The following is a 284,922-nucleotide window of genomic DNA, read 5'->3' as shown; positions in this document are numbered from 1 at the left end:
CAAAATCCCACAAAAGACAGATGAACGGGAAAATTTCTATAACAGTTCTACCTAACTGTGACTACCTGCCAGGGCAGGGCAGCTCCAACCGTAAGTGGTACAACATAAGTACGCACACTATAAGCCACTGCATACAGTGCAAGTACAGACAATATAAGGCAATGCACTTACATACATTATAAGTACATACAGTATAAGGCAACACAGGTACATACAATATAAGCCAACACAGGTACATGCAAGGTAAGTACATACAGTATAAGCCAACATAGGTACATGCAACATAAGCACATACAGTATAAGCTGACGCAGGTACACACAATATAAGCCAAGACAGGTACATGCAACGTAAGTACATACAGTATAATCCGACACAGGTACATACAATATAAGACAACACAAGTACATGCCATGTAATAACATACAGTATACCCCAACATAGATACACACAACATAAGTACATACAGTATAAGCCAACACAGGTACATACAATATAAGCCAAGACAAGTACATGCAGTATAAGCCAACATAGGTACATGCAACATAAGTACATACAGTATAAGCCAACACGGGTACATAAAATATAAGCCAACACAGGTACACGCAACCTAAGTACATACAGTAAAAGCTGACACAAGTACATACAATATAAGCCAACACAGGTACATGCAATGTAACTACATACAGTATAACCCGACACAGGTACATGCAATATAAGCCAACACAGGTACATGCAGTATAAGTACATACAATTTAAGCCAACACAGGTACATGCAATATAGGTAGATAGATACAATATAAAACGGGACTTAACATAACTCTGGAAGATGAATTCCTGAGACCTATACCCTTTCAGAAGATGGAACCTATAGAACTACTGCAGTCACGTGAGGAGGGTATAAGACACCGCTCTAGAAGTCCAAGAAAATGTCGTGGGAAAAAAGGCACTACCAAAGCTGGTAGTGAGAAGGAAGACAGATGAGAACATCTTCTGTAATCCTACCTGGCTCCAAGAGTAAAAATATAAAGAGGGCAGAATAAGGAAGATCCAGAAAGGCACATGAGTAGAATATAAGCGATATGGCACAGAATACTGCCGATAAAGCATCGAGATGTAAGAAAGGCCTACGACGTGAAAGACAATGGACACAGACTACGTAACACAGACACGGACAAGGTAACACAGACGCAGATGACCTACCACAAAGACAAGTGGGAACTTTCCCCTTCGAGATCTGAGATTGCTAGCACAAGATGAGCCAGAGGCTGACGATGCCAAAGGAAAGGAAGCCCTATGATGATGGCACGTGATGATGAAATGTAGCTCAAGAAAAGAAGTTAGTGTCAAACTAGTTAGGAAGTTAGGAAGACGCTCGAGAGGCTCGGCAAGCCTAGAGAAGGAAGCGGACTGCGGGATGACTGTGGCGATAGATCCGGACCCGAAGGCGAGCCCCTCGGGGGAAAGAGCCGTGACGATGCCGAGTCGAGGAAGGCAGATGACGCAAAGTTCACAAGAATATGGAGATGGGTCGGAACTGCCCTGCCCGGCAAAGGCTCTGATGAGGCTGAGGACAGACCCTCTCTCTTTACTTGCAGAGGGCCTGTCCCGCTACAGGCCTCTCCGCTAAGCTGACATGAAACTGCCCCCTGTGATAGTAAAGGCTTTTCCCCTTCTCCCGACCGCTGGCCCCGATACTTAGCTTTTGGAAGACGAGCGGACAAAATCCAGCCTCGGTCGGACATGGACGTTGAGATGTTCCCAATGTGTGTCCTTCGGTGCTGCCGCTTCCAAGCTGTGGCTACGAGCCTCCTCAGAGTACCTAAGACACAACAGAAAATGTGTTTTGCCCTCAAAAACACTAATCGCCGGGACTCCTCCGCACCGCTGCCTCAGCTCACCTCAAAACTTGATTTGACTCCAGAGGCTGCCCAGAAGACACCTGCAAAAAGAAAATGTACACGCTTAGCATGCTGCTGCATAATGCTAGCCTATGAGTCAGCCTGCCTAAACACCAACTCACCTGCCCTCCTCTGTTCCTTGGTCACGCTTAGGGCAGCAACAGCACCTGCAAAGACACAAAGCAAAAAAGCATGCTGAGATACTATGAAAACACAAGCTCCCTACCGTGACAAGTATGCCACACTGATACTTTAAGGTTGCACCAACCTGGCATGGGCATGCTCAGCCAAGATAGATCACAAGTGGACCACCTAAAATAATAATAAAAAAAAAAAAAACCACAAGAGGACATAGTTAGAGCTGCACCAGAAACTGAGACCTCAGCAATAAAACTGCTTCTGTACACTACGCAACACTCACCTTGCCCACTGGCCTGGACTGCTGCTCTCTGCCTTGACTTCCTAAAAGCAAAGGTAACAGAGCTGTGACAGCAATCATTTATGCTTCCTCTACCAAAGAAAACAGTGACTGACCTGCTTGTGGGAACACCCTCATCCAGAATGAGCTACTCTGCCACGAATGCAATGCATCTGCACCTGAAAAAAAGTTACAACATACGTCAAACACCTGCACGATAACTCAAAAGCTGTAAACGCCTTATGACAATCTAGGAATAGCATCTAGAGTTCAGCTACACCCCACATTACAAATTCCAAGTCCCTGGGACTTCTCCTACTGCAGCAGGCTATGGAGCAGGGCAGAGCAGCTCCAGCACAAATGTGTGCTGACACCCGTGACACAGGACAGACCGGACGTGACAAACAAAGGGCACAAGACACAGACAGAAATCTCTTAGCAAGGAAAACGACTGCAAGGACTGAGAGAATGCAAAAGGAGATGACCGAGCTGAGATCGAGGGTGTGCTGATGAGGCTCAGAGAAGCCTGGAGGAAGAAGACACTAACTGAAAGATTTATTCGACGAACAGCAAAGATGGATGCCTAGGAACCCTACAATCAGAATCCTCTACCTAACCTCATATTATTACAAGTCCTAACCCGCCACAATGGATCCTGGTGGGCCATAGCGGTCCATACAGCTCAGAACAAGACCTGAAAAGACATCTGACTGGATGCTTCTAAAGAGAGAAGAGAGACTGATGCCTGTCTGAGCTCCCGAATCAAAAGTTCTGTGGCCTGGGTGCCAGGCCAAGGAATGCAGACATCACAGATGCTAACGCTGATGCCAGGGTTCCGACAGGCCCCCCAAAGCGCTAAGGTAAAAGACATAACACATAAGGCACAATAGACAAGTGACACGATACACACTGGGACTGCTCTGCCCTGCTGCACACCTCAGCACTGTCATTAAAAGTGAGACTTTGCTTTCATGGGGCCTAAGGGGCCACATCATGAACACCGGCCACCTCCAATGCAGACTCAAAAACCTCTCCCAGTAATTCCCAAACCAGCACCCTGCCTCCATCCCCTTTGTGGGTCATGGCCCTCAACTTATCTCTCAGACATCGGGGGATGCTGGTCCACGTCAGGTGCAAAAAAAGGCCGCCTCGTCAGCTGGGAAGGTGTCACCTCGTCACCATGCTGGTGTCTCTCAGACAGCTGTATTAAAGAGAAAACAAAACATCAGTGCCTGAGCTTGGCACCGCATTGGCCAAAACCCCACCAGTCTGCTACTCACCGTCCTCCTATGAAGGCCCAGCACATCCTAACTCTGACCCTCTGCCACACATGCAATGCATCTGCACCTGAAAGAAAGTGAGAACATATGTCAAACACCACCAGGACAACTCACAAGCTGCAAACACCTTATGTCAACCTAGGAATAGCATCTAGAGCCCAAGTACACCCCACATTACTAATTCCAACTCCCCAGGCTTGTCCTATTGCAGCAGGCCATGCGGCAGGGCAGAGCAGCTCCGGCACAAACGTGTGCAGACGCCCGTGACACAGAACGTGACAAACAGGGGGACGTGAAACACGACACACCATGCTTGATGTGAGGGTTTGGAGGAGGAAGGCAAAAGGGACCCCAAAGACACACGAGGGAACACGGCACACCGGACAACACCAGAAAGACCAGAGCTGTTCTGCACTGCCCGCCTGAAAGCTGCCATCAAAAGTAGAGCCTCTCCCTTTAGCTGTCCTAACAGGCCCTTGCAGAAGAACGCTTTTCCGTTTGCTAATTTTTAAGTCTGGCCCAAGAACTCCCAACTCCCTACCCTCCCATCATCCCAGCCCCAAGCCATGGCCCCCGACTTATCTTTTGCATGATTGGTGATGGGAATCCACGTTGGACCTGAAATGAGTCTGCCTCGGAGGGCCCCGTGACGGCCTGTGAGCCTCTCGTTCAGCTACAATAAAGAAAACCAAAACCAAAGTATGAGCACAGACTTATGTGGGCCAAATCCCACCAAGGCAGCTACTTGCCCTCTCCTGACCTTGCCTGGCTCCTTCAGGCTCCAGCTTCATCCTGATTCCAAGGCTGTGGCCTTTATTAGGAGTGGCACCTGGGTTAGAGAAGGACAAAGCTAAATGGCATTGCTGTGAGTGCAGTGGATGGCCTTGTGTGCTGTAAGACATGGCAATGCCTCTGCTAGGCTTCTGAACAGCCTTGTGTGGGGGGAGGTCCTCAAATAAACAAATAAACACCCTTTCTCACCCTGCTGCCTTCAAACCTCCCCCCACCCACAATAACTCCCAACTGGATACCTGCTCACCCTCCCTCTCCCAGTCACAATCCTCAACTCACCTGAAGCCTCAACCTCAAACAGCATCCTTGACACTGGGCAGATCCCTCTTGTGACATGATGAACCTGCAGAAAAATTGTTCTGCTTGAGACGTGAGCAATAACAACCACTTCTCTCCACTGCTCACCTTGGCTGCTGGTATCCACATTTACTTCCTAAAAAGAAAGACAAAGAACAGAGCTGTAACAGAGTTGCCATAACACTTCTGCCGCAGAGACAAATGGGGCCTCACCTGCTTAGGGGGAATCCCCTCACCTGGGATGGGGCCCTCTGGCAGAAATTTAAGCCATCTGAATCTGAAAAGAAAGTTAGGACAACAGTCAAACGCTTGCAGGATAACTTAAGAGCACCAGAGACCCTATGTCCATCTAAAAATCCCATCTAGATTCCAGCTACACCCCACATTACAAATTCCAAGTCCCTGGGACTTCTCCTATTGCAGCAGGCTATGCGGCAGGGCAGAGCAGCTGCGGCACAAATGTGTGCTGACACCCGTGACACAGGACAGGACGTGACAAACAAAGGGCACAAGACACAGACAGAAATCTCTTGGCAAGGAAAACGGCTGCAAGGACTGAGAGGATGCAAAAGGAGATGACCGAGCTGAGACCGATGGTGAGCTGATGAGGCTCAGAGAAGCCTGGAAGATGAAGATGCTAAACTGAATGATTCATTCCAAGAACTACAAAGATGGATAACCACGAATCCTACAGTTAGAAGCCTCTACCTAACCTCACATTCTTACAAGTCCTAACCCGCCACAATGGATCCTGGTGGGCCATAGCGGTCCATACAGCTCAGAACAAGACCTGAAAAGACATCTGACTTGATGCTCCCAAAGAGAGAAGAGAGTCTGATACCTGACTGAGCTCCCGAGTCAAAAGTTCTATGGCCTGGGTGCCAGGCCAAGGAATGCAGACATCACAGATGCTAACAACGGTGCCAGGGTTTCTGACAGGACCCTCAAAGGGCTAAGGCAAAGAACAGGAGACACACAAACAACACATAACGCACAACAGACAAGTGACACGATACACACCGGGACTGCTCTGCCCTGTTGCACACCTCAGCACTGTCATCAAAAGTGAGACTTTGCTTTCATGGGGCCTAAGGGGCCACTTCTTGGACACCCTCCAAACTGGACTCAAAAACCCCTCCCAGTAATTCCCAAACCAGCACTCTGCTTTCATCCCCTCAGTGGGTGGTCATGGCCCACTACTTATCTCTCAGACATCAGGGGATGCTGGTCCACGTCAGGTGCAAAGAAAGGCCATCTCGTCACCTGGGAAGGTCCTGCTGGCACCCGGCTGGTGTCTCTCAGACAGCTGTATTAAAGAGAACCAAACATCAGGGCCTGAGCTTGGCACCGCATCGGCCAAAACCCCACCAGTCTGCTACTCACCGCGCTCCTAAGAAGGCCCGGCACCTCCTAACCCTGGCCCTCTGCCACACATGCAATGCATCTGCACCTGAAAGAAAGTTAGAACATATGTCAAACACCAGCAGGACAACTCACAAGCTGCAAACACCTGATGTCAATCTAGGAACAGCATCTAGAGCCCAAGTACAGCCCACATTACTAATTCCAACTCCCCAGGCCTGTCCCCATTGCAGCAGGCCATGCGGCAGGGCAGAACAGCTCCGGCACAAACGTGTGCAGACGCCCGTGACGCAGAACGTGACAAACAGGGGGACGTGAAACACGACACATCATGCTTGTGGTGAGGGCCTCGAGGGGAGAAGGCAAAAGGGACCCCAAAGACACACCAGGGAACACGGCACACCGGACAACAAGACACAGACCAGAGCTGTTCTGCACTGCCCGCCTGAAAGCTGCCATCAAAAGTAGAGCCTCTCCCTTTAGCTGTCCTAAGAAGCCCTCGGAGAAGATTGCTTTTCCCTCTGCTAAATTTTAAATCTGTCGCAAGAACTCCCAACCCTCTACTCTCCCATTATCCCATCTCCAGGCCGTGGCCCCCGACTTATCTTTTGGATGACTGGTGATGGGGATCCACGTTGCACCTGAAATGAGTCTGCCTCGGAGGGCTCTGTGATGGCCTGTGAGCCTCTGGGTCAGCTAAAATAAAGAAAACCAAAACCAAAGTGTGAGTCCAGAGTTATGGGGGCCAAATCCCACCAAGGCAGCTACTTGCCCTCTCCTGAGTGTGCCTGGCTCCTTCAGCCTCCAGCTTCATCCTGATTCCAAGGCTGTGGCCTTTATTAGGAATGGCACCTGGGTTAGAGAAAGGCAAAGTTAAATGGCATTCCTGTGAGTGCAGTGGATGACCTTGTGTGCTGTAAGACATGGCAATGCCTCTGCTAGGCTTCTGAGAAGCCTTCATGTGGGGGGTCCTCAAATAAACACCCTTTCTCACCCTGCTGCCAGCACATCCCCTCCCAATAACTCCCAACTGGATACCTGCTCACCCTCCCTCCCCCAGTCACAATCCTCAACTCACCTGAAGCCTCAATCTCAAACACCATCTTTGACACTGGGCAGATCCCTCTTGTGACATGATGAACCTGCGGAAAAATTGTTCCGCTTGAGACCGGGGCAATAACAACCACTTCTCTCCACTGCTCACCTTGACTGCTGGTATCCACATTTACTTCCTAAAAAGAAAGACAAAGAACAGAGCTGTAACACAGTCACCATATACACTTCTGTTGCAGAGACAAATGGGGCCTCACCTGCTAGGGGGAAACCCCTCAGCCGGGATGGGACCCTCTGGCAGAAATTTAAGCTATCTGAATCTGAAAAGAAAGTTAGGACAACAGTCAAACGCTTGCAGGATAACTTAAGAGCTCCAGAGATCCTATGTCCATCTAAAAATCCCATCTAGAGTCCAGCTACACCCCACATTACAAATTCCAAGTCCCTGGGACTTCTCCTATTGCAGCAGGCTATGCGGCAGGGCAGAGCAGCTGCGGCACAAATGTGTGCTGACACCCGTGACACAGGACAGACCGGACGTGACAAACAAAGGACACAAGACACGGACAGAAATCTCTTGGCAAGGAAAACGGCTGCAAGGACTGAGAGAATGCAAAAGGAAATGACCGAGCTGAGACCGATGGTGAGCTGATGAGGCTCAGAGAGCCCTGGAGGAAGAAGATGCTAAACTGAATGATTTTTTCCAAGAACTGCAAAGATGGATGCCTAGGAATCCTACAATCAGAAGCCTCTACCTAACCCCATAGTATTACAAGTCCTAATCCACCATAATGGATCCTAGTGGGGCATAGCTGTCCATACAGCTCAGAACAAGACCTGAAAAGACATCTGACTGGATGCTTCTAAAGAGAGAACTTTTGACTGGGGAGCTCAGACAGGTATCAGAATCGCATCTATGGCCTGGGTGCCAGGCCAAGCAATGCAGACATCACAGATGCTAACGCTGATGCCAGGGTTTCTGACAGGACCCTCAAAGGGCTAAGGAAAAAGACATGAGATACACAAACAACACATAATGCACAATAGACAAGAGACACGAGACACACCGGGACTGCTCTGCCCTGCTGCACACCTCAGCACTGTCATCAAAAGTGAGATTTGGCTTTTACGGGGCCTAAGGGGCCACTTCATGGACACCCCCATCTCCAAGGGGACTCCAAAACCCCTCCCAGTAATTCCCAAACCAGCACTCTGCTTTCATCCCCTCTCTGGGTCATGGCCCTCTACTTATCTCTCAGACATCAGCGGATGCTGGTCTCAGGTGCAAAGAAAGGCCACCTCGTCAGCTGGGAAAGTCCTGCTGTCACCGCACTGGTGTCTCTCAGACAGCTGTATTAAAGAGAAAACTAAACATCAGGGCCTGATCTTGGCACCACATCACCCAAAACCCCACCAGTCTGCTACTCACAGTGCTCCTAAGAAGGCCCGGCACCTCCTACTCCTAACCCTGACCCTCTGCCAGGGATGCAAGGCATCTGCACCTGAAAGAAAGTGAGAACATATGTCAAACACCACCAGGACAACTCACAAGCTGCAAACACCTTATACCAACCTAGGAATAGCATCTAGAGCCCAAGTACAGCCCACATTACTAATTCCAACTCCCCAGGCTTGTCCTATTGCAGCAGGCCATGCGGCAGAGAAGAACAGCTCCGGCACAAACGTGTGCAGACACCCGTGACACAGAACGTGACAAACAGGGGGACGTGAAACACGACACACCATGCTTGATGTGAGGGGATGGAGGGGGGAAGGCAAAAGGGACCCCAACGACACACTAGGTAACACGGTACACCGGACAACACGACACACACTGGAGCTGTTCTGCACTGCCCGCCTGAAAGCTGCCATCAAAAGTAGAGCCTCTCCCTTTAGCTGTTCTAAGAGGCCCTTGGAGAAGATTGCTTTTCCCTCTGCTCATTTTTAAATCTGGCCCAAGAACTCTGAACCTGCTACTCTCCCATCATCCCATCTCCAAGCTATGGCCCCCAACTTATCTTTTGGTTGATTGGTGATGTGGATCCGCGTTGCACCTGAAATGAGTCTGCCTCGGAGGGCCTCGTGGTGGCCTGTTAGCTTCTCGGTCAGCTAAAATAAAGAAAACCAAAAGCAAAGTATGAGTCCAGAGTTATGTGGGCCAAATCCCACCAAGGCAGCTACTTGCCCTCTCCTGAGTGTGCCTGTCGCCTTCAGGCTCCAGCTTCACCCTGATTACAAGGCTGTGGCCTTTATGAGGAATGGCACCTGGGTTAGAGAAAGGCAAAGTTGAATGGCATTCCTATGAGTGCAGTAGATAACCTTGTGTGCTGTAGGACATGGGAATACCTCTGCTAGGCTTCTGAGAAGCCTTAGGGGGGTCCTCAAATAAACATCCTTTTTCACCCTGCTGCCTTCAAACCTCCCCCCACCCACAATAATTCCTAACTGTATACCTGCTCACCCTCCCTCTCCTAATCACAATCCTCAAGTCACCTGAAACCTCAATCTCAAACATCATCCTTGACACTGGGCAGATCCCTCTTGTGACATGACGAATCTGCTGAAAAAAGCATCGTACTTGACACAGCCAGGAATCTCTGGAAGCTGCACTCCTTCTAAAAAAAAAAAACAAAACAAAACAAAACAATAACTAAACCAGAAATTACAAATGCACTTTACCACCCCTGAACACAAAACCCAAAATCATGAATCTAAATACTCCCTGTATTCCATGCTGGTTACTTCACAGAATCTTCAAAGCCTCTGTTCTTTAGATGCCCAGAAACAGCCGCTGAAAAGAAGCTGAGATAAGCTGAAAGTGCCTCTTCACTGAAATGAGAGGAGAGCTCTTACCCCAGCACATCCCAGAGAGGGAATGAAGCCCCTCAGCCAAGGCTGGGGTTAATATACCCCTGATTGTGCCCGCCCCTCGTTCCCATGGCACCTGGGAAAAGGGAGGGGGCAACTCCCACCGCGTATAAAAGCCCTCAGAAGAGCTGCAGCTGCTTGGCCCCTCTGACTTGAATTCAAGGGGAGTGAAGGGCTTGTTATAGAAGAAAACTCTTCAGAAAAATAAGAGCACTTTCTTTTTTGCAATAACAACTTGGAGCACAAGTGAAGAAAACTGGTAAGAAATAAAACTTTCTGTTTAGGCAGCATAACTAGATGAATTGGGGAATTTGCTGTTAACTTACATAGCTATTCCTTAGTGGCTACTAAGTAGTACTTCCCATGTGATTAAGCTGGGTGGAGAAAAATACTAATGATATGAATAGTCTAAGTCTCCTTGGGACCTCTAATTTAGGCTATCTACATTATAAGTAAAAATAAGAAAAATAAAAGCCTCCCAGGCAGTGTAAGGGTTAAGTGCATGCCAGGCTCATCCTTCTCTGAGATACTTGGTCCTACGGCACAGAAAGAAGTGCCCTGAAATGGAGTTTTAAACCCTTAAAATGCTGAAAAAGGCACAGCTTCCTTCCAGTGAACTCCTTAAAAAGAGGAAACGGGGCAGTTACCTCTACTGAAGGTAATACAATGGCAAATAAATAGTTTCTGCTGTTTAATTTGCTCTCCTTAAATACTGGCAAAAGAGGGACTTTCCACACTTTAAATCTCTCCAGTGAGGAAAAAAGGATTTTTCCCTCAGTTCAAACCCTTAGGATGGAGGGATAGCAGGGCTTCTCCCTCAATTTGGGCCTCAGGACAACAAAAAGGGGGTGGCTACCCTTAATTCAAACCCATAAGAAACATTGTCAAGATTTTCCCCTTCTTTTTAAACTGCCAAATAATAGAGAATGGGGACTTCCTGTCAATTAACACCCCTAACAGCATAGGAAAGGCAGGGATTCTTTCAACTGAGACCATTAAAATTGCAGGGGAATCTGAGTCCCTACCAGTTTGAACACAAAAAGTGATGGAAAAGGAAGCTTTTTCCCTTTTTTCTAAACCCTTTTTCTCCTAATAACCCTTCTCCTTTCTGGGAGTGCTCTGGAGGGTCTGGGGCTTTGGAGAGGGACTGACACAGTAAAAGGGGAAAGTTGCAAGCCCTCTCCTGGAACCCCACATGCTGCCTGGCCTGCTCAGATGCTGCCCCTTGGCAAAAGGGCTCTTCCCTTGGCGTTTTCTCAAAGTGATGCTCTGTGCCCGGGTGGGTCTGGCTGCTCCCTAGTCTGTGCTGGATGCTCCGACCATAGTTCCTGAAGCGACACTTGGGATACCCCTGTTAGCCCCTCTGGCCTAGCAGCTCCCTGTGCGAGTGTGGCCGGGTAACCCTCTGAAAGCAGCTGGTCGCACGGGGGCTGCTAGACCTTGGAGTGGGTGTTGAGATGAAGAAAGGTCCTGTCAGGAGCTCCTTCCCCTACACAGCCCTTTGTCTGCCCCTTAAACCATGGGCTGCCAGACTTGCCTTTCTAAGGAAATTAACAGCCTTTCCTCTCCGTGTGCCCATGGCTGAAACTGCGATTCGGCCTCCAAAACTGCAGAGAACAATTTCTCACAGCCCGCAGCTGCCGACACCAAGAACTCTCGCTGCCCTTGCAGTGCCACGTGCCTCCTGCGGATGGACGTCGACACGCAGCAGGGGTGAGTTTGGTTTCACAGGGAAGACGGCCGCCGCAGGATTTCTCCAGGAGCAAAGCTGCCCCCACCGAGAACTCGGGCTGCCCTGGCAGTGCCAAGCACCTCCTAGTGCAAACTGGCATCAGGAAACTCAGGGGGTGAGTTTTTCTGTGCAGAAATTCTCCCAGACCAAACCTGAGAGCATCTAACCCTAACCACAACAACTTAACTGGGTCTAAAACTTACAACCTTTGCACTGGCAGTGTGGGACCCAACCCGCTGTGCCACCGCTGGCCCCTTTCTAAAGCATTCCACTGCAGTCCTAAAACTCTGCCTTTTCAGAGGGTGTTTCCTCTGACCCTGACCATAATCTTCAAAATATGCTAAAGAATCATAGAATGGCTTTGAAAAAGCCCCAACAATACCCTGAAAAGTCCCTTCCAAAATCTCCTAAATACCTTTAAAAGTCCTAGAAAAAAAACTCAAAAAGACGTGCTCCGTCTCCGAACTCCACCTCTTGCTGTCTAGCCCACAGTCGTCACCCCTACCTTTTTGCAGTGGGTCTGTTGTTCTCTGAGGGTTCTGTCATTGACCTGGTGTGTGAAGGTTGCTGTCTGGTCTCGCTGTTAGGGTTGCTGTGTTGTGCTGCTGCTGTTGGGGGAAAAGGCTGTTTTTAGGGGGACTGGTTAGGCTGAGGTTAGGGCTGTCTTGGTCTGGCCGCCTGGCCCGCGGCTGCTCCGCTGGCCGTGCCGGGGGGGGGGGGGGCGTTCCTGCCGTGTGCACCGTGGTCACCGCACGGAGCGGGGTCCCGTCTGTCCTCACTCTGCTCAGCTCCCTCCGCTGCAGCCGGGGTCAGTCCCGGCTTTGTCTCTGCCGGATCAGCCGCCGTGAGCCAGGCGGGAGCCATGCACGCTCCACCTCGGTCTGCACCAGGACGGCCCCTCCGCCGATCCCGGCTGCAGATCCCGCGTCTGGAGGACCGAAACCTGAGCTGTGCCGATCCCCTCGGGCCATCCCGGCTGCAGATCCCGCCTTTGGAGGACCGAAACCTGAGCTGTGCCGAGTTCCCCCGTCCCGCCCTGAGCTCCGTTCCCTTGGTAACCACAGCTCCGGCTGCTCAGGGGAACTTTCTAAAGGAATCACCTTATCGAAACACTGCAAGTTCAGTTAAAAGAAAGCCCTCTCCTGCTTCTTCCTAAAAATACGGGAGAAAAGCTATAGAGGATAAAAATCAAAAAAGAATGGGATAAAGGAATTGGTCTATTTCCATTAAAAGAGCTTCCCATAGGAGGGGGCGGACCAGGTAAGCAACACTCAGCCCCCCATGTTCCTTGTTGCGATTTCTGGAGCCATTTGGGACCCTAAAACCAGGCTGACTTTACGGTGGTGGCAGCTTGGGTCAGCGAGGCATCCTGCACAATGGGGAATTTCTGCAGGCTGATGGCCACGAAGGGCCCCTGGGCCCTGAACGTGAACACCAGCCCTTTTCTAAGGTAAGCCTGACTCAGCAGCCCAGGTTCCTGATGGGAGATAGGAGGAGACACGTGCCGAGGCCAAAGCAGCTGGAGTTGGGATAGGTGCCAACTGGGTCTGGGAGGCAGATTGGGAAATGCAGAATTTCAGAAGGCAAACAACGGGCCACTCCGGGCCACAGGCCCCTGAACACTAGTGCTGACCCTTTTCCCAGGTAAAGAAAACTCAGCAACCCCGGTTCCTGATTTCAAATTGCTGGAGGCGCTTGGGAGTCTGAAACCAGCTCGACTCAGCACAAATGGCAACTTGGATGTGGGAGGCATCCTGAGCAATGGGGAATTTCAGGACCTAGCCGTCCACTAAGGGCCCCTGGCCCCTGAACATGGAGGCCAGCCCTTTTCTCAAGAAAGCGTAACTCGGACACCCTGGTTCCTGATGGCAGGTAGCAGGAGACACGTGGCGAGGCAAAAGCAGCTGGAGTGGGAGCTGGTGCCAGCTTGGGTCTGGGAGGCACATTTGGCAGTGCAGAAATATCAGCAGGCTGCCAGCCAGTCCAGGCGAGGCCTCCTGAACACCAATGCCAGCCCTTTCCCAGAAGAAGAAAACTCAGGAGCCCCAGGTTCCTGATGGCAGATTGCTGGAGCCCTTTGGGACCCTCAAACCAGCCTGACTATGCAGTGGTGGCAGCTTGGGTCCGCGAGGCATCCTGCGCAATGGAGAACTCCAGCAGGCAGACGGCCGGCTGCTCGGGCCACAGGCCCCTGAACATTAGGGCTGACCTTTTTCCCAGGTAAGCAAAACTCAGCAGCCCAAGTTCCTGGTGGCATATTGCTCAAGGTGCTTGAGACTATCAAACGAGCTCAACTCGGCTGAGGTGGCAGCTTGGGTCTGGGAGGCATCCTGTGCAATGTGGAATTTCAGAAGGCACACAGACAGCCACTCCAGGCCACAGGCTCCTGAAAACTAATGCTGACCCATTCCCCAGGTGAGCAAAACTCAGCGCCGCAGGTTCCTTGTTGCAGATTGCTGGTGGCGCTAGGACTCTCAAACGAGCTCGACTCGGCTGAGGTGGCAGCTTGGATCCGGGAGGCATCCTGCGCAATGAAGAATTTCAGCAGGCAGCCGGCCACGAAGGGCCTCTGGACTCTGAAGAGAAATGCTGCCCTTGACACAGGTAAGTGTAACTCACCAGCTCAGGTTCCTGATGGCAGGTTGCTGGACTGATTTGGAACCCTCAAGGCAGCCTGACTCTGCGGTGGTGGGAGCTTGGGTCCGGGAGGCAATGCATAATTTCAGCAGGCAGACAGCTGGCCACTCAGGGCCACAGGCTCCTGAACAATAGTGCTGACCCTTTCCCCACTTAAGCAAAACTCAGCAGCCCAGGTTCCTGGTGGCATATTGCTTCAGGGGCTTGGGACTCTCAAACAAGCTCGACTCAGCACAGGCAGCAGCTTGGGGCTGGGAGGCATCCTGCACAGTGCAGAATTTCATGAGCCAGCCGTCCACTAAGGGCCCCTGGACACCAATGCCGCCCTTTACACAGGTAAGTGTAACTCACCTGCTCAGGTTCCTGATGGCAGATTGCTGGAGCCCTTTGGGACCCTCAAACCAGCCTGACTTTGCGGTGGTGGCAGCTTGGGTCCGGGAGACATCCTGCGCAATGGAGAATTTAACAGGCAGCCGGCCACGAAGGGCCCCTGACCTCCGAACAGAAATGCTGCCCTTTACACAGGTAAGTGTAACTCACCAGCTCAGGTTCGTGATGGAATATTGCTGGGGCCATTTGGGACCCTGAAACCAGACAGATCCTGCGGTGGCGGCAGCTTGGGTCTGGGAGGCATCCTGCGCAATGCAGAATTTCAGCAGGCAGCCTGCCACTAAGGGCCCCTGATTCCCGGACACCAAGGCCGCCCTTTACACAGGGAAGTGTAACTCAGCAGCTCAGGTTCCTGATAGCAGATTGCTGGACACATTTGGGGCCCTCAAAGCAGCCTAACTGTGCAGTGCTGGCAGCTTGGGTCTGGGAGGCATCCTGCGCAATGCAGATTTTCAGCAGGCAGCCTGCCACTAAGGGCCCCTGATTCCTGGACACCAAGGCCGCCCTTTACACAGGGAAGTGTAACTCAGCAGCTCAGGTTCCTGATAGCAGATTGCTGGACACATTTGGGGCCCTCAAAGCAGCCTAACTGTGCAGTGCTGGCAGCTTGGGTCTGGGAGGCATCCTGCGCAATGCGGAATTTCAGCAGGCAGACGTCTGGCCACTCCGGGCCACGGGCTCCTTAACACTGGTGCTGTCCCTTTTCTCAGCTAAGCAAAACTCAGCCGCCCAAGTTCCTGCTGGCATATTGCTCGAGGTGCTTGGGACTCTCAAACGAGCTCGACTCGGCTGAGGTAGCAGCTGGGGTCTGGGAGGCATCCTGCGCAATGCGGAATGTTAGAAGGCAAATAGACAGCCACTCCGGGCCACGTGCTCCTGAAAACTAATGCTGACCCATTCCCCAGGTAAGCAAAACTCAGCCCCCCAGGTTCCTTGTTGCAGGTAGCTGGAGGCGCCTGGGACTCACAAACGAGCCAGACTCAGCAGAGGTAGCAGCTGGGGTCCGGGAGGCATCCGGTGCAATGCAGAATTTCAGATGACCGACAGCCGGCCCCTCTGGACCAGAGGCTCCTAAACACTGGTGCTGTCCCTTTTCCCAGGTAAGCAAAACTCAGCAGTCCAGGTTCCTCATTTCAGATTGCTGGAGGTGCTTGGGAGTCTCAAACAAGATCAACTAGGCACAGGTGGCAGCTTGGGGCTGGGAGGGATCATGAGCAATGCAGAATTTCAGCAGACAGCAGGCCACTACGGGCCACTAAGGGCCCTGGACACCAATGCTGCCCTTTACACAGGTAAGTGTAACTCACCAGCTCCAGTTCCTGATGGCAGATTAATGGGCCCATTTGGGACCCTCAAAGCAGCCTGACTCTGCGGTGGTGAGAGCTTGGGTCTGGGAGGCATCCTGCGCAATGCAGAATTTCAGCAGGCAGCCAGCCACAAAGGGCCCCTGGGCTCTGAACCGAAATTCTGCCCTTTACACACGTAAGTGTAACTCAGCAGCTCAGATTCCTGATGGCAAGTAGCTGGAGCCACTTGGGACTCTCAAACCTGCCTGACTTTACAGAGGTGGCAGCTTGGGTCTGGGAGGCATCCTGCACAATGCGAAATTTCTGCAGGCAGCCGTCCACTAAGGGCCATTGGGCCTGAAGACCAAGGCTAGTCCTTTAAAAAGGTAAGTGTAACTCAGCCGCCCAGGCTCCTGATGGCAGGTAGCAGGGGACACGTGCCGAGGACGAAGCAGCGGGAGTTTGAACTGGTGCCAGCTTGGGCCTGGGAGGCATCCTGCGCAACACAGAATTTCAGCAGGCAGCCAGCCAGTCCAGGCGAGGCCTCCTGAACACCAATGCCAGCCCTTTCCCAGAAGAAGAAAACTCAGTGGCCCCAGGTTCCTGATAGAAGATTGCTGGAGCCCTTTGGGACCCTCAAACCAGCCTGACTCTGCGGTGGTGTGAGCTTGGGTCTGGGAGGCATCCTGCGCAATGCAGAATTTCAGCAGGCAGCCAGCCACAAAGGGCCCCTGGGCTCTGAACCGAAATGCTGCCCTTTACACACGTAAGTGTAACTCACCAGCTCAGATTCCTGATGGCAAGTGGCTGGAGCCACTTGGGACTCTCAAACCTGCCTGACTTTACAGAGGTGGCAGCTTGGGTCTTGGAGGCATCCTGCACAATGCGGAATTTCTGCAGGCAGCCGTCCACTAAGGGCCATTGGGCCTGAAGACCAAGGCTAGTCCTTTAAAAAGGTAAGTGTAACTCAGCCGCCCAGGCTCCTGATGGCAGGTAGCAGGGGACACGTGCCGAGGACGAAGCAGCGGGAGTTTGAACTGGTGCCAGCTTGGGCCTGGGAGGCATCCTGCGCAACACAGAATTTCAGCAGGCAGCCAGCCAGTCCAGGCGAGGCCTCCTGAACACCAATGCCAGCCCTTTCCCAGAAGAAGAAAACTCAGTGGCCCCAGGTTCCTGATAGAAGATTGCTGGAGCCCTTTGGGACCCTCAAACCAGCCTGACTTTGCAGTGGTGGCAGCTTGGGTCCGGAAGGCCTCCTGCACAATGCAGAGTTTCAGCAGAGAGCCGGCCGCTCCGGGCCACAGGTTCCTGAACACAAGTGCTGACCCTTTTACCAGGTAAGCAAAACTCAGCCCCCCAGATTCCTTGTTGCAGACTGCTCAACTCAGCTGAGGTGGCAGCTTGGTTCTGGGAGGCATCCTGCACAATGCAGAACTTCAGATGGCAGACAGCCAGCCCCTCTTGGCCAGAGGCTCCTAAACACTAGTGCTGTCCCTTTTCCCAGGTAAGCAAAACTCAGCAGTCCGAGTTCCTGGTGGCATATTGCTCGAGGCGCTTGGGACTCTCAAACGAGCTCGACTCGGCTGAGGTGGCAGCTTGGATCCGGGAGGCATCCTGCGCAATGGGGATTTTCAGCAGGCAGCCGGCCACTAAGGGCCCCTGGGCTCTGAACAGAAATGCTGCCCTTGACACAGGTAAGTGTAACTCACCAGCTCAGGTTCTTGATGGAAGATTGCTGGGGCCATTTGGGACCCTCACAGCAGCCTGACTCTGCGGTGGTGGCAGCTTGGGTCGGGGAGGCATCCTGCGCAATGCAGAATTTGAGCAGGCAGCTGGCCAGTAAGGGCCCCTGGGCCCTGGGCACCAATGCTGCCCATTACACAGGGAAGTGTAACTCAGCAGCTCAGGTTCCTGATGGCAGATGGCAGGGGACACGTGCCGAGGCACAAGCAGCTGGAGTGGGAACTGGTGCCAGCTTGGGTCTGGGAGGCACATTTGGCAATGCAGAAATATCAGCAGGCTGCCAGCCAGTCCAGGCGAGGCCTCCTGAACACCAATGCCAGCCCTTTCCCAGAAGAAGAAAACTCAGGAGCCCCATGGCAGATTGCTGGAGCCCTTTGGGACCCTCAAACCAGCCTGACTTTGCAGTGGTGGTAGCTTGGGTCCGGAAGGCCTCCTGCACAATGCAGAGTTTCAGCAGAGAGCCGGCCGCTCCGGGCCACAGGTTCCTGAACACTAGTGCTGACCCTTTTACCAGGTAAGCAAAACTCAGCCCCCCAGATTCCTTGTTGCAGATTGCTCGACTCTGCGGTGGTGGCAGCTTGGGTCCGGGAGGCATCCTGCGCAATGCAGAATTTCAGCAGGCAGCCTGACAGTAAGGGCCCCTGATTCCTGGACACCAATGCCGCCCTTTGCACAGGGAAGTGTAACTCACCAGCTCAGGGTCCTGATGGCAGATTGCTGGATAGATTTGGGACCCTCAAAGCAGCCTGACTCTGCGGTGGTGGGAGCTTGGGTCCGGGAGGCATCCTGCGCAATGCCTAATTTCAGCAGGCAGACAGCTGGCCACTCAGGGCCACAGGCTCCTGAACACTAGTGCTGACCCTTTCCCCACTTAAGCAAAACTCAGCAGCCCAGGTTCCTGGTGGCATATTGCTTCAGGGGCTTGGGACTCTCAAACGAGCTCAAGCAGCAGCTTGGGTCTGGGAGGCATCCTGCACAGTGCAGAATTTCATGAGCCAGCCGTCCACTAAGGGCCCCTGGACCCTGGACACCAATGCTGCCCTTTACACAGGTAAGTGTAACTCACCAGCTCAGGTTCCTGATGGCAGATTGACAGGGCCAATTGGGACCTTCAAACCAGCCTGACTTTGCGGTGGTGGCAGCTTGGGTCCGGGAGGCAGCCTGCGCAGTGCACAATTTCAGGGCACAGCCGGCCACTACGGGCCCCTAGGCCCTGGACACAAATGCCGCCCATTACGCAGGGAAGTGTAACTCGGCCACCCAGGCTCCTGATGGCAGATGGCAGGAGACACGTGCCAAGGCAAAAGCAGCTGCAATTGCAACTGGTGCCAGCTTGGGTCTGGGAGGCACATTTCGCGCTGCAGAAATATCAGCAGGCAGCCAGCCACTCCAGGCGAGGCCTCCTGAACACCAATGCTAGTCCTTTAAAAAGGTAAGTGTAACTCAGCTGCCCAGGTTCATGATGGAAGATTGCTGGCGCCCTTTGGGACCCTCAAACCAGCCTGACTCAGCGGCGGTAGGAGCTCGGGTCCGCGAGGCATCCTGCGCAATGCAGTATTTCAGCAGGCAGACGGCCAGCCCCTCTTGGCCAGAGGTTCCTGAACACTAGTGCTGATGCTTTCCCCAGGTAAGCAAAACTCAGCCCCCCAGATTCCTTGTTGCAGATTGCTCGACTCTGCTGAGGTGGCAGCTTGGGCCTGGGAGGCATCCTGCGCAATGCAGAATTTCAGCAGGCTGCCGTCCACTAAGGGCCCCTGCGCCCTGGACACAAATACCGCCCATTACCCCAGGTAAGTGTAACTCACCAGCTCAGGTTCCTGATGGCAGATTGCTGGGGACATTTTGGACCTTCAAACCAGCCTGACTTTGCGGTGGTGGCAGCGTGGGTCCGGGAGGCATCCTGCGCAATGCAGAATGGGGTAAAGGGAGCGAGAGAAGGCGAATACGGGGAGAAGGAAGGAGGGCTAGGGAGATGGGCAGGCGTGGAAGCCTCATTCAGCCACTCCCAAGGTGGAGTCTTCCCGCTGCAGAGCTGCAGTACCACCCTCTGCCCACAAGGTGCCAGCAATGCCGCCCGCCCTAGCCGGGGGTGCAGGCAGGGAAGGCGGCAAAAAAGAACAGGGAGACCCCCGCCAAAAACTCCTCTGAAATAAATGCCCCAAAACAACCAGTTAGAAGAAAAAAGACCTTCCTGCCTCTAACCTAATAGGATAAAAAAGTAAAACAAAACCAAAACCGAGTAATTTCTTTAAAATATTTAAATATTCTTTAAGAAAATATTTTTTCATAATACTCACCTTTTATTTATAATGTGTATTGATGTATACTGCCTATTTATACATTTTATTTTTAAATGAAATGATATTCTATATTACATCTCTCCCTAATATTTAAATTTATTGATATATTTTTATACATCGTTTTACATAGTAAGTATATATTTCTGTTAGGAGTTTTATTTCTGTAAAACTTACATTATTTAAAATAATTCCTCTGCCTCTACCCATATAAAAGCCAAAAAGAACCCCTGTAATTTACGTGTATTTAAATGTTTTTAAAAATTATGTTTCTCATATTTATATCCAAATTTATATTCAAAATGTATATTGGTGTATAAGGTTTAATATTTCATTTTTAATATCCGAGTAATTTATATATTTAATATAAGGAATACGAACAGATGTAAAATAGAATATAAATTTATAAAGATATTAATAAAAATATAGAAATAATTATTTATTTGTGTTAGGATTTTTCTTTTGTAACGCTTATATTATTTTAAAATAATCCTGCCTCCACCCAAATTAAAGCCAAAAAGAACCCTTTCTTTAAACTGTATTTAAATTTTTTTTAAATGTATTTTTCAAATTCATATTCACATTTCCATTTAAAATGTATACTAATCTGCACTATTATTTGTATTCTATATTACATCTCTTCCTGCTATTATATTTACTTATAAATATACATATAAATATAAAATATATCTTGATTATATATCTCAATATTTAGAAATATATAACAGTAATATCCATATTCATATTATTTAAAATAAAAACCCTGCCTCTAACCCAGTAAGAACCAAAAAAAACCCCAACCCTTTCTTCTAAAAAATATGTAAATATATATCCTTATGTTTTCATATTTATATTCACATTAATATACATTATAAATATAAATGTATATTGCTTACTTATACATTTATCTTTAACAACGTCAATTTATAAATAAATTTATGTTCTATATTATATCTACTCCAAGCACTTATTTATATATTTTATACATATTTTTATATATTGATTATATATTCCCCTGTCAAGATTTTTACTTCTGTAACACTTCTGAATATAAATATAAAAATATGTAAATATATTTCAAAGGAAAGGGAATTTTTTGGCTTTTATTTAGGTAGAGGCAGATGTCATTTAAAATAAAACCTATTTATAATTTATATTGCCATATAATGTTATTTATATTCTATATTACAAATCTGACTTTTACTTACTTATGTTTATATTTAAATTTATATTCATAGTTTAGCAATTTCTCTTTATATAATAATTATATAATTTCTATCTTAAGATTCACATTTTTATAATACTTATATTTAAAATAAAACTCCTGCCTCTAACCAAATAAAAACCGAGGACACCCCTTGATTGAAATAATAGTTAAAATCCTATTCACATCTACATTTATAATTTTTATTTATTATATTTACAGATATATATTAGAGAGAATACCTTTTATTATAATAATAGATCTATTATTTTCATATTATGTATTTCTTTTACTTATATAATTTATATACTGATATCTATAAATATTTAAGATCAATAAATATATTTGTATATCTGGATTTCTACTTTTATATTATTTCTATTTATATTATTTATTTAAAAAAAGGCCTATAACTTAAAAAAACAAAAAAATCTCCAATTTATTTTAACATTTTTATATTTACATTCTATATTTATATATATTTCTTAATATATATAAATTATAGTTTACTCTATATATAATGTTACAATTATATACCATATATTATATTTTATGTATGTATCTGTTATCTACATTTATGTTTACCACTCTAATTTTATATTTATTTTTAAATTTATATTTATTTCTATTTTCATGTATATATTAGACCATATAAGTTCATTAACCCGACACATCAGAACCACAACAATACTGTACCTTTGTGAGCACCTGTACGCAGCCCGCGCTCATCGCATCGCAGCACATCAAAACAAAACCTATTTCTATTACTAACGGAACAAACATGCCACAACACTGAACCCTAATAAAAACTCAAATAAACCTAACTGTAAATAAATTTTAAATCCCACTATAAGCAGCCCAAAGCCTCCGTACATTCTCATCATAAACTTCCTCCTAAACCAATATCTCCAACACCCAAAAAACTCAAATACACCTTGAAAATGACACAACTGCTAATAAAAACAAACACCCATTAAAAATTAAATCAAACCAACTCGCTAGACTCAAAACTGTACAACTGACCCTAAACAGCACTAACAAAAAAAAGCTCTACGTTTATGCACAAATAATAACCAATAATCTGGAAAAGTTATTTGAAAAAATTTTACAAATTAAGTAAAAGCATGAAAATAAAAAATCTAAACTATTAAAATACTAAAAAATATCACTAACTAAATTTAAAAAATATTGCCTATAAAAACCCACCATATAAATGCCCCTGTCCCCCAAAAAAAAAACTAAAAAAAACTATCGAACCGGAAAGAAATCAGAACTTAGGAACACTAAAACCATAGCGTTCAAGAAGTCACACCACATCCCTTATCATACACCAACTACAAACAACAGAAAACAATACAATGAATTCTTAAAAACCACCTTAAAACCACTACATTGAAAAACATTTCAAAAATTAAAAATTGCATTTAACAAAAGCCATCTAATAAATTCACACCCAAAACTCCAGCAGCCCAGCTGGCCCTACCAAATCTGTATGTTTATACATACAGTAAACAAAACCAAAATCCCAGTAATACCGATCAGAAGTCTATGAAAGAAACCTCTTGAAATTAATCCTACCTCAAATGCAAACCAACCCATCCAGAAAGTCATCTTCACTCAAAAAACAACTTACACAGAGTTAGTAATACCAACAAATAAAACAACACACCATATACCACCAATGAATATAATAGTGAAGGAAAAAAAATACTCCACATTTTTTTTCTTTTTTTTATTCAAACTAACTTCTTTTATTAGCTAGAACAAAAGCTTTTGCCAGGACTGTAACAACAACTTCTTTTTCTTCTTCTCCTTCTAAAATGTCCCTTCTCACTCCCAAATTCCTTTCAACTCCTGAATTTAAATCCAAGCAAAAAGCAAAATTCGTGCACTTGTGCGTTCGATGCTCCTGCCAGATTCTCTGTTTCCCTCCACACCTTCTTACACTTTCAGTCTTCAGGCTGTCCTGCCGTGATGAATTTGACGGAAGAATTTTTAAAGGTAAAGAGAGGATTTCCCTGCCTGCCTCCCCAGAGCTGGTTTCCTCAGCCATTTCACTCAATCCCAAGCCGGCAATGACGCACGCTCACCTGAAGCAGGGGAATAAATCTCTAAGTGTCACTAAATACATAAAATGTACATAAATAAAAATACATAAATGTCACTAAATACATAAAAGCGCATCCCCATTGTTCCAACACTCAGCAGCCCATGCGGCCAAGGTCAGAACTCTCTGCCCCCCGAGGACACGGCAACCAGCAGGGCCCTTTGTCCCACTCTCCAGCACGGACCTGTGAAGCCAGAGAGGAGTTTACAGAGACCGGGAGGCGGCGGGACGGGGCGGGCGCCCGGCCCGACCTTCCAAAGCTGGCGGCAGCGAGGGCGGGGAGCGCCACGGCCCCGCTCCGCCGCCTGCCCGCCGCCCCGGGGCCGCCCCGCCGGGATTGTCCGGCCCGCGGTCGCTCCCAGCGCCTGGAGCGGGGCGGGCGCGGGCTCGGGGGCTGCCGCCCTGTTCCGACGCCGCTCGCCCGCCCCCGCCCGCTGCCCCGGCCCGCGGAGCGCTGCGACAGCGCCTCCGCCGCCCGCCGAAACCGGCCCCGCCCGGCCGCCCCCGCCGCGGCCGCCCCCGCCGCGGCCGTTCTTCTCGGCCATCGCGTCCCTTTGCATGACCGAATGTCCTTCACCCGTCCCCGCCATTTACAGACCCTGGCCCGACCGCCGCTGGCTCCCGCCCCTCGCCCTTCCCTCGCTCGGCAGCCGCGTCCTTGCCCCGCCCCCGGCACTCAGCGGCGAGGGGCAGGGCGCTGGCTCGGGGGGTGCGGTCCCGCTCTGTGGCCACAGGGGGAGGGGATTTATCGGGGTGTGCGATTTCCCCGCCCATTTCCCCGCCATCTTGAGAAGGTCAAAAAAAGTCCGCGACATTTGCAACGCGCCCTTCCCTAGATGGCAGCCGAGGAGGCCCCTCGGAAGAAATAGGGGTTGACGCAGATGCCTCTCAGCAACCCGCCTAAATATGCCCGCCCACGGCGCCGCTGACCACATAGTCCGTGTCTTATACACTTAAAATGCTACATAAAAATCCATTGGGGCCGCCATGGCGTCGGTGTTTCATGCAGGCAGCCGATTAGCCCGAGGCGGGCCCTCGACTTCCCCGCCCTTCTCGCTGCCGTGTTGAGAAGGTCAAGGAAAAGTCCGCGACACCCGCGACTCGCCACTCCCAAGATGGCGGCCTCGCGGCTGCCGGTAGCGACAGAGCTGCAGTACCGCGCTCTGCCCACAAGGCGGCAGCACTGCCGCCCGCCCCGGCCGGGGGTGCAGCGCGCCTCGGGGCTGCGGGCAGGGAAGGCGGCAAAAAAGAACAGGGGCGACCCCCGCCGAAAACTGCTCTGAAATAAATGCCAAAAACCTGCCTCTTACCCCACCAGAACCAAACAAGCCCCCTTGATTTAAAGCCATGTTTAAATAAATTTTTTATTTCTATTTTTTGTATTTATATTCACATGCATATCTGTAGTGGACAGTGATGTAGCATGTAATTTATATAATATATTCTGTCTATTTCTATTATTTATATTTACTTATATTTTGTGCTTTTATAAATATCTTTCTATATTGATTGTATATTTCTATGTTTAAAATTACATTTCTACCATGCTTTCATTATTTAAAATAAAAATCCCATCCTAACTAAATAAATACAAAAAAGCTCTATTCTTTTAAACTATATTGAAATATTTTTATATTTATAGCTCGCATGACTATATTCACATTTATATTTATAGTTTATATTTAAGCATTATATTAATCATTATATATAATATGTATCCTATTCAAATAATAGAGATAAATTATTTTTTAATTATGTACCATATCTACTGCTACAACTTATTTTTTCTTATATTTTTAATTTTTATATTAACCTTTAGCTATTTATGATCTATTTCTATTCTTAGATTTCTACCTTTATATTATTTGCATTTATAATTTTTATACTAAAACACCTGCTTTTGCCAAATAAAAAACAAAACTCCCCTTTATTTTAAACTACTTAAAAAAACCTAGAGTATATCAATATGGTGTAACATATAACAAACGATAGATATGATAGATGTAAAATTGATATAAATATTGTAGTGTATTATAGGAAATAAACATAAATCAATACGATCCATAATACAAGTAATACTGTATATATCTTATATAAAGAATTGTTAAATTATTTAAAATATAAAATAATATAAATATATCTGCATATACTTGAAAAACATTTCTATATTTATACTTTGGTTGCGATTTTTTTCTGGGTGTTTTCTGAGTCTTTTCTTGCCCTTCTTGGAATTTTTTTCTGGGTTATTTCTTGTCCATCTTGGGGTTTTTTTCCGGGTTTTTTCTTGCTCATCTTCAAACTTTTTTTCTGAGTTTTTCCTTGCCCATCTCAGGGGTTTTTTTTGGGGTTTTTTCTGGGTTTTTTTCTTGCCCATCTTGGATTATTTTCTGGGGTTTTTTTCTCATTTCTTTCTTGCCCATCCTGGGCTTTTTCTGGGTTTTTTCTTGTCCATCATGGGGTTTTTTTCTGGGTTTTTTCCTGCTCATCTTCGTCTGTTTTTCTGGGTTTTAAGCCAACATAGGTACATACCATGTCAGTTCATGCAATACAACCCGGCTGGGGATTTTTTGTTCTACATTTAACAAGGAGTCGCAAAACCTGGAAAGCAAAAGTCACACACAGAAGGTTAAATCCAGTCAGCAAGCGCTCACACACGCAGAGACGAGCAGACACAGAAAGACACAGTCACGTGCTCTCCCACATGCTCACACACTCTTTCCACTTACATGCTCACTGCGGCCCTTACTCGAGACGCTGAAGAACGTGCTGTGACACATCTTCTGGCTGCTGCTCCCTGAGGTCAAATGGTAGATTCTGGGGAAATCAGCAGCCTCGGGGACCTGTGAGACAACAGGAAGGGTCAACGAGTGGCTATCTGACAGCTAGGATTTGTCCCCACTCTGGACTGATAAATTTTCTACCCAAAATCCAATAGAAAACAGATGTATAGGTACATACAACATAAGCCACCATAGGCAGATACAATACAAGCCAGGACTTGCAATAATTCCATGGAAGATGAATTCTTGAGCCCTATTCCCTTTGAGAAGAAGGAACCCAAAGAACTACTGCAGTCATCTGAGGAGGTGCATCTGAAAAAAAAGTTAGGACAAGAGTCAGACTGTTGCATGATAACGGAAGAGCTCCAGATACCCTGTGTCCATCTACAAATCCCATCTAGAGTCCAACTACACCCCACATTACACATTCCAAGTCCCCGGGCCCTCTCCTATTGCAGCAGGCTATGCGGCAGGGCAGAGCAGACCCGGCACAAATGTGTGCAGACACCCGTGACACAGGACAGACAGGACAGGACAGACAATGGGGACGCAACAGGAACAGAAATCTCTTGCAAGGAAAATGGCTGCAAAGACTGAGAGAATGCAAAAGGAGATGACTGAGTTCAAACAGAGGGTGAGCTGATGAGGCTCAGAGAACCCTGGTGGAAGAAGATGATAACTGAAGGATTTATTCCAAGGAGAGCAAAGACGGATGCCTAGGAATGCTATGGTCAGAATCCTCTACCTAACCTCATATTATTACAAGTCCTAATCCACCACAATGGATCCAGGTGGGGCATAGCTGTCCATACAGCTCAGAACAAGACCTGACAAGACATCTGACTGGATGCTTCCAAAGAGAGAAGAGAGTCTGATGCCCGTCTGAACTCCCAAGTCAAAAGTTCTGTGGCCTGGGTGCCAGGCCAAGGAATGCAGAGATCACAGATGCTAACAATGATGCCAAGGTTAATGACAGGCGCCCCTAAGGTAAAAGACATGGGATACACAAACAACACATAATGCACAACAGACAACAGACACGAGACACACCGGGACTGCTCTGCCCTGCGCACCTTAGCACTGTGATCAAAAGTGAGACTCGGCTTTAATGGGGCCTAAGGGGCCACTTCATGAACACCCCCCACCTCAAAATTGGACTCAAAACCCCCTCCCAGTAATTCCCAAACCAGTACCCACTTCCATCCCCTCTGTGGGTCGTAGCCCTCTACTTATCTCTCAGACATCAGGGGATGCTGGTCCCTGTCAGGTGCAAAGAAAGGCCACCTGGTCAGCTGGGAAGGTCCTGCTGGCACCCGGCTGGTGTCTCTCAGACAGCTAGATTAAAGAAACCAAACATCAGTGCCTGATCTTGGCACCGCATCGGCCAAAACCCCACCAGTCTGCTACTCACCGCGCTCCTAAGAAGGCCCGGCACCTCCTAACCCTGGCCCTCTGCCACACATGGAATGCATCTGCACCTGAAAGAAAGTTACAACATATGTCAAACACCACCAGGATAACTCACAAGCTGCAAACACCTTATGTCAACCTAGGAATAGCTTCTAGAGCCCAAGTACAGCCCACATTACTAATTTCAACTCCCCAGGCTTCTCCCATTGCAGCAGGCCATGCGGCAGGGCAGAAAAGCTCCGGCACCAACATGTGCAGACACCCGTGACACAGAATGTGACAAACAGGGGGACATTAAACACGATACATCATGCTTGTGGTGAGGGCCTGTCCTGGTTTGGGGCAAATTTGTTAAAGAATCTGGAAAGGAGGGCCCCTCCAGAAAGCAAAACCCACACGGCCCCTCCCCTCAACCGGTTCGGGAAAAAATTCCTTGGAGAGAGGTGGAAAGAACCTGTTTATTTGACTGGCACAGCACCCCCCGCACACTAAATGAACAATACCAGCTGACACCACTCTGAGAAAGATGACAAAATCAGAAAGTCTCTTTCAGGGGTGGCTGCTCTGTTCTCAGTCCCTCCGGTGCTGGGCAGCTGCTGCAGCCGAACAGTGTTCTCGGGTCCCAGTCCGGAGCAGGTTCGAGATGGTCACAGGAACAGGAGAGGAGAAACAGTCCGGGAAGGAATTTGGACTGTTTAGCTAAACTAGCTAATAAGCAGAAGCAAAAGCGAGAGCAGAAACAAGAGCAGAAAAGCAAGCAAGCAAAGCAGCAACCTGCAAGCTAGAAGTGAAAAACAGCCCTATGTACTGCTCATTTCTGTGTCCCTGATAAGGGAAACCCAAACAAAATTTCCACTCTTCAGAGTCGGTCTTAAAGGCACAGAACAGATAAATGGAGATACAAGCATCATAACGTCACCCCAGGACAGGGCCTCCAGGGCAGAAGGCAAAAGGGACCCCAAAGACACACTAGGGAACACGGTAAACCGGACAACACGACACAGACCAGAGCTGTTCTGCACTGCCCGCCTGAAAGCTGCCATCAAAAGTAGAGCCTCTCCCTTTAGCTGCCCTAAGAGGCCCTTGCAGAAGATTGCTTTACCCTCTGCTCATTTTTAAATCTGGCCCAAGAACTCCCAACCCGCTACTCTCCCATCTCCAGGTTGTGGCCCCTGACTTATCTTTTGGATAATCGGTGACAGGAATCCACATTGCACCTGAAATGAGTCTACCTCGGAGGGCCCTGTGATGGCCTGTGAGACTCTCGGTCAACTACAATAAAGAAAACCAAAAGCAAAGTATGAGTACAGAGTTATGTGGACCAAATCCCAGCCAGTCAGCTACTGGCCCTTTCCTGAGTGTACCAGGCTCCTTCATGCTCCAGCTTCATCCTAATTCCAAGGCTGTGGCCTTTATTAGGAGTGGCACCTGGGTTAGAGAAAGGCAAAGTTAAATGGCATTGCGGTGAGTGCAGTGGATCACCTTGTGTGCTGTAAGACATGGCAATGCCCCTGCTAGGCTTCTGAACAGCCTTGTGTGGGGGGACCCTCAAGTAAACAAATAAACACCCTTTCTCACCCTGCTGCCTGCAAACCCCCTCCCAATAACTCCTAACTGGATACCTGCTCACCCTCCCTCTCCCACTTACAATCCTCAACTCACCTGAAGCCTCAATCTCAAACATCATCTTGGACACTGGACAGATCCCTCTTGTGATATGATGAATCTGCTGAAAAAAATGTTGCGCTTGACACAGCTTGGAATTTCAGGAAGTTGCACTCCTCAATTTAAAAAAAAAAAAAAAAATAAAACCCCAAAAAAGCAAAACCAATCCCAAAAACAAAAAAGAAAAACAAGCAAACAAAAAAACCCCAAAACCACCGAAATCCCCACAAAAACAAAAAAACCCCACAGAAACCACCAAAAAATCCAAAAAACTAACTAAAACCAACCAAAAACCCCAAAAAACCCCCAAAAAACCAGAAATTCTTTACAGCGCCTTTTACGACAGTCGCGCTTTACGGCACCTTTTACGACAGTCGCGCTTTACGGCGCCTTTTACGACAGTCGCGCTTTACGGCACCTTTTACGACAGTCGCGCTTTACTGCCTGCTTTACGGCACCTTTTACGACAGTCGCGCTTTACGGCGCCTTTTACGACAGTCGCGCTTTACGGCACCTTTTACGACAGTCGCGCTTTACGGCCTGCTTTACGACAGTCGCGCTTTACGGCACCTTTTACGACAGTCGCGCTTTACGGCACCTTTTACGACAGTCGCGCTTTACGGCCTGCTTTACGACAGTCGCGCTTTACGGCACCTTTTACGACAGTCGCGCTTTACGGCACCTTTTACGACAGTCGCGCTTTACGGCCTGCTTTACGACAGTCGCGCTTTACGGTACCTTTTACGACAGTCGCGCTTTACGGCGCCTTTTACGACAGTCGCGCTTTACGGCACCTTTTACGACAGTCGCGGTTTACGGCCTGATTTACGACAGTCGCGCTTTACGGCTGCGTTTACGACAGTCGCGCTTCACGGTACCTTTTACGACAGTCGCGCTTTACGGCACCTTTTACGACAGTCGCGCTTTACGGCCTGCTTTACGACAGCCGCGCTTTACGGCACCTTTTACGACAGTCGCGCTTTACGGCCTGCTTTACGACAGTCGCGCTTTACGGCACCTTTTACGACAGTCGCGCTTTACGGCCGGTTTTACGACAGTCGCGCTTTACGGCACCTTTTACGACAGTCGCGCTTTACGGCCTGCTTTACGACAGTCGCGCTTTACGGCGCCTTTTACGACAGTCGCGGTTTACGGCCTGCTTTACGACAGCCGCGCTTTACGGTACCTTTTACGACAGTCGCGCTTTACGGCCTGCTTTACGACAGTAGCGCTTTACGGTACATTTTACGACAGTCGCGGTTTACGGCCTGCTTTACGACAGTCGCGCTTTACGGCACCTTTTACGACAGTCGCGCTTTACGGCCTGCTTTACGACAGTCGCGCTTTACGGTACCTTTTACGACAGTCGCGCTTTACGGCGCCTTTTACGACAGTCGCGCTTTACGGCACCTTTTACGACAGTCGCGGTTTACGGTACCTTTTACGACAGTCGCGCTTTACGGCACCTTTTACGACAGTCGCGCTTTACGGCGCCTTTTACGACAGTCGCGCTTTACGGCCTGCTTTACGACAGCCGCGCTTTACGGCACCTTTTACGACAGTCGCGGTTTACGGCGCCTTTTACGACAGTCGCGCTTTACGGCACCTTTTACGACAGTCGCGCTTTACGGCGCCTTTTACGACAGTCGCGCTTTACGGCGCCTTTTACGACAGTCGCGCTTTACGGCCTGCTTTACGACAGTCGCGCTTTACGGCACCTTTTACGACAGCCGCGCTTTACGGCCTGCTTTACGACAGTCGCGCTTTACGGCACCTTTTACGACAGTCGCGCTTTACGGCACCTTTTACGACAGTCGCGCTTTACGGCACCTTTTACGACAGCCGCGCTTTACGGCCTGCTTTACGACAGTCGCGCTTTACGGCACCTTTTACGACAGTCGCGCTTTACGGCACCTTTTACGACAGTCGCGCTTTACGGCCTGCTTTACGACAGTCGCGCTTTACGGCACCTTTTACGACAGTCGCGCTTTACGGCACCTTTTACGACAGTCGCGGTTTACGGCCTGCTTTACGACAGCCGCGCTTTACGGCACCTTTTACGACAGTCGCGCTTTACGGCCTGCTTTACGACAGTAGCGCTTTACGGTACCTTTTACGACAGTCGCGCTTTACGGCCTGCTTTACGACAGTCGCGCTTTACGGCGCCTTTTACGACAGTCGCGCTTTACGGCACCTTTTACGACAGTCGCGCTTTACGGCACCTTTTACGACAGTCGCGGTTTACGGCCTGCTTTACGACAGTCGCGCTTTACGGCGCCTTTTACGACAGTCGCGCTTTACGGCCTGCTTTACGACAGTCGCGCTTTACGGCACCTTTTACGACAGTCGCGCTTTACGGCGCCTTTTACGACAGTCGCGCTTTACGGCCTGCTTTACGACAGTCGCGCTTTACGGCCTGCTTTACGACAGTCGCGCTTTACGGCACCTTTTACGACAGTCGCGCTTTACTGCCTGCTTTACGACAGCCGCGCTTTACGGCACCATTTACGACAGTCGCGCTTTACGGCGCCTTTTACGACAGTCGCGCTTTACGGCACCTTTTACGACAGTCGCGTTTTACGGCACTTTTTACGACAGTCGCGCTTTACGGCCGATTTTACGACAGTCTCGCTTTACGGCTGCGTTTACGATAGTCGCGCTTTACGGCAGCGTTTACGACAGTCGCGCTTCACGGGGGCTTTTGCGACAGTCGCGCTTTACGGCTGGTTATACGACAGGTTTTTCTTGCCCATGTTGAGGTTTTTTCCTGGGTTTTTTCTTGCCCATCTTGGGATTTTTTTCCGGCTTTTTTTCCCTTTTTTTTTTTTCTTGTTTTTTTCTGGGTTTTTTCTGGTCCATCTTGGGTTTTTTTTCTGGGATTCTTCTTGCCCATCTTGGGGGTTTCTTCCTTGGTTTTCAGTGGGTATTTTCTGGGTTTTTCTTGCCCATCTTGGGTTTTTTTTCTGTGATTTTTCTGGGTTTTTTGTTGAGGTTTTCCTTGCCCATCTTGTTTTTTTTTCTGGGTCTTTTTCTTGCCCATCCTGGGGTTTTTGTTTCCTGGGTGTTCCTGCCCATGTTGGGTTTTTTTTCGTGTTTTTTTTGGGTTTTTCTTGCCCATCTTGGGGTTTTTTAGCTTTTCTTCCTGGGTTTGCTCTTGCCCCTCTTGAGGATTTTTCCCTGGGATTGTTCTGGGTTTTTTCTTGCCCATCTTGAAGTTCTTTTCCTGGATTTTTGTGGGGTTTTTTTGTTGCACATCTTGGTGGTTTTTCTGCATTTTTTCTGGGTTTTTCTTGCCCATCTTGGGTTTTTTACTGGGTTTTTTGGTCTTTTCTAACTTATCTTGGGGTATTTTTCTGGGTTTTCTCTCAGCCGGGACCAAAAAAAAAAAAATAACAGCCAGGGTGGAAGGCGGCTGGGGATTTTTTATTCTCAATTTAACAATGAGTTGCAAAACCTGAAAAGCAAAAGTCATGTACACAAGGTTAAATCCAGTCAGCATGCGCTCACACACGCAGAGATGAGCAGACAGACACAGCCACGTGCTCTCACACACAAACACTCCTTCCACTTACACGCTCGCTGCGGCCCTTACCTGAGATGCTGAAGAAGGTGCTTTGACACATCTTCTGGCTGCTGCTCCTTGAGGTAAATGGCAGATCCTGAGGAAATCAGCAGCCTCGGGGACCTGTGAGACGACAGGAAGGGTCAACAAGTGGCTATCTGCCAGCTAGGACTTGTCCCCACTATGGATGATAAATTTTCTACCCAAAATCCCACAAAACACAGATGAACAGTAAAGTTGTTATAACTGTTCTACCTGACTGTGACTACAGGCCAGGGCAGGGCAGCTCCGATCATAAGTGGTACAGTGTAAGTACACACAAGATAAGCTGACGCATACAGTGCAAGTGTACATAGAGTGTAAGTACACACAATATAAGGCGAGATGCTTACATACAGTGTAAGTACAGACAATATAAGGCAATACACTTACATACAGTATAAAGCAGCATAGGTACATGCAATCTAAGTACATACAGTATAAGCCAACATAGGTACACGCAATATAAACCAACACAGGTACATGCAATGTAAGTACATACAGTATAAGCCAACATAGGTATATACAGTATAAGTCAGCATAGGTACATACAGTCTAAGTACATTCAATATAAGCCAACATAGGAACATACAATATAAACCACAACTGGACCTGAAGACAAGCTCCTCGGGGGAAAGAGCCGGGCCGATGTCGAGTCGAGGAAGGCAGATGACGCAAAGTTCACGAGAATGTGGAGACAGGTCGGAACTGCCCTACCCGGCAAAGGCTCTGGTGAGGCTGAGGAGAAACCCTCTCCCTTTACTTCCAGAGAGCCCGTCCCACTACAGACCTCTCCACTAAGCTGACATCAGATTGCCTCCTGTGATAGGAAAGGCTTTTCCCCTTCTCCCAACCACTGGCCCCGACCCTTAGCTTTTGGAAGACGAGCGGACAAAAGCCATTGTCGGTCAGACGTGGACGTTGAGATGTTCTCAATGTATGTGCTTCGGTGCTGCCGCTTCCAAGCTGTGCCTACAAGCCTCCCCAGGGTACCTAAGGCAAAACAGAAAAGGTGACTATTGCCCTCAAAAACAGTAATCCCCGGGACTCCTCCGCACCCCTGCCCCAGCTCACCTCAAGTCTTGATTTGACTCCGGAGGCCGCCCAGAAGGTACCTGCAAAAAGAAAAGGGACACGCTTGCCTTGCTACTGCATAACACTCGCCTATGAGTCAGCCTGCCTAAACTCAGGATCACCTGCCCTCCTCTGTTCCTTGCCATGCCTAGGGCAGCAACAGCACCTGCAAAGAAATAAAGCAGAAAAGCATGCTGAGATACTGTGAAAACACAACCTCCCAACCCTGACAAGTAGGCCACACCAATACCTTAAGCTTGAACCCACCTGGTATGGGCATGCTGGGCTAGGATAGATGGCAAGCGGACCATCTAAAATAAAAAGAAGAATAATACATACTTAGAGCCGCACAAAAACTGAGACCTCAGAAATAACAACAGCTTCGGTATCCTACTCAATGCTCACCTTGCCCACTGGCCTGGACAGCTGCTCTCTGCCTCGACTTCCTAAAAATAAAAACAAAGAGCAGAGCTGAAACAGCCACCATTCATGCTTCCTCTGCAGAGACAAACAGTGACTGACCTACACGGGGGAATCCCCTCACCCAGGATGGGTGGCTCTGCCCTGGATTTTACACTTCTGCAACTAAAAGAAAGTTAGGATGAAAGTCAAAGGGCTGCAGCATAACTTAGGGGCTCCAGATATCCTGTGTCCATCTACAAATCCCATCTAGAGTCCACCTGCACCCCACATTACTAATTTCAACTCCCCAAGGCTTGTCCTATTGCAGCAGGCCATGCGGCAGGGCAGAACAGCTCCGGCACCAATGTGTGCAGACACCCATGACACAGAACGTGACAAACAGGGGGACATGAAACACGACACATCATGCTTGTGGTGAGGGCCTCGAGGGAAGAAGGCAAAAGAGACCCCAAAGACACACTAGGGAACACGGCACACCGGACAACACGACACAGACCGGAGCTGTTCTGCACTGCCCGCCTGAAAGCTGCCATCAAAAGTAGACCCTCTCCCTTTAGCTGTCCTAAGAGGCCCTTGGAGAAGATTGCTTTTCCCTCTGCTCATTTTTAAATCTGGCCCAAGAACTCCCAATCTGCTACTCTCCCATCTCCAGGCCATGGCTCCCGACTTATCTTTTGGATGATGGGTGATGTGGATCCACGTTGCAGCTGAAAGGAGTCTGCCTCGGAGGGCTCTGTGATGGCCTGTGAGCCTCTCGGTCAGCTGCAATGAAGAAAACCAAAAGCAAAGTATGAGTCCAGAGTTATGTGGGCCAAATCCCACCAAGGCAGCTACTTGCCCTCTCCTGAGCGTGCCTGGCTCCTTCAGCCTAGCGCTTCATCCTGATTCCAAGGCTGTGGCCTTTATTAGGAGCGGCACCTGGGTTAGAGAAAGGCAAAGTTAAATGGCATTGCGGTGAGTGCAGTGGATGACCTTGTGTGCTGTAAAACATGGCAATGCCTCTGCTAGGCTTCTGAACAGCCTTGTGTGGGGGGGCCCTCAAATAAACAAATAAACACCCTTTCTCACCCTGCTGCCTTCAAACCTCCCCCACCCACAATAACTCCTAACTGGATACCTGCTCACCCTCCCTCTCCTAGTCACAACCCTCAACTCACCTGAAGCCTCTATCTCAAATATCATCCTTCACACTGGGCAGATCCCTCTCGTGATATGATGGACCTGCTGAAAAATTGTTGTTCTTAAGAGCTGAGCAATAACAACCACTGCTCTCCACTGCTCACCTTGACTGCTGGTATCCAGATTGACTTCCTAAACAGAAAGACAAAGAACAGAGCTGTAACACAGTCACCATACACACTTCTGCTGCAGAGACAAATGGGGCCTCACCTGCCCGGGGCAATCCCCTCACCCGCGATGGGGCCCCCTGGCCCAGATTTAACCCATCTGAATCTGAAAAAAAAGTTAGGACAAGAGTCACACTGTTGCAGGATAACTTAAGAGGTCCAGATATGCTGTGTCCATCTACAGGTCCCATCTAGAGCCCAACTACACCCCACATTACACATTCCAAGTCCCTGGGACTTCTCCTATTGCATCAGGCTATGTGGCAGGGCAGAGCAGCTCTGGCACAAATGTGTGCTGACACCCGTGACACAGGACAGGACAGGACAGACAACGGGGACACAACAGGAACAGAAATCTCTTGGCAAGGAAAATGGCTGCAAGGACTGAGAGAATGCAAAAGGAGATGACCGAGCTGAGACCGATGGTGAGCTGATGAGGCTCAGAGAACCCTGGAGGAAGAAGATGCTAACTGAATGTTTTATTCCAAGAACAGCAAAGATGGATGCCAAGGAATCCTACTGTCAGAATCCTCTGCCTAACCTCCTATTATTACAAGTCCTAATCCACCACAATGGATCCAGGTGGGGCATAGCTGTCCATACAGCTCAGAACAAGACCTGACAAGACGTCTGACTGGATGCTTCTAAAGACAGAAGAGAGTCTGATGCCTGTCTGAGCTCCCGAGTCAAAAGTTCTGTGGCCTGGGTGCCAGGCCAAGGAATGCAGAGATCACAGATGCTAACAATGATGCCAAGGTTTCTGACAGGCCCCCCAAAGGTAAAAGACAGGAGATACACAAACAACACATAATACGCAATAGACAAGTGACACGAGACATACCGGGACTGCTCTGCCCTGCTGCACACCTCAGCAATGTGATCAAAAGTGAGACTTTGCTTTTATGGGGCCTGAGGGGCCACTTCATGAACACACCACCCCCCACCCCAAAATTGGACTCAAAACCCTCTCCCAGTAATTCTCAAACCAGCACCCTGCTTTCATACCCTCTGTGGGTCACAGCCCTCTACCTATCTCTCAGACATCAGGGGATGCCAGTCTATGTCAGGTGCAAAGAAAGGCCACCTCATCAGCTGGAAAGGTCCTGCTGGCACCGGGGCTGGGGTCTCTCAGACAGCTGTATTAAAGAGAACCAAACATCAGTGCCTGATCTTCGCACCGCATCGGCCAAAACCCCACCACTCTGCTACTCACAGTGCTCCTAAGGAGGCCCGGCACCTCCTAACCCTGACCCTCTGCCATGGATGCAATGCATCTGCACCTCAAAGAAAGTTACAACATATGTCAAACACCACCAGGATAACTCACAAGCTGCAAACACCTTATGTCAACCTAGGAACAGCATCTAGAGCCCAAGTACACCCCACATTACAAATTCCAACTCCCTATGGTTTGTCCTACTGCAGCAGGCCATGGGCAGGGCAGAACAGCTCCGGCACAAATGTGTGCAGACACCCGTGACACAGAACGTGACAAACAGGGGGACAAGAAACACGACACATCATGCTTGTGGCGAGGGTCTCAAGGGGAGAAGGGAAAAGGGGACCCCAAAGACACACCAGGTAACACGGCACAACACAACACAGACCGGAGCTGTTCTGCACTGCCCGCCTGAAAGCTGCCATCAAAAGTAGACCCTCTCCCTTTAGCTGTCCTAAGAGGCCCTTGGAGAAGATTGCTTTTCCCACTGCCAATTTTTACATCAGGCGCAAGAACTCCCAACCTCATACTCTCCCATCGCCCCATCTCCAGGCCGTGGCCCCCGACTTATCTTTTGGATGATTGGTGATGGGAATCCACGTTGCACCTGAAATGAGTCTGCCTCGGAGGGCTCTGTGATGGCCTGTGAGCCTCTCGGTCAGCTGCAATGAAGAAAACCAAAAGCAAAGTATGAGTCCAGAGTTATGTGGGCCAAATCCCACCAAGGCAGCTACTTGCCCTCTCCTGAGTGTGCCTGGCTCCTTCAGGCTCCAGCTTCATCCTGATTCCAAGGCTGTGGCCTTTATTAGGAGTGGCACCTGGGTTAGAGAAAGGCAAAGTTAAATGGCATTGCGGTGAGTGCAGTGGATCACCTTGTGTGCTGTAAGACATGGCAATGCCCCTGCTAGGCTTCTGAACAGCCTTGTGTGGGGGGACCCTCAAGTAAACAAATAAACACCCTTTCTCACCCTGCTGCTTGCAAACCCCCTCCCAATAACTCCTAACTGGATACCTGCTCACCCTCCCTCTCCCAGTCACAATCCTCAACTCACCTGAAGCCTCAATCTCAAACATCAACCTTGACACTGGGCAGATCCCTCTTGAGACATGATGAATCTGCTGAGAAATTGTTGTGCTTGAGAGCTGAGCAATAACAACCACTTCTCTCCACTGCTCACCTTGGCTGCTGGCATCCAGATTGACTTCCTAAAAGAAAGACAAAGAACAGAGCTGTAACACAGTCACCACATACACTTCTGCTGCAGAGACAAATGGGGCCTCACCTGCCCGGGGCAATCCCCTCACCCGGGATGGGGCCCTCCGGCACAGATTTAATCCACCTGAATCTGAAAAAAAAGTTAGGACAAGAGTCAAACTGTTGCAGGATAACTTAAGAGCTCCAGATATGATGGGTCCATCGACAAATCCCATCTAGAGCCCAACTACACCCCACATTACACATTCCAAGTCTCTACGACTTCTCCTATTGCACCAGGCTGTGTGGCAGGGCAGAGCAGCCCCGGCACAAATGTGTGCTGACACCCGTGACACAGGACAGGACAGACAACGGGGACACAACAGGAACAGAAATCTCTTGGCAAGGAAAATGGCTGCAAGGACTGAGAGAATGCAAAAGGAGATGACCGAGCTGAGACCGATGGTGAGCTGATGAGGCTCAGAGAACCCTGGAGGAAGAAGATGCTAACTGAATGTTTTATTCCAAGAACAGCAAAGATGGATGCCTAGGAATCCTACAGTCAAAATCCTCTACCTAACCTCGTAATATTACAAGTCCTAATCCACCATAATGGATCCAGGTGGGGCATAGCTGTCCATACAGCTCAGAACAAGACCTGACAAGACGTCTGACTGGATGCTTCCAAAGACAGAAGAGAGTCTGATGCCTGTCTGAGCTCCCGAGTCAAAAGTTCTGTGGCCTGGGTGCCAGGCCAAGGAATGCAGAGATCACAGATGCTAACAATGATGCCAAGGTTTCTGACAGGCCCCCCAAAGGTAAAAGACAGGAGATACACAAACAACACATAATACGCAATAGACAAGTGACACGAGACATACCGGGACTGCTCTGCCCTGCTGCACACCTCAGCAATGTGATCAAAAGTGAGACTTTGCTTTTATGGGGCCTGAGGGGCCACTTCATGAACACACCACCCCCCACCCCAAAATTGGACTCAAAACCCTCTCCCAGTAATTCTCAAACCAGCACCCTGCTTTCATACCCTCTGTGGGTCACAGCCCTCTACCTATCTCTCAGACATCAGGGGATGCCAGTCTATGTCAGGTGCAAAGAAAGGCCACCTCATCAGCTGGAAAGGTCCTGCTGGCACCGGGGCTGGGGTCTCTCAGACAGCTGTATTAAAGAGAACCAAACATCAGTGCCTGATCTTCGCACCGCATCGGCCAAAACCCCACCACTCTGCTACTCACAGTGCTCCTAAGGAGGCCCGGCACCTCCTAACCCTGACCCTCTGCCATGGATGCAATGCATCTGCACCTCAAAGAAAGTTACAACATATGTCAAACACCACCAGGATAACTCACAAGCTGCAAACACCTTATGTCAACCTAGGAACAGCATCTAGAGCCCAAGTACACCCCACATTACAAATTTCAACTCCCTATGGTTTGTCCTACTGCAGCAGGCCATGGGCAGGGCAGAACAGCTCCGGCACAAATGTGTGCAGACACCCGTGACACAGAACGTGACAAACAGGGGGACAAGAAACACGACACATCATGCTTGTGGCGAGGGTCTCAAGGGGAGAAGGGAAAAGGGGACCCCAAAGACACACCAGGTAACACGGCACACGGCACAACACAACACAGACGGGAGCTGTTCAGCACTGCCCGCCTGAAAGCTGCCATCAAAAGTAGACCCTCTCCCTTTAGCTGTCCTAAGAGGCCCTTGGAGAAGATTGCTTTTCCCACTGCCAATTTTTACATCAGGCGCAAGAACTCCCAACCTCATACTCTCCCATCGCCCCATCTCCAGGCCGTGGCCCCCGACTTATCTTTTGGATGATTGGTGATGGGAATCCACGTTGCACCTGAAATGAGTCTGCCTCGGAGGGCTCTGTGATGGCCTGTGAGCCTCTCGGTCAGCTGCAATGAAGAAAACCAAAAGCAAAGTATGAGTCCAGAGTTATGTGGGCCAAATCCCACCAAGGCAGCTACTTGCCCTCTCCTGAGTGTGCCTGGCTCCTTCAGGCTCCAGCTTCATCCTGATTCCAAGGCTGTGGCCTTTATTAGGAGTGGCACCTGGGTTAGAGAAAGGCAAAGTTAAATGGCATTGCGGTGAGTGCAGTGGATCACCTTGTGTGCTGTAAGACATGGCAATGCCCCTGCTAGGCTTCTGAACAGCCTTGTGTGGGGGGACCCTCAAGTAAACAAATAAACACCCTTTCTCACCCTGCTGCTTGCAAACCCCCTCCCAATAACTCCTAACTGGATACCTGCTCACCCTCCCTCTCCCAGTCACAATCCTCAACTCACCTGAAGCCTCAATCTCAAACATCATCCTTGACACTGGGCAGATCCCTCTTGAGACATGATGAATCTGCTGAGAAATTGTTGTGCTTGAGAGCTGAGCAATAACAACCACTTCTCTCCACTGCTCACCTTGGCTGCTGGCATCCAGATTGACTTCCTAAAAGAAAGACAAAGAACAGAGCTGTAACACAGTCACCACATACACTTCTGCTGCAGAGACAAATGGGGCCTCACCTGCCCGGGGCAATCCCCTCACCCGGGATGGGGCCCTCCGGCACAGATTTAATCCACCTGAATCTGAAAAAAAAGTTAGGACAAGAGTCAAACTGTTGCAGGATAACTTAAGAGCTCCAGATATGATGGGTCCATCGACAAATCCCATCTAGAGCCCAACTACACCCCACATTACACATTCCAAGTCTCTACGACTTCTCCTATTGCACCAGGCTGTGTGGCAGGGCAGAGCAGCCCCGGCACAAATGTGTGCTGACACCCGTGACACAGGACAGGACAGACAACGGGGACACAACAGGAACAGAAATCTCTTGGCAAGGAAAATGGCTGCAAGGACTGAGAGAATGCAAAAGGAGATGACCGAGCTGAGACCGATGGTGAGCTGATGAGGCTCAGAGAACCCTGGAGGAAGAAGATGCTAACTGAATGTTTTATTCCAAGAACAGCAAAGATGGATGCCTAGGAATCCTACAGTCAAAATCCTCTACCTAACCTCGTAATATTACAAGTCCTAATCCACCATAATGGATCCAGGTGGGGCATAGCTGTCCATACAGCTCAGAACAAGACCTGACAAGACGTCTGACTGGATGCTTCCAAAGACAGAAGAGAGTCTGATGCCTGTCTGAGCTCCCGAGTCAAAAGTTCTGTGGCCTGGGTGCCAGGCCAAGGAATGCAGAGATCACAGATGCTAACAATGATGCCAAGGTTTCTGACAGGCCCCCCAAAGGTAAAAGACAGGAGATACACAAACAACACATAATACGCAATAGACAAGTGACACGAGACATACCGGGACTGCTCTGCCCTGCTGCACACCTCAGCAATGTGATCAAAAGTGAGACTTTGCTTTTATGGGGCCTGAGGGGCCACTTCATGAACACACCACCCCCCACCCCAAAATTGGACTCAAAACCCTCTCCCAGTAATTCTCAAACCAGCACCCTGCTTTCATACCCTCTGTGGGTCACAGCCCTCTACCTATCTCTCAGACATCAGGGGATGCCAGTCTATGTCAGGTGCAAAGAAAGGCCACCTCATCAGCTGGAAAGGTCCTGCTGGCACCGGGGCTGGGGTCTCTCAGACAGCTGTATTAAAGAGAACCAAACATCAGTGCCTGATCTTCGCACCGCATCGGCCAAAACCCCACCACTCTGCTACTCACAGTGCTCCTAAGGAGGCCCGGCACCTCCTAACCCTGACCCTCTGCCATGGATGCAATGCATCTGCACCTCAAAGAAAGTTACAACATATGTCAAACACCACCAGGATAACTCACAAGCTGCAAACACCTTATGTCAACCTAGGAACAGCATCTAGAGCCCAAGTACACCCCACATTACAAATTTCAACTCCCTATGGTTTGTCCTACTGCAGCAGGCCATGGGCAGGGCAGAACAGCTCCGGCACAAATGTGTGCAGACACCCGTGACACAGAACGTGACAAACAGGGGGACAAGAAACACGACACATCATGCTTGTGGCGAGGGTCTCAAGGGGAGAAGGGAAAAGGGGACCCCAAAGACACACCAGGTAACACGGCACACGGCACAACACAACACAGACCGGAGCTGTTCTGCACTGCCCGCCTGAAAGCTGCCATCAAAAGTAGACCCTCTCCCTTTAGCTGTCCTAAGAGGCCCTTGGAGAAGATTGCTTTTCCTGCTGCCAATTTTTACATCAGGCGCAAGAACTCCCAACCTCATACTCTCCCATCGCCCCATCTCCAGGCCGTGGCCCCCGACTTATCTTTTGGATGATTGGTGATGGGAATCCACGTTGCACCTGAAATGAGTCTGCCTCGGAGGGCTCTGTGATGGCCTGTGAGCCTCTCGGTCAGCTACAATGAAGAAAACCAAAAGCAAAGTATGAGTCCAGAGTTATGTGGGCCAAATCCCACCAAGGCAGCTACTTGCCCTCTCCTGAGTGTGCCTGGCTCCTTCAGGCTCCAGCTTCATCCTGATTCCAAGGCTGTGGCCTTTATTAGGAGTGGCACCTGGGTTAGAGAAAGGCAAAGTTAAATGGCATTGCGGTGAGTGCAGTGGATGACCTTGTGTGCTGTAAGACATGGCAATGCCTCTGCTAGGCTTCTGAAAGCATTGGCGGGGGGGGCCTCAAATAAACATCTTTTCTCACCCTGCTGCCTTCAAACATCCCCCTGCCCACAATAACTCCTAACTGGATACCTGCTCACCCTCCCTCTCCTAGTCACAACCCTCAACTCACCTGAAGCCTCTATCTCAAATATCATCCTTCACACTGGGTAGATCCCTCTTGTGACACGAGGAATCTGTTGAAAAATTGTTGTGCTTGAGAGCGAAGCAATAACAACTGCTTCTCTCCACTGATGACCTTGGCTGCTGGTATCCAGAGTTACTTCCTAAACAGAAAGACAAAGAACAGAGCTGTAACACAGTCACCACATACACTTCTGCTGCAAAGACAAATGGGGCCTCACCTGCTCAGGGGAATCCCCTCACCCGGTATGGGGACCTCTGGCACAGATTTAATCCACCTGAATCTGAAAAACAAGTTAGGACAAGAGTCAAACTGTTGCAGGATAACTGATGAGCTCCAGATATCCTGTGTCCATCTACAAATCCCATCTAGAGTCCAACTACACCCCACATTACACATTCCAAGTCCCTGGGACTTCTCCTATTGCACCAGGCTATGTGGCAGGGCAGAGCAGCTCTGGCACAAATGTGTGCTGACACCCGTGACACAGGACAGGACAGGACAGACAACGGGGACACAACAGGAACAGAAATCTCTTGGCAAGGAAAATGGCTGCGAGGGCTGAGAGAATGCAAAAGAAGATGACTGATCTGAGACTGATGGTGAGCTGATGAGGCTCAGAGAACCCTGGAGGATGAAGATGCTTAACTCAATGATTTGTTCCAAGAACAGCAAAGATGGATGCCTAGGAATCCTATGGTCAGAAGCCTCTACCTGCACTCACATTCTTACAAGTCCTAATCCACCATAATGGATCCAGGTGGGGCACAGCTGTCCATACAGCTCAGAACAAGACCTGAAAAGACATACGACTGGACGCTTCTAAAGAAAGAAGAGAGTCTGATACCTGTCTGAGCTCCCGAGTCAAAAGTTCTATGGCCTGGGTGCCAGGTCAAGGAATGCAGAGATCACTGATGCTAAGAAGGATGCCAGAGTTTCTGACAGGCCCCTCAAAGGCGTAAGGTAAAAGACGGGAGATACACAAACAACACATAATGTACAATAGACAAGGGACACAAGACACACCGGGACTGCTCTGCCCTGCACACCTCAGCACTGTGCTCAAAAGTGAGACTTGGCTTTTATAGGGCCTAAGGGGCCATGTCATGAACGCCCCCCACCTCCAAAGCTGAATCAAAAACCCCTCCCAGTACTTCCCAAACCACCACCCTGCTTTCATCCCCTCTGTGGGTCGTAGCCCTCTACTTATCTCTCAGATATCTGAGGATGCTGGTCCCTGTCAGGTGCAAAGAAAGGCCACCTCATCAGCTGGGAAGGTCCTGCTGGCAAGGGGCTAGTGTCTCTCAGACAGCTAGATTAAAGAGAACCAAACATCAGTGCCTGAGCGTGGCAGCCCATTGCCCAAAACCCCACCCATCTGCTACGCACCGTGCTCCTAGGAATGCCTGGCTGCTCAGGCCGCACGCTTCAGGCACGCTCAGAGACCGAGGCCGTCGTCACAGGGGATGCCTGGGTTAAGAGGAGATGAGGTGATTTCCCATGGCTGAAACCTGAGTGGACCCTCACTCCTTCTCCCTGCTGCCCCGACTCACCGCAACATCTTGGCAGTTGCTGAAGGCCACCCAGATGGCACCTTTAAATCAAAAAGTTCAGGGCTTCATCACCAGGTCCTGTAATGCATCCACAGGTCTGACACGTGCAGCAAACCCAGTGCATCGGCCGGGTGGTGATGGGGGCTTGGCAGGCTCCGAGTGGATTGCCTAAAGTGCAAAAATGAGAATGGAAACTTAGAGCTGCACCAGAAATTGAGACCTGAGCAATAACAATACTTCTGTCCACTGCTAACCGAGGCTGCTGGTATCCAGATTCATTTCCTAAAAAGAAAGACAAAGAACAGAGCTGTAACACAGTCACCATATACACTTCTTCTACAGAGACAAATGGGGCCTCACCTGCTTAGGGGGAATCCCCTCACCCGGGATGGGGACCTCTGGCACAGATTTAATCCATCTGAATCTGAAAAACAAGTTAGAACAAGAGTCAAACTGTTGCAGGATAAGGTAAGAGCTCCAGATATCCTGTGTCAATCTACAAATCCCATCTAGAATCCAACAACACCCCAGATTACAAGTTCCAAGTCCCCGGGATTTCTCCTATTGCACAAGGCTATGCAGCAGGGCAGAGCAGCTCCGGCACAAATGCGTGCAGACACCCGTGACACAGGACAGACAAGACGTGACAAACAATGGGGACACAATAGGAAAAGAAATCTCCAGGCAAGGACTGAGAGAATGCAAAAGCAGAAGAGTTGAAGCTGATGGTTAGCTGATGAGGCTCAGAACCCTGGAGGAAGAAGATGCTAAGTGAATGATTTATTCCAAGGACAGCAAAGATGGATGCCTAGGAATCCTACTGTCAGAATCCTCTACCTGCCCTCACATTCCTACAAGTCCTAATCCACCATAATGGATCCAGGTGGGGCACAGCTGTCCATACAGCTCAGAACAAGATGTGAAAAGACATCTGACTGGATGCTTCCAAAGAGAGAGCTTTTGACTGGGGAGCTCAGACAGGTATCAGAATCACATCTATGGCCTGGGTGCCAGGCCAAGGAATGCAGAGATCACAGATGCTAACAATGATGCCAGGGTTTCTGACAGGCCTCTCAAATGCTAAGGCAAAAGACATGAGGTACACAAACAACACATAATACACAAAAGACAAGTGACACGAGACACACCGGGACTGCTCTGCTCTGCTGCACACCTCAGCACTGTGATCAAAAGTGAGACTTTGCTTTTATGGGGCCTAAGGGGCCACTTCATGAACACCCTGCCACCTCCAAAGCTGAATCAAAAACCCCTCCCAGTAATTCCCAAACCAGCACCATGCTTTCATCCCCTCTGTGGGTCATGGCCCTCTACTTATCTCTCAGACATCTGGGGATGCAGTTTCATGTCATGTACAAAAGAAGGTGGCCTCTACATCTGGCAAGTTCCAGCTGACACTGTTGTTTAACAATTTCCTGTTGTTTCTTAGTCAGCTTCAGTAAAGAAAACCAAATGTCAAGGCATGACCTCTGCAGCACACTGGCCAAAACCCAACAATTCTGCTACTCACTGCTCTCCTTAGAATGCCCGGCTCCTGGGGCCGCACGCGTCGGCCTCACTCAGAGGCTGACGCTGTCGTCACAGGGTAGGCCTGGGATAAGAGGAGAGGAGGTGATGTGGCATTGCTGAAACCTGAGCGGACCCTCGCTCCTCCTCCCTGCTGCCCCGACTCACCGCAACTCCTCGGCCGTTGCTGAAGGCCACCCTGGTGACACCTTTAAATAGAAAAGGCAGAGGCTTCATCGCCGAGTCCCATGACCCTTCCCCATGGCTTGGGAGAGCGGCAAACCCGGTGCGTCGGCTGGTCAGTGACTGGGGCTTGGCATATTCCAAGTGGATTGCCTAAAGCGTAGAAACAGGAACAGATGCTTAGAGTTGCACCAGAAAGCGAGACTTGAGCAATAACAACTGCTTCTGTACACTACTCAATGCTCACGTTGCCCACTCACTTTGACTGCTGATATCCAGCTTTACTTCCTAAAAAGAAAAAGAACAGTGCTGTAACAGAGTCACACTTTACACTCCCCCTGCAGAGACAAACAGTGACTGACCTGCTCGGGGGAACCTCCTCACCTGGCATGGGTGGATGGATTTTGCCCTGGATTTTATCCTTCTGCATCTGAAACAAAACGAGAACAAAAGTCAAAGGGCTGCAGGATAACTTCACAGCTCCAATCATCTTGTGTCTATCTAGGAATATCATCTAGAGTCCAGTGACACCCCACAAACTGCAAGTCCCCGGGACTTGTCCTATTGCACCAGGCTATGCGGCAGGGCAGAGCAGCTCTGGCACAAATATGTGCAGACACCCGTGACATAGAACGTGACAAACAGGGGGACAAGAAACACGACACATCATGCTGGTGGTGAGGGCCTTGAGGGGAGAAGACAAAAGGGACCCCAAAGACACACTAGGGAACATGGTACACTGGACAATGTGACACAGACCAGAGCTGTTCTGCACTGCCTGCCTGAAAGCTGCCATCAAAAGTAGAACCTCTCCCTTTAGCTGGCCGCAGAGGCCCCTTGGAGAAGACTGCTTTTCCCTCTGCTGATTTTTAAATCTGTCCCAAGAACTCCCAATCTGCTACTCGCCCATCATCCCATCTCCGGCCCATGGTCCCTGACTTATTTTTTGGATGATCAGTGATGGGAATCCATGTAGCACCTGAAATGAGTCTGCCTCGGAGGGCCTTGTGATGGCCTGTTAACCTCTTGGTTAGCTACAATGAAGAAAGCCAAAACCAAAGTATGAGTCCAGAGTTATGTGGCCCAAATCCCACCAAGGCAGCTACTTGCTCTCCTGAGTGTGCCTGGCTCCTTCAGGCTCCACCTTCATCATGATTCCAAGAGTGTGGCATTTATTATTAGTGGCACCTGGGTTAGAGAAAGGCAAAATTAAATGGCATTCCTAAAATTAAATGGCAGTGGATGACTCTGTGTGCTGTAAGACATGGCAATGCCTCTGCTATCCCTCTGAAAGCCTTGGTGCAGGGGGGGCCCTCAAATAAAAAAATAAACACCTTTTCTCACCCTGCTGCCTGAAACCCCCCTGCCCCCCGTAACTCCTAACTGGATACCTGCTCACCCTCCCTCTCCTAGACACAACCCTCAATTCATCTGAAGTCTCAATCTGAAACATCATTATTCCATTTTTGACACTGGGCAGATCCCTCTTGTGACATGATGAATCAGCTGGAAAAAGTGCTGTGCTTGACACAACCTGGAATCTCTGGTAGCTGTACTCCTCCTAAAAAAAAAAAAATACAAAACAAAGCAAAAACAAAAAAAAAAAACCACCAAAAACCACAAAAAACAAAACAAGCACAACACCAGAGACTACTAATGTGTTTCACCACCCCTAAACACAAACCCCAGAATCATGAATTTAAATACTCCCAGTATTCCATGCTGTTTTACTCACAGTCTCTTCCATGCCTCTGTTGCTTTAGATGCCCAGAAACACCTGCTGGAAACAAGCTGAGATGAGCTGAAGGAGCCTCTTCACTGAAAGGAGAGAAGAGCTCTTACCCCAGCACATCCCACAGAGGGAATGAAGCTCCTCAGCCAAGGCTGGGGTTAATATACCCCTGATTGTGCCCCACCTCTCGTTCCCATGGCACCCAGGAAAAGGGAGGGGGCTAATCCCACCGGGTATAAAAGCCCTCAGAGCAGCTGCAGCTGTTGAGCTCCTCTGACTTGAATTCAAGGGCAGTAAAGGGCTTGTTATAGAAGAAAACTCTTCAGAAAAATAACAGCACCTTTTTTTTGCACCAACTACTTGGAGCAGAAGAACAGAAAACTGGTAAGACATAAAACTTTGTGTTTCGGTAGCATAGCTAGATAAATTGGGCAATAGGGTAATTTGTTGTTACCTTACATAATTATTCTGTGTTTAACAAAAGCTACCTAATAAATTAACACTCAAAACTCCAGCAGCAGAGCTGGCCCTACTAAATCTGTATGTTTATACATACAGTAAACAAAACCAAAATCCCAGTAATACCTATCAGAAGTCTATGAAAGAAAGCTATTGAAATTAATCCTATCTCAAATACAAACCAGCCCATCCAGAGTTAGCTTCACTCAAAAAACAATTTACACAGAGTTAATAATACCAAGAAATAAAAGAACACACCATATACCACAAATGAATATAATAGTGATGGAAAAAAAACTCCTACATTTGTTTTTTTTTTTTTTTTTTTTTTTTTATTTAAGCTAACTTCTTTTATTAGTTCGAACAAAAGATTTTGCCAAGACTGTAATAACAACTTGTCCTTCTGAAATGTCCCTCCTCTAGGCTGCCGGGACACACCGTGGCTTTGATGCTGCAAAAGTTGCTGGGATATAGCGCGGCGGAGACTGCCGCAAAGGGTAACACCGGGGCTGTGGCGGCGGGGGGGGGGGGGGGGGGGGGGAGGGGTGACGGCAGCACTGGAGCGGTTTTAGGGGAAAAAAGGCAGAATTTGGGCTCGGGCCCGGAGGGCGGGAAAAGGGGAGGAGACCCCTCCGGAAAAGGGGAGGAAGAGGCGGGGAATGGGAGGGGGCGGAGGATACGGAACCCCCGTAGGAAGGGCGAGAAAGCTCCCCCACGCTCCCCCCTAACACGAAAACCGGGACCGGGGGTCGCACGGAGCCTCCCGCCCCCTCCCCAGCATGTGGCAAGGCCGGGGGAGGGGTTAAACTTCCGGTGTTTGTCCCCGGTGTCCCCCCCCCCCCCCCCCCCCCCGTCCCCTCTGTGTCTCTCCCGCCGCCCACCCGCGCGGTCCGCCCCGCACATTCCCCTCACATGGGCGCCGCCATCTTGCGACGCAAAGGGTATCGGGATTTACCGGGGCATAACTGCCGCAAAGTCTGCTGGGATATAACGAGGCTGGAACTGCCGCAAAGGCTGCCGGGATTTATCGAGGCCATAGTGACGCAAAGACTGCGGGGATACACCGAGGCCATAATGACGTCAAGAATGCCGGGATATACTGAGGCTTTATTGCCGTAAAGGCTGACGGGATATAGCGAGATGGAAGCCGTCTGAGCTCCCCGCGCTCCTCCAGCTCCAGGTAGAGCTGGGACGGGGGGAACACCCCCCCTCTCGGTGATTATGCCCCCCGTGATCAGGTCGTGCGGCGTGACGTCTAACGCCGGGTTCCACACGTCCACTTCTGCCCGAGGGGGGGCGGTACATGTGGTCAGGGGGGCTCTGGCAGCGACCCCCAACCCCATCAGGGAACCCCAAACCCATCGGGGAACCCCAAACTCTGCGCATCAACCCTCTGTGAGACCCCTGGGACCCCCCTGAGAGCACCCCCAGACCCATTGGGACCCTCAAGAAAGCACCAAGACCCCTCTGAAATCTGACATCAGAGCCCCCGAGTCTCCAGCCCCTCTCCCTTAGCCTTCCTTCCTCACCCCCAAGGAAGGCACAGAAGGAATCAAACTGCCCTGGACAGCAGTGTGGTGCTTTATTCAAGCCCTTTCCACATCTCCCCCAAAAGGGACTCTGCTGGAACAAGAATGGAGGGCAGCCCCCAGAAGTTCTTCCCCAGCCCCGCAGTCACAGGAGAGAGGCAGAAAGAGGGAGGGGCAGCAGAGAGGACACAGGAAGAAAAGAAAAAACGGGACGCAGAATGAAGTTGAAAAAACAACCAAAAACAAAAACAACAACAAAACCCGGGATGGGCAGCATAACAGAGAGGAATTAAAAAAGGACGGGGACAGGGAACGGCACACAAGGATCCAGTAGAGAAGCAATGGATCATACAGGAGCACCAGAGAGCCACCAAGAATAAAAAAGGAATACAAGGAAGGCATAAAAAAATCACCAAAAAACTCCAAAAAAAAAAAAAAAACCAACAAGCCCCCAAAACTAGAACCTCCCCCCCAAAACAAAACAAACAACAAAAAAAACCCCAAAATCAAAAAACAAAGAAAACCAGACTGGGATGGGCAGCATTACAGAGAGGGATTAAAAAAGGATAGGGACAGGGAATGGTTCACAAGCATCCAGTGAGAAAGAATGGCATGGAAATCACCACACCGAATAAAAGAGGAAGAGGAGTGGACTATGGAGAAGGACAGAGGAAAAGGCAGAGGCTCTGACCTACCTTGGGAGGTCTTAATGTCCATAGCTCTGTGGGGTTATATAAAACAATTGAGTTGTAAAATGTAAATGTAAAAATACTTGGGGAGAAGATTTTTCTTTTAAAACCAAATAACTGTCATTTTCACACAGCTGCTGTGGCTATGGTAACCTTTGCTGGGAGCAAAAGGAGGTGATGCCAGTGAAGAAGAGGCCTTAGGAGCTGCTGCAGAGGGAAGTACTGCTTATTCTGATCCTTGACACACCCTTGACTTCACTCTGTGCTGTGCCTTTCCTTCAGACAGAGTCCATGCAATCTAGGTTCAATAGTATTTAGCTTGTGCTGTCTCTTGGACACTGAAAGGAGTTTGCAGGCTGCTTTGCTTGCTTCCCTTTAGCTGTCAGCGGCCTATTTTGGGATGGGGCTGTTAAATCCAGTATTTTCAAGGACTTTTTCAGTGTATCTTCAGTGTATCTATCTTGACTTCCACGTTTCCACAAGAGACACCTGCTGAAGTGTGTTGTATGAGTGAAGGATCCTTCCTACAGAGGCTTTGCTGCATTGCACGTTTAGTTAGTGTCTCCACTCTGGAGGGAACCTTCATTTAGAGCCAGTTATTGCCTTTCTTAGAAAAATTGTGACATTGTCAAAAACTGAGCTTACCCTTAGAAGCACAGCATGACTGACAAGGCTATCTGTGGAGCATGTGCCATCTCCAGAGAGGATTCGGTGACAGTTACTTGGGTTGTAGGAAGACAGCTGGTGACAGCTGGCAACTTTTTCCTTTTATCATCAAGGCTGTCAATGCTGCTGTTCTTCCTTTAGTTCTGTTTCTATGCATGTCAGTTCCACAGCTGTGCTGCTGAAGAGCTGAGGAGGAATTCACTCACTTGTTCTTTCATTCTCTTCCCCTTAATGGGTCTACCTGGTATAGACGAGAGGAGAGTTTGGTTGGGGTTTCTTCGTCTTTTCTTCTTCCCTCCCCCAGCCCCTCCCCAACCCTTTTGTAATTCGATTGATTAGAGGTAATTCTTCAACTCAGTCTTCACTCCTGATGCTATAGTATCATGCTTACTGGGGAAAGCTGCAAGTAATAAATGCACATTGCATTCAGCTGTCAGGAATAGTTTCCAATCTGTCCATCTGTGGCACGAAATTAGAAAGCGGTCCTTCCAGCATGCAACTCTGCCCTGCATTTCCCCCAACCAAGTTATTCAGTACATAAGTTGTCCATTTTGGCATCTTCTCTTCTTCCCAGCCAAAAAAATACATGTGAAAACATAACTGCCTGCAGGCCATAAAAGTGTAGCTGCAAGTAACGACCAAAAGCTGATCTTCCTGGTCTTTTCACAACTTTCTTGCCAAACTCTTTGGCTCCCCTGGGTCTCAGTTCTCTATGGGAGAAGGAGCCTATTAAAGGCCATAGAGACACACTAGCTAACAAGGGCAGAATAGCCTTTCCTACCCTCAGCCACAGGTTTTGTTAACCCCTCCGAGATGCAACTAACATTACCGCATTTTATGTGCTCCTGCTGTAAGGCAGCCCTTTGTAGGTCATAAATCACTGTCATCACAGAACAACCTTGCTGGCCCTATTATTGTTATTAGGTCTGGAAAGATGAGTTACTGACCTTTACCGAGTGCTATTTCTGTTGACTGCTGAAAACCTTCAGAGAAAAATTGTGCGTTCCTTAGTTGTGTGAGTCAGGCTCTTTAACTGCCTGTGAGCTTTCTGAATCTTGGCAAATCTTCAAAGATCTCTCAAAGGAGAGGCTACTTTACTCTGCATGTACTCTAAAGAAAGGTAAGCTTCAGGTCCCGACTACTGGTACTAAGTACTACTGGTTAATCCCATTGACAGAGCTTCTGGTTTGCACACAGCATGAAAGCAAGCTCCAATGTAGAAAGAGGCATACTGCTGTTGCCCGTGACTGTTGGTGTGGGCAGCCTCGTGCTGTTCTATGCTGTAAAGAAGCTCATTAGGAATGCAGTAGCAGGGTGGGAACCTAGTCATTGTATATTCCACAGGTTTCAGGATAATGCTTGTCAAATGCCTGCTATTCTGCGGTGCATCTCAATACTTCTGGGCATTGCTTGCAAAGTTATTTTGCAAAAAAATTTCCAACATGTACCAAACAGCACAGGATACTGGTAAAGGAGCTGCCACAATTATGTAAATTATGGAAGAAAACACTACCTTTCTAAACCTGTTGTGAGGAATGGTGGCACGGGGATTCTGGAACGATTTGATGCTGATGTTCATGAAAAAGCTTTAAACCAGAAGCTTATGAAAGGTCCCCATATTTTCTCTGATTTTAGGGTGAAGTATGAGGAAGTTGTATAGGTTTACTTCCGTTGGGGAAGTCCTAAATATTCCTTTGCTAATGGACATAGCTTAGGGTGCTGAGAGATGCAGTTGGCTAGGTGCACTGCCCTGGCATCCTATTTGCATGGTTGTTGGGACACTCGCTGAAGCAGCAGAGAGGTAAAGCTGAGGCCTGGTGCTAGAAAGCCAGTTGGGAACTGTACGATCTGAGTTCATATTCAGTGGTTTAACTGCTGGTGCAGTAGGCAGATCACCTCAGAAAATGCCTCTGTTTTTGTCCTGCCTATAAAGAGAGGAAAAAAGTCTTAGCTTTCTTAAGGAACCTAATGATGCCTTCTGCTTCCAATAAGAAGCATATGTATCTGAGAAATCAGTTATGAGTTTGGCTCTATATTAAAACAGTCGAAGCAAGGTCATTGGTGAACACACCACTGCCACTGTCCACATCTCTGTGTTCATTGCTCTGATAATGAATAATAGTTGCGGTAAAATATTTTTCATGAAGCAAAAAACAAGTGTTTTCCTCTGCTTCTTTTTGTGATGCTCTTCTAAGCCTAGATATATCGCCTACCTTTGTTGCCCATTTTTTGGCATGTAAGGGAGGAAAAAATCCAGTACTTGGTATGGGCAACCCTCAAAATCAAGACCAAAGCCTGCGTTCCGATTTTAGAGAGATAACAGTAAATATCAGGTGACTTCAGGAATTCAAAGAATAATTTCACATTAGTGATTATCTAGCTGAGACTGGAAGTTGCCCTGGTAACTTTTAAATTACCAGCATAGCATGTGCATATTTACCTCAAGTAGGAGCTTCAGATCATTCCTTCCATTGAGCTTAATGCAAGGTCTGGGTTCTATCTGCAGTAGAAGTCTTTCTCAGCCCTTTAGAAACCGTACTGTGATAATTACATGGCTGGCCTTGGCAAATGTCTGACTCTACTGTCAATTGCTAAGTACAGTCAGCGACACAATGAACATTGGCTGTGTTACAGGCCAAAAGGCCACAGCAGCAGCAAAGGGCTAAAGCTCTCCTGTTGAAGGAAGGAAGCTGACTGGTCTCTGGTGCAGTATCAATTTTGTACAGATTTGAGACAGAATGTAAGCGTGATTTAACACTTGGGGTCTCCCTCCTAAAAGGAGGCATAACGGGATCAGTTTCCTGTAGATCAAGAAAGATTGCAGCAAGCCGAGAAGAATAAGAAGTTGGAAGACCAGAGCATCCAGAAAAAAGTGAATCCCAGTCAGGAAAAGAGACAAACATACGTACCAGTCAGGCCTCTATCCGAACTGTGGGAATTTTACATGGTACACAGGAATGTGTTGGAGGCTTTAGGAAGGGTGGTTGAGGAGCTCATCAATCAGCATTATCAGACAGGAAAGCGATTACCAAGCCCTGGCCTGATAAATGGTCAAATATCACTGATGAATTCCATAACATAATGCAAAGTGAGATAGTGGAGTACCTAGCAGAAGATTACACTGGAGGAATGAGCAAAAACAGCCTGCTACTGATCTTTTGATATTCCTGAAAATCTCCAGATGCTCAGTAAAGGTGTTTCTTAGAATGAAGACTGTAATTAGCTGATTTGGGGACATTTTAGCTGGAGTTTTGTATGTCTTTTGGCAACTCCACAGGGGAAGTACCGCAGCCATGAAAGCATGCAGCAGCACCCCAGCTGGACAATACTAGGGCGCTGTTGCCTTCCCATAGTGTTGGGCAATCCTACTCCTTTCAAATGCAAAACCCAATGATGAATTAATGCAATAGCAGGTTTTCATTCTCCTAATAAAAGACTTGCTTGTGAGACGCTCAGCCCGAATCACTCCCACAGCGCAGCAGATACGCGTAAGTCTTGCGGTTGCTTCTCATTTTTACCCACCTCTGTCCTGGTCTCAGAATTTCAAGTGGTGTTACCTCTTATCACATGGGGTGAGCTGAGTGCTCTGGAAAATAAATAATAAGCCCCATTGTAAGATGCTGTGCTTGCTGAAGCAGGTGCTAAGGAGGAGATGTGAATAAGGAACTGTTTCTGTGAAGTAACTGTAGAATTTTTCCACTTCTTCTGTAATAGAGCGCTTTTAGACAGGTGCTGACAAAAAATGTCCTCTTGCTGAGGCCTTCCCCTTGGCTGGCAGTCTTGTGTAAGCTGGAGCTAGCCCAGAGTATCAGGTTGCTTTATGCCGTGAAAAGCTAGAACTCTGATCTGGAAAGAATTGGAACTGCCCGTGGAACGCTGTCAGACACATGATCGCCCAGTGATTGCTAAGGAGAGGATGACCAGGTCTCAGATACCCGAGATCAGTATTGAGAAAACAAAGTTTGCAGCCATGGCAGCGACTGTTGTCTCTTACATGTTACCCTTTACAGGGCTTGGCATCCTTAGGTGTAACGGAGACTGTTAGTCCTTCTTGTGGTGAGCGAACACGGCCAAAGGAGCTGCCTACCTTCCACAAGTCAGGGAATGGCTGCTCCTATTGCTGCCTTTGGGTGCGTGCGACTGCATGTAGGTCTGTGAATACGTGCCTCATGCATATGCTCTGATACCTTCTGCCACCGTGATTTCAATGTTACAATAATTCCTGGTACAAGTGAGAAGCTGCCTGTCAGTTATAAGAAACAACTGAGGCTTCTTGGCTGTTAGCCTGCTTGGAGTGATTGTTATCTTTGGCTGTTTTCAGTAAGCTTTGCAAATTAGAACTAATGACTGAGATAAGTGACTAAGAACGTAACTCATGTTTTATATTTAGAAGGTTTGTCCTTCCTCAGTGTCCTAGGGTGACGTTATGAGGCTTGTATCCCCTAAAAAACTGTTGTTTCACATGTAGACAGGCTGTGAAATTTCATCTGAGCAGTGATTGTACCCATGCACTCAACTGACCCAATTTCAGAATGGGCTTTTGATATTTAAACTATCCAAAATCTTATGTCTAAGACACCTCTTTAAATCCTTGTTGCATAACTACCACTGGATTGCTTAGCTTTTAGATTAGTACATTTCAGTAGGTTGTGTTTTCCTATGGTCTGAAATGAGTACGCTTTTAACACAAGTCTAGAAAGAACTTATCAGGTGAAGACTTCCCAGCTCATGGTTTGGCTTCTGAATGCACATGGGTACACCCACCTACATTATACGTGCATTTGTCTTTGAAGACATGTAGGGAAGGAAACAGAGTTTGTTTTGATGAAATTACACGTTGCTGCTGTTCTAGGATAGTTTTCAGTTTTTTTCTAGCACTCCAGATTGATTCTAAAAAGTGATAACCACAGGTGCTTAGGGAACTATTGAAACACCATGAACAGAAATGCACCCATTGATCCTGGTCTTTGGTTTGTGGCTCAGACCTGAAAAGAGGCCCTTGACTGCCTGTACTTCAAAAGAAATCCTATTTTCCAATAGAGTTTTGCAGAAGAAGAAAAACCATCAGATATTGAGACAGAGAATCTAGTGTCATTTGGGCATCAAAATATTCCAAATCTCTCAGTTTAAGCTCTGAGAAACTGAGAATTATCTTTCCATCTTTGAATCACTGTTTTGGGCTTCACCTGTGCTATTTACATCCAATAACTGCTTTGAGAGGCTTTTGGAGAGTGACATATTCCCATGCTCTGTCCACCTGCAAAAGGTCCAAAGGAGAAGATTTCAAAAGGGAACAGAAAGGGGGGTGTGGTTTCAGACTGTTGACATATAAAGCTAATTCCTTTTTTGCAACTGGACAGAGAGACAGACAGAAAGTTGTACTTAATTTTTCTGTGAAATTAGGATGTACGTTAACTATTGGTACACTCACCTGTACTGTAAATTGCTCTAAAAGCATGAATGAGAGGAAGTTTTAAGAACACTGGCAGTTTGCAATTACTCTATGGTTGCTGAGTCTCTGTAAACAGCCAAACAATTTTATTTGCTTAGCTCTGCTAGACCTAGCTGAGAATAGGTTGGAAATTTTCTTTCAAAACACCTTTTGTCAGAAAACTAAAATGTCTACTAGATAGCTGTTCTGTGAAAAAGTAGAAATTTTCTTTAGCAATTAAAAAAATTGTCAAAATTGGAAATATTTACTAGAGAAGAGTATTTTCCAAAGAATTACACTATTAGTACCATTAGCTAATAGCTATGAGCTGTCAACAGTAATAACCACAAACACACACATATTGTTTTTCGATTTTTGCATATGTTAAGAAATTGCCTGCGAGCTAATGGTAATTGATTTCTGTTTTCTCTTATTATTGTTTTAGAGTTTTACATATACCGACTGGCGCAGAATGCCAACTTTCCCTGCACATTCCAGATTTACAGGCTTAGCTACTTGCTGCTGCAAGTAGGCTACTATTGACAATTGTTAAATGGTACCAAAGAAGTTGTAGCCACCTGACATAAAGTGCTGTCATGTATAGGCTACCTGATGATGCAAATTTGCCTAAAATATTTCTCAGATTCCCCTTTTCTGTGGGGTTTTTTTGTCTTGTGCTGCAGTAAAGAATATGCCTGAAAGGGTTGTGCATGGTGGCTCTGGTTAGCTGGACAGAAATGTGTCGCATCCACCGTGCACCCAGATTGGATCTGCTGGACGACTTGACAGCTCAATACTAATGGCCATGGAATTGCAGCCTACTGTGGGAAACGTGTAAGTGTGAACATGCTGGTTACAAGTTTCTGCCCATGAAAGCGCAGAAACTTGGCAGTTTGTCTAAGGGTGCTTTTGCGTGCATTTCCGTCTCTATGCCCTCAAAGACCGTTCTCTCCTCCCCTCGTCTCCGTGTTCCCCGCTAAAGAGACTGTGCATACTTTCACATCGTCATCGTCCAAGCAAGCCGGGAAAGACCTGGTACAAACCCCTCCTCCCCTCGTTCTGTCTCTCTCCGATTCCTTCCCGACCCACATCTCCCGCTTCTTCCTTGCTCCACACCAGCGCTGCCGCCCGATTCGAGCCGTCTCGCTCCCGCGGCCCCGCCCGCAGCCCATCGCGGGCTAAAGGCCTCGGGCAGCTGAGAACAATCTCGTGGCCCCGCCCCTTCCCCCTGCTTGTTCTACCATTCCCTCCCGAAATTCCATCTCCCCCTTTGAAGGAGTGCACGCTGAGCGGAGCACACCGGACAGCCGCAGGATCCGCACCATCCGCGCCGCTTCTGTGCGGCGGCTGCCCGGGGCGCGCCCCGCCGAGCCCCCGCGTCCCAGCAGAACGGGCCGTGCCCGGCGGCGCCGGGGGCCGGGCTTAGGGCTGGGCTAGGGGCCGCCGGGAGGCACGGGGAGGTCTCTAAGAGGTGGAGAGGCGACGGCGAAGAGGGAGACGATCCGGCGTCTGCCGATAGCCGCTCCCGACCTTCCTGCGTCCCTGCCCGCGCAGCCTGCGGTGCGCGGACACCATGGCCGGCGAGAGCGAGCATTTGAACAGTCGAGAGGCGCAGACTGTCTGCGACGGCCTGGAACGCTACGAGGACACGCTGCGGGGCGCCGTCCGGGAGATACATGTGGACATCCAGCTGTTCAAGCAAGGAGTAGGCCGGCAGGTGGAGGAGGTGCTGCGCCTCGCCAGCCCCCTGGCACACGCTGTCTCTGAGCTGCAGCAGGAGAACCGGCGCCTCCGGGTACAGCTGGAGCGCCTGTCTCGGCAGGTGGAGGCCCTGGGCAAGTCGGCGGGGCTGTCGCAGGAGTGGGTGAACGAGGCGGCAGAGAGCCCCCAGGTCGTGGGGCCCGGCTCGCCGGCGCAAGGCTCGGCCGACAGCGCCTTCTCCGGTCATGCCAAGCGAACGGTCGCTGGCCGGAGCCAAGTAAGCGGCCAGGGAGACGACAGGAGGGAGGGCCAAGGGCAAGCATGTAGGGATGCTTCACGGGTGTTGCCAGACTGCGTTGGCACGGGATAATGTTTAAGTACACGGGGTTCCTCTTTTGCCAGGGGTCAGTGGTATTTTGGGAGGTGCTCTGAGAGATGGTCTTGGCTGTGATACCATCTAGAGATCTACCTGATTATGGCCCTCTTTGGTCAGACTGGGATCTTGGTTAAAGTAGTAGCAACCTGTCGGTTCCCTGTGGTTAGAAATAAGAGGAGATGGGGCAGTCTAGGCTGTCAATGTACGTGTGTACGCGAATATTTTTGTATCCTTTTTGGACTCGATTCTGGGGGATCTGTGTGCCAACAGTGCTGTCTGCCAGTTGGCAAGCTTGCAAAGGGGAATAGCTTAAGCGTACAGCAGGCAGTGGTTTCCATAAGATAACATCCCGCAGTGAGTCAGTTTTGCTGTCCAACCACTGTCCCTCACTGCTGCACTCGTCCCTCAGAGGTTAACACAAGCTTTCGTGGTGTCCATGACCTGAACTTGCACAAACATAGTCATCCATCCCACTGATAAAACTTTCTGCAGTGTAATGGAGCACTGTAACTTGGTGCACAGAAATCCCAATAGTGGAAAGCTCATCTGGTACCGAGATGTTTTGCGTCATTCTTTTTCTGTGTCTGTCTCTGCGATAAGAATTGAGAGCTCCTGTGCCACCTTTGACACCAGGAGAGCGCTACCAGTCAGTACACTGTGATTCGGTCACATAAAACTAAGGTACTAGAGACTTGGCTTTCACAGATGACAGCCTGTTTCATGTCCTCTGGGTTAAGCATGTCTTAAGGGGGTTTTAAAACTGTTGGAGCTTTAAAAAATGGGTCTGTGGTCTATCTAGGCTTGGGGTTAAAGAAGAAAAGCTTGGAAGTTACATTTACTAGAATTGGTGGGAATGAGCAGAGTCTGTATTGCATTCCAGCCCTCTTCATTCCTACTGACCTGTGAAGGGGATCATTGGGCTTCCTACCTCTGGGCAAATGGAAAGGTAAAACTGTAATTTGATACATTCTAGCAATTGCTGCCTTTCCCCTATGTGACAAAGGTAAGTAGCATCCATACGACTTCCAGACGGCTTCCTTTTTGTTCTGTGGAGCTATCCACACTTGCTTGTATTTCAAGGAATTGAAATAAGATGAGTGATACAGAAGGGACAAGGGATTGTGGTCCCTCACTCCATCACCACTGTCTATGCTGTGGTGTCCACTTCACAGTCTGTGAAAGTCTTGCATCAATGTTACGGCCAATATCCAGCTTTAGGTATCGGTCTGTGTTAAAGCACAGTATGAGCTTTTGTTTGGATGGGAACCTTCCTGCTTTGCTTTGGGGGTTCAAGGAAGATCACTTAAGTGCTGATCGTTCTTCAGTGCCCTCCCAACAATTTAGGTTAGAGAAGTTCCCAAGTTAGCAGAGCTGACCGAAAGGGAATTTCAGTACTGAGAAGTATGGGAGGTGCAACTACAGGCTCTACATGCCAAATTTGTGCAGTGAAAACATGAGTTTGTGGGTCAGGTTCTGATGTGGCTGAATGCAAATGACGAAAGACCGAGCCTTGGTTGTTGGGACAGTTGCTCAGATTTTCTGTAATGAACACTGTTCCTTCAGCTGATTCCAATTTCTGGTTATATGACTGAAGCATTTGAAACAGAATACCATAAATGGCACTGTGTATGTTTACAGACACACGAGCACCTATAATAAAACTGGTGACGCTTCTAGTCTTAGGAAATACTTCCATAATGCGAGACACGAGAAGCAAATAATGCTGACCTGGAAATAGTAGCAAATCAAGATGTGCTCTCTTGCTTCTGAAAAGATTTATTGGCTGAGTTCCTTTTTACTGTGCGGTCGATGCCGCATTAATTGAATATCAGAGATTCTGAGCATCTTTGGTATCTCAGGCATTATATTCCAATATTGCTACATTATTTTTCATGATAATTTCATTTGGGAAAAAAATGAATCCAGGGAATTCCAAGCATAGTTCAGAAGTGAGGACACAAATCTCCTTTTAATTCTAATCTGGGCAATTTCTGCTATGATGTCCCTGAAAGCTGATATGGAGCAGTCTAAATGCTGGTTTTGGTGGAATTTTAAATGGCCGTTAGCTGCTCCGATTTGGAGCTGAGTCTTTCTGTTATTTTGATACCAGACTTCAACTCAGCTCTCTTAACCACGCCAGAGTCTTGAGAGCTGCTTTCACAAAGGTGGAAAATAGGGGATATTTGAAGAGGTAGTTTCAAAGATCTGGATCCTGGAGCCATACCTGCGCTACTGAGCATTTACAAAGAAAGAGTTTTGATCTTTCTTTTGTTGGTCTGATTTTACATTTTTGGCAAGAGCTTCATAACTTACGATATTTCCATAGTTTTTATGATTAAGCATGATGCCTTTGTTAAGAGGGAGAGCTAAAAGTACTTTAAGGGTGTCCCATTTTAAAACTGTCAGAAGAGTTTCTGTATTACTTGGACAGACAGCTGCAGAGAATCTGCCGGCAGTGGTCAAAGCCACAGAGAGATAGATAGCTGGCTATGACCACCTATGAAGGTCTAAACAAGTATTACTACCCATTGGGATCTCTCCCTGATGACCTGATGGCACCTGGCACTTAGGCAGCCTGTGAGTAACTGCATAAGACATGACTTGGGGTCTATATAATGACCTAAGTATTTCCAGCAAAGGTGGGCTGAGAGAGCTGGGGTTATTCAGTCCGGAGACGAGAAGACTTCAGGGAAACCTCACTGCGGCCTTCAAATACTTTAGAGGGCTTACAAAAAGAGGGTGAGGCACTTGTTTTTGTGCGGGCAGATAGCAACAGAACAAGGGGCAATGGTTTTAAACCACTGAAAGTGGGCGGGTTTAGATTAGATGTTAGGAAGAAACCGTTCACTCGAAGGGTGGTGAAGCACAGGTTGCCCGGGAAAGTTGTGGATGCCTCACCCCTATCGGTCTTTGGGGGCAGGTTGGAAGGGCTCCTGAGCAACCTCATCTAATGCATGGAATCCATGTGCATGTCAAGGTGTTGAAACAAGATGATCTTTATGATCCCTTCAAATTCAAACCATTCTATGGTTCTATAATGACAGGGAGATGACATGATTACTAGAGCATTACATACTCTGTTTCCAAACGATCTTAACTCCTCTGTTTGATAAAGGAAGTCGGTTGGTTTAACTTCTTCATTATTCTCTTATACTTCCAGAAGTGTCCTTTTGGAATGGTGACATTTCATGGTTGCCTTGATCCTTATCTAGATTATTTTTGTTGTTTGTTTTAACTCACTGTGGCATAGCCATAGGCACCTGCTGAAGCTGCTAAGAGAGAATTGTTCCCTCCTATCCATTTATATCCAGTACTCCTATTGTTTTTCTTCAGTGCAATAGCTTTTCTAATATGTTCATGGTGTTAAAGGCTTTTTTTTCACGTAGCAGGGTCACTTACAGATAGAGAATACTTGTATTGTCTTGTGGACAATGGCTTTCTTGTAGTAGAATTAAGGGGTAAACATGGTACACTTCTTGCTGGTGTCTAGCTGGCTTGTTTCCATTTCCTCAAAATTTCATTGTTCCCAGTATCTGATATCTCAGTGATCTCTATATATGCGAGGAACGGAGTGTGGAACTTTGCCTCTGTGGCAGTCAGTGGCAATATTACTGTTCATCAAAGTGAAGCAACAATTTCACCTATCATATTTAAGAATGGGATGTACTTCTCCTACATAAACAGCATTTCTAGAACCAATGATTTGTATTGTGACCCTTGTGGTAGTTGGTGGTTTTATGAATGACACTGAATGACTGAAATCTGTCATTTGAGTGAGAGCAATATCATAGGTGTCTGTCATTCTTCTAGAATTTGACCTTGTTGCAGACAAAATCTTGAAGAGACATAACAGACATACACCTTAGAGGTTCAGCGAGGAAATAACAATTGTGTTTCTTTTTTTTTTCCTAATCTTGTGAACTGGTGCTTATTTTTTCTGAATGCATTGAATTTTTACTACTGGCTTGCGATAATTGCAGCTTCCAGTTAAGGATCTCCAAAGTGTAACTTCTTTGCAGCAAAGGAGAAATTCCAGCAGCCCTATAACTATGGAAAGTATCACCCTCCTTACATGGAAACCTCTGACCTACACAGAGATTAGTTCTACAAACCAGTTTTGGATAAGGCATCCAAAATATTAGTGTTAACTTTCTTTTCTTCATCAGTTCTTCATTGTGTTGTTGTCACATGAGTTGTACAAATGTGTACTTCTTATTATTAAGATCAGATATGTGTAGTTATCCCTCTGCTATTTATAATCTATATAACCAGCACTGACAGAAGTAGTATTGCTAAACACGAGTTTGTCAGAAGCTTGGCATCTCCACGGTGAATTCTGAAAGTACTTCAGTCTGACACTACCAAATGCACATCAGAATTTGATCTCAGATCCTCCCACTGTTCTGTCAGCACATGGGCCTTCTTCCCCATCCTCCAGCCTGGTATCAGTTTCTTCTTTGGCACTGTTAGCCAAACTGTAGCAGTCAGGTTTGCATGAAATAAGGCAACGCAGCACTTGACATTGCATTAGAAGGCCAGTTCAGTGTGTAAAATGCTACGTGACCTTTGCAACAATCATGTCATTTGATGATTTTACTCACCCACACCTCCCCAGCTTATAAAAGTAGATTCATGTTTACAGCCTACACAGGCATTCTTCACATTCAGGTCATAATGTGACATGAATGGCTAAACAGTTCTAACTGTGTATCATGGGTACATTATAGGGAGTTGCATTAGCTGTGCTTCACATTTCAGTTCTGGATTTGGGCAGTAACTGTTGACTGGGATCTCAGTTGCACTAAATGCAGCAATAAAGGTTCTGAACCTCTGATTCTGCGTGGTTTCTATAATTAGTATTTGCTTAATTTGTAATTTTCTCAGTCCTGGCAGCTAGTGATGACCGAGTTTATTCATGCACAGTACCTTTTTCAAAAGTTTCAAAATAGTGGGTTTCTCCCAGAAATTAAAACATCTGGGTATAACTACGCAATCAATGAACATTTTTGTGGACTGTGTGTTGGGGAATTTCTCTCTACTACTTGTAGCTGCTGCTTCTTCTTGGAAACTTAACTGCCGTAATCATGTATCTGTGAAGCAGTTTCTTCTTCCTTTAGTTATGCAGCCAAAAATCACATAGTTCCTCACGATTTCACATGCCCCTTCACCCCCCCAAAAAACCCCATCCCCACCAGACAAAAAACGCAATCAAACCCCTCAAAAACCACCACAACCTCCTACTAAACCCACAAAAAAACTCCTGGCTGATTTTTCTGGAATTATATTGACAGCCATTACGAGGACAGTTTATGCTTTTGCCAGAAAAAAAGCTATCCTTACAAACGCTGCAGATCATAAAATAGCTGTAGTGTCCTAGGATTGAATTTACTTTGTAATGCCTGTACAATATGTTTTTATACTGTATTTTCTTTCTGCAGCAAATAAAAAAAATGAACAGCATTATTCTATGCAATCTCAATCAATTTCTCCACTGTTACATCAAGTCTTCTGTTTATCACCGTTGCAGTGGGTGCTGATACCTTTATCTAACAAAAGATAACACCTCCTAGGATCCTTTAAGGACACACGTGAAGATTGATTTAACTTATGCATTGCCAATGCTTCATTCACAGGCTCAGCTCCTGGGGTTAGGTAATTGTTCCTTTCTTATTTTGTGGTCTCTTGCATGAGGAAGACCTGTTCTTGGCAGGTGTTTCTGGATATTCTTCTCACTTTTGCTGCTGTTTGAAATTTAGCTGTCGTGTCTGTTTTCTTTTCTGACAGAGTGTAGACCTGGATGACCACCAGAAACCTGAGTTCAGAAGAGTTTTTAGTTCTTCCATCATTGAAAATGGGCATCGATCTTCATCATCAGGTAGGAACAGGGCGTGAAATGAAGCAGCACTGCTTGTAAAATACCTGATCTTGGCAGTCATAGAGCAGGACTCACATTTTTGAAGGGTTAGAATCTTCTATAGTTTCTATGGATATTTTCCAGTGGCACCTGTACTTTATTTCATAATTAGGAGTTTAATTTCTAAACTTTGGCTTTACTGTTAAGCATGTACTACGGTGTTTCATAAATTGGAGGCTATTACACCTGCATTAACTTGAGACACGAGCGGTAAGACCTTCTGTGGTGGGTGCCATTGTAGTCTTGTGTCCCAAAACATGTTGCAAGTCACCCATCTGCTTCTGTCATCCTTCAGTGGAGGAAGGAAAGAGTCATATACAGTGTTTCATAAAACCATGAATAAAAATGCTGCTTCCCTAACTGGGGCAGGAGATTGTGAGTGAGAGCTGCGCAGAGGAAGAGAAGTTTACCAAATGCAAATGCTAATGTATTAATGATCTGAAGATATTGCTCCTGCTGAGATTCACATAGAGTAAGTGTGATCGCTGCAAGGGTCACTTGGGCTAGGGTTGTTTCTGCTATGTAGATGGTATAATGTTTCAAAGAGGAGTAAGTCCAACGACCTGTAAAATAAAGTTGTTGCATGAACATTCGTTTGTAGCTTTGTTACAAACTGCAAACAAATTTACTTCCTCTCTCCCATTTTTTATTCAGGTCAGGCAAAAGTCACCCATGAACTGACCTGTTTTCAGATGTCAGAATCTTCGTCCCCCGAAGCCCATGCCCCTGCAGTCACCTTACAGATGCCCCACCTTCCCGTTACTGCAGTAACCAGGATATCTGAGAAGTTTTCAGGAGAGAGCATCTGTTCAGCAGGAACAACTACTACATCTTCTTGCCTGCTGGGACAGGGCAAGTGCGCAAATAAAATGGGAGTAAAATCTTCCAACCAGCCAGGTAAAAGAGAAAAATAACTTGCTGAAGCTGCATCCCGTTTCCTTTCTTCAACTGGCGCTATGAGTTTTGTCCTGTGACCTAGTGGCCATTATGAAACCTTGCTTCTATGGCTATATATCCCATTGTGGGACATTCCATTTTGGAACTGTGGGTCCTAGCTGGAGCTTTCAGCTGTAATGTCACATCTGCAGAGAATTCTTGTGCCTAACGTAGTTGAGTTTTTAGTGAAGTGTATCTTACAGCACAGTTACTGAATTCAGTAAGTTACTGAATCTCTTAAACATGCCCAGCTGTTTTCATGAAATTTGTGGACATTTTTAATGCTTTAGGACTGGAGATCCTGTGTGAAGTTAGGCAGATATTTGGCCAGCAGGTTCTAATAGTCATTTGGAAGAAGGAATGACTGACAGCAGTCTGACACATATACATATGTCCGTGATTGCAGAATCTTAGTTATATTGAAACTGAGTTTAAAAAAAAAATCACATGGAAGTCGTTCATCCTTGGCTGTGACACTTACAAATTGGACTATATATACGAGTCAGAAATTACAGAAGGAGACTGGGATGGGATTGCTAGCAAGAGATAGGGGTTATTTGCAGACGATTCTTTCAGTTTTTATCTTACTAAAACTAAAAATGTAGCAAACACTTCCTTTGTCTTTGTGCTGATACAGTGAAGGACTGGAATTCAATTACAGTGAGAACAATGGATTCATCTGCTACTGGTGAGTATTCCTATATGCATGCCCTTATGCAACAAAAATTGAGAGTGATTCTGGGCTCTTTGGGGGATCTGAGCATGTACTTTTGACTTGTAGGTACATGGTAATACTAACATTGCTAACAAGTATATGTATACAGACTCACAGAATCACAAACACTTGTTCTACTCCATCAGTTCAAAGTGAGGGGTACTTACCCTTACTTGCACAGTGATGTATGTGTGTACTGTTAGGCAATCTCTGCAGTGGAAACCATAGGTGCCAGAAAAGTGAGGCAGGCAGCTTGAGCAGCGAAGATTTCAGCTGATCAAGTGAAAACTGTGACTGCACACAAGGCAGTTGGAAAGTGGCGTGCCCACCCTCGTATGCTGAAGCAAATTACTTTGAGCTTTCTGATTTCAGTTGAAATAGATGAGTTGATCTCTCTCCAAAAGTACCTGTGATTGCTGTCACCAAGTTGTTACCGTCTGCATAATGTACTGACATTTCACAGTGGTCTCAAGTGTCGGTCTACTTAGCAATATATGTAGCTCTTCTGGAATAAGGATTACCTTCCTCCTCATCTGAAAACATCTGAGATTGGCATAAGTATATGGCAACTGTAAGTGGTCACAAATTTGTCACACCTGTATGCTGGCATCTACCAGTGTGTTTTACATGAGAAGTGTAGTTGATCTGGATCACTTCTATAAGAAGAGGGAAGAATTCTGCATTTTCAGAGAGTAGGACAGTGATCAGGTTGGACTGCTTCTAAGATGGCAGTCCTTCATGTATAGAAGGAGCTTTCAAGAAATCAGTTGCTGGTTTATGCAACAAGTTTTGGCTTTGGTATGTTAAAACTGGGCAAGACACTCCACTGTTTTGCAATTATAGAGCATAGCTGGAGTCCAAAGCTGAGCCCTAAGAGGCAAAGCACATAAGGTAGAACCTCGGAGGTGGAGGGAGGAAGAGGCAAAGTTGATTTTAAGCCACATTTGCAACTTTGAGTCTGTTCTACTTTACAAACTAAAATGTCTTCCTGGTAGAAATGAGATCATTTAAATTATGTACTCATCAGCATACTCAATTACATTAAACTCCCCAGGGCTTGTCTGCTAGAATGACTTTTGCAAGCACCACTTTTTCCTTTAACTGACATGTCAGTGGCAGTGTGCCCTGCTCTGAGGGCCCGAAGTGATCTGACCTTCCAAATGCAGTTTTATCAAAGGCATCCTCTTGGAGTCCTTCCTGGTATGCCTATACTATCCTCGCTGCAGTTTTACAGAGGAATTGAACTGCTGGGGAAAATCCTTCCCCAGCCTGTTAGCTCAAATGGAAGTCAGAGGCCTGCAGCTTTACAGTGTGGTGAGTAAAAAATCAATGCGTGTCTATCCGCCAGGAAAGCACACGAGGAAAGTTTCTATTTGAAAGCACATGAGGAAAATTTCTGCACTAATGCATCTTTTCTTTTTTTACATAGAGAATGCTACTTCTGTCACCAAGCCTGTGTCAACTGTGAACTACGGGCTGCGTAGTGGAGCCAAAACTGGTGAAAGGTATGCATTTTTCATGACATTTTGTTAGGCCATTGTGGTCAATGTAGTCTCAAGGGACAGGTGCTCTGCTGACTTGGAAAACAGGTGAGTCCCAGATGCTGTTTTAAGCATTGGATGTATAATTGTACATTAATCTACTTGCCCCGTAATCTCTTACATTAACATAGGTAGTTCATTTAATGTATGTATGTACATACATTAAATTACATTAATGTATGTAATGTATGTGCTATGCCCATCAACATGTAAATGGGCATATTCCTCTTAACCACACTTCTACTTTCAGCAAATAACCAATCGATGTCAATGACTACTGGAATAATCACACTATCTGTACTAAAACCATCCTAGTGATGTACTGTACATAGTAGTTTTCATTCAACACAGCAGTGCTTATATACATACCCTGAATGTTCTCAGGTGAAACATACCAGGTTATTTATTGATTGTACTTCTCACAGGAAATCAGCAACTTGCTGTATACATCATGCTATATGTCTAGTTTGAGGATCACTCATTCTCCCTGCATGACTTGCTCTTTTGTGCCTCTGATTCCTATATCAGGGCCATATCCTGGTTAATCCTCACACCTTTCTTTCCACGAGGCATCTGGTAGGCTGTGCATGAACATCATGCCTGTGATTACAGCTTTGGATAGCCTTAGCACGTTTGGCTCCTTTTTTGGTGGGGGGTGCTTCTTCAGGCTGTCCCACCAGTGCACCAAAGAACAAATGAGACACTGGTGCTATATTTTAAGTGTGTTAAAGGCTGTGAGCTTTCCTCTGGGCTAAGTGGAACAGAGATGAGAAGGGACAAAATTTTACAGAGCACTTTCAAGTAGACCTAACTGTGGATTTACACATTGTTTTAGTCTTATTCAGTAAGATTATCAGTGCTTGATAGTGGTGGATTTTTGTTAGGAGGAGGAAGTTGTCAGATCCTTTGAAAACAGTTTTAAATATACTAATCTGTGTTGAAATTAGTACTTTGGGTTTATTTTTGGAAACCAACATATAATTACCAGCAAATATCCTTAGTTTGGCTAGCCTAGACTTTAATTTGTAGATAAATGCCTTCCTGAGGACTACTACACACTCTTTATTAACTCAAGTTGCAGTTGCTTAGTAGAGGATTACATGTTATCACAATTATTCCTGGCATATACAGACATGCTTAGCATGCAAAATATCCATCAAGAAAAGAACTGGAGAGAAGAATGTTTAAATCTCTTAAATTAGGCTTGTATCTGTCTTGAAAACAATCCCAAATTAGGTATTACATTTCCTCCCAGGTAGTTCCAACATCAGCACTTCAGTATTGGAGTCATGATACAGTGAGCACCCTAGAAACCTTGGTGTCATACCCGACCTCCATCTGTAACAGAAATAAACGTGTGACACTGATGTCATTGTTCTTTGCCTGTTTCCCCATCTCTGCGATATGGAGTAATTCCAAATGCAATGTTTGGCTTGCTTCATTAATGCCAATGAAGCAGTATATGGCTCAAACAAACACAAATTAGAATATCTTTCTCAATCACATATACAGCTTGCAGTCAGTAAAGCAACACTGTCAGAAGGTCAGAATTCTGTGTGCTACAAGTAAAAATTTCAAAAGTACTTCATGATTTATTCTTCAAGTTTCATTTTAAAAATGTCATAGCCTCCAAGAATCCTGAAGTTGGAAATTGATGGGATTTAGTGCTCGTGTGTGGCCACAACTTTTTTGTCTTCTTTTTTTTCTTGAAGGTTTGTAATTGTTGTTCTGCTCAATGCTGCAAAGTGCTTGTGGCTTGCCCAGCTGTGTCTTATTTGTAACAGTACCTCAGGTGCCTCAATACTTATGTGCTGTTGTGTCTTAATAATAATTTTACTTTTATTAACATTGCTTTTGATGCAGGTCCTTTTCATGCAGGTCCTCTTGAAATGGATCTTTTGGACGGTTTAGAGACAACAGTTGAACATTTATGCTTGCTCTTGTCACTGCAGAGAGTTACTCTTTCATTTACTACTTACTTTTCACGTTATGTTTCTCCAGTGCCATTGACAGTTGCTGTGAGGTGACCCCCAGCTCTCACTCACCTCCTCCTACTGTGCATCGCCCGGTTGAAAGGAGGCGAGAATTGGTGCGGTCTCAGACGCTCCCGCGGACTTCAGGAACGCAGGCCAGGAAAGCGCTTTTTGAAAAACTTGAACGCGATGATGCAAAGTACGTCTCAGTCCTTGTCTCCAGAATGGTTTGTTAATGGAAAACTAATTTGTCGGTTATTACCAGCAGAGTACAGCTGGGTGGGAGAACTCTCTCCGTGTAGGATTTGGAGCTTAGCGACAATATGAGGCCCCTAAAGTTTCACTGACTCCACAGACCAAGCCTTGGAAATTCACAGCTACAGAATCTTCTGACTTTGGAGTTGTTCAGCTGAAGCAGCAGGTTCCCTTTATCAGGGAAGAGTTCTGTGAAAGCTGCCTTCTCCATCATTACAGGAGCCTGCAAATATAGTGACTTTCTGTTGCCATTCATTAAGGATCAAAATATATACACTTCTTGATGGGAGTATGATTTAAAGAAAAGAGGGATTGGAATTGGAATTCTGGCTTTTGTTTAATAAAACTAAGTTATTCTTGCAGGACCAACAAGTCGAGGTTTCAGCAACATGTTTCTCAAATATCATCTGGACAAGGGCTGACCTGAGCAAAGCTGTATAGATGTTCCTGACAAATAGGTTTAAGTTTTTCTAGAATATAATTTAATCTGGTCTCTGTTAATTTTCCAGAGGAAAAGGAGAATCCAGAGCTAAGCTGAAGAGGTCGCTGAGTTTTGGGGTTGCCAGCGCTAGCAGCATTAAACAAATTCTGTTAGACTGGTGTCGCTCAAAAACCATAGGATACAAGGTAAAGATATGGTAGTATTTTCATCTCTCTCTTTTTTGTTTCAAGAGAATTTGCCGAATTCCGTGCTCAAAGGGTGAATGTAAAATATGCTAGAGAATTAGTTAATTTCCTCAAAGTCATCAATTTTTGTGTGGGTAACATGAATATGGTTTGTGTAGGCAGCAATTCAAGACTGTCAGTGACTGCATGAATGAGATTCTGTATGTATATTAAAGCAATGCATTATTGTTTTTCTAAAAGCCAACCTTTTTGTGCTTATGGATAAAAATTTCAGTATACACTCAGACTTTTTTTTCTTAGTTGCAGGCTGTAATTTTTTATTCACAGTATACATAACAATTTCTGAATACATGGAGACTATGGCCATTTTGCTACATGCACACCCAAGTACTCTCTTAGTATTCGACAAATAAATTTGTAATAAATGGTTGAGTTGCAATCATACTTTGAGTAAATTTTTATGAGGTAGCATCAGTGTCACTACAGGAATACAGCAGTTGAGATTTTACTCGTTTTACCTGGCCTTAAACTGCAACTGTCAAAGAAATACAGAATTTTTTTCCTAGGGATTTTTTGCATATGTTTAGTATGTTTTTCAACATTACTAAATGCGCATAATTATTGCTAAACTGTAGATTATAGTATAAAACTAATTAAAATTATCAGAAAAGCTGGGACTTGAATTTTATATGATGAGAAAGCAGCACGAAACAAATATGTTTCTTTTCACTGTGGCATTTGAAAGTAACAATAAGAATCTGTTTTGAGAATCAGGTTGTGCATGATTGTTCTTATGCTTCTACCTATCTATGTGTAAACAGATACTGAATTGGGCAAAGCCAGCAAGCATAGTCTTTATCTAGGGTTATTCACAAAATGAACTGTTCTTCAATTTTAAATCCTCCGTAGGGTGATTATGGTTATATATAAGCAGTGTCCTTGATTTCCGCAGATACTGAGCAGGTGCATCTGGCCTTCTCCAGTGCTCACTGATGTTGATGAGATTCTTCACAGTATTTTCAGTGGGCTTTGAATCAGATCAGGGACCTTGACTATGCGTCTGCTTTGCATCTGGCTATTTCAGGCAAAGAGCTTTTATTGCTTTTTTAGTGCCATTTTTTTCCCAGAATGTCAACAATGAACTGGACATACAAAGATGGGAAGAAGAAAATAAAGCCTGTGCTCTTGCTGGTGGGAAAGAATGATAGAAAACTGCATTGAACAAAAGCAGCTGCTCTTATTTGTTCCCCTGTGCTGCATTAACATGTGTATTTTTTTCATCATGACAGCACATTGATCTGCAGAACTTCTCCTCAAGCTGGAATGATGGGATGGCGTTCTGCGCTCTTGTGCATTCTTTCTTTCCTGAAGCTTTTGATTATAATAAGCTTGACCCAGCTAACCGCAAGCAGAACTTTGAGCTGGCCTTCACAACGGCTGAGTGAGTACATTAGCGCTCTGGGAAGTGCTTCCAGTTCAAGTCTAATGCACCTGAGCAGCAGTGAAGATTTTCGTTATTATTCTTTTTGACTCTCTGTTGATGCCTTGGGAGGCTACCTAGAACAGAGGCTAGACAGTGTTAAAGGAATAAAGTAGGTATTTAATATAAAAAGGCCTTCAAAGGATACACCTTGGACAGTACAAGAGCGTGGCCAAGGCCACATCCGGGATGGATGACGGATCACACGTTTTCACACTTTTGTAAGTTTTGGTCCATTTACATATTGGGGGTTAATTGTCCAATTACACCTTCAGATTATGAAGCCCCATCCTCCCAGATTGCTCTGCAGAGACAATGCATAGAACGTGTGAGACTTCATCTCTAACTGTACCTTGTTTTGCTTGAAAAAGAACAAAGGTTGAATTCAGTGTAAGTACAGATCAAGACTGAGAGCTTCTCAGTATCTCAACCAAGTAACTGCATTTCTGAAAACAGGCAGAGCTAATACCCTCAGTCACATTATCCAGATTTTTTTTTTATGCTGTATAGCAGGTAGTTAAATGCTAACTAATTTGTTAAAGTCATTATGAATGTGAACCTGCCAGTCAGAAATAGTAACATTTTTGAGCTGATATCAATGGGATTCTTAGGGTAAGACCTCTCCATGTGGTATGCAGCTGGGTTTGGTACACTTTTTCCAAATGGTAACAGGCGATACGAACACATGGCTAATGAGGTAACTTAAAGAACTGGATTTGCCATTGCCCATTTCTCGACATAATGTTGTTTCTCCTTATTACAGCCTCTAGCAAAGGAATTAATTTGGGAAATACAAGTATTTTTTTAAGTACACATATATGTATATATAAAAAAATTTTGTTGCTTGTCAGTGAGTTGAAGGAGATTCTGTGATACATTTAGGTGATCTCCAAAAAACTATCTACAACTCTCAAAGGAAAGCTGCAGTGTTCTTCTACCTCAGTTTATATAAACAGTAAGTTCAGGGGAGAACAAAAGACACCATAAACACAACACTAAGAAACATTACGTGAGAGAAAATTACATAAACTATTCGTAGCTATGATTGCCTTTAAACTGATTTGAGTGTCAGTAAAGGCTATTTTCTCAGCTATTGCTGTTCACCCCAGTACTAGCTATGCTGATAAAATTGATCCCTGCCCTTTTGATTTTTCATCTTAAGCCTCTGCAGATCTGTTCCTTTCTGCTGGTCCAGATCACTCACATCTTGATGAAATGGGTGTGGTGGAGAACAAACAATTCACAGCCACATAGGCCTTCATCAGCACATCTCATCTCCTCCTGAGTTTTTCCATTCTTTTAGAACTCCCTATATATTAACCAAGAACTGAGACATGGGCACAGTAGTGTGAGATTGGGTTACATGCTACAGATATAAGGAATGTGAATCATAGTGAAAAAAGCACCACCCCTCCAGGGCTTTAGATCAGATCCCACTATAAAGCAAGAGACAGAAAGAACAGGAATATTCTGTTGTCAGAAAAATAACAATGTCCAGCCCAACCCTGCTCAATTCATTGTGAAATGAAATGCTGCCAATAAACCTCAGGATTTCTTAAATGTTTCAATCATGCTCAGAGCATCAAATGAATCCTGGAAGCAGTTATGTAACTCTTGATTTGTTGTATCTGTTTTATTGTTAATACAGGAAAATGGCTCACTGTGACCGTCTGATAGAAGTGGAAGACATGATGGTGATGGGTCACAAGCCAGATCCCATGTGCGTCTTCACCTATGTCCAGTCTCTGTACAGTCATCTACGATGTTTTGAATAAAACCATCAACACCTCTCCAGCCAGAAGGGTCAAGTACAGCATACTAACAGGAAGACTGACATTCTGCAAATGGAACACAGTATTATTTCTTGCTTTGTACTGTCCCTTTGCTTACATTCAGCTGTGTAGCTGGCTGGCTGAAGTATTGCTGAGCACTGCCCTGAAGTGTTGATCACATCACCGTGTCAATAGGTTTGACAAAGACAAAAAGACATTGGCAAAAGCACATATTGTGATTTCGGTGCTAGTAGTAGATTGGATTTTTAGGATTTTTATGTTTAAAGATCACAGGAAGCAAATGTACTTCTCCTGTCTTTAAGGTTAGGGACAATTTTATGCAGTGATTCTGCTATGAAGGTGTTCCATCTTAAAATGAAGGTAAAACTCCAGAAGACAGCACCTTCAGTTTCACTTCTCTGTTAAACATAGCATAAAAGAAATGGCAGATGGACAAGGAAAATTCTGTTTAGCAAATAATGACCTAGAGTACTCAACCATTAGAGCAATCATGCCTCTCCTCCAACCCTACCCCTCTACTCTAGCATACACACAGAGAGATCAAACAGGCATTGTTTTGTTCTCTTAAATCATAAAGAGGGCATAGCCTCTTGTCTGATGAATGTGGTGACAGATTGCTATGTTACATAGTGGCATTTGTCTGTAATGGTCAAATATAATAGTATTTGCTGAGAGGGTTGCTAATGCCTCTACTGGCAGTCCTGGATTGATTTCTTTATCAGACTACTAGCAACAGCTGGGACTCCTCTTTGTCTGAGATCGTGTGCTTGCATGGTTTAGGATTGCAGGAAAGGTAGGAGCTAGCAAGGTACAAAATTCTTTGAACAGTTGTAACAGAAACAAGCCTGTAATGTCCTTTTACCTGGACTCAGGGGGAAAGCAGCTCTTCAGTGTGGACAAGAGTGAACTCTTTTCAGTACAGATGCTGATTCTGAGGCAAATGAACAATACACAAAAATATATATGGAAAGATTGTGGGAGTTTTGAAATAGTTTCAAAAGCCTTGCACTAGTTTCAGTTTTCAGTTAAATTACTATCAAAACCACACTACAGTTAGTTTATTCCAGATTTACTGGACTAAAAAATGCCTTCTAAAATTATTTCTTCCCTAAGAACAGGCTCATAGAAAGAAAAAAAACTGAAAGCCACAAATTGTCTGCTCATGCTAGAGAATATTTTTTAACCTGCCCTTGTGCTTTTTGTAGATATTTAGAAGGATTAATTTGGTTATACATTGATGTGTAGATATTTAGAAAAATTAATTGGTTCCGTATTGATGAACATTTATAATAAAATATGTCAAGCATTCTTCAGATTTATTGCATCTTTTTAGAATGATGTGACAGCCAAGTAAAATCAGTGAAAACACAGACCTTTTACTTAAAAGATTTTTGTTCCAGTCATGATTCTGTGTGCTCTGAATTTCAGTTAAAAAAGTACATAAGTTCAACTGCATTTGAAATACAATTTTACTTCAGTCTCCCTTTCTAGTCTAGTTTACTTAAAAACCATGAATGAAGCAACTGCTTTGTTGGCATATAAATGCCATTGCCTTCAGTTCTTTACTTTGTCTTGAATGATTATAATTCTGAGGAGTAAGTGTGTGCCTGTAGCTCTACCAAATGCACTGTAAGGATAAACACATTGTAGTTATGTTTTGGAGGAGTTTTGGTTAAGCATGTGGAGAAATCTGTCCAAAACTGGCACATACAACACACCTATTTACATTCTTACAGTAGAATACTTTTTAGTGAGTCCATCATAATTACCACAAGAGGGGCAATACTGGCTTAATACATCGCATTCCTTCACAGTCCGAGGTCAGAGATGATTTTACTGTGTGATGTGAGTGCTGAAGATGCAGGTAAGTGCTTGGCCAATTTAGGCCTAATAGCATATAATTATATAAAGGAACTTTTGGACTGTAAAATTATTGCTAATTCACCAGTGTGAATCTACATACTTTCTGTAATTTAGCTTGTTTTTGCAGCTATCCACAAGGTATTTGTACAGGTTTTCTAAAGTCTTCCCACTTCAGAGAGGTGATTGTAAAGATATCTGGGACTTACCAGCCACCTGTTTGCAGGATAGTTGAAGACTGTAAGCTGAGTTGATCTATTGATGATTTGTGTGTAAGGGTTTAGGGAGATAGTGCTATGACATACTTCTAGAAAAACTTACAGCTTTGTGCATTACGAGGTCTGCTCTATATGAATAACCTCAACTATTTGATTGTATGATTAAACTGAAATTAAAGTATATAATGTATGACCCCAATTGATTTTTCAGTATTTTTATTTTTTTTAAATGCAGAGCATGTGTGTTTGTGTATATGACAGTGTGTTTAACATGAATGATAAAAGAACAATCTATTAAGTTGGTGTAGTACATATTTTACTCAAATGGACCATTTCTTAACTTTTCTAATGTTTCTGTATAACATCTAAAAGTATATCTATGGTTATTATCAACCTGATCCTACTTTTAAAGGCTAAATCAGTTTGTCCTGTGCAATATTTTCAAGATAATGTCAGCAGAGACATCATCTACTTTTTAAGACTATTCTGAAAGGCTGCTGGAAGCTGTCTGATGAGCCTTCTGGAGGCTGAACAGTCCTAGCCCTCTCAGCCTTTCTTCATGGATTATTTTGGACTCTAGTGGAACACCACTGTTCAGACCTATTACGTTAGTCTGCTTTAGGATTTCAGCAACACTGAAAGAAAGTAGTTGATGATGCTGCAGTGTGAGCTCAACCTAGAGAACTCTCCTACTTCAACACAGGGGCAGCAGTTCTGCTGATTGATTCTATGACGAATAAGACTATTTATGTTATTTTTCAGGCACCCAACAAGGAATATGGCAACATACTTAATTTAGATCTAGTCTCATTAATGCTGGCTGGTTAGCCTCCTCCACAGAAAATGTGAGACGTTTCCTGACTGAGGACTTGGCCATTTCACAAATAGTGACCCTATTTTCTACATCCAGACAAAATTTACAATGTGAGGAACCGCTCCTTTGTAAAATCCTTTTCAAAGGCATCGCAATGGAACGTGGTAAGCAAGCTGGTGTTAGCTTACCCCTACTGCTGTGCAGGACTTCCTTTTTCATCCGGCCGTAACTGGGCGCTTACATGCGGTGTGGAAAGGCGGCGCGGGTGTCGGCGCGGCGGGCAGTGCCTCCGCCGCTCTCCCGGGGCTGTTCGTTAGCGCGGGCGGTGCCTCCGCCGCTCTCCCCGGGCTGTTCGTTAGCGCGGGCAATGCCTCCGCCGCTCTCCCGGGGCTGTTCGTTAGCGCGGGCGGTGCCTCCGCCGCTCTCCCCGGGCTGTTCGTTAGCGCGGGCGGTGCCTCCGCCGCTCTCTCCGGGCTGTTCGTTAGCGCGGGGCTCGGCGGGCGGTGCCTCCGCCGCTCTCCCCGGACTGTTCGTTAGCGCGGGGGGCTCGGCGGGCGGCGCTCGCCCGGGGGGCGCGCGCTGGGACCGTCCCGTCCGGTGCGCGCAGCCCCGGCGGCCGTGGAGCCGTTTTCTAGCCCTGTGAGTCGGTAGAGAAAACCATCTGAGGTAAAACTAAAGCTTTTTTTTTTTTTTTTGTCTTAAAAGTTTATATTGCAGGATCGGTTGTAAATTTCATATTAACAGTTTGAAAGGCCATTGTCTTTTACGGTAGCTGACATTGATGAATGAATTTGTGGTTTGTAGCTTTAATTTGTGGCAGTGTCGCTACAATCTGGGGCAGGACAGCATGCGATACTGGGTTTTCAGAACAAAACAGCATGAAGTCCCACCGGTCCCGCAATAACTTCGTGGAAAACCACCACTGCGAGTTTCCTCACCTTTCAGGGTGACTGAGCACGTTTTCAGAAACATGACATTATCTCTGCTGTGCTTTTTTTTTTTTTTTTTTTTTTTTTTTTTTTTTTTTGAGTAATGTTACTTCTTTATAATTTTGTGATCTTTTGGAACTTCGTCGGATTTCACTCTGAGAAACTCTGATCTATCTGAACTGTAGCAGAGCTATACGGAGGGGACACAATTGTACCGTCTAATGTCAAGCTCCTTATCTCCTTCATCTCTTGTGTGTGGCTCCCAGAATATTTTCTCCCAGGAAAGAATATTGTTGATGTAAAGATAGAGCATACTACTAAGGATATTTTATGACTGACATTTTAGATAGCTGGATACTTAATACGCCTCTCATTTGTTTCACAATCTTTATGCATTTCTACAACAAATCAATTGAGAATTACTGTCCAGAGCTCTGGGAACTATGAAAAAAAATAATGTACAGCGAACACCTGGGCTTTTTCCTGAGAAATCTTAACAGGAAGTGGGTGAAATGAAGCACCACGGACTTGTGTGTGTGCTGTGCCTCCTCCACCGGTGCCACAGCACCAAGCTGCTAGCAGAGGTAGCTGCGGTAGTTCCCACAGCAACCAGTTTGTTTGCCTTGCGTGCAGTTCCAGCTGCCTCCTGCAGCATTGAGTCGCACATTTAAAAGAACCTGTGCTACTGCTGAGGAGGCTGAGAGACTCTTGAGGGGTTTCTGAGGCTGAAAGACCCTTCCTAGGGAAGGGGAACTGAGGACGTGGCACTTTGCCAGGCTTTGAACTTCGGAGCAGTTGAGCGGAGGATCGAGGTCAGTCGGGAGATGTGTGAGGGCGAAGGCAGTCGAGTTCAGGGTGGCTGTGCTGAATGGAGTGTGGGCAGAGCTGTGTGTTGCTGCGCAGTTGTGTGCATTTGGGCTCAGGAACTGTCTCAGGAACACTGGGTGAGCGTACTGCAATAGGAAAATTTATACTCAAACTACTTTGTGCAAATTCGGGGCATTGGTTTCACCCTCCACTAAACAAGTGTCCTCAGTATGCTTTGTTCTTCTTCTTTAATCCTTTCTGGACTTTCCCATTTCCTCATTTGCCTGCTGAATTTTTTCCTTCAGCTTTTCGGGTCCGATTTTGATTTGGGGTTTTGGGGTTTGGTGTTTTGTTTTGTCGGTTTTGTGGTTGTAGTTTTTTTGTTGTTGTTGAGGTTATGTTTTCTTTTGGGTTTTTTTTGTTTGGGTTTTTTTTTTTTGGGGGGGTGTTTTGGGTTTATTTTTTGTTTAGTTTTTTTTTTTCCCCCCCTAATCATCATTAGAAAAAAAGTCACCTAATCAGGCATTGGAACAGCCCGCCCTGGGAAGTGGTGGAATTCTCATCCCTGGATGTGTTCAAAAGGCATGTGAATTTAAAACTTGAGAATATGGTTTAGTACTGAACACAGCTGTGCTGCATTAACAGTTGGACTCAATGATCTCAGAGGTCTTTTCCAACGCTAATAATTCTGTGGTTACATTTCTTTTTACAGTCTAGATTTTATCCATTTCTCCAGTCATATTATTGAAAGGTGTTTGCTTCTCCAACCTCTGTGAGGCTATTTATCTTTTATATTTATTCACTTTTTCTTTTGTTTTCTGTGATTGCTTGTTTAGTAATTCCATCTTTCTCCACAGGTCTCCTTTCTCTTCTCCTTCCTATTGCATAGTCCATCTTTTCCTTTCAGATCCACTTCTCTCCTCGTAAATTCCCCTCACAAATTCTTCTGTTTCTTCATTCTCCCACTCCAAACATATCAGCACATTCTTCCCTACTCATCAGCAAAGACTTGGGAACTTTGAGCAAAAAATCTTTTTTCATATCAGTGTGATTTTGCAGGTAAAAAGAACAAAATATTTCTCATCCGTATAGACCTGTCTTCTCCCCTTCTTGCTTTGGCAGCCAAATATAATGCTATTTCTGTTTTCAGGTTTGATATTCCAAAAACTGACCTGCATTATATCCAGAAACTTTCAAAATAGCAATGGCCAGGCTGTTACAAGATCCATCTAAACTTCATCCGTCAGAATGGTACACTGCAAACCAGATGCAGCGTGCCAGTACAGAGTCCCAGAAATCCAGGTCAGAATGCATGACAGCTGAGAGTTGGAGGCTGGTGGATGAAATAGAAAAGACAACTCAAAAAACCCAGAGTGATGTCAACAAGAAATTAGGTAATCCCATGTCTTCTGCAAGGGTCAAAATGTTTTATTTGAGCTATATTTTCAAGAAGGACTTAGCAAATTAGTTGATAATGAATAGGAGTATATGTCAATGCCATGCTTGTTAATGTCATGAAAAAATCAAAAATATTTTATAAAATATTTTGAGGCAGACTCATTATTTTTATAACAAAACACACAAAAAGCTTTCTTAACAAAACCTCCTGACACAGGGTTGCTAAACTGTTTCCACACAGCCCACAGCACTACAGGCACTCCACTATAGAATAGGTCTATTTTTAACCATACCAAAGACCTGAGCTGCAATCCCCTTGCTCACAGAATGGGCCCATATTAATATGTGTTTGTTATTTTGATTCTATAGAACAGAGACGGGAAGAGATAAAATTCTGGAAGCAAGAATTAGATAACAAGCTAGAACAAATTGTTCATGAGACAGAGATTTTGTTGACTTTCAAGAATAGGCTGGAGAGAGCTTTGGAGGGTTGCAAAGAGCCCCTTGTCGTTGCCCAGAAGTGTCTCCTGTACAGGTGAGCATTCAAGGAGACAGAAAAAGTCTAGGTAATGAAGCTTTAACAAATAAGAAAAAAGACTGCAAACTAAAGGCCCACCTCTCTTTACAGTGAAGTCACAGTCTGACTTAGGTGTTACAGCACTGAGGAGAGTGGAACTTTATCATCTCTATTTGATGCAGGCATTTGAACAATGTGGCTGATAGTTTTTTCCTTTTTTCATGTAGGCAGAGGCGAGTTGGGATTGACTTGGTGCATGATGAAGTGGAACTGCAGCTGCTGAAGGAAGTTGAAGTCCTCCAGAGGATTATTGCTTTACTTGGACATACATTGGAACAAGCAAATGAGCAAATCAGGTGCAGAGGCAGAGAGCATAACAGAACACTAATTAGATGAAAGTTAAGACAGCCATAATACTGAGAAGTTGTCAGGCTGAACACAGGTCCTAAGTTATCTTCAATGCTAAACACAAGCAGGAGGTCAGTCCTAATTCATACCACTCAATCAGTAGTGGTGAGAGGTTCTGCTTGTAGAATACAAAGTACTTGTGCTTGATCCTTGGTCTTCTCATGATCCAGTCCTGTGCCTTTAATTTCAGTGAGAATTGTACCGTCAATTTATAAAAAGGCAGCTTCATACTGTAGATTTTGTGACTTGACAACTAAGAGTTCTTACACGACGATTTCTGTAACAGCATTTGAATTATCTAATGCATGTATGCATACATATTAAGGATACCTGTGAATGCCTACACATGGTCTTAGAGTTTTGGTTGTTTTTTCTCCTAGACGGAACCGTTCAGCAAAATACGACCTGGACATGGATCTGAAGGACAAATTCACAGCTTTGACAATTGATGATTACTGTGCTAGCTTGACAAATGACACTCCTCATATTATATATGCTGATAATGCAATGAAACTAGAAGGAAAGTAAGTGGTTCTTTAGTTCAACAAACATATGATAATTATACAGATAATATGGGCTGTCCCAGTAACAGCAAGATTAGTTTTGTGTAAAACAGGCTTTATCTTTTTGCCATGTAATTGTTTCTTATACTTCTGTCCATCACTTCTGTATCTGTGTAATATGTCTGGGAAACCACAATAATTATGCTCCCAGTGAACTGCAGTTTTTTAAAAAGTTTCTGAAGCTCACAGTTAGCTAAGGAAGAATTTCGCATATTGCTTAAACACAGAATAGATTTTTTGGTCTTAACTTCTTTCCTCTCCCAGGGTGTCCTACTGGGGAGAATGCTGGACTGAGACCCATGAGATGTCAAGTCAGTTTCTGACTCAGACATTAAGCTGTCAAATGTGCCCATTCTGCATGGGTTAGTTAGTATGAAAGGTCTAAATGCAAAAATAGCTACCACAGAAAAATGGGCTGAAAAGAGGAGGTGTACTGAGAAAACAATTTGTGCAAGAGCCTCATAAAATCCCTGTTGCTATGTAACAGCTAGCAAACTTGCAACACCAAGAGGCTGCCAGCACTCAAAACAGGTTATGTAACTCAGAGCACACCCAGGATGGTGTTGCCTGCTGTGTGCAAATGACAATTAAAACTTTATATATTCACTCAATGAGACAAGGAACGAACCCTCTGAAGAGCTTCTCAAACACCCGCCTGCAAGCTTGAGGCTGGGCTTCTCAACTGTTGTTCCAGGCAGATACTGTAAGTGTCGTAGAGGCGAACTCTGTGAGAGAATAAGTGAATGTGTTGTGTAAATAGTTGCCTGCTATTAATAGTAACAGCTTTATTAATGAAAGATGTTCTAAGAAATACTGATTATTATATGTGTTTCCCGCCATGTTAACTTGTAAGTTCCCCTTTGCCAGGGGAAAGTAACAGCAAGGCTCCTCTATGTCTCTAGCAAATTTGTTTTCATTGGACTCTCATCTACTTCATTACAAAATGATTGTGATAGAGTCTTTCCTTTGTATCTGTAGCACTCCCTGGACATATGGCACTTGCTGTGACATGCAGTTAAAAGTGCTGCTTTGTTCTTGATTTTGTGGCACAATTACAGATTTATGAAGTCATGGAGGGCCTGCTGCTGTCTGTTGGTGACCTCTTATTTTGATTCCCTTCCAGTTTTGTTACACCTGAGGACTGGATAGATTTCACAAACATAAATGTTGAAAAGGCTGACAAGCAGCGAAACAATTCTTTGGCACTGAAGGCACTTATCGATGGCATCCTCTCACAGATAGCAAATGACATGCGCAAACAATGTGAGATGGTGAATAATGCTTTTAGAAATAGGGTGAAGGAAGTCAAGGATGCCAAGCACAAGCTAGAGACACTTCTTGCAATGGTAAGTCATAGGGGACAGTCAGTGAAAAAGTGGAAACACAAGGCTTGGGTTATCTACCAGTTTACCCAATCCAGTGGGTTGCACTTATCTGCCACATTTTCCTTTTTGTTCCCTTCTCCATAAAAGTAACTTTAGATTTCTTTTCTTAGCTCTGTGTGCACCACCAAAGAGACGAATTTCTGGAGTCATTCATACAATCTAAATGTTGCTGTAGCCATCAGTAAAGACAGGATTTTCCTTGTGATTTTTAGTTGCATGAGGCTCCTATAGCTTTTTCAGGATTGTGATGTAAGAGCCTGATAATTGATAACAGCAGGGTCAATGTGCTCAAAATTTGACACATGAAAACTGAGTATTAACATTAAAAAATATTAATTGCTGAGCATAAATTTCTGGGTTTACCCAGAACTGTGTCATCTGCTTTCCAATGAAGGAATCATACTCCTGGCTAAGCTTTGAAAAATATTATTTGATGAAATAACAACATATTGAGTGGTACTGTGATTGTTGCAACTATTAAAGTAGATGATGATGGTTTCACACGTTGTAAGAGGCAGTGTGCAGAATTTCATTGTTGGATTTGTTAAGGTGATGGATGAGACTGCCTCACAGGAGAAGAACATTGCAGCCTTAAAGAAAGCAATCACTGATCAGGAAGCACCTGTGAAAGTGGCTCAAACCCGCTTGGAAGCAAGGAACCATCGCCCCAATGTGGAACTGTGCTATGACACAGTGCACAGCAGCCTGATGAGTGAAGTTCAAGAGATTACCAAAAATATTCAAAGGCAAGTGGAAATTACGCAGGAGGAAAATCTGTGGTATTGGTTAATTTAATGTGTTAGCATGACAATGGGTCCCAACTATTCTCCCTGAAAAGTTGGGAATTGCTTTTCTTTTAAGGGCAGGACACTTTAAGGGAAGTTAGTGGATAGACTTTAGGGGAAGACAATGGATATTCTCTGTGAATCCCTTTCCATCTTTCTTTTTCTTGCTCAGAAATCCTAACCCTTATGAGAAAAAAACCCACTACCCATGTGTTTTCAACTAATGCCTGTCTCTATTTTCCCTGTTAGATTAAAGGAGGCATTGGCACAGGCTCAGACAGAGCTGAAAGGCCTGAGCCGCCGACAGCTTTCCTTGGAGGAAGAGATCAAGGTCAAGGAGAACACACTGTACATTGATGAAGTGCTGTGCATGCAAATGAGAGAGTCTGTTTGCATAAACAATTACTAAAGTCATTATACTGGGAGACTGTGCTCCAAAGAACCAGCTCCTGCTGAAATTTTATTTGCAGGCTTCCAAATGTATTGGCTTCCAAATGTAATGCTGTCTAGTTGCACAAGGTAATTAAAACAGACCTAGTACTTACAGCTATCTGTTTCAGAACTATCTATGCTCTAAAATGTTTGATGAAATCTTCCACTTGGCAATAAAATTCAGAATAATGAGAAATGCCCCTTCTTCCATGTTTCTCTCATGTGTAACTAACGATATCTTGTGCCATTGAAAGGTGTCAGAAGGCAACTGTGTGGAAGCCAGAGCAGGAGTGTCCTCATAAATCACTTATTGGACAGCTGAGCAAGTGGGAGGGATGTCTCTCAGGACTGGCCATGTGATGTTTTGTTTTTATCTTAGCATCTGCTGCTAAGAACTAGACAGTATGGCCTACTTAACAGGACCTAACTTACCTAACTGATACACTAGATAGTGCATCTGTCTGCATCTGAATCGAGATCAAGTCAAGGCTGACTTTGGGAAAATCACTTGTTCACCCCATGTCTCAGTTCCCCCGTTCGTAAAATGGAAACATTGAGGTGGGCTTCAGTGGTAAATGTTTGAAGCTCTGCAATGAGAAGTGCTGAAAAAAGAGGAGGGTCTTATTTTTATCAGAGATGCCTGTAAGGGTGGAAAAGGGATCACTGCTTCCTTTGGTTCTGGCAAGGAAAACCAAAGCAAGGGAAAGAATAAATAATGCTGGAGACAAAAGAGTCCAGTTCCCAAATCCAACATTTTAATGCATGGAGTTTAAAATTGACCCTTGCTTCTCACTTGCTGGAATGATAACTCCCTTTTGGAAGCACTGCTGTCAAAATTCAAATCCCTTACTAAAGCACTCCAAAGGATCCATTAATGCAGATGTCACTGGGTGTTCTCTTCCTGTAGTTTATACCATTGGGTAGGTGATGACAAAATAATTAAGTTCTGAGTCAATCAAGTACTTGAATTTCCTGTAAATATCAGCCAGCAGCCGCTCCTCCTCAGTGCTGTCATCTTGGGCTGTATAAATCCTGACCTGTATGCACAAACAGCAGTCATGTCTCTCAGATATAGGGAGCTAAACCCATTACAGCTCATGGCAACAAGAAGCATCTGTGACTAATAAGGAATCTAGAGAAGCAAAATTCCTTGAATTGGAATAGAATCTTGATGCTTTACTCTCTTCCCACTCCCAGCTGACTGAAAACATCATCTCCTGCCAAAGAATTTTTGGGAGGTGTTGGGAGGAACGGGTTAAATAGTGGAAGACTAGCAAGAAAGATTGTAAATCACTCAGGTGACCTTGCAGATGGGAATAGCCCTTGATAACCCAGTATGAATGCCAGCCAGTGACCCTCTGGAACGGAGCAAGTTTAACTGTGCCTCTATCTCCACTTGTATGTGTCTGCCTGGGGGTTGCTTTGGGGATGCCTCGGTAAGCAAAAGAAGGGAAGTAAATTTACTCTTTATCTTTTAGCTGTGGTTTTGTGGTTGTCCCTGCTGTCTGCCTGTGCTGACTCAGACAGGAAGAACAAGGTTCTTTTTACCCCCAGAACTGATGCATCCCTGGGATCTGCACAGATTTGTAAGGACCTACAGAATTCAGATTGTAGCACAGAAAGTAGCATGTCAGCATGGTTTACACCAGCTACAGTTGTGGCTTGGCCTCAGTTCAATACAGGACCCCTAAAGGGTGTGATGTGTTTGTATCTTTGCAGTTTAGTGGGATTCAGTCCACCTTCCTTGGTTATAGACATAAGCACCGAGCCTGAGAGGTAACTGAGAAACCCTGGAAGTGGGAGAGGGCTTGAACTAGAGATGACAGAGGGAGTGCCAGTCTAGGAAGGGCTTCTGGAATTTTCAGGACTTCATAATAAACTTCTATAGTATCTGTATGTGGCTAAGTAGGGTTGGAAAGCCTCCTTTCTGTGAGGGGCTCCCAAGCTCTTTGGTACTAAGGCATAACATAGGGAAGACAGTAAGATTAACATTTCTGTAAGTGATCTTTGCCTGGGCATGGGAACCTTTGGGTATAGGAGCAAGAATGGGAATGAGAGTTTTGAAGCACAAAGTCTTACCTTTATGGTAGTCAAAATGCATTTCCTTTCTGCACGGTTTTGTAGCAGCCTCTCCATAAAGCTGACACTTAGAAATGCCCAGACTTTCAGAAATAACAACCTCTTGCATGATAAAATAAGCTGTAGCAGCTCATTGTCCAGCAACTCATGGTCATTGTTTAATTCAAGTGTTAATTTCTTGGAAAAAAACGAACACTGTTAGTACTACTAAACAGATGTTGCATGCAGTAACTAGAATTCAACAAATAGTTTTCCAAGTTAACAAAAAAAAAAGTCAGCAGATCAATTTTATACCTTGATATTAGCTGACAATCTGTTTTGCATTATGGCAACAGGGTATGTGCTACAGTAAATCACTGTCCTGCTAAGAGGGGGTGATCCCTTGTGCATTTATTAGAAAACACTGCACCTACAGTCTTACCATGATCTTACCTGACATAATGAAAATTATCCCAGAGACAAGAGTGGAGCCAATGGTGGTTTCTAGAAAGCTTTACATATCTATGGTGTTTATTCATAACTCAGCAATGGAAACAGGACTTACAGAAAGCTGTCAGCAGCCATCAGGTGTAAGGCCACTTGTTTCCCTCTGGCATGTAAAGACCTCATGCTCACTTATGTGGGTCAGCTGTTGCAAACTTTTGATGACACATCCCTTGTGACACCAAAGTGCTTTGACATGGGCACTAGTTAATTTAGATATGCTATAGGACATTTGTGTATTGCCAAAATAGAGCAGCCTGATAGCATTATGGAGGGTTATAACTGGACAAGGATAATTTCATTAACAACATTATGGATGAAACACTGAAATTTCTTAGGAAAACTGCCCTCTGAATGTAAAACTAAAGTGGTCAGGAACTTCTGTTGCTGACTGCTGTTATGCCGAAGGCCTACATGCTTGCTTTGTAGAGCTTTGTGACACTGCAGTGGGGTGTCTCTTGTTTCCCTTACCTGCAGACCATGCCAGTAAGCTGGGAGAAGGTTGGTGAGAGTAGGTCTCATAGTCCAGTCTGGGTCACTAAAATAACAGCTCCGTAGGCTGATGCTCCTAACTGGGATCTCCTCTAGCAGGATCCTAGCTAGGTGATCATGCTTCATGACTCTTTCAAAGAAGAAGTTCACATTCAGTTTTGGGGCTCTCTTGGCCAAGTTTGCCCATGACATTCCTGAGACCACTTGCCCATGAGGGTCATGGATATGACACTTGATATTCAAGGTGCACAGAGAATGAGAGCTGCGCTCTCGCAGGATGTCCAGCAGTTCATCAGACATGCAGTTGTAATTGAAAGTCAGGATGGTCAGCCTGTGGAACTTAGACATAGTTTGGTGGAACAAGGCACTGCTGTAGACAGAAAGGTGAAGACTGAAGAAATCCTCAATATTGATTTCAGATATAAAGCTTCTGTTTGTCAAACTGCTTAGAGAATTCAGAAGCTCACAGCCTTCTTCCAAAGTTATTCTTGCTCCTTTTAAGTTAAGATAATCAAGTTGATTGCTCATTCTTTTCAGGAAGGCAGCTAAATTCTTGATAAACTGAGCCCTAACCACATTTCTCCAGATCAAGCAGTCCAATTCTAGGTACTTGATGCTCAGGGATACTAGGTGACTGTTACACTTACCCAGGTGTGAAAGAAGACCTCTCATAATCACTTGAAATTTTTTGATAAAGGGAGTATTGTAAGGATTCGATAACTTGATCTCAAGGTGCTTCAAATACTTGCCAAATTTCTTGGTATACCACAGTGCACTTTGAAACTCCAGTGTGCGTGCCCTTGATGGTTGGCCATAAAAGGTGATGGTTCTGCATCTCCAGAGAGATCCAGAGTGCATGGCACAACTCCATTTTTTACAGACCAAGGCAGCCCGAGATCTGTCTCTGTCATCTAACCAATGGAAGACATGCCTCAGACAGACATCAGGTAGATAGGCCCAGGAGCTTTGCTCGGGTTCACTGTCATCTTCCATTGAGAGGACTTCTCTTCTGGGTCTTAAATCAAACCAACATGCAGAAAGCTGTGGGTAGATTTCTTGCCAATCCCAACATAATAGGCTTCTAAACAAATGGATGACAGTTTGTTTCTTCACAATCAAAACCAACAACCTCTGTACTCCAGCTGTCAAACAAGCCCTTGAGTCTAAAGTACAGTCTTACCTAAATCAAAAGAAAAAAAGAGTGAAGAACAATCACAGTACAAGCACAGGACACATATTTTAATTTCTGGGCCTTCACCTTCAGTCTAGCTAAACAGTGAAATGGTATCAAATGCTGCGACAGTAGCCACATTGTCTGCAAAACCTTTGGTTGGCATCAGCTGCAATTAATTGATCATAGTCTGTGATCTGATGCCTAGCGTTTGAAAGTACTCAGTTCTTTGGGCTGTATACATTTGAACAGGACCATCAGTGCAAAATTAGCACTAATGACTTTTCATAGTCTTCTAGGGTACCATTCCATGACAATCAGTACCCTGCCTTAGATTAAGGCTGGATAAAAAAAAGTTGAAATGGATGGAAACAAGAAGTGCACCATACGAAGAAGAAAACATGCAGATCCCTGAGAGTCTGTTTACAATTACAAAAGCTATTTCTATTTCAATTGTATAAACAGGCATGAAAGGACAGGTTGATAGCAAAATTAAGCTTCAGTCTGCTGTTGGTCTTTTTGCCTACAGTTCTTATGTCACATAGAATCTCTCTGCCTGTACACATACTCTTTTCAATTAGCACTGTTTCTATTCTTAGGGATTCCTCTGTCCACTCTTGCCATTCAAAGTACCAACCCATATCCCCAGTTATCAATAAAACCCTTAGAAACTGATCATGTGGTCTGATTACTACCTGACACTCTGTCTCTCTTGTATTTAGCACCTCCAAGGAGTTGTTTTGCAGAACTGTTAGTCATTTAGGAGGTCTCTAGATCAATTTCCAAAAATCCAAACCAAGTCTTAAAATATGGTGGCTGAAGCTCCAGTTTGCTAGTGAGAAGAACCTGAAACTTTTGCTATAGAGAGTGAGGAGAACACAGGGGAAGAGGTCTAACACTTCAGCTAACTGGAAGCCCTGAAGGCAATGGACAGAGGAAAGCAGAACAGAATATAGGGCAGTAGTACATAGAAACACATCTGTTAATAAAGGATGTTTATTACACTGCACTCATCAATATTAGCGTGTGAATACAAAGCGGCACAAACACCATCATGTGGAACTTTTTTAAAACCAGAGTTCTTATGAATCTGTAAAAACTATGTTCGTTTATGAGCCAGTGGTGTGATTCAAGAGGTATCCTGCAGTGTTGGGTTGGCTTTTCCATCACTATAAGCGAAGTCTTAGTTAAGGAGGTGTTCTAGCTGTCAGCTCCGAGTTTAACTTGGTGCGGGGAAAACATATCTTTGGGAAAAAACGCTGCTACAGTTCTTTCTAGAGCAATTTTTTTCCAAGCAGAAGTAATTTCAAGATAAATTAATGCTTTGCATGTCTTGTTTGCCACTCGGGTAAGAAAAAAAAAACAAATAAAAATAAAATCCCCCACCGCTGAACACATACATCCTTTTCCCTTGGCCCTCTTTGCTTCAGAGGGCATCCCGGATGGTTTACGATCCCATACGGACAGTTACACTAGCTGTCTCCTCCAGCAAGAGCTGCAGAAGCCCGTGGAGTAAAAGCAAACAAAGAAAGACTTTCTAAGACTTTGACCGATAATTACCAGAAGCAACAGGAGCTGTGGCTTGGATACCCAAGTGGGCAACCCAGCCTGAGTCCTTTTACTAGTCCTGCTGACGCGGATCTCTGGGCCGAGGTCCGCCAAGGCGCCAGAGCCGCGGGCGGGCGGGGGCGCAGCGCAGCCCCTGCGGTTGTGCCGCTGGGCCCGGACATTCTCCTCAGCCGGCGCGGGCCGCTCCCTCACCGCCGGCTGCGCCGCGCGCGCCAGGCCGAGTAACGGCAGCCCCGCGCGGAGCCCAGCCAATTGCGGCGGGCGGCGGCGGCGCCAATCCGGGGGCTCGGAGGGGGCGGCGCGGCGTTCAAACGCGGCGGCGGCGCACAGAGGAGCTGCTGCGGGGAGCTGGCGGCTCCGTCCCGATCCGGGTCCCGGTCCCGTGCGGCGCGCTGAGTGAGTACTGCCCCGAGCAGCTGCCAGAGCGGCCCATTCGCGGCCCATTCGCGGCTCCCTTTGCCCGAGCCCGTCTCCTCCGGCCTTGGCGGCACTTTTCGCGCTTGTTGCTACTGTCCCAGTAGGCGCAAAACCGGCACCGGCTGGTCCCGCCCAGTCCCGTTAGCCCGATGTGGCGGCGCGGCGGATCTGCCGCGGCTGTCGGCGGGGAGCACGGCCAGTGCCAGCAGAGCAGAGTTCCTGCGGCGAGAGGGGCTCGGACGAGGCGTGGGCCCGGGTGTGTCCAGGGGCCCGGCCGGGGGCTACCCCAGAGCGCCGTGGCCTGCAGAAGAAAGAAGGCACTGCGCTGTCCTGTGCAATACCCGTTTAATAAACAGATCATTGTAACCGTAGGACAGCAGCGGCTCTCTCTCTCATTTCAATCGTATTTGTTAACTAGTGAAAATCAAGGATGGAAAGTATATATGTTTAAATTATCATATGTCGTATAGATAACTAGCATTTTAGCCCTTCTCACCAAAGTCTTCTGCCAGTAATAATCCTGTCTGTTTCACGATTTAAGTACCCATAATCATAACTGGGACTGAAGCAGAAGCCTTCAGCTAGCAAGTAGGGCAGGAGACAATAGCAGCTGTGTAGACCTGTCTCTCTGTGGAAGGTTGTTTTGATTAAAGAGGGCAAAAATTTGGGATATCAGATCTTGATCTGAGACATAAACCAAAAAGATGCACTCATAGAGCATTCTATCTCTCAAACTAGAGTTTTCGAGTGGAAGTGCAATACAAGGCTTCTTGGTGGACTTGAGCAAACCTAAATAGCCTTAAAAATCAACCCTGTTCTCTTTCAACCTCTTTCAACCTGTTGTCTTTCAAAAATCAACCCTGTTCTCCAACTAAAAGTCTGCTCAGCTCTAGTTTTCTTGTTTCAGGCAAGTGTAACCGAACATATTGTGTAACAGTTTCATTTCTCTTTTTTTACACTGCTTTGTACCTTGTTCTGCCTAAGCTTTGCTCTCATTTTCATTGTTTTAGAAATAAAGTTGACCAAGAGCTGGAACAAGATGGCATCTGTGCTCCAAAATGTCAAAGCAACAGTGGCGAGGAGAAAACACCGGCTCCTAGCTGACCTCAATGAGGATGAGAGCCCTGTGCCTGACAAATTCAAGAGAAGGGTCTCTCTGAGTTCTCTCAATACCATTCGCATGTCTTTAAGGAAACGGGTACCGTTAAAGCCAGTCGAGTTGAATTTTCATGAAACCCCAACTAGGGAAAGTCTGGAACGAAGGCAGAGGTGCCAAACTCTTCAGACTATTAAAAGAACAGCAAAATATGCTTTTGGAACAGTGTCCCAGGTACTTTGTCTTTGCAGTAGAACATAGATAGAGTTTAGTTTTTGCTTCAACTCCAGTACTAAGATTTCTGAATTCTGTACTGAGTGCTCTATTCCAGAGAGTCCATTCCCACACACTTGCACACCTTAGTGTTTGTCTCATAGCTACTAACTTTTAAAATCTTTAATATCTTTTCCTAAAGTATAGACAGGCAAATTATGGTTCTGGCAGAACATGGAGGAAGGTGAAAATAGTTTATTTTGTTATAAGAGCTTTTTCCCTCTTGTATTTAATTGCAGAACAGCCTTTATACAGAGGAAATTGGGTAGAAATTGCCGTAATTTGCAAAGAATGGTTACTGAGAAATGTGCAGCACTTTGGATTTTTTTTCTTTTATTTATTCTCCTGTACCCATACTATTTACTTGCATGTTCTTCATTGTAGTTAATCTAAATTTAGACTGACAAAACCTGCCACAAGGTAGCAGAGTAGCAGATTCAAGCTTGCACTTCCCTTTCTTGCAGACCTCAGATTTTTAAATGCATGTGTTCTGTGTTGTGGAGCCTGAATTTTTCCAGCATAAGAGAAGCAAGAGCTTTGTCCAATGCCTGCTCTGAAGTCCTTGATGAGTGCCAAGGGCTAGGGAAGCAAGAGACTCCCTATTCAAATGAGTACAGAAGCTGAGATGCATTCATGTTAGTTGAAACCTGATACGAGCATGGAAGCTAGTAATTCAGCCCAAATATTCCTAGCCTTCCTGGTTCCAAACTCATGGCTAATTCAGTTCATTTAGCCTAACATGTCTAATGCTTCTTTCAGAAAATACAAAAGTCTTGCCAAAGCCCAGTACGCTCAATGGTGACCTTTCCAGCTGAATCCATCAGCAGAAGCTGTGCAACCAGTTCTACCAAAAAAAGAACTGCTACACCTCAAACACCTTGCTATATGAGTGTTACTCCAGCAGCCAGTTCCAAAGGCACTCCAAAGTCCAGCAAAAGGGCCTTGCTTGGGCCAACAAAGGTGTCAGACCATAGAGAATGGAAGGATTTCTCATCCTGGCTTGGTAAAAATGCTCTCTCTCTCCGAAGATCCAGAAGAGCAGCAGCACTGAAGAGCCCTTATTCATCTCCTGCTCCTTCCAGCAGAAAGATGTAAGTCACATTCGTTTGTAAACTTTTTTTAATATTTTTTTTAATTTATTACACTGATTAGAGTATCTGATAAAGTGAAAGGCAAGGTATGAGGTTTTCTGTCCTATTCCCCTGAAGCTGTGTGCTGCTTGAATAGTTAAGAAAGTAGTTCCAGCTCCCTGGACTGGGACTGAGCTATGCATAAAGCTGAAACATAAAAAGTAATTTTTTCTTAGAGACATACCTGAGTTTTTTGCTGGTGCCTTTTGGGTAAAGGAAAATGCTCAGTATCTTACTCTGATTTAATTGTAACTTTTCCAAAGCTGCTGTTTGTATTCCAAAGATACCAGGAATACCTCTGCTTATGCTGAGTTCTTTATATAACGTAGAGAGATTCCCGCCTCAAAGAACAAACACAAATCAGATCAAGGGTTGGGAGCTAGGGAAATAATAATGTGCACACAGGTTTTTTTTTTGGTTGAAGTCACAAGAAAGGTTAAAGCTAGAAGTTGAATCCAAGCCTTGTGAACCTGAATCCTATGTCTCAGTTGGAAGATAGCTGTTCGGGGGACGAATGGAGACGTGAAGCAGTTGGCCAATGGAATAAAGAGTATAATTTCCACAGCCCTAAACTTCTCTGGGTAAAGTCTAGTGGTAACAAGAATGGTACTTCAGGGATGAAGGCTTGAGTACTGTCACCTAGTCAGCCTGTCCTGTTTGATCTGTAGCAATGACCATTCTGTTTGCAGAGAGTTTGACTGTGAGCTGGAACTGGTCTCCTCAGGGATTTGCCAGTTGAAGCATATCTCCCAAGCATTTGATGATGCCATTGTGAAAGAGGAGAGGTAAATACTGCTAAGTGTCCCTCAACTTTACCTGCCACCAGAACATAGCCAATTGCAGGCCAAGTAGTCCCTGTAACTCATGATTAGGAATAGTTGCAGAACTTTTTCAAGTGTAATGTAGTACATCTGTTTTTTCTTAAAGATACCTGGGAAGTTTAAATCTGCAGTTGGAGTTGCAGCTTCTAAAACCTGCCAAATGCTCTATTTGTCTTCCGTTTCCTTGTTGTGGAAGTTAGATTTTTATCAGAAGGAGCCTACCTTTGACCTTGTGTGAGAACAATCCCTCCCTGACTCTTGTCTAAAAGAGGTGCCAATCCAGACTGGAGGAGGAGGTGGGAAAATTCCAGTGTACTGGCACAGTCACTGATGTCTGCACATCCATTAAAAAAATGCTTTTATTAGGTAGCATTATGTTAACAAACAGTCCATGGTACCCAAATGAAGAAGCCTCTTATAAAACACCTTTGTTAATCCACAAGGTGGTAGGCTGCTATATTTGTGAAGGATATGTCAGTCGGAATTAGACATATTAAGAAAATAAAAATTAAAGGTCAGAAATCTTGTCATAGGGTGATTCCCTAAACTTCTTCCTCTCTTAGACCATGTAAAGTATTCAATAACTAAATGTCAAGCACCTCAAATTCTCTAAAGAGAGTTTAGCATCAAATACTTTACCTACAAAGAGGTAAGGGTTTAACATCCCAGAAAATTGCAAAAATTTGTATCAATGGGACCATGTCTAGATAACTATAGATTAAAATTTGTATCAAGTTAATTTTATCATACCCACTGAAAGTTCACTAAATCTCACTCCTAATATTCTCCCATCTGCTAGTGATGTGACAGTTTCTCTCATTCGTAACTGAAGATAGTAGCAACCAGGTAAAGTAGTTGTTCACCTTGGCTATGCCTGCATGCATCTGTGGGGAGAAAACCTGCTGTTTATAGAGAGAAAGGCTTATTATCTCATGCTTCTTTAAGGCAGTATTATGTAGAACCACAGGGTTCTTCCTTCATATTCACTGTGGCCATCTCTGCTACAGCAGATCATTGTGCAGTTGTAAAACTTCACCTCTAAATTATGGATTAGTGAGTCCTCATGGGTTCACAATGAACCTCCTATGCAAACATCAGCTTTTCTCACTCCAGATCAAAAATGACTAGTACTAATCTTTTTGTCACTCAGGATCAGTTCTGACTGGTTACTAATGATCACAAAGCATGAGAGAACCAACCGTTATCCTGAGCTGTCTGATTTTACAGCCTTTCTTTTCCATCCCTCAAATTTTCATAGCAGTTTAGTCTATGCTATCACAATTAACAGCAGCTCATAATTGTATTGGTGGCATTTTTAAACAAAGCAATTGTACCCAAGTGGATGTGACATGAATATTTTCACCCATTATGTTGGAATTGTTCTTTTTGTTAGAGGGAAAGGTACATCCTGAATACTATGTCCCATTTTAGCAACAAAGACAGGTGCAAGACACTTCATTGAACTTTTCAAGAAAAATGAGAGCAGTTTCAAATGCTGGACTGCAAGTTCCAACAGTCATTTGAAGTGCTTCTGCAGTACAGTACTCCTGCATGTGTAGATGTATACACTGTGCTCTGTTACTGCCTAGTTGCCTACTGGAATAATTGTGAAATGAACTTTTTTTGGAGGTGCCTTTAGCCTTGCATGAGACTTTCTCTTCTGGTATCCAAATGCCATGAATTTTAATGTTAGTGCTTCGTTTTCATTTTTCTAATGATGAAGCAAGTCTTGATCTCAAATGATTGTTTCCAATTCAAAGTACTGTTCTAATGTTTTGCATTTTAATGAATTAGATTATATCACAAGAAATACTCCTGTTGCTAGTTAAAATATCACAGTACTTCATTTGTGTACTTGCCATTTATGTTCACTGAAGATAACAAAATACTTTCTTGCTAGTGTTTAGAACAGTTACACAGTGAAAGTGTACCAGACCTCTTCCTTTCTCTTGTCTGTTTTCCAGCAATATGTGAGATAACCAGTTGATTAACTCTACTGACTTCATGCTGCTAATGGTAGTCCTGTTGTTCTTCTGCAGGCAACAAGCAATATCGAACTACTACTATCTAATGGCACGAAACTCACAGTCTGTACATCGATCCCTGAAACCATCTCAAGCTATCAGAAGGCAAGCAAAGAAACTCCATCAAACACTGGGTACCTAGACAGACATGGCTGTAACTCTTTTTTCATGTTTCCAAGTTTATGAGCACATATAAGGGAGAGGTCTGAATAGCACCTGAAAGGCTGCACTCTATACACTTAATTGAGCCATTACACTTTTTTTTTATGAAACAGCTCAGGACTTTCCTTGCTTTCTCTTTTCAAGTAAAGAGAGAAGCAAAATAGTACCAACCACAGTGTATTATCCCTGCTGAGATGAGGGAACTGTAGTGAAACCGTATTTCGTGAGGCAGTAAGTACTTAGAAAATGATGCTGAACTGGCCAGTAAGAATGGCCAAAGCAAGGGCTTCTGACAGACTTATGAGGGGTAATCCTAGGTAAGAGTAGTGCTTAAATTGGTATCCAGCAGCCTTGAGATTTAGCACAAATACTTTCCATGTGAAAAAGATTGGTCTATTATTTTGAAAGCCTAACTTGTTGGGGTTTTTTGTGTTACTAGCAAACTAAAGTTATTAATCACATTAGCAGGAAGTTAATAAAACAGTAGTGGCTTCTTTGAGTTCTAAGCAAAACTGCCATTCCAAAGCAACAGCATTCTGTGGAGTCACTCATGCCACAAGAACAGAGCCATTTTAGGACTCTTACTTTATGGCCTTAAGGATTAGCCATCTAATCCTATCTTAGGTAGTTTTTCTCCAGACAAATCAGATCAACTTTGTAATTTCTTACTGATGCTTTAGATAGCATCTTGGCAGTTGAGTTTAACATTGCTTTTGTGCTGCATCTGTCTTTTAGTTATATACAGAAATTTGTTACTACAATTAATGTAACATGTTGTAACTACTCTGATTAGTTAATATCACAGTGGAAGTATTTTGATTATGTATACTTAGCATTTGATACCTGTATTTTGCTTCTAATTACTTTTAATAAACTTAATATTCAATTTGACAAGCCTTTTTTGGTCTGTCATTCAGTATAACAAAGTTTAGTCTTTCACATGAAAGCAAAGATTTGTCAAGTTTTTAGAATTCAACAGCAGGGCTGTTTTCCATGGTAAGCTTTGTGCAGGCATCTCCAATTATGTTCACTCTAAAATGAACTTTCAAACAAAAGACTGATTTGGGAAACTTTGCTCTACTTGGTAATTTTTAAAATGTTCATGTGACCTAGTAGTTCCAGTGTTACTAAAATTTTAATGGTATCAGGTATAAATATGAAAAGCATTCAGTTACGATTTATGTATAAGTATTGGTTTTTAAACTTGCTCCAAATTTTTCTTTTTTTCTTTTCAAATGAACCCATTTTAAAACATTTGAACAGTTAATGAGGCCTCGAAATATCAAAGCAACCCTTCCAGCCTGAAGACTTCTAGACTTTCAGATAACTGAGAATTTTAGCTTGTGTTATTTCTTGATCTAGTGTTTGTGTGTGTTTTGTGGGTTTTTAAACAACTTTTCTATATGGAAGTATAAGTATAGTATCTCTAAGTCGTCCTTTTTATGTCCTGAAACTACTTCTATAAAGCTTTCACAAACATGTTGTCTCATTAGCGAAATGCTTTTTTCTATGACTTTTGAAAAGGAAGGAGAGTTGTAGATTTTTGAAAAGTTGACCTCCAATCTAAGTATCATTTCAGACAGATCAACCAGCTTCTATTTATAATGTTTCCACCAGCTACTCGGACACGTACAATCATGATCCAATATTTCTCAAATTACTGGTAAGAAAAATCAGTGACACTGTTTGTTTAAAGGCAAGAAGGTTTTATTTAAGTGGCTAATCTGTTTTAAGATTTTAAAAACCAGCTCACATCAAAATCTATAGCAGTTGTAGAAATCTTACTCCTTATTTCATATTAAGAAATTCATTATTGTACATTTTTGAATCTTTACAAGGCAGCCATAAGAAATATAAACATTTGTCACCAGATAGAACCTTCTCACTGACAGTATTTAAAAGTATGCACTTAATAAAACTATGGACTGAAAGAACACCTACAATTTCAAATTTCCTTGAGTGAATTCAGTTGTAAGGGGACTGCCCCTTTTCACCCCAACAAATAGAAAAACAAGTTATGCATAAAACTTGGGGTTCTGTGAGAGGACTGCCATTCTGGGCTGTATACCAGTCATCCAGGTATAACACTACCTTTCAAACTTGCTATCTGTAAATCACGTTTCAGTGTTGTGATCTCTAATATTCCATCTCCCACCATGTCACAGTAAACCCGCCTCTCTCTTTTCCCCCTCCTATGTTCTATACATCCATAGAAATGACAAATGAACTGTAAAATTTATCTCCCCCAATCCCCTAAAATTCCATTCAGTTTCAAGGATAGCTTATTGAGATTAATACAAGTAGGGGGTAAACTGTAATAATCTCTGTTTGGGCTTGACCTAAAATGAGTGAAAAAGTCAACACATTACTTCAATTCCAGTATCCATGCACATGATTCTAGCTGTTCCAGGTCTTATTTCTGAAAAACAGATATTTTCATCCAGAAAAATGTGTTATTACTTCCATTTTCATGGGGGTTCTGAATTTAGGCTTATCTATAGGAACATATTGTTACCTTGAGTGACTAAACATAATGGAAGTCTTAATTACTTTCACAAACCCACAATTTCTGCTTAAGGTTTGAACACAGACCATGAGGAATCACTGCTCTTAGAGAAGGTAGGCTGGAAGGTTTTGTGTGTATAGGAATTCTATCCTGTACCAGCTCCAGATGAGGATGAAAGTGCCACTTTCTCCCCTGCATGCCTGATATGAACAATTCAATGCAGAAATCTTGAGTTCAGATGCCACAAGTCAATCTCAACCACAATGAAATTGTGGTGCATAATCCTCATCTCTCCATTATCAAGCCAATGAGTTTACTAAAAAGATACCCATGCTCCAATCAGCTAGTCCTATGATGATGTACTCACCTTTCTGCAGCCTAGATGGCAACAGGGAAAAAAAAACTGAGGAAAATCCTACTTGTTCAGTAACAACTGTTGGACTTACAAATTTTAAAACAAAATACCTACTGGTTTCAGGTATTGTTTTAAATGCTTATTAAAAAAGCTTTTAGCAAGTTTAAAACAGAAATGGTATAGAAAGAAGGGAAAAAGTTTTCTCTTTCTAAATTTATTCCATAAATTATACTATAGATTCTATGATGATACTATAGGTCTAAGTATTGAGGATTTGTTAAATACACGCATTAGTAGTGTCCTGGCTAAAGAAAGACTGCAATGTGTAAACAGGACAATTTGTTCACTACTAATGGTAAACAAAGGCTATTTTGCAGAATACTGGGGCTTCTGAGAAAAATGTCTTTGTCCTGCATAAACCAGGGAGTGTAAATTTTTTCCCTCTAGTTTACTGATAATTCCACTTCTACATAACCAGTGAAAGTTTTAGCTGTTTGGAAGTGACTTCCCTAGGTACTAGAGGAAAAAGTGAAGTAATCTGTATAAATTAAGACTAGTTTAATGTAAACAAATAAAAACGACAGCTCTCATGAACCCCAATGAATAAGAATTACCAGTACTTTGTCATTTTTACACCTAACAGAATTTTATGCTGAATAGATACAAACCATGCCACAAAACTAAACAGGAATACTTTGGTCAAGCAAAAATCTATACCAAGAGCACTAGTGTACGCAAACAAAAATGTTATTCAAAATAAGCAGATTTGAATTAACATCACTATTCAATTCTGCAATCAATACAATGATATTGTGTTCCAAACCTACCTAGCTAGACAACAAAATTGAACAGACAGCCACTGTTGCTGTGTTTGAGTTGGTTTTGTTCTTCTTTTTTTTTCTATAATCTGTATTGGTTACAAATTTGCTGTGAAAGCAGAACCGAAACTAGTGTCTTCCAGCAGCTATACACACATACACACAGACAAAACCAAAACACCACAGTTGTGAAGGTGTGTTTTCACAATATCTGAAATAACTCTACCACTGCTATTAATCGCAGCCATTTTTTACAGTAATTTAAAATGGATCCATATCAACAGGACAAAGAAGTAAATGCTTCCAACTGTGGCAGACTTGTACTGTACCCTTAGCACCCACTGGACTAACAATTTTGTGTTTTACAATTTCATTCATGCTTCCTCCAGGCAGCACACTAAAAAGAATGTGCTTTTCTGTTACACACTGGAGGCACTAAACAAAAGATGCTGCTGAAACAACTGATGAATGTAATGTATATTCTTTGGGCACACCCACCTGACTTCACTGTCCTTTTCCCTTCTGTATATGCTAAAACACTTCCATAGTCTATGTAGTTTAAGTAAGTGCTGACTGCACAGAAACTGCAGCAATGAGGACTTGCAATCAAGAATAAGATGACTGTAGGATCAAACTTACCCTCAGCGAATGGCTTCCTAGGGGACTGATCTTCCATGAAAACACAAGTAGAACTGAAATCCAATTGCAAGCTGAATGCCTGTGAATGACTGGATGCAGTTCCATGTGAACAAAGTGTGTAACTAAGAAGCCTGTGTCACTATTTTGCCAAAGTGCACAGCTGGAGTGTGGGATCACAAGATAAACCATTCTAGCAATGAGCAATCAGCAGTGCTGGAATTATGCAAATGCCATATAAGCTCTCATACATTGTATGAAGAAGTTAGGGAGAGTATTTTCAGCTTGATTTTAATACCATGTGTAGGAACTTTGAAACTGTTACCACACTAAATCATATACGCACATGCACGCGCACACACTTGTTTTACTGCTATTAGCTCCTAATATTCTTAAGGGAAGCCAGCACAGTGACTACTGTAAAGGTGACCCAGCTATTAATAGAAATACACAAAATCAGAGTCTTGATGTAAATGTAAAATGACATTATGTCTCCAAGAGTAAAAGACAGCCCTTTATAACCTAGGAGATTTTTCTAACCTTGTACTTAGACACTATTTCCTTCAATACAGTCACAGAATTACACACAGATCCCTCTTTTGAAAGGCAGTAGACCTTTCTACTACAGCAATTGAAAACAAAAAAATAGGTTTTCAAGTCTCTTGGGTGATAGAGGTAGATGGCTAAAACAACAGTAGCTCTGAACAGGAATAGCGATTACAGTCAGAAGACATGCTAAACAACATCCAATGATTAAAAAGAACTTTTTGATCAGTCAATATTTTAGACCCCTCATCAAACTAAACATTTTCCTATTAAGTTCCTCTCACAAGCCTTGTATTTCCATGCCCATTTAAAACTAACAAGCAGGAGTGTGCTAACAGTAAATTCACTAGAAGGAGATGGAGGCTGGTGCACCTATGCAACCTCTTCATGGTGCAAAGCAGAGAAGAAATGGACTATGTGACTAGAATTAATACAGTGAGACAGTGTGCAGTGAGACAGAACATTGAATAATTTCTCCAACTTCATGGGTTCAAGAACTATGATCCTACTGGGAAAGCATTTGTAAATGTTTAGTGTTTCAATGCAGTTTGCAAGCTATCTTTCATTTAGCTTCTGTAGCAACAGAGCACAAACCCTAGTCCCTTGTAACGTATTTACCTGCTCCCAAAGAGTGTTTGCTACCAAACATTTTACATCTTTCCTTAATCTTTAGCAGAGATTACCCCTTCCCTTAATGGAAGCAGTAGGAAAAAAAAAAAAAAACGAAAGAACAAAACAACCAACTACTGATGTGCCAGAGATATTTCAGGAAGTTTGAAATAGATAACTGACAATCTTGCCAAGTAATGTCTGAAAATATAAATCAAACATCTCCACTTACAACCTATTTTGCTGCCTCTTAAGGCAAAAGCTACTCTCTTACACCATTCCAAAAGTCCACTGAAACTTCATGGTTAACAGAAAGTACAGACTTACTTTACTTCTGCACTGTCTTAATAGTTTTCCATTGCATTTATTGTTTTACATATTAACTTTTAAAATCATTAACCGACTTGGTGAGAGACTCTGTCTGGTCTAGCAAAACCTGAAAGGGGGTTGGAGAGGCATCACACCCTCTCCACCCCAATTCCCTGAAATTAAAAACAAACAACAAACCTGAAAAAGGAATGTTCTTTTGACTTCAAGCTTTCTCAGTGTCAATAGTATGTTTTTAACTCTAAAAAAACAGGGGTTTTATGTGCACTTGTAACTTCATTGCAGGTTTAAAACATGCATCAGTTCAGTCATTAAAATTCTTTTGATGAATTTCCATGGAAGTATCTGCATGAAGAATCTGCAAACTGCTACTATGTTAAAGTAACTATAACGCTCTAGAAATATTACTACTTAGGGAAAACATCACACATTTCACTTCTAGTAAGTCCATTGAGAGATCAGAGAGAAATTTAAATCAGCAGAGAAATGTCTATGTGGCACCTGCATTTTTGCATGTCCACTCTTTGAAGCTCAAATGCTATAATTCCGAATGCTACAGATTGTCTTAATGCAGAAGTTGCTGTGAAGCATGAGAAGGTAAACAATTTATCAATTTACTTAATTAGTTTTTTTCCCCTCCAGTGTAAATATTCTAGTTCGAATAATTAAAAAGCAATTGCTCTGAAGCTTGCAGATCCCTTACTAAAACGGTTCCTTTTAGCTTGCCCTCTTAGGATCTGACTCTCAGACTGAGATCATCAGAGCCATCTTCTTTGGAGTAGTCCACACATTTTTGCACAGTCATCGAGTTCCACAAACAATGTGATCTTTGTACAGTTGCACACTACTTTGGTTACAACAACATTAACTGTGTTTAAACTGTGGCTGACATATTTATTTTTAACATGAAGTTTTTATGTTTGGCTCACAAGTGAAGTTCTCGCACTTATTTGTCCAGCGCCTCACACAAATGAGAGTGCCCATGTTGGAGTCTGTTGACCAGCACTGTAGGCTGAAAGGAAACCTTGGGTTTAAGGCACCCAGAAAGCATCTTGTAGAAGTCCTAACCACCTCTTATTGTAGCTTCCGCTGCTGCTTCCCTTTTATCACTTTTATTGAAAAGTGAAGTGGAAACAGACATGACTACTTAATGTTTAAAGTGTAAACCTGCTCTGTAACCTACAGGACCTACCCTTGATGCTGGTTTGGGTGCAGCTAATTAGCTGATACCACAATCCTTCTGAGTAAAATCAATATCTTTTCCTCTTACTGCACATATTATATTTGTTCCCAAAAAAAACCTGTTGCTATGATGATAAACTTGTGATAGTTTTAGATTGTTTTAAACTTCCCCAATACACATGATAAGAGGAAGAGACTGGAAGTGCCCCAGTTGGTGTAAGAAGGCAGATGTCAGAACAGGGAAGACTCCAAGGTACAAATTCCTGTCCACTTCTCTTAATTTGGACCTGCCTAAATACTACCTTTCAGGCATGCCCACAAGTTTTATGGGGTGCATCCAAAATCTACAGTCCCAATCCTCCTAGGGAATAGATTCAAATTTGTGAACTCCACCTCGAACCCAAGCAATGGAAGGAAAATGCCTCTCATGATCTTTGTCTGATTCAGGCTGGCTCTGAGCACGCTCTGGCTTGGGGTTTAAGGAAGGTGGGTCAGGTTGCTGCACAGACATAGTCCTGCGGAGGTGGTTTCTCTTGCGCAAAAACTCAGGCTGCGAGTGGAGGCCAAAGCTGCCTTTTCTCAAGATCATCCGAGAGTTGTTCTTTTTGGGTCGTGAATGGAGACTGAACTCCAGCGAGGCCAAGTGGGCTGCATAACCTTCACTGAGGAACTGAAATAGGAGGAAAAGAAGGGAGTGACAAATTACTGATGCCTTGACCAATGAGTGCTATGAGGTATCAAGTTTTGATCACTGGCATCCCAGTTAGACACCTATAAAATACTAATACTCCTCTCCCCTCAATTTTTTTTAAAGTGACCCATTTCATTTTGTCATTCAGAAATATGCAATGCATGCACTTGTAGATACAACCTGAAACCACTTGATTCTCTTTACTATTCACCCTTCCAGAAAATGCCTCATTTATAACCCCAACTGCCTTTCTTTGAAATACCGTTGCTGCTTTGTGTATTTTTAAGTTTGCACATGCATTCACTTGCATGCATTGTCTTCCCTAGGTCTTCCTGACTGAATAGCAAGAGTTACTTACTTGGCACTGTGCCTGGTATTTCTTTGTGGATCGTCCAACTATGTAGATCTGGGATGGCGACAGAGCCAAGACACTGTACACAGAAATATCCTTCATGGAACCGTATGCAGCACAGATTTTGATGTGGCACTGAAACAAACATTACTTCCAAAGTGAACGCACTTATTGAACACCATGCAGCTACAAAGCTGGTGCTTGATTTACAGCAAAGCAGCATATGAGTTTCCTGTTAACAATTTCAATTTGCAAACCACAGAAAGCTAAATCAATATGCCTGCATGTGAGCAAGAACTACAGCTATGTGCACAGGAAAGGACAAACAGTTAATTTGCTGATTTGTCATGATTGGAGGTCCCTTTGGATGTTTTATCAGCTTTCCTTACTCTTTTAAAAGTGAGAAAAGAAGTGAGGAGTGGCAAAAAGACTTTGTGATGTTCAGTAAGACTTACTGTTCAGAAAGAAGGGAGATCTCTACTGAATTGCATTCCCTGAAAAGACGTTTTAAGGCTACAAATAGGTTTCTAGTACCTCTTGCATGAGATTCCGGAGAAAAATGGTCTTTTGTCGCAGTGGGTCATGAACGAGTCCATCTGAGAAGAAGATCATCCCTTGTGGGAAATTGTGTTGGGACAACCAGGAAACTACACGCTGTTTCTGCATATCTGGACGGCCGGTGATATAGATAATCAGATATCCCAGGTCCTGCCAATGCCTGTCAGAAGAAGCAGTTAAATTATATAAGTGCAGAAAGAGCAACAATGCTCACAGGTCAGGTCAGCATCTTTTCTCAGACCAGTTAGAAGTCATATGAAATCCTTCAACAAGTGGACAGCAGCATGCCTAAGTCTCTGCTCCAATCTAGAAACTAAGTAATAATGTCTACACCTTGGGGGAGATGGAGGAAAGCAAGAGACATTCTTATACAAAATATTATCTAAAATGTTAAGAGCCATTCAAAAATATACTTAGAATAAACCGTGCAACATATCAGGTACTGCGACTTTTGAAATCTTTAATGAGATTTCTTGCCATTTCAGCTGTAAGGAATGGAAACCCTTGAAAACTGACACTTTACATTCTCATGCAAGTTCCAAAATGAGAACTGCCTTTTCCCATCCAGTGCAACATTAACAGACCTGCAAGAATGAATTAAAAGGCCTTTTCATTTTTCCTCCAAAAAACATTCTTGCATTCATGGCACCTGATATTTTTTATGTACAAATATGTCCTTATTTGAAATTAGTGAAACACAAAATACACATGGAATCATTATTAACTCACTGCACACACTTCAAGATCATATTCCCAGGAGGCAAATTTTTGTCTTTAGGCAATTTAAACTACAAATTTCAATGTAATCCACAGCATTCTAATATTTCTCTGAAATTCAGGCAGATATGCTGTGCAAGAAAATATAGAAATATATCTGCAGAGAATCTTGGCCCTTAGAAAATTGCTGTCTGTTTAGTGTAACAACCCTTTTCCTTTCTACTGTGTTCAAGCAGAAAGTCAGAGATTTGAAGTGTTCAAACCTCATTTACCTGACAACATCAACGGCCCCCGCTCGGACTTTGGGGTCACTTCCCATAATTGAAACGCTTGCTGCAAAGGAGCCATCAATGCTGAACACAACACATTCCATTCCCCGGGGCAGTACAGTCAGGTAACTTGCTGCACTGCTCTGGTCCCCTCTGCAGAGTCAAAGCAATAAATTAATTTAAAAAGCAAAATGTCAGAATGTATTTTCTGCATGTTCTAGTTAAGATATGAAATTAGATTTTTCTAGACCTACAGCTTTAAAAATCACTGTCAAATATGGCTTCTGATTTCAGTCTTATGTGGGACAATGAAAACTTACACTTTTAGGAAATATTTTTTCAAAGAGAAATTTGGAAGCTGATCTTAATAAGAAATCACATGCGTACAAGTAACCAAAAGAATTAGAAAAAAAACCCCGTAAAACACCTTGAAGTACTCTAATTACTATTCAAACTTTCTCCATATGCTTAACAATTCGTAATATGGACATTAGCCACCCTCTATTCTTGCAAATATCCCCCCTTGCAATGGGAATGCCAGTTGAGAAAAGTAAAAAACAAAAAAACAACAGCAGCAAGCAAACAAACAAAAACAAACAACCAACCAAAAAAAAAAAAAAAGCAGGCATACATGATTCTTGTCATGGAAACACATGTGAAAACCATTTCCTTATGGTGTTTTTTCCCCAAGAGAACTGGATGTTAAAAAATGGGTAAATGACAAGGAAATCCAAAGCTCTTCTCATCCCACCACCTCATGTTCCCTAAAACCTGTAATCTAAAGACCACGTTCATATCTGGTGATGAAGATTCCTACAAATATGTGCTCACAGCGTAATGAAAAGAGGACAATTAATTTTTTTCCTCTTTGAAACTTACTCCTGCACTCTAAATCTTCATTTTTGAATATTATTCTATTTGTGTTTCAGTAACTATTTTCTTGAATTGATTGCCTTTTTTATTTAACTGAAGTAAAACATTTTCTCCTTTTCAAGTTGCACTACATGGGATTGTAAGCTGACTTTGGACTTTGTTAACTGGTGGATAACAACACATTCTATTTCAGCTAAATTCTCCTCATTGATTTAATCTCCCAACCAGGGATTCAAATGATGTTTTTACTCAGTTTTGAAGTTCCTTCCTGATCACCACAACCCATCATAGCTCTAGCTCCAGCTTGGAGTTATTACCTGACCACCATTTTGATGGGATACACACCAACTCTCAGTCTCTTCTGTTCAGGTATATTGTAGGATATTCGTCCACTGCTGTTGGATATCTCTGTGTCAAAATACACCCACCTACCCGAAGATGGCTCAGTCATTATGAAGATATCCACCTGCAAAACCAATGAAACAGTAATCTCGTGTGACAGCCAACAAAACAGCCCCAATGTGCAAGGCCTGCCAAGCCTCGATAATATTAGTGTCTCCAGCCATGTCTGGTAGTAAAAGCTTTCAAGGAAGTTTGAAGGAACTTCAGTTAATAACTTCAAAGAGAGTTTTCTCAATAAGCAAATGCTTTCTAACATACAAGAGTTTATTGTCTTCATAATTTAAAGCCCTGATCTTAGCACTGCACATGTCAAACATAGAGGTCAGAAATTTGGGAAGAGCCCTAAACTAGGAAAAAAACAATTTTATCTTGCATAGCTACATTACCTTTTCGCACACTAAACCTACAGGAAAACCTCCTGCATCTGGTTCTTGAGACAAAATCTTTCTCATATTATAATCTCGCCTACAACCAAAACAGTTCAAATTATCAAAAGATTTAATCAATATGGTTTTCTTCAACCGAAATATTTAATCAAAATTAACATAAACGATATTAAATACTTTGCTAGACCTGAAACAAGCCAAGTGTAGCCTACATGCTTCAGTTTTGCCCTCAGCTCAGCAGGATTGCTCTCTTAGTTTGCTCAGAAACTCCTACAATCTCAGTGAATATGAAAAAATGTGTTCACTTGATGCTTGGCTTTATTAGCTGTAAGCCTGGCTTCTGCAGGCAGCTTTAGGAATGACTGTTTCAATTGTGTCACATCACTACTAATTTCTAAAACTAATCTTTACTTGCCCATGTGTAAGATACAGCAGCCACCTAGCTTCTAGAATGCCTATTCTTTTATCTAGTTGTTTTACCTGGATAGGATGATATGTGGTTTTCTTTTACTGCTTTGTCAACTACTATAAAATTCTTTTTCCTTCTTCCTTGGAAAGTTAATTGTCTCCAGTAGGTGGTACAGCTGGCACTGCACAGCACACTCACCACCAACCAAAGGAGATGCCCATAATCAGGTAAGAGAGATGAGAGCTCAGAAACAGGTCAGCCACCAGGAAAGCCCACTTTATAGCATATTTCTGCCTAAGTAGTAGGGGGCTAGTGACATTTCCCCTCACTGTAAGGCTTTCTCTGACACCGTACATGTGTGCTACATTCAACAACTGTTTCAAGTAAAACGAAGAAAATGGATTACTCAGACTTCACCTTTTCACCTGTTAAAGCCACCATGTCCAGAGGTCCATACATAAAGCGCCCAACCAGTACCTGAGGACCATCTTCTGCTGCAATGACATCATTAGCTCGGTGATTAGCAGTCACATTCTGAAATAAGAACAGAAGATGAGAAGGGTATGGTTCATTTTTGTCACAAGGCTGCTGTCTCTATTTTGCTATGAACAGTGACACAGAAACACAGTCCTGGGCAGTATGTCAGAGGTACATGAAGTGCACTGCGTTCCCATTTCAGCTGGAGCCTGATTTTCACTTATGGTGGGTTCCTGAATAGACTTTCTAGAGAGAGTACTCAAAATGACCAAACAAGAGAGAACATTTGAGGGAAAGCCAATTTCTTTTTCACTTCAAGTGGGGCCACAGTGCCACATCATTATGCGCAGGGCACATGCACTTTAACTGACATTATTAATTGACTTCCCACTTAGAAAGTAGGAAATATTTCTGCTTGGCTTATGGATTTGTCCAGCATAAAAGAAAGCTCTTTGCATAATGCAAACTTAGGGCCTGTCTGTTATTTAAAGAAAGAAATATAAAAATTAAAGAATAAATATTAAAGAAAGAAAGAAATACTTTCTCCCAACATGAAGTGATAAACCAAGATGACATTGCTCATATTCCCCAACCATTGATCTGCCTGCCTCTGGATTAAGTTATCAGTTTTCAGCTCTTTAGTGATGTTCAGTTATGTAAACTCTTACTTGGGGAGATCAAACTCCATTTAAATTTCTGTCAAACCCATCTTCCATAGCTGCCATATATATTCAGTGTTAAACTTACTCTCAATTTGACATGTGTCCTTTTGCGTAGCCATTTTTCTCGTGGATTGGATGGACTTAGTGTTTCTGGATCCAGGTTGTCATTTTCCTTGAAATTTACATTTTCATACCTCATGACCTGAAATTATATTAATATTTTAATAAACAGCTTGTGGCCTGAGGAGTCCTGGTACTTGGCAAAGAAAGAGAAATTACACTGCTGCCCCTGTTGAGTGACAGTGCAGAGCCAAAAGCACAATGCAAGTAGAGTGGTAAATCCATAAATCCACAAAACCTGCACAGACAAAGAAACTGCTTTCACTCTGTTGGCCAACACTTAATTTCAAATACTTATTGAACAGCTTTTCATTCACAGCAGAGCCTACACATTCCTCCAGAGAAACAGTGAAAACATTAGGATGGTATCAAGTGACAAGTCACATTGTCTATGGTCTGCAAAGTCAGTAAAGCAGCATAAAACCACACAAGCATTTTTTAATGTCCTTTATGTGGCAGACATCAGACTCCTGACATCATCTATACTGATTTTCTACACATCTACTCAGAGAAAATGTTTCTTACCCCTTTTGGGTATTACTACTTCAGTAGCTGATAGGTAGGGACCCACAAGGACCCACTGAAATCCAACTGAACTTGCAGAACCTTATTATGTCATTCACATTCTTACAACCTAAACATCACCAAACATCATACATTTACCAAGAAACTTTCATGTCCAACTCAGATTTCAGGACACAACCTACAGAATTCAGAATCTGGGTGTGCGTTATGCCACATTTCAACTGAAACCAGAAGCTCTGTCTCACTGAAATCAGTGGGTTGTACCTGCAATCACAAATAGCTATTTTAAATGAGAAATAGATTAGCAAATTTTTCAAGCTGAACAGCTGGTTTTCTGTGCTGAAGCTTTACAATCTCAGTACCCTTGCTAAGAGAGTGATCTAAAATTCTTTTAAAAGATGTCTTATATGAAGTCCCTTGAGTAAAATCATGCTGCAATCACAGTCAGCAAAGCAGCTGGTTTGCAACAAATTACAGCAGTGTTGAGAACTAAGCATGGTTTTTAACAAATTGGCATAAATTCTATTCACTAGAGGTAATGTGCAGGCAATACATGCAGCCACAGGGCATTCAGGAGCCAGTAGTCTTATTCTTAACCCCCAACAAGGGTAGAAGGTCCAGACTGTACTGGAACTAACTAGTCCTTTATGTAGAGCTGTAAGCTCACATACAGATTTAGAGATATGTTCTAAATATCTAAGCTTGAAAAGCTTAATAAATTCTAAAAGATGTAATGTGCTTACAAGGCTAGGAAAGTGTCCTGTAAAGGAGAGACTCGACTTTCTTATGGAAGCAGTACTTTCAAACTGGTTTACTATCAGATGTATGCTAGTAATTTGATACTTAATAGGGAGATTTATAATTACGTAAGGCTGGAGATAGCCTATTCCTTCAAAACCAGGACAAAATTAATATATAATACAGGGTTAGACTGATCTGGGGCACAGGAGGAGTGAGATATGCATAAAGGCGCAATATTACTGGTCACAAAGCCAGCAGTGCTAATGGTGGGCTCACCGTCCCCTTTACCTCTCCAATAAATACAGATCTGTCACTCCTAAATGCACTTGTATGTGATGCATCCACACGTAGCCACCTAATTGACTGAAAGATTTAAAGACTGACTCTTGGAAAATGCAATTAACAAGCACAAGGTTATCTGTTGCAGAGATTAAAAAAAAAGACCAGTTACCTGTCTTAAGATGAAGGCCACAACATCTGTTGATTCCCAGTAGCTGGCATGAAAGAGATGTGGCAGGGCCACCGTTGGAAAGGCTGTCAGCACATCTGGACAATACAAGGCATAATCTATTCGTTTTGTTCCCCACCATTTTGCAGTAACTACAAAAAATGAAACAAAATAGCATAACATTTTTATATCAATACATTTCTTGCTGTCTTCATTTTAAGCTACATAATGGAATTAGGTCTTCTGCTTTCTTACTCTTGACATTTTAAGTCTGTTAAAGCTATCTATCATTCACAAAAGTACAGTTTTTACTGACTGCATCATCACCTAACTGCCTAACATCTAAAGAGTTCTTCTGGGTCCAAGTTTTGGGAAGCAGAAATCACTTCAGCATGATCCCCACTGCTTTCTAGTCCATGGAAAATGTACAGTGAAAGGTTATTACTTTTATAATCATATTATAGGGTAAGAATTGCAAATGCCTCCCAAACAGTGAAACAAATATTGAGAGAGAGAGAGATACATACATACATACATACATACATATATACACACACATATGACTGTAGTCCATAGCAAGACAATATACTCATTTACAGCACTTTTAATTATGAGTAACAAATCTTATTTACCTATGCTGCTTCATGCCTGGAACATGACCATAAACCCCTGTTACTATGAAACTCCTGTGGCTATTTATGAGTAACACCATAATATAAAACTGACTTCTATTACTTTATCTATCTAATTACAAACAGAAAAGAAAGATAACTTGTGTTATGCAAAATTGCAGAAATTTTGGCTATTCTCATTCTCCCCAAATTCCAAGCAGATGTATTTTCTTTTCATAATCAACTTTTTCACAGAAAAAATGCAAAGAGAAAGGCTGTTGTCATATCCAATAGCACAGGGCACAAAGCTTCACTCACTGTTGGTGAGGCATGCTGATGGCAAGCTTTCAGTTGACCCGGAGTTTTCACTGTTCATGCTGGCCAAGCTCAACTTTCTTGTTTTCCCTTGTGGTTGATCAGATGTATTTGGAGATCCAGGACTCTCCTGAGAGAAAGGTATGTTCAAAGAGCTATTCTCAAGGAACAGACCACTGTGATTGTGGAGAGCATCACCTGCAGGTTACAAAAGTGAAAATAACAAAAAAAGGATGCACACCATGGTTTTGAAACTAGTGCATCTGTGTATATCTTATTTCCTTATTTATTCATCTATTTTTAAATGCAGGGCTAACGAATGTTTTCCTGAATAATATCTGATTTAATGCTCATGGATGAAACTTCCTCCTTCAGAGTGTGAATAGCATGACCCAGCATGACTGCATAGAGAAAGCACACACCCTACTGCCATGAACGTGCAATGGCAGCTGGGTGCTTTTGGCCAGGATCTTCCAAACTGGGTAGTGATGCTGGGATGCTATTTTAGTTCACACTCAACCCTACTCATTTTAAAGTAATTTTCTGAGAAGAACTACATAGTCCTGGGAATCTGTGATACTTCTCTGGTCCTCTTTCTGCCACGAGCAAAATGTCCTTTTTCGCATAACGTGACAAGTCAAAGATACTTCGTGCCTATATGATTTTACCTTATTTTCTATTAAGTCAAAAAAGCAAAGAGGCAAAAATTCCTTCTACTAGCACCTTGCTCATCCACCTCTTTCTCTTTCTTCCCCAGAAATCAATCCATTTCTCTTTGGTTTTCTTTTCCTGGATTCAAATCTTTATTACCAACATAAGTATTGCTTAGTAATCCACCCTGGAGAAGTGCAATCAAGACTGCTCAGTGGTCTGATTTGTCCTAGTAGATATCTACAACAAACCAACCATAAGTGACCAAAAGAAACAACATATGAAGATCTAGGCAAAGGCCAACTAATTGTAAAAATAAATTGTTTAAAATGATAGTCAAGGATATGGAATTTTCCAAGTGATACTTCAACTAGAACAGTGGTATCACCTTCAAACTCCTCTTTAACACAACTAGTATCACAAACCTCATGCATAAGAAAATTTTTTCTTAGTAATCCTCTTTGGTTCCACAGTTGCTAAGTATGTCTGTGCTACTCAGTCCCAGAGTTTGTTTTCAGCATGCTGGCACACTGCTATTTCAAATTCTCTTGAGCTGTATAAGGAGAGAACACTTAAGAGAACAACAGGCAATGAGAGCTATGAAAACAGGCACTATACCTAACTGGTGAGATCTTCCATCCCCTAGTGGGTATCTCTGGTACCGTGGGACACTGAATGGAGGAAGAAGATGGAATCTTTTCTCCAACAATGGTTCAAGTCTGCAGGCAGAGGGGTCAGCAGAGTGAAAGAAGCTGTAAACTTGGCTGCAGGCTGGTCGGACCTGGCATACTTGGATGAGAAAGAGACAAAAAGGCCAGTATTGTTGCTCTACAAATTTCAAAGAGTCTGTGCAGAAACACAGTTAATAGGGTCTTCTGCAAACTCCAGATTAGCACACAGCTGGCCAAATTGAATTGTTTCTTATTTCATATGTAAGGAACAGTTCACTGCACAGGAGTTTAAAGAGACATCACAGTCTGAAATGCAGGCACATATGAAATGTGAAGAGCAGCAGAAGAGAAACAGAAGGAAGTGAGAAATGAAAAATAATTTTAAAATCTTGTAAATACATTATTGAGCATTATAGCTGTGATGCTCACCACTTCAAATATATACCAGCAAAACAGTCTGATGGGCTTTTGTCATCCTGAAGACTTAGACCTAGGGGACAGCAGAACACTCCCTTATATTATAAAAACTAATTCTAACAAAACAAATAAATACATCTGAATTTTACTTGTTACATTTTCAGGTAGCTTTCTACCATTCATTTCAGTAAAGAGGGCACCTTACTCTTCTCAACCAATTTCCAACTGTCTGCATGATAGATTTAAATTTGTCTGTTCTCCTCTCAACTGTGTCACAATTATCGCTTTAAAATGGGATTCTTTTATCATATGCACCTCTAAAGACTAATTATGCTTCAAGTAGACACTGCTCACCTCAGAATGTGTTTGAAATGCCCATCAGTTGAGCTGCTTTCAAAGTATACTCCTTTGCAGGATATTCGAGGAAGGATGGAAGTGAGGGCTAATTTGAAGAAAATAGTTTAAAATACTAATAATTAACATGAAATTTTCCTTTCAAAGTGCCCAGAGGGTAACAGAGCGGAGACTGTGGAAAGGACTGGCCAGGAAAAAAAAATCCTTGGAGCTCTGAGTTGTTGTCTCTTCTCATTATTGCAACAGATTTCCTCCCTCGCCTCTTAATAAATGAATGCATCATTTCCTATAAAGATGCTGCGCTATCCAAAGCTCATACCACGCAAAGAGACAAAGCATGTGCTGAATAATGAAAAGTAAAGTAATCTTTTAACTGAAAAACTTAAAAAATCCAGATGATTTTAAAAATTCTCTCTGTGTCTGATCAGTAGGCTCTGTGACTAGAGAGGAAGAATGGCTCACAAGCAACACACCCGAGGGCCAAACCCACCCGCGAAGCCAGACATGAACAAGAGGTAATGCTGAACCAAGAAGAGATGTTATTTTTGGTACTGTTTTCAAGGACTCATCCTTGGTGAAGTGTGAGCTTCATGATGTATGACACAATTAACAGCAGAACTTAAGATACACTTTTTTAAGTGCTAGAGCAATCCTCATCACCTCAGTACCTACCTACATTAACATTACCATCTCTTAAAGAAAGAAACTTACCTCACTCCCTGACTTTAACCAGGCTCCTTTGTTTTCCTTCTTTTTGTGTGAGCCTCTTTGTTTACAAAGGTCTTCATGCATCTTGTATTTTAACCCCAAGAACTTACCATCCAAACCAGGCAGAACTGTGCTCCTCATGGCCAGCACCAAACCGAGCGGTGATCCAAAAAGGAAGAAATCAGACACCTCAAATTCAAATCGGCCCAGATTTACTTCTGAGAAACTGGAATCCACAGGAGGAAGTTCTGCACCATCTTTCAACACGCTTGAGTGGATGCTGAACAAATAAAATATTGAATCAAAAATAATAAAGAGGGCATTCAGAAAAATATAACAGTACCGAAATAGGATACTTGGAAAGCTCCAGCAATGGCATTTAGATCCAAACCTTAAAATTGTAAAATGATATTGCAGTATAGCAGCCATGATTTTTCAGTGTGGCTATTCAGCAAATTTACTGCCTTCAACACGCAAGAGTTTCCTGCAATTATTCTACACAATACTTGGTAAAGTTTTGCAAGGACCATGAATATTTAAGTTTACTGTTTTAAATAAAACACTGTATTTCTCCTATAAATGATCCTAAAAGTGACTGACCAAATAAATCTTCATGTTTTCAGTGGCAGACAAGAGAAAAACAACCATTCTGTCTCAGAGGAAAAACAATCTACAACACATTGATTTCCAGAAAATGCAATGGTTTCAAAATAAATGCAGAATAGTCAAAGAAAACAAAGCAAAGGGCATTCCATTACAGCAAGACTACAGAATTACCTTAACCTGCTACTAAGAAAAATGCCAGACTTGAAGTAAGGCACAGTAGTAAGTCTGCACTCTACTCAACTTGAGCAGAACTGAAACTTCAACACGCAGTAATTCTTGCTCCTCTGCATCACTCACAATGAAACAAAGGAAATAGGAAGATAGATAGGAGAAACAAAAGCCTGAATAGCTCAGGTAAGTAAAAAACCAAATAGCTTAGAACCAGCAGGAACAATGAGACAAAGGGAATGGTTGTGTTCCCATCCCATGTATTTAAAAGGTTTCTTAGGATAAAGGAAAACTAAGTTAACTTCTCCCTCCAGTTCCCTCCTCATTTAAGCCAAATGTTTATGCAGGGCTTTTTTTCTGTTGTTTTTGCTTTAAAGCTGATCTGAATAGCTTATAGATCAATGGGAGCACCTAAAGCAATTATCTCACTAGAGAATAATAAAAGTCCTGAAAGTGAAGTCAGAGGGATTGTTAAAAAGAAATAGGTAACAGAAATTTACAATTATCAAGTATTATTCATCCATCTTGTTTTGAGTGGGCTGTACTTAAGAAATAGAACTTTGTGCATTCATTTTTGCATGTTCAAAACCCTCACAACTGAATAAAGATCAAATAAAAAACTCTCCAGATGTGAGTATGTTCATACTAGACCCACTAAATCCATAGTTTTCTTTGAGAGAGAGACAAGAACTTCAAGCAAACCTCCAGAAACATACCACAAACAATAATAATGCCTCTATGCTCTGCTGCTAACAGGTTCCTTTCAATGGCAAGCCCATTTCTTTGACTGGTTACCTGGACAGGAAGGCATGATGCTGGGTTATGGTATCACACTCATAAGTGGATGAGTCACTCTGTTTCCGAGGCAGCGGTGGCCTTTGCTTCTCCTCCTCCAGGATTCCCGAGATGTCAATATTGCTTTTGCTAAGGTGTTTGCTGTCACCCAGACTGGAGTCCTCTGCTGAGAGTGGATTATCCTTCAGAAAATTAACAGAGCAAAGGGAAGATTTAGACAGATAACAAAATACAAAAGAGCTTATATGAAATGCCTGCATTTATACGTATGATCTCACTTAATCCAACTGGGGAACGAGAGGCTGGAGAGCAGCCACGCAGAAAGGCACCATGGAGGCTGTGGTCAATAGCAAGGTGAATACAACTCAACAGTGTGCCCTGGCATCCAGGAGGACCAATTGCATCTTGAGGTGCATCAGGCACACCATTGCTAGCCAGTCCAGGGAAGGTGACTGTCCTACTATGCTCTGGTGTGGCCTCACTTTGAGTCCTGTGCGCAGTTTTGGGCACCACAGTAACAAGAAAGGTAAAAAAGCTATTAGAAGGTGCCTGAAAGAGGGCTATAAAGATAGTGAAGGGTCTGGAGGGGAAGCCATATAAGGAACAGTTGAGGTTTCATGGCTTGTTCAGGCTGGAGAAAAGGGTACTGAGGGGAGACCTCATAGCAGTCTATAGCATCCTCATGGGAGGAAGTTTGATACATGGATAGAATCCCATTCTATCATGGTAATTTACCAAATCCTTAACTTTCCTCTGGTTTATATGAAGCTGACTTCCTCCATGGAATGCATCTATGGGGTTTCAGCTCTGTGTATTTTTTCCTCTTCACCTGGATGCTGCTGATGCTTCCTCTCCTGCTACTGTTCCGACTCTCGTAAGCTGTATTAGAATTATAGCAGATGGCATCAAAGCCCAAAATTCCTCCAATGCAGTCACCGATAAGACACACCTGAAAAAAAGATTTTAAGATGTAGTAAGTGTTTTCAAAAGAGACAAAAAGCATCACAGTACTGCAGAAGAGTTTCTATCTTACTTCACTCCCTTGTTACTGGTTTCTATACTTTGGTTGATATTGCAGCTACTTTTTTCTGCTTTCTTTTACCACCAGAAATATGCCCTATGCAAAGCTTATCTGTGTCAGAAACTATTTTGATGAGTGGGAGTTAATCTGTTCCACATACAATATAAAATCAAAAAAGGCAATCTCTGATCTAATGAACTTGGAATGCAAATTGACAGAAGAGACAAAAATATTATAGGAAAGATTCACACAGGGTACATGCCAGGATATACGATACTCAATCAGTACAGGGCTTATTCAGAGCCAGAGCTGAAATTTCTATCTAAGGAAAAAAGCAAAGCACTTTAGAGAGCACAGAGAAGTCACTTGCATTTTAACTGTGCTGGTAGTTGATGGTGAAAATTCTGTGGAACATATAGAGGTCAAGCAGTAAATACAATATATTATTTGTAAACCACAAGAGAGAGACTTTTTTGTAGCTCTGCCAAGGAAAAAAATATCATAACACTTAAGTTCTATTGAGATAGTTTTCATATTATTTTTGGAACTGGGGTCATTCTTCTTTACATAATTTCACCTTTCATAATGTTCTGTCACTGCAGCTGGGCTGGTTTTATGCTTTAACCAAGAACAGTTTACTGTGCACAGTAAAAATGGCTTACAACCAAATTATAGTCTAAAAATACTGATATATCACAGCATAATCTTATTAACGCCACGGAAAAGAATTTGTGTAATAAGACACATGCTTCCCTTCAAAGTTTACACTGTACTCTATATTAAATGTATTTTCTTTCTTTTTCTGAAGTGTGGAGGTCACTGTACTCAAAGAAAGTGCATGTTTCTGGCCATTGTAGATGGCCCCATTACAAAATAATATCAGTAACTCACATAGGGTATCAATATCATATTTCTATGTAAATCCACGTGAGATAATGCACAGGATTCCAAAAGTGCCTGTCTTGTGCTGGACACGGAGAAGACATTTTATGTAGATGATCCCATGCTAACATTCATTCATATTTGTAGTGTCTCACACTCATAACTCAAACCCCTCAACATAATGGCTTAAAACCAAACAGCCTTGCTCTGAAGAAATTTTACTTTGATGTAAGAGAAAACAGTCCTACCTGTCCATTAAAACCAGCCCCATCAGTAGATTTGAGAAACTCATTATAAACTTGATTGGCTCTACTGATCACCATGGCAACTGCATCCTGGTACTGAGGAGATGAAACAGCCAGCAAAGGCAAGGCAGCCAGTGGGATGTGGTCTTCACTGCTGCTGAGACAGCTCTCATCATAGCTGTAGGGATTTAGGCTGGAAAAGGACATGTTACCATCAGGAAAGCTGCAAGAGGCAGCGCACAGCATTAGAGAATGAGCAATTACTAACAGAAATGGGTTGGGCTACTGCAGTTCACAATGAGCAAACACAGGAAGGATCATTTTCTCAGAGAATTCAACTCCTTAAAAAACCCAAAGCATTACTGCTTCAGGTGAACGGGATCACACTAGAAGGCATTTCTGTAGTTAAACACACTTGGTGCAATTGTTCTACATACAACTAGACATAATTTTAAATGGCAATGACATGATTACATTTCAGCTTTTGTTTCCCCCCCATATAATAACTCACTGCACCAGAGAGCAGAATCCAACCATCACAATGGAATAGTTTCCAAGAATACAATGACAGGTGTATTGTTCAAAAGCATATTATGACATTTTTCCCAGTGTCCAAACTTTTCAAAAAGATGAAACAAAGCTGCACACAATCTGAAATCACGAGCTTCAAATGTAACCCTGGGCACTATACTGAAATAAAAATAGTCTAAAAGCAAGTATCACTTAAGGAAGCCCCAGATAAAACCAAGAGAAGCATCTCTTCGCTTAGAAAAACAGAAACCAAGGAAATCTGATTCTCTCCTCCCTTCACCAGAGTTCAGCAGTTAATCCTAGTTTGCACTTGTAGAAGAATTGACGCAGGAGTATGTGTTTCTTTCATCTTTCTCTATTGTGCCATTTAAAATACTTATGTCATGGAAAGTAAGGTTACTTGAAAATATTCTCTCATTCAATGACAGAATTTCTAGACTGAAAAAGCAGCTGAGGAAGAGCCACTTCTGAAGTGGATACATCCAATAAAATTTATTTTTAAACAAATTAATCCACTTAGACAAGGACGAAAGATCTCTGCAAGTCTTCCAGTTGGCAGAAGATTAAGAATGAATCACAAAATTTCATTATGAAATATATAGGTCACAGAAAGCCATTCAAAACCACAATGCATAACCAAACACAGGGAATGCAAATCAACTTACCTGGAAACAAGAGAGAAAGCTGCTGAACAAATTGCTGGGCAGGGAACAAGTCTCATTAAGATGTGGCCCAAAGAGGCAGGGAAATGGGCTCGGGTCACTTTCTCAAACACAGAACTGAAGGTGTTGATGTCTGCCAGCTTGCTGCTGTGGTCCCCACTTCCAGTGTCTAATATGTTCCCCCCATGTAGGATCAAAATTAACACATGAGTTTTGCAGTTCTGGTGTTGAACTCCGTCCTGTGAGAAAAACACGAAATAGGAAAGGAGGAGGCATTTTCATGGACTTTGTTAGTTTACCTGGTGTCAACATTAGCAGTGAATTTTTTTTTCTGCCACTCCCATCATGGAAATTTTTTGATATTGGCTTTCACTGGAGTGGGTGGGGGCATGTGTGTGCATATATGCATGTCCTGTGTTCCATTTAATTCGAGTATGTCTGAATCATGCAGAGCCCACTATGCTCTGACACAAACTGTGCAGCACAGATGAAGGTTTCAGATCAACAAAGATTAAGACAGCTTTGTGTACATCAGAAGTTACTTTAAATACTCTGAGACTGGAGAAAAATTCCAAACTCCACAGGCAGCATAAGCTATTATCCGTCTAGGTATCCTAGTGATTGCTTAATTTACTGGCAAGGTTTTCATTCAAACCATCACGAGTCCAAAAAAGACAAATTCCTCTGTCAATGAAAACATTCAGCAAAAGCAGATGATGCAGTTATCTCTATTTGAGACTGGTAACTTCTCATTAAGATGAAAGACACTTACTGAAAAAGTAAAAAAATGCATCATTGCTGATATCCATAACATCCACAAACAAATTTATGAATATGTGAACAGGCGCATACACAGACAATAATCAGCATGTTTTGTAGATAACCAAGATGTTTCCTGTTGAAACCAGAAAAGCATTTTGAATGTCTCACAATTTCACCCTCTTTTTCCTCTTTACCCCTTGATACTCATGTGCACTTGAAGAACTCAGTAATACATTAAAAGGTTAGATTTTTTGTCGTTAAATCTTGACTGCTATTTTCTTCTTCACTTTGGATGTCAGGATTCCTTAAGATTTCTAGTTCCTGACCAAATATGAACACACTGTAAAAATAACAGTAACGTTTTTTGACTAAGGATCATTAAATGCTAGATTGGGTGATTTATTCAGAATCAGGCGATGTTCTGGGCAGTTTATTCTTAAGTACTGGAATGAAAGGAAATGGGTAACTTTAGCACTTGTATTATGGTGACAGAGAAATGGCCAAAAATGAGAGAATTGTAGGTTATTCCACTATCTCCGTTCAGCCCATGAATTTTAGTATCCAGTGGTAGTACTAATTCTGAAGGATTTTTGCTGACCTGACTTGTATCTGCTTAAATACAGGAGAATCATGTAAGCATTTTTCAGGTTCCACTTTTCCATGCACTGATTTACACTTTCCTTCTCCATAAGGTTTCATTCCAGTTTTCAGAAGAGAAATTTAATTCCCTTTAAAAGCTAAATATATTTCCTTCCATGGACAATGTCTGCTTGTAAATAAGCACCACTGCTGAGGAGCTGATGAAACTGAAAACTTCAAAAAGAAAAAAAATCAAGTGGGTCAATATTGCTGAAGTCAATGGTATGAGAAGTCTCTCAGCTGAATTTAACTGGTATCTTTCACAGGAAGACTCAAAGAGAATAAAATTAATTTGTCTCTAAGGAGTAGCTCGGCCATGACTTAGACAAGGTGCTCAAGGAATAATTGACTGCAGTCAATCAATGACTGTCATAATTTTATGGGGGTTGTAGGACTGAATTCTTCAAAAATGGTAAAGTAGACATTTCCATTACCTGTCCTATGTGTGGACAGTGGACCTTAATCAGTTTTCTGGAAGGACCACTCGTTGAGATTCTTTCCTGCTTCTAAATAAAGGCAATTCTGTTACTACCAAATTCATGACTGCTGCTGAATCTGCTTCACAAAACCTGCATTTCCAGTCAAGTACTAAGCAGACATAACAATTTCTCTTCAGAAAACTGAGTCCTATTTCCATGTAAGTAAGCAATGTCTAAAAATCTTGCGATGATTTTCAGTGAGTACATGTGCACCTACTAAACAAGGGAAAAACACACTAAGGCATCAGATGAGTTTACAGTTACATAACACAATATGAGAGTACTTCCACACATCTACTCCTTGAAAATCAGCGCAGCTTGTTTTAGGAAACAATCTCACCTCATTGTCCTCATGCATTTCAATACTGCCTTGTGCAGGGAACCTTTGTTTTCTTAAAGAGGTTCTATATAATTCACCTGAAAGGAAAAGAGACATATTAATAATATAAATATTTGTCTGTTACATCTTTTACAGACATTTGTGGAGGTAAGGCCCATTTCTGATTTCGAGACAGAAAGTTCTGTTCACAGGAAATCCTGTAGACAAACAGAACAATACACGTTCACCAGTGATTCAGAGACACTAAGCAAGTTCTGCATCTCTGGCTTTCCTGAAGTAACTTGTTGCCCTGCCTCTTCAGGTGGAGTACAACAGATCTCAGGATCACCACAAGAAGAAAGCCAGGTGAAAGGAAAAACACTGAGTGATTCCACAGCGTAAAGCAGGCATGAAAGGCATGGGTTTGATACATGACCAAAAAAAATTGGTTTGTATCCTGAATCTAGAAGACAATTCATACGACCAGTCCTAAACTTCTGAGATCATGAGGTAAAGTTTGGACCCATACTAAGAATCAAGACAGGTCCTCTTTTTTTTTTATTACACAGACCATTTAAAATATCCCTAATATTTTGCTATGCTAATTAGGGAGAAATTTAGAGGGGGAAAAAAAGAAAAAGAGAACTTGTGTTGGCTACCAAGCATAAAGGGGTGATAGTCCCAAAAGAAAACTGCTATTTCCATTATCATGCTCTCATGAGAAATGATGCTGTTTCTTGCCATCTGCTTCACTATTGCTAGCCCTTCATAATGACAAATCTGTCATAAGAAATATGTTCACATGAAGGCTGTGACATATGCTTTCTATTAACAAATGAGAAAGAATACTGTAAATATACTGCAGATGCATTTTGCAGACTGCACTGTTTATAGGAAAATAATGGCATGCATCACTGAGTCCAATCCTCCTCTGAAAATCACAGCATGACATAGTTCCTGTGTTAAGTTCCACAGTTTCTTCATTGAATGAGTCTTACACATACACACACCACCAGATCTCATAAATTACTACTACAGAGCACAGAGGAAGAAAAACACACAGGATTTAGCTGTGGATCTCAACTCAAAATGCTCCACAATTCCAGTTAAAAGACCAGGCGAAATGGGAAAAGTATGATTTCCAAAAGGGAAGGAGTTGGCACCTAGTGACAATGTGCTCATGAACACAGCTGCAGGAATAAAGAACTGACATTTCACTGTGAACTGCTTCAGTAGTCAGATGTTTTTGTTAACTCTTAACCATTATGTTACACAAGCTAAACGTTACCTTGATTTTCTTCAAGCTTCCCAATTGTTTCTATCTGCTCAACAAGGTCATTTGAGTTCCACTGGCTCATGCCTATAAGAATAGCATTTTTTCCTTCCACCATCTCTTCTGTAAGAGGAAAAAGAACAAAATAAATTGCTGTGACAAAAAAGAGAAAAAAGACAGAGTGAAAACTAGCAATCGAGAGAAATAAACACTCATTAGAACCCCTAATGGGAACATGTAACAGGTTATGCAGGACTATCCAGGAAAGCTTCTTGCCTACTCATATGCTTTACAGCAATCCTATACGCTTCATAGATTATGTGCGGGAAAAACATGGAAAAGAGAGGACTGCCTGAATCTTTTCTCTCTTGAGCAGCCACTGCAAAACAAAGTCTATAACAATCACTTTGAGTGTTAGAGTAGTTGGCTGGTTTTGGTTTTTTTTTTTTAACTTTTTTTATTAGAAGAACACTGGCAGGTGTGTGCAGCAGGCACAAATACCAGTGAAAAGAACGGAAAACAAATGAGAGGGCTGTTATGGAAGATTTTTTTTCAGCTTAAAGGCTGTGGGGCAGGCATATGGGGAGATCGGTATAGGGATGTTTGCCTGTCTGGTGTTGAAGTCTGATAAAACAACCAAATGGGAATGCGCAGGCTTCTCTGAGCAGCTTTTCAAATCTGAGGAAAAAAATGTTAGTCAAACATGGAATTTCATATTCTGACAATTTTGTGATGATGTATTCAGCTGTAATTTTCATCTTCTGTGATCAGAGGTATGTTGCAATTAAATTATAAGGTAGTTTCCTGCATCAAATATAATTTTGCATGTTGACACTGTAAAATTCCTGCCTAACTTATGGCATGTCACATAGAAAGCAAGAAACAAAGGAAAGCCAGGCAATATAAAACAGTAAAATATTACTTCTCCCTTTCCATATGGATTTCACTGAATTAAGTAGTTAGCCATGACAGATGAATCAACAGTCAAAATATGTACAGCTGCTTCATCTCAAACACAGGTGCTTGACTCTATGTTTACAAGGCTGCCAGCGAGAAACTTCTTTGTTTGAGAAACTGAGATTTGACCCCACCTGTTTTTCAGAATACAAAAGCAGCTCACTAATGTTATGTTTTAATGGTGCCTACTGCTGTGCCCACTGTTTCCTACTTCAGCCTGTCTATGAAGTACAAATTACACATGGGTAGATGCGGGACAGCTTCCAAATTCTCCCATGAAGAAACCCCATAGTACTCAACTCCAGCTGCACTTTGCAGCTGCAAGAATATCAAACATTGATGAAGCCCTCTGTATAAGTTACAGAGAATGGGTGAAGAATATAGGTAAGAAACACTGCAGAAAATTTTATGCTGGAGACAGAAAAAGATATCAAGCTACCTCATTTTTAGGAGGTGAAAGCCACAGTCTCTGTCCTGGACAGGTCTCTCTCACTCCAGCACAAACAAACTCCTCTTGTTTCTTTGGTGCTAAACTTAATCTATTGATAATGCCAATTACTTCAGCCCACACATATGTTTTCCTCTACCAAAGACACAAGCTCCCTTATCACCAAGAGAGCTTCTGAGTGTAGAAACGCCTTCTGCCTCTTTTGCTAGTATTTATTTCTGTGTACATTTATTTTCCTGACATTTAAACACTTTATTTCTGAAAGGCTGGTCAGGAGAAAGCAGAGATGATACTAAATTAGGAGGACCTAAGGACTGCCTCAAGGGTAGTGAGGCCTTGCAGAGAGCTATGGATAGACCACAGAGGTGGGCAATCAGCAGCCATATGAAATTTAACATGCGCAAGTGCTGGATTGTGCACCTGGGATGGGGTAATCCTGGTTAGACCTATGAACTGTGGGAGAGTGGGCTAAAGAGAAGCCATGGGGAAAGAGACCTGAGGGTTTAGGTTAATGGCAAATTGAATATGAGTCAATGGTGCATCCTGGCAACTAGAAAGGCCAACAGTGTCCTGGGGTGCATCAGGCACAGCACCCTAGCCAGCTGAAGGAAGGTGACTGCCCCGCTCTGCTCTGGTGCAACCTCACATGGGAGTCCTGTGTCTAGTTTTGGTGCCATAATACAAGATCTAAAGCTATTAGAGAGCATTCAGAGGAGGACAACCAAGATGCTGAATGGCCTCAAGACCAAGATTTATGAGGAACGATTGAGGTCCCTCGGTTTGTTCAGTTTGGAGAAGAGTGAGGGGAGACCTCATCGCAGTCTGCAGCTTCCTCAATGTGGGCCATGGAGAGGGAGTTGCTGATATCTCTCTGGTGACCAGTGACAGGATTTGAAGAAATAAAAATATATCTAAACAAAACTTGATTTGAAGAGCATTTTTACAAGCCAACTATCAAGTAATCTAAACTTGGAAATACTTGTGTTAACTCAATATGGACTATGTCCAGCAAATTCAGTCTACAATGCATGCCTCGCCAGCTCCAAAAATGCAGGCACCAAACTGATCTTCAAAGCACTACTGAACAATGAATCTTGATGATTCAAAAGAATTTTCCATCAAGCACAGTAAGTGATCATACTCCCAAAGACAGAATCTAGTCAGACTTTTGATCTATTCCCATCAAAGAAAACTATGCCATCTAGAATGTCTGAAACATCATCATTTTAGTTCTCTTTATGGATAAAAAAACTGAAGTATGAGTTGGTGCTCAAAGTTACAACTGCAGCTTCACGCGGAATTTGGAAACATTGCTGAAATCATCAAGACAGCTATTTTAAGCACATGGTAGAACATTGCAAAGCACAAAGGCATGTGGAGGAAGATCAGCATAGGGTATATTTATTTTCTATTTCCAACTCTTCTATTCATTCAAGCTTAAGATTTAAATGCAGCTTAAACAAATTTGGTATCCTAGTCTCACTGAGTACCCAGCGGGAAAAGATCACCATCTCTCATTCTCATTCTTTTCATGCTTAGATGTCTCCCATGCACATTTAAGTTTGATCCCCAGAAACAATTTATCACGTATTATTATCTCTCACTAAAAGTCTGTTATTAGGGGATTAACAACACAGCAACAGATGTTATTCATTATCTTTACACAGTGACTTTTTATTTCATTATAAAAGCTATAGTGACTGTCATTACAAGCATTTCAGACTACATAGACTACTTTTGACATTACAACTTAGGTATTTAAGGAAAGCTCTTTCAGAAAAAGGCAAGTGAAATGTGTCAGAAAAGTGTAAATTTTGGTTCCTGGAAACCGAACCAAAACCAGAGCTCCAGCCTCCCACTGGAGGTGGGAGCTTGTGTATGCACACAACCTACAGATTCTTCTGCCACTTCAGAACAAAACTTTGCATGCAACCAACCATGTCAAGATTCAGGGCCTCACAGATGACTTAGGGAGTGCTGCAGTTACCTCAGCTGGTTAGAGCACAGTGCCATAGTCACAGGTTTGATCCCCATATGGGCTATTCACTTAGGAGCTGCACTCAATGATCCTTGTGGGTCCCTTCCAAGTCAGAACATCCTGTGATGAAATCCACAAGCATTCAAATACTGCTCCTTGAAAAAGCAGAGATCCCAGTCCCTCCAGAAAAAGTTTTGATAGAGTGGAAAACCTAAGACATTGGTCTTTAAAGTGGACAACATGGACACTGATGGCCTTCATCAGGAACTGTGAACAAGAACACTCCCACTGTAACCTCACACACCGTCTGAGCTGGGGAGGATCAGGGTCAGACCCCATGAGCTCTGCACTGGTGCTGTTTTGCTGCTTCTGACACCAGACTCAGCTCAGGGCAGCTCACTCATCCACCCCAGCACCTCAACAAACTCCGGTAAATTCAGGGCCATGCACAAATCCTGGATAGAACTGATGGAGGTTTTGTCTAATGAGGACAATGCTGTCAGTTCACCCATGAACGAGCTGAGTTAGTTGCTGCAAAACTGGGGGGCAAAAAAGGGGAGGGGAGGACAAAAATGTGTACTCACCCCGCGCATCAAAGAATTCATCATCGGAGCTCTCCACAGAGTCTCTGAGAACACTCTGCACGTGCCGCTGAGCACCACCAAATCGGCATGGGCCAGCTGAAAACACAAGGAGACCCACATTAACACAAGGGAATGCTCACCTCTGCTCCAGAAAAGACCCTGACCCAACACATTAATGACCAGTTTGTGTAGGTGCCTCAGGAAGATGGTCATCATGCACACTTTAATCTCAACTGTCAGTCAGCCAGAGCTCTCAGAATGGCAAAAAAATACTTCCACTTAACGAAAATGATTAAAACAAGTTTGTGTTAAAGATAAGCCTGCATTCAGCTAATGCAGTGACCTCAAAAGATAAACTCTTTTCTGTTGAATTCGTCTGACTGTTCCATTCCAACACTCAAACTGCACATTGTTTCTAAGACACAAAGCAGCATTTCCCCAGGACATGACAGTAGCTCCCACGTAAATTCAATTTAACTTCTAAAATAAGTGCCATCTTATTTGGCTCACAGATTTGCAGACAAGCTACTTAATTCTCACTCACTGAACTGGTTTCATCAGAGAGCTCTGCTGTGCTGGGGCCTGGGGCTTTCACTTGAAGCTTGCCATTTGAAGATAGGAAGGGAAAACCACATTACAATAGGTACAGTAACAGATATAGTCATGACAGCTTAGATGGTCCTAATGGATTATCATATTCAAACTAATTTGTAGTTAGTATGCCAGCCTTGTCTAAATATCTGAATTCTCCTTACATCTAAGCAATCTAACACTAGAAAGAAGCAGTGAAATATATTCCTTACATTAACAACAAAGTCTCCCCACAATCAGTGGAGAACCAGGGATCAAATCCACCATACCCCTAACAACACTATTGTAGAAAGGACACTCATTACCCACCAGAATAGTGTCCTTCGTTTTATTCATTTCCGCAAATGATGACATCAGACCTGATTCTAATATCCTGAGCCCCTGGCCACAAAAGCATTCTTCTTCTCTCAGCAGTAAAAGAGCAACCCAAACAGAGGATGCATCCTTCTGTATTATTCTGGAGAAAACATGCCACTAGGTCACAGCCTTTTGTTCTTCATTTACTCCACCTATAGCTGAATTAATCAGAAATATAAGTGAAAGGGGGTAAGAAGCAGCAGATTTTAGCTGGCCAAGATGTGAGTAAAAACAATAATCAGTTAATAGCATTTTAATAGGGTTCAAAAAATTGGCTATTAAGAAGTAAGTGAAAATAATAGTCAATTAATAGCATTTTAATATTTTTTTTAATGGCTATTAAGGAGTCAGTATTCATTCCAAGAGTACAGCATGTTTTGGCAATGTGTCCAGTGATATCTGGCAGCTACCGGAGCCCCTCCATTCAGGTACATATCTATCCTAAAATGCACCACTACAGTCAGCAAAATAGTGGGAGAAAGAACACTATTGAAGGTCACTATTGTGACCTTCAAATGAAAAAAAGTCTGCATTGGGTCAATGCTTGGAACAGAAGGCATACCAAAATTCCAAAAGCACAAAGTGGGAAGCACCACAAAAAAAACAGAGTGATGAATGGAGGGTTGGACCGAAAGAGGGAGGGAGCAAGGGAGCAAGGGAGGAGGCTATAAAAATAAAAAATTGTAAAAACTTCAAAGGTACTCCAAAGCGAACAACAATTCCCTGGAGAAGAACTGCCACTAGCCTGGCTGAAAATCAATAATCGTACTCACCCCACAAAAAAAGCCCATGGTTCCAGGGACCTTGGAGTTTGATGTAGAATGTGAAGGGAGGGCAGGGAAAAGAGTCACAAATATCCAAGCATAAATTCTGGTTATGAGAAAAGATCTTGGGAGCATAAGTTTTATTATATTGCACTGGGAATGCTTCTAGATTTAGAAGCAGCTTAAACATAACCACAGTCAGCAGCACAAATATGCGTAACAGCTCTCCACATCTAGATTGATTTGCTGGCTGGACTGCATTGCATTGCCCTAATACATTGGTCCTATTGAGTCTGGCTTCCTTCAGTGCCAGCAGATTAGCATTAGGCTAACCTTCAGAGGACTCTATTAACATTTCTTGATTTTATTAGACACTGGCATTTCCTGGACTCACTGATTTGATTTACACTGTCAACTGCTGCATATCTTATTTTATAATTTTGTTTCAGAGAATGAAAAGATCAGCCCTACTTCAGAGTACAGGTGAGCTCCTCGGTAATGGCACTTTATGCTTCTACAGCAGTGATCCTACCTTTATCAGATCAGTCAGCTGACTCTTAGCAGCCAGATTTCAGAAGTTTTTGCACCCAGGTAGCAACTTTCATTTCATTTCAGTTGTTCAGTATCACAATTTCTGAATAAAGAAGGGGAAAGCATGGAGAAATGCCTTGAACACTACATGACCAATTTGTGAGTCACAATAGTTGAACTGGAAGCACATACAGTAGTTCCCCACAAGCTGTCGGGGCGGCACGACAGAGAGATAGTAGGATATAAGAGTAACATTTCCCAGAGGAGGAAGGAGAGCCCACAGAAATGCACAGGTGCTTTTCTTCTAGAAGAAGCAGAAGTAAAGTTTCCTATCTAACCTGTTCTCTCTGCACAGGACTGCAAGTTGTGACAGTCACCTGTCACAGAGGCAGCTGGCAGGGGCTTGCCCCGAGCACAGAGGCACAGTAAAAGCAAGGGAGAATACAACAGCAGAGCCATTGCTGCAGAACTATGAAGAGAAGCTCAATGCCCTAGTAGGCTAGCACTAACCATAAGTAATTGTAATTAAGAATACAATCAGGGATTCTCTGCAGTAAAAAAAAAAAAAGTCTTCTTTTCTTCAACAAAGAACAGCTGGAATTTCACTGCTACTTTGCTGCATCAGTGATCTGGTGACTGATAGAGATGTTGTGATGCATGTTAGATATTGATTTCCTTACCCCTACTATGTATAAGTAAGGATCACAACTGAAATCTATCCTGCATAACAGCTTCCATAAGGGGAAGAGCCACAGATGATAATCGGCTGCAACCTCTTGTGATAAGCAGCAAAATAGCCAGGATCTTATTTGACTAAAAATTGCTACAGAAATAGTTCCATGTTCTATTATGCAACACTCGCACTTTGGTTGAAGGCAAGGCAGACTACACCTCTGTACACGTCATCCTAATTCAGATGCAAGACAAATTTAATCCTTGGTGTTTAGTGAGTGTATATAATTCCAGCAAACAGCAGAAGAAACAGTTCCCACTCATATACCAGCAGCTTCTAATACTGTCCATCCAGAGAAGGAACAACCCACTAAAATGATGCAATCTCTGATATGTTCCACAAATAGACCAAAGGAGCGGAACAGTCATGGAAAATGCCAATTCTACTTTCACCCACAAACACCAGCAGGGCTCACTCTTCCATAGCTCCACAAGAAATCACCAGCAGTTGAAAAGTACATATAAGACAAGAATCAGCTCTAGCTTCCTCTGGTCAGGAGGCATAAACCCAAATTCTTTCCAAAGGTGTCTCTTTTTTTTACAAGCTGGCAATGATATGACAATAAAGCAGTGCATGAGCATGCTTCATTACATGTGATATGAGGGTGATTCTAAAAGAGAGAAAAAAAAGAAAAACACAAGAGGAATTAAAGTGACCCTATTGGTCTTTAGCCAACATTCTCAGGACTAAGGAAATGGCCACAGAAAAACAGGTAAGAAGTGAAATAAGGCTGAAGAGGCTCTGAAAAAGTTTAAAAAACAAAGCTTTTTCTCTGAAAACTGAACAGCTAATGGTGTTGATTCCCAACTTTAATCATTTTCCTATATCCTTTGGAATAGGAAAGTGTCCAAAACACACTCATCATAGAAGTCCCAAGCACCCTAAGACAAAACAGCTCACCCACTGTCACTCAGCAGTATGCACATGTTCTGCTACCAGTACCAAAAATGCTGCTTCAATATTACCTGTTAAGAAAGATAGTATTCAAAATGCACACCATGTCAGGAGAAAGAAAAGGCATCTACTTTCCATTTCCATTCCAGTAACTGACATCAATTCTGACAACGCAAAGCAACACCACACAGTACGGGCTCCAGGTCCTTAGGTGGCATACACCTAGAGGTGAAACATGTGAGAGCACAAGAATATCTTCTGGGAAAAGGAAGGAACAATTTCCTGTGGAAATTATGTCCTCTTAGCACACTTTACCAAGGCACAGGGATTGAATCTGCTACTGGATCTAACGAGCAGAAAATTAATTTTCAAATGCAGCAGGAAGTAAGCCTAGCCCTGCTGTGAAAACACAGCCATGTTACCTTTCTTCACTGGTTCTGCCTTCCCCTAATTTTGAAAGCTTTTAAAAATTCTTACTGAAACTGAACCCCCCCCCCCCCCCATTACTGGAGTCATCACATCACTGTTTACAGAAGCACTTCATGGGCAGGACTGACACATACTCCTCGGGAATGAGAGTATGTTGATTTCATTCCTGAAACATACTTGTGAGGGCAGAGTAGCAGCACAGTAGGGTCAGTCTACAAGCATCAGTCTAAGAGTCACTGCAGCATCTCCCTCTTCTCCTTACCAGTGCACGTGTCACTGGCTACCTTGTCAGGCAAGCAGGACAGATGGAAAGCAAGCAGGATGACCCAAATGCCAGCCATGCCAGCCCCTTGTGTAGTGGCAGCATCACAGGCTGGTTCCAGAGGCCATCCCAGCTCAGGTGTGCTCACACCAGACTTGCCAGGAAAATGCATTCAAGCAGATTGGGCTAAGAGCTGCAGTTTTCACTGGATGCAATTACAGCACTGGGCTTTGCTGTCAAATGAATTCAATATTATTTACTTCACTGTCATATTATCACAGATTTCAAGCTTTGCAGGAGACCCAGCCTTTTTCCACATCTTTTGCTTGGAAACATTTTCCAGTTTCCAATCAAGCCCAGACATAAGCACATGCCAGAAGACAGGCAATGATAAAGAAAGCACTCCTGACTACTATCACCACACCTAGGTAGAGATGAAACAGCTCACAGTGTTCTCATAGCTACTGGAAACTCAGTCTTTTACAAAGTCAAATATTGAGCACTGAATTAACCTCAATTAAAAAAAAATAATAAACAATAGACTCTATTACAGAGATTAAAAAATTTCCACCTGTCAAAACTTGTTTTAGAAGCACACCATTTTGAATTCAGGGGCAGTTGTCCTAATAAAATTTAAAAGCACAAGTCATTTTTCCATTTGGATAGAGATGCTGGGTAGGAGGAATGACCTTTGCTATTGCTACCAACTGTGGTTGCATAATAATATTTCCTTCTGTTTTGCCAGTTTCAGATGCTTCTTGCCTACCCATTAAGTGATCTAACTGAGCTACCCACACAGTGTTACCTAGTGAATATGAAGTTAAGACTTACTGGAGGCCAACTTCACCCACTATTATTTCCTACTTATTTTTTATTTCTTATTTGGAAATCGTAAAACTGAAGATGTACATTACAAGTGTGTGAATTTAACTACTGGAGGCACTCCTAAGACTCAGGAACTCATATAAGACAGAGGGAGATGCTGATCAGAAGTCCTTGCCTGCACACTGACCACCAAAAAAGATGGACCATATATGCCATCGCTGATAGCAGGCCTCCTCATCCAAAATCACAGAATGAATCTGCATCAGAGACTGGAACTGAAATAAAATCAGTTGAAGCTGAAATGGAACACACTCAGCAGAAGGGGCTGAGGAGGGGCATGGAGTGGGAGGCCTACAAAACTGTGAGGCTAACAGAGAAGAGGAAAAAAAATAACAGTGGGAGGTGAGAGGGAGGGTAGAGAGAACATAAAATGCCAAAGGGGAGGGGGAAGAAAAAAGCGGAAGATCAAGTCAAGATGTCAAGCTCCCTTGTCAAAATACACAGCTGACAAAGCCAGACATAATTACAGATAGAAAAAAGTCCACAAAGATTGCAGGTTCTCTTGTCAAGAAGTGAAAGACCTAACTCATAGCCACTGTGGTCAGAAGTGGCCAACACAATCATCTCCTCTCTCCTATTCTTCATTCAGTGTCTTTCATGTCACAGCAATTTCACAGTGATAAATCCCTGGTTGTCTGCTGTTTATATCCCTCCACTGGCAGTTCTGCAGCAGATGGTAAGGATAGGCATGTATTTGAATATTGAGTACAGAAAACAAATCAAGAAACTAAGCCATGCAAGTCTTAAAGCCCCTATTTTAAGGTACCAGTGACATTTGCAGTCTTGCACTTTACAGGATTACTAGTGAGGTGGAGGAAGAGAGAAAAGAGGTTTAACATGACTGTTCAGACTTCAAATCCTAGATCAAACTTTCCTGTAAACATTGTACATCTCCCAGAGCTGTTTCTTGATGCTTCAGATGCCAGCTTCCCCACAGCTGAAATTAACTTCACCCTCCCTCTCAGCAGTGTCATTACCTCCTCCAAACTGACTCCCCAAAACCAGAGAAGATATGAATATTCTCCAATCTTTTCCCGCAGTGACTGTAGGTGGACTGCCTGCAACACATCTCAAAGTCTCTACTTTCATAGTGCAGAGATTCTGGCTTTCTGAGGAGGCTCTGGCATTTTTGAGTCACTGTGCTCTGTTAAAAATGAAGTCAGAGCTGAAAAGCAGATACTCTACCACTCCCACGGGGACATGCCCGTGGTGGTGGGGACATGCAGGTGGTGATCTGCAATTGTCTTTGTGTGGTTTTACAATCTACACTTGCAAATGCCCAAGCATTTCTGCATAGGGATGACTTCAAGTGCTTAGGGTCTGGAGTTCACCAGGTGAGATCTGGCTACTCAAATGAGTAAAGTGTGGACCATGTCTAAAACCCCCTTACAAGCATACCTGTCATTCAACAATGAGCAAACACTACAATTTTGGTCTTCCTTTCTATTTGACGTAAGGCTACAGCACTAGCAGGGGCTGCAAGATAGCATACATACAAGCAAAGCAACTTTTTAATATTTGTGCATTTTGCAGCTCACATTGGTAAACTCAGTAAGCTCAATTTATAAAAGCAGTACATTTTTCCTATGCCTAGACCAGATAGTTTCTTCCAGACCTTCTTTGTGAATGGTCTCTTCTTTGCAAGAAGTATTGCCATCACAATGCTTCTTTCAAAATACATACTTTTTCAGTAAAATCACATCCAAGACAAGTACTATGTTTTAAAATTCCTGTGCAAAATTGTACTTGAATACGCAAAATACGCATGTAGGCTGCGTTATTCATGTATCACAGAAAGCAAAAGCAACACCCTCTTCTTATTTTCCTATCAAACTTAAAAGAACTGCAAGCTAATGCAAAAAAAAAAAAAAAAGCCATGAGACTTTTCACCTATTCGATTACTTCTTCATCTTCCAAAGACAGAAAAGAAACATTTAGTTCAATCCTATATTTGCATCCTCTGAAATTATTAATGTTGTCATGTTTCTGAGTGTTACATCTCTAGGCTGCCATCAATCCATGTTTATTTTGGGGGAGTAAAGAAATAAACAGTGCTGGAAAAAAACACCCTTTTGGGGTTTAGCTTTAATACTGCCATGCTGCTGTGAAGCTGTGTCCAGACCTGGCACCAAACACCAGAAATGTCACATACTGACCATTCAGTCATAGCAATTGGGCCTTCACCTGCAACAGCAATGGGTTCTGTGTGCAACCTAGAATAAAACCACTTCTTCATCAGCAACTGCACTCTCATCTGCTCTGGCTTCGTGCACACAGAACACATGCTACCTCCTTCAGGCCGCACCTGCCACCGGGCACGGGACATCTGGGCGCTGCTGCTGCTGCTGCTGAGCATCCTCAAGCCTTGCTCTCAGCCCCAGCCAACCGACATCCAACCTCCACACTGCTCAGGCTCCAGAGCAAGCACAAGTCACATGAATGGGTAAGGCGCAGGGCAGGCTTTCCACCCAAGTGCACACCTGTATTGCTCTCCGACCACGGCAGCTGCTCCCGAGTCTGTTGCTCCCGAGCGGGCGGCAGCCACGGAATTCCCCGGGAGCCGGGAGCGACCCTTCCCGGAGCAGCACCGGCGGAGCGCGGGGAGGAGGCCGGGCAGCGGCGATGGGCGCGGGCGCCTGCGATGCCCCCGCAGACCCGCACGGCCGTGCCTTGACCACGGCACCGGCAGATGCGGGCGCCGAAGGCAGAGCGGGCCGTGCTCGATAACGACGACGAGGACGAATGCACCCGCGCCTCGTTCACACGAGTTCGCGTTCACCGCTCGGCGGGGCCAGCGGCGAAGGACGCGGACACGGCGCTGCCGCGGAGCCGCGGGTGGGCGGGGAACGCGCCGGAGCTTCATCCCCGCCGCGCCCCCGGGGCCCCGCGCTCCCCTCGGGGCCGCCCCATCCCGCCCCGAGGGCCTCGCTCTCCCCTCGGGACTGCCCCATTGCGCCGCGCAGGCTCAGCACTTACCTGGGAGCGGAGCTTTCGCCATTTCAGGGCTGCCCGCCCGCAGCCAAGCCGTCCTCAGCCGTGTCAGGTGCTCGCCTGCTGGGCGCTCCGGCACCCTGCTCTCCGGCGCCCCATCGGCTTTCGGCAGAGGCCCCGCGCCGCCCCCTTGCCTGCGGCGCTGAGAGACGCGGCCGGGAGACGCCGCCGCCGCCGCCGCCGCCGCCGCCGCCGCCGCCGCCCGGTGCCGCCCGCCCGCCGCTAAAGGCGCAGCCGCCGTCGCTCAAGGCGCAGTGAGCGGCTCCGCGGAGAGCGGGGGCCGGGCCGGGCCAGCACGGGGACGTGGCTGCGCATATACGGCCTGGAGAGAGCGGCCGCGAGGTGCGAGCAGCCCCCGCTCCCGGCAAGGGCTCGGCGGCAGGTCTCGCCGCGGCGCTGCCGGCAACGTCCCTCTGCTTGCAGCTCGCCTCGCCCGCAGCCCTCACGGCACGCCTCCCGCCGAGGGGTCGCGGCCCCCCCGCCGTCCTGGCGCCCCTCGGAGCTGCGAGCCCGCAGAGCCGGAGGGGGCTGCGGCCCGCGCCGTGCCCTCAGCTGTCCGGGGCCCAGAGGCGCTGTCCCTGCGCCGGCCCGTGGTGCTAGGGCGCGCACGGCTCGGCTGCGGTTGCCGCATTGCCCCTGCCAAGCTGCTCCTGCGAGCGGCTGCTCTGGATTTGAACAGCAAAATTCCTCCGGGTGCTGCCAAGCCCCGTGTCAGTGCAGTGGCGGAACAACTGCAAAGCTGCCTTTTAAGTCAGCCATAGGCAAGTGGCTTAGAGTCTGCTGAAACTTACAGGGTTCGTCCCTCTTCAAGAGCCTCGCTAGCAGCATGTCTCTAAAAGCAGAAAAGCCAACTTCTCCAGAACCCCAAATAACCAGGAGAAATTAATCTTAAGGAATGACTTAAGTCACAGTCCTTCTTGTAGAAACAATGGGAGGAGGCTGGCAGCGATCTTAGGAGGGTTTGTATGTTACTGTAGTGTGTCAGAATACCACTAAATAAAGGGCAGTGAACAAGTTTTGCCCCAAAAATCCTACAATTAAAGAACTAAGCAAACATAATCCAACCAAGTCCTAAAGCAACTTAAAGGCTCTGTGCCAACACTGACTTGGTAGGTATAATTGCATGATTTGCTAAGGGTATTGCTTAGCAGTTCATTCAAGAGCCACAGCAAATACCCCTGAGAACATGGCGAGCTAAGTGGTTTTGCTTGAGCCTTAAGTGGAATAGCCAGAACACCCAGCAGTTCCCACCTCCAGAGCCAGCTGCACGCAAAGTATGGTTCACCTTCCCCCAGCTACGGGTGACAGTGCTAGTACATGCTGTAGTTTGCCCTCGAGCCACACTGCCTCTGCTGCTGGACACAAGTCCTGTTTAAAAGATTTGACAAGGATTGCTTTCCCAAAGGTGCTACAGTGTCACTAAGCCATCAACGAATGCAATCCTAGAAAAAGACCATGGATATACAGAATCATAGAATATACTGTGCTATTCCAAATGGATTCAGAGGGAAGTTATCTTAAATTAAAACTGTGTTCAGTGATAATAAACAACTGTTTATTAAAAAATAAAACATCTTCAAAATACTTTCACACATATATATACATAGAGACACTATTGCTTTAGTGTTTTTGACTTACAATTTTAGAAATCAGCTGGTTTAAATTACAGAAATCACATATCAGCAAAGTTCCACTTCAGCAGTAACATTTACATTTGATGTAAATTTGAAGACAATTGAAATAGTAAACAAGGTTTCAAGAGAAACTAAATTACTTTTAAAATATATGTTCTAATTGGAGGAAATAAAAATGATCTTAGAAGATTAAAACTGAATGTGTTATAGACTGAACAATATTGGAGAAAAAAATTGACAAAGGAAACAGTCATATGTTATTTGGGTTACCTCAAGTAATTATTAGTCACTGCTCTGACTCCAGACATAATCCAAACTAGTACCTTGATTACTTGAAACAATTTAATGTTGCAGAAACGCCAGTTGCTCATTTATTTTGTTGTTCTTGATTTCAATGGGATTCTTAAGAGAAAGGAATGTGGGGTTGAATCACTCACTAAATGCTGATAAAAATGTAACATTTAGACTACTTTAAGAAAAAGAAAGATCTCTATCACGTGCTTCTATTGGAAGGTCTCCTTTTGCCTGTGCATTAGGTACTAGAAGTACTCAGGAACTCTGTTCTGAAGCCGATGGCAAGAGCCCAAGCCAGCCTGCAAGTACAGCCAGTGACAAGTGTTTGCGTATTTGTGCTCTGCCATGAGAATCCTTCACTGGATTGCTACATCTCCAAAAGAACTCACTCCAGTGTAGCATGTGCTAAGGTGATTAGCCAATAAAAGGAAAAGTAAGGAAGTCCTTTCTGAAAAGGAAAACATTATTATAATGGCTTTATAAAAAAACTAAGATTAATCTTTGATGGAGATCCAGTGCAGAAAATCTCACAGGCTGAGGCTGATGTTGATGGGACAGGTGGGAAAGAATTCACTGCACCGGCTGCAAAAACTCTGATGTGAATACAGCTTCTGCATAGTCCTCACAAACATCCTGCAGCTCTGCTGCCACGTCACACAGGGCTTCTTCTGTCAGTTGCTCTGCAAGACTGACGGAGAGAGAGGGCAAAAAAAAAGAGAAGGTTCAGAAAGTCAGCTTTCAAATTCCAGTCTTTCACTTCCAAACCACAAAGACAATTCATATACCTCTCAGCAATCTGCCATGGATCGAAACTGCCCACAGCCTCATGAGAAATAAGCTTTAAATGATGCTTGTATCTGCTGTTATAATCCAAGATGCTCTGGAGCACATTGCTTGGCACAGACAGAGACACAGAATATGCGTTCTGTGGAGAATTCAGAAGCAAGGGCTGTAGAATATCATTTCCAGTCTGCAATTTCTCCTCTGCTTCTTTATTTTCATCAATATCACTGAAAAGATAAAATAATCATCAAGACAGAGCTAAATTTTTAAGTCTCTTTTTGAAGAGTTAGTGTAATGAAAATACTATAATGAAGTCACATAGATCCTATGCACCACAGTTTAGTGTAGGGCCAAGTATTCCACTTACGTGCTGTCAAAAGGTTTCTCAAATAAAATGTCTGTTTCCAGCTCTCCGTGGCTGATTAATTTGGTCATCTGAACTGGATGAGGAGGTGTAAGTTTTTTAGCTGTTGACGCCATTTGTAGTTCTTCTAGAAGGAAGATAATACTATTTTTAACTGGTTTTTTGAAAGAGAAAAACTACATCTACTGCAGGTTAAGTCCTCACAAAGACTTTTGTTTCTTTTAAGGGGAAGTCCTCCAGGTAAGTAGTTTCTTTTAAGGGGAAGTCCTCCAGGTAAGTAAAGTATTCAAAATTAGAAAAAAACATAAATACAGCTCAGTGTATTAATGCTCAGCTGAGCATTTTAGAAATACTACCTTTAGTATAAATAATTATACTAAAATAGAGACAGAAAATACCACTGTAAAAATAGCACAGTCTCTCAAATTCAGTGGTAAATCCAAGACATGGAAAAAGAATCTATAAAGATTTGGGGTAAATCTTCACCAGTCTTAGTGGGAGATTTTCCAACTTGTATTTAACAATACAGTTTCAGTAAAGGTGTATGTGATCCAATGGAAAATCAATGTAGCTTCACTGTGCTACTCAATCAAACCACAAGATAAAGAAAAGGAGTGCTGATAAAGTACTGATTTTAGAACTACATCTTAGAAACTGTCCTCTGAAAGGTACCATAGGTTTTTACCTATGGTAAAAAATGTGTCCAAGTGGTGCTATTTGATCATACATAATCCAATTACCTTGATTTCAAAACACCTGAATTTAAACCTACAGATTACAGGGAAACCAAGTTGTATTAAAAAAGACAATTACCCATGTTGTCTTGCTGGGCCCACAGGTGGGAGTCACTGTAGACAATCTGGGTGACTCTCCTGCGGACAGCCTCCTGGTACATCTGTGGTGAACACACATAGCAGTCAGTCAGTCAGTCAGTCAGTCAGCCAGCCAGTCATGGACCTGGCAGCTCATTATCACTGACAGCAAAGCAAGCCAGGATCCTCCTTGGGTTAAGCAGCCTTACTTTGGCCGGCAACACAACATAGAAGAGAGGTGGGGGATTGAAAACACAGACTTTTCTCTTGTTCAAAATGTCATTCTCAAATACAAAACTAATTGACAGTCCCAAGGGAACTCCTCCTATTTCAGACCAACGGCCCTTAGCCAAACAACTGAAGGGCCCTCAAGCTGCTCCTGCCTCACCAACAGTGAATCTAAATGTGTGCTCCAGTGCCTCAGGGACAAGGACACTGCAACTTCACACTTCCAACTGATGAACAGATCTCCAGGAGTAAATGGCACTAAACCGTGTAGTTCTAAGTCATAATAAATTTCAGAGGATAGCAAGGTCAAACTGGAACTCAAACCAGACACTATGAAAAAATAGACAGAAGAACACTTTTCAAGAAAGCAATATACGAGAAAACTCAAGTCAAGTAAATGATAACCTTAAGAATATTTATATGGAAAGATGAATAAAGACAAAGATAACCATGTATTTGTCTGACTTCTCCATGTTGCCCTGTGAAATATTTTGGATTGCCAGAGCATATTTCCTCAAGATGGTCATGCTGCTAGAATACTGAGATTCTATAGCACACAAAAGGGAAAAATTCAAATTAATGTTAATATTAACTTTCCATTCTGCTAGACAATCAACATAATCACCATGCTGATTCTCCTATTCACACACAAAGATTTAAGCCACAAAGTATTGAGATGGGATGCAAACTCAGGTCTGTCAACTTTACAGCAACACATTAATCAAACACTCTGCTTCTGTCCTTACACTGTCTCTTCTGGAAGCACAAACTCCATCCGGGTCTTTGATTTCAGACACTGATCTAGTCAGACCTTGCTTCATTTAAGAATGTAGATACTTACAGCTATTATAATTTATGGATAGTAAATAAGAAATTGACACTAAGGAGACTAAGCAAGACAGAAAATCTTACTTCAATTTCTTCCATTCTTTGCAACATTGACTCCAAGCTATAAGTGTCAGCCAGAAGTAGGGCCTCAGCCTGCAGTCTCTCATGCTGATCCATGCCCTGCAGTTCCTGAGCAGTATCTTCCAACAGATCATCCAATAGCTTTTCACTCAGAATATCTGCATTTGTTGCAACCTGCTACTTAAAAAAACAAATCCCAAAAACAACTGTTACAGAAAACAAAAAGACATAAATCCAATATAAGAAAGAAAGAAAAAAAACCCAAACCAAAACAAAAGTGACTTGCATTAAGTTGAAAATGAACTGTTTGCTTCCCCTTTACAAATGTTTGACAACTCTCAAGGCATCATTCACCCAGTCGTATGAGCTTGCCTGTACCACCTGTGTCCTGTCAAATGGAGGCTCTGACCACTCCTGTCTCTCCTTCTCAGCTTTGTCTGCACACCGGTCTGGAGAAACACTTTGTGACCTGCACAAAGAAGAGTACAAGACAGTGCCATTCTGAAACCTGGTATGCCAACAATAATTTAAAACACCAAACTACATAAATGTATTTTTACATTTACTCCCACTGTTGAGAGTGGGGAGAAGTTCATATCAGATCTGACATGTCTTATGAGATTTTTCAAAGAAAATCATTACCTTAACTTCTGTATTTTTTCCATTTCTCCTCTGCAAAGGTCAGTTAGAACCTTCACTCCTCTTGAATTTTTTGCTTCAAGCCTTGCTAGTCTTTAAAAATAGCACAGTAGCATAGAGTTACAAAATGTACATTCTAACAACTGAAGAACGAAATAGTGTAATTTCCAGCATTAGTTTGGAAGAGTTACAAGAAACTTCGGAGAGAGAATTAATAGACTTTAAAACCATAAAATACAGAAAATTCTGTTGAGAATGAGAGATCTTGAATCACATTTCTGCTGTAACAGGAACTACATGCTTATCCACAAATACTGTCCAGAGAAATGAGCTCCTCATCTTACCATGGACACTGCCTAGGAGATCCAGCACCTGTATCTTCTGGCTTCAAATGCCACAAACACCAGTCCCAAACCAACCTAAATGTGGAGACCCCCTGTCTAACAGTATGTTGAACAGAGTTTAGAGTAAACAAATCTACACTTTATTATTGTCTGGGACAAATATAGGTATCTTGTCCTTCTGAAACAGGGAGATAATATTTACCTTCTTAATGCAGTGCTGGGAATACCCACTCCTCCCCCTGTGTTTTGTCACTGCCCCACCTTACACAGTTTGCTCTTGACTCCCAGGCAGCAACTCAGACAAAAACTCAGACAAAAGACTGAAGTCCTGGCTCTTCCCAGGCTTTAGGGAATAGGGCTGCTCTGGGCCAAGTGGGAAAGGAGAGGAGCTATGTGACAGCAAGCTGTGCTGGGCCAACTCTATCCTAGTCACTAGCACAGATCCAGAAGCCTTTCCACTGGGAAGCAGGGCAGAGGTGGGTGCCAAGGGACTGCAAACATACCGCTCCGGTGAAACAGACCGAGGTGCAGGCTTTGAAGGCACGCGAGGCATTCTGCTCTCCTTAACAGGTCGTTTGTTCTCTTTTAGCTGGAAAGCTATAGTTGGCTCTTGAAATCGGGCAGGCTTTCCTGGAGGGTGTGCCCGTCTTGATTTTAAAGATTTCAGTATTCCCTTAAAATTAACACAATCACATTAAAAACACCTATTCCAGTTGTTGAATTTTCAAAGTATTTGGCATTCCGCTTCAGACTTTATCTTGAAATCAGGCCTGCTGGCTTTGCTGCAGTTGATGTATGTGAAGGATTTACAAACGCTTTAAAGGGAAGCAAAGCTGTGCCTGAACAGAACACATGCTTAATCCAGCAACTATTATTTTTGCAAACAGTTCCAGCTTTTCCAGTGTTTCTCTTCATGGGGAAAAAGCTTACTTTTGGTTTTTCAGAATTGAACTCTATGTTAACTATTATAAATAGTTATCTATTATAAATAGGTAACTATTTATGAATCCAAATAGAACATTTCCAAGGTAACATTGTATTCAGCCACAAAACTATAATATTCCCACATCTGTTACAAGATCATTTAGGCTCGTCCCCTCTATATCAATTATTAAAATGCTTAACTTTCCTGCCCATGATCCTCACGGATCCACAGGGATAGGAAGCAGTAAAAGTTACATAAGCATATACCTATGTTACTGTGTCAGATTTGATTTTCCTAGTTAAAAGTGATACTGAGGAATGGATAAAAGAAAAATACACTTCTTAGCAAAATATAGCCCTAGTCTTTTAAGAATTGTTTTCTTTCCACTATGGAGCTTCTTTCTGGTTGCAAGGACTTAGCGGAAACCAGAACTTGTATAGTGAAGTTTTATCATTCCTGTTATCAATTAAGTAAGCCTGAGTAACTTATATTCTCCTACTAACATTAGCACAACATTACTGCTGAGTGCATTTTTTGTGATAGAGAATGACCATAGGAGGAAGATACTTCAGCTTTAATTTCAAATTGAAAAACACACCTTAATTTCAAACATTAAACTAGTTTCAGTGAGCATTTTTCTTACCAATTCTGTTGTTGCTTCTAGTTGTAGAGTGCACTTCCAAGGAACTGTTTTAGAAAAACATTTTCTAAAATAGTCATAACCACTAGCAATAACAGGCAGATGACATAGTTTATCCCCCTATGTCTCCTAGCTCAGAATAATAATATTGTGAGGAGGTGAAAAGCTTAGACAGTGTCATATATTATACTACAAATCCCAGAAAACAAGTAGAAGACAGCATGAATGATTTATCACTTCCATACCTGAGGTTTTGCAGGCATTAACACACCTTTCTTCTTCAAAGCAGCACTTTCAAGGACAGACTCTTTTTTTACAGCTCTAGCTCTCACCAGTACATCTGTGCTTCCTTGCAAAGTGGCACTTCTCTCTGAAGTAGGTCGGCCACTTTCTTCTTGGTATTTATTGTGTAATATACGAGCACAACTGTTTGCCTGTTGAACTGCTGAAATATTTGCAACATGTCAGTGTTTATCTATACTAAACATATGAACTGTTAACTGTAAGTTGAAAGGGGCAAAAATTGTCTTTTTTTCTACATTTGACACCTCTGTTATGCTAGGTATACCTTACCATGAATTTTTAAGCTCTACTATAATAAAAAAAAAAATCAAAGACAAAATGAAAAATTCTAGCCTTGTATTTCCTGACAAGTATTAAAGAAATTGTCTTTCTTACATTGTTTTGATGAACAGGAAGGTTTGGGGGTTGTGTGCATATACATATTTACACATACAGAGATATTTGAAAATACACATATATATGCAAGTCATGGGAAAGTCTTTTGGGAGCAATTGCTATATGAGGTCTAGATGGTGGTAACAAAGCATCCTCTTTTAGACACATGGAAACCATTACATGTTTACATACTGTCTGTCTGGACTGCCAGAATTTGGCATATGGAATTCCTGCTACCTGGGGTAGTGGGGAATACTCAGGTGTGAGAAAGTCACCACAAAGAAGAAAACCAGTTAATATAGTTTATATAATAATGTAAGAACTTACAGTGGCTTTCATGAGGTGCCAAAACACTTCAGGTACATTTATCTCACAACACCTTGAGAAAGAATAAAGCTCCTTTCCTTTCATATCCAAAGCAAAAGAATGATATAGAAAGCCAATTCCAAACAGTTGCACTGCAAGATAGTGGTTAAAACCCCCAAGTCTTCAGCTTAAGTATCAGTTCATGTGTCTCTAGGTACAAAAGTGTGACTGTTGTGCAAAAGATATTAACAGTCATGAAGTGGCCAGGATAAAACAGCCACTGCTCCCAGAAGCAGAGAAATTGTACCAACCAAGGGAATTCTGAGCCAAAGACACAATAACTTTTCACTATGAACAGTTAAACAACTACAGCCTGGTTTTTGTTAGACTGATTTGCTAACATTTAACCAACTTCTGACCAACAATACCATACTAAAAAATTGCACTGCAGATGGCAAGGTGAGTGATAAAAATGTATTTAGTTCAAAATACAAACCAGTCAAAAGACTCATGGCACATGGAGGTTTTTTAGACTCTTGTTCATGCTGTCTCTTTAAGGTGAGAGGTTTGTTTTCTCCTTTTGGAGACAGAAAGTGCTTTCTGTCTGGATATGTCTCAGTGTTCCTTGGAGATTTGGCCTGAGAAGCTGAAATGCATTTCTTCACTGTTTTTGGTGTTTTCTTGCTTTCTAGCAGTGAATTCAGATCCTGCACCAAATATTTAGAGTTTTAATTACTCTCTCAGTAAATCTGATGTAATGAAAAGCAAATTAATTCTAAGCAGTTGGAGCTTTTTTGGTCTGGTTTTGTTTTGTTGGTGTTTTTTCAGACGATAACTTTCAGGTTTTTTCAGACTGATAGCTTGTTCACATTATTTATTGCTTTTTCACATTATTTATTTCAATCTTCCTGAAAAGGCATACATTTTTGTATTTACAACTGACTCCAGCAAACCATTTGCTTACAGAATGCTCAAAAAGAATTGAACTCAAGGGCTACAGACCAACAAAAACTTCATGGTCACATGACTATTGTAACACAGACACTTCTTCCAATGCTATGTCCAAACCTAAACCATTAACTTCTTTTCTGTTCCCAGACAGTTAGCACTCTTACTGTTCTCATAAGCAGGTCATAACACTAAAATTAAAAACATAGCTCTTACAGTTTTAACAGTATTTTAAGGAAAGTATCTTACGGCACCCGTATTGCTTTTTTAAATTTATGCAGCAGACAACATGAATCAGACTTTTCTGTGATACCAGTGACATGTATAAGTCATCAGATATCAATAAAAAAGATATTTGAAGGGCACAGAGCCAAGTTACTCTTGCAGCCACAACTTTATCTTCTGCCTGGACAACTCTGCATGCAACACCGTATGAGATGCTCAGGTGCTCACCACTGATGCTGATGACTAAAGCATGCATCCCGAGTAATAAAACACTTAATGCACACCTATGTATAAAATGAATTCTCTCTGTCCTGAAAATGACTAATGAATTAGAAACTGATGCTTTGTTACAACTACCACTACCAGTCCTCATTCTACCAGGACAGCCAAGAAAGCTAGGAACAGCATCAACAAGACCAGCAGTAGGTAGCTTCTGTGTTTAGTATGCATGTCTCTTTTACACCACCATTACTTAGGAACATTAGAAGTACATTTTTACATTAGAAAATATGGCCTTTAAAAAATAAAAACAAACCCAGTAATATATTCTGCCATTTCATTAACACAATCTCATATTTCATTACCTCTTTCCTGCCTTAGCAAAAACAAATGTTTTTTTCCTACCTCAACTTGCAGCAAAATGTCTATGATAGCTTCAGAAATGGAAGAATCCCCTTCTAGTTTGGCGGAGCAGAGAGACAGTTGACGAATTAGACTGCCCAGTTCCTTGTAATGGGCAGGAATCTGCTCATCTGTTTGATCTGTAAACTGATTGGCAAATGCCTGCAAGGTTCGTACAGCTCCTCTATGTGCTGCTGCCAACCTGGATACTGCTCGAGACTGGAAAAATGAAAAATAAATAAATGCTTTAATATCTATAGTTTCTACGGATACTTATACTGCTGGAAGAATTGTTGCCGAAATGTCATGCAGAAACTCAGGCTTGGAATAATTTTAATTGATATTAATCCATTTGTGAGACAAACAAAACAGGCATTGAAGTAATTTACTCAAGATTCCTCAAAAGAATACTCCTATTAATGTCATGCCGGCCTCAGGTAAAACAGCCTGGGTGTATCAGGTCATGATGTTTCTACTACCTGTGCCAACACAGAACTATAGCCATTTACAGTTGGCTGGAGTCTAATGCGCAACAATTGCACAAACAAAAATATTCTCAATCTTCCTTGTTTTGTTACAGAAGAAAATGCAAGTGATTGAAAAAGCAGAAGAGAACAACAGGGCAACATTGACTAGACTGTGGGCATGATCTCAGCCATCCCCCTGGAGGCTGCTGGGCAGAGAAGAAAATCAGAAAGAAGGCTGGTAAGACTGAGTGTCATCAACCAGAAGTCTAAAAAAAGCATCAAGAGTAGAACACATTGTTAATTCCTTGCAAAAAGAAACTGGAATGAAGAAGGAATTAGAAGGCACATAAACGCAGAAGACCAACCACCTTCCTCTCATTTACTGCAGACAAGACCTGAGGAGAAGCAGCAAAGGCAGTATCAGGCCAAGTGAGCCATACTTCTCAGAGAATGAGACGAAATATGTAAGATACAAAGGAAATCTCCTTTCTGGAGAAGGCTTAGCTGCACCCTAGACAATCAAACTCAATTATCCAGAAAACTCTGTTGATAAGTCACTTACAGCCTGAAGGATAACTACATCTTACCTTTTTAGTATGTTTGATTGTATGAGGACTCAGTTTCTCTAAATCGTCCTGAATTTCTTTTACCTGTTTATCAAGAAAGGAGACAGAGAGGAGCAAGTCAGTCAGAATTAGTTCCATGTCTATAAACGAACAATAGATCTTCACTGTAGCATCTGAGATTTTTCAACAGTGATGCTCACCTCTCTGTCCAGCCATGAGGGAAATCAGTCACACCATTCAGATCTAAACTAGAATGCCATGGAAGTTCAGAGATAACCCAACTGACTTCCGCTTGTTTCAGTTAGTTTCTGACAAATTCATCACAACAAACTAAGCTCCTATGCATCCCAGTTTAAAGTCATGGCTCCTACCTGCTGCTGGAGCACATACAGCATCCGAGCTGACCGTGCAGCTTGTTGCTGTCTCCGAGTGCAAAGCTGCTGCTCGTTTTCAGGATCTAGAAGTTCTCTATCTCTCCCTAAAAAGCATAGCATATAAAGTTTTATATCTTAATTTAACCTGTGAAAATGCCAATTAAGTCATGACAACAGACATAATTTAGTAATAAGCCTTTTCCATGCAGAACCAAACCACATATTTGTGGGGGTTTCTTTAACAGTAATGCAAGTTAGTTATCGTAAACTCTACATCCTGTTTCTATTTAATAGTCTAATACAATATAGCTCATTATTTATTTAAAAAATCGTGTCTATGATTAGTTTTATGACAAAGCTGCAGATAAAGCACTCAAAATTAGGAAGGGTTAAACCTCCTGCTAGTTATTACAAAACAACAAACTGCTTAAGCTGGCTAGCTATTCTTTTATTTAGTTTTCAAAAAAATAGATGGTTCTCAAAAGTCCAGCCATAAATACAAATTCTAATCCAACCCAAAAAATGAGGGGAAAAATATCAACAAACTAGTGTACATTTCTGTCATTTATATAATATAATTACTGTTCATTCTTACACCTTTTTTAATAAAATCTTCAATTTTCTGGACATAGTTCCTCAATTCTTTTTGCAGACGTTGAACTTCTTGCATATTTTGATGTTCTTTTTTATTTAAATTTGGCTTGTGGTCCGGTCCTGTGTGCCGGGTGGGAGGAGAGTCCAAAACAGCAGCTACTGGCTTTCCTTCCTTAACTAGGCAGAGATGAACGTTGCTGTCAGAGCTGGCAGACTCTCCTTGGGAAGGATGGGCAAGCCTCTGCTGACACGTCAACTGAGCCTGAGACTTCGGGGTATTTTCATTTTCTCGACTTGCAAATACTTCAGTCTTCTGTGGTTGTGATTTCTGTGTCCACAACGGTGTGCTGATGACATCTCCAAATACCTGTTGTTTTACTTGTTCTTCGAGACGTCTTTGTTTGATGTCCCTTTTTGCCAGCTGAACAGCCAATTTAAGTCTCTCTTCAGACACCACTGAGAACATCCCAGAGCTTCTCAGGCTGAGGTCCTCACTTCCAACGAGATTTCTCTTATCACTGGATGCCTTCAGTTTTTCTATTATAATTGGACGGGGGTGAGAGAATCTGAGAGCCAAGTTCTCTGGAACTGCAGGAACATTTCTATTAAACTGGAGCTGTTCAAAGTGTAAAAAAAAAACCTGATGTTATGCAGAATGCTATACACAGGCGATGCAACTCTGTCATGATGGCACTGTTTTGGATTTATGATGAACACAGTGTTAACAGCACATCAATGTTTTCATTCTTGCTAGGCAGTGCTCACAGAGGTCAAGGCCTTTTCTGCTTCTCACCTGCTCACCACTGAGTAGCCTGGGGGTGGGCAACAAGCCAGAGAGGAAACAACTGGATGGTTGATCCCAACTGACAAAAGGGATATTCCACACCCTGTAGCATCATGCTCAGCAGTAAAAGCTGCAGGGAAGAAGGAGAAAGGGGAGACTAGTGACAGCATTTGTCTTCCTAAGTCACTGTTATATGTGCTGAAATGGCTGAATTCCTGCCTGCTGATAGGATGTAGAGAATGAATTCCTTATTTTGCCTTGTTTGCGCACAAAAAGAGGAAAGCATTTGCTTTCCCTGTTAACCTGCCTTTATCACAACCCATAACTTTTCGTACTTTTTGCCTTCCAGTTCTCTTCCCCATCCCAACTGAGAGAGGGTGAGCAAGTGCTCAGCTGCCTACTGGGATTGAACCACAACAGATAATTAAGAATAATTATACATCCAGTTTGTGATCTCTAGCCTTACTAAAGGACAGTGTCAAGATAATGTGCGACAGCACGAGGAAAGCTAGTATGACACTCCCTGCTGGGCTGTCTCATGAAGTGGGTCAGAATCACGTTTTTGTTACAATCACAAAGAAAACCAATTCAGCATCGCTACAGACGGCAAATACTACCTGTGTTTGTAAAGCTTTAGCTTCATTCCTGTATCGCTGGCTGGTGAATGCAAACGCATCATCAGACACCACTGTCTTGCTTGGTACCATCTCATCGGCTCGAGAGCAAATCTCGCTATTATCGCTTGCTTGTGATCACAGCTGTGGATGCGAGAACAATAAACCGTTATTTCAGACTGGCAAAAGCCATCCCGGGTCTGATGTGAGTAACAAAGGGAGAACCAGCCCGAGCAGCCGCGGACAGAATGGGGCGGCCTCTCCGCAACCGCCCAGGGCTCGTGGCTGCTCCCGGCCCTGGCCCTCAGGGCGTCCCGGGCGGCACCGGCACGGCGGGCCCCGGGCGCTGCCGCAAGGGACGGACGGACGGACGGACGGACGGACGGACGGATGGACGGATGGACGGAGGTCGGTCAGTCAGTCGGTCGGTCGGTCGGTCGGGCGGCCCGGGCCGCGGCGGACGCGCCAGGCGCCGTTCGAACCCGGTCCCGCCGCCGCACGGGCCGCCGGGAGCGCGCCGAGCTACGGCGGCCGCGCGGGCCGGGCCGGGCGGAGCCTCCGCCGCTGCCGCCATGGGCTGGGAGGAGAGGCAGATCCGCGGGTACCCCGAGTTCGTGCGGACGGCGCAGAGCTACCACGGCCGGCCCATCTTCGCGCTCTTCTGCGGCGATAAGGACGCCGAGGGCAGGAGCTGGTGTCCCGACTGCGTGACGGGTGAGGCGCGTGGGGGAAGCGCCCTGCCTGGGGCATGGGCTGTGTCGGTCGTGAGGAAGCCGGAGAGGCCTCGGGCGCCTTTCCGGGAAATGCCGGGCGGGCACAGCAGCCCCAGAGCCGGTGCCAGGCTCCAGGCGCAGTTTCCCCGGTGAGCTGAGCGGGCTGTGAGCCGCAGCTGCCACGCTGCCCCTTTGGCTGCGCACATGGAACGGCGCGGGCTGCTGGCGAAGGCTGCTAACACGGCCCAGCAGACAGACAGACAGACCTGAGCCCTGCCGTCATCTTCACCTATGCTGCACGTGTCGAGGCGCAGCGATGCCTTCCCCGACCGTGTCCAGCGGCAGTATTTCCTTCTGAGAAATCACCGCACTGAACCGCAGGGCTTTACGTGTCTGAGCAGGTCTGAAGGTGCCTTAGGGACCCGTCACCCTGCAGAAGGGCGCTGTGCTGGGCTGCCACACCCAGGACAGGACAGAACAAGAGAAACAAGAGTGTTTCTCTTCGTGTTAGAGAAGAAATTGGCCTTTGCTCCAACACAAGTCCAGTCAGCGTTCAAGCATGTAATAAACTCTGAAAAACTTGTGGATGGCCCGGTGCAACGAAATATCGATCTGTAACTAAAGCAGACAAAACATTAATAAGTAGCCTTGCCGGTCCAAGTTAATCCATGTGACTCTGTAGCACGAGTATTTAGTACTAACACATTTTAAAAATTATTTTCTAGCTGAGCCAATTGTGAGGAAGGAACTTCATAACCTGCCTGATGAGTCAGTTTTCATCTACTGTCTAGTTGGAGATAGAGCCTAGTAAGTACCTTTGAATGCTGACAAATTTGTTCTGTTGGTGGACTGGTGGTGAACCTGTTGAAAAAACTGACAGAGCTGTCCTTTTCTGTAAAGAGTCAATCTTTACAGAAAAGATTGTAAAAGATTGAGGTCCTCACGATCTCTGACATAATCTATCTGCATGCTTGTTTTGAGAAGGGCATTGGGAAGGTGTGAGGCAAAGGCCTTTGAATAATTTTGAAGCTATTTTAACTTCAAAATGCCTCTCTACAAGCTGTGCTTAACACCTTCTTTCTGAACAGCTGGAAGGATCCCAACAATGAATTCAGGAGGAATCTGAAACTAACAGGAGTGCCTACACTACTTAAATATGGCACAGTAAGTGATTAATGTTCTGAATCTACAGGCATTGAGATGGGGGCCTGTCAGGAATTTAGGGCTGAATGAATTAGTCGCTTGTATTCTCTGAGAACCCTCTCTTGTTCAAGCAGACCAGAGCATTCTAAACATCTCTTCTGCTCCCAGTTCCTCAAGAGAGAACCATTTTGCTTATTGTGTAATGTCTATAATAAACATGCAGTAAAGGGAATATGTGCACTTGCCTCATGGTGCTTGAGGGGTTGAGAAACTTCTTAGCTACATATTGTTACTGTTCCTGATTTGCAGCTCCTCAACTTTTGAAAATTCCAAACACTGAGGCTACAGGAGTGAAACAAGTTCCAAGCACTCTGGTCAGACTGCAGCTCAAGTTGTAACTTGTACATGTTAGTTAAATTAGCAGTTACTTTCTTAGAAATGCCTCTTCCAAGGCCAGAGAACCCTCAAGAATGTTTTAGTTGTAGTTACCATTCTTGTTCCAGCCCCACTACACCTCCCTCCCCAGGCCAAAGTTGCTGGATGTGGCTACTGTTAGTGTGTACAAATGGCTCTCAGCCAGAACAGGTTTTTTAATTAGGAACGTTTTTCTTTCAGCCTCAGAAGCTGGTTGAAGAAGAATGTTTTAAATCGGAGCTTGTGCGTATGTTGTTTACTGAAGACTAAAGGCCTCACTAGTCAATTACTGATGAAGATGGTAGTCTCAACTACTGCACTGTCCTTTCAAGGAATCACTGACCTTTGTTAAAGCTTTAATGATTAATTACTTTGGACTACTTGAGATAAATGCCCTGAAATTCTGGGTCCAAACCTTACACTAAAATCTTACAAGAAAAACTGTATCTTTCCTTTCATGTCCAAATAAAATTGAGTTTGTGAACAACCTCTTTTCAAAGGACCTGAGCTCGTGTTAGAAACTCAGATTACCTTGCATTTACTGAAGTGTAACTACAAGTTGCACTTTCAGCGAGTAAGGAGGAAGGGGAGAAACAGAAAGCCCTCCTTCCTAAGCCTGACCACATAATTACTGAAACTGTTAAGACAAATTTTCAATGCCAAAGATGTTTAATGACTTATCTGTTCAGTCTGAGTGTGATAATGTGATGGCTGGCAGCTGTAGTGTCACTGATCCCATCTTAATGGTTAATATTTGGGAGTACCTGTTCCTACAAGGACAGGAAATACAACATGAATGCACCAGAAATACAGTCTAAAAATATGAAAATTAAAAACCCTGGCAGCTGCCAAGAGCTATGTTGTTAGAATAAAAAGCTATACAGGAATAAATGGCAAGCGCTTCTCCAATACTCCAAGCAAGGGCATGTTTCCCTGCACACCCTGTTCTTGTTACATGGAGTGTAAAGAGACTCCAGAGCAGCCACTGTGGCACGGGCAGAGGCCAAGACTCAAGGAAGCTGAGTTGAACGGAACAGAGGCAGCTACACCTTGTTTCCTTCTCTATCCTGCAGAGTTTATCAGCACCTATCTCTGCTCTGCTCCCCAGACCTCACCCTGTACACTCTGATTTCTATCTGTACCACATGCTGTAAGGAAAAATAACTTCCATCAACAATGACTGCCAGGGACACAGAAGTGATAAGTAATAGCTCAGCTGGTTTCAAGGAAAAACTGCACAGTTTTGACTTTATCATCACTTCACCTTTGCTTGTCCCAGAGCTATAAGTAGCGGGGAGTTCTCAGTACACTTTGAGACACCATTATTCTCCAGCGAGAAGGCTTCCTAGGAACAGCCTTTAGAGCTACATGAGCTACATTTCTTTGTAGATAGTAAGTAACAAATCTAGATTTTGTGTTAAAAATCAAGAGGAATCAATAACTATGGTAGTAAAGCTCTTACAAAATTGTCCACGCTATAAAATTAATTGCAGGTGTTTATTAGTCTTCAAAAGCGTTGATGAAACAAAAACCCCAGTCACCTGATAAATTCAAATAAAAGGGACACACACCCAGAGCCAAACTTGCAAAAGGGTTAATTCATCTCCTGTAAATACTTCACTAACACAAAGTACACCTCATCACCACTACTGCATGTGCTTTTCATTTTACAGAGGTGTTGTTTTGTTGCTGCTGCTCAGCCAGTGCCTGCTGGAGGCGCATCCTTTTCCGGGAATAGTGCTGCCAGTGGAGGATCTGTTGCTCATCAATAAATTTGGCACACTGAGCATTGACCAGTTCTTTGCGGAAATGTTCATACTGGAGCAGCTCTAGCATATGCAAACATTGAGGATACCTGGGTTAAAAATAAACACGCTTTAATACAGGTTTTTACAAGGGACACTAAATCTAAAGTTTCCAGTACTTCTGTGGGTCGTTAGTTTTGACTCGTGTGTCTTTACCCAAGTGTGAAACCACTTCAGCATGCACACTGTGAGTTGGTAACTGCAGCATCAGCCCAGGAAACAAGGAATCCAATCCCAGTAATAAATGCACATTCCTGCCTTCTTCCCCAATGGCTTGGTTTGATAGGCCAAATCCATCCATCCATCCGGCTTTACAAGGCCTGCTTCCAGAGCCGAATTAAAGAGGACCGAAACCATTTTCCAAAAACGGAAGGAATTTGCACACTTGCAAAAACACAAAATCACCCTTTGCCTCATGTAAGCATCAATAATGCAAAACTGATCTTAAAATTCACTTAACTGCTTTTTTACCCTAACGTTCAATAGTTTGATTTTAAACCCATTGAAAGTGCAGATTAAGGCTTTAAAGGAAGATTCTATGCAAAACTCATGAATTCTTCATAATTTTGCCTATTGCTGCTACATGTGGACTATTGGAAACAAGAAAATCTACACTGCATATAACCATGATCTTGCATAATCTATGCTGCGGGGAAGACAAAAGTAATGTTACAGGCAGAAATGAAATCCTAACGTGGTACTGTACAGTGTGTAAAATGAGGTCAATGGCAAACTATTAAAATGCAGAAACTTAAGGGAATTTAGCACTTACTTCAGGTATTTTGCATATTCAGGTTCTTTCCAATAAAGTAAATATTTCAGATAATTTACAAAAGCTTTATCTTTGAAGTAGCCTCTTTGTGCAAGAACTGAAATAAAATGACAAATCAGGAATTGACAGTTACAGATGGGTGTAAAATACCAGCACACTTGAAAAAAATCACACAGTCAAAACTTTCTCATTACAATCAAATTTTGATAATTTATATTTGGCAAATTAAAAACCACAGAGCAATATAAGATTTTTATGTCAACAAAATAATAGATTGGTCTCATCTCCCTTACAGTTTGCATCTTTCATTGAATGGAACAGCTTTTTGAAACAAGAAAATTTGACTGCAGCATCAAAATTAGCAATGAGTTATGTATAGTACCTAAAACTATTCACATTAGTAAAATTCTGTTTTCAGATAAAGGAATACTGTTAACTTGACATTACTTTTAAATAACAGACTGGAACTTGTTATTTTCTTCTTTACAGACTACTTTTATGCTGTGAGAAACCCTTTTATTTGTTTAGCTCTCTCTCAAATTACCAGTAACAATAAACATTAATACACTATGTTAACTCGTCTGGGTCTAGGTATTTATTTAAGTACTCACAGTTGAGGTAATTTGGATTTGCCAGACATTGAACAAACTCCAGCTCCAACTGGAATCGAAGTCGATTTCCTGTATCATCTGATTAAAGAAAAAAACCAGTAAGAATTGGACCCACACAATAGATTGAAAGTAATCCCAGTCGCTGTGCCACCCGGGAGCAAAGCGGGCCGGGGTGGTCGAAGGGCAGCGAACGGCCCGGTACGCGGGCCGGCCCGGCCAGGGCAAGCCCGGGAGGGGCCTGCGGGGCCGCGAGCTGCAAAGGGCCCCAGCGCCGGGCGGCGCCTCTCGGCCTGCGCGGTCCCGTCACACCCGCCGCTCTGGGGGCCTGGGCAGCTCCGCCGGCGGCCCCACGGGCCCCGCACCGGCCGCACCGGCCGCACCGGCCCCACGGGCCCCGCACCGGCCCCGCACCGGCACCGCCCCGGCCGAACCGGCCCCGCACCGGCACCGCACCGGCACCGCCGGCTCCCGCACGCTCCACGCACCCGCGTCCATGTCCGGGGCGCGCACATCCGCCGGCGACAAGCACACCCCCTGCCGACAGCCCGGCGAAACGCAACGCTAAGCACTCTGGGAACTCAGCGGCTGTTGCCTAGCAACGGGGGCGGTTGCGGGCGGGGGGTACGGAGGCAGGGGGGCGGAGCGGAGGCAGGGGGGCGGGGCGGAGACAGGCGGGGGGGCGGGGCGGAGACAGGCGGAGGGGCGGGGCGGAGACAGGCGGGGGGGCGGGGCGGAGACAGGCGGGGGGGCGGGGCGGAGACAGGCGGGGGGGCGGGGCGGAGACAGGCGGGGGGGGGGGGGCGGGGCGGAGACAGGCGGGGGGGCGGGCCGCAATGGTCTCTAGCGCCCAGCGTCGGTCTGTCGCTGGAGGCGCCGTTCGTTCCCGTTCCCGTTGCCGTTCCCATTCCTGGTCCCGTTCCCGTTCCCAGCCGTGTCCTTCGCAGTCGGCCCGGGACACTGACACGGCGCCCCTTGCACACGTGCGGGTCATTTTACGGGCTGGGTGTGCGCGCACTGCACGGAGCGCTTCCCTCACGCCTGGCCTGCAGAGCAGCCTGCAAACACTGCGGTGTCGGGAGCTCAGCTCGGCTGACACCATCCCCTCACTCCTCGCAAATGGTCTGTACAAATTCCTTCCTTCTCACCGCGCTCTGCTGCAGCTCCCGGCAAACCCCAAAGAACTCAGAAATCATTAAATACAAACCAGTGTATTTTTAAACGAGCAGCATTCCGTTTTACATCAGTCGCTTTGTCCGGCGGCTGCCTCCGGCCCTGCAGAATTTCCCCATCGGAGGGGAGAAAAGCCCGGTCACACAAAAGCCCTGGTGCTGCTTGTGCCAGGGGGTCCAGTGCAAGCTCAGGGTGACATTCCTGCGACACCAGCCCCTACGACTCCTCCCGAACGTGAGCATTCCTTCTGGCAATGGGCACTGGAGCACGGGTACCACGGAGGCCAGGCAGCCCCAGAGCCATTAGAATTTGGCTTTGGGGTCAGTGATCCACGCATGCTTTTCCTGCACATAACCCTTGAGCTGGGAAGGACAAAAGGAGGATGAAATTTTGTTTGTATTTGCAGAACATTCATTTTAGCTTTTTACTAGACAAAGCCACTGTTCATCACTTCCAGAGCAAAAGGAAGTGGAGGGAACCAACCCTAAAATACTAAACTGTATTTAAACTTTAATGGTAAATATTGGATATTGGACAAAGTTTGGAGCTTTGCAGGTTTGTTTTGCGTAGTGACTTTACAGTCAGCCAAGGGGATTTCTGTCAACCTCTAACCTTAATTCTTCATTAATTAAAACACAGTAGTCTCAGAGTAAAACCATTAATACGCAAATGCTCCATGAGTGAGCAACAGCAGTGGAAGCAATCTCTACAGACTTACCTGAAATCCTTCTAATTTCTTCCTTTATTTGTTGTTTAATCATTTTCGATTTTCATTTGTTGAAGTATTTTTGGCATCCAACATAGCAATTTTCTATAATACTATATTTTCCTATGCAGTATGAATTTTTCACTGGGAATTGCATTACAAAAACCATATAAAAAGGATCCGTGCATAGTTTTTTCTTAATAAAAAAAGGGTTGCTTTCTTAAGCAACATTTTAGTGGTTGTGAAATACTACTATTACTATATCAAAACATAACAAGCCACTCCCCAGTAAACACAGACTTTGAGCTAAAAGAAGAGATCAAATAGATCCCACGTGTCTGCATTGCTATTCTAGAACAGGATTTCTCTCCCAAGAGTGACTTCAGAGGAGAGAACTCTAAAAAAAGGATTGGTCACAAAAATAAATTACTATGTATGGTTGCCCAAGTTAAGTCAAACATCTCAATTCTTGTCCATCAAAATTAGGAACAAAATTGAAAATCAGGATTTTAGTGTATGAGATTTTATAGTATAAAGGATTTTATATATGAGAACCTTCCCTAAGAAAATTTGATTTTTGTTGTTTTGTTTTTAAATGTCAGGTGACTTGCAGGACATGTGTTAATATAAATGTGAGCCAGAAATTTGTCTTATTGTCATAGAACCAGGATGACATTGCTGCATCAGTTTCTCCTTTCATAGAGACTAGACTACTATCATTGCTGTTTCCTGCCCAGAAATGTCATGGTTTAGGACAATAAGTTTATCTTAACTCATTAGAACTGGCATAGAGACGCAGCTTTTAAATGGAGCCACTTCTGAAGCCACCAAGGTTTTATGGGACACAAGAAAAAATAAAGTCTCATCTGGCATGCTGTTGAATCTTCAAGGTAAACACGGAGGAAGAGAAATGCTGCAAAAGATTCCTCTGTGACACCATAGTGCAGTGCATTTGCACCAGAGAGAAAAAAGGTCCAGCAATTTCATCACTGAAAACTGATCAAGTGAGATGAAACAGGGACGTGTTTCACACCAGTGCATGAAACCCAAGACATCCCCTCTTGTTCACCCCCGTTTGCCCACTGCTTTGGAACAGAATGCAAACTGATACTAACATGGACATCTGACAGGATTTTTACCCACAGAATGCAAGACAGCTCCTGTAGACTGGAGAGCATCCTGCTTCAAATATGGTTAAATAACAGAGAGCAGAGTACGCATTATGTTATATATATAACAAGCCAGCACAAAGTCTGCAATTTTTTTGCTCCAATGCTATAATTGTAATTCAATAGAAACAAAATCATAGTTTTCAGCAACTAAAACAATTGTCAGAACATATGTAATTAAAGGCTTAACTCTTCACAAAGTTTTCTTTTTTGAGGTCAAGAAACTGGCAGGTAATGCGCATTTCAGAAGGCAGCCAATAACAGTCATGGTGGAACCATTTGATCTGCAGATGCCAAATACCATTCAAGCAAGCTGCAAATTGGATGAAATGGTGTAAAAAGACTGGTGTATTGAAGGCACTGGCACATGTTCTTCTGTGACTGTGGTACTCCTCCAGCTTCGGACAAACACGAGAATTCAAAGATAAATTCAAGATAAAATGTCATGTGTCAGAAAGCATTTTATGTTTTTCTTTAATAAGTTGGTTAAAAGTATCTGAGGGCTTCTATTAGGACACCTGGACAGCCGGTGAATTTGAAGTCAGCAATTTGCCAGGAGCAATACACATTCCTATGTTTCTGATTTCTGACCGTATAGCCAAGGCAAAATATTGAAGTAAAATAGAAATTTCCTCCAGAATAATAATTCCTTAATTGAAAGGTTGTGCTAACTTTGTTTCTGCTGAAAATCTGATCTTCAGCTGGCTTTCTAAAATATTTGCAAAGACCCAACCCAAGTTATTGTTCTCAAAGAATATCTCACAAAGAAAATTACAATAAATTAGATTTAGTATCTGGAATATTCAGTTCTTTCAAGAAAATGGTTTGTCTATAAAAAAAAGTTTTATGAACATTTTAATGAGGCTCACACTTTGGCCTGAAACAGCTTATGAAAACTCATGGAAGTGCCATGTGCCAAATAAGACTGGGAAACAATTTGTGTGGGTAAATAAAGCACTGAAGTAAACTGGGGAAGGAAAACATCTTTTCTCTGACAGAAGAAACAGTCTCTTTCTTATGGCCAGAATCTACAGTAAATGTAAATCTACATTTACACCGTAATAAATGGGCAACTTTTGACTAAGTGCTCTAGAAAAACCTAAATGGGCAAAAATAGCTTCAGTACAGTCAGCTCTATTTTTAAAGGACTACCAAACATTATATTAAGCAGTCCCCAATCACCTGAGGGCAGCATGGGGTGCCTGCCTTTCCTCTGTGCCCCCAAAGGTAAGGGCTGTGCTTCCCTCAGAGTTTCTGTGCCAAGCAGAGGCAGTCTGCAGTGCATGGCAAGCCCTCTCTGTGCCACAGACCTTCACTCGGGCCAGCAAAGATACACGGAGGGGAAGGTCTGATCTGACACTAAGAGCTGCCACTGGCATGGTTCTCCTGGGCAGAGGAGAACCAGCACCCTGCCATTAAACCACACAGACAAATGCTGAGCCTAAGTCTTGCAGCAGAGTGGTGGCTTTGTGGTGCAAGGCCAGAAGTGCTGAAATCCTCTGCGTGACACAAAGAGATTGATCAGACTTGTCCAAAGTCACACATCTATTCCCCCACACTGGAAAACATTGTGAAAACTCTGTCACTTGATCCAAGGGCTCAGGATTCATTACCACCCCCTCTTCACATATTTAGCACAGACACTTGGGGGGAAAAAAAGATGTGAAGTATGTAAAAATGTATACAATATGTCACGACTGAAAAGGAAGAGGTAGTATGTTAAGGAAGTGGCAACACACCTGAGCTGGAAAGCAAAGGCTGAATAAGCCAAACACTGAGGTCAAGTGAGAACAGAACTCAGCTGGAATGCAGTACTCGCTGCTCTGAACTCAGTGGATGACACCAACAAATTCGAACCACTCTTCAGATTGGGGACTTCTGATCATGTAGAGAATGCTGAAAGGTTTTTCTTCTCTATTTCACAGATCTAGATGTTCAACACACGGGCAGGAAACACCTTTGTTCTCCCTTTGTATATTTTCTTGTAGTTTGGTAATTCACGAACTCATTCACAGTTGTGAGACCATTCCCAAGCACTAGTACACTGTGGGAACAAGCTTGCACGCTGGTACATGACCAAGCAGCACCCCTGTGCAACAGCAGCCCAGATCACAATGCTGCAGGTTTAAGACGCTCAATACTTGCAGAAACAGCATTAGCAACTTTACTTATTTTGGTAAACTGGTATTTTGAGAGAAGAGAGGAAAAGCCAAGGATCCATAGAAGTGGGCAGAAAATAAGAAAGCTTTAATTTAGCTCCTTAGAGGTGGCACTGCCAGCTGGCCAGCTGACAGACTCACCGACCACAAGGAATCACATTCTACCCTCGGATGGTAAAACGGGAACTGTTTGCTCACTCAGGGTGGCTGAATAGCTCACCCTGACAAAGCCCACACTGAGGATCCTCCCGTGTTTTTTGTGGGTACTGGGGGTGCACGTTTGAAAGCGGGGGGCAAACAGATTCTTTTATGCCACTACCTTAGCAGCATCACAACTTCTGCACCTAAAACAATATTCCTTTGATGAGCAACAAAACAATTGCCATGTCTGGTAAGCGTCTATGATACTTGTCCTGCAGCTGAAGGGGCTGTAAACCAGATCTAGTCACAAAGCAATTGTCCTTGCACTGTCCACTGCAAGTAATATGTATTTACTCAGGGCACTGGAACAGGACACCATGCATGCTTGCTGCTGAAGAAAAGCCCATTTATGCCTGTTATATTGGAAAGTTTGTACAACATTTATTCTTAAAAACTGGTTGTGTTTCTTAGAGTCTTATAATCCTTTACTCTGAAATGAATGAGACAGTTTGTAGGGTATGCCACCTGATTTGGCCCCACCTAAACATTCTTCAGAGATGCAAACTTGAGTTATCACTTAGCTGATTGAAGAAGAGAAACCACTGATATTCAGGTCTGAAGACACTAAAAGTAGTGTCCAAATCTCTGCTTTGCATTATTCACTAGAGCATGTACCTTCTGGGATCTTACTAGGGCACCACTGTGCTACAGTGGAAGCTAATGCAGAAACAAGTGGTCCACTATGCTACACAGGAGGGGAGACAGTTCTAGTAAGTTTTTATTTGCCAGGCACCCATTTAAATTAAATATGAATCAATCACAGGATGTCATAAGAGTGTCTCAAAAAGAAACTGCTATTAACGGTACAGAGAGGTGACACATCCAATAATTCACAGTTACAATAAACTCAACACTCTTTATTACCCCACAGGCACACTGCCCTGGCCCAGCACTCCTGACCATGAATCACCCTGTGTGACCATTGATGAAAATAGCATTTGCTTCCTTCTAGTCCAGCAACAGAGTGAAGCTCTTCACTGGCTGAGGCGAGGGCAATCTCCCCCCTTCAAGAAACTTTCAGAACATTCTTTTCTGCAAACAGGACAGTGAAGTGTCTGTCCTACAGCTTTTAGCTGGAACTGGTTTTAGAGGAGTTCTGGTCTGCATGAACTGAAAATGCCAAGCTCAGTATCATCTACCATGCAAGCTCCTCTGTATCTTGTCAGACAGAGCACAGCGAGCACCATGTGTCTGGCAAAAGTAACATGTTCTCACACTGTGAAGTCCATCAGAAAGGAAGTCCCTTTCTCAAATGCATTTAGATACCTAGAGATGCAAATCAGCATTAAATGGCGACTGCCAAAGGACAGAAGGTGCTCAACTGTTCCTGGTTTCACTTTCTTCAAAAAATACTGTCATAAGTTTCAGGTGATGACAAATGTCTGTGAGCAATAGCTCATCTGCCAATTCTTGGCACTAGAACTGGCCTCTTCCTTAGACAGACTCTGCAAGTGGAAGTGTGTTTATCCACATGCTCCTCCATTCCCTGGAAGAAGTGTGAGGCTGCACTACCTGCAGCCATCTGGGAAGACAGCGAGCCATTGGTGGCTCTTGGGAACAACATTCAGTGCATAGTTTATGGTGCTTACCACCATGAAAGAGCATAAAAGATAAAGGCATGGAAATAAATTCTTAAAGCAGTTTTCTGCCCAAAAAAGCACCTGGTCATGTTGTGGATAAATATTTCCCTCACTTCTAGATAAAAATGTATTTTTCCAGTTCCATTAAGAAAATTCACAGAATTTAATAACAGAACTACTGAATATCCTAAACACAATACTATCTTCTACACAGAATTCTATAATTCTAAAACTTAACACCTTGCACCCATTATCATGAGGTAGGAAATCACTATGGCTGCAGAATTTTACCTTATGTCCTCACAACACCTTGGTGAGGTAGATAGGTTCCATACCATCTTCTTCAGGAGGGGAAATAAGCACAAAGAGGTGAACTGACTTGCACGGGGATACATGGCAAGTCTGGAAGCAAATCCCAGGTCATACCCACAGATCTTTCCACTGTAAGACACTGCTTTACCTCCCACCCACTTCCATCCCCAGGGCTGAAGGGAAAGCATCCAGGCACCACCGACAAAATACACCCAGACCAACATCAATCATTCTGTAGACGACTTCTGCAACAGAAATGGCATAATTAGGCTGCAAACTACTTTTCTTACAAGACATGAATTCCAAAGTACACAGGACAACTCCCACTGCTGTCAGCCAGCACAAGCACTAAAATCTGGGCCCCTACACTTTTCCCAGGTCATCAGTTAGAGCCTTCCTCACGTCTTGACTTCACTCAAAAACTCCAGAGTTAATTAATAAGGCACATCAGGGGCTAATTCAGGAACTTCTGCAATAGATGTCAAGTCCCAAGGGCCACTGGTCACTTCCAGGCTGGCACTCGGAAAACACTAGTTGACATGTGAAATCACACCTGTGACTGAGGGAAAGGCTCCCTGCTCTCTAATTGCCACAGTGCAAGAAACACAGGGCCAGCCTTAGTGCATCGTTGTCTGAGATATCAGCTGAATCATGACCATCATGGAATTACATTAACCCTCAATAAAGGTGCCAAAATGCAGTGAGATTTAGGAGTGAAAAAAGGCAAGAGAAAGTGTGTCGGATGTTGACTTGGAAGGATCCCACCACATGGTTGAGGCCCAACTAAAACATAACATAGCACCACATGGCATACCCCTTCTTCACTCGACAAGTGACAACAGGGATTTCTCTGTACAGTTGCTGACTTGTAGATATAAGGAATAAGTAAGGAGTGTTCAGCCCCTGCCTGAGTGCAATATTCAATGCTAATGATATACAAGTACATACCAGTGATATAATAGTTCAAACCACTTGATACAACAGTCTCCTCTCTCTTTATTGAAAGTTTGATAAATCCTAATCCTTGACCTTGATTGGAGGTACAATGGATCACTTGAACATACTTATGATCCTGACAGAGAGGTTGTATAATTGCAAGCACTTTTGGCTCCAGCACAACTGGAGTAAGATTGGGTTGGTTCAAACTTGAACTGATGTGTGACTGCTGGAAGGCAGCAAACACCCAACACTGGATCTGAAGTGGTGATGAGACTTTATACAGGACTGTAGGCAACAGGGAGTACTGAGGGTACTTTCCTAGTTCAACACACGAATTCTTCACAGCTCACTGATTTCTTGTGCTGTTTGCCCAGGCTGGGAATGTGTCCAGCTGAAACATAGGCCTTCCCCACGTGTTGATGGCCAGTGAGACACAGCAGACTCCAATGATGTTCAACACTAGTCCAGATTTAACCTGTGAGGAAAAAAATCCAAACCAACAATAACCAAACACCAGCACAGCAAACTGCAGCAAGACCTACTTGTACATACACAAGAAAGATGGTCAAATAAATCACAGGAATACCACTGCATCCACTGCCTTCTGCCCTTGCTTAGGTGGAGACACCAGGGAACACACTGTGCAAAGCCTTTGAGCGCTTTGCTATGTATATAACCAGTCAAGGAACTTTAAAGCATGTGTAACACGTCCCTCTTATTAGTCAGAAAGAACAGCTTATGCCCTCTTCAAGTATCCAGTTAGAAAACCAGTAATGTTTGTGTGTTCCGCCCAAAACCTGCCCTGTGTGGTCTGGCAGAAAATCAGAGGACCAGAGCCAAGGGCTACTGATTGCTACCTTCTGCTTTCAGCTCCAGTGGAGACAAGGCTTTAGACACTTGCCAAAGCCCCAGAACACTGCAGGGCATGCCTGGACTTTAACCCTTCAGGTTTCAGAGACTTATGACTCGTCAGTTTTTCATTTCACTTGGGCCAATCTGTATGTCTGCCAAAGCCCATGAGAGAAGTACTGTTACTTCAGAGATGCAAATTTTTATCACAATATTAATGCTGCAGAAGAGAGTGGCATAGAGCTGCAGTTACAGCCCATAACAGCTTCCTGGTACTTTGGAAATACTATGCAAAGAAAATTAAACTCTCACCATATTTCAGGAAGAAAGCAATGGAGAATTTCAGATAAGAGAGAAGGCAATTATCTTACCATATCCAAAACACGGATGTGGCCGTAAGAAAACACTATTGCATTTGGTGGTGTTGCAACAGGTAGCATGAAGGCAAATGAAGCACTGAGAGTACCAGGCAGCATAACATACAAAGGGTGGATCCTGATAGATTCAGCCTGCAATGAAATGGAGAGAATATCACTCTGGGGGTGTTTGAAAAGAAAAGCATAAAGGATCAATCTACCCCAGACCAATGAGATACATAGACTTATTTTGTTGTCTCGTACTACATCACCAAAATAATTCACAAATACTTTATTCTGAAATCCACATGTGCTTAAAGATAACTTGCTGTTGTTTCCTGTCCAATGATACTTAAAAACAAGGCTTGATTCTTTCTTGTTGTTTATTTTGCTCTATGGCATAATTTAGATTTCTGGTCAAATATGCAATATATCATATATCCAGCAATCATTTCTTTGACCTCGGACCACCCTTTTTCCAGGAATGGGAATTATAATTACTAGGCACGTGGAATGACACTCTTAGACTTTACATAAATTCTGTGGCACTCAAAACTTAAGTGCCAATTTAAGTTATTAATAGCTCAGTACCTTGATTGGGGTAATTTTGCTTTGAGGAAATAGTCTAGAATAAAGTGTTTGTCCTTTTCTAATTAAAGAACAAAGCTATCTATTTTTCTCTTTATGCCACAGTTTTGATTCTGCTCAGAAAAGGCAGCAAAACTTATCAGGTTTTCCTCCTTAAGTTTTAAAATTGTTCTGGGTTCCTATGAGAAATTGCACATTCCTAATAATCAGGCCTACCACTTTGAGTATTTTAGCACAAAATGTGAAGATGAATAATTCAGAGGCACCATCAGAAAGTGCTGGATTTTGTTTTGGTTTGGGTTTGGTGTGTGTGTGTTTTTCCAGTTCTAAGTTGATGGTTCAAAATGACCAGAAGTAACTGATGTTTGCTGAACTGTATGGAAAAAGTGACTGTCACTTCACCCTCTCCAGGGTCAAGGCACACACCTTACAGAAGGCATGACCTGGCTTCCTTTTAAGTACACTGGAGCAACATCCAAGACAATAATTACAATATTGCTTTGCCACGCAGTTTAACTCTGATCCTCCAGCTGACAGGGTAACAGGACAGAAGCAATCTTACCAGGGATGAAAAGACAGGCAGGAAGAGAGTAGCTGTGGCCACGTTACTGGTGCATTCAGTGAAGACAGCGGTAATGAAGGAGATCACTGATGCAATGGCCCATGGTGGGATCGATCCCAGTGGTGTCATCTGACGACCCATCCAAGCTGAGAGCCCAGAGTTCTGCAAGAAAGAAAGTGGGTTTCAGTGAGGTTCAGAACCCCTGACTCACAAACAGTGAAGCCATGTTATGGGCAACATTCCTGACAAATAATACTAAAGGACTCCAGAACTATACAAACACCATCCAGGAAAGTACAATTATCTGTCACAAAAACTAAAAAACTCACAAGCATTCACCTCTCCTTGGTTTTTGCTAATTTAGATCTCCCTTCAAATCTGAACTTTGCTACTGGGTTTGGCTTTGGGTGCATGCCCAGTAATACAGGACTAGATAACAAACCAGGGAATTTTGCCTTTGAGTCAGAGAAAAACAGATGTCAGGACATACTGCACTTGCATCAGCCAAAGCAAAACCTCCTCCCAGCAGCAGCACAATGTTCCAGGGCATCTTCCTTTGAACCACATTCCATTCTAGCAGCGGGGGTGAAAAAAATTGCTTTTTCTTATCTGAAGTGAGAAATAAAGAACATGTTTTAGGAGAGCGAAGACACTTTATCTTCTGTTCTGCAAGATACTGGTGGGCAGATGCACAGCACTGAGAAATCTGCACAGGGTGAGGGTAACGCACACGGACACGGACTGTGCCCCAGCACTGCCCAACAAGGGAGGCAGGTGAGATGCTCTAAAGAACTGCATGCAAATCCAGTGCATATTTCTGCCTTGTTGGCTGAGCGGGTTAGATGTTTCACAGTACTACAGTCCCTCTTTTAAATACCTTCTTCAGTCTGTTCAGAGTCAGACGTGCTTGTATTCCAGCCTATGCATTTGGGCTTATGAGCAGGAAGGACAAACAGTAACAGGGCAACAAACATAGCAGGAACAGAATCAGTGATATACCTAATGGAGAAAAGAGAATACAGGTTAGAAAATGGACACCTTTCTCCGAGAAAAGGGCTGTATCCCAGCATTCTAGTCACTGACTTTGCCATCCCATTTGGGGCTTGAGCAAAATAGGACATCAGCTGATGTCTGAAGTCTCTCAGATCTGCCATAATTTAAACACAATAATAAAAGAAACAAGCTACAATACACATTAATAAATAGAGTCCTGGATGACAACTCATCCCTCCTGGAATAGGGTTCTTTCTCTGCACTGAAGCCAAGATTCAACAGTTGTATCTCAAAGACAGACATCTAAAGAAATGGCCTGAATGATAGCCCCAAAATGTATTTTCTATTCCTAACATGCCATGCACAAACACTACACAAAGAAGCCCTTCCAAGCACAAAATCAATTTTCCAGTGACTTCTAAGGTGTTGCTTAAATGTGGTATTACCAAATATTCAAATGTCACTGCAACTGATTGGAGCTCATACAAACAAAATACCAAGGTGTATGTCAGTGTGACTGAGACCAAGATTACAGAATTTTCTCTTCTTTCGGGAACTTCAGCTTGCTCCATGTCTCAGTCTCCAGCCTTTTCACTGCAGCACAAACTGTCAAATCACAGATGATTGGTAGTGTCATGTACAAGCCATTGTATCAAGCCCAGCAAACATGTAAAGTCAGGTAAAGTTGGAATTAATGATCCCACATTCAAAATGGAATGTATGAACAAGGGAATCTGATTAATAACCAAGTGGGTAAAAGATGGAAAAAAACCTAAATACTTACTTTTCTCCTCCTTTGAAGAGTATGCTAGCCCAGCCTTTTATAAAGCCTGGGTTTCTGGAAAACCACAAGAGCACCAGCAATATAAACAAAAGGAGGACATTTATTTCAGCATAAGACATAGGGCCTAGCTTCTTCATTTCTGCCTTCAGCACACTGTATGCAGCTTTTTCTTTGTCAGTTTTCTGTGTCCCGCAGCCCCAGTTTTTTTTTATGCTTTGAAAAAAGGGAGAAAAAAAAATACTGTAAGAATGAACATATTAGAGGGATCTAGCATCCTTATCACTCTGCAGCTGCCCCTCTTGGGGACAGACACAGACAACAGCAGAGGCCATAAATAAAGAAACTACAACGGTGCCAAAGTATTTTGTGGGGACACACCAGTTCTCACAGAAGAATGTGGTCTATCAAAGGATGGCAATTTGGAGTAACTCAGGATGAAAAAGTCAGGTTTGAATCAATGGCTGCAAACCAGCTATGACAGCTCTCCCAGGGCTGAAATTCACAGGCGAGAGATTGAAAAATAAAAAGGCAATTTTGTCTGAAGATTAAGAATGTATATGGCTTTTGCCTTAATATACCTCCCATGAACACAAAAGGTTTCCAGACCTCAAAATTTTTGTGAAATGGACCTGCTCTCTGCTACAAAATTAATAACTTGTCACTGCATTTGTTTTAGCCAGATGTCTCAGAAAGCAGATCTGCACTAACTTACTGAGGGGTTTACACAATATCATGTAGATAAATACTCACTTGAGTCCCATGAAGGACCACTGTAACCAAAGCCAAGCTAGTGCCAACATCAGGACCATGTTTGGGAATGAAAATCCAAACCAGGAAGCAAAGTCCACAATATCATTACTGTCAGGGTATAACCTGTAAAGAAATTATTTTCTGCATGAATGTCAAAACATTTAGCAATCTAGTCCCCCTTTAAAATGTGCTACAGACAATTATGCATGTAATCTACGACAACCATTACGAGCAATCATAGGTAACATCCACAGCCTAATTTAAGTCATGAGAGAAGGCAGCCTGATTCCAGAGCAGAACTTAAATGATTGTCAGTTTTCCCTACGTTTTAATTTGATGCATACAGGAGCTCATGTTGATACTTTAGGTCTCAGTCAGACAAGTGTGGCTGAAAGATCTCCCATTCATTCCAGACATTTTTCACTTCTAACACATCTGTTCATTTATCCCAAGAAAGGATAGTTTTTTCTTCCTCCCAAATCACTCTAGTAAGAGAACAAGAAATGTCTTCCCTGAAATTAACGCCTGTACTTCTGCTGCCTTCAACAGATGAAAAAGTTGCTAGTTGGCTTGAAACAATGATGACAATGTTTTAAGAAAGGCAATTTTTGTTATTCTCTGTGCTTGCCAATAATGATTGGAGGAAAAATATCAATAGCAAACTTCCAGCTGGATGTTAAAACCAAGAGATAATGTAGCAGCTAAGGCTGAAGTACTTGCAACACAAGGAAGCAATGTTGGAAAAATTTCCACTGCAGATTGGGTTCCATGTAGATCAGTTCCCAGCCTCAGTTTAGCAGTGACAGAACAACACAACTGCACAGTTTCCACAGCCACAGCATGGAGGAACAGTGTTACAGGAGGGGCCAAGTTCCTTCTAGCTCTCTTCAGTGTGCTTATGAGTAGAGTTAATCTACATTCTTCTGGTGCTTTTTACTGCAGTTCTTCTTCCAGATGTGCTGCATTTCAGTTGAAAAAGAGGACACAGAAGAACCAATATCGCATAATCGACCACTTGCATGTTGGTTGCCAACAAGAATTTCCAATTTTCTCAGAAGACCTTAATTCCATCACATAGCTTCCTTTTAAAAGATGCTGAAGCAAAAAAAATGAGGCCAAATACTTCATACACATTTCTCAGTCTCAGTTCCTCAACTAATTGCTTGAAGTTCACAACTGAAATTGTCATCTAAGACCAGTCAATTGGTCACACAAACAGTATGACAGTGTAACTAAAAGAAGCAGCAAAAATTACTCACTGATTCATCTGGCCTTTCAGTACCATATTTGGTCCTGTTCCGGTAAGTGTTGCAGTTCCTCCAATGCTGGCAGCATAGCATACACAAAGTGTCATTCCCTTGCATATATGCTTCCGCCTTTTAGTTTCCTCAGAAGATTTGGGGTCATCAGTGACTTGTTCATTGCTTACACCTAGACAGAAAGAAATTTATTTGCCTCAGGTAAAGTTGGAAAGGCAGAGAGTTCAGGATAGGATCTGTAGGCTTAGTGCTTCCAGTTTGTATGTGCCATTTATTTTAATTACAAAACTCACAGATATCTACCTAAATACTTCAGACTAATGTTCATGAGGAGCAGAAGAAAGAGGCTGATGGACTGATGGATGTGATCCAAGGATGCTTTTGCCCACATCAGTGCCACAACTCCTTTTCAGTAATGTCTTGTTTCACAGAGAGGCTCACCACCAGCCAAATGTTGTAGTCACTGAAACCATTCCAATTCCACAGCGAGAACCCAACTAGCTTTAACAGATGGGAATACAGGCAGGAAAAAAAAAAACCTAAAACCCAAATCCTTGCTTGGCATTCTGTCAATTTACAATAACCACAAAACTTTACTGCTGTGTCCATTGTTCTCTGAGGTTAACACTCTAATCTTGAAGTCTGACTGGACTAATGGAGCAGGACAAAGAATTTATGGCAATTGCAACCAACTCAACAATATTAAAGGGTATTTTTTGCACACTCTTATTATCTTCACTACACTTGTAATCTGATCTTTAATCATACTTAATAATATAGCCCTGCCTAACAGCAGAGCAAAGCACTGAAATGAGAGGGTCTGAGTTTGTGCACATATTTATTTTAATTACAAAGCTCACAGATATCTACCTAAATACCACAGATATCTACCTATTGTAGAACCACATCAGTAGCACAGGACCTTGAGGAATCAAGCATCTGGATAAGATCACACAAAAGAACAATTTGTCTAATGTGAGTCAAATTACACCAGTTCCTCTTTTCCATGTGGCTTTTAAAGTAGTCCTCTTTCTTCTCCCTATCTCCACATAACATCTGGTCAATAAAGAGATATTTATTACCCTATAGCCAAAATAGATTGTGTTTACGTAATTTTTACAAATAGTCCTACATGGCCTAGAATCTGAATCCCCACTGATAATCACAAGATTTAGAAAGTGGGATGCTGGGGGTTTGGATGGCTATTTCCCACAAGATATGCTCTTCACTTCCCTAAACAGGCAGTTAACTCTAGGGGAACTGGGAGGATGACTCCAGCTTGAAGGAAAGAACATCACAACTTGTCTGGGCTCTAGCACCAGCATACAAAACGGCAGCCATCAAAATTAAAAGCTATTTTGTAAAACCTAAATGTCATATATTTACAGGATTTCAGTCAGATTACCATCCTCTTTCCTCGGGAAGGGTACACAACACTCCTAGGTTGGGGAGCCGAGTGTAGCAAGTTCAGTAGCATCAGCTTATGGGTCAGCAGGCCCTTACCACTCACTGCAGTGGACCCTGATTTGCTCTTTTCCTCCAGCTCAATCGCTGTATTTGTTTGCCCAGTTGCTGGTTCCACCGTGGTCAACTCATGCTCTGTGATGTCCAATTCATCCAGGACAGCTTGGACAATGGGAACCATCATGGCAGTGGTGGCTGTGTTGCTTATCCACATTGACAAGAAGGCAGTGACTAACATAAATCCCAGCATCAGGCTGAAAAGAAAGACACAGAGGAGAGAGGAAGAAAGTGAACAGATGCTGCCAGGCTTTGTAGTCACTATAATCTGGAGAGCAAAGCCCAGGCAGGGATGTGTGCAGCCACTAGTACAGAGCAGGGCCAGACTCCCTTCTAGGACAGCTCTGCCACCTTCACTGAAGGAATTCCAGGGCATAATTAAGTCTGTCATAATTTTGTCCCCAATGGTAAGCCTCTAAAATTTACTCAGATGCAAGTTTTGGATAAAGCACAAATAAACTGCTCCTGTTGCTAGACTTCATTTCTGGATACTCTGCAAGTACAGCTAAATTGACTCTTGAAGGATCCCTTCTCTGCTGACTGTTAAATACCATCTCTGGGCCTTTGCTAAACTAACAAGAGGTAAGAGAAAACCAATGTAATACTCTTACAGTGCAGGTTTCACCCCAAGAATCAGAAGGACCCTCAGTGCAATCCTTTTGTGAAGATTCCACTGCTGAAAAGAAATTGCGACAATCAGCCCTCCAAAGAAGAGCATGTTTGTGCTATTTAGGTACTGCAAGCACACCTGTAAGACAGAGAAGATAAATCAGGCCAAAATACTTGCTTCACTAGTACAATTTGCTTACACCCTCTCAAATCCATGGACTGGAGCAGGCCCCAGCCAACACTAGAACAAGAGGCAGCTGCTGCCTGCAAGCTCCCTGCAGTTTCCTGAACCCTTGATCTCCTGTGTAACTGCTGACTTGCCTGCGCAGGAGCTCTTTGTGCATCATTGTGCAAAATGACACCAGTGTGCTAAAACGCAGCTAGGGGTTCAAAGTATGGAAGGTGCTGGAAATATTGAGCTCCAAAAGGGCTTTCTCAACAGCATCAGCAACCTGCCTTTATCCGCTTGCTGGGCAGCGGTGAACCTGGGCTACAGATCCCGAACACAGCCGGTGCCTCGTGCCTCCAGCACAAACAGCACGCCTGCCGGCTCTACGGGACAAACTCCCACAGGTTTGCCCCATGCATTTTGACATCTCCCAGAAGACTGGCAGCTCCACTTTCACTTCCCCTTTGTGCTTGGGAACACACAAACTGCTGGCACTAGTGGGATGCTCTCCAGCAGGACCCATGTCCAAAACAGATCCTCCCCTCTACCACCTCAAGCCCCCCACTCTTAACACTTTGGGCAAATGTGTATGTACTTCAGCATCTTCCCGTATAATACAGACTTGTTGGCTAAATATTGATGAGGGATTAGAGCACTGGATTTCTCTGTATCAGACATGGATTGCACAAGTTCCTTACTTTTTTAGAGGTCTGAACTCCAAGCAGAGGGAAAAACACCACTGGCATGAGGGAGGTGACAGACAGGGGGATCACTTCAGTGCACCAGTACACAGCCATGATAATGATGATATATGCACATCTGGCCTCCTGCAATAATAGAAGACACATTTAAGCATTAGAAACTGTTTTTAAAGATAAGAAACACATTGGTAGCTCTTAAAAGTGGCTCACACACTCCACTGTCTGTAGCTTAACAAGTTATGCTGAATGACGACTTAAACTTGTGCTCTTAAATAATATTCTGAAGTCACTTGTATAAAAAAGATCTTTTTGACCAAGAAGACCATAGTGTTTGCTTTAATACAACCACACAAAATAAATGCTGTGAGAAAGACAAATCTTCCACCACTAGGTAAGTGCATAGTTTGCCGTATAAAAGTACCTCTTGGTGGTTGAGGTCAGCAGATTTTACACCTAGGAGCCAAGAACAGCAATATAGAGTTAATTTTTTTTAATGGATGGCCAAGTTTCCCAGTGTGGATGATTAGCTTTTCTGAAATTCACAGGTCTTTGATGTATGTCCAGTAACACAGTTGAGCTCAGAAACTATTTCACTGAATAATTTAAAATTTCTTTGCTTTTTAAAGGAACCCCTAAAGTAAAACTCTTTTTGTGTGTGTGTGGCTAAGCACATTAGAGGTGTTAAACTATTTTCCCATGTCATATTGTCCCTACCTGCTAAGGTGTTTCCCTAGTTTAGAATTGTTGTAACCTGTCTTTTTGGGCTGTTGAGCAGGCATTTCTGTATCCCAGCCTTCTGTGGTTTGTACTCTAAAAATTGTCAGGGGAAGCAGGTATTCATTAGCTAACAGTGAACTGCTTGAAAGCTGAAGTCGGTGTCCTGTAGCTCACTATTTGCTCCTATTTAGGGCATGTGTTTATGGGATTTTACTCTAACACAACAAATGTGACTTTATTGCTAAAATAAATGGTGTGACAGTGACACTTAAAAACTGACATCAGGTGTTATTAGTAAGAAGGGGTGTATTTTCGTTAATTTTGTTGAGTGTTGGGGAAAAAGTTTAGGAACCAGAAAACACCTTTTGCAAGTAATGTGAATTTTTTTCCCTCAAGTTTCCAGGTTAATTACAGACCAAGTTTTGAAATGAAAAATTCTTCAGAGACTAGAAGATATCAGGCAGATGCTGTAGAAGTCCCTTCCCTTTATAAATATGAGGTCAGCTCATGATACAATTCATGCTGTACTGCAGTAATGCAAGGGTAGAACTGACTGTGGTTAATCTGTTGCTAGTATGAAAGACAGATAAACAACTCTAAGTGAATAAAATTCAAAATCCTGGTTTTAGAGAGTAGAGAGTAAATAATTTATGTGAAATTCAAAAATACAGCCGTGCTTATAATTCAACTCCAGCAACTGTGGCCAATTCAAACAACAAAAGATTTGGAATTAAGTATATATTTGTATTTATACCTATATATATATATATCTGTGATTTATGGAAACAGTCACAGAATGTCTCTTTGGTGTTTCTGTGCGGTTGACACAAAGCACAGTGGCCTGACTCCTGGCTGAGAGATGAAAAAGCAGTCACTGACAGAAATATTGCCTTTCCATTGCAAAATACTGTAATTTCTTAGGTTAGACTAATGACAAAATGTGCCTACAAATAACGACAAACTGAAGACATACTTAATTTTTTTGGAAATTATCTTTCCTGGTTTTGATCAAAGTAGAGCTTAACAGTCAGGAATTCCTCATTGTATAAAGCACCACCATTCAACTGAAAGGCCAGGCTGGTATAACTTAGACAGGTAAACAAGAAAGGTTGGCAATTTGGTTTATGAACACAGATAAAATTTTTCCGCACTTTAAAACAGATTGAGCAATACAAGTTGCTCAAAAGAAGGGCTGGCTTTGGCATTAGAATAGCCTCCAAAGCTCTAGTAGGCTAAAACACTGCAAACTCAGCATCCACACTTGATCAAGAAGTCTACAAGGCATTAAAAGCTCAAACTTTCCTGGGTTATTGCAATTTTACGCTGGTGTAACTCCACTGAACGCAAAGGAGTTGTGCCGTCGCCATCCCTGGAGTAAGATGGATGAATTGGAAGACACGGCATTTGAAATCCTGACCAATTCGTACAGCACAACGCTGACAGCATCAGGATGGAGAATGTCACCAAGCAACGTGCTAGGAGTACCAGACCCTCAGCAGAGAGCTGGGGGAAGCACTCCTGCCCTTCCGCCGACTCCACTCGCTAGGACATAATGCAGGACAATCCCAATGCCGGCCAGCTACGCCTGGGCTTGTCCTGGCCCAGAATGAAGTGCCTCTAATTGTCACGGTGGGTCGGGTGCCGCCGGGAGGGCCCGGAGCCGGGCGGAGTGCGGTCACCCGCGGGCAGCAGGCCCGGAGCCGGGCTCCCTTCACCTACCTTCGTGGGCACGACGAACGGCAGCGGCAGCAGCAGCAGCGGCGTGAGGAAGAGGATGGCGAAGGAGCGGTACCTCAGCAGGGACTGCAGGCACGTTGGGGCCATGCTCTGTGGGGTGACACGGTCAGGGCGCGAGCGCGAGCAGCGCCCGCCGCCGCCGCTTTAAGTACGGGGCGGGAGGGACGGGAGGGACCCGGCCGGGGGCGACACGTCCCGCCCGCCCCGCCGGGGCCGCCCCGGGCAGCGGCGCGGCTGAGCTCGGCAGCGAACGAGCCTCCGCAGCGGCCCGGCCCCGCTCCGACCGCCCTCCCCGCCCTGCCCTGCCCTGCGGGGACCCCTCCCCTGCGGCCCCTCGGTGCCGAGGAGAGCGGCTCAGTGGCTGCGTGTCAGCCACCGGCGCCGGCGGGACAGCGCGCAAGGAGCGCTCTCCCTGCTCCCGGAGCGCCACAGCGGCGCCGGCACGCACAGGCTCCCGCAGCGTGCAGGGACCCGCTGCTGCCGCCGCCCCTTTCGGGAGCTGCTGCGGCCGCCAAGGGAGCATCGCCCCCGCTCATTCACACCGCGGTGGGGAAGGACTGAGCTCCTTCGGGGAAATGGAGAGTTAAAACCACGGTGGGGATCTCCCCAAAACAAAGGTCTGTGCAGGCATGCATGGCTGTGTTTTGCTATTGTTTTGAGAGGCATTGGGCCTCTGGATCTGGGTTAAAAATAACCCAGGAAGGTTAACTTGAAAGGTTATTTTTGACGTTGTTGACTTCAGTGACTTTGTCGACAGCGCAGCCTTGGAATCCAAAGGGACAGCCCTACTGATGGTGGCCAGCACGACTGAGTGAGCAGAAAGGGACAACTAGACAGAGGACAAACAAATAGTTGATATTTTAGGCTTCGCTTCTGGGATGGCAACAGCCACTTGAAACTGAAGTCAGCATAAATCATATCTCAACAATTTGATCCTGCAATCTCTTAATACAGTCTTACCAAGCAGTTACTCACAGGAATAAAGAATTTCAGATTCCACAGCAAGTAATGAGGGAGCTCTGACTACAGCTTGCACTCTTTGTCCTCTGCTGACCAAAGGAACTTGAGTGACAGAAGTTCAAAACAAGACACTCCAATGTTACTTTTCATTTATAAAAGCAGTGAATGCCCACTAAGAAAAAAGTAGCCAACCGGATCTGGACAGATTCCAAATCTTCAAACCTTTCGGAGCTGTCCCTCTGGGTAACTTACCAACACAGAGGAAACACACTTCACACCAGTGCAAAGTCTAGCAGAAAGTGGGGAATTGGCCAAAACTTGAATTCCTGTGGCCTGTCTCCAATGAAAAAATGGTTCCTAGTCAAAAAAGGAAAAAAGGACTTGAAGCACTTAAATAATGCAAAATGTTCATTCTAAAGGAGTTGTTCTAAGGTTAACTCTGATAGACCAGTGCAAATGTGATTTGTTGTCTTCTTGTTTCAATTAGATGCAGTGAAGAAAAAAACCCATAAAGACAAAAAATGTGTTGATACCTTTAGATGGACTAATCTTGTGAAAAGAGACTTGCTTGCTGTACCTGGGGATGAGACATGGGACTCCATGGGCAATTTAAACTAGCTAACTCATGGCTCAGTCCTTTTTTTTTAGTCAATACAGAAAAGGTAATCAATATTCCCTTACTGTGCAGAATTATTGCAAACTGACATTCATACAATTTGATTATGATCTTCCTTTTCACTGTGCCAAGGAGAGGACAGACAAAGTTTTGGCTGCTTGCTTTACAGAACTGGTCTGACAGCTGGGTAGAAGGGAGCTGCAGAGAGCCTAAGCGCTTGCAAAACATCCAGGATGAGTTTTAGGTGATCCAAAGAGCTTTCAAACAAAAAGCTCCCACAGCCTGAAATTCAGCTCATGCTAACTGAGCACCCACTGCACACCTTCAAGAAAAAGGAATCCCTTCCTCTAGTCAGTATGGCTCTGAACGCAATAGCTTTAAATAGTGCTTTAGAAGCAGTGGGTAAAACCAGCTTTTGGTTGCCGACATCATTTAGAGGCGGGAGACTGTAGCATCCTTAGGTACCCTAGTGTTGAATAATGTACTTGTCTTGTTTTTCTTGATAGTCAGTTTCAAATCAGTTTTCAAAGGAACTCAAATTTTTCAGTTACAAAGAGGCTTGGGCATGGGTGGTGATGTGAGGTGGAAGCAGGAGCTGAATCAGGTCTCTTGTACTTGAAATCCCTTTTCCTGGTTGCATTTTTTCCATTTGCTGTTCTGCTGCCCTAATAAACCCCGGTATTTTGAAGCATGTCAAGAATTAAGGGTTTGAGTAACAGAGCCAAGCCCATCTTGTGGCTCACTGCCACCAACCTTCCCTGGCCTTTGCAACGTTTCTCAGCTGGTGGCTCTGGGGTTCGTTTGATTTAACTTGACAAAGAAAGCAGAACATTTTTCTGCTGTTTGTCAGCTGAATAGGTTCAATGAAGTGTTCAGTGAGCACTAGAGCCAGCTCAAGAGACTGGGCTAGTTATGGCTGGGCAAGGAACAGCTGTGGCAGGAACAACTGCAGCTTTCAAGACAGAAGATGCCTAGGTGACCTTGACAGCATTGTCAAACCACATGCAGAGTCTTGCAATCTTTCCTTTTATACTTCAGATACCAGAAGCAATTACGTGAACCATGGCCAAGAGTTGCAGTTAGAAGTGGGACACTGCTGAAGGCTAGTAAAGAAAGGCTGACCTGTATTATTTCATAGAGAAAGGGACTGAAAACCAATCCCACTTAGAAAGTAGAATTTCCAGGGTCAGTCCAGGCAGAAAAATTGTAAAATACAGATTTTTTTATAGCTTAGTTTGTTCCTGAGAAGCTGCTTTTCTGATATATTGCACTCTCTACAAGGCAATCATCCCAGTTACTCCAGTTATTGGAGGATAGGAATGGTCTGTGAAAAGGTGGCTTTACAGGCAGAAGCTGGTTCATTTAATTACAGATAGACGTATTTTCTGCTTCTAATTCAAATGCTGCCCAAGCACACAAGTACAGTTTACTTGTTCTAAACAGTCCATTTGACCTAGATTACTGCTACTCTCTCTCGAGACAAAAACTCCTCACATTCTTTTAAAAGTTCTTTCATGTTGCATGCTCCATGCAACAGCCAGAGGTACAAAAGTTTTAACAAAATAAAATTAAACAAGGACTGTAAGTCGTATCATACTTGACATTGAGAAACAAAAATTAAAACAACTGACCCTGAGATATTCTAGGATGTAGCAGAAAAAGAATGTTTTCTACTTGGGCTTTTGAAAGTCATATTTAAAAAATAACCAGTTCAGAACTTACCTCTATCTGATTCTTGCCTTCAAAAGGTGCCTAGAAGAGGTCCTGTACGGTAATGTTATGCACTGGAAGGTTTACGCAGAATTTAAATAGAAAGAGTTATTACCAGCATTCACTCCTTCATTGCTCTCCATTTTCCCTCCAGTCGGTCCTTCCCAGTTACTGCCAGCCCACTGTCCTGCTTCAGGAGTAGCTTTCAACTAAGTTCCCAGTGGAGCATCTGATATTTTTCCAGGAAAAGCTCTCAAGACTCTGAATGAACAGTCCTGTCGGCACAATCCCCGTGCCCAACAATGTTCTACATAAAAGCCCTCATTCTGAATTTTGAGTCAGTGGGATTTTCTCAGTCAGTATATGTTGCTGATCAGTCTTTCTTGAGCTAGAATTGGTGTTTCCCACATAGTTTGTGCCCTAAAGCCCATTCAAATGCTGTGCAGGCTAATGACCGCAAAAGAAAATGATCCAAAAGAAAATCACATTAAAAATTTGTATCAGAATTGGCAGCTCTGTAACCTCCCCCTTAGCTGCCATCTCATTAACATATTTGTTCAAAAGCCTTTTCTCTGCTTCATTACATAATTTGTGTTACAAAATCCTGATAAACATTCATTATTCCCAGATCTAAATAATGGCTTACTGCACTTCCTTTTTCTTCTGCTTTCATTTTTCCCAGAGAAAAAGGGGGGACAGAAGGGGCTTGTTTAGATGGGAAGTGAACCACACCAATTTCTGAGAAACATCTGTGGCAGCTGTTGTCTATGACATTATGATACATTGTGCAAAAACTAGTGAATGATTCTTTCTGATACTCCTGCAAAGTGAAAGAATTATTATTAGTGCCCCTACTTGACGGACTAAGAAGGTTAGTTAATATTTTCTGCATCTCCTGTATCCCATTGTTCCACAGTGGGTAGGGTCTGTCACATCCAAGACACTACTTGCATTGTAGAGCTATAAGGGATCAGTTGTAGCAGCAGGTACACAAACGCTCAACCTTCCTTCAGAAAGTCTTAAAACTTCTTGGCATTGAAAACATGAAGTTCTGTTAATTTTTCTCTCTAATTTATATATCTTCTGAAGTTACCTATTTAAAAATGTATTGCTGAGGTCCAGGAGGAGACAGGACGTGCTGTTCCTGGGGCCTCTGTGCTGTCAGTCCATCACAATCACAGCAAAGTACCCCCAGGGAGGAAAGGCAGTGCTGGCTAACGCAGGTTGGAGATTTCTCCTGGAACGTACTTGGGTACCCCAAACGCTCCAAGGGCCACTGGGGAACCAGTGGGGCCTGGGCATTTGCTGAGCACGGCTGAGCAGCCCATGTGCGCCCAGGAATGGGAGGCTGAGGCCTGAGGAAGGGTTTTTCCCGGGTGGAGATGGAGGGAAAACACCTCCCATGAGCTGGCAGCTTTTGTCCAAGGGAAGCAGAGCTGCTGTTCTACTTGTTCTTCGAGACGTCTTTGTTTGATGTCCCTTTTTGCCAGCTGAACAGCCAATTTAAGTCTCTCTTCAGACACCACTGAGAACATCCCAGAGCTTCTCAGGCTGAGGTCCTCACTTCCAACGAGATTTCTCTTATCACTGGATGCCTTCAGTTTTTCTATTATAATTGGACGGGGATGAGAGAATCTGAGAGCCAAGTTCTCTGGAACTGCAGGAACATTTCTATTAAACTGGAGCTGTTCAAAGTGTAAAAAAAAAACCTGATGTTATGCAGAATGCTATACACAGGCGATGCAACTCTGTCATGATGGCACTGTTTTGGATTTATGATGAACACAGTGTTAACAGCACATCAATGTTTTCATTCTTGCTAGGCAGTGCTCACAGAGGTCAAGGCCTTTTCTGCTTCTCACCTGCTCACCACTGAGTAGCCTGGGGGTGGGCAACAAGCCAGAGAGGAAACAACTGGATGGTTGATCCCAACTGACAAAAGGGATATTCCACACCCTGTAGCATCATGCTCAGCAGTAAAAGCTGCAGGGAAGAAGGAGAAAGGGGAGACTAGTGACAGCATTTGTCTTCCTAAGTCACTGTTATATGTGCTGAAATGGCTGAATTCCTGCCTGCTGATAGGATGTAGAGAATGAATTCCTTATTTTGCCTTGTTTGCGCACAAAAAGAGGAAAGCATTTGCTTTCCCTGTTAACCTGCCTTTATCACAACCCATAACTTTTCGTACTTTTTGCCTTCCAGTTCTCTTCCCCATCCCAACTGAGAGAGGGTGAGCAAGTGCTCAGCTGCCTACTGGGATTGAACCACAACAGATAATTAAGAATAATTATACATCCAGTTTGTGATCTCTAGCCTTACTAAAGGACAGTGTCAAGATAATGTGCGACAGCACGAGGAAAGCTAGTATGACACTCCCTGCTGGGCTGTCTCATGAAGTGGGTCAGAATCACGTTTTTGTTACAATCACAAAGAAAACCAATTCAGCATCGCTACAGACGGCAAATACTACCTGTGTTTGTAAAGCTTTAGCTTCATTCCTGTATCGCTGGCTGGTGAATGCAAACGCATCATCAGACACCACTGTCTTGCTTGGTACCATCTCATCGGCTCGAGAGCAAATCTCGCTATTATCGCTTGCTTGTGATCACAGCTGTGGATGCGAGAACAATAAACCGTTATTTCAGACTGGCAAAAGCCATCCCGGGTCTGATGTGAGTAACAAAGGGAGAACCAGCCCGAGCAGCCGCGGACAGAATGGGGCGGCCTCTCCGCAACCGCCCAGGGCTCGTGGCTGCTCCCGGCCCTGGCCCTCAGGGCGTCCCGGGCGGCACCGGCACGGCGGGCCCCGGGCGCTGCCGCAAGGGACGGACGGACGGACGGACGGACGGACGGATGGACGGATGGACGGAGGTCGGTCAGTCAGTCGGTCGGTCGGTCGGTCGGGCGGCCCGGGCCGCGGCGGACGCGCCAGGCGCCGTTCGAACCCGGTCCCGCCGCCGCACGGGCCGCCGGGAGCGCGCCGAGCTACGGCGGCCGCGCGGGCCGGGCCGGGCGGAGCCTCCGCCGCTGCCGCCATGGGCTGGGAGGAGAGGCAGATCCGCGGGTACCCCGAGTTCGTGCGGACGGCGCAGAGCTACCACGGCCGGCCCATCTTCGCGCTCTTCTGCGGCGATAAGGACGCCGAGGGCAGGAGCTGGTGTCCCGACTGCGTGACGGGTGAGGCGCGTGGGGGAAGCGCCCTGCCTGGGGCATGGGCTGTGTCGGTCGTGAGGAAGCCGGAGAGGCCTCGGGCGCCTTTCCGGGAAATGCCGGGCGGGCACAGCAGCCCCAGAGCCGGTGCCAGGCTCCAGGCGCAGTTTCCCCGGTGAGCTGAGCGGGCTGTGAGCCGCAGCTGCCACGCTGCCCCTTTGGCTGCGCACATGGAACGGCGCGGGCTGCTGGCGAAGGCTGCTAACACGGCCCAGCAGACAGACAGACAGACAGACCTGAGCCCTGCCGTCATCTTCACCTATGCTGCACGTGTCGAGGCGCAGCGATGCCTTCCCCGACCGTGTCCAGCGGCAGTATTTCCTTCTGAGAAATCACCGCACTGAACCGCAGGGCTTTACGTGTCTGAGCAGGTCTGAAGGTGCCTTAGGGACCCGTCACCCTGCAGAAGGGCGCTGTGCTGGGCTGCCACACCCAGGACAGGACAGAACAAGAGAAACAAGAGTGTTTCTCTTCGTGTTAGAGAAGAAATTGGCCTTTGCTCCAACACAAGTCCAGTCAGCGTTCAAGCATGTAATAAACTCTGAAAAACTTGTGGATGGCCCGGTGCAACGAAATATCGATCTGTAACTAAAGCAGACAAAACATTAATAAGTAGCCTTGCCGGTCCAAGTTAATCCATGTGACTCTGTAGCACGAGTATTTAGTACTAACACATTTTAAAAATTATTTTCTAGCTGAGCCAATTGTGAGGAAGGAACTTCATAACCTGCCTGATGAGTCAGTTTTCATCTACTGTCTAGTTGGAGATAGAGCCTAGTAAGTACCTTTGAATGCTGACAAATTTGTTCTGTTGGTGGACTGGTGGTGAACCTGTTGAAAAAACTGACAGAGCTGTCCTTTTCTGTAAAGAGTCAATCTTTACAGAAAAGATTGTAAAAGATTGAGGTCCTCACGATCTCTGACATAATCTATCTGCATGCTTGTTTTGAGAAGGGCATTGGGAAGGTGTGAGGCAAAGGCCTTTGAATAATTTTGAAGCTATTTTAACTTCAAAATGCCTCTCTACAAGCTGTGCTTAACACCTTCTTTCTGAACAGCTGGAAGGATCCCAACAATGAATTCAGGAGGAATCTGAAACTAACAGGAGTGCCTACACTACTTAAATATGGCACAGTAAGTGATTAATGTTCTGAATCTACAGGCATTGAGATGGGGGCCTGTCAGGAATTTAGGGCTGAATGAATTAGTCGCTTGTATTCTCTGAGAACCCTCTCTTGTTCAAGCAGACCAGAGCATTCTAAACATCTCTTCTGCTCCCAGTTCCTCAAGAGAGAACCATTTTGCTTATTGTGTAATGTCTATAATAAACATGCAGTAAAGGGAATATGTGCACTTGCCTCATGGTGCTTGAGGGGTTGAGAAACTTCTTAGCTACATATTGTTACTGTTCCTGATTTGCAGCTCCTCAACTTTTGAAAATTCCAAACACTGAGGCTACAGGAGTGAAACAAGTTCCAAGCACTCTGGTCAGACTGCAGCTCAAGTTGTAACTTGTACATGTTAGTTAAATTAGCAGTTACTTTCTTAGAAATGCCTCTTCCAAGGCCAGAGAACCCTCAAGAATGTTTTAGTTGTAGTTACCATTCTTGTTCCAGCCCCACTACACCTCCCTCCCCAGGCCAAAGTTGCTGGATGTGGCTACTGTTAGTGTGTACAAATGGCTCTCAGCCAGAACAGGTTTTTTAATTAGGAACGTTTTTCTTTCAGCCTCAGAAGCTGGTTGAAGAAGAATGTTTTAAATCGGAGCTTGTGCGTATGTTGTTTACTGAAGACTAAAGGCCTCACTAGTCAATTACTGATGAAGATGGTAGTCTCAACTACTGCACTGTCCTTTCAAGGAATCACTGACCTTTGTTAAAGCTTTAATGATTAATTACTTTGGACTACTTGAGATAAATGCCCTGAAATTCTGGGTCCAAACCTTACACTAAAATCTTACAAGAAAAACTGTATCTTTCCTTTCATGTCCAAATAAAATTGAGTTTGTGAACAACCTCTTTTCAAAGGACCTGAGCTCGTGTTAGAAACTCAGATTACCTTGCATTTACTGAAGTGTAACTACAAGTTGCACTTTCAGCGAGTAAGGAGGAAGGGGAGAAACAGAAAGCCCTCCTTCCTAAGCCTGACCACATAATTACTGAAACTGTTAAGACAAATTTTCAATGCCAAAGATGTTTAATGACTTATCTGTTCAGTCTGAGTGTGATAATGTGATGGCTGGCAGCTGTAGTGTCACTGATCCCATCTTAATGGTTAATATTTGGGAGTACCTGTTCCTACAAGGACAGGAAATACAACATGAATGCACCAGAAATACAGTCTAAAAATATGAAAATTAAAAACCCTGGCAGCTGCCAAGAGCTATGTTGTTAGAATAAAAAGCTATACAGGAATAAATGGCAAGCGCTTCTCCAATACTCCAAGCAAGGGCATGTTTCCCTGCACACCCTGTTCTTGTTACATGGAGTGTAAAGAGACTCCAGAGCAGCCACTGTGGCACGGGCAGAGGCCAAGACTCAAGGAAGCTGAGTTGAACGGAACAGAGGCAGCTACACCTTGTTTCCTTCTGTATCCTGCAGAGTTTATGAAATGTTTATGAACATTTTAATGAGGCTCACACTCAGGCCTGAAACAGCTTATGAAAACTCATGGAAGTGCCATGTGCCAAATAAGACTGGGAAACAATTTGTGTGGGTAAATAAAGCACTGAAGTAAACTGGGGAAGGAAAACATCTTTTCTCTGACAGAAGAAACAGTCTCTTTCTTATGGCCAGAATCTACAGTAAATGTAAATCTACATTTACACCGTAATAAATGGGCAACTATTGACTAAGTGCTCTAGAAAAACCTAAATGGGCAAAAATAGCTTCAGTACAGTCAGCTCTATTTTTAAAGGACTACCAAACATTATATTAAGCAGTCCCCAATCACCTGAGGGCAGCATGGGGTGCCTGCCTTTCCTCTGTGCCCCCAAAGGTAAGGGCTGTGCTTCCCTCAGAGTTTCTGTGCCAAGCAGAGGCAGTCTGCAGTGCATGGCAAGCCCTCTCTGTGCCACAGACCTTCACTCGGGCCAGCAAAGATACACGGAGGGGAAGGTCTGATCTGACACTAAGAGCTGCCACTGGCATGGTTCTCCTGGGCAGAGGAGAACCAGCACCCTGCCATTAAACCACACAGACAAATGCTGAGCCTAAGTCTTGCAGCAGAGTGGTGGCTTTGTGGTGCAAGGCCAGAAGTGCTGAAATCCTCTGCGTGACACAAAGAGATTGATCAGACTTGTCCAAAGTCACACATCTATTCCCCCACACTGGAAAACATTGTGAAAACTCTGTCACTTGATCCAAGGGCTCAGGATTCATTACCACCCCCTCTTCACATATTTAGCACAGACACTTGGGGGGAAAAAAAGATGTGAAGTATGTAAAAATGTATACAATATGTCACGACTGAAAAGGAAGAGGTAGTATGTTAAGGAAGTGGCAACACACCTGAGCTGGAAAGCAAAGGCTGAATAAGCCAAACACTGAGGTCAAGTGAGAACAGAACTCAGCTGGAATGCAGTACTCGCTGCTCTGAACTCAGTGGATGACACCAACAAATTCGAACCACTCTTCAGATTGGGGACTTCTGATCATGTAGAGAATGCTGAAAGGTTTTTCTTCTCTATTTCACAGATCTAGATGTTCAACACACGGGCAGGAAACACCTTTGTTCTCCCTTTGTATATTTTCTTGTAGTTTGGTAATTCACGAACTCATTCACAGTTGTGAGACCATTCCCAAGCACTAGTACACTGTGGGAACAAGCTTGCACGCTGGTACATGACCAAGCAGCACCCCTGTGCAACAGCAGCCCAGATCACAATGCTGCAGGTTTAAGACGCTCAATACTTGCAGAAACAGCATTAGCAACTTTACTTATTTTGGTAAACTGGTATTTTGAGAGAAGAGAGGAAAAGCCAAGGATCCATAGAAGTGGGCAGAAAATAAGAAAGCTTTAATTTAGCTCCTTAGAGGTGGCACTGCCAGCTGGCCAGCTGACAGACTCACCGACCACAAGGAATCACATTCTACCCTCGGATGGTAAAACGGGAACTGTTTGCTCACTCAGGGTGGCTGAATAGCTCACCCTGACAAAGCCCACACTGAGGATCCTCCCGTGTTTTTTGTGGGTGCTGGGGGTGCACGTTTGAAAGCGGGGGGCAAACAGATTCTTTTATGCCACTACCTTAGCAGCATCACAACTTCTGCACCTAAAACAATATTCCTTTGATGAGCAACAAAACAATTGCCATGTCTGGTAAGCGTCTATGATACTTGTCCTGCAGCTGAAGGGGCTGTAAACCAGATCTAGTCACAAAGCAATTGTCCTTGCACTGTCCACTGCAAGTAATATGTATTTACTCAGGGCACTGGAACAGGACACCATGCATGCTTGCTGCTGAAGAAAAGCCCATTTGTGCCTGTTATATTGGAAAGTTTGTACAACATTTATTCTTAAAAACTGGTTGTGTTTCTTAGAGTCTTATAATCCTTTACTCTGAAATGAATGAGACAGTTTGTAGGGTATGCCACCTGATTTGGCCCCACCTAAACATTCTTCAGAGATGCAAACTTGAGTTATCACTTAGCTGATTGAAGAAGAGAAACCACTGATATTCAGGTCTGAAGACACTAAAAGTAGTGTCCAAATCTCTGCTTTGCATTATTCACTAGAGCATGTACCTTCTGGGATCTTACTAGGGCACCACTGTGCTACAGTGGAAGCTAATGCAGAAACAAGTGGTCCACTATGCTACACAGGAGGGGAGACAGTTCTAGTAAGTTTTTATTTGCCAGGCACCCATTTAAATTAAATATGAATCAATCACAGGATGTCATAAGAGTGTCTCAAAAAGAAACTGCTATTAACGGTACAGAGAGGTGACACATCCAATAATTCACAGTTACAATAAACTCAACACTCTTTATTACCCCACAGGCACACTGCCCTGGCCCAGCACTCCTGACCATGAATCACCCTGTGTGACCATTGATGAAAATAGCATTTGCTTCCTTCTAGTCCAGCAACAGAGTGAAGCTCTTCACTGGCTGAGGCGAGGGCAATCTCTCCCCTTCAAGAAACTTTCAGAACATTCTTTTCTGCAAACAGGACAGTGAAGTGTCTGTCCTACAGCTTTTAGCTGGAACTGGTTTTAGAGGAGTTCTGGTCTGCATGAACTGAAAATGCCAAGCTCAGTATCATCTACCATGCAAGCTCCTCTGTATCTTGTCAGACAGAGCACAGCGAGCACCATGTGTCTGGCAAAAGTAACATGTTCTCACACTGTGAAGTCCATCAGAAAGGAAGTCCCTTTCTCAAATGCATTTAGATACCTAGAGATGCAAATCAGCATTAAATGGCGACTGCCAAAGGACAGAAGGTGCTCAACTGTTCCTGGTTTCACTTTCTTCAAAAAATACTGTCATAAGTTTCAGGTGATGACAAATGTCTGTGAGCAATAGCTCATCTGCCAATTCTTGGCACTAGAACTGGCCTCTTCCTTAGACAGACTCTGCAAGTGGAAGTGTGTTTATCCACATGCTCCTCCATTCCCTGGAAGAAGTGTGAGGCTGCACTACCTGCAGCCATCTGGGAAGACAGCGAGCCATTGGTGGCTCTTGGGAACAACATTCAGTGCATAGTTTATGGTGCTTACCACCATGAAAGAGCATAAAAGATAAAGGCATGGAAATAAATTCTTAAAGCAGTTTTCTGCCCAAAAAAGCACCTGGTCATGTTGTGGATAAATATTTCCCTCACTTCTAGATAAAAATGTATTTTTCCAGTTCCATTAAGAAAATTCACAGAATTTAATAACAGAACTACTGAATATCCTAAACACAATACTATCTTCTACACAGAATTCTATAATTCTAAAACTTAACACCTTGCACCCATTATCATGAGGTAGGAAATCACTATGGCTGCAGAATTTTACCTTATGTCCTCACAACACCTTGGTGAGGTAGATAGGTTCCATACCATCTTCTTCAGGAGGGGAAATAAGCACAAAGAGGTGAACTGACTTGCACGGGGATACATGGCAAGTCTGGAAGCAAATCCCAGGTCATACCCACAGATCTTTCCACTGTAAGACACTGCTTTACCTCCCACCCACTTCCATCCCCAGGGCTGAAGGGAAAGCATCCAGGCACCACCGACAAAATACACCCAGACCAACATCAATCATTCTGTAGACGACTTCTGCAACAGAAATGGCATAATTAGGCTGCAAACTACTTTTCTTACAAGACATGAATTCCAAAGTACACAGGACAACTCCCACTGCTGTCAGCCAGCACAAGCACTAAAATCTGGGCCCCTACACTTTTCCCAGGTCATCAGTTAGAGCCTTCCTCACGTCTTGACTTCACTCAAAAACTCCAGAGTTAATTAATAAGGCACATCAGGGGCTAATTCAGGAACTTCTGCAATAGATGTCAAGTCCCAAGGGCCACTGGTCACTTCCAGGCTGGCACTCGGAAAACACTAGTTGACATGTGAAATCACACCTGTGACTGAGGGAAAGGCTCCCTGCTCTCTAATTGCCACAGTGCAAGAAACACAGGGCCAGCCTTAGTGCATCGTTGTCTGAGATATCAGCTGAATCATGACCATCATGGAATTACATTAACCCTCAATAAAGGTGCCAAAATGCAGTGAGATTTAGGAGTGAAAAAAGGCAAGAGAAAGTGTGTCGGATGTTGACTTGGAAGGATCCCACCACATGGTTGAGGCCCAACTAAAACATAACATAGCACCACATGGCATACCCCTTCTTCACTCGACAAGTGACAACAGGGATTTCTCTGTACAGTTGCTGACTTGTAGATATAAGGAATAAGTAAGGAGTGTTCAGCCCCTGCCTGAGTGCAATATTCAATGCTAATGATATACAAGTACATACCAGTGATATAATAGTTCAAACCACTTGATACAACAGTCTCCTCTCTCTTCACTGAAAGTTTGATAAATCCTAATCCTTGACCTTGATTGGAGGTACAATGGACCACTTGAACATACTTATGATCCTGACAGAGAGGTTGTATAATTGCAAGCACTTTGGCTCCAGCACAACTGGAGTAAGATTGGGTTGGTTCAAACTTGAACTGATGTGTGACTGCTGGAAGGCAGCAAACACCCAACACTGGATCTGAAGTGGTGATGAGACTTTATACAGGACTGTAGGCAACAGGGAGTACTGAGGGTACTTTCCTAGTTCAACACACGAATTCTTCACAGCTCACTGATTTCTTGTGCTGTTTGCCCAGGCTGGGAATGTGTCCAGCTGAAACATAGGCCTTCCCCACGTGTTGATGGCCAGTGAGACACAGCAGACTCCAATGATGTTCAACACTAGTCCAGATTTAACCTGTGAGGAAAAAAATCCAAACCAACAATAACCAAACACCAGCACAGCAAACTGCAGCAAGACCTACTTGTACATACACAAGAAAGATGGTCAAATAAATCACAGGAATACCACTGCATCCACTGCCTTCTGCCCTTGCTTAGGTGGAGACACCAGGGAACACACTGTGCAAAGCCTTTGAGCGCTTTGCTATGTATATAACCAGTCAAGGAACTTTAAAGCATGTGTAACACGTCCCTCTTATTAGTCAGAGAACAGCTTATGCCCTCTTCAAGTATCCAGTTAGAAAACCAGTAATGTTTGTGTGTTCCGCCCAAAACCTGCCCTGTGTGGTCTGGCAGAAAATCAGAGGACCAGAGCCAAGGGCTACTGATTGCTACCTTCTGCTTTCAGCTCCAGTGGAGACAAGGCTTTAGACACTTGCCAAAGCCCCAGAACACTGCAGGGCATGCCTGGACTTTAACCCTTCAGGTTTCAGAGACTTATGACTTGTCAGTTTTTCATTTCACTTGGGCCAATCTGTATGTCTGCCAAAGCCCATGAGAGAAGTACTGTTACTTCAGAGATGCAAATTTTTATCACAATATTAATGCTGCAGAAGAGAGTGGCATAGAGCTGCAGTTACAGCCCATAACAGCTTCCTGGTACTTTGGAAATACTATGCAAAGAAAATTAAACTCTCACCATATTTCAGGAAGGAAGCAATGGAGAATTTCAGATAAGAGAGAAGGCAATTATCTTACCATATCCAAAACACGGATGTGGCCGTAAGAAAACACTATTGCATTTGGTGGTGTTGCAACAGGTAGCATGAAGGCAAATGAAGCACTGAGAGTACCAGGCAGCATAACATACAAAGGGTGGATCCTGATAGATTCAGCCTGCAATGAAATGGAGAGAATATCACTCTGGGGGTGTTTGAAAAGAAAAGCATAAAGGATCAATCTACCCCAAACCAATGAGATACATAGACTTATTTTGTTGTCTCGTACTACATCACCAAAATAATTCACAAATACTTTATTCTGAAATCCACATGTGCTTAAAGATAACTTGCTGTTGTTTCCTGTCTAATGATACTTAAAAACAAGGCTTGATTCTTTCTTGTTGTTTATTTTGCTCTATGGCATAATTTAGATTTCTGGTCAAATATGCAATATATCATATATCCAGCAATCATTTCTTTGACCTCGGACCACCCTTTTTCCAGGAATGGGAATTATAATTACTAGGCACGTGGAGTGACACTCTTAGACTTTACATAAATTCTGTGGCACTCAAAACTTAAGTGCCAATTTAAGTTATTAATAGCTCAGTACCTTGATTGGGGTAATTTTGCTTTGAGGAAATAGTCTAGAATAAAGTGTTTGTCCTTTTCTAATTAAAGAACAAAGCTATCTATTTTTCTCTTTATGCCACAGTTTTGATTCTGCTCAGAAAAGGCAGCAAAACTTATCAGGTTTTCCTCCTTAAGTTTTAAAATTGTTCTGGGTTCCTATGAGAAATTGCACATTCCTAATAATCAGGCCTACCACTTTGAGTATTTTAGCACAAAATGTGAAGATGAATAATTCAGAGGCACCATCAGAAAGTGCTGGATTTTGTTTTGGTTTGGGTTTGGTGTGTGTGTGTTTTTCCAGTTCTAAGTTGATGGTTCAAAATGACCAGAAGTAACTGATGTTTGCTGAACTGTATGGAAAAAGTGACTGTCACTTCACCCTCTCCAGGGTCAAGGCACACACCTTACAGAAGGCATGACCTGGCTTCCTTTTAAGTACACTGGAGCAACATCCAAGACAATAATTACAATATTGCTTTGCCACGCAGTTTAACTCTGATCCTCCAGCTGACAGGGTAACAGGACAGAAGCAATCTTACCAGGGATGAAAAGACAGGCAGGAAAAGAGTAGCTGTGGCCGTGTTACTGGTGCATTCAGTGCAGACAGCGGTAATGAAGGAGATCACTGATGCAATGGCCCATGGTGGGATCGATCCCAGTGGTGTCATCTGACGACCCATCCAAGCTGAGAGCCCAGAGTTCTGCAAGAAAGAAAGTGGGTTTCAGTGAGGTTCAGAACCCCTGACTCACAAACAGTGAAGCCATGTTATGGGCAACATTCCTGACAAATAATACTAAAGGACTCCAGAACTATACAAACACCATCCAGGAAAGTACAATTATCTGTCACAAAAACTAAAAAAAATTCCTTGCCAACTGGACATCACACTGAATCCCACTTTTCTGATTCTTCCAGAAACCAAATACTTGCTCACACACAGGTTACAAAATTATTGGTTTTCTTGCTGAATAAGAAAATTTTTCTGAGGTCATTGCAAATACTTAGTGTATGGCCCAGAAGCTTCTTGGCACATTTTTCTAAGGTTTCTGAAGGTTATGATTCTGTATGGATGCTCTATTGTAGGAACACAGGCAGTAGTTGATACAAACAGGTTACAAAATCTGACTTCATAGTTTTTAATGCTCTGGAACTTTAATAATCTATGTGTGTTGTAGGTGGATGAATGTCAGGGCCAGAGCTTTAACTTGCCCCATGGTTTAAACCTAATTAGCCACAAAACTCAGATGTGAACATGACTTTCCCCAAAATATTGCTCTACTGACAGCTAACGCTTGCTTTGATTTAGATGTATTTAGCAGTGATGAAAGAAACAATGTGGTTCACCTCAAGATTCCTTCCTTGGGAATTTAGCTGCCTTTTCTGTGAATTTATAAACACAGCATCAACCCAGGATTTTCATTCCGACCACTTCAGCAGTGGTTTTGCTTTAAGTCTGAAGATATATAACCCTCAAACAAACCTCAAATGGTACTGAAAATCTGACAAGTGCTATCTATATTTCTACTTTTCTAGTCAGGGCTGGGATTGGGATGACTACAGAAATAAGAAAGGATGCTTTTCTGGACTGTCCAGACAGCGAAGATCCCAACCTACTTGGGAGTCTCCAAGAGGTAAGATAAATTAAAGAAGCTTTGAAGAACAAAAATTCCTGAAGAAGACTCACAAGCATTCACCTCTCCTTGGTTTTTGCTAATTTAGATCTCCCTTCAGATCTGAACTTTGCTACTGGGTTTGGCTTTGGGTGCATGCCCAGTAATACAGGACTAGATAACAAACCAGGGAATTTTGCCTTTGAGTCAGAGAAAAACAGATGTCAGGACATACTGCACTTGCATCAGCCAAAGCAAAACCTCCTCCCAGCAGCAGCACAATGTTCCAGGGCATCTTCCTTTGAACCACATTCCATTCTAGCAGCGGGGGTGAAAAAAATTGCTTTTTCTTATCTGAAGTGAGAAATAAAGAACATGTTTTAGGAGAGCGAAGACACTTTATCTTCTGTTCTGCAAGATACTGGTGGGCAGATGCACAGCACTGAGAAATCTGCACAGGGTGAGGGTAACGCACACGGACACGGACTGTGCCCCAGCACTGCCCAACAAGGGAGGCAGGTGAGATGCTCTAAAGAACTGCATGCAAATCCAGTGCATATTTCTGCCTTGTTGGCTGAGCGGGTTAGATGTTTCACAGTACTACAGTCCCTCTTTTAAATACCTTCTTCAGTCTGTTCAGAGTCAGACGTGCTTGTATTCCAGCCTATGCATTTGGGCTTATGAGCAGGAAGGACAAACAGTAACAGGGCAACAAACATAGCAGGAACAGAATCAGTGATATACCTAATGGAGAAAAGAGAATACAGGTTAGAAAATGGACACCTTTCTCCGAGAAAAGGGCTGTATCCCAGCATTCTAGTCACTGACTTTGCCATCCCATTTGGGGCTTGAGCAAAATAGGACATCAGCTGATGTCTGAAGTCTCTCAGATCTGCCATAATTTAAACACAATAATAAAAGAAACAAGCTACAATACACATTAATAAATAGAGTCCTGGATGACAACTCATCCCTCCTGGAATAGGGTTCTTTCTCTGCACTGAAGCCAAGATTCAACAGTTGTATCTCAAAGACAGACATCTAAAGAAATGGCCTGAATGATAGCCCCAAAATGTATTTTCTATTCCTAACATGCCGTGCACAAACACTACACAAAGAAGCCCTTCCAAGCACAAAATCAATTTTCCAGTGACTTCTAAGGTGTTGCTTAAATGTGGTATTACCAAATATTCAAATGTCACTGCAACTGATTGGAGCTCATACAAACAAAATACCAAGGTGTATGTCAGTGTGACTGAGACCAAGATTACAGAATTTTCTCTTCTTTCGGGAACTTCAGCTTGCTCCATGTCTCAGTCTCCAGCCTTTTCACTGCAGCACAAACTGTCAAATCACAGATGATTGGTAGTGTCATGTACAAGCCATTGTATCAAGCCCAGCAAACATGTAAAGTCAGGTAAAGTTGGAATTAATGATCCCACATTCAAAATGGAATGTATGAACAAGGGAATCTGATTAATAACCAAGTGGGTAAAAGATGGAAAAAAACCTAAATACTTACTTTTCTCCTCCTTTGAAGATTATGCTAGACCAGCCTTTTATAAAGCCTGGGTTTCTGGAAAACCACAAGAGCACCAGCAATATAAACAAAAGGAGGACATTTATTTCAGCATAAGACATAGGGCCTAGCTTCTTCATTTCTGCCTTCAGCACACTGTATGCAGCTTTTTCTTTGTCAGTTTTCTGTGTCCCGCAGCCCCAGTTTTTTTTTATGCTTTGAAAAAAGGGAGAAAAAAAATACTGTAAGAATGAACATATTAGAGGGATCTAGCATCCTTATCACTCTGCAGCTGCCCCTCTTGGGGACAGACACAGACAACAGCAGAGGCCATAAATAAAGAAACTACAACGGTGCCAAAGTATTTTGTGGGGACACACCAGTTCTCACAGAAGAATATGGTCTATCAAAGGATGGCAATTTGGAGTAACTCAGGATGAAAAAGTCAGGTTTGAATCAATGGCTGCAAACCAGCTATGACAGCTCTCCCAGGGCTGAAATTCACAGGCGAGAGATTGAAAAATAAAAAGGCAATTTTGTCTGAAGATTAAGAATGTATATGGCTTTTGCCTTAATATACCTCCCATGAACACAAAAGGTTTCCAGACCTCAAAATTTTTGTGAAATGGACCTGCTCTCTGCTACAAAATTAATAACTTGTCACTGCATTTGTTTTAGCCAGATGTCTCAGAAAGCAGATCTGCACTAACTTACTGAGGGGTTTACACAATATCATGTAGATAAATACTCACTTGAGTCCCATGAAGGACCACTGTAACCAAAGCCAAGCTAGTGCCAACATCAGGACCATGTTTGGGAATGAAAATCCAAACCAGGAAGCAAAGTCCACAATATCATTACTGTCAGGGTATAACCTGTAAAGAAATTATTTTCTGCATGAATGTCAAAACATTTAGCAATCTAGTCCCCCTTTAAAATGTGCTACAGACAATTATGCATGTAATCTACGACAACCATTACGAGCAATCATAGGTAACATCCACAGCCTAATTTAAGTCATGAGAGAAGGCAGCCTGATTCCAGAGCAGAACTTAAATGATTGTCAGTTTTCCCTACGTTTTAATTTGATGCATACAGGAGCTCATGTTGATACTTTAGGTCTCAGTCAGACAAGTGTGGCTGAAAGATCTCCCATTCATTCCAGACATTTTTCACTTCTAACACATCTGTTCATTTATCCCAAGAAAGGATAGTTTTTTCTTCCTCCCAAATCACTCTAGTAAGAGAACAAGAAATGTCTTCCCTGAAATTAACGCCTGTACTTCTGCTGCCTTCAACAGATGAAAAAGTTGCTAGTTGGCTTGAAACAATGATGACAATGTTTTAAGAAAGGCAATTTTTGTTATTCTCTGTGCTTGCCAATAATGATTGGAGGAAAAATATCAATAGCAAACTTCCAGCTGGATGTTAAAACCAAGAGATAATGTAGCAGCTAAGGCTGAAGTACTTGCAACACAAGGAAGCAATGTTGGAAAAATTTCCACTGCAGATTGGGTTCCATGTAGATCAGTTCCCAGCCTCAGTTTAGCAGTGACAGAACAACACAACTGCACAGTTTCCACAGCCACAGCATGGAGGAACAGTGTTACAGGAGGGGCCAAGTTCCTTCTAGCTCTCTTCAGTGTGCTTATGAGTAGAGTTAATCTACATTCTTCTGGTGCTTTTTACTGCAGTTCTTCTTCCAGATGTGCTGCATTTCAGTTGAAAAAGAGGACACAGAAGAACCAATATCGCATAATCGACCACTTGCATGTTGGTTGCCAACAAGAATTTCCAATTTTCTCAGAAGACCTTAATTCCATCACATAGCTTCCTTTTAAAAGATGCTGAAGCAAAAAAAATGAGGCCAAATACTTCATACACATTTCTCAGTCTCAGTTCCTCAACTAATTGCTTGAAGTTCACAACTGAAATTGTCATCTAAGACCAGTCAATTGGTCACACAAACAGTATGACAGTGTAACTAAAAGAAGCAGCAAAAATTACTCACTGATTCATCTGGCCTTTCAGTACCATATTTGGTCCTGTTCCGGTAAGTGTTGCAGTTCCTCCAATGCTGGCAGCATAGCATACACAAAGTGTCATTCCCTTGCATATATGCTTCCGCCTTTTAGTTTCCTCAGAAGATTTGGGGTCATCAGTGACTTGTTCATTGCTTACACCTAGACAGAAAGAAATTTATTTGCCTCAGGTAAAGTTGGAAAGGCAGAGAGTTCAGGATAGGATCTGTAGGCTTAGTGCTTCCAGTTTGTATGTGCCATTTATTTTAATTACAAAACTCACAGATATCTACCTAAATACTTCAGACTAATGTTCATGAGGAGCAGAAGAAAGAGGCTGATGGACTGATGGATGTGATCCAAGGATGCTTTTGCCCACATCAGTGCCACAACTCCTTTTCAGTAATGTCTTGTTTCACAGAGAGGCTCACCACCAGCCAAATGTTGTAGTCACTGAAACCATTCCAATTCCACAGCGAGAACCCAACTAGCTTTAACAGATGGGAATACAGGCAGGAAAAAAAAAAACCTAAAACCCAAATCCTTGCTTGGCATTCTGTCAATTTACAATAACCACAAAACTTTACTGCTGTGTCCATTGTTCTCTGAGGTTAACACTCTAATCTTGAAGTCTGACTGGACTAATGGAGCAGGACAAAGAATTTATGGCAATTGCAACCAACTCAACAATATTAAAGGGTATTTTTTGCACACTCTTATTATCTTCACTACACTTGTAATCTGATCTTTAATCATACTTAATAATATAGCCCTGCCTAACAGCAGAGCAAAGCACTGAAATGAGAGGGTCTGAGTTTGTGCACATATTTATTTTAATTACAAAGCTCACAGATATCTACCTAAATACCACAGATATCTACCTATTGTAGAACCACATCAGTAGCACAGGACCTTGAGGAATCAAGCATCTGGATAAGATCACACAAAAGAACAATTTGTCTAATGTGAGTCAAATTACACCAGTTCCTCTTTTCCATGTGGCTTTTAAAGTAGTCCTCTTTCTTCTCCCTATCTCCACATAACATCTGGTCAATAAAGAGATATTTATTACCCTATAGCCAAAATAGATTGTGTTTACGTAATTTTTACAAATAGTCCTACATGGCCTAGAATCTGAATCCCCACTGATAATCACAAGATTTAGAAAGTGGGATGCTGGGGGTTTGGATGGCTATTTCCCACAAGATATGCTCTTCACTTCCCTAAACAGGCAGTTAACTCTAGGGGAACTGGGAGGATGACTCCAGCTTGAAGGAAAGAACATCACAACTTGTCTGGGCTCTAGCACCAGCATACAAAACGGCAGCCATCAAAATTAAAAGCTATTTTGTAAAACCTAAATGTCATATATTTACAGGATTTCAGTCAGATTACCATCCTCTTTCCTCGGGAAGGGTACACAACACTCCTAGGTTGGGGAGCCGAGTGTAGCAAGTTCAGTAGCATCAGCTTATGGGTCAGCAGGCCCTTACCACTCACTGCAGTGGACCCTGATTTGCTCTTTTCCTCCAGCTCAATCGCTGTATTTGTTTGCCCAGTTGCTGGTTCCACCGTGGTCAACTCATGCTCTGTGATGTCCAATTCATCCAGGACAGCTTGGACAATGGGAACCATCATGGCAGTGGTGGCTGTGTTGCTTATCCACATTGACAAGAAGGCAGTGACTAACATAAATCCCAGCATCAGGCTGAAAAGAAAGACACAGAGGAGAGAGGAAGAAAGTGAACAGATGCTGCCAGGCTTTGTAGTCACTATAATCTGGAGAGCAAAGCCCAGGCAGGGATGTGTGCAGCCACTAGTACAGAGCAGGGCCAGACTCCCTTCTAGGACAGCTCTGCCACCTTCACTGAAGGAATCCCAGGGCATAATTAAGTCTGTCATAATTTTGTCCCCAATGGTAAGCCTCTAAAATTTACTCAGATGCAAGTTTTGGATTAAGTACAAATAAACTGCTCCTGTTGCTAGACTTCATTTCTGGATACTCTGCAAGTACAGCTAAATTGACTCTTGAAGGATCCCTTCTCTGCTGACTGTTAAATACCATCTCTGGGCCTTTGCTAAACTAACAAGAGGTAAGAGAAAACCAATGTAATACTCTTACAGTGCAGGTTTCACCCCAAGAATCAGAAGGACCCTCAGTGCAATCCTTTTGTGAAGATTCCACTGCTCAACAGAAATTGCGACAATCAGCCCTCCAAAGAAGAGCATGACTGTGCTATTTAGGTACTGCAAGCACACCTGTAAGACAGAGAAGATAAATCAGGCCAAAATACTTGCTTCACTAGTACAATTTGCTTACACCCTCTCAAATCCATGGACTGGAGCAGGCCCCAGCCAACACTAGAACAAGAGGCAGCTGCTGCCTGCAAGCTCCCTGCAGTTTCCTGAACCCTTGATCTCCTGTGTAACTGCTGACTTGCCTGCGCAGGAGCTCTTTGTGCATCATTGTGCAAAATGACACCAGTGTGCTAAAACGCAGCTAGGGGTTCAAAGTATGGAAGGTGCTGGAAATATTGAGCTCCAAAAGGGCTTTCTCAACAGCATCAGCAACCTGCCTTTATCCGCTTGCTGGGCAGCGGTGAACCTGGGCTACAGATCCCGAACACAGCCGGTGCCTCGTGCCTCCAGCACAAACAGCACGCCTGCCGGCTCTACGGGACAAACTCCCACAGGTTTGCCCCATGCATTTTGACATCTCCCAGAAGACTGGCAGCTCCACTTTCACTTCCCCTTTGTGCTTGGGAACACACAAACTGCTGGCACTAGTGGGATGCTCTCCAGCAGGACCCATGTCCAAAACAGATCCTCCCCTCTACCACCTCAAGCCCCCCACTCTTAACACTTTGGGCAAATGTGTATGTACTTCAGCATCTTCCCGTATAATACAGACTTGTTGGCTAAATATTGATGAGGGATTAGAGCACTGGATTTCTCTGTATCAGACATGGATTGCACAAGTTCCTTACTTTTTTAGAGGTCTGAACTCCAAGCAGAGGGAAAAACACCACTGGCATGAGGGAGGTGACAGACAGGGGGATCACTTCAGTGCACCAGTACACAGCCATGATAATGATGATATATGCACATCTGGCCTCCTGCAATAATAGAAGACACATTTAAGCATTAGAAACTGTTTTTAAAGATAAGAAACACATTGGTAGCTCTTAAAAGTGGCTCACACACTCCACTGTCTGTAGCTTAACAAGTTATGCTGAATGACGACTTAAACTTGTGCTCTTAAATAATATTCTGAAGTCACTTGTATAAAAAAGATCTTTTTGACCAAGAAGACCATAGTGTTTGCTTTAATACAACCACACAAAATAAATGCTGTGAGAAAGACAAATCTTCCACCACTAGGTAAGTGCATAGTTTGCCGTATAAAAGTACCTCTTGGTGGTTGAGGTCAGCAGATTTTACACCTAGGAGCCAAGAACAGCAATATAGAGTTAATTTTTTTTAATGGATGGCCAAATTTCCCAGTGTGGATGATTAGCTTTTCTGAAATTCACAGGTCTTTGATGTATGTCCAGTAACACAGTTGAGCTCAGAAACTATTTCACTGAATAATTTAAAATTTCTTTGCTTTTTAAAGGAACCCCTAAAGTAAAACTCTTTTTGTGTGTGTGTGGCTAAGCACATTAGAGGTGTTAAACTATTTTCCCATGTCATATTGTCCCTACCTGCTAAGGTGTTTCCCTAGTTTAGAATTGTTGTAACCTGTCTTTTTGGGCTGTTGAGCAGGCATTTCTGTATCCCAGCCTTCTGTGGTTTGTACTCTAAAAATTGTCAGGGGAAGCAGGTATTCATTAGCTAACAGTGAACTGCTTGAAAGCTGAAGTCGGTGTCCTGTAGCTCACTATTTGCTCCTATTTAGGGCATGTGTTTATGGGATTTTACTCTAACACAACAAATATGACTTTATTGCTAAAATAAATGGTGTGACAGTGACACTTAAAAACTGACATCAGGTGTTATTAGTAAGAAGGGGTGTATTTTCGTTAATTTTGTTGAGTGTTGGGGAAAAAGTTTAGGAACCAGAAAACACCTTTTGCAAGTAATGTGAATTTTTTTCCCTCAAGTTTCCAGGTTAATTACAGACCAAGTTTTGAAATGAAAAATTCTTCAGAGACTAGAAGATATCAGGCAGATGCTGTAGAAGTCCCTTCCCTTTATAAATATGAGGTCAGCTCATGATACAATTCATGCTGTACTGCAGTAATGCAAGGGTAGAACTGACTGTGGTTAATCTGTTGCTAGTATGAAAGACAGATAAACAACTCTAAGTGAATAAAATTCAAAATCCTGGTTTTAGAGAGTAGAGAGTAAATAATTTATGTGAAATTCAAAAATACAGCCGTGCTTATAATTCAACTCCAGCAACTGTGGCCAATTCAAACAACAAAAGATTTGGAATTAAGTATATATTTGTATTTATACCTATATATATATATATCTGTGATTTATGGAAACAGTCACAGAATGTCTCTTTGGTGTTTCTGTGCGGTTGACACAAAGCACAGTGGCCTGACTCCTGGCTGAGAGATGAAAAAGCAGTCACTGACAGAAATATTGCCTTTCCATTGCAAAATACTGTAATTTCTTAGGTTAGACTAATGACAAAATGTGCCTACAAATAACGACAAACTGAAGACATACTTAATTTTTTTGGAAATTATCTTTCCTGGTTTTGATCAAAGTAGAGCTTAACAGTCAGGAATTCCTCATTGTATAAAGCACCACCATTCAACTGAAAGGCCAGGCTGGTATAACTTAGACAGGTAAACAAGAAAGGTTGGCAATTTGGTTTATGAACACAGATAAAATTTTTCCGCACTTTAAAACAGATTGAGCAATACAAGTTGCTCAAAAGAAGGGCTGGCTTTGGCATTAGAATAGCCTCCAAAGCTCTAGTAGGCTAAAACACTGCAAACTCAGCATCCACACTTGATCAAGAAGTCTACAAGGCATTAAAAGCTCAAACTTTCCTGGGTTATTGCAATTTTACGCTGGTGTAACTCCACTGAACGCAAAGGAGTTGTGCCGTCGCCATCCCTGGAGTAAGATGGATGAATTGGAAGACACGGCATTTGAAATCCTGACCAATTCGTACAGCACAACGCTGACAGCATCAGGATGGAGAATGTCACCAAGCAACGTGCTAGGAGTACCAGACCCTCAGCAGAGAGCTGGGGGAAGCACTCCTGCCCTTCCGCCGACTCCACTCGCTAGGACATAATGCAGGACAATCCCAATGCCGGCCAGCTACGCCTGGGCTTGTCCTGGCCCAGAATGAAGTGCCTCTAATTGTCACGGTGGGTCGGGTGCCGCCGGGAGGGCCCGGAGCCGGGCGGAGTGCGGTCACCCGCGGGCAGCAGGCCCGGAGCCGGGCTCCCTTCACCTACCTTCGTGGGCACGACGAACGGCAGCGGCAGCAGCAGCAGCGGCGTGAGGAAGAGGATGGCGAAGGAGCGGTACCTCAGCAGGGACTGCAGGCACGTTGGGGCCATGCTCTGTGGGGTGACACGGTCAGGGCGCGAGCGCGAGCAGCGCCCGCCGCCGCCGCTTTAAGTACGGGGCGGGAGGGACGGGAGGGACCCGGCCGGGGGCGACACGTCCCGCCCGCCCCGCCGGGGCCGCCCCGGGCAGCGGCGCGGCTGAGCTCGGCAGCGAACGAGCCTCCGCAGCGGCCCGGCCCCGCTCCGACCGCCCTCCCCGCCCTGCCCTGCCCTGCGGGGACCCCTCCCCTGCGGCCCCTCGGTGCCGAGGAGAGCGGCTCAGTGGCTGCGTGTCAGCCACCGGCGCCGGCGGGACAGCGCGCAAGGAGCGCTCTCCCTGCTCCCGGAGCGCCACAGCGGCGCCGGCACGCACAGGCTCCCGCAGCGTGCAGGGACCCGCTGCTGCCGCCGCCCCTTTCGGGAGCTGCTGCGGCCGCCAAGGGAGCATCGCCCCCGCTCATTCACACCGCGGTGGGGAAGGACTGAGCTCCTTCGGGGAAATGGAGAGTTAAAACCACGGTGGGGATCTCCCCAAAACAAAGGTCTGTGCAGGCATGCATGGCTGTGTTTTGCTATTGTTTTGAGAGGCATTGGGCCTCTGGATCTGGGTTAAAAATAACCCAGGAAGGTTAACTTGAAAGGTTATTTTTGACGTTGTTGACTTCAGTGACTTTGTCGACAGCGCAGCCTTGGAATCCAAAGGGACAGCCCTACTGATGGTGGCCAGCACGACTGAGTGAGCAGAAAGGGACAACTAGACAGAGGACAAACAAATAGTTGATATTTTAGGCTTCGCTTCTGGGATGGCAACAGCCACTTGAAACTGAAGTCAGCATAAATCATATCTCAACAATTTGATCCTGCAATCTCTTAATACAGTCTTACCAAGCAGTTACTCACAGGAATAAAGAATTTCAGATTCCACAGCAAGTAATGAGGGAGCTCTGACTACAGCTTGCACTCTTTGTCCTCTGCTGACCAAAGGAACTTGAGTGACAGAAGTTCAAAACAAGACACTCCAATGTTACTTTTCATTTATAAAAGCAGTGAATGCCCACTAAGAAAAAAGTAGCCAACCGGATCTGGACAGATTCCAAATCTTCAAACCTTTCGGAGCTGTCCCTCTGGGTAACTTACCAACACAGAGGAAACACACTTCACACCAGTGCAAAGTCTAGCAGAAAGTGGGGAATTGGCCAAAACTTGAATTCCTGTGGCCTGTCTCCAATGAAAAAATGGTTCCTAGTCAAAAAAGGAAAAAAGGACTTGAAGCACTTAAATAATGCAAAATGTTCATTCTAAAGGAGTTGTTCTAAGGTTAACTCTGATAGACCAGTGCAAATGTGATTTGTTGTCTTCTTGTTTCAATTAGATGCAGTGAAGAAAAAAACCCATAAAGACAAAAAATGTGTTGATACCTTTAGATGGACTAATCTTGTGAAAAGAGACTTGCTTGCTGTACCTGGGGATGAGACATGGGACTCCATGGGCAATTTAAACTAGCTAACTCATGGCTCAGTCCTTTTTTTTTAGTCAATACAGAAAAGGTAATCAATATTCCCTTACTGTGCAGAATTATTGCAAACTGACATTCATACAATTTGATTATGATCTTCCTTTTCACTGTGCCAAGGAGAGGACAGACAAAGTTTTGGCTGCTTGCTTTACAGAACTGGTCTGACAGCTGGGTAGAAGGGAGCTGCAGAGAGCCTAAGCGCTTGCAAAACATCCAGGATGAGTTTTAGGTGATCCAAAGAGCTTTCAAACAAAAAGCTCCCACAGCCTGAAATTCAGCTCATGCTAACTGAGCACCCACTGCACACCTTCAAGAAAAAGGAATCCCTTCCTCTAGTCAGTATGGCTCTGAACGCAATAGCTTTAAATAGTGCTTTAGAAGCAGTGGGTAAAACCAGCTTTTGGTTGCCGACATCATTTAGAGGCGGGAGACTGTAGCATCCTTAGGTACCCTAGTGTTGAATAATGTACTTGTCTTGTTTTTCTTGATAGTCAGTTTCAAATCAGTTTTCAAAGGAACTCAAATTTTTCAGTTACAAAGAGGCTTGGGCATGGGTGGTGATGTGAGGTGGAAGCAGGAGCTGAATCAGGTCTCTTGTACTTGAAATCCCTTTTCCTGGTTGCAAGATACCATTTTTTCCATTTGCTGTTCTGCTGCCCTAATAAACCCCGGTATTTTGAAGCGTGTCAAGAATTAAGGGTTTGAGTAACAGAGCCAAGCCCATCTTGTGGCTCACTGCCACCAACCTTCCCTGGCCTTTGCAACATTTCTCAGCTGGTGGCTCTGGGGTTCGTTTGATTTAACTTGACAAAGAAAGCAGAACATTTTTCTGCTGTTTGTCAGCTGAATAGGTTCAATGAAGTGTTCAGTGAGCACTAGAGCCAGCTCAAGAGACTGGGCTAGTTATGGCTGGGCAAGGAACAGCTGTGGCAGGAACAACTGCAGCTTTCAAGACAGAAGATGCCTAGGTGACCTTGACAGCATTGTCAAACCACATGCAGAGTCTTGCAATCTTTCCTTTTATACTTCAGATACCAGAAGCAATTACGTGAACCATGGCCAAGAGTTGCAGTTAGAAGTGGGACACTGCTGAAGGCTAGTAAAGAAAGGCTGACCTGTATTATTTCATAGAGAAAGGGACTGAAAACCAATCCCACTTAGAAAGTAGAATTTCCAGGGTCAGTCCAGGCAGAAAAATTGTAAAATACAGATTTTTTTATAGCTTAGTTTGTTCCTGAGAAGCTGCTTTTCTGATATATTGCACTCTCTACAAGGCAATCATCCCAGTTACTCCAGTTATTGGAGGATAGGAATGGTCTGTGAAAAGGTGGCTTTACAGGCAGAAGCTGGTTCATTTAATTACAGATAGACGTATTTTCTGCTTCTAATTCAAATGCTGCCCAAGCACACAAGTACAGTTTACTTGTTCTAAACAGTCCATTTGACCTAGATTACTGCTACTCTCTCTCGAGACAAAAACTCCTCACATTCTTTTAAAAGTTCTTTCATGTTGCATGCTCCATGCAACAGCCAGAGGTACAAAAGTTTTAACAAAATAAAATTAAACAAGGACTGTAAGTCGTATCATACTTGACATTGAGAAACAAAAATTAAAACAACTGACCCTGAGATATTCTAGGATGTAGCAGAAAAAGAATGTTTTCTACTTGGGCTTTTGAAAGTCATATTTAAAAAATAACCAGTTCAGAACTTACCTCTATCTGATTCTTGCCTTCAAAAGGTGCCTAGAAGAGGTCCTGTACGGTAATGTTATGCACTGGAAGGTTTACGCAGAATTTAAATAGAAAGAGTTATTACCAGCATTCACTCCTTCATTGCTCTCCATTTTCCCTCCAGTCGGTCCTTCCCAGTTACTGCCAGCCCACTGTCCTGCTTCAGGAGTAGCTTTCAACTAAGTTCCCAGTGGAGCATCTGATATTTTTCCAGGAAAAGCTCTCAAGACTCTGAATGAACAGTCCTGTCGGCACAATCCCCGTGCCCAACAATGTTCTACATAAAAGCCCTCATTCTGAATTTTGAGTCAGTGGGATTTTCTCAGTCAGTATATGTTGCTGATCAGTCTTTCTTGAGCTAGAATTGGTGTTTCCCACATAGTTTGTGCCCTAAAGCCCATTCAAATGCTGTGCAGGCTAATGACCGCAAAAGAAAATGATCCAAAAGAAAATCACATTAAAAATTTGTATCAGAATTGGCAGCTCTGTAACCTCCCCCTTAGCTGCCATCTCATTAACATATTTGTTCAAAAGCCTTTTCTCTGCTTCATTACATAATTTGTGTTACAAAATCCTGATAAACATTCATTATTCCCAGATCTAAATAATGGCTTACTGCACTTCCTTTTTCTTCTGCTTTCATTTTTCCCAGAGAAAAAGGGGGGACAGAAGGGGCTTGTTTAGATGGGAAGTGAACCACACCAATTTCTGAGAAACATCTGTGGCAGCTGTTGTCTATGACATTATGATACATTGTGCAAAAACTAGTGAATGATTCTTTCTGATACTCCTGCAAAGTGAAAGAATTATTATTAGTGCCCCTACTTGACGGACTAAGAAGGTTAGTTAATATTTTCTGCATCTCCTGTATCCCATTGTTCCACAGTGGGTAGGGTCTGTCACATCCAAGACACTACTTGCATTGTAGAGCTATAAGGGATCAGTTGTAGCAGCAGGTACACAAACGCTCAACCTTCCTTCAGAAAGTCTTAAAACTTCTTGGCATTGAAAACATGAAGTTCTGTTAATTTTTCTCTCTAATTTATATATCTTCTGAAGTTACCTATTTAAAAATGTATTGCTGAGGTCCAGGAGGAGACAGGACGTGCTGTTCCTGGGGCCTCTGTGCTGTCAGTCCATCACAATCACAGCAAAGTACCCCCAGGGAGGAAAGGCAGTGCTGGCTAACGCAGGTTGGAGATTTCTCCTGGAACGTACTTGGGTACCCCAAACGCTCCAAGGGCCACTGGGGAACCAGTGGGGCCTGGGCATTTGCTGAGCACGGCTGAGCAGCCCATGTGCGCCCAGGAATGGGAGGCTGAGGCCTGAGGAAGGGTTTTTCCCGGGTGGAGATGGAGGGAAAACACCTCCCATGAGCTGGCAGCTTTTGTCCAAGGGAAGCAGAGCTGCCCCAGGGAGGCCAAGGTGCATTTGGGGGGCCGAATACTACCATGACCATCCCTCCAGAGGCAAAGGGCATGGCAGCATGGCAGCATGCCCCTACCCTCCTGCTCACCACAAGGCAGCCCTGAGGCCCTGCAGCCAGGAGGGCTCTCTCATGCCATGCCTCCCTCCTCAGGGTGCCACAGGCTCCCTCTGCTCCTGGGCTGGAGCATGTCCGGGTGCTGGGGGCAGAGGCCACACAGGGATGGGGTGGAGGAACCCTGCCACCTGCTGATGTAAATCAAACTTATATGGGAAAGAAGGAAACTGAGATCCCAGAGTTTCTCTAAGGATTATCAAATTAATTTGTGTGTGGAACTGCCACTGAAAATCAAACCCCAATACTTGTCTGGCAATGCTGCTTTTTTTCCTTTAGAAAATGTTTTGGCTAAACAACTGTTTGGGCTGGAGTTACTGCAACAGAGCCTTTCAGTTTCAGGGTTTTTTCCCTCTCTGCTCTTAGAAGAAGGGATGTCCAGCAGAATAAAAAGAAAAATGTCAGGAGAGAGCAAGTTGTGCAAAAATTGGTAAGAGATCTTCACTCCTACAAAGTGGGGATTTCAAGAGTTTCTAGGATTTTCCTTAGTGTTATCTGAGTCTCCTGTAAGAGAGGCAGCAGAGGAAGAACCACATGGCAGGAGTATGCTAGCCATTGAGTAGGAAACAGGAGTATTTTGTATGCATTTCACATTCCCGAGTTCCTGTTCTTTTGCTGCTTTGATGTGCAGAGGTTTCTTTCACAGCCTTCTCTCCTTCTGCATGTTCTCTCTTTTCAGAACACCACTGTGGGTGATTTTGCAGTATCTGGCAGAGAGAGGTGTCAGGGCATAGATAATGGCAAACCCAGCAGCTGCCTCAATTTCCCTCCATGACTGATGATTCTTTTTCTTTATATGTTTGCAATTAAGGTAATTGGCCACCTCTCATAGAAGAGAGAAAAATGAAAGGGGCCATGAGGATCATAGAACCTGGTGTGTTTTGAACAATAGCAAGGCCATTGGACAAACTCTGCAAAAGAAAGATTATTAGCTTTCCATCTCCCAGAGGACTACGTTCCTATCAACCCAGGGACTCCAATGCCACATGTTCCACATCACCTCAAGCTCTTAAAGACTCAGTCTTTTGACATGCTGGTGACCTGTGACTATTGCAACATTCTGCTGCCACTTCCAACCCTTTGTAAATACGAGAAGTGACACACTGGCCTTGGCTTCCTACGTGCAAAGGGTATACTTACACAGTCACAACTGACGTCCCGAATGCCCAGGACCCTGTAGCAATGGGGAACAAAGGGGCACGGACCTCCTTACGGGTCCGAAGAAGATCCCGTTCCTGCAGAAATCGCAATATGCCTCTGACACAACTGAAGGCCAACTGAGGCCAACAGAACTTAACAGAAGAAGGGCCCCCATTGGCTGGCTCAGCTGCGGCGCTGCTGCCCAAGTGTCCTATCACCCAATCAGCTTGCCGCTCATGGCTGGCTGCGCGTTCCTCCAGCCAATCACAACCTCCCTCAACTGACCCTCTCCTCACTCCTAACTGCCTCACAGCCCCCAGCGACCTCCCCCGCTGCGTCTGGCCTGCAGCTGGGCCGTCCCACAGGGCCTTCTGCTGAAGCTCGGCCCTAAAGATGGTGGGGTGGATTCACCTATGCAGGTGTACAGCATGGTTTTAGGTTCGCCATGGGAAGGGCTGGCTGGCTGGCTAGGTGCTGGGAATGCTGTGAGAGATGTTGGTGGACAGAAGACAAAGCTCCTTTTTGCTGAATGAGCAGCCACGGGCTGAGCCCTCTCAATTAGAAAACATTAAACCCTGCATGCCATGACTTCAGTGAACCACTGAACCCAGGACCAGCACAAACACCTTCATCTCAGGAGATGGCAGAAACATCCAGGGATAATTAAGGGTTTTTGTCTCCTGAAATGCAAGTGAAAACTGATAAGAGTCCAATGGCAGGAAAGTTAAACATGCAGGGAGAGTGGATGCTCACGGGACAGCAAACAGGCAGGAACAGGTGGGTAAAGCAACGATGCACACAACAGCCCTGTTACCCCAAGAGCACTGCACACTATCTTTGTACTCCGTCACAGGTTATTGTGGGGGTCACACCTCGTACTGCAGCACCAAGGTTGCTGTGCCTGAAAAGGGCTGCAAAACTGCCTCAGATCACAGGGCCGGGCTTTAGCCTTCCAGTCCTTCCCTTTGGAGTGGCGGGAAAACGTGGCTTACTAGAGAGGTGTTTCCTCCGCGAAGGCCCACGGGGTGTTTGGCACTCGGTGCCGCACCGGCACCGTGTGGCTGTGGGTGGCACCGTGTGGCTGTGGGTGACACCGTGTGGCTGTGGGTGGCACCGTGTGGCTGTGGGTGACACCGGCACCGTGTGGCTGTGGGTGGCGCCGTGTGGCTGTGGGTGACACCGGCACCGTGTGGCTGTGGGTGGCACCGTGTGGCTGTGGGTGACACCGTGTGGCTGTGGGTGACAACGGCACCGTGTGGCTGTGGGTGGCACCGTGTGGTTGTGGGTGGCACCGGCGCCGTGTGGCTGTGGGTGGCACCGTGTGGCTGTGGGTGGCACCGTGTGGCTGTGGGTGGCACCGGCACCGTGTGGCTGTGGGTGGCACCGTGTGGTTGTGGGTGGCACCGTGTGGCTGTGGGTGGCACCGGCACCGTGTGGCTGTGGGTGGCACCGTGTGGCTGTGGGTGACACCGTGTGGCTGTGGGTGACAACGGCACCGTGTGGCTGTGGGTGGCGCCGTGTGGCTGCGGGTGGCACCGTGTGGCTGCGGGTGGCGCCGTGTGGCTGTGGGTGACGCCGTGTGGCTGTCGGTGGCACCGGCTCCCCCGCGGGGCCGCGGCTCGGGCTCGGGCGGGAGGAGAGCCGGGAGCAGCCTGACCAGCCCGGGCGCGGGACCATTCGGTAATTCATAACGTCAGGTGCCAGCTGGGTCAAAGACAACAGCATCTGGAAAAAGAGAGCAGCGAGCCAGGTGCCATGGCCTGGAGCATTCTGCAGCCCCCCGGCATGCTCTGGTGTCTTGTCTGCAGGTGTACCAGCTGCCAGGAGTCTGTCTCAGTACCAAGAGAGCCTCCAAAACAAAACACATCTCTGATGGATCTTCAAAACACCTGTAAGCAATCTATCTCTGTACTTCTCCCAGGGTGAGGAGATGGCTGTTACCATCTGATGCCACCCCAAATGTCACTCTGGGGCTGGATACTCTGCGGAGCGTGGCGACCCTGCTCCCAAGCTCGGTGTATTCCCTGGGGACAAAGCAAGGCTCCTTGGTTTTGTGAGTGGCCTCTGTCTAAAGTGCCTGGTCCTGGTGGGAGGGCGAAGGGCCAATTCATTTGCAGAGTGGCGGGATTGTATGAAAGCAGCAGTTCCCACACGTCTGCAAAGCTGAGGCCCAAGGTCCGTAAGGGATGCGGGTAACAGGGTACCACGAAGTTCAGGCAGAGAAAAGCAGCATTTGTCGGTTTCCAAATTCCCAGGTGTGTTCGGTGTGCCAATGCGCTCTCTTCGGTCACTAGATGGCAATAAAGACCCAACGTGCTCTTCCCCGGGCAGCCGGGGAGGATAGTAGAGCTCGGTCTGGATTTCCCCAGGAGATAGAACTGGAAGATACTAGAGAAGACAAGAACGTAAGTGTGCCGTCGTTCTGCTCGGTAATGAGGATTTGTTTTGTTACTGTATGTTTCTTTTAAAAAATAGATGGGCTGTATTTTCCAAGCACAAAACCATTATCAGATTAAAAATATATTTCTGTGCAAGAAAAGGAAGCTCAGCCTTACCAGGATAGGTACTCAGAGGACATGGCATCATACTCCTGAAGCACTGCTGAAGTTTCAAATACTCTGAGATTTCAGTGTTTTACCTTGAAGCTTAAGACACATTTTTATACTTGGCAGGGGCAGGAGGCAATCCATTTCTGTATGGCCCTCCTTCCCTAGTAAATCCTTACCTACATGCCTCTCCATACAGTATTTTTTTAATCAATCCTTTCTTGTAGTGACAATTTTAACACCAATCTCTGAGGCACCAGAATGAAGAACACCTCGTATTTCTCCCTTTCCTAAGTGCTATGTGCTTCTGACTGCTTCTCACTATGCTGTGTGTATATTAATTTTGTTCAAAGGTTAATCTCATTTGAAGGCAGGATTTTTGTGTATATACAAAACATTGCAAAGCCAGCTGGCATATCCTACTCTCAAACACTGTTGTGATTCAAAAACACTGTTATGGGAATCAGAAGCAACTAAATGAGGAAATTAAACTGACAATATACCCTGCAGTGAGCTGATGGGGAGAAGCTGAATGACCTATTTTTGAATTTGCCCACTGCTGCTTCTCAGTGGTTCTGTTGCAAAAGACAATGCAGGATCTCATTGTCTTACTGTTGTCTTCTGTGAGTGTGGATTTTCAATAATCCAGAGGGTAAAAGTCATCTGTTGAGCCAACACAAGGCCCCCACATCACCTCAGCATGTTAAAACAAACAGCATGTATTTTATGAGCCATACTCAACTATGTAACTTGCGTAGTACCTCGTAACTGACATCTCTTCATTTGCTGCTGAAGGTCTTTCGGGGTGTCTTCAGTTGAGTCACATTGGCATAAAATTTGGCAGAAACTTGAGTTCAAGTCCTTTTTTGATTATTTAGAAAAAACCCTGCAAAAAGTAAACTATTAGATAGATGACCAGGACCGTCTTCTCCTATGGTATATGAACACATGTCCCTGAAAATCAGAAGGAAATGCAGTAAAAGTGCAAGTAACAAGCAGGGGAGAGTGAGTGGACTAAGGTAGGCAGAAATGTCTCCAAGGGATGGCAGAGGAAGCAGAATAGAGCAAATTCATCCCTGTGCTGTGGAAACTGCATAAATAGTGGGGACTCTGTTGTTCGCCACATTCTAAAATATAGAACAGAAGTGGCAAATAATAGTTACATTGGAGCTCCAAATTAGAAGCCTAAAGAATGGAGACATGGCTTAAATCTCCATAATATTGCTCTGAACTCCTTTTTTAAAATCTACCTACATGAGAGAGAGAAAAAAAAAAGAAAGAAAAGGAACTGTAGAAAAATGAGAACTGGAGCCCATTCTTGATTTCAGAACTGACCTAAATGACTTTGATCTCTGCAAGCAAACCTGCTTCACAGATACCTGCAAGTATCTGTGCAGATAGCTGCTGCTACCCTGCACACAGCATTTTACTGCCAGGCAATTATAAGCTACAACTGTGATGCCACTTCAGCTGCAGTGTTTGCCCTTTTAATTTTCTCTGTTGCTATGGCAGCAACAAATGATTGTGATCACTGCTGTTTATATTGCAGTCCAAGCCACATTAACAGAAATCTTGGAAACTAAACACTAAAAATCTGACTTAACTGTGTAATGCATGTGTTGTTGTACATAATAGGTTGTTTGCAATAACCAGGATTCTTCAAAATCATTTTTCCTGTAGCATTTGGAAAATTCCTATAACTAATGGTTGTGAAATAATAATTTGCATTTGATGTGTGCTTACTCAGTGCTCTTAAGGTAGCTGGACAAGATTTCTTTCAGACTGTTTCCTATATCATTGAAAACAAATATTTTAATGGCCTTTCTGGTGTTGAAGAAAGGCTACTTTATCTTTTGGCTACTTTATCTTTTTGGCGCACTGTATTAATCGTAGTAGTACATTAGGTCTGAAATAATACATCTTTTAAAAGATACTTCAGTACTTTCTCTCACATTGTTTTGTCTATTTAGACTGTCCAGCTGGGGCCTCTGCTGGAGCACTGCTCCCAGCCCAGCCCAGCACCAGCCAAACAGACAGCAGAGCTCATTTCCTGGGACAGGGAGGAGTGTCCCCTGTAGCCCCTGCAGCTGCCCTGCCCTGAGTGCACTCCTGCGTCTGCCCTGCACGTGTCGGATGCCCAGCACAGCGAGCTGCAGGGCTGCGACTCCTTTGCTGGGTGATGTGACACTTCTTAGGCAAAGTTCAGTCTCTGCGGGAGAGTCCAGGAAGGCAGTTTGCTCTTTAAATGACCCCAGTGCACATTGGATGTATTGAAGAAAAAAGCCATTTCCTCATGACTAAATCTCATTAAAAAAGCAATTTTCCAATCAATTACAATGCAATTTAGCTGCTAACTGTTTAATTATCAAAAAAGAGGCTATTTTGTTCTCTCCTTGTATTTATGAGCCATGCTTTAAAATTTCATCTTCAGAGTTTTGTATGGAGGAATGTGACTGCTCTATTGATGCAATTATAGTAAAATTACAACTTTCACTTCAATGTATTGTATTAATTCAAGGAAATATTGTTTGCACAGAAGCTTTTGAAATAGGAGAATAATTGATTTATACAAGAGCTTGAATCTTTATTGATATTTTCATGCACTATGAAAAATGCATTATCTTATGTGGATTTTATTAGAGGACTATTGGGATTATTTTGTTTGTTTGTTTACTTTTATTTTCTTAATCTTGTGTAAGAATTTTACTTACACAGAAACTAGGGCAAGGTTCCTCTTGAAAAAAGGACTTGTGTCTCTGGAGAGGCTGAAAAGGGACATTGCAAGGGTGGTTCATGAGAGCTGGGATATGGGCCTGGTTGTGACGTCCTGTCTGGTGGTGAGCACCTTGGTGGAGCACACGGGGCTCTGTTTTGAAAACAGGAAAACACTCAAGTAGCAGGGCTGACAAATCTTGCAGTGCTTGCTGTTTCTCCTTAAAGCTCCAGTTCCCAGAGTTATCTGAGAAGAAGAAGAGATCAGAGACATGTGGGGGTGGGAGGGCTCCTAATTAGGAGGTAATTAAATAGTCATTTCTCCAAGATGTCATGGGCATTAAAATGGAGTTTAATGGTGGCAGTGACTGGATGCCTGCTTTTTGTTCCCCCTTCTCTCACAATTTTTAGATTATTGCAGAAAATTTGTTACATAAAAGTAACAGTCAAGACCCCCATCACTGCTCCTTGCCATGTCATGATCACTTTGCTCATGTTTGTGTGCCTTTGTGCATGTCTGGTCAGTTTTAAAATTATAGTGCAGAAATAATACCAGATATGATAATTATTATTCTGCTCTTTACGTAATAAAATTTTCAAAAGCCTTTAATTGTTTTAGGAATAAATTATCAGTTCACAGCTCTGGCACTTCACAAATCTCACTATTACACACTTGGGGAAAAAAAAGCAGCTTTTGTGAGGAATGTCTGTTTTCCTTTCTTGCACATGTCCCTGTGGCTGTTGTTTATTTATGATGTGTCTGTGTCTGGAAGGTTCTGTTTATGAGCACAGTGGTATGGCACAGATAATTATTTATTGATCTAGCTCAAATGATTAATGATTCAGCTTTAACAATTCTGTTCTATAACTGTGCATATAGAGCATTGAAGTAATTAAGCAGTTTGATTGCCCAGGTGCAGCACAGCCTGGGCACTGAAGGAGCCCTGTGCTGACTGCAGAGCACTGAGTTGAGAAAGGCCCATACAGCTTTCAAAGGGAGCTTTGGGGGCAAGTTCCCTCACAAAACTCTATTGATGGAGTTTAAATATTGACTGGAAAGACAGAATTGCTGGTCACAATGCTCTACAGGCTTATTCTCAGTTTCCCAGTTTCAGGGAGTGAGTAATCCTCTTTGTGTGAATGAATGAGTCCTGTGTGCAGCACCAGGATGAAGCGGCTGCAAGATCTGAGTGCAGTCATCAGAATGTTTGCTGTGGAGCTGAAAGGGACAGCTGTGAGAGCTGCCCGTGTCTCTGAGTGAGAAGAGAGCTGTGGTTTGCAGGTTATTCTAGCTGAATGATGAGAACCACCCCCTAAGCCTCTGCTCTGGCAGGGCCTGGCCGGGGCCAGGCAGAAGCCCTGTCCCTCCCCATGGTGCTGAGGATTGCACGGGGGCCATTGGCCCCTTCTGCCATCACTTCTGGGGGAGCTGTGGTGGGATTGTGGGGTGCTGGGGAGGGTATTGCACTCCACACCAGCACCAGGCACCAAAGGTGATTTTTAACTTCATCTTATGCTGTTTCTGAGGAGTGGAAACAAATTTGGAAGGTGAAATGAGTCCAGCAAATGGATTTTCCCTGTGAAATGTGACTTTTATCTCTGCTAAGCCTACCTATTTAGATTATAAAGCTGAGGATTTAAATGGTTTGTTCCAGTTTCTCTGCTACCAAATGCCTGTTTAAATAAAAGGTTTGCTAAATAATTCATATAAATATTATTCAATAATTGATAAACTTTGTAATAAGGATTGAAGCCTAACCCAGTGAAACTCCAAGTCTCTTTATGTTCTTTATTAGCTAATTCTGTTGAGTAAAGTACTGTTTCTGCGTGCAAGTTTTTGTGTTGGTTGTTTGTAGTTTTTTGGGGTTTTTAAAAATTGTTTGATGTTTTTCTGTTTATTTACTTTCCTTGTCCCCTTTCTATTGGCCTCACAGGAAGCAGGGATTAGTGATTTGGCATCAGTAACAAGAAAAGCCATGACTCAGAAGAGGCACCAGGCTTACCTGGTTTCAGCACAGGCACAGCTCAAGGGCCCTATTTGGATCAACTTCCCTCTAAAACTGCAGGAGTCAGCCCATAGGTGAAGTGTCTCTTTGGGTCATTGAATAAAAGGGGCAGAGGTGTTTCTGTCTGTTGGAGGATGTCAGCTCAGCTTGGGTCCGTGGGGAGGCAGTCCTTGACAGCTCCTCTCCATCTCCCTGCCCTGTGGTTCTGCAGCAGGGGTCAGAGGGGCTCCTGAAGCAGTTCCAGTCCCTGCATTACAGCTGATCTCTGCATCGGTGTTCAGGAAAGCTAAAGCAGGTTCAGCTCAATTTGAGGTCACTATGCATATTTTAAAAAATGTTAGATCTCCTGCAGATGTTTTCATTCAAAGACAAATTAGCTTTCATCTGCTATGGAGGAATAAGGAATGACAATTTAAGGCCAATTCTGAATGAAGGCCTTCAAGTAAGCATCTTGTGCATGATTTTCATGTTTTTTAAAGATTTGTGTCTGGCTTCCCAGCTGGCCAGGCGCTGGGAGTCTTGGGGGTCTAGAGGCACAGCAGCAGCTGTAACTCACCTCTATCTGTTACTGGTGTATTGAAAGCCTGCTCTGCAAGAATGCACAAGCAATTGATTTGGATGATAAATTGGTTTTCCAGTATGAAGTCATCACTACAAAAAGAAAGTCACAGAATACTTAGGGTTGGAAAATGGATCTGAAGAATTGAGAGGAATGCAAGAGGCAAGAAGGAGAGAGCAGGGTTGGTGGCTTTTGTACTGGGCTCAAAAAAGAGAGCAACTATTTCTGGTTCTATTGCCAGAAATTCTCAGCAAGGACTGTGATGCTTGGCAGCACTTTGAAAAAAACAAAAGCCAAAAAAAGGTGTAGGGAGTAAACCCTTTCAAGCTATAACATTTCTCTGGGACAGAACAGAGAGCCATCGAATTTCCAGGTTTGGTGATGTACACTGGGGTAGACAGGCATGTGAATGGCAAGTAGAAGTGTGTGTATATAAATATATCAATTTGCATATATTTTTTGAGTTGAAATGATGGATTTTTAGAAGAGTCAATTATTAGCCAAAATTTCACTGAAATGCCTTTCTGCTCAAGTGAGTAATACAGGAAATATAATTTGCAATAATTACATGCCTGACTTGGATTTACAAAACCACGATTATGTTATATATAGTTTGGAACGACTTTGATAAACTTGTTCATTTTGTGCTGTCAATTTAGAGAAGACAAGAACCATTTGTTTATGAAAATTTACCATAAATAAACAATGAGACAAGACCTAGATTTATGGCTTAATATTGTAACTGGGTTTTGCTGAAGAAAAAGTAGTCTTTTGAAAGAGCAAACTTATAGTTATTTGTGTACACAAGGAAGGTGCAGTATATTGCAGATGGCTCATGAACTGCCTGTCAGCTTGTTTGGGTGGGAATTGCATTCACTGGGAAGACAGAAAGTTCACAAAATCTATTGCAGATGATATATAAAGAGTAAAAAAATGTAAATGCTTCTGTATATAACTGCATGTAGACACTCACTGAGCGAGGTCAGTGAAGCAGTGCTCCTGCTTTCCTGGCCGGACCACATGCAGTGAGTCGCAGCCTGGTTGGGGAGGAAGGATTTAATTTATCTTGTTTTCAATGCCAATGCCTCTAGAAAGGGCACTGTCCTGGGAGGTCCCTCCCAGCCTGGGGGATTTACTGCAGCGCAAGACAAAAAAGCCTCACAGGAAACATTTCATCTGTGACCTGTTGCAATTCCTCTTTCAAGCTGTTGGGAAATTCCCATTTCCTAAAATGATTTTTTTTCTTGTTCTAGCAAGTGCGGAGGTGATACAGTCAGAGGTTTGTTCCAGCTATTGGGGAAAGGGTTCATCTGTGTGTTAAAATTTTGCATGTCCTGAAGTTCTGGGTGCAAAGAACTTCCCAAGGAGATAGAGTGGGAAGCAAATCTGTACCTGCAGAAGCCATGAGGGTGAACTGTCAGAGCAACCTCTGCCCCTGCCCCCCTCCAGCCTGTTCCATCATCTCCCTGTGTCTCCATTATTTCCACAGCAAAGCCACCTTCAGCGCTGTGGGGGGACCCGTGTCACCCTGGAGGCTGCAGTGCTGGGATTCCTGGCCGCTCCAGGAGGCTGCTGAATTCCAATATGTTCTCCCATATGTTTTAACACTTTTGCATTTCTTCCATCTGCTTATGGGAAATTTGAAGGAATTTAATGGTCTTTTCTAGGGTTATTAAACCAACAGCTGTTGTCACTAATAGAGGACATGCTTTATGGCAGTGTGCAGATTCCAGTGATAAATCCAGCCCTACCACCCTATATTTCTTTTTATGAATGCAGCACTTTTATTGAAAGTGAGGTTATGAATATAGGCAGTTCTTAAAATATTATTTTATGATATAGCTTTGGCATAAAAATAGGAATTTTTTTCTTCTCCTCTGATTCCTGAGTGCTTTTACTATGAAATACATTTCATGCTAGCTGAGACAGAAATTTTTTTTGTTCCCGTTTTCCTTCCTTCTTCTATTTTTGTTCTCCCTGACAAAAAAAGCAAACTAAAAAACTGAGAAAAAGATGCTCAGAAGAATGGAATACATCACAATTGAATAACTAATTTTGGTGATGCAGAATGAAATTACCCTCTGGTACACCAAACTGATGGTGACTTTTGATGTATTTGGGTAGTTTTTGCTTCCTGTTTGTCTTTCTGCCCTGAAGACTGTAAATATCTGCTTGGATATATCTTATGTCTAATTACACACTATCCTGTTTTTCAAAACTTTCACTTAATTCTCCATAGTGAAGAGCTTTTTTAGCTGCATCACTCTGGTTTTTTCCTATTTTTTAAAATGGCAGTGTAACCTGAAACAATAATTAGAGTTTTGAGCTCCGTGAAATACCTGATGTAAGGTAATTATATTTTATGTACTTGCATAGTGGTCCCATATTTAATAATTTCAATATCTTTTCCTGAGTATTTATTGTTCACTTGGAGGCTTTCAGAGCCTCTGGTATCTGTGAGTGGCAAGGCACCAAGGACAACACAGTGGGACCATAGTAGATTCCTCTGTCTCATGGTTTAACGTGTTGCAATGAAAGCAAATAACTGCAGAAAAACAGTCTGCTAACATCACTCTCAAAGTATTTGAGGTATATAAACTGCCAGGAGTCTTCTGATGGATATCACTTTGGAGTAATCATTGCATTTGTGTCATTAAAAAACAAAGCACAAGACAAAGTAGTTTTTCCATCTTGACTGAAACGCATTTTAAAATTAATTGGTTTAGTGGCTTTAAAGCTTCATGAATTGGATTAGAATCCCATATATATAGTGGCTACAGGTAATGGGTGATCTGGCCTGTTTGTTATCTTTTGATTGATTTTCTCACCTACATTTTAATGAAAATAATCCCTGCACTGACATCATAGGCAGAGGTGGCCAGAAGCTGAATGATTCTCTCTGCCCTGCGAGAAGATTTGGACTCAAATTACCAATTTAAGAGGGATTTATCAAACCTGTACAAAATGCATATATTGGAGCCTGAATTAATTAGCATGGAAATAAGTGAGCACAGTTAAATACATATGTCTTATTAGTATTCAACAGTGATACCATGAAATGAAAGAATAGGAAATGAAAAAGATGGAATGACTGATAAGAGGAAGCAAAAAACCAGATGTTTCTAATCTGTGGTAGTGAATCATGACAGTTTCCTTGTATCATATCTATGTCCAAAGGCTTCTATCTATATTAGAGGTAATTAATAAATTATTATGCATTTATCTAAGGGTTTTATGCTGTCACTTAGCACTGCAAGTATATACCTTCTTTGTGAAATGGAAGCAATAACTGAAGTTTAGGGATCTTACACTTTGGTAAATACTTATTTTCTTTTTTTTCTGCGCCAAAACTCAGTGTTAAAAGTAGCAATCCTTTCCCTAATGGGGAGGGGCTCATATATCATGATTGTGAATATCCTGTAACTTCATGGGTATATGGATAATGAGATAGGCATACAGTGACACAGAGGGATGAATTAAACACTTGACATTCACCTGTGCAGAGAAGAATCCTGACCTGGAATATGAAATTGAACTGAAATAGAACTGAGCCTGTGTAAGGTTTCAGCTCTGGTGAGCTTTCAAGAGCAATATTTACTACTCTTTTGACAAGCTGGACTTGTAGCCTCATTCAGTTCAAAGGAGAAGGAAAGCAAAAGGAAAAATGTCTTTAAAGAGCAGCAGGGACTTTGGATCATTTATTCCTTACAGCATTTCTTCTCAACCAAAACTTTTCTGTGGTTGCTTCAGGCTGAGTTTTAAAAATCTGGGTTTTGAACGTTATTTCCTGCTTCCTAGGGAACTCATTTGGAAGCATGTTTTCTGGCAAAAGTGTGAACCTTGGGAAGAGGGTAAGAAAGAGCCTTGTTCCCCAGGAAGTAGGGACCCTTCTTCCCTGCTGCTGGTGCCTGTGCCTTCTGCCCCTGGCTGGCAGCATTCCCTTACAGCACTGGCAGAAACTTTGCCAATGTAGTGGCACTTTGAGTTCTGATCTCTGCCGGACTGAGGGGCATTACTTGCCCCAACAGCCTCTGGCCAAGAGCCCCTCCTTGTAGTCAGGCAAGTGCCTCGTGCTCCTGCCCTTCCCCAACATTTTCATAGCCCTTCCCTCTTTTAAAGTGAGTCTTAATCCCCAGTATTGTCACATTTGTGAGGAAAAGTTGCATAAGATTAATTGCATTTCAGAAATGGAGAATCCATCCTGAAAGGGTAGACTGCCTTTGAAATACATCTGGTCTTGGTAATATTTTAAGTGTAGCGCTTACAGCATTTTTCACTATTGAGATGACAGTGATTGAAAGATAGATTACTGCAACTTTGGCATTTATATTTTGACTGAGAAAAGGTCAACTTCTTAATGGAAAAAGTCTTTTTTAAAGTGGTGGAATGGCATGGAGAAGTCATCTTGTCTTTCTGATAGTGCCACCATGCTTTGATTGACACAAGTTTGACCTGCATTGTCGAATGAAACACAAATCACTTCAGAAGAAACTAGTCCAAAGTGCCTGAGATCAGCAGAAATATTTTCCTTGATTTCACTAGTTATGGGATCTGGTCTAATTGAAACATCAAGAAAAAGAGAAATTGTTGCAATTATTAAGAAACGTACTGGGAAAGGATCACTGTAAACTTACTACAGCTGTGTCGCTTTTCTGTTGTTTATCCTGTAAGCATCTGCTTTGCCAAGCTGCCTGTCATGAGGTTTTTCTGCTTGACTGTCTTGGGAGTCAGCAGAATGAGCAGGTAAGTGCAGATTTGCTGGTCATCACCAGATCAAAAGGACTTCGAGTTACTATTCCCTTTGAACTGAAAGGTCTGAGACTTCCTGCTCTTTTACACTGTAGCAGGTCTATTAACGCTTGACTTCTGTACCTCAAACGTACCTCATAATGATAAATTCCTTGACAGCTGCTTGCTCAAATTTTTAACCATCATGTTCTAATAAGTTGTTGAGAGGTACTTGATATGGACTGTATAATGTATAATGTATAATGCCTCTTGCTGCAGGTGAGCAGGATTGTTCTGTTCTTTTCGTTTGAATAAAGTGCGGCAGTCCTTTTGGAATCATTTGCATAGACATGGCTTGAACTGGAGTTAAGATCCCGAGGTCTGATTTGAGTTGCTCTGAATTTAAGTCTATTCATAGAGCAGAAGCTTGCTTCTATTGAGATGATGCTTCTGACTTTCTAGAAACCATTTTCTTGTATGAGTGTTTAGCTGTAATTTAAGACACGCCTTTGTTTTCAGTAGTAGGGTGAGTGACTTGGAGCATAATCCTGGCAGAGTTTGATATTTAGCACGTCTAAATGTCTCTGAAAAGAGCCCTATAATGTTAATGTTCACTGCTTTTCCACTCCGTTACATCTGTACCTGATCTCCTTAGTTTGACCTTTCTTAGACTAAATTGTTCTCTCACCTGTTTTTCCTAAGCAATTTTGAGACCTCAGATCATTCTCCTTTGCATTCTCTCCGGTTGATATTTTGCAGCAACATCATGAGTCGATTCACATTCCGTCCATAATCCGTGATGACCATAGATTCCTTCCTGTAGGATGCTACACAGGCATGTGTCTTACCCAGTGTGTTTGTCCAGCCTGTTATTCTTGCCTTTTCCCTATTGACTGACTGAGGGCAGCAGAGGAAGCAGAAAAAACGTTGGTGCTGTGCCTCAGTGTTCAGTAACAGTTGAGATGCCCCTGTGCTATGAATGCTGCTTTGGCCACAATTCTAGCACAGCACCATTTGGGTTTAGGGTGTCAATTTTCCATGTCTTAAGAGGACCTAGAGTGAATAATGGGCAAGACTTTCTGTATCTCCTGTATGCTTCTGCCTGTGACACACTTACTGTGTTAAGCATTGCAGGTAATGAAAAGACATTAATTTGGTTACAGAGGTGTGATGTTCCCAGACACCCTGCTTGTACCACGGAGGATGATGTGACCTCCTGCCTCTTCCTCCTTGTGAACCTCCCTCCTTAGAGGAGGAAGAGGGCTGTTCCCAAAATAGCAGTGGCTGAACAAGAGAGTGGCTTTGATTTGTGATCCTGAAAAGCAAAGAAACACTAGGCAGGGTGTCCTTTGTGTTCAGCATGAATGTGCTTGCCAAAGAATTGCTTTCAAGGCTGAACTTTTAGCTGAGAATTTATCTGCAGCACTGTAATACAGACATGTTGAAGTTTAAAACCAGGTAATGCCAGTATTATCTCAGCACAGGGAAAATAGCTAATTCACAGGGTATTTGGCAAATGGATTGCCACATGAAGTTTCCCATATCTGTATAAACACAGCTGACACCATCTAAGAACTAGTTTTAGAGAGCAAGCCACAGTTGCTCTAGTAAACACAGCTGTTGGAGCACATGGCTTGGCTTTAATTAAAGCGTTCCTGAGCACAGGGTCTGGGAGAAGACAGCCCATGAGTGTTGGTCATACAGGACTAAGAGTATTTTCTAGAGGTTTTTTTCCTTCCATCAGGGACTCTGTTCTGCTGGTGGATATAATGTTCTAGATATGGGCCACTGCTCTTCAAATAGCAGAAAGGTGTGTGTAAATGTCACATCTGAACATCTGAAACAGCAATTCCACCAGCATTCCTTAGTTTTCCAAGTATGTATGTAAAGAGGCAATGTTTCCTGGTCTCTTTTTTATGCTTGGTTTTTTATGCTAGAAGGGTTAGGGAAGCTAATTAATTTTTTCCATCCCTCTGATCCTGCTCATGAAAAGAGGAGAACAGAACCATGGTGTGATGTGCCTTGGGGGTAAGAATTCAGCAGTATTTTGGTAGGCCGAAGAACCCCATTTTTAAAATTTCAAGGAATAAATGTTGGCTCTATCCATTGCTTCCCACTGGCCACTTGGCTGGCCACTTGGCTGATCCTTGGATCTGATCCTCATTTGTATGAGCTAATATCTATCTCTTGCTGAACTCAGCAGAGCTTGCAGATGGTCTTTGCATTTCAACAATTATATCAAAGCATGACACTTTCTTCTGAGACTGGTTTTGCAGGGAATTTCTGTTTGGCTTTTTTTTTTTTTTTTTTTTTTTTTTTTTTTTTTTTTGCCACAGAGATGATTCAATTATGCTGTTGAATTTGCCCAAGGGAATCACTAGCTCTTTCCACTAATAGCCGTCTGTGTTTTGTATCCTTGCATCCACTAAAATTCTTCATTTTCTTTTTCTAGCATTGGAATAATCTATGGAACACTGTCTGTCATTAGGTGAAACTGAGTAAGAAATAGTTCCCGCAGCTGCATCTTGTTTTTTAGAAAGCTCAAAGGCAGAGAAGATACATCAATGCATATTCCAAGTAAGAGATGTGTCCTCCAATCATAGCAGGAGTTAAAAACGTAAGGGAGAGCAATAAACCCTATACTTGGAGCAGTCAGGAAGTATGGGCACACTCATTCAAATTTTGTTTCACAAATTGAAAATCTTAGCAGAGTCATCAGCTTATACGTACTAATTTGATCATTATGTCCTTTATATTGTTGGAAAGAGGGCCTACAATGTAGGTATTATCATCACATATTGCTATTATGAGATTTAGATGGTCACTGTGGGATAATAATTCACACCTTGCTGGGACTTGAAGCTGAAGTCTAATAGGCAAGTTTCTTCTGTGAGGTTTAGAGATTGATAGCACATTGAGCTCATGTGTTTGCTGAGTGGGGTGTGAGGCGGGGACTGTACTCCAGTGGGATACCTTGAGTGCGGTGCTTCACCACTGTAAGCCCATCATGGAGCCCTAGTGCTTGCTGAACGTGGGCGAAGAGGCAGGGTGGGCATTAGGAGACACTGAGGGGAAACTGATCTGCAGGAGGTGGCAGCTGAATGTGGCATCATTCACTCTCTGGCCCTGCCGTGGAGCTACCTTCACCCAGTGAAGAGCTACTTCAACCTGTCCGAGCTGTGGGCTGCCAGGTTTTCCAGGCAGGTCATGAAGTAAGGACTGCTATTAATGCCTTCCTACTGATGCAGTTATCCAGAGTGCAATCCCAGGGTCTGACCCAGAAAGGTTATTTACCCCCAGGGTTTCCTGCAAGACCCGGGGTGCTCTGTTGGGGGCAGATTCTGAGCAAGCCCCTGGCTGCCTCATGCTATGGCCCTCAGAAAGCTCCTGTGACAGATGTGAGACTGCTCACGACAGACAGGGATTTAGAACATTCAGATGGAAGATGGTTTTGACTTGCTCAAATTCTTCTGCTCTCACCTGCAGATTATTTTTTATTGGAGTCAGCCATGTTGTGACTTGGGCCAGCAAACACATGGGTATCAGGTACCCTATTTCCTGCAAGTTGGCATTTTTTCAAGATGTAAGGTTAGGACGGAGTTTGTAAATTTATAACCATACAATTTGTACTGACTGAGCAATCAAAATTAGGATGACTCATGTTCTTGATCTCAGCTAAAGTTTAGGCTTTTGCTGTGTATTGTCTCAAAAGTGGCAGGCTTGGATACTTCATGTCTGCTCAGTGTCTTGTTAAAGCAGTGACAGAATGTGTATTACATCATTATCAGGTAAATCTTGAATTTTCTGCTGGTAAACATGATTGACAGTTAATTTTAACCTTAATTAATAACAAAGGATTTTTGCAGAAGTGATTCTAATTATCCTTTTTTTTGGTAATAGCCTATCCCTGAGACAATTAGTGCCATCGATTGTAATCTTAGATTCAATTATTTCAGAGAATTCATTAGCATGTTAATTCTAAACTGCTCTATAGCATTCAACTTTTGTTTTCACAAGAGTATGGGCTTTGGTTTTAGTAGCTGCTAGTGGCTGGGAAGCTGAAACAGGACGGACAGGAGAATTACCTCATTTTCAGAAAGACAGTAAGGAAGGAGGTATGCCATGAATTTGTGTTGAAGGCTGGAGGAGAACAAAACCAAGAAGGTTTATTTCAGCAGGACTGCTGACTCTGAGAGAAGTAGAAAATATAATCCTGAGTAAAATGTAAAAAAATTTCCTTGGAGGGGTTGCTTTATCGATTGACAGTCTTGTGGAAAATTTTGCAGGGAAGTTGTGGTGACTTGGCTCTGTCTCTCTGTCCCAGGGTGTGAGTGCCAGTAGGGCCAGCTGTCCCCAAGGGTCTCCTGGCCCTTTGCTTTGACTACAGGGCCATTGGAACTGCAATGATACAATGAAATAAATACTAAGCCAAAAAACAATTTAAAAAGGAATCAAATTGCAAATAACAAGTGACATTGTCATAAAAGCCAGTATGAATTGTGAGATGTCTCACTCTGCTCCCCACAAGGAAACTATATAACAGTATTACATGGGTCCTCTTAATTCCATTTTGTTGAAGAGCTTTGGCATAATGATCAATCAATTAGGAGCTAAATGAATTTCCATTTATGAATAAGTCTGCCACAGGGAAGCATTGCTGACTGTGTGTGTGGTAGAGGAAGTATTGTTCAGGGTTTAAGTTTTTTCATAAAGGTTCAGTAGTTATTAAAATACATTCTAAGTAGCTGTGGTTTAAAAAATTCAGTCAAAATTATGTATTCAGTAAATTTTTTCTCCTGAAAAGTGTGGTTCATGGAAACATCCCTCTTCACTTTGCCTTTTTTTTACTCCTTAGGAGAAGCTTAGCCCTGCTGGGAGTGTTTTGGATGCAGACAGTTTGCTGGGGTAACTGAGCTCTGAGGTATTTAATCTCTCTCATTGTAAAATCAAACAAAAAAAATCCTCAAAACTAAGACTTAAACCTAAAGGTCAGTGATATGATTTTGAGTTTTGCTTTGGAGGCAGAGTGATCTCTGTGGAAAGAACAATTTTGGAAAAGTAAATGAATGTCTGGATTACGGCAACAGCAAATTACAGCCTCACTTATGGTTTTGAAGAATTGTTGGATGAATGCTTTATGACAGGATCATGTGTTTTCCTTTCAGTGGAGTTAATGTACCTCGGGGCCGTTTATTTACGTAGCTTACCTTGCTGTGAATACTGCAGGGGGAAAAAAAGTTCAATACTGGAGCCTTGGCAATCAATCAATCATTTTCTCACCATGCTGAAATGAGGTTACCCTGTGTGGCTGTGCGAGTCAAGGCTCTGTTGAACTCAGTAGCCAACAGATCTTGTATCTGCTGGAAGACATTAACCCAGTCGTTGAAATCGTCATTCTTGCTTATCCTCACTGCCTTTTCCCAGAAGTTATCCAGGGAGCCAGAGCAGCCGAGGAATTTGTTTTTTCTTCTGTCTTACTCTTTTGCTCCTTTCCTAATTTCCTCCCCCCTGTGGCTAAGAGCCCAGAGAGCCACAGATTACTGCACCCCACCTTGTTTTTTCTTTTTGTAACAAGACTGCAAGTACTTCTCCTGGCATATTTATCAAGTATGTCTTTTAGGAAGATTTGTCTGTCAGCTTGCCAGACAACCCAGTTGGAGACACAGAAGCAATTTAAGGATGAATATTTCAGTTTAAGAATAGGTCCAAGGAAAAAATGTTTGTGGTTTCTGCTGTCCTGGAAAATCCCATTCCCTAGAGCTGTTCTTTTCACATAAGTGCTCAGAGCAAGGCAGAACTGCAACCCAGGACCTGTGATCTGAGGTTTGGATAGGTAACCTCAGAACTGATAGCTGAGATAAGGTATTCCAGAAAGACGGCTGAAGCATTTAATTTACCAATTTTTTTTCTGCCTTTGGCAGCCTGGCTTTCTGGCTATGGAGAGTTTTTGATGGGACATTTTTCTTTTGGGAATTGCTATTTCATTAACACTGAAAATGGGGGTGTATTGATATCAAAGAAATAATCAGGGACAAACAAGACACATTGTCAAAATATACCTTTTGAGAGTTAAATAATGCATCTTCGTATTTCATACAAAAGTTTACTTGCAGTTTGTAGTATAATAGATTGAAATGTTATAAAATATCTTTGTGTTAAAAAGAAAAGTAATTTATGACTTGGAATTAGCTGTCGTTTGAAACTGTACAACATTGAGAAATACAAATTCTGATCCCTGCAGAGCTTTATTCTTTTTGCAGCTTAGGTTCTATTTTCAGGTTTTTTAATTGTAATTGTTTCACGTCCTGACTCTTGTTGTACCATTCTGTGAACTACTTGGATGTTACACTATATTTAAATCCTTCTTTATTAAGGGTATGAATTTGGCAATCAGTTGAAATGGGGTCATGTTTTTGCTATGATTCTGCAGGGGAGGTGTACCAATGCTAACACTAACTTCAGGTTTTCCAAGTCTTGCTGAAGGAAATGCAAGTCAAATGGCAACGGATGAAGAGATCATATGTAATTTTGCATTCCAGTCATAACCCTGAAGAAGCTACAGCTATCAGAATTCATCATTGTAATTCTAACATAATTATTATAAATGCAATCTCTTTAGTGCCCCAGGACATTTGTCCTGATGGGCAGTGAAGTGGCCCTATGGACACACTGGAGACAGCGTTTTTGTGCCACTCTATTTCAGATGTTGTTTTACAAAATCAACATGCCTGTCATTCAAAGCCATGCTTCTGGGAAGGTACTAGGGTATAATTTCTGTAAATTAAACTGCAGCCTTTGTACCCATTAATGGGAGAAACAATCTCTCTTTGTGTATTCTGAAGGCCCAGTTGATCATCTTGAATGGATGCATGCCATTGCCTTGGCTCCATGGAGAAGCTTCTGTGTAAAGCTGTGGTCACGATGATACATTTCCTAGCAGGTTTTTATGAACAGACTGTCATCAGTTTTCAGACAGCACATGATAGCATTTTTAATTATAGCCAAAAAATGAAGTGCTTAAGATGATATTGGAGAAAGCCTCACACAGGAGATAAAAGAAAACTTAGAGCTATGGTCTGGATTTAGTTGAAGTATTATTGGTACCATTGATTTTCAATTAATATTCAGTATTGACCATTACCATAAGGAAGACAGCAACATAGTGCAGGAGATTTATGGAGTTTTTACAAGTCATTGATTTCATTTTTTTCTTGCTATGCAGCTGTTTGCATTAATAAGGCACACATGGTATTATTCCATAAGAATTTGTCTCTCCCCAGTTCAAGGAGACAGTGAGTGATAATCTGTTTTCTCTGGAGTTGTCCCCTGCAGTACATGGCTATTTGTCTCCTTTTCAAAAGGGTGGAACAGTTGGGCTCTAGAAAGGTTTTTACAGTAATTTCTGTCTGTTGATCTCATGGCTAGAGCTTTAAAATATTTTTGATCCAGAAAAGACCTTGCTCTGGCTCTGTGCTGATTACTAACAGAAGCCATGCAAATGGACATGGATACAGAAAATAAATTATCTAGTTTTTGTGTCTTTCACTGTAAAATGCACTTGCCTTGTTTCATCCCTGCCACATCATGGATGCATTTTTTTTGATTAGTCATTTAATTACTCAAATGAACCTTTATGGCTTCTTTGGATCTCTTTTTGTCTTGTCCATCATACTGTTTCTACAACTGGCAGATGTAAGCTGTGTAGTGGGGATGCTCCATGTAGCATTTCCATCCAGCCAAGTTATAGCACTACTTTTGCCTTAATGCAAAAGATCCAAATTAAATCCATCTTCTGTTTTCTGGCTGTCTGGTATTAGAGACAGTCCCCAGAGTGATGTAAGACTTGCACAGCACCCAAGTGACATGAGACTAGATATTAAGTACTCCTCCTTTCATGTTAGGTCTGCACACCCAGGTGGCTGCTTATCATGCCTGGCATAGGAAGTGAACAGTTCAGCAGCCAAAATTCACAGCTAAATAACCAAATATAGCTAAATACCCAGTGGAGCCAAAATCCACTGCTAGTGTTCAGAAACTGCTTTCAGGACCATGCTGTAATTCACTGGAATGGATTAGTGCCTGCTTCACATCACTCACTGCTTCTCTGCTGTGAAGGGAATTTATGAGGTGACACAATATTGGCAGAAAAGCTCGCTTATTTTCTCTATGCAAACAACATGGGAAGGCTTAGACTGCATTTAATGGATGCCCAACATGGAATAGTGCATCGAAATGTTTTTGTGCACTAACTTCTAAAAAGCAGATCAAACTTTTAAGCTGTCACCAGTAATGGGCTGGGTATGATCTGTGTGGCCTGTGCCACGAGCTGGCAGCTGATGGCTGTGTTCCTGGGCTTCCTCCCCAGTGGTACTCTCAAGCGTGTCAAAAGAAGCAGGAATGTTACAGGAGACACTAATTCCCCACCATCTCATTTCCTTTCAGAAACATGGCACTTTATTGGGCTCTGAAGCCTTTTGCCCTATTCTACTGATCTTTGGATACATTTTTCAAGATTTTCCCTTTCTGAAATTCAGAGCCCAGTGTGAGAAGTGCAGCAGTTTTGTGCAGTGCGAGTGCTGTGTGTGTGGGCAGGGACTGGCCTTTACTGGAGTCAGGAAAGCCAGATCTTGGCTCTGCTTTCCCAAAGCCAGTCTCCCAGGGAAGCTTGCCAGGAGAGAGCTGTGTCCTCAGAATTAAGCAGGTACACATTACTGAGCTGGCACTTCAGGGTCCTCTCCATTATATGAGGCTGTAAATGCATTTTAAGAGGTTGCCTATTAATGTTGCAATAGATTACCTATATCTTACCACATTACTGTAGCATTAACTGTTCCTAAAATGCTGGGACCAATTTCCTAATTTTTATTAACTAAAGAAATACAGGAAGTGTTTTGACAACCCATGTGAGTGTTGCTGCTGTGCATTGCATTAGTTGCCCTTGGCACACTCTCATCCTCCACACAGAGGCAAGTGCTGGGCTCACAGCACTGACCTCTCAACATTTCTATTAACCTGAAATAAGCAATTCTGCTAGAAGCTTAGAAAGCTCTTCTTAGCTCTTCATAAAGTTGAGGCAGAAATACAATGTGCTTTGTCATGTTTAAATTTAGCATGTAACAATTACTGAGAAAAAGAAGTCATATATTATCACTGTATTGTCGGCCCTATTCACTCTGATTCATATTGTTTGTGTGCAGCAGGACCTCAGGTTCTGAAGAAAGGCCCTGTGGCTTTTTGGCTGTCCCTGAAGGCTGGAGCAGGGGAGGGGGCAGAGCCTGTTGTCCAGGGGCGGGAACATTCAGCCTCCCTGGACCTGGGGCTGTTGTGTCCTGCCGGGGCTGTGCCTGCAGCTGGGAAGCTCTGGCGTGTGCTGAAACCCCTCCGCACTGCCTGCCCTTCCCTCTTGTAGGAAGCACTGCCAAGCACGAGGCATGTGCCTAATGAGCTGGACACTGAGCCGAGGGGTTGGAAGCAGCCTCTGGGAGCAGACAAAAGCTGAGGATGTTGGAAAAGGCAGCATTGTGCTGTTTGAAGACCCCTGTGTGAAAGCTTTATATTTTCCCTCATCTGTGGATGGAAAAAGACCCTTTGTGAAAAGACATTTCTGCTTTATTTATAGCTCACAAAAATTTAATAACTACATTTGTAGCTCATTCAGAGCAAAAAGCTTTTTTGGGCACTGCCTGTCATCTATAATGTGTGCCCAGCACCAAACACTGACTGATCCATCAGCATGCCTGAGCCCTTGCTCTCCATGGGAAGTAATGCCTGGGAGTGCAGTTTACAGGTATGTCTTTTCTCACCTGAAATTCCACATGTATCAAAGTAAGCCCTCTACTCAGCAGACATGCCACAATGCGAACATGAACAGGGATGGTGCTAAGGGGACCTTTTCATTGCAGACTTAGCTCTGGATCACTGGCAGGTTGATGTGGTAAAGCAACAGGGATTTGCCCTCTGAACAAGTTATTCTCTGGTAAGCAAACCTTGGGCTTGACAACAGCAGTGCAGTTCATTGCAAAAATCCTTGTAATGAAAGTTTGAAGTGTTTTTAAACTGTTGTGATACTAGAGTAGGCACGGAGTTTAAGGGTCAAAGTCTCCTACCATGTCTCCCATGGAGAAGCACTGTGATGTCAGCTCTCTCTCTTTGTGAATCTGTCATCAGCCTCAGGTGTTGGGACTTGCTGGTGCCTCACCAGTGTTGGCTGAAAAATATCTTGTCTGTGGATGGAGCATAGCAGTGGGAAGTTTGGTGCTCAATGCTGCGAATTAGTGTTTGCACCTCTCCCAGTTACGTTTGATTTCTTTATGCTATTTGGAAGTTCTATGCTGTGATGGCAGCATTGTTCTTTTCCCCATAATGATGGTCCTATCTCCTGTTCCCACAGCTCTATCACATGCAGTGCCTGGCTTCAAATGGAGCTGGAATCTTCCAGCTGATGTGTATTTGTGTCAGTCAGGAGGGTGAGAAGCTCAGCTCATGTTTATGGTCCATTACTCACCCCTGCATTGTAGGAAGGAAAGTCACTTCCTTCTATGCTTTTCTCTGGGCAATTGTAATTCCACAGCTCAATAGCTTTGAATTTATTCAGCCTAGCTGGATATTATCCATTTATTTTTATATACGTGGAGAGAGATAGCCAAGGAGAGAAAGGGAGGAGGAAGAACCCTGTCATTTCTGTAGGGTTTACAATGGGATTTACAATGAAGCATGAAATCCTTCATATAAATATTTCAGGACTCTTGTCTCTGCAGAGATTAATCTTGGAAATACTCGCAGGGGAGACAAGGGTGACTTGCTGGCTGCATCTCTGGAGGCTTTTGCCCCCAGGCAGGGGTGGGCTGAGCATGGAGCAGAGCCAAACCCGGTGGCAGCAGCTGAGTGCTGCCCATAGCAGCCCTGCTGGCTGGGCAGGAGTGGTGGTGGGTTACCCTGCCCAGGGTCCCAGTCTGTGGCTAGGCTCAAGCCAGTAGAGGCTGTGGTGTTGGGCTCCTGAGGTGGGACTGTAGCAGCACTGATGTCTGCATGGTCGTGTTACCTCCAAGACATGAAATACACTGCTGGAGTTCCCAGTTATAAAAGAACCTTGGAAAGCACCTTTGCATGGAAATTCTGCATTAGGGTTATTGATGGATTCTGATTTATTCATGGTTGAATACTGTCTGCGTTGTGCCAATCCACATAGTCACGCTTCCAAGAATTCATGGTTCATGGTTGTCTTCTTTCATGCTTTATAAGAGGAGAAAAATGAGCCATGTGATGGAGAAATCAGAAATAATATTAGAAAATTTTCAAGGATTTAGTGAGCATTCAGAGCTTCAAGCCCTTTGTACCCACACTGTATAATTACCAATCTGGAGCAAAGAAATTTGGCAGTCAGGTGCTTCATTCTTTTGGTGTTTTCCATAAGAATTCTATTTGCAAAGAAGAGAAAAAAAATAAGACTAAAAGGATAAACAGAGCAAAAACCAATTTAGCATAACTGTAGCATAAGGATCTGACCCAGGTGTTTTTATGCAGGATTGCAACTTAGTAAGCACCTTGGTAGGAAATTATTCTGCTCACAGAGGTGCACTGAGTGTCTGGGTGTCCCAACTAAGGCGTCAGCTGTGCTTAATGTACTGTTTTGCTCCATTTCACACACCTCACCAGAGATTAACATAAAGGTCAATGCAGAGTTGGGCCTGTAGTGATCTTAGTGCGTGAATGATTTGAAAATGTCATTTGTTTGGTGTCACCGGAAAAATGCTGCAGCAGGTACAGGGACCAGGAAAAGGTGTAGATGGAAATCTATTGTACTGCTATTCGGCCTCAGGACTTCAGAGTCTTATCTAGTGTATGTTATTTCCTGTTCTAGTGAGATATTTGTCCCCATTCTTGAAAGTTTTCCCTTTCTTTTCTCTGCTACTGACAGTGATTATTGTTCAGTGATCCAAAATAACTGATTTGCATCCAAAAAAGCAGGCTTGCTACAAACTGCTGTGATCACAGCTCTGCAGTGTCTGTTACAGACCACGTGCATGCATTTGCAGCACTGAAGGAGCCATAAAAATACTTGTCACAACAGATGATCCCCTTGGAGGAGGTGATGGGCAAGAGCAAGAGGAATTCAGGCTGGGGCAGAACAAGCAGTGAACCACATCCCACTGAGACTGAACACAGCTGTGAGGTGTCTCATTTTTTCAGGTCTGCCTCCCAGGGAGTCTAAGCAGCCAGAACAGATGGAAAGGTACCCCTGGAATTTGTTTGTGAGATAAAAGAAATCGCCTTTTGGGTGCTCACCCTGAAGCTGGCTCTGGTGCAGGTAGAGCAGGTGCACCCTGGGCAGCGATTCGGTGCTGAAGGAAGCACAGTCAGTACATGTGCATTTCAGCAACTTTAACTTGCCCCAGGAGAGCAGATGGCTTGTGTTTGCATTCATAATGAACAGCAGAAGGCAAGGTTTGTCAAAAGTGAAGGTGTGTTTAGTTGGTGTTATGCCTAGGAGAAGCTACTCTGTGCCTTGTGCAAGCTGCTCATCTTCTGGGTGATTTGACCCTTGGTAGACTATGGGGCTGAGGAGTGCCCATGTGTGGAGGGCATAAGGAGATGCCAGGACAGTGCTGTTAGTGAAATGCTAATCATCAGTCATGGCATTTCCAAGGGAGAAACACTCCTCTGGCTACATTTGTCATTTTTTGTGGGCTTGAGGAAGCTGGCTAGGCTGAGTCAGCTCAAAGCACTCATTTTGCTAACCAGAAGGCAAGCAAAACCCCAACCAAACATAGGAAGCAAGTATTTAATAAATATGGTATTATGTCTAAACACCAGCTGCTTATAGAGGTAAACATCACAGTGCAGATATTGAGGATTAACACAGTTTAAGGTCATGGTTTCAAAACACAGATGTTTGGAAAAGTTGAGACTTGCTTAAGGCAGAAGTTTACATGACCTCTTTTCATTGTTCTTCAGGAAACCACACTCTTAATTATTAAATTTGTAAAACACCTTTACCACTGGTCCACTTTACGCCTCCATTTGCAACAGTCTGTCTTTTAGCTCACACACAGCAGAGCAAACTCCTTTCAAACAGCTGTTTTTGCTAAACATGAATATCACATAAGAGCAAAATTGATTGCTAAAATGAAGGATGATAGCTACAATATTTTATATTTATACGCTACTTCCAAGAGATCTGGAGATGAAGTCAGAAAATCGGAAAAGCACGCGCAGTTTACTGGAAGGTGGATCATCTTTCAGTGTTTGCGGCACTATTATTTATTAATGTTGTTTTTCATCCATTACATTGAGCATTTGCTTATTGAAAGCTGCTTGCTGTCTGGAGAGTGGAGCCACTCATTCAATGACATACATGTTAGGTGGAGCAATCCCCCACGTACGCAGCACTGAATGAAGTCATGTCAGTTTTCTAACTTAACAAACTGGTTGGAGAGTCTGTCTCCTGGTTTTTGGTGATACCCTAACTGTGGTATCAAAATAACTGTCTCCTGGGAGCCTTAAATAATTCTGTTTAAAACACAGCATTATCATAATCCCAGCTCGCTCTCTTTTCCTCAATGTCATTTCATTAAAAAGAGCCTGAAGAGACTGAAAATCTGACAAAAAATTCCAGATAATCTCCAGGTCTACTGCCACACAGGAATATGAGAGTAGATATGGAGAGAACGCCTGAGCTCCACAGGGAAAAGGCATGTTTCAGCTATATTTTGGGTGCTGACCTGGCTTCTTCAGGCTAAAGCCACACATTCTTTTTCTCCTGTAGATTAATATCACTTTTCTTGTTGCTGTGATGGGCACGTGCATTCCAGGCAATGGGAAATATGGACTCTGTTCCTTGCTGCTTACAGGAAAGAAAATATTTCTTTCCCATTCACTAGCTGGACCACAGACTCTGTGCATTGCGTATTCCAGAGGGAAGGGAGCACTAAAGGACCTCTGGCCTGTGTACACCTTTGAATTGTTAAATTAAATCCCTCAACACACATGTGCGCTGTGAAGAAGGGTGACAATTTCCAGGTGTGTGGGGCTGAGGTCAAATGTTTGTCCTCTGTGCCACCGGGCGCTGTGGGGGACGCATGGGCACCCAAGGCAGCCTGCAATCACTGCCAGCTCTGTAAACAGTGAGATTAAATGGAATTGCTTAAAGCTCATTTTCCATTTTAATTTTGTTTTAATTTGACTTAGTTACTGAGTATTGACTACTTTATGCATTCCTCATTTAATGAGCTAATGGTTTGGGGTAAATAACACATGGTGGAGTATATCTTCATAGTATCAAAATTTTCTGTTTCACAACAATTTTAATACATCTGTGTAGAAGACAAATCCATCGTTTATTCCTGATTACAGTGATTATTTGGCTTCTGCCTAACAGCAAGCAGCAGACTGGTGAAAGCCGGCTGAGAAGAAGGTGCACCCCAACAGTATCTAGGATGCCTTGAAGTTTCATATTTTGGGTGAGCATTGTTTGGTGTCCTGGTTTAGGGCAAATTTGGGAGAAATTTACCCTATTTACAGTTGAATAAATGTAAGTTTCAAAATTAAGCTTTTATTTTTTGACCCTGGTTAAGAAACCTAGAAAGCTGAAAATACTACTCAGTCTGGAGACAAAGGTTTTGTCTGCTCATATGTTAAAATGGAAAGAAATGCTACAAGCTTTGTGTAACTTTGAACCAAAGCTACCTGAAGCTGGTCATTGGTTACTGAAGTGAGGGCACAACCTGGGAAGAACAAAGGACATGGGGACAACTTGACTTATTCAGGATGGGTGTGTGCGTTTGGGACCTGCTGCTGGCACACACCAAGGTGCAGGAACAGATTTCCTCTTCTATTAATGCTCAGTCTTTAGATCTGTATGTTGTATCCTAGTCTAAGCTCTTTGGAAAGCACTGCATGACAAATAATCTTATACATCATCTTGTTGAGAGGACTTCTAAATAATTTTAAGAGTTATTCATTTGAGAAGTCAGATGTTTCTTTTCCTGAGTCATATCAGCACCCAGCACATCTTGTTATTAACTGTGATACAGTGCTGGTAAGAGAGGGGTAAACACACAAGCCAGGCAGACTGTGGCACAGAGGACAAGCACCTCCTGGCACTGTGGTGACAGGGTGAGCGCCCTGAGCTGGGGCCTGCTTGCCTCTCTGTCCATCTGGGCTTAATCACAGTCCCATCGACCACAAGTAGTGCGCAAGAGAAAAGAAGAAAGAATGAAAGGAGATAAATGAATGTACAGGAAGATTGAGACATGGATAGGAGGAGTATATAATTCCACTCTGAACAGATGATGTGTTGTGTTTAAAAACTACAACAAGATAGATATCCTATCGGCAAATAGCATTCATTCTTGTTGTCATGTTTTGGGAAGAACGTAATGCATTTTCAAAACTTTACTGATAAATTGAGGACATTCATTAACGTTTGGAATGAAATGAAAAATTGATGGTTTTTTTCACAAGTCTAAAAACTCTGCCTGGGATATGACCTGGCCCTTGCTTAGTACCAGGATGCAAGGTGCTGTTACTTCAGTCTGTTGCAATGGAGCAGGCAGTTCTGTTCAATGATCAAGCAGCTCAAGTTTGAGTGAGACATTGGAACATAGAGAAACATTTGAAATACTGTGACCGTAGCTCATTCTGAGGCTGAAATCCTTTCTTCCCAACTTGCTTCTGGAAAAGCTCTTTACCTCATGTTCACAGCAAATTGCAAGATCCCTGTGTCCCTTGGTGATGCTGTGGCAGCAGTGGGAGCGTTGATTTTGGCTGACAGCTTCTGAGATGAGAATAACCATGACCATAATTTCTCATGGCAGTAGTAATGCTATTGGATTTGTTTCTGTGCTTTGATAAGCAATTGGGATTAGACAGCTGATGGAAAATATATTTCCCCCTTTTCCCTGTGAAACTGGATGCTTCTTTTAATCAGGTTATCTGTAATAGCAAACTGGAACTCCTCCTGTGTTGGTTGGAATGGCCAAGGGATTGGACATGGTTCCTCAGAATTCAGTGAGGTTCCTCACCCAGGAATGAGTTGTTTTTCTTGTGGTGATCCATGGGAATGCATAGGCTCCTCCAGTTTTAGATGGTCATTGCAATTCTCTGTGAATCACCTCAAAAGACACTAATTCTGCCTGTATTGGTTTTTGGCGATGTAAAGACTTCATAGCACTCGAAAAGAGCATAAAAACAGGATTAAATGCCACTTACATCCATTATTACCCACAGGATAAATCAGAGTTCTGTGCGTAAGGTCAAGCTAAGGTAATAGATGTTCTGCCCCATTATTTTTTTTAGGAAGGCAGATATCCATATTTCTCCAGAGATGTGGAACTTCCAGTCATCTGAAGTGCCCTGTGGCACAGACTGCTGGTTGTGACCACAGCTGGTAAGCACTGCAGGTCACACAAATAAATATCAAGTATAAAGCTTAAATTAAGACAAAGATTCTTCAACATCTTGAATGCATTGTTGTATGAAGCCAATAGGATTACTTCAGACTCACCATCAAACTCTTAAAATGCAATTTTCTATGTAAGAAGGTAACAGAAAATCTTAGTGATGAATGGCTTAATAACAACCCAGATGAGCCATTTTGCCCTGCAGGAGCCAAACGCAGCAGGTGGAAAATATTTTTCCACTTTGATTGTGCTATTTATCATTATAACAACACCCTGCATCAAGAGTTAATTAAGACTTGTATCTGTGCTGTCTGAGCAGGTGATCAAGAGTCAGGCATTTGCTCGCACGTTTTGGGCTGGCGCAGTTTCTGTTATCTGCGGCACCGCATGGAAGGGTAAATGCTCCGCAGACACTCTGAGCTGTTTTGGGTTTGTTGCCTGCGTTGGCTCGGTTTGCGCCGTGGCTGGCTGCTGTGTCAGGGGCAGGGCGGCACGGGCAGCCCTGTCCCCTGGGCTGGGGCGGTGCAGTCCTGCACAGCCGTGACGCCTCTGTCTCTGTGCCCCACTGTTCCCTGCCCTGCAGCACAGAGGGGTAGCCATGCCTTTATTGAGCGCGCTGTGTGTCGGCAGGCATTCGACAACAGAATGAATTATTACCGCGTCCTCTGGACTTTTCTGCTCTACTAATCTGGCTGCATCTTCTATTTTGGTCATTTGTCCTACATTTTAAAAAGCAAATTATTGTCCCATATTTAATCTCCATTGGGTTGAAAGGGCCTGTGCTGCTGCTCTTTAGTGCTTCCACTGCAGGCGTTTTACTTTGCTCTGCTCTACTAAGTTGCTAGACCAAGGATCAGACAATACCTGCACGAGGCTAGAATTTGGTTCATGTTCACTTATACTTGTTATTATTTACATCTAGTAAATCTTCTGATTAGTTCTGCCAGCATCCAAGATAGCTAGGGCACTGCTATTGCAGTCAGATGCAATTTTAACTTTCATCCTAACCCCATGAGACCCTGTTCAGTAACTGCTTTTCTTTCCTTTCTTTTTCTTTCCTCTGGAACCAGCAGCTGGGGAAATTTGTCTTGAAGAACATGTCTGACAGTGACAGAAGAGGGGTTAATAGAGTATGAACTGTAACTCCCTTGTCACATAGTAACCCTGGGGGAAAGGCCTTTAATTGTTTAGGCCTGGGACCTATTTATGCACCACATGAACATCCTGAAGCCTAGACTCTCATTCACCAATTCCTATGTCTAGTGATAGCGTGTGCATTTAAACTAACATGCATTTTTTCAAAAGAAACATTATCTTTAAAAACTCAAATGATGAAAAATTTACCATGTCCCCTGCTTATCTGTTGCTATATTTAATTACTTCACTGCTTACAATTGAACATGTCTATTCTTTTATACATTAATAATAATCTTCTACATAAATTCTCCTGAAGAAAACAGGAATATTACATATTTATTTGTTTCAGTGGGGATCACAAGAATGAGGGGCTTTGAGTGTGGAAAGATGGGAGACTGCTGTGAGCGTCTGGATTGTGGCTTGAGGGGGTGTTTTGAGCATGTTCAACCATAAATGTCTGTATCTGGCAGCATATTGAAATAGCCTCTATTCTTAGCTTACAGACAGAGGTACAAGGGACCATGCAGCTCCTTGTGATAACTGGTAAGACACTGCGTGTCTTATTATTTTTCTTTTCAGTTAAACAGAGTGTGTCCCTTTCCTAGCAAGGTTGCTCCTGTGTTGCTGAACTGGCAGAGGAAGTGTGGCAATAGGATGGTAAACTTTTAGGCATGAGATGTCTCAGACACTTTTCAGCACTTTTCAGGGCTCACAGGCACTTCATGGTATGGAATATCCCTTGGGCCCAAGGGGTTGCCCTGTGGTCATTATCTATCAGGGCTTCAAAAAGTGTTACATACTAGTTTAATTGTGTCCCTCTAATAAATAATTACTTCACTGTGCCCTGTAATCCAGTTTGTATTTGATGTGTCACTTTTAATAACCTGCAGAATTTTTTATTCAGGAGGCTTTATTTGTCCTGCTTCTAACGGAGAGCTCTTATCTTTTCATTAAAACCAGGTTTTTCAACTCACTGACTTAAAAATAAGAAATAAAATAAGGAAAAGAACAGAATCTATGCTGATGGCTTTGTTCAGTATGGATGAGCAGAGCACAGAAAGAAGAAACAGCAGTGCCCAATTTCTGATGGTGCACAGAACCGCAATGACACGATACAGATAAGAGGACTGGGCAGAGAGGGCAGGAGCTGGCCTTGGTTGGCGTAAATGCAGCATAACCACATCCAGCTCTACTTGATGCTGCACCCAGGGGCACGAGTCAGTGTTCGGTCTGTGTTATTTCTGTGTAACTGGCTTGTGCCAATGGCTTTTGCATTAAGAAGGGAATGCTGTGTAATCACCTCTCATTGTGTATATATTCCTAGTGGACTAGCTAATCCTTTGGTTTTGACATCATAATTAGTAAGAGAGAAATTATTATGTCCCCAAAGCAAAGGCAATTTCAGAAGTGAAGGAAAAAACCCTGCACAAAACCTCAGCTAGAACTGTTAGACTTTGAATGTAGAATTCCGGTTTTTATGCAAATGACCTAATTAAAGAAAGAGTAAGATCTAGAAGGAAATTGGGAGTGCTTTAGTTTTATATGATGTGGTGGGATGAGTTTTAAAGATCATGTAAGCAGCTGCTGTCTGCATTTGATTTCTTCATCTTGAGTGTTTAGGTCCAGTTTCTCCCGATGCAAATCAGCCTGATATAGTTTTTTCCTTCCGAGTGACAGTAACTGGCATCATTTCAGGATATGACCTCCATTTACAGACTCTGCTGACCTTCTTCAGGGTGTGTATATATTTAAATGATTTGTCTACTGATATATGGCAGCTCAGTGAAATGAGTTGTTGGCACATTAACCTTTCAAGCATCTAAACCCAGTTTAAGTGATTATTAGATCAACTTTGAAAGGATACTGGCTATTACCACAATTTATTTTATATCTACTGTAATACAGCATTTGATTTTTTTTCCTGTAACACTCTGGCATTTACACGAAATTTCCCATCTTCTTCTAGTTCTAGAAGTTTCAATCTCAAAGCAGTGCTATTACCAGACTGCCACCTATGCGTGAGCTTAGAGCTTCCCAGCTGTAGCAGACCTCAGCTGCTGCCTGCAAGCACGTGAACCCCAATCTCTTTGTTTCAGTTCCCAAACCCACTGTCTGACACAGGGACAGGCACATCTGCTGCAGGCTTTGTGTCTGGCAGTGATGCTGATGTGCCAGGGCTGGGCACCCCAGCAGCACCCCTTACCCAGGCCACCTGCCTGGCTGGTGCATGCTGTGAGCGTGGTGGCCCTTTTCTCTGTTAAGGTAAAAGCCGTTTAGTCCCTTGTACTTTTCTCCCTGTGAACCTATTAATACCCTGTAATCAAGCCACCTTTCACCTTCTTTTAATAAACTAAACAAATTGAGCTCTTTAATCACTCACTGTTGAGCATTTCCCACAGATTTTAATAGTTTCTTCAAGTCCTTTCTGAGTTTCCTGAGCCTTTAAAAATATCTGAGTATCATCTGTAAGCCTCAATCACATTTCATGAACTGTGCCTGGTGTTTAAGGGATGAAAAAATAAGAGAGAAAAAGAAATGGAGCTCCACACTTGTACATGGATATCATTAGCTAAGACATCTGGATGAATATCATTGCTTGAAGCGATGTTCATACTGTTGCTTCTGGTATCTGAGGAGCAAATAGCCTCCTGTTTAATTTATACTGTAATAAAATCTCATATTGATTTTAATAAAATTGAAGACAATAATTCTGAATGAAATCCCTGAGGCAGCTTCTCCATAAAAACTGACTCTTATTTTCTTTGCACATATACGTTGCAATTTGTGTCTGAAGTGAGCTGGGACATTGTTTTATGAAGACCTGGGAATAGTTTTAAGTACAATGTGAAGAAACCCTTCTTTAGAAAAGAGATGTTTGAAGAGCTCAGCACAGACCCCAGTCCTGACATTGTGTAAGTGCTGTACAGCTCACGGTGATAGAGCGGTCTTGCTCCTGTCCCCATCTTCCTCTTCCTTGGGGTGACAGCATGTAGATGACTAAAGGTGATAAAGGTTCAAGCAGACATTAGGATGCCCTGGACAACTCTGGTGAGTTGGTAGACGTTGGTATTTACTAAGCTGCTGTGGAATTTGCATTTTACAAATCTTTAGTGTTTGCTGCCCAGCCTGCACAAACAAATTTCTTCTGTTCAGCCCTGGCAGTAAGTTTAGTTGTGCATGAGAATTTGCAGCAACGAGATGTAGAAATGAAATCTGCTGAGGAAAAAGCCAGCTGCAATATAATGAATATTCACCTTGATGTTCAAATCTCACTTTGGAATGTGTTGCCCAGAAGAGCTGCTAAGGAGAGTTAGGATTTCATTGTTAAATGAATATTCAGTATGCTTTTAGTGCTGCTTCCTTCTACTCCCTGAAACCAAACTCTCCAGTGCGACATCTCTAATCAGTTTTGTTTCTCAAGTGCTAAATAGCAAAGGAAAAATGCAATGCAACAGGAGGGAGATGCTGCAAAGGAATGCAGCTCGAGGGTGCACAATTTGTTGTTGTCATTAAAACTGGGTCCAGGGGAGATAGAAGTCGTGTTTTGAAAGGCAATGCCTCTTTCTCTGCCCAGGGGCCCTGCCTGCAGAGAGGAACCTCCAAGAGAACAAACCAGAATAATAATTGCAATCACCAGTCCCCTGCTTGGGCACTCCATAACCTTCCCACTGCTCGTGGTTGTGGGGCTGAGTGGACACGTGGCCCTGGTGGACATGTGAGCTGCAGGGAGAGGCCTGCACAGCACTGCAGTCATGGCCAGCTACTCACCTGGCACAGAAGATGCACAGGGAATGCCAGGCCACAATGAAAGGTGCCAGGGCTCCACATTCCAGAGCCCATTCCATCTCCTGGGACACACAAAGGGCTCCTGCACGTGCAAATCAAAGGCAGGTTGTTTTTTTTCTGTCCGTGGACTTCACTCACAGCATGTTTCTGAAACTGGGCTTATTTGGGGTAGATGGAGAGTGGTTCTCTCCGCAGGTGATGTGAAAACAAGCGCTCCCAGTGATTGGATTGCTCCTTTACAACAAGTCCCATGGGCAGAGCTGCTGTGCCTGTGTCACAATCTGAGCACATTAAGCACTCCAAAATTTATCTTTCAGCTTTGTGACTGGAATGGATACAAACGGAAATACCGAACATTACGTTTATCATCAGAAAAAGCTTCTTTGCTGTGAGGGTGGTGAGACCCTGGGATGGGCTGTAGAGAGGGAGGGTGGCTACTGTCCTGGGAGATACCCAAGCCTGGCTGGTGGTGGTCCTGGGCAGCATGCTCTGGGTGATGTCCTTGAGTGGAAGTGAGGACTTTTTACTGGAAATCACATATGTGACAGTTCTTTTCTCCTTCCTGCCTCCAAATCTGCCTCAGTCATTCCTGAAAACAATACTGAGAGTTGCCTCAGTTGCAGGGAAGCCCTTTTAAGTCAAGTGTATTCCTGGCTTTGGAAGATACACCTTCCCAAGCAAACAATGAGATCAGCTGTGCTGAGCCTGAGAGTTCTCAGATCTTCTAATTAGGCTGATGTGGCTTCACCAGCAGGGTGTTTCTGTAACAGTCAGTAACTGATGCAGTCAAGCTGCTCCTACAGCGGAGTGCATCCCGCTAGACTGGGGCATCTCAGGCTGATAATGGGAACTCTGCCAGGGCTCCCAGGCTCAGCCCTGCTGGGTATCCCTCCTGTCCCATGTGCTTTGTGTCTCTCACTCCTTCATCCAGCTGCAACACCTCTGCACCAATTTAACCCTGCACTGAGCCTGGTGGAGCTGCCTCTCTGCTCCCTGCAAAGTGAGTCCTGCCTGGAAGGAGGCCAGAGACCCTCAGGAAGAGATCAGTGCTGCCTGGGAATACATCTCTGTTAGCAGCAGCATCAGGGAGGAGGATTTTCTCTGACCCAAACAGCCTGTCACCTCTGCAAGCAGCAGGCTTATTTGGGGTGAAACTTACCAGAACTTGGGTAGGTCAGAAGCCTTGAAGATTTTGCCAAATTCCTTGGAAGGAATAAAATAAAGGATAAAATAAAGGATAAAATGTATTGAAAGAAGGTGGGATGAAGATGAGGAGGAGAGCTGTAAGGTGATCCCCTGACCAGCGCAGTTAAAGAAGGTGATTTTCCTGATATTCTCAGGAACTCAAGTCAAAAAGTTGTATTACTGAGAGTCAAAACGTTCCTCTCACATTCACTAAACCCAGAGAGTCTGCAGCACCTGGCTCTGAGCATCGTCCTCAGCCGAACCCACTACGGCTGGCCAGGCCTTGCCTTCCCAGTCTGGGCAGCAGGTAAATAGCTTCTACTAATGAAGCCTTGGCTTTCTGAAGCAGGCTTTAGTTCCTTGGCAATGTAGTATTGGGTTGTTTGTCAGCATGCTGAATGCTGAACAGGCAGGCTGATCATGTCCTTTTTCCCTGGCCTGCCATGTCAATCAGGAGGTGGCACGTTCCCAGTCTCTGGGGAGGAGCGGCAGGAACAGAAATGGGAATTAACAGCTTCAAACCCCACGCACGTGAATGCAGGGAGAAAGGGAATGTGAAATTCTGGATGACAGCCTATTTTATTTTTTTAACCCACTCAAGCAGCAGCTGCATCCATGGAAACTGCCTGCGTGAGATCTTCCTGTTTGTTTTTCCCCAGCATTTCTGTGCTGGCAGTGTTGTCACCAGACACCACGTAACCAGTTAAAATTCTCTGCTCAGTTACACTCTCTGCCATGGGAGACCTCGGTGCTCTGTGCCCCCTGGCCATGGCAGAGGATGGGCAGCCATGGGACTGGCCAGATGTGCAAATGGGCAGAGCAGGGGCAGAGGGTGCCCAGGGCAGCAGCAATGCCCCTGCTCCTGCCAGGGCCCCTGCCACCCCAGGGCTGCAGTGCACAGGCTGGCAAGGAGAATAGAATCTTTCAGCTGGTTTTCCCCCTTGAATCACTGAAATTGAATAATTGTTATTAAATAATAACCCAAATGTGAGCTTCCATCTCATGGGAAAGAGTATTTATGGGGGGTAAATAATATGTATGGAGACAAAGAGAAACAGAGAGGTGTTACAGAGCGATGGACAGGGCAGATAATTAAAAAGAGACAATTGTGCTCCAGGAATAAAGAGAGTGTGATTGACAGCATGCTGCCTTGGCCATGCCACTCAGGTTCCATGTGATACAGCTGTATGGAAGGGAAGGAAGCTTGCAGGGAAGAGGACTGAACAGAACTACTCACAGAAGATTCTCTGGAGCTGAGAGGTGACATTTTCCAGTGGAGGAGTGGACTGCTGGGCTGTACAGCGCAGCCAGGTCCTGCTCTGCTGCAAGTGGCTCTGTGCTGGAGATGGAGCAGGGGTTGGGACAGCATAGTTTATTTACTGGAGAGAATTTTTCAGAAAAACGAGTGAGCTGTTTTGAGTGTATCTTTCTGGTGTATGACCCTAAATGGGGATTCAGGTGAAAACCAGAGACATCCAGACTCCTCTGCATTTGTCTCGTTCATGAAAGCCAATTTCCTTCCCTTGCTTTATGTAATTATCTTGTCCTCAATCTAATATTCCAGGTTTATGAGGAACAAGAAATCAATACCCTCTTTTTTGAAAACTGCCAATTAATTAATTGCTGGTGTCTGCCCGCATGCTGCAATCATACTAGATGTCAGCAGTAATTAATTTTTAAAGGAAATTGTTCTTGTTGAATTTTGAACACCAGCTCAGATCCCATCTTTCCTGCATGTTCACCTGAAGGGATGCTAGGCTGTTTCCACAGGGGCATGTTCCTGACTGATGGGATGAGGAGCAGGTGCAGCTCATGGGAAAAGTGGACAGTGACACATCTGCACTGCAGCTCTGGGGACATTCTCACAGGATTTTTGCATTAAATATGTTACTTTGGCTTATAAGAAAGTGAAAATACATGCAGAAAGCAAAGAAAAAAAATATATGCCTTTTGAAAAAGAATAACCACCTTTACCAATGTAGAACAAAAATACCTGCAAGGTCTGCTTCTGCTGCTGAACAGACACATTGGCTGTTGTATCATATAGACTTAGAAGGAACATCAAACCTCAGCTTTTCTCCTGGAATACAAATTATCCTCGTTCAAAACTAAACTATATTAAGCTCTCATTGTAAGCTTTTAGAGAGACTAAAGGATAAACAGGAAGGAAATGGCCTCTCCTCTGCTTGCTTTTTTTCACTAGTAGGAACATGCATTTTTTAAAGTTTTACCAGATCACTTCCCTCCTCTGAAGGTCAAGTGAGGAAGCTCAGTTGCATCTCACTGCCTCCTCCCTGCCAGGCCAGCTCCTAAAACACCAGTCTGTTCATTCAACGTTGACTGAACCTTGGACTCTGCACACTGCTGCTTCTTCACATCCCTTATGGGAGCCTTCCCCTCCCTCTGGGTTATCATGGATTGTCTGACAATCCTCTAAGTTCCCACAGGAAGTACACACCTTAACATCTCTGGTAGGTACAGAGACGGCTTGTGGCTGTCACTTTGCCCTCACCAAAACCCAGTGTCCCCTGGCACTGACTGACCATGCTGCCATGTCATGGTCGTGGAGGGCAGAGAGAGATCGTCCTCCCAGCCAGCAGTGCAGGGGCTGCAGACTGCTGGGGTGTAAACAAGCAAACTAAAATCGAGCCAGGACACCAGTGTTAGCGACAGTGTCTAAAACGAATATTCCAAGGAGTCCCGGTTCACTGCAGATCTGCTGGCTTCACAGCTCAATGACCAGCACCACCAGCCCAGGAGCATCACCACAGCACCAGTGCCTGCTGCAAGCCACAAAATGCTTGCAAGGTGGCCTCTCAGATGGATCTGCTGAAGTCCCCTGGCTCTAAGCAATAGGGAAGAATACCTCTTGTCAACTCATCAGTGTGCTCTAAAAATAGCCCAAGAAACTGGTAAAACCTTAGCTGATGAGCTTTTCAGTGGTTTCTGAATTTAAATAGTTTCTTAATTCAATGGCTTTTCCCTGTCCCTTTACATGTTGCCTCAGGGTTATTTTTGCAGAATCACTTGAATTTCTTGTAACATGAACAGATTCCAATGCCAGCAGCATTGATTTGCTGTATTATACTGAGAATTAAGGGGTCGTTTTCCAGTACTGTTGCCTATAGTCAGAACCTGTTCCTGTCCCAGTCTGTTCTCTGGGGGCTGAGCTTTGGTTTGCAGCCTGCAATAAATACGGAAGGCAGGGGCAGTGCTGGGGGTGTGGGGAATTTAGTACTGGCTTCCTGTTTATTTAACTGTCCTTGCTTTTTTGTCTCCTTTTCCCCACATTGACCTGTCTTTCAGCAGCATCTGCCACACCCAGGAGGTGAGGGGGTGGCATCTGGCAGGAGCCTCACCTCAGGTTCTGGACACAGGTACTGTTGGGGCAGGCACACAAACTACCTGAACTGTCTTCCACCAAAGCTGTTTTGGACAGCAGAGGAGGATAGAGCCATGAAAACTCTTCTGACCTCTTGTTTAAAAACATTTGGAACAGCAGCATTCAGTCTGGCAAAATATTTTTCAATAAATCTTGAATGTGGCAGTTACATTTTCTATACTGTGCTGGAAAAAGGATTACAGTATACTTACTGCAGAGACAGGAAGATTGATTCTCACTTGGAAAATCTGTCAGATTTCTTGATTTAGAGAGCTGATGATTGGTGGAGTGTTTAGGCTTGATTTATATCAAGTTTTCTTTCTCGCTTGCTTGCTTTCTCACTTTTTTCCCCCTGCATGTTGTTTTAATGTTAACATAAGTTAGTCTTATCCTGAATGACTTTTTATTTAACAACTATTGAGGGGAGTTTGGATGTTTTTGATATTCAAGTCAAAACTCTCTTCTCTAATACTTGTTCGGTCAGAGTAACATGACTGACTTTCACTTTTATGAGGTCTAAATAAAGTCACTGTACTTTATGGCGACAGATATTGGAATCCAACCCTTTACTCTAAAGAATGGATAGATGCTTATTCCCTGTGGAAAAGCCTTCTTGGCCCCAGAGAGCTCTGCAACAAATAGTCTAGACCTTTAAAGATTAAGTTACTGTTTTCTTGGCCTAGCCATGGGAGGGAAGGTGGATCACACCCATAATTCCTCCAGGTCCTGGTGTTGCTGTCAGCACTCTGAGCAGAGTTTGGCTCACATCTAACAGTGTATGATAACCCTGACTGCAAATGAACACATGCATGTCAAATGTTTAAAGATGGTCCTCCAAAAAATACCCATTAGAATTTAACATTTACACTGTATTTTGAAGGGAAATTCTTTGCTTTATATTCTCCTGCTCAAACACACCATGTGGCTGAGCAGGGCCGAGAGTGAGTCATAGCTGTATGTGCATAATCTTCGTCTGATTGCATTGGTATTGAATTGCAGGTAGAGCATAACAATGACTTAACAAAAATATCTTTGCAAGTATCTAGTATTGATGGGAAGGACATTGTACATTTGCAGTGAAACTATATCTCTGCAGTGAGGTCAGCTCATGACCAGTTTAGTCCTCTTGGCACCAGGGATGGGTGGAAGCCAAATCCAGCATTGACCAAGCCTCACCTGGTGCAGGTGGGAATTTTACCCTCCATACACCTTTCAGCTAATTAGCAGACATCTAGATTAATCTCTTATTAAATCTTTTGTGAACCTCTAACAAAAAATGGATTTATAATTAATGTAGGCATTCTTATCAAATCCATATTAGGGTGCTTGTTTGAGACCACTGACACTTAATTGGAGGTGTTGCTAAGTGCTTCTCCTTCTACAACAGCAGTTGTGGTTCCTCCCTGAAAGCATCAAACCTGAGGCAGATATACCCATCAGGAGGCTCCTCAGCTGGTGGTGAGCTCAGAAACTGAACAAATAATTCAGGCCCACTCCTCCTATTTTTAGTGGCTGTGTGCAGTGTGTTTCTTGGTGCACTGGGTGTTTGAAGGTGATTTCAGGTTCACATCCCAGTTCACAGATGGCTCTCAGAGCATGCCTCTCAGTCACTAATCATCCCTCCCTGAAGGAATTGGGAAGCTATTTGGATGTGTTCTGGCCATAGCCAAATTATAGGCAAAACACACTGTTCAAACCCTGCCTCTCACAAGCGAGGCCAGATCCTCAGCTGCTACAGCATCCTTTTAATTATACATGTGGAAACAGTTCCCCAAAATCCATCTGGTTTCCTTCACTTGCGTCTAGAAACCTAGAATTACAATCAGCACTAAATTGTAGCTGGGATTGTATTACATGATTGCTTAGATTATTGGTGCTGTTTCTGAATTTTCTTTTTCTACATTTTTCCGAGGATGTGACAAGTAGTGCTCAGATAGAGTCCTATAGCTGCAGGGTGAATATCACCTTCTCAAATACAGCCTAATGGAACTTTCATTCCTTTTGTACTCCCATTGAAATAGAAGTTGAGCTGGATAAGATCACACATGACTGTTACCATAATTTTGCTCTGTGTCAGATACGATCTCATCAGAGCTTGACAGTATCACTAATTTGAGAAAAGGGCACAAGCATTAGAGCTGAGATACGCACCCTTTAGCAATCCTTCCGTTTCTGGGGAAGGTTTCTGGAATGCAAATCATTGGGCATTATGCTCTGAAACGTTCCAATAACTTTTGAACCACAAAATTATGTGACTGTCAGAATTGAGGTCACTTCTACCCCTCCTCCTCACCCTACTCCCCTGTACCTGAATACAAATTTGAAAGATGTAAGCTATTAGCATTCCAATGGATTTCCTTTTCCATATGAAAAATGAAGGCTTCATTTAAAAAGTAATTTTAGTGTTAAGTTACCTATTTATGGTGGGTCCTGCACTCAGCTTGCATGAAGCAGATGTATAAATATTCTTTCTAACCAAGGGCTAAATCTTGGTCCTGGCTCTGAGACGGTGCATAGGGAATAGACCCATGTGACTGGATAAAATTCCAACAGAGGAATTACTTCTCTGTTTGTTAGGTCCCTGGGGGTATGCAAGTTCTGCCCTCTTGGGCAATAAACCAGGATTCGCAGAAGTGCCTCGAGAACTTAGGATCCCAAATCCTGCTGAATGATACGGGGGATTTCCAGCACTGATTTCCTGGGCATTCAAAAGGCCCTGGTGTTTTCTCCATGGGAGGCAGGTACCTCACCATGGCTCTGGATTCTCTGCCTCCCCATCCTGCCCAAAAGGGAGTGAAGGCTTTTCTCTTACTCTCTCTCTCCACAGGGGAATCAGCACTATAGAATTATTAATAGAGTTTATGGAGGTGGCTAAGCATGATTGAAAGGATGCTTGCAAATATAGGTAGAACTTGTTAGTGGCTCTTTAAAACTGAGTAATACCATTTTAATTGTCGTCCTTACTGCTATATATCACAATAAGGTTGTGTTGATGGAACCATCAAGCATAGTAAATGCTCTAAGTACAATATGTTAGTACTAATTATAGAGTAATTTAACAACAATGTATATGGAGAGGGCAATTTTGCATGCCAATTCACCATGGCAAATTTAATTGTATGGAAGTAGAGGAAAGCAAAATATTTTCAGTAAAGAGTAAAATGACAGACACTGGGTGGCTTTTCCAGTGCTGGTGGCATTCCTGACTCCTTTTGAAAGGTTGCTGCCACCTCACCCCACTGAGCATCCTTCTGGTACATGAATATTCACAGAGCACAGGAGATCTCAGACAGCTTGCTGGCAACAGCTCTGAGTCTCCTCAGCCAAAGCAGAAGTGTGTTATTCCTCATTGAGGCAGGTAAGCTTTGAGTGGAAGTGATGTGAAATGGTAATGGAGAATGTACAGATAGAGCCCTGGGTCATTTCCTTTTTATTAAGTTGCAAGAAATCAGAAGCTGTTACTCGCTGAAATAAATCATCTATCAGCATTAAGCGTTTGCCCCCTCTTTTAAGTATTGCAATTTATAGAGCTGCAAAACGGCTGAATTTAAGAGGTGTATCATTGTTTTGGGTGAAATGAGTTCTCTTGCTCTTTGCCTCAAAGATATATTTTTTTATTACTAATGTAACTGCCTTTCACTGTTCTGGACCTACAAACAATTGTTTGAGAGTATTTCTTTCTTCAGAATGATTACAAATTCTTCCTGAAGTCTGGGAGTTGTTTTGGCAGTTCTGATACTGTTACTCCCAACAGAGATAGAAGCCTGTGGATATTAACAGACCTTAGTTTTAACATTTGAGGCTTTTCCATGTTAAACTTAATTCCTGTTTTTGCCAACCTTTTGGTAACCCTGCTCTAATGTGAGCTAGCAGTGCAGCTTCTGCTGATGGGAAAAGGCAGCTAAGTACTGTGACTCTGCGTTTGTCTTGCTACTCTCATTATCACAAAACCTGAATTCTGTGCTACTTCAGAGCAGCATTTTCCCCTCTATCAAATCAGTTGATGATTCCCTTGTCTGTTTTAGTGCACAAATAGCAATAGGGATCTCTTCAAACTTGCAACTTGCCCTTTGAAATTGCTTTTAATGTTTTTTTGCATGGGCAGTTTATCAGTTGTAATAATTTTTTTAATGAACATTTTTATTACCTTGAAATGGCTGAAGGAGATGATCCTCAGCAGCTGATAAACCAAAAGAAGTCTGTTAGAAGTCAATAGAATGAAGCTAACTTTTACCAGCTAAAGCAATGGTTCTTGACAGCCCTAGAACAGCAGGATGACTGACTCCTGAACCATGTAACTGCCTGGCAAAGCTCAGGTAAATTCAGCGGGGGTTTATCTCAGAGGATGAGCTGTGCCATTTGCTTCCTGGTAGGTGATACTGTACCACGGCTTGTGAGATTCACTCCCAGAGACAGAACACACCCCTCCCCTCTCTGGCCTGCAGAGATTTTTGATTAAGACCTAATGCTGGCTGCCCGTTCCGGGATCCCTGGAGTGCCACGGAGATGCCAGCTCCCTAGCAGGGAAGCGCAGCGCTGCCACAGCGGCGACACGTTACAGGCAGGGGAGTTCCCTGCGCCGCTGCCCTCCCGCGCCCTGCCCGGCCGGGCGAGCGCTGCCTGAGCGCTTCTGCCTCGCAGGTTGTGCTCGCCGCCGGTGGCCAGCGGCACTCGGCAGGCATTTCCCGAAGGAGCTGTGGCTCGCTGTTTGCGTGGAGCGGGCTGTGGGTGACTCTCACCAAATGTGGAACTCTAGAGGTGCGTGTTCCAACCCCAGCAAGGCCTGGGTCTGCTTCAGGCTGGGTGCCGTGGAGGGGAGGGAGCCGAGGGAATGCTGGAGCCGAGGGGATGCGAGAGCTCGGGTGGATGCGAGAGCTTGGGGGGGTGCTGGAGCTCAGGGGGATGCTGGAGCTCAGGGGGATGCTGGAGCAGGGGTGCTGGAGCCGAGATGCTGGAGCTCAGGGGGATGCTGGAGCTCAGGGGGATGTGAGAGCTCAGGGGGATGCTGGAGCTCAGGGGGATGCTGGAGCTGAGCCTGAGGCGTGTGGCAGCCCAGGGGGATGTGCCAGCCCTGCTTCCCAGCACACCTGACTCCCGGGGCTGAATGATCCGCCGAAGCACCGGCTGGCAGAAGGCAGGTTCAGGTGGTGGGCTCTGGGAAAGGCTGGACTGAGTCACACCTGAGCACAGTGAGAAACTGTCCTGGGTTAATTAATCCCAGGTGTAAATGCTTAGAGCAGTGGATGCGCTGGGGCTTTTTTGCCAGCATCTGGAACTTGCCTATAGACTTATTTCAAATTAAACAATAAGCATTTGCATCTGTAAGCAAACAGTTGTTAAATTTGCACAAATAATCAATTTGTTCCATCCCAAGGATTTCCAATCAATATTGCATTCCAGCAGAGAAATAATGTAATAAGGCATTATTAGAATAATGTTGTGTTCATTTGTTGATGCTCACAACTGACTTTAAATCTTTATTTTAATTAATTCGTAGATTAGTTAAATAAAAGTTTAGGTTCATAAATAGAAGTTAATTAGTTTTCATTCTGGTCTTTTTATTAAAATAGTTTTATTGTACTGCTAGTACAGATAAAATTGTCAAGTTTGACCAGAAATGGACGTAGCTTTTATTTCTCCACACTGGGGATGCAGGCTTTTTATTTTTGAAAGCAATTTATAAATAACAATATGAGTTTTTGTAAGATGCTGTGGAAACAAGTTGTTTTGGAAGCTCCTCTCTGCATGGTTCTGATTAAAGGTATTTTGCATATATGCTAATGCTTTAGCGATTTTCAACTTGGATGTATTTACACTTAGCATATGTCTTGTAGTGAGTGATTAAAATTAAGGATTTTGGCTTTTCTGACTTGAGAGAAGTGAGCCGCTCCTGGTAAGCGGTGTTCTGTAAAACAAGAGTCTTCTTTACACAGCTCTGGAGAATGACAGTCAATGCATGGTTTGCATTTTCTTGTCTAATTATAATTAGCTATATATTTGCAGCAATAGCAAATTAAACATCATTAACAATCCTTGGTGAAATAATGCAGAAAGTACATTGAAAGTAATTTTGTTGTGCCTCATTACATGGAGAGTGGGTAGAAGTGGATTAAGCGTTTGTAACAAACCTCTATGTTTACAAAAGCTCAGAACTTAATTCTGATGCTGCTGGAGATTGAGCAGAAGATTTTGTTTTGTGACCCAGAAGAAATTTGAAATTTCCATGTATTTACCCTTTTTACTCTCCCATATTGCTGCCACATAAGAGAGCTGAAGAGAAAATTTGTGGGTGCATAAATGTAAATAGTCTGAGGAACAAAACAGGCCCAGGAAGGATGTTTTGAAGTCACTCAAAAGCAACCAACCATGAACTGGCTTTGTAAAGCTGAGGTAGTCTGAACTAAACCAAGTTTTTGATGCACCTGCTTTGGCAGGTGCAATTTTTCTTGTTGTTGTTGTTTGTTTTTTCCAAGTTTATTTTCTTAATTTGGGACACTTTGAACATGGCCTTTTTCCATAGGCAGTTTTTGACAGAGCAGAAGGAGGATGAAGGGTGCTCTTGTTGGCCATCTAACAGTTGGTCCTGCACCACTCCCCAGTGCCCTTGAGTGGCCCGAATGGAGAGCTGAGGAGCCCATGAAATGTATTGATCTTCCTCAGCAATGTAAATAACTGGAGAGGTGCTCAGGTACTAGGTATGGACATCAACACAAAACTGGAAGATAGACTAAACAAAGCAATAGATAATAACCTAAAAGCCTGGGGAGAATCCTGTGTTATCAAAGAGCCAGGCTGGATAGCCTAACAGGATTTCTGTCCCTGGCAATTAGGACTAATCCTGTTTGTAGCTGGGAAGAAGTTGTCACAGGCAGAAGCTGTTGTCTTCCCTTTCTGAATGAACATTACAAGAAGTGAACATGTGCTTAAAGACAAGGCCTGCTTCATCCTTCAGCCAGGAAATTTAGTCATGACAGTGTTGGGTGAAGTTATATTTTTGGCACTGCCCAAAGAGCACAGAATTTGCATCTCTGGGGTATCCTGTGGCTCACAGCCATACCAAAGTTCTGCTGTGGGGAGGGCACAGGCTTAAATCAGCCCACAAAGTGTGTAAGGTACACTCTAGGTGCATCCTATGTATTGTTGTAGTAATCGAATACACCTTAATTTATCTTCCATTTCTAACTACGTGGCCATTATTACCCTGAAAACTGGAATAACACCACTATTTGATCCCCCAAGACTGTTAGCATGCCAAGAAATTCCTTGCGAATATACATTTTGACTGACCTCATTCTTAGTCAATGGAAAAGTGGCAGCTACAGTTTTATACAAAATTAAAATGCTTCATTCTTCCCTCCTTTTTGGAAGACTTTATGCATGCATGCAGTCTGACTGTTTTCTGGGTAATGTGTAGATGTTCCATACTGATGAGAAAAGTTCATGCTTGTTTTAGGTCACTTTTTTCCCCTATGTGCTGTTTAATATTAATGATGTAAGTTGCTGTGTCAAAATATTAAATAATTGTAACCTGTACAGGAAAGGAGTTTTATTTTAACCTTTGAAAATTGTATTTACATGTTTTAGTATATATGAATAATGCATAAAGTTAGGCACTAAGGTTATTTTCAAAGTCAGCCATTTCAGGATTAAGCTGTAGAAAACAATAAAAGAGTGGTTTCTTTCCTCTTGTTCTCTCCCTTTTTTTAAATTCCCTAGGATTCAGGCAATAGCACTGAAGTCGAATGCCATTAAGATTTCTCACTAAACTTCAAAGCTTAATTTAGTCTCTGCTGGAATAAAGAAAGGCATAAAACAGGCACAGTGGAATCCATTTAAATGAGTGACTGTGGAAAAAATAGTGTTTCTAAGAAAACAAATGTTCTGCACATTCTTTTAACAGGAATCCTGCACCAGAGCACAGTGACTCAGGTGCGGCTGTGCCCCGTTCCCTGGGGTGGTGGGTCTGTCCCAGCTCTGCCCCCCGTGCTGCAGGGTGGGGTCCCAGCCCTGTGCCCCCCAGGCCAGTGCAGAGGCTCCTCAGGTCTCCGTTCACTTACAGTGCCTAAGTGACCCCTGGCTCCAGGCAGGGACTGACCTCCTGCTCCTGCGTGGGAGATGTGGGACCAGCTGCCCATGCAACCACACACGTGTGTGTTTGTGTGTGTTTGGTAACTTTCCAGAACATCTTTGTTATAGGATAGGGCAGCATGGAAGATTTGGTTTATTTTCCAGTATATTTGATGCTTCCTGAAAGATGCAGTTATACTGCAGACTGCTCCTTTATAACCTCACTCGTCAAAGAAATGTTCTTGTCATTAGCAAGGTGTTGCCTTTAAATCACTTCCCTCTCTGTGTTTTTCATTCACTGTGACTTGATTTTTTTTTTTCCTATGAAATGAGCTGTATAATTTTGCTATGGTGGTACTAAGTGCTTTATTTCAGAAGTATCATAGGTTAATGCAGCTTCCGACATATCTAAAAATTCAAGGGCTGTGATAGTCTGTTTTGCCTTCGGGATAAGAACTCATAATCCAGTTACTGTGTGACTGCAGTAACTGCTCTAGATAATGCAGTGTGCTTCCAACCCACCCCACCGGTGCAGAACAGACCTGGAAAGGTCTCTCCACTGTGGTTCATAAGACAAAATTATTTTTGTTATCAGTACTTTTAAGAGCTTATGATTCCATAGCCTCTCCTCCCCACACACCTTGGAGCCCTCCATTTGGCATGCTGAAAGGCAACAGCAGCAAAAGCCATGCGGGCAGCTGGATGCTGTTCCCTGCACTGGGGCAGCACCTGAAGGAGCTGTACCCAAGGCTTTGGTGAGCTTTGAGCTGCAGAAAAATCCCACTTGGTGTCTCCAGGGTGGGCAGGAGGCAAGTTGGTACCTGCAGACCACCCTCCTGTAGGCCAGGGTGTGACAAGCAGGCTCCAAGAGCAGGGGCAGGACACAACTCTGCAGCAAGAGGGCAGGGAGAGACTGCATTGATGACATCACATTTCCTCAATCAGATTGATTTCATTTAAAAATCTTTGGGCCTTTCACATAATCTTAACTATTGCATAAAGCATTTAATAATGCACTTCAATTGTATTCCTCTTCATTTGAGGGATGCTTGACAATGATTCATGTGATGAAGAGAAGCCGTTCTCCTCTTTGCTGCTCTTTCAGGTAGCTTGGTCAAAACCATGCAGCCATTAGTGGTGATCATGCCCCATGTCTAGAAATTATACACTTCCCAATAAGATTTTAACGTTTTCTGTGAATTGCTCTGTTTGTATGCATGATGGTGCAACCTGAGGGGCCTTCAGACTGAAGAACCAGGGTGTGTGGATGGTAAGTGTGATGGGAAAAGCTCCTGGTCTGGGAACCAGCAACTGAAGATAAACAGGTGCTGTGTAGATGGAGCTGAGAAATGGATGTGTTTGCTGGTCTGAGTGTGCAGGAGGCTAAAAAATGTAACATCGTGGTTCAAAGGGGAAGAGCTGATTTACAGTCCCTTGTATACACATTTTGTACAAAATGTATAAAAACAAAGAGGTAGCCCCTATACCTCAGCTATTAAGAAATGGTTGGCTACAAATTCTTTTTTTGTTAAACGAGCTGATTTTTGGCATTACAGAGCTAATGCACATTCATAATTTTTGCCAGCTCTAATTTTAGCCACCTAGAGTCTTCATTACAGGACATATGTGTAATTAAATTGCCTTCTTGAGAGTTTACAGCCAGTCCTTGCTCACTATTTGCAGATTTGAAATTATCAAAATGTTTTTAAAATGATCCTGTAATGCTAGATAAGACTGGAAAGGCAATGTAATAAAATGTCATTCTCACAATCTTCATGTTTTGTGGTGGGCCCAAATCCTGGTTTGTGGTCTCAAGCATGTAATTCAGTGGGGCTAAGAGCAGTTTCTTTCTGTGAAGTATCTGTGCTCTTTCCATAGGCTGCGCTCAAACTTTGTGGGATTTGACCCACATCCATCAACAGCAACTACTGCCCAAATGAAACTTGGAAGACCTTTAATGCATAATTTCCAAAAGAATCAGTTCTTTACTAAGTCAGAGTGGAGATGGTGCTAGTCCTGTTCTGTAGCATCCTTATTTATCTGCTTTATGGGAATGTTTCTATACCTGGGTGTTTGTGTACTGTCTGTGGTGTTTGGCACTGGCACGATATGATTTGGGATTTTGTCCTTGGAGTGCAGGTGTGTGTGAGCTGTGTTCCTGCGCGGGGGCTGCGTGGTGTCCCAGGGAGGGCTGTGCCACCCTGCGCAGGCACCTCAGGGTCTCACCCCTTGTCTTTATCTGGGTTTACAGCACCCAAACTGAGTGGGGTTTTTTGAGCTGTATCTCTTGCATAAACCAAAAGAATTCCTGTTTTCCTTGTGAACCAGCTTGGTCCACCGCAATCCCTCACACCTTTGTGGCCCATGAGACCCTTACTGCCAAGGAAGGCACTGAGCATTAGGGACGGGGGTGTGACAGCCCCACAACAAGCCCCATACCAGGCAGGTGGCACAGAGATGAGCCACGTGTGGGGTGTAAACAGGGAGAGGCTTGGGTTGAAGAGTACTCCATGTCCTGTATTGTTTTTAAAGCACCAATGATACACAGGCAGAGGAAGTTCAGCTCCCTTTATATAAACTTGTTTTATTAAAATTAGTATTTTCACTCAAATTTTTAAGAAATCCTTTACTTCATGTGAACAGAAGCGTCTTGCAGCAGGGCAGCTCCTTTGGCCACAGGGATTAACCACCTCCAAGCTGCCCAGTGGCCCAGGATCATGGGGCCAGCTGCCCTGCCAGCCCTGGGTGCCCCTGTTCTCTCCCCACTGCACATGGGAGGGTTCTGTCCCCACGGGCTCCTGCAGGGCCAAACACACCCAAGGTGACTGCAGGAGTTAAAAATCAAACCTGTATGGCTGCTGGAGGGGGCTCCAGAGCGCAGCTCTCAGTAGCTGTGGTTTTCCAGGTTGGACTGCCTTGGAGTTCCTCCAGGGATTTCAGGGATGAAGTAGGAGATGTGATCCTACCCCTGCTGGGGCCAGAAGAACTGGGGTTCACCCTCTTTTCCCCTATTCTCCAGGTCTTCCCAGCTGACCGTTTCTAGAACCAAGAGCACTGACCATGGTGACATTTGGCTCTGGTGTCCCCCCAGACCCACCATGACTCTCCAGATGAAGAAATGGAGGCACAGAAAACTGTGTCAAGCCTCTAGCACAGGTGGCACTCCCTTCTCTGCCACCCCTCTGGGGTCTCCTCCATGCCCCTGGAGCTAGGTTTGGGGCTCTTTGGGGCTGACAAAACCCAGGCATTCCCAACTGCTGCACAGCTCAGCAGCCTCCACAAGTACCTTTACCATAACTGCTGAAGAGGTCTGGTCTTCTTTTTTTTCTTTTTTTTTTTTTCTTTTTTCTTTTTTTTTTCTTATTTGTCTGTGGGGTTTTTTTCGTTCGTTTGTTTGGGGGTTTTTTTCTGTTTTTTTAAGAAAAAAAATAACTTCATTTTTAACCACAGCAATGTGATAGCAGCCTATCATCTTGGCACATACTCCCTGGGCAGCCCGGAGAAGTTTCTTCCCTTTAGGGCTTCATCCACTGTCAGGATGTATCTGTTGATAAGATCTTTCATTTCCTGGGTGAATGGCTCAAAATTCTTCTGCTTAGCACCAGACCGCTTGAAATTCCCGTCCCTGTTGTTCTCCACACAGAGCAGCCGGTCCTCTGTCACTGTCACATTCAGAAACTCCACCATCTCCTTCAGCTTGGGGATGAGGCTCTGCTTCAGGTCCTCATAATGGACAACGAGCAGGCGCTTCCCATACTTCAGCCACTCCAGGACATGGGAGGCCCACCAGGAGGCATAGCTGTTCACGAAATCTGGCCACTCTGGATCACCAGGAAACCATGAAAATGAGACAGTTAGCCATGCTGCATGTCAGCAATTTTCCTCTGCTTTAGACATTAATGATACCTTGATCTCTATTTGCTCTTTTTCATAATTTAATTTCCTGAAGTCAAGACAGTCCTAGTGAAAGCTTTTGGGCTGGACAAAGAGCATTTGTGGCTGAAATGTAACAATTTGCAGTTTGCAGTATGGGAAAGCCATTCCCAGCAGACTTTTTCTTTTTTCTGGGGGCTATTTTGTCAGTTTTTGATGAATAGGTCTTGAGTTGTGACTGATGAAAGGTGATACATCAGCTTGGGAAAGAAATGTGCTGTGACACAGGACACTTTTCCCCCCAGCCCTCTGCCAAGCCCCAGCTGTAATGCCTAAAATATGTACAAGGAGAAATGGAAGCCAAGTGGCTTTTCTGCTGCAGAGTCTAAATGCAGCAGTGTATCCAGTGGGGAAATTACAGTCACCAGACAGTTGCCAGTCAAACAACTGGCTGGCAGGTTCTGAAGCCTTTTCATGCGTTCAGGGGACACTGAATTTCAGGTCCACTTATTGCAATTATCCTTATTTTTCTGCAGTGTGGTAGCACCTGTGCAGTGCTGTAAAATATCCATCATGAAATGCCATGCTCCATTGGATCCTCCAGATTTAAGTTAGATTTCTCATGGTTATTACATGCTGTAGGGGCAAATTTTCTTCACCTCAGCCTGGCAAATGGGCTGTGCAGAGGAGCCTTGTACATGGACATGTTTTCTATGCCCAACAGTGCAGTGATGCTCCAGTGTGCCTGTGGTAATGGTGCTGCCCTCCCTTCCCCTCTGGGGGTGGACATGCAGCAAGACCACAACTGCTCCCACTGTGCAGGTGCCAGAGGTTTTGGGATTGATCTCAGCTATAGCAGGACTCAAGTCCCACTGAATTTGTTAGCAGCACTCACTCAAGTGTTAGTGTGTCCCCGCTCCCCAGCACACTGAGGAGATGGGTTTCCAACCAGCTTGTGCTGGGGTAATGCTCACCTTTGCTCTTCCAGTTGCGGTCAGTGGCATAGCCCAGATGCCCGGCGTATTTTCTGTTGAACTCTGCCATCAGTGATTTGTATGGGTTCCTTATCAACAGGATCGCCGAGTCGAACATTTCAATCTCTGTCTTGCCACTTTCATGTGTTTTCACACAGATGGTCCTTCTACTTCTCCAGTGGTCTTTTTCTCCTTTAAAACCTGTTTTACAAGACAGGATTATTGGCCGTTTCGCCTGATTATATGTCTGTGCCTTTTCCAGCTAAATCATTCCCTACAGTGGTGTAAAGCTGGTGTGACATTACCTGTCAGCTAAACGATGGCTGGAGCCCCAGCCACCACTCTGGACACGTGCTGGCAGCCAGGCTATCCCTCTGCTGGGGGAGGCATCCTCAGCCCCACACTGCAATGAGGCAGCTTTTCACAGGGCCGGTGCTGGATGCTTGCTGAGCCTCTGCCACCTCAGGATATTAGTAATGTAAGTAGTAATTACACCTCAGAATAATTAGTAATGTTTGAAAATTTAACCTACATGCTTGCTGAAGGGTCTTACCCACAGTGTTTAGGTAACTGGTCTCTTGGACCAGTCTGTCAGGTGGGAGCAGCGCGTGTGTGTGCACGGGGCAGCAGGGCAGGCAGTGTGCCCATTTGCAAATGGAGAGCCTGGCTGTTGTCTGTGAGGGCAGCTGCCTGTCAGAGCAGCGTGCTGCTGGAGCTGTCCCTGCTGCCATCTGCACTGCAGGAGGCTGCTCGGGCCAGGCATGTTTAAATTGTACCAAACATGCTGACAGCAACAGCCGTTGCTGGCTCCAGCAGAAGGATGACAGGGCAATGAGTAAAGCTCTGTGCTTTGGAAGGGCTGCCTGTGTCCCATCTCTTGGGCCCCGATACCTTTGTTGTAGAGGGCTCCATCAAAGTAATAGCTTCCTGTGTAGTATCCTGTGGCGTGCTCTATCAGATGGCGTGCCCATGTATTCCCAGCCCCAGGAAAGCTTGACAAAGCAACAAACACTTTGGATTTGGTGGTTAAGAATTTCCTGTCTGTGCAGCGGGTGTCTGTGAGGAGAAAAGATACTTCATTGTTAGTATTGTGGCTTTTTAATAATTCCACATACAGCTCTTGATTATAGTTTATTGCTTCCTTCTTCTCTTTCTTAGTAGTATAGCATATCAATTTGGTCTGGTTGTGAGTCAGCTACTTCCTAAAATTAATTCAGCTGTATGAGGCCAAAGAGATTATCCTCAAAGAGGTTTCTGCTGGCTTTGTGTAAGGCAATGATTTTTTGATAAAGCTGCAACAAACCATTGTACTTGCCAGCAAGTTGTCTTAAAAGGTGTTGCATAATGAGAGAATGGAAAGATGCATCTTCACGAGCATGACTGCAAGAGGGGAATTTAGAGAAAAACTGTTTCCTAAATTGCTGCCCGTGTGGTGATACCCACTACTGTGGCTCTGAGTGCTGTAAACGAGGTGAGTTTTACCCGCTGCAGAAGGGGCACAGGGGCTGTTTCCAGCAGCGGCGGCCCTGGCACAGCGAGGCTGGAGCTGGTACCTTGCACAGGTGTCTGATAGACCAGGCAGTAGTCTGGCCCAGCCGCGCTGCTGGCGTTGTGGCTCCCGCCGCAGCGCCGCCCGTCCGTGCCCTCGCGCAGCGAGAAGCGCCTGGTGCGGTATCCGCAGTAGCACTCCTGCCCTCGGATCACTGCCAGCGGGAACTCCTGCAAACCAGGGAAAACAGATCCGTGTGTAAATGCTGTGGCACCGGCAGCCTGCAGGGAATGCTGCTGCCATGCAAAGAAAATAAATCTTCACAAGGCCACTGCCAAGATCAAAGCATTGTCATCCTAAAGCTCATGCTACTTTCCTGTTACTGTCTTTGTATTTGTAAATTTTGAAATTCACCTTGTTTCTAGATAGGAAGCCTACTAAGGTGTACAATCATGAGAAAGTTAGTGTTGTTTGCAAGGAATAAATTCCTAAGGAAAATTTTTGTCTGTAAGAAGTGTTTTTTATTGGATTTGATGCAGAATGAATCAGATTTTGGTGTACCAATATTATCAAGGAAGGGTAACAGGCTGTAAAGCTATGTAGGGGTGGGGTACTAAACCCTGGCTGCTGGGCTAATACTGGTAAAAATTAAAACAATTTTGAGGGAAATGTGCTAAATATTTGCCAAAGAAATTAGCAGTTGCTTACTGGCCCTAAAATTCAGGGTTTTTACAGTTTACCAGAAAGATTTGGGTTGCCTTAGAGTCCCCTGTGGGCTCTCTTGGTGGCATGGGGCTGTGTGGGCGGGCTGAAGGAAGTTCAGGGAGTATTTGAGCACAGAATGTTCCAGTCCATCTATTCCATATCAACACTTTTTGCCTTTTAAAAGTCTTTCGGAGTCTGGGAGCATGTGACAGGACTGCTGAGCAGCTTATCTCTTGCTCTTTCCCATGCATTCATCCTCCGATAAGGAGTCAAATGCAACTCATGTGCTGTGTGTGCCCAACAGCCAACATTTACTTAGCGCACGAGATATGACATTGTCAAAAACTATTTACAGATTTGATCCAAGGGCAAAACAGTTCTGGGTTTGCTTGCAAACAGAAATTTTTCCTTTACAATGAAGCAGTGTTTCTCAGTTTGAGAAATTAGTAAGCAGCCCTGCCCTCAAACACAGCCTAGAATAAAAGTGTTCCTTATAGCTCATGCCAGGCAGCCTCTGCAAGTGATGAACTTTTTTGGAAGGCTGGAGGTTCTGTGACGCAACAGAATAACTGCTCCTCTGTACGCCTGCATCTTGAGAAGGTGATCGGTGCAGGGTGCCAGTGGTGCAGCATCTGTCCCCAGGGCAGGCTGACCCTCACCTGCACAATCTTCCCACAGCTTGGGCAGCACATGAGTGAGGAAGGAGAGAAATCTGGAGTGGGTTCTGCATGAGAAATCTCAAAATTTTTCTAATATCCAGTCTAAACCTCCCCTGGTACAACTTGAGGCCACTTGCTTATTCAGTGGGAGAGGAGGTTGTGCTGAGGCCATGGATCCTGGTCAAAGCACTGTAATCAGCCAGCTAATAGTTTTAATCAATTTTGTGATGCGGCAAAAAGTAATTCAACATTGAGTTTACTGCATGAGGCTGCAGGCAAAATGTAACCATTTAGTGAACCCTGTGTAGAAAAAACCAGCCCCATGAGAGTGGGGAGGAAGGGAAGGGAACCAGCAGCCGCTAAGGCAGAGGGCGCCCTGCCCGTGCCCTGTGATGGCTCCTTGAGTGGAGCCGGCTCCCTTGGAGGGCACTGGAGCCACGTTTGGGATGCTGCCAGCCCACATCCACCCTCTGGCAGCATGTGTCCCCATGAGCTGCAGCCACCTCCCCCGGGGGCAGATGTGGCTCAGGGCTTGATTGGAATGTGACACGGAAACGGTATCGATTTCTTCTCGGTCGATACTCATTACTTAGAGCAGCTTGCCTGTGTATCATGTCTGGTGGCACCACTCTGATGACTTTCCCTCCCGCCATCCCCACTCCAGCAGTTGGACCAGATGCATCACTGGGTATTTACTCTGATGAGTTTTGTCCTTTAGAAACTCATTTGCAAATTCAAAGTTCTAAGGCACTAATCTCTGTCCTTCCCTCAGTAGATTAGAATTTAAAATAACAATAAAAGAAAGGATGTGAAATGAGAACTGTTCTTACTTTCTTGGAGCAAAATTCAGAGCACATCTCCACCGTCAAATTGGGCTGTATCAAAGAGGCTGAAAAGGTGTCTGTTAAATTTTCTGGAGCTCTAAAACATCCTCGATAGATAACATTCCTCCCTGCGGGGACATGAAATAGGTTTCTCTTAAGAAAACGATGTCCATAGTATCCTGCCTCTTTTAAAGAATAATATTAGGTTCAGAAGCCAAAAATAATAAAATAAATTTTATATCACAAAGGCTGCATAAATAAGAGAAACTGTAATATACACCATAAAAACGTGTTGCAAATCGTGTGGTATTGAAAGGAGCACATGCCTTTATCTTTGTACTAACCACGGGAAGCAGCGCTGCAGCACCGAGTTTGAGTTAAATTCCACCAGTGGAGGGCATTGCTATTGTTTGCACGTTCCAGTTTTCTCTGAAGACCTGCTTTCCCCTCATTGAGTTAAAAGCCCTGATAAAAATCTACAAAACCTCTGCATCAGAAAAGGAAAGAAATGTAAATGACTCCTGAAAATCCTGCCACCACCAGACCCACTTTCCTCTTCAGCTGCCCCTCTGCTCCCACGCCTTTTCGGGCCAAGGGAGTTTGCTGCAGCCTTTCAGACTCTGAAGCGAGTTTTTGTCAGCTGCTTAGGGAGATCAACTTCCACTGTGTCTTCAGCACCAGCCTCTGATTTCACCTGCTTCTGTAGAAATACCACAGAGCTTGGCACTATTGCAGTTGCTCCCTTCAACGGTATTGCCAGAACTGATGTGGGAAGTGAGTTGAATGACAGGAGAGACGTGGTGCAGTTACAAAAAAAAATTGGTTCTGCATTAATTTCTTGGCAGAAATTTCTCAATTTCTCTAGCAAGAGCCTAGAGCAATCTAAGGAGAAGCTGCTTAAATTTTATTCTTGTAACTATTCAGATAATTTACTAGAAGCAGAGCTGGATCTCTGGGATGATGTGAAAATAAAATAACTCCTCCCAAGCTGAAAGGAACAGGAGTCAACTTAGGACCAGGTCCCTTTGAGCATGGCACCAAAGAATAAAAGGAGTGTTTGGACTTCTCAGAATGTTCTTGAAAGGTCTTCTACTAAACTTCAGACTGATATATAATTCCTGAAACAAAATGTTTGCAAACATGTTTAGCGCTTTCTCACCGGTCAGGAAGAAAGCTTAACCTGCCTACAACCGCATCGGGAGGGAGCAGGAGGCATCCATGGGTTACACTGGAAACAGCCCGATCTGTGTGGTCTGCTCACTTTCTTTGGGGGAAAGACACCCTGAGGCACGCAGGACCGTGGCACTCTGGCTGCCACAGCTGCACACGCTGGGCTTCCTTACCATGGCATGGGGGCAGGAGTCGGGGCAGAGACCGACAGGGGCGACAGCAAACCCTGTGTGGAAAGGTTTAAGTGGAGATGTCACTGAATCTGCTCCCTGTGAAGGACTTATGTGAGGTCTGTGCTCTACAGTACACAGTGTAAATCATGGGGGCCTTTAGAGTCTCAGAGTTACATTCTAACATACTTGTTCATTGTGATTAATACTTCTGTTGGCCCCTCAGCTGGTTTGTGTCAGGGGGATTCTTCAAACAGACAACTGTCAGGTATTACTAAGGGCAAGAAAATGACAACTCTAGCTTCAGGCTAGACTAATTTGAGGAGTAATTAATTAATACTTAAAAAAAAATTAAATGCTGTCTTTTCCTGAGGAATGTGTATATATATTTCATACTGGAGGTTTAAACAGTGATGCATGTCCTGGGAAACCTGCCAACATGCCTGTCATCCTGATAGTAGCAATTTAGGTCTGTGTACCTTTGATATATAATTTATATGTAGCTGGTTGGATTAGTGTACAAACCTTGACTTGTCTTTAAGAAGAAATGAAGGACCATCAATACTGGCACAACCTAAGGTCTTGGTGCTTCTCAGCAAATAACATCCATAAGGTCTTGTGAGCTTGACAATTGCAAAGAGTGATCAGCAGTTTAGATCTCTTATGTGCTTTGTGTTTGCCTAAAGGTTTATCCATTGAGTCCCTCATGGCAGCTAACTGAACGATGGGGTAACGATAGATTATCTAAAGATGGAACAAAATTCCCAACTCCTGCTGAAACAGAACTCCATGGAAAAGCAAAACTCTGGTCTCATTTCTCTCAGGAAAGGGATTGATGTGGCTCTTTCTGGCCTCCAATTATTCCTCACAGTCACAGATTACTCATTGTGTTTAGGATCATCTGAGCATAGGGTGGCCTTGATCTCAGTAATTTTCTGCCCTCCTGTTACAGGGCACCTCTTCCAAGGCTGTTTCTTAAACAGACATGGATTTACACCCCTTCAGTAGATACCAAAGGGAATGGGTTTTTCAGCTGAAATTGTGCTTCTGTTGCAGTCACTCTGCACTGTGTTGAGTTTTCTCCCTGGTGACAGGAACCTCATCTGTGGCAGCCCTGAGGCAGCGTGCCAGGCACATGTCCCTGCTCTGGGGTGCTGAGCAGCTATTCTGGGTAGGAGCCAGGAACCAGACCAGCAGCAAACGGACATTGTGCCCTTCAGGCACCTTTGTCCTTTGCCGCTTCAAACCCTGGTGACAAACAGAGTGAGACAAGGGCAGGGACAGCCCCTGTATGCAGCCTGGCCACGACACGCGTCCCTCGCGGCTTCCCCGGCCCGGTCGCACGCCCACTTACGCAGCGGCCTGGCTCCTGCCCGCAGCTGCTCCACGCTGTAGACCGAGAGCCGGTTCAGCCCTCCGCACACGGAGCCCTTCTCGCCCTTGCACTCGCTGCTGCACTCCTCGGCCTTGGCGGCGGCGGCCGGCAGCGTGTTCCCACAGTAGCACTCTGCTCCGAACGCCAGGCCCGCGTAGCTGTAAGCTCTGCAAGCAGAAACGCCAGCCACTGGCACAGAGGGGCCTGTCTGCTCCCCAGGCTGCACGAGCCTGTCCCCGTGTCCCTGCACACAGCCTGTGCTCCTGCTGCCTTGCTCTGGAGCTGAGTACATCCTCAGCAGGGCAGCCCCTCAACAAGACATGGGCTAGAGACCAATGTCTATCAAAAGATCTCTATCTTACAATGACTCTTTAACCAAACAGCAATTTTTGTCCAGGACAATAGAGAATATAATGTAAGTAGTCATGGTGCCATAGAGAATAGAGAGCATTGCAGCAGTCTGCTTCAAGCAGAGAAGCAGAGCTATGCTGTGCCTGAAGGTATGAGATAATAACTGTTGTCATAGATGCTGTATGTTTAACATAGGAATGCTTTTCCCATTTCAAATTCAGTTCCACTTATTGTCAAAGAAGAGAAAACTTGCAGTGAAAAAACACCACTCACCTCTCAGCGCAAGCTTCCTGACAGTGACCTACTGTCATTTTTCTTAAGTCATAAAAGACAGCTCCCTTCAGTGTTCTCTCCCTCAAATCGTGAGTGAAGCAGCCCACGTAGGTGCCTGTGTGCATGCAAGACCAGGGTTAGGCAATGCATATGGGATGGAAGGGAAAAACCCACCCCAGGCTTGTCCAGTGCCTCAGGCTGCAAGCAGGGCTGCATTTGGTCAATTCCCAACCTGTCTGGGGTCCCACACCCTCTGCAGACCGCTCCATAGACGCTGAGCCTTGGTAAGGGGCCAGTGCCACTGTCCCCTGGAAATGGGCTAAAAGGAAATGAGACTCTCCCTTCCACAGCCGTTGCATACCCAGGTCCCCAACCCACCCAGGACTGCAGCTTCTGCACGCAGCTGCTGTCTGCTCAACTCCCTCCTTGGGATGACAAAACACGGCACTTCTCCAAAGTACAGGAGAATGTAGCCTTCAAATGCTGAAAACTTCCAGAAATCCTGTTGGATTTCTCCCAAGCGTTCTTTAAAATCTCTAGTTGATAATGAGATGGTGCAAGAGAAATATTAAGAAAATCAATTTTCTTTGGATATAGAGAGTTACATTAAAGCTGTAATGGAAAGATAAATTCACTTTTAACTAGGCAGCACAATGTAGCCATCACACTGAGCTATCTCCTCCCTGGTGCAAAGGAATCTCTTCAAATATGTCTTGCTTTACTTAGCATAGGAAAGATAAATATTTCTCTTAGACTTGCATTCAGTGCTCAGCCTAATTTTTGTTGTCATGAACAAAATACTGTAAATATCCAGTCCATTTTTTAATATACAATTGGAACGATGATGTGGAGTCCCACTATTATACAGCAATTGTATGTCTATAAGTACATTTTATCATCAAAATATGAAGGAAAAAAGGAAATTTTATTTTATAAATAATAACATTGAGATGATAACACAGGGAAATTGAATAATGTAAGCACACATTAAATAACGTGGATAGGAAAAGAATATATGGTGAAAAATGAAACTAAAAAACATTATATTAACTAATTCAGAAGAAAAAGGAAGTTTGAGTTTCTCCATCAGGGATTTTGGAGCCAGGAATAGTAAATCAAACATTTAAATATCACAAACACCACAGTAGATTCAAAGACCTGCACACGGTAATTTGCCAACATGTAATTAGAAAATTCACAAGCTGTGAACACACACCCCCAGCACACCATTAATGAGGTGGGAGTCATGCACTTGCAACGAAGATGCTCCACATTTTACTGGAGACTTTTGATTTGGGTACTTTGACTCAAACATGTAGCAGCCGAAAACTGAGGATGTGGGGCCAAAGAGCCCGAGTGGGGGTCCTGGGCAGTCCAGCCCCCTGTGCCCTCCTTCCTGTGTCCCTCCGAAGCCACCAGCAGTCTGGCAGCATTTCTCATTCACATCCTCCCATGAATGAGTCACAGAGATGCCGCAGTCTCAGAGCAGCATGTCATGTTGTGTCAGCAATACAATCCCTGTCATCTCTGCATCCTGTTCAATGGCAGAACCAGGCATGGGGAACTGGAAAACTCCATCCACTGTGAGCAATCAGAACAGAAAACTCTCACAGTTGTACTAACAGTATTTGTCAGTGTCTCTGTCAGGAAAAGTGTGGTCCCTACCCTGAGCCACTTGCAATGTCAGCAAGTCAGAGCCTGACCTGGAGAAAAAAAGGACTTGGATTTTCTCACCAAAGGCCACGTGTTCCTGGGCGGAGACAGAGTGAGGCAAAGTGAGCTGGGAGGTTCACAGCAGGCTGGAGACATGCCATGGTTTGTGACTTGGGTTAAGGGTCTGCCTGGGGAAGCCTTTGAAGGGCTGGCTGGCAGCCCCCGGGGCAGAGCTGTACTGCCTCATGAGGATGGCACCCACGGGGGTGCACGAGCCCAGCCTCCACGGTCAGCAGTGCTGCTCTGCTGAGCAGGAGCCACAGGGCATCACTGAAACATCATTAAGCATTATAAGCACGGAGGAGCTCATTAGGTCTTGAAAGGAATCCATATTGAAATAACAAGCCTCTAAGTTTACTAGAAATGAATTGGAGAAGATAACATGCTCTACGTAGGTAGTTAAGTTTTAATTAATTACCTTCAAAGGCATTCCAATGCCTGTTAACAATATTGTTATTAATAATGTCCCTTCATGTTCAATCAGATATTCAAATGATGTATATTTGAATCTACAGTTCAATACGGTGAGATGTACAAGTAAATAGTCCTTCTGGCCCCTCTCATCAGTAGCTAGAACCTCAGCAATGCACTGGCTGAGCAGTTCTCAGTCTTTGCCACCAAAATCTGCCACCAACAAGGTGTTCTGAAGCATCTGTGGAGCGGCTCCAGCTTGGAGCTTCAGGTAACTCCAGCGGTTCAGTTTGCCTGACTCACACTGTGTGACTCATCTCCCACCACTATCACCTTCTCATTCCCATTTCTAGAGGCAATTCCCTCAGTAAATACCACGATGTGGCACCCATTTTGTGGGATTTTGTGCCCTTCTGTTTGGGCAAATTTATTCAACAAACTAAAAAGCAGTTCTGAAATGTGGTGTCTAGTCATCCAGATCCCATTCCTGTTTTATTATCAGTGAAACATCTCCAAGAACAACTAATTCTAAAAGGCAAAGCATCAAAGATTACAACTTATACTTTGCAGCTGTAGTGAGGGCAGAGCAGTGACCCAGCATGGATCCTTTGTACTTTGGCCCAGGGATATGCCTACAAACTGCTTTGAAAGTGGTGATGAGCAAGGAGGAAGGCAGACCTGCAGGGCTGGTTGGGATCAGCAAAGTGCAGCCTATGTGTGTGCCAGAAAATGGGCAGGGTCCGTCCCTTACCTTTGTGCTCAGCAGTGTGCTTCATTGCTTTAAAGCCTGCTGTCTGCAGGGGCTCCTGGTCGCTGCTGAACCTGTGGAACCACCTTCTCCTCAGCTGCCTGAGCTCCGAATTGCGGGACACGAGCCAGTGCGGGCTGTGCTGCTGGCCCAGGGCCGGCTCCTGCAGCGCATCCATGCCCACCAGCAGCCGGGGCTTCTGCAGGCTCCTGGGCTCTGCCATCCCGACCCTGCTCATCTCTTCGGGCGCCGGCAGGGCCTGGTTACTGGGGGTCCCACGGGGACCTTGCTGCAGAACCAAGCGGGTCCGCTGCAGTAGCAAGAGGCTGCCAGCCATCAGGTAAGCTGCTGTGAGGAAGAAGAGCAGAAACTGGATCCGACGGAGAAATTTCTGTAGCCTGAAGAAAGCTTTGGCCATGCCCTTACTGAAACTGGCCCTTCACACTTCCCAACAGGCCTCCAAATCTTCGCCTGGCCAGACACTCATTCCTCCCATATGTTCAGCCCATCCCTTGGGTGCCTTCTCCTGGTGAAAAGCTCCTCCCAGCTGTCTGCAGCAGAGACCAGCCTGGTGTGGCTCTGGTGCCAGCCTCAGGCGCCTGGCTGCCCCAGGGGCTCCGTGGGCTCCAGGGCTGGCGCCTTCATCGTGCCCTGCTGAGCTGCCGAGCCGCCGATGCTGAAACCTGGAACACCAAGGGGTGTAAGGCTGGTTCACATCCAAATTGAAAACATCCACCATCAGGGTGACTTCCCCCACCCACCCCTTTAGGCTTTATCTGAGCATTTCTCCATCTGTTGTTTACAATTATGCACGTTAAGAACTATAGTCAAATGAGAACGATTGATTGAGCTCAAGCGAGTCTCAGATCTTCAGACTTTTTTCTTTTCTGTCTTTTAACTTGGAATGCACAAGAAATACCTTAATGATGAGGTTATTTCTCTTAGAATGTTTGGAAAATAAGTTCTTTATTTTCTTTTATCAATAGCCAACATCTCCATCCTTTGTCACTGGATGAACAGGCATCTTTTTAGGGAGGTATTACCAAATTCCTTCCTTTCAGCTAAACAGTAGCTCAGCTACAAATGAAGATCAGAAGGAAACAGAAGTGTGGGTGTGTGGGAGGAAAACAGAAATTGCATCAACTCACAATAGCTAAGATAATAATTATTAATCTCTGTGCAGCACAAAGAAGTTGGGCTTTGCGTTGGAAGGATATTTGGAGGTTCTGTGTGTGTTCCTTTAACAGAAACCAGAGATCCTGCTATATTTTTTTTTTAGTGAATTCATATTGCCAACTGTTGATGTGGGAATCTGTGTGGAGAAAAACTAGTGAATGTTTGAAAAAATTTCAGCTCAAGTTCAGCAGATCTCTCTTGACTGTTGCTGAGCTTTGCAGCTTTAGTTGTGCTGATGTGTATCACGATGGGATTGTGTGGGCAAGAAAAGCTCCTTTGTACTCTAGGGAACCTTTAACCTCCCGTGGCAAATAAAAGCTGGCATATCCCCATAAATTCCTGTTTTCCCAGTCTATCCTTTCTCTGTGGAGCCAGGCAAGTGTTGAGAAAAGATGCAGTGTTTTCCAGAAAAGAAAATATTATGACTTTTGCTTAGCTTGCAGTTGGGGCACACTCCTGAAATTCAGAGTCCTAGCAACGAACATCTGCTCACTTAGGCTGCTTTATTAAATAAATGTTACCAAATTAGTCTCCACCCATTCCCTTTTTCATTTGGTTGTCTGCAAATTCTTTCTGTCTTATATAGCAACCAAACCAAAGATCCAAAACTTCTACAACAAAAATAAATTAAGGCTCAGTTAAATCTTTTGTCAGTTGAGCCTGAATTCCTTTTTGTGGCTTTTAGCCTCAATTCCTAAATGAGGCAGTCACAAGCCAGGAGTCTCTGTCTCTAATTTTACAGTTCAGGTGATCTTGAAGACCTGATTTAGGTACTCTTATTACTGGTATTTTTTGAAGTACATGTATGCTGATTCTAACTGTAGAGGACTGAGTAATATCCAGAAGTATTGAATGTGCTGATTGCTACTCTTTCTCTAAGGGCTGGTGAGCACAAGCAGGTGCAAAGCACTGCCAAGCTGTAGCATCTTCAGTGAATTCTGACTGCTCTCTCTACAGCAGAAGTTACACACCTCCCTTCGGATCAGCTCCAAAGCCAAAGAAAATGCATTGATTTACACCAGCTAAAGAGCTGACCCCTAGAGTTAAATCTCTGATCAATGTTGTGAGTGCTCAAGAATTGCAGTAAAAGGGTCAGATGTACCGAGACAAATGAATGGAAAATTAGCCATAATTAGATCCTGCAGGATGTTACTGCACTAATTCATCTGAAGACATACTGTCTATGAGCATAGGTGGGATTTGATTCACTAGTTGTTCCTGCCACGGGCTGCTGTTCCCAGCAGCGGTTCCCAGCAGAGGCTGTGTGATCTGAAAGCGAGCAGTGTGCAGGTATCCCCAGCTGAGGTTCGGGCTGGGGGTGCTCCGTGCAGAGCCGCGGGCTGGGGCAGGGCCGGCAGGGCAGGTGCCGCGGGGCCGGGCTCTGCACGCTGCCCGAGCAGCCCTGCCAGGGCAGCTGCTGGCCATGCCTGCACTCACACACCAGCTCAAAGGCTTTAAGGTTTCCCTCCACCAGCAGAAAGATAAGACTGGATAAATATATCAGATTTGCAGTCATTTCTGCCCATCTGTAATTCAGGGTTGTACAGCTCTTTTGGTTTATTCACCGAGAGAGATGCTTCAGGCCCAAGTTCTCAGATGAGTCCTTGTTGCTGGTGTTGGAGAGGCTGTGCTGGGATAGCTGGAGCTTTCTGACTCATCAAGCAGTGCCCACAACTTGGCTGGAGAAGGGCCATCAAGACCATGTAGCAAAGGTCAGGCACATTATGCTTGAAACTGCATCACCGACCCGATTTAGGCCCTTTTAACGTTACTTGTGTGGTCGGTCAGTGGATTTTGATAGAGTTTCTCCATGCTTGCAGTGATGTAAAATGGAACAGCTGGAGGCCACATCAATGCCAGGGTGAGAGGGTCTGGCACTTGCCTGGGCAGCACGCGGCAATGCTTCCTGGAGCCGAGGGAGACTGGTCTGGCCAATGCCTGCCCAAACATCCCCTGGGCAGGGCACAATGTTCTGCCTCCACATGGACAGGATGGAAAGCTTGCTGTGCATCAGCAGAACTGGGGAAAACACCCAAGGTATTAGACCTAAATTAACTGTGAAACAGGCTCTGCATCCAAACATCAAGAAATGTTTGTTATTGCTCCTCATGCTCTGCCAAGTTTGTTTATGTATTTGTTTCTTTAGTAAGGAGAAGCTGTTTTGGAGTCTCAAAGGGGTAAATTTGCCCATGCCCATGGCTGAAAAAGTTTAAATGGTACGATGCAATTTTGCTGCATTCAACATGATGTGTACGAATTACCTCCAGATGCACTCACCCTTAGAGCAGTTGCCATGACAGTACATCCTAGTAAAACCCAACCAAATAAATAAGCAGACTCTCCGCCCACAACCACTGCTGCAAATGTGCAACTCAAAAATTAAATGTTGCTTTTTAGTGGGGAAATAGCAAAGTGCTGCTGAAATAAAAACTGTCATTTGATTTTTCCATAAACTGCATATTGCAATATCATCAAAGTATGCCTAAAAGAGCTGAAGTGCATCACTTCTGATGATTATATTTAAAAGGAAAGACTAAGGAGGAAATAACTAGTATCTGTAATAGAAAATGCGGCATTTGTCTTTTTCATGCATGTTTCACCTGGAATCAATTAAGCTGAATTAAAGAAATCAAGTCTTCTATCCCTGTTTATCAGTTCTCACAGCCAAAGGGTCTTAGGACCATAAGAATTGGAAGTTGTTAGTAAAATCATAAAATTATAATTGAAAGGACAATGATGGATAATTGATGGGCAGTCAGAATGTTAAATGGCAGAGGAGACCTCTAGGTGAAGAGGGCAATGAAAGGGTTAACACTGCACTGAAAAACGGGCAATAATTAGCACTGGAAATTATCAGCTTTGGGCATGCTGAGTGGAAGCACAGATCTACAAGGTGCTGGGACTTCAGCAGGGAAAGGATCTCCTGCTACCAAAAAAGTTGCTATAAGGAAAAGCGTATCAGTACCTTGCTTCCAAAATGAACTCGCAAAATGTGACAGAGGATATCACACTAGGAAGCTGCATTAACGTATTTGTAGAGAGAAATAAAAGAAACATGAAAAAGTTCTTGGCAATTCTACTCTCCTAGCTGAAGGAACATTTGCAGAATTGTTAAGGGAAGACTGAATATTTTCAGTGAATGCTGGTAAAGGCTGGAGACATTGAAAAACAGCCCCAGATTTGCAGGTGAAGGGTTGCTTAACTGAGGACTGTCCCTTGATGTGTTCTCAGTGCAGAAGATTAAGTCAGTGCTGCATTGACAACTGCAGGTCATCAAGAGTTGGTCCTTGTCTAAAGACCAGCAGGATTTTGCAAATTCAGAGTTGCTGGCAAGGAAGCAAGATGATGTTTCCTGTTTTAAACTGAAGGGAATTGGACTCATGATTACTATTTTTAGAAAAATCCATCCTTCTTCAATGTCTCTCCTTTCTTTTGTCAGCTTTCTTTGAGGACAAATGCAGTCAGGCCTCAACTGAAGCATTCTGTCTTGCAGCCTTTTCCTTGGATACACACTGCCATTTTCTCAGTGTTTTGGAAAGTCAAGACAAATATCAAATTGTTTGAATGCACATAGGAAGTAAAACGCTTAAGAAACCACAGATTTGATGCTGGGACCCTGTCAGCTATTTGCAGTTCCCTTTAATCCAATCAATGTGAGAAACTTCAACCACTTCTTACAACTTACAAAGTTTCCCTTGCTAGAGGATGTGTCTGTGCTGACCCCACATGTCTCCCAACAAGGGAGGTCTGCCAACAACTTGGAAATTAGGTAGAAGCACCCAAATTTCTCCACACAAGAGAAAGCTGTGGTGACAAGTCTTGCAGCTTGAGAGGGCTCTCCAGTGAGCTTACCATTGCTTGCTACACATGGGCTTGATACAAGATGTAATCAGATTGCAAAGTTATCTTTGACGGTGAGATTGTGTTAAAAACCTTTAATAACACTGAAGTGTGATAAATAAGAAAAAATATTTATGCGGAGTTAGCAGAAAGATGGAGAAAAACTCTATAGTTCATGAACTGGTCAAATCAAGTTGAAAGTAACACAAATTTAAAATATATATTATACCATTTTACAGATACAGATAATTCAGCTTTGGAAGGGAAAGGCAATGCCACAGAGCAGAGCTGCAGCCTGAGGCTGGAGAAGTTGGCACTAACTTGTGCAAATCCTATCCCAGGGGCTCTTTCACCAAATATTTGGCTTTTTAAGACCAGTTTTTTAGCATACATAGGTATAAATCCAGACAATAACATTGTTGGTGAGCCTGAGGTGAGGGATGCAGAGGAGCCTGTGGGAGGCAGATGGTCCAGCACGGCTTATTGTGAGAGTGCTGACTTGGAAAGTGCTAAGGGACAGCTTGAGCAGAGATCACACCATGGTATTTCTCCATTAATCCCACAATTTTTACCTAGCTCAAGTCATAATGCAGTAACCAGCAAGACTAATTCCATGCCAGTATGGAAGAGATGTATGCAGACACATGCATACACGCATTTCAGGTGCACATGTGCATCCACATCCATGTGTGTACATTCTGTAAACAGAGTGATGTGTGCTCCAGAGGTAACACACAGTCTGCTGTCACCATTCTTTGATAAACTGAAAGCTTTCAGCAAACTGTTACTGTATTTCAAAAGTATTTAATTAGCAATAAAACATTCGTGTATGGTGTACGTTCTTAGGTACTAAGAGATCAACCACCCAGCAAATGATTCTCTATCTGCAGTTTCCAAAAGCTCCTATGTGGTTTGTGGCTGAAGTTTTGCACAAGAATGTTGTAACAAATGCACCATATATTTATGCATATATTTATGTTTGCCTTAGTCCACAGGATCTACAGATGAGATCTTTCCCTGTGTGCAAGGAAATCTACTAGAATTAAAATAACATACAGATCTGTAACTTAATCATAGGTGTTTTAGAAGTGCCTTTCATAAACCCTTCAATATCTGAAATCCTGCAACATTCACCTACTAAACATTGATAGAGTCTACTTATTCAGCACAGTGATGCTCCAGAAATTGATGGGAGAAGCTGAGCATTCCAGCCTGCCTCACTAGGTTGTCACACACACACATTGGCAGTATCCATTGCTGACTTTTCAAGTAAAATGTTCCGTGGATGCCTGGGGAAGGGCATCTCGAGAGCAACCTGCAGCCTTTGTAAATAATGCCGCTCAGCCCCTTTACTTAGATGCTGCGGATTAATTTAGTAAAACAAATAGTCATTGAGACTGCAATGAATGTTGATACCTCAGCCTCGAAAAAGTTGTCCGGTTACTGCTCGTGCCCAGGCCAGCTGGCACACGGCTCGCAGAGGCAGATACTGAACGGTGTAAGAAAAAGAGGAAAAACCTCACCTTTCTTTTGTGGCTGAGGAGCCCCTTTTGTAGCCAGGCAAAGTCCTGTACAATCCAGTGAAATATTACAAAAGGCCGTAATGCATATCTGAAAAGCTGATCAATCCTGCTCCCTCTGCCCTTCCCTGCTAATCCTCCTGCTGCCTCCCGCTTCCAGAGCCGTAATCCTGCGCGCCGCGCTCGGTGCCGTGCCCGGGTCTGCGGCGCTCCGCTCCCTCCCCTGCCCTGCCGAGAGCTCGCCCAGCCCCTCTGCGCGCCGCTCACCGCTGCCGCCGCGTCCCTCCGGGGCTCCCCGCGGCTCCCCGGGCTCCCCGCGTCCCTCCAGGGCTCCCCGCGGCTCTCCGATCCCCGCGGCTCTCCGATCCCCGCGGCTCCCCGGGCTCCCCGCGGCTCTCCGGGTCCCTGCGGCTCTCCGGTCCCCGCGGCTCCCCGGGCTCCCTGCGGCTCTCCGATCCCCGCGACTCTCCGATCCCCGCGGCTCTCCGATCCCCGCGGCTCCCCGGGCTCCCCGCGGCTCTCCGGGTCCCTGCGGCTCTCCGGGTCCCTGCGGCTCTCCGGTCCCCGCGGCTCCCCGGGCTCCCTGCGGCTCTCCGATCCCCGCGGCTCTCCGATCCCCGCGGCTCTCCGGTCCCCGCGGCTCTCCGATCCCCGCGGCTCTCCGGGCTCCCCGCGGCTCTCCGGTCCCTGCGGCTCTCCGAGCTCCCCGCGGCTCCCCGGGCTCCCCGCGGCTCCCCGGGCTCCCCGTGGCTCTCCGGTCCCCGCGGCTCTCCGGTCCCTGCGGCTCCCCGGTCCCCGCGGCTCAGCGGGCCGGCGCGCCGGGGTCCTGCGCCCTGCGGGAGCCGGCCGGAGGGAGCCGCTCCATGGCCTCCGGCGCCAACAGGCAGGATGGAAGCGGCGTCCGCGCTGCGCTGCCAAAATCCTCAGGCACAGCCAGTGCGCTCGTGTTTCATAACGCTCCCCTGCCCGGGGAAGCAACCTCTCCTCTAAGGCTGCTTCACAGCAGAGCTCTGCAGCCTTCTGCAGCTTCCGACGTTTGCAGACCTACCCATTCCCTCTGCCTGGGTGTTTGTCCAAACGCACGGATGGCTGCATCGTCAGAGAGCTGAGTGGCAGCAGCAGCAGCAGCGAGAAGCCCTAATGCGATCAGCTGAACGGATGCTCCGTGTTTGTTTCTCGTGCCTCTTCCCACTAGGGGCACATCCCTTCAGAGCTGCCCCTCTGGAGACCAGGACCCCTTCCCAGCAGGTCGAGAGGGTCCCGGGAAAGCGAGCCCCTGCCCACCTCTCAGCACCAGCTTGGAGATTTTGGGCAGAAAATTGTTATTCTGGGCACAGGTGGCTGGAAATAAATTATTTATAAATGTGAGAGCTGAAAGGCAGTTGCCGGTGTCCTCAGGATTGCCTGCGCTGCCACCTTCTCTGCATGTTCCAGCTCCGTCCTGCTGCTGCTTCACATGGAGATTGAGCAACTGATAATTATTCTTAAAGCATCTGCATTTAAATGGGTGCTGGCTGCACCCCTGCCTGGGGTTTTGTAATACCCTATGGTGTGCACATATTTAATGAAACCTGTGGAGATCCATCTCCGGGAGTCAAAACAGAATGTGGTTATGGGATCAACCTTTGGTTCTTCTCTGTGCCAGAAAGTGTGGATCAGAAGTATCAGACCCAACACCTGCCTGGCTGTGAGAAAACAGCACTTGGGGTTTCTTGGATGTGGGAGGAAAGAGGGAATTGGAATGCCACGTGGGGACTGATCCTATTTCCTCTCAGTATGCTGCACATTGCTTCATGCTCTGACCAGTCCCATGGACTTGAGTGACGCAGGGGTGTGCCTGTCTCCATGCAGTGCACCCCATGAGTGGGGTCTGAACCCCACAATGGGATGCTGACACTATTTAAATGGCACTTGGCTTTCCCATCTCCACATGACATTGGAGAAGGGGAACCTGGTTGTTCAGCTCAACATGAACAACTGAAGTGCTTTTGCTCATAACCAGTGTTCTCTGAGGTCTGATGGACTGAGAGGGCTGCAGTCCTAAAGTGATTTGGTGAATTTTGATTAACGGAAAATCCGTTAATCAAAAGGCTTAGCAGTGTAACACTCAAATTTTAAAATGCTGATGTGTGGAGGTCTATTCTCAACCCTAAGAAGATGTGTGTCTGTTAGATTGCAACCCATCCAACCTTCATGTGGGTGTACAGCTTTAAGGCTGAAAAATTGTGAAATTAATTTAGTTTTACTGAAATTAAATTAATCAAATGTTAAATGTAATGACATTTTTAAATGTGCTGGGTTGTGGCCTAAATCAATAGAATTGCAAGACTGTGCCCAGGTGAAGCAGTGGCAGAAAATGCAGTCAGCATTCTCAGTGAGAAAAGCTATGCTGAAAATGTACCAAAGTCCTGATGTGCCCCACAGCACGTGCGTGGGCAGCAGGGGTGTATTGGAGGCGTGTGGGCAGGTCCGGGCCCTTTGCTGCAGGAGGGACAGCTGGCGGGATGACCAGGCTGGTAAAGGGTGTTCTGACCAGGGTGCAGACATGGAAAAATGATACCTAAGAGAAAAGGGACAAAACACAGGGAAAAAAACCTGTGTGCATTAGGGTCATGCTGTGAACTGAGTCGCTGATGGGAGAAGTGGCAGCTGGAGGCAGTCTGTGTCTCAGTAAAGTCCTGGGCACTTTCTTTCTCTGCTTGATGGTTCTGCATGGTTGTTGCACAAAATAGAGCAAAGAAATTTGGAATGAGTGGCATTACTTTTAGAATCCTGTTGTGGGAGCAGTTCTTGTGCTAAATGACTCAAACTTTCAGTCACTTCAGAAAATAGTCTCAATTGTAACAGTAAGGATCAGTTCAGAAAAGTGACAGGTTTTGCCAGTGCTGTTTCAAGAAGAAATATCTAAAAGACTGTATGGTTTCATAAAGAAATAAAATGTAGCAAAGGGTCTTCTTGTCCTTTTCATCTAATGATCCTAAATACTCAGGGATTAGGCATTCCATGTAATGCCGACCTACAATTTTCAGCTGTTTTATGAAAGAACTGAGTAAACCAGCTGTTTAGTGACACCACTCTCTTCACAATGACTGTCTTTATAACATACATGCCATGTTGGTGTAACATAGGGAAAACCATGAAGTTTAATACGGTTATTGACAAATCTTCGCATGATCTCAGAGCACCCTATAAATATGCCAGGCACAGAACATTTGTTGAAGATTGTGCAGATCAGTGAGGGATCTCACACTCCAGGATATCTCTGAGAGTTTGCTTTGGCTGTTGGACTAAAGGCAGATGCTACAGCGGCAGTGCCGTGTGCTCTGTGCAAGTGACACAGCAGCACAGGGGCTCATGTGCTGCTGCTGGCTCAGGTGGTGCTGGAGGGTGGCTCAAAAGGGTACAAAGAGGTGCTGGGAGGTGCTTCCATCTTTACCATTAGCATTATCGGGTGTCTCAAACAACATTTAACCACAGTGTTTCTGTTAATGCTTTTAGCTAAGATGTTTGAACCCAGCCCTCAGCACCAGGCTGCTCAGGACATTTTGGGGGCAGAAGATGCTGGAGACTTTTGGGACAGTGTGAGGTTGTGAAGTTTCAGGCCAGTTCTCTTCCCCAAATGGGGGGAAATAAAACATCCCAGCTCTTTGTCTTAGATATACGCTTAGGTTTTTTTCCAGCTCAACTCACAACCTAAATAAAGTGCATGTTGTGCCTAATTCCCATTTAGAACAGTAATGGATGTAACAAAACAGCTCATGATTAGAAAAGTGTAATGACAGCCTTGTGTGGAGTTAATGGAATGAAAGCTTTGGTGAAGCTCTGGACCCAGGCAGAGTTGGGGGTTTTTCAGCCTGGAAAGTTTGGGTCCCAGGGCATCTGTTTTCTTCTTTCCACTGCTATATCCCTGGGCTATAGAAAATCCTGCAAAGCACTGCAGTGTGCCCAATGAATATGAGAACAGCGAATGTTAATTGAGAATTTTGTTTGCTGTTTGCCTTCGTTTTAGTAATATACATTAAATTATGCTTATAGTTGCACCCACATACACCCAGAGCTCTTCTGCTGCAGCTACTGGGCTGATTTCAGATTTTCCTGTTCTCCTTCTTCCTCCATCCTCTGTCAATGCAATGTCTCAATTGTTTTGCCATCCTCACTTCTTCCAAAGGCCCGGCTAGCTCTGGAGGCCACTCTGGGTGGAGGGTCCTGGCTCCATACACCGTGGTGTGCCAGCTGTCCAGGCTTGCACTCGCTGTCCTGGGAGGGCAGAGCCATGGCTCTGCCTCCCCCGAATTTGGACGTGCTGCTGCCAGCAGAGCAGGTTGCTTGGTAACTGCAGCCACATTTCAAAAATGTACCCTTTTACAGCCAGCTTCCCAAACTAATGTCTTTGAAAGGAAGAGTTGTTCTTTCAGGATCGTTTTAATTTTGTTCTTTCTTTAAAAGAGAGGGAAAAAAAGAGCCTTTCAGCTCCAGATTTGCTTTTCTTCTCTCCTCTTTCCCCACATCTGGTACCACAAAGGGGAGCAGTGTCACATGCCCAGGAGCGAAGCCCTTTCATCCTCCTCTCCTTAGGGTTCAGCCGTTATAATTTCTGACTTTCAGACTGAATGGAAGGAAACGTTAAGCACTTCCCATAACGTCTGCATTTGGCATCTCCTCTTTCCTGAGCATGGCTTTCCTCTTCTAAGGGTTCTATCTTTCTCTCTTTCCATGGCTGACATGTCATGGAACTGGTGTCATAGAATTGTTTGGAGTCTGTTCTCAGCTCTTGTGACAGTTTGCTGGATGTCCCCGTTGGACATGTCATGTGCTCCTCAGGCCTTACTGTCCCTGTCTATGCGGGGATGGGGACAGGTCACATTTTTCATGCAGATTCAGTGCTGGTGATCTGGAGGCTGGGGGAAGAGCCGACAGTCATTCCTTGTGCACAGGACAATGTCAGTTGCCAGGATGTGCAGGGAGCAGCAGCTCCACTGTCAGCACTGTGCTGAGAGGGCTCCTGAGCAGAGATGCACAAGCCCCGTCCAGTGGTGCCCCGACCTCTGACCAATGTCTTGTGCAGTAGTAGGACAAGTGAGATCGTCCCTTGTGCTCTGAAGGTCAGTGCCGTGTCTTGGGCTCAGAGGCCAGGTCAGCCGTGGTGCTGAAGCCATTTAGTGTGTCCAAAGAGCTGCACTCCGTTTGTGCTGGCTCCATCTGCTTGAGAATGGAAATGATGGCATCATATCAACACTCAGTGTGGGCTGTCACTTCTTATTTCACCACTGCTGCCCCGTCACATAGAAACACAAACAATTGCAAAAGAAGTACAACACCCAGAAAGAGAGGCTGCTGACACAATGGGAGTACGGGACACGGACAGAGCCTGAGAACACGAGCTGGGCCTGCTGGGCACAGAAACAGGAAAGCTGTGGTGATGAACGTGGTGTGAAAACAGAGCTGGCAGAAATCATGAGCAAAGGAGTGAGTGCTGATAAATACTGCATTAATAACAAGAAAGGATGACTCACAGCTCAAGCTGACTGTATGCTCATCTCAGCCTTCCCAGCAAGTTCAGAACCACGCACTCGTTACGGGGCTTTGTTCTGCCTGTTTGCTTTTAATTTCTGATTCTCTGTTCTGGATGGCTGCAGTCATCTGAACCTTTGGGTGCATTAATATTTAAACAGGATGGGCAACAGAAGACTGTGAAATGTCAGATGTGTCTGAAAATCAAGAGGGATTTGGAAGTAGATGATGGGTAGGTGGCTGTCTTAATTCAGCAGTGTAACAGCAGAGCTAACACAGACTCCCTCCTCGCTCTCCTCCCCTCCCACACGCACTCACTGAAAGGAAAATAAAAGACATTTGCGTTTGTTGGCAGCTGGTGATGCGTTCAAAAGGATCCTTATTGAGCAGATAAACAGTCATGTGTCTCTCCCCTTCCCCAAGTTCTAGGTTGATGACTAGTTTCCCTTTTTTTCTTAGTTGGATAAGGCTCTTCAAAACATAAGCATTGACGTAACAAATCAGAGAAAGGAAAAAGTGCACACTCATACTTCTGTATCTCATGGCTTGCTCAGGGCACGCAGAGCTGAAGTCAAACGGCAGCTGCTCAGAGCTGGCATTTTCAGAAAGCTGGAGTCAGACCTTCCAAGTCCACTGTTAGTGTCCTTTTAAGAGCTGTTCATTTATCAGGGTATTTCATATAATCTGACAGGAAATTATATTTACGATGCTTTTAGCTCCATTCGGGACTTTTTTTAACACTACTTCTGGGATGTAAATTATTTAAAAATCATCAATTTAGTTCTTCACATGAAGAGATGAAAGCTTAACTAAAAAGCTTTCCTGTTCATGGCAGTCTTAAATTCTCCTGCAGATCTCTGGATTTTTGCTTAATTGAACACCTAAAGAATAAAAAGACCTTGGCCTCATAACACTTTTAGTAGAAGTAAATTTTAGATTTATTTAGCCCCATTGACTTTTGAAATACAACCACTAACAGCATCTGTTTAAGCACCATCCTTGGGAATGGATGAAGTGTTTTATCACCAGGCATTAAATTCCCCAATAGATCATTCCGTGTACCCCTCTGCCCCTTGCACAGCTCTCCTGGCCACTGCAGCCCTGCGTTCCCAAGGGATGGGTAAGGCCAGGGCAGGTGGCTGTGGCTGCTCTGGCCCAGTGCGGGGTGGCCAGCTGGGCACAGCCAGCTCAGGTGTCCCCAGCTCTGGCTGGGGCTGCAGCCCAGGGCAGTGCTGTGTGCCAGCCCCAGCAGCCAGGCTGCTCAGGATGCCAGCAGGGCTTGTCCTCTGGCCTGACCTGCTCCTCGCACATCCTCCTCGGGTGACACTTCTGGTTGTGTGTCATTCCTTTTGTCTTGACAATCCTTTCAAAGAACTAATGTGAGTGATGACTAGGAAATACTTGAACTCCAGGCAGATATATTTCAGCTGTAAACAACCTCAGAGCCCAAATATAAGTGTAATTGAAATGAAAATTGAAAATAAAAATGTCTGTATGGATACCATTTTCCTCCCTGAAAAAGTTCCAGTTAATAGAGTTCCAGCCCTAAACCAATCCTCAGGAAGATGCAGGATGAAGCCACAAAACCAAGTGCTCCCAGAAAAGGGGCCACTCTAATCTCACAAGGGAACTGCAGTGAATGGTTTTGACATTCTTTTAAAACCAAAATACATCTGTCATGCATAGGAGTGTGGAAACTTGCTAAATATTCATGAATCTGGGATTTCCTTTGTTCCAGTTGTGCCTGGGGAGTATGGGATGTTTCCCCCCTACCAATTACTGGCTGTTTGATTCCTGTCAGTGCAAACTGAGGGCAGAGGGACACGCTTCACATCAAGGTGTTGTGCCTGATGCTAACCTTAAAATCAATATGTGAGCAGTTGGTGGTTGCAGGTGAGTGACACTACAGATGCAATGGAGACACTGGGATTCCCTGTCGTAATTAGCATTGATTCCCCTCTGGTTTGTTGTCTGTGAACTCATTAAATTGTGACCTGCATGTAGGACTTGCATTTCTGCCCTGGAAAAGTCAGTGGATTTGCTATTGGTTATTACACCCTTGAGGCTGCAGTTGTTTAAATGCATGTGATGAGAGGATTGTTGAGAAATATTTCAAGTACGAACTATAAAAGCAGGTTCCAAGGGTACTTTTTTTACAGCCAGAATCTGTTCTCTTGCCTAAATGTGACATACTAAAAAAGCAGCGCTCCGTTTATCAAATCAGTGTGGAATTTCAATGCCTGCACTCATTGTTCCTGATGAATGGAGGGTGGCAGCAGCCCTGGTGGAGCTTACTTGGAGGCTGATTTGGCTCAGTTCTTGCTTTCTGTAGGACGACTTAGCTCTTTTTTTTTGGTCCTGTTTTGGCTTCTGAGCGACGATGGAAAACCCAGGTCCAGCATGAGGTGCAACACATCAGTGGGGCTCTACAAGATGCTTTTCCTCATCCTCCAGAAAAGAAACAGCCATTGTAGAAGATTAAGCAATACAGTTTCCAAGCATTCCTGGTACACAAAAACTGGGCTGTTTTAGTCTTGAGTTGCGACTCTCAACCGCCACTGCTGGTTCGATGCTGAGGCCACTGGAGTTTGCCTGTCCATCACTGTGGTAGCTCCAGAGCTGGCTGAACAGACAGCTCTTACCAGACCTGGTGCTCTCAGCTGTCTCCGTGTGCTTATGTGCTCATCAGTGTTTTTTCTGAGTTTGGGGGACTTTTTTACTGTTGGATTAAAAAAAAAATTCACACAGTAAGGCAATTTATTGTCCCCATGCTTAGGCCAGTATTCACCAGGGGGTAGTGCAGTGCTTGTTAATAATAATTCAAAGTGACTTTTCAGTTCAGTATTGGTTTATTTAGGGATGCATGCTGGGACATGGCCAGCACCCTTCAAAGGACCAAGCACACAGACCCAGCACAGCTCAGGATCTCCACTCCTTTAACCATGACTTATCAGGGCAGCTGAAGGTCAGTTTTACTGCTCTCAGTGGGGATATTGATAATTTAAGGAGAAATTAGCACAAAGTTTATGTATTGTTTGTGTCCCACAGAACTCCTGAGAGCTGATGGGGAATTTCAGCTAAAAAGCCGTTCTGGTTCTTTGCAGCTCTGATGAACAGAGCCTCTACATTAATGAATACACCACCTAATAAAACCCTGGCATGATCTGCATTCTTCAGTAAGTAAATGGACACCATCCGGAGGTCTCATAAACCAGTGAAGCTCCAGTGACTTTACTCCTACAGTTAATGAGTTGCTAGAATTAATTACAAATCTGGTTGATGATATTCATCTCTATACAGCTCTATTTAAAACTCTCCCCTCCAAAAGGTAAGCACGCACTTGCATTACTGCTGCAGAACAGGATTTGGAGCTGGCCATGGGGGACAGTGAGCAGAGCACAGGGCAGGAGCCCTACCAGGGCAGGAAGAACACATTTCCAAAGCTGGAGTTTGTGATATGTTTGGATGAAGCATCACTTTCTGCTTCCCTGAAAACACAGCCTCCCTCAGGGCTGTGACCTGCTCCCCTCGGAGTCCTGTGTCCATGAGGTTTATAGGACATTTGCTCTGTGGGCTAGTGTACTTACTCCATAAGGGCTTATCATAAGCTCCAGCATCTTGGTACACTGATAATTTTCTTTAAAAAGTGTCTGTAAGTGTGAATTTAATCTACTTATTTTTGATGTCCAGTGAAGCTTTAGACAGCAATTTAATCATTATTATTGGTACTGTACAGCTGCTCCCTAGAGGTGCTCAAGCCATGTCAAAAAGGGAACCAACATAATGAGTCTGACAGAATTTCAGAGGGAGAGATTAAATTTAGGATAATGAGTTCTGCTGCATTTTTAATGTTATTGTAACAATTCACACCACTGCATCCTGTTCATCTCTGGACTCAAAACTAAAATGTCAATTGGGAATTAGGCTGTGCAGATACATTCTTTTTCAAATCTTTTCCTCTTATAAAAATTAAAAACAAGACAAAAGGAACACTACATCTCTTCTGAGATGGGGAGGAATAAATTCTGTCTGTGTAGGAGCTGGAGCATCCTCTTCTTGTTTCTCTGAATCAGACACCAACTTACAGATTAACTTGAGCTTTGTGAACTCCACTGGTGGATTTTTAAACCCCAGTGGTGACTCCTGGGTTGCACCCTGGGCTGCAGTCCTGCATGAACTGGGGAGCAGTGCAAAGTGTGCAAAGTGCAAAGTGTGCAAAGTGCAAAGTGTGTGTGCCCACGCAGCAGGAGTGCTCTGACGGGGGAGCCTGGGGAGTCGCCTGCTCCCAGGGGAGAAGGTTGTTTTTCTACAGCCAGAGCTCCAAGTAGGGTTTGGGGCTCAGGAGAGCTGACAAAAGTCCCTTTTCACTAGTGGAGTATTAGTTCTGGAATTTTTATCTCTCACCCCTCTCTCCTGACAGGAGCAGCATCATTGTTTGGTACTGAGAACAGTAACTCCCTTATCTTGGGAGTTGAACAATGTGATATAATTAATAAAAGTAATGACAATTCATTCACTGAATACCAATTAGTGTTCAGCTTTCTAAGGGAATGGAGATTGGAAATGGAAAACAGGTTGGATGATACCAGATAAAGAAATCATTTCTTTGATGTAAAGGACGTTAAGAAGGCATTTCATTCATGACTGGATGAAAAATGAAGCAAGCTTTGTGGCAACTGTGAATATTTTCATCTGTCAGTGTGCATGCTTTAAAGGAGACGCGAGCATAGTCCCACACAAGTCCACAGTGCCCACGGCTTCCCTCATGGTGGGCTCTGCTCTGGGGCTGCCATCACTGGAACTGGATTTCTTCTGTTGGAGCTGCACTGGCTGAGAATGCTCGACACAGCTAATGGTTGCTTAATCTGTTGTGTATTTTTTTATGGCGTGCTGAAATGCCAGGGTGGAATCTGGAATGCCTCATTTATTAGCTCAGTATTAGGAAGAATAAGGATGCAATTAGGGTTTGAAAAAATTAGGTTAAATACCCATTTCCTGATACAGAGAGATTAGGGCTCCTCCTGTTTCATATTAGGAGGGCAGGCTGGACTGCAGCCCTGTAATTGGTGCAAATGGCACAGGACATGCTTGGGAGCACCTCTAGAATCCAGCTTCAGCTCATCCAATTCCTGGAGAGCTGCAGTTGCACATCCTCATGCTTTCACTACATTCTGGGTTGCTTTTGTCCTCTCCTCTCCTGTTTGGCTAAGTGTCATTTGCAATTCAGGTCTCTCCAGCTTCTTGACAAAAGGGTTCTTGACAAATCTCAATTGCTGCCTGTCCTGCTTCTCTGGTTCTTCTCCATCTCTTTTCCCAGTCTCTCACGTATCCCTCAGAACTGTTCCTGTTTGTTTTCTGATGCTCTGGCACATGAAGTGAGCTCAGTGCTGTTGTGAGAGGGGCATGCTGCTCCCCTGCAGAGCCTTGAAAATGGGTTCCAGGAGTCAGCAGCCATCACTTTGCAGCAAAAACCCATCCTCTGCGAATATCCATCGTATTTCCTCTGAAATACTGGTAAGTTGGCACAGTGTTCTTGTACTGATGAAGTTTTGCAGTTTTATGATCCCCAGATAATTGGACTTCATAGTAAGACAAAGCCTTTGTCCCAGATAGCACTTTTAGAAAATACTTTTTTCTTGAAATTACAATTATAAAAATACCCCTACTTTTCACTGTGTCCCCTGGCAAATAGAGCATGATGTTTAAATGCTCTTTGAAAAATATTCCTGAGATAAGATCATTAGTATATGAAAATGCTTTCTTAACAGAGGCAGCTTTTGTTGAAAAGCCTTCATAGGTGGTGGATTGGGAGTAATTAAGTGAAATGC

General features: G+C 44.1%; 12 protein-coding genes across 24 annotated transcripts; 5 read left to right on the top strand and 7 right to left on the bottom strand.

The window, feature by feature from the left end:
• Positions 1–58,190: 58,190 nt before the first annotated feature.
• On the top strand, positions 58,191–74,109 carry SMTNL2 (smoothelin like 2). The gene is made up of 9 exons (XM_054287223.1): positions 58,191–58,609; positions 64,493–64,583; positions 65,277–65,519; positions 66,196–66,246; positions 67,703–67,778; positions 69,816–69,986; positions 70,552–70,669; positions 71,959–72,110; positions 73,798–74,109. The coding sequence occupies exons 1-9, from the start codon at positions 58,205–58,207 to the stop codon at positions 73,922–73,924; spliced, it is 1,434 nt and encodes a 477-aa protein (XP_054143198.1). The 5' UTR covers positions 58,191–58,204; the 3' UTR covers positions 73,925–74,109.
• Positions 74,110–77,413: 3,304 nt separating this feature from the next.
• On the top strand, positions 77,414–84,245 carry TEKT1 (tektin 1). Of its 3 annotated transcripts, none has more exons than XM_054287428.1 (7): positions 77,414–77,500; positions 79,721–79,964; positions 80,338–80,503; positions 80,713–80,841; positions 81,274–81,417; positions 82,580–82,802; positions 83,391–84,245. In XM_054287428.1, exons 2-7 carry the CDS (start codon positions 79,775–79,777, stop codon positions 83,634–83,636), a joined length of 1,098 nt encoding a protein of 365 aa, XP_054143403.1. In that variant the 5' UTR covers positions 77,414–77,500; positions 79,721–79,774; the 3' UTR covers positions 83,637–84,245. The 3 variants fall into 3 exon arrangements, with proteins under 3 accessions (XP_054143403.1, XP_054143402.1, XP_054143404.1); XM_054287427.1 differs by lacking the exon at positions 77,414–77,500 and adding an exon at positions 77,988–78,575; XM_054287429.1 differs by lacking the exon at positions 77,414–77,500 and having other exon boundaries at positions 79,114–79,964; positions 82,580–82,806; positions 83,356–83,587; positions 83,876–84,245.
• A 586-nt stretch (positions 84,246–84,831) lies between these two features.
• On the bottom strand, positions 84,832–88,105 carry FBXO39 (F-box protein 39). The gene is made up of 3 exons (XM_054287370.1): positions 87,092–88,105; positions 86,138–86,314; positions 84,832–85,095 (listed from the first exon to the last, which is right to left on the bottom strand). The coding sequence occupies exons 1-3, from the start codon at positions 88,103–88,105 to the stop codon at positions 84,967–84,969; spliced, it is 1,320 nt and encodes a 439-aa protein (XP_054143345.1). The 3' UTR covers positions 84,832–84,966.
• Positions 88,106–91,243: 3,138 nt separating this feature from the next.
• Positions 91,244–95,788, top strand: PIMREG (PICALM interacting mitotic regulator). The gene is made up of 4 exons (XM_054287435.1): positions 91,244–91,599; positions 92,398–92,729; positions 93,458–93,553; positions 95,629–95,788. The coding sequence occupies exons 1-4, from the start codon at positions 91,309–91,311 to the stop codon at positions 95,753–95,755; spliced, it is 846 nt and encodes a 281-aa protein (XP_054143410.1). The 5' UTR covers positions 91,244–91,308; the 3' UTR covers positions 95,756–95,788.
• Positions 95,789–98,830: 3,042 nt separating this feature from the next.
• PITPNM3 (PITPNM family member 3) lies at positions 98,831–135,073 on the bottom strand. Its single transcript, XM_054286986.1, has 19 exons — positions 134,883–135,073; positions 126,461–126,556; positions 122,509–122,616; positions 121,242–121,318; positions 119,025–119,260; positions 117,832–118,021; positions 116,510–116,629; positions 115,681–115,862; positions 114,222–114,391; positions 112,580–112,750; positions 111,314–111,508; positions 110,388–110,536; positions 108,636–108,752; positions 107,829–107,945; positions 106,532–106,680; positions 105,345–105,494; positions 104,332–104,515; positions 103,804–103,932; positions 98,831–103,424 (listed from the first exon to the last, which is right to left on the bottom strand). Exons 1-19 carry the CDS (start codon positions 134,902–134,904, stop codon positions 103,116–103,118), a joined length of 2,871 nt encoding a protein of 956 aa, XP_054142961.1. The 5' UTR covers positions 134,905–135,073; the 3' UTR covers positions 98,831–103,115.
• A 1,357-nt stretch (positions 135,074–136,430) lies between these two features.
• Positions 136,431–149,003, bottom strand: KIAA0753 (KIAA0753 ortholog). 8 transcript variants are annotated; one of them, XM_054286997.1, is made up of 15 exons: positions 148,650–149,003; positions 147,252–147,864; positions 146,652–146,758; positions 146,302–146,364; positions 145,251–145,466; positions 143,950–144,160; positions 142,715–142,914; positions 141,408–141,577; positions 140,564–140,653; positions 140,294–140,390; positions 139,925–140,098; positions 138,786–138,867; positions 137,976–138,099; positions 137,611–137,835; positions 136,431–137,513 (listed from the first exon to the last, which is right to left on the bottom strand). In XM_054286997.1, exons 1-15 carry the CDS (start codon positions 148,737–148,739, stop codon positions 137,396–137,398), a joined length of 2,580 nt encoding a protein of 859 aa, XP_054142972.1. In that variant the 5' UTR covers positions 148,740–149,003; the 3' UTR covers positions 136,431–137,395. The 8 variants fall into 8 exon arrangements, with proteins under 8 accessions (XP_054142972.1, XP_054142973.1, XP_054142974.1 ...); XM_054286998.1 differs by having other exon boundaries at positions 137,976–138,096; XM_054286999.1 differs by having other exon boundaries at positions 137,976–138,096; positions 140,303–140,390.
• Positions 149,004–149,186: 183 nt separating this feature from the next.
• Positions 149,187–151,405, top strand: LOC128943978 (thioredoxin domain-containing protein 17-like). Its single transcript, XM_054287002.1, has 4 exons — positions 149,187–149,360; positions 150,085–150,166; positions 150,448–150,523; positions 151,118–151,405. Exons 1-4 carry the CDS (start codon positions 149,219–149,221, stop codon positions 151,184–151,186), a joined length of 369 nt encoding a protein of 122 aa, XP_054142977.1. The 5' UTR covers positions 149,187–149,218; the 3' UTR covers positions 151,187–151,405.
• Positions 151,406–152,394: 989 nt separating this feature from the next.
• MED31 (mediator complex subunit 31) lies at positions 152,395–154,648 on the bottom strand. The gene is made up of 4 exons (XM_054287000.1): positions 154,590–154,648; positions 154,105–154,182; positions 153,494–153,590; positions 152,395–152,771 (listed from the first exon to the last, which is right to left on the bottom strand). The coding sequence occupies exons 1-4, from the start codon at positions 154,597–154,599 to the stop codon at positions 152,579–152,581; spliced, it is 378 nt and encodes a 125-aa protein (XP_054142975.1). The 5' UTR covers positions 154,600–154,648; the 3' UTR covers positions 152,395–152,578.
• A 7,661-nt stretch (positions 154,649–162,309) lies between these two features.
• Positions 162,310–180,045, bottom strand: LOC128943979 (Na(+)/citrate cotransporter-like). Of its 2 annotated transcripts, none has more exons than XM_054287004.1 (15): positions 179,692–180,045; positions 177,234–178,906; positions 175,148–175,252; positions 173,918–174,025; positions 171,479–171,607; positions 170,614–170,750; positions 169,985–170,199; positions 168,482–168,653; positions 167,223–167,345; positions 166,473–166,685; positions 165,573–165,694; positions 165,186–165,304; positions 164,696–164,857; positions 163,561–163,698; positions 162,310–162,815 (listed from the first exon to the last, which is right to left on the bottom strand). In XM_054287004.1, exons 4-15 carry the CDS (start codon positions 174,020–174,022, stop codon positions 162,687–162,689), a joined length of 1,764 nt encoding a protein of 587 aa, XP_054142979.1. In that variant the 5' UTR covers positions 174,023–174,025; positions 175,148–175,252; positions 177,234–178,906; positions 179,692–180,045; the 3' UTR covers positions 162,310–162,686. The 2 variants fall into 2 exon arrangements, with proteins under 2 accessions (XP_054142979.1, XP_054142978.1); XM_054287003.1 differs by having other exon boundaries at positions 177,337–178,906.
• A 179-nt stretch (positions 180,046–180,224) lies between these two features.
• On the top strand, positions 180,225–182,447 carry LOC128944113 (thioredoxin domain-containing protein 17-like). Its single transcript, XM_054287226.1, has 4 exons — positions 180,225–180,398; positions 181,127–181,208; positions 181,490–181,565; positions 182,160–182,447. The coding sequence occupies exons 1-4, from the start codon at positions 180,257–180,259 to the stop codon at positions 182,226–182,228; spliced, it is 369 nt and encodes a 122-aa protein (XP_054143201.1). The 5' UTR covers positions 180,225–180,256; the 3' UTR covers positions 182,229–182,447.
• A 5,119-nt stretch (positions 182,448–187,566) lies between these two features.
• LOC128944040 (Na(+)/citrate cotransporter-like) lies at positions 187,567–204,487 on the bottom strand. Of its 2 annotated transcripts, none has more exons than XM_054287122.1 (14): positions 203,107–204,487; positions 201,013–201,117; positions 199,783–199,890; positions 197,344–197,472; positions 196,479–196,615; positions 195,850–196,064; positions 194,347–194,518; positions 193,088–193,210; positions 192,339–192,551; positions 191,439–191,560; positions 191,052–191,170; positions 189,745–189,906; positions 188,610–188,747; positions 187,567–187,866 (listed from the first exon to the last, which is right to left on the bottom strand). In XM_054287122.1, the coding sequence occupies exons 3-14, from the start codon at positions 199,885–199,887 to the stop codon at positions 187,738–187,740; spliced, it is 1,764 nt and encodes a 587-aa protein (XP_054143097.1). In that variant the 5' UTR covers positions 199,888–199,890; positions 201,013–201,117; positions 203,107–204,487; the 3' UTR covers positions 187,567–187,737. The 2 variants fall into 2 exon arrangements, with proteins under 2 accessions (XP_054143097.1, XP_054143096.1); XM_054287121.1 differs by having other exon boundaries at positions 203,210–204,487.
• Positions 204,488–255,713: 51,226 nt separating this feature from the next.
• WSCD1 (WSC domain containing 1) lies at positions 255,714–273,909 on the bottom strand. 2 transcript variants are annotated; one of them, XM_054286990.1, is made up of 9 exons: positions 273,851–273,909; positions 267,051–267,730; positions 264,176–264,290; positions 263,531–263,718; positions 260,843–260,964; positions 258,713–258,878; positions 258,051–258,215; positions 257,160–257,360; positions 255,714–256,133 (listed from the first exon to the last, which is right to left on the bottom strand). In XM_054286990.1, the coding sequence occupies exons 2-9, from the start codon at positions 267,463–267,465 to the stop codon at positions 255,781–255,783; spliced, it is 1,725 nt and encodes a 574-aa protein (XP_054142965.1). In that variant the 5' UTR covers positions 267,466–267,730; positions 273,851–273,909; the 3' UTR covers positions 255,714–255,780. The 2 variants fall into 2 exon arrangements, with proteins under 2 accessions (XP_054142965.1, XP_054142966.1); XM_054286991.1 differs by lacking the exon at positions 273,851–273,909 and adding an exon at positions 273,587–273,787.
• Between the last annotated feature and the right edge of the window lie 11,013 nt (positions 273,910–284,922).

This window comes from Melozone crissalis, unplaced genomic scaffold, assembly GCF_028551555.1.
Source record: "Melozone crissalis strain CALT ecotype California unplaced genomic scaffold, PUWL_Pcris_2 ptg000057l_1, whole genome shotgun sequence".
In the NCBI taxonomy this organism is placed as follows: domain Eukaryota; kingdom Metazoa; phylum Chordata; class Aves; order Passeriformes; family Passerellidae; genus Melozone; species Melozone crissalis.
This window is presented reverse-complemented; position numbering and strand designations above follow the sequence as displayed.

What these genes read in the sequence shown, in the direction of transcription:
- SMTNL2 (XM_054287223.1), top strand. Translation starts at nt 58,205, where the DNA reads ATGGCCGGCGAGAGCGAGCATTTGAACAGTCGAGAGGCGCAGACTGTC. An exon ending in GCATCGATCTTCATCATCAG is followed by an intron (nt 64,584 to 65,276) that starts GTAGGAACAGGG and finishes TTTTTTATTCAG; the next exon opens with GTCAGGCAAAAGTCACCCAT. An exon ending in CTTGAACGCGATGATGCAAA is followed by an intron (nt 69,987 to 70,551) that starts GTACGTCTCAGT and finishes TTAATTTTCCAG; the next exon opens with AGGAAAAGGAGAATCCAGAG.
- LOC128944113 (XM_054287226.1), top strand. Translation starts at nt 180,257, where the DNA reads ATGGGCTGGGAGGAGAGGCAGATCCGCGGGTACCCCGAGTTCGTGCGG. An exon ending in CTAGTTGGAGATAGAGCCTA is followed by an intron (nt 181,209 to 181,489) that starts GTAAGTACCTTT and finishes CTTTCTGAACAG; the next exon opens with CTGGAAGGATCCCAACAATG. An exon ending in CACTACTTAAATATGGCACA is followed by an intron (nt 181,566 to 182,159) that starts GTAAGTGATTAA and finishes TTTTTCTTTCAG; the next exon opens with CCTCAGAAGCTGGTTGAAGA.
- MED31 (XM_054287000.1), bottom strand. An exon ending in AAATCCAAATTACCTCAACT is followed by an intron (nt 153,591 to 154,104) that starts GTGAGTACTTAA and finishes ATTTTATTTCAG; the next exon opens with TTCTTGCACAAAGAGGCTAC. An exon ending in GAATATGCAAAATACCTGAA is followed by an intron (nt 152,772 to 153,493) that starts GTAAGTGCTAAA and finishes TTTTTAACCCAG; the next exon opens with GTATCCTCAATGTTTGCATA.
- PITPNM3 (XM_054286986.1), bottom strand. Translation starts at nt 134,904, where the DNA reads ATGGCGAAAGCTCCGCTCCCAG. An exon ending in GGCGAAAGCTCCGCTCCCAG is followed by an intron (nt 126,557 to 134,882) that starts GTAAGTGCTGAG and finishes TTGTGTTTTCAG; the next exon opens with CTGGCCCATGCCGATTTGGT. An exon ending in TGGCCTTCATCTTAAGACAG is followed by an intron (nt 108,753 to 110,387) that starts GTAACTGGTCTT and finishes ATATAATTTCAG; the next exon opens with GTCATGAGGTATGAAAATGT.
- PIMREG (XM_054287435.1), top strand. Translation starts at nt 91,309, where the DNA reads ATGGCATCTGTGCTCCAAAATGTCAAAGCAACAGTGGCGAGGAGAAAA. An exon ending in GCTCCTTCCAGCAGAAAGAT is followed by an intron (nt 92,730 to 93,457) that starts GTAAGTCACATT and finishes TTCTGTTTGCAG; the next exon opens with AGAGTTTGACTGTGAGCTGG. An exon ending in GCCATTGTGAAAGAGGAGAG is followed by an intron (nt 93,554 to 95,628) that starts GTAAATACTGCT and finishes GTTCTTCTGCAG; the next exon opens with GCAACAAGCAATATCGAACT.
- KIAA0753 (XM_054286992.1), bottom strand. Translation starts at nt 148,739, where the DNA reads ATGGTACCAAGCAAGACAGTGGTGTCTGATGATGCGTTTGCATTCACC. An exon ending in TGCCATGAGTCTTTTGACTG is followed by an intron (nt 142,915 to 143,949) that starts GTTTGTATTTTG and finishes CAAATATTTCAG; the next exon opens with CAGTTCAACAGGCAAACAGT. An exon ending in GGCCCAGCAAGACAACATGG is followed by an intron (nt 138,100 to 138,785) that starts GTAATTGTCTTT and finishes TCTTCCTTCTAG; the next exon opens with AAGAACTACAAATGGCGTCA.
- LOC128943978 (XM_054287002.1), top strand. Translation starts at nt 149,219, where the DNA reads ATGGGCTGGGAGGAGAGGCAGATCCGCGGGTACCCCGAGTTCGTGCGG. An exon ending in GTGTCCCGACTGCGTGACGG is followed by an intron (nt 149,361 to 150,084) that starts GTGAGGCGCGTG and finishes ATTATTTTCTAG; the next exon opens with CTGAGCCAATTGTGAGGAAG. An exon ending in CACTACTTAAATATGGCACA is followed by an intron (nt 150,524 to 151,117) that starts GTAAGTGATTAA and finishes TTTTTCTTTCAG; the next exon opens with CCTCAGAAGCTGGTTGAAGA.
- TEKT1 (XM_054287429.1), top strand. Translation starts at nt 79,775, where the DNA reads ATGGCCAGGCTGTTACAAGATCCATCTAAACTTCATCCGTCAGAATGG. An exon ending in CAAGCAAATGAGCAAATCAG is followed by an intron (nt 80,842 to 81,273) that starts GTGCAGAGGCAG and finishes TTTTTCTCCTAG; the next exon opens with ACGGAACCGTTCAGCAAAAT. An exon ending in GACACTTCTTGCAATGGTAA is followed by an intron (nt 82,807 to 83,355) that starts GTCATAGGGGAC and finishes ACGTTGTAAGAG; the next exon opens with GCAGTGTGCAGAATTTCATT.
- WSCD1 (XM_054286990.1), bottom strand. Translation starts at nt 267,465, where the DNA reads ATGGCCAAAGCTTTCTTCAGGCTACAGAAATTTCTCCGTCGGATCCAG. An exon ending in CTGAATTTTGCTCCAAGAAA is followed by an intron (nt 258,879 to 260,842) that starts GTAAGAACAGTT and finishes CCTGGTTTGCAG; the next exon opens with GAGTTCCCGCTGGCAGTGAT. An exon ending in CTATCAGACACCTGTGCAAG is followed by an intron (nt 258,216 to 258,712) that starts GTACCAGCTCCA and finishes TTCTCCTCACAG; the next exon opens with ACACCCGCTGCACAGACAGG.
- FBXO39 (XM_054287370.1), bottom strand. Translation starts at nt 88,105, where the DNA reads ATGGAAGATGACAGTGAACCCGAGCAAAGCTCCTGGGCCTATCTACCT. An exon ending in CTTACTGGCATGGTCTGCAG is followed by an intron (nt 86,315 to 87,091) that starts GTAAGGGAAACA and finishes TTTTTTTCCAAG; the next exon opens with AAATTAACACTTGAATTAAA. An exon ending in GCATTTTGACTACCATAAAG is followed by an intron (nt 85,096 to 86,137) that starts GTAAGACTTTGT and finishes TTGTGCATACAG; the next exon opens with GTCAGGATTTATACAGCCCA.
- LOC128944040 (XM_054287121.1), bottom strand. An exon ending in CTTGGGGTGAAACCTGCACT is followed by an intron (nt 196,065 to 196,478) that starts GTAAGAGTATTA and finishes CTTTCTTTTCAG; the next exon opens with CCTGATGCTGGGATTTATGT. An exon ending in ATCTTCAAAGGAGGAGAAAA is followed by an intron (nt 191,561 to 192,338) that starts GTAAGTATTTAG and finishes TTTCTCCATTAG; the next exon opens with GTATATCACTGATTCTGTTC.
- LOC128943979 (XM_054287003.1), bottom strand. An exon ending in CTGAAAGGCCAGATGAATCA is followed by an intron (nt 167,346 to 168,481) that starts GTGAGTAATTTT and finishes ATTTCTTTACAG; the next exon opens with GTTATACCCTGACAGTAATG. An exon ending in CTTTGGCTGATGCAAGTGCA is followed by an intron (nt 164,858 to 165,185) that starts GTATGTCCTGAC and finishes TCTTTCTTGCAG; the next exon opens with AACTCTGGGCTCTCAGCTTG.